The 210,216-nt window shown below is 44.2% G+C and overlaps 4 protein-coding genes and 1 long non-coding RNA gene across 6 annotated transcripts; all 5 read right to left on the bottom strand.

Moving 5' to 3' along the window:
• Window positions 1–49,310: 49,310 nt before the first annotated feature.
• LOC148049821 (homeobox protein goosecoid-like) lies at window positions 49,311–61,085 on the bottom strand. The gene is made up of 4 exons (XM_087704898.1): window positions 61,079–61,085; window positions 59,943–60,119; window positions 57,186–57,361; window positions 49,311–49,733 (listed from the first exon to the last, which is right to left on the bottom strand). Exons 1-4 carry the CDS (start codon window positions 61,083–61,085, stop codon window positions 49,311–49,313), a joined length of 783 nt encoding a protein of 260 aa, XP_087561024.1.
• Window positions 61,086–82,389: 21,304 nt separating this feature from the next.
• On the bottom strand, window positions 82,390–126,794 carry REXO1 (RNA exonuclease 1 homolog). The gene is made up of 16 exons (XM_087702715.1): window positions 126,302–126,794; window positions 114,574–116,318; window positions 109,881–109,985; window positions 106,798–107,047; window positions 104,221–104,378; window positions 102,957–103,094; window positions 101,958–102,081; window positions 101,280–101,393; window positions 99,775–99,912; window positions 95,518–95,631; window positions 93,910–93,983; window positions 90,711–90,821; window positions 89,596–89,711; window positions 87,987–88,125; window positions 87,626–87,746; window positions 82,390–85,456 (listed from the first exon to the last, which is right to left on the bottom strand). Exons 1-16 carry the CDS (start codon window positions 126,477–126,479, stop codon window positions 85,368–85,370), a joined length of 3,714 nt encoding a protein of 1,237 aa, XP_087558841.1. The 5' UTR covers window positions 126,480–126,794; the 3' UTR covers window positions 82,390–85,367.
• A 2,010-nt stretch (window positions 126,795–128,804) lies between these two features.
• Window positions 128,805–152,086, bottom strand: KLF16 (KLF transcription factor 16). Its single transcript, XM_014058217.2, has 2 exons — window positions 151,491–152,086; window positions 128,805–133,543 (listed from the first exon to the last, which is right to left on the bottom strand). Exons 1-2 carry the CDS (start codon window positions 151,870–151,872, stop codon window positions 133,245–133,247), a joined length of 681 nt encoding a protein of 226 aa, XP_013913692.2. The 5' UTR covers window positions 151,873–152,086; the 3' UTR covers window positions 128,805–133,244.
• A 17,006-nt stretch (window positions 152,087–169,092) lies between these two features.
• LOC148049820 (uncharacterized) lies at window positions 169,093–177,898 on the bottom strand. The gene is made up of 3 exons (XR_015695195.1): window positions 177,857–177,898; window positions 172,079–172,302; window positions 169,093–169,628 (listed from the first exon to the last, which is right to left on the bottom strand). It is a non-coding gene; the product is annotated as an uncharacterized LOC148049820 (long non-coding RNA).
• Window positions 177,899–184,640: 6,742 nt separating this feature from the next.
• On the bottom strand, window positions 184,641–209,832 carry ABHD17A (abhydrolase domain containing 17A, depalmitoylase). 2 transcript variants are annotated; one of them, XM_087702699.1, is made up of 5 exons: window positions 209,575–209,832; window positions 201,978–202,534; window positions 191,358–191,552; window positions 189,049–189,228; window positions 184,641–185,820 (listed from the first exon to the last, which is right to left on the bottom strand). In XM_087702699.1, exons 2-5 carry the CDS (start codon window positions 202,289–202,291, stop codon window positions 185,604–185,606), a joined length of 906 nt encoding a protein of 301 aa, XP_087558825.1. In that variant the 5' UTR covers window positions 202,292–202,534; window positions 209,575–209,832; the 3' UTR covers window positions 184,641–185,603. The 2 variants fall into 2 exon arrangements, with proteins under 2 accessions (XP_087558825.1, XP_087558832.1); XM_087702706.1 differs by lacking the exon at window positions 209,575–209,832 and adding an exon at window positions 208,727–208,979.
• Between the last annotated feature and the right edge of the window lie 384 nt (window positions 209,833–210,216).

The following is a 210,216-nucleotide window of genomic DNA, read 5'->3' as shown; positions in this document are numbered from 1 at the left end:
AAAAAAGAGAGAGAGACAAAGATAGAAAGAGAAAGAAAAAGAAAAAAAGAGAAAGAAGGAAAGAGAAAGAAAGGAAGAAAAAGAAAGAAAGAAAAAGAAAGTGGGAGAGAGAGATGAAAGAAAGAAAGAAAGAAAGAAAGAAAGAGGGAAGGAGAGAGAGACAAAGGGAAGGAAGAAAGGAAGGAAGGAAGGAAGGAAAGAAAGAAAGAAAGAAAGAAAGAAAGAAAGAAAGAAAGAAAGAAAGAAAGAAAGAAAGAAAGAGAAAGAAAAATTGAGCCCAACATTTTGGTTGCTAAGCAAGAGCATTGTTAAGTGAGTTTCATCACCTTTTCCAAGTTGGCCACGCCCACCCAGTCACATGACCGCCGAGCTACTCCTACAAAACAGGTCACACCTACAGAATAGATTCGAAAATTTTTTGAAACCCACCACTGGATAGGACACACAAGGAAATTGTCTTCGGTGCATAAGCCCTCAGTGTACATCAGTGGTAGTCAACCTGGTCCCTACCGCCCACTAGTGGGCATTCCAGGCTTCATGGTGGGCAGTAGGGGTTTGCTGTAACTCTGCTTTATAAATTTCATAAAGTAAAGTTACTTCCCTACTTTATAAATCACTATTACTGTGGAACCGGTGGGCGGTTAGAAAATTTTACTACTAACAGAGATACAAAAGTGGGCGGTAGGTATAATAAGGTTGACTACCCCTGGTGTTCATAAAAGACATAAGTGATAAGTCATGATCACAGTCATCATAAATACACTCATCATGAATCATAAGATACAACACTTAGTGATAGTCATTCAATGGGCATCCTTCAGTCTCAAAAGACAATTCGAGAGTGGCAATCCCTTCCACACGGAGGGCAGATACATTCTGTCCCCTGCCCAGCCTCCATATTTCGCTGGTTTTGGGATTGCCTCTTTGCCTCAGCCTGCCGAACAAGTGTCTCTTCAAATTGGAGGGGGCCATGCTGCGTCTTTAGCCTCCAAGCTGAACGATCAGAGGTCAAGTTTTCCCAGCTGTTAATGTCCATTCCCAAGGCCTTTAGATCCCTCTTGCAGACATCCTTATATTGCAGCTGTGGTCTCCCTCTGGGGTGCTTCCCCTGCACTAATTCTCCATACAGGAGATCTTTCAGAATCCAACCATCAGCCATTCTCACGACATGCCCAAACCAGCGTAGACGTCACTGTTTCAATAGTGTATACATGCTAGAAATTCCAGCACATTTCAATACTGCGCTATTTGGAACTTTGTCATGCCAGGTGATGCCAAGGATACGTCGGAGACAGCACATATGAAAGGTGTTCAGCTCTCCATGACTCACTGCAGCACAAGAGTGTGCTCAGGACGCAGGCTCTATAGACCTGGATCTTTGTATGTTCCGTCAGCTTCTTAATAAGCCACACTCCCTTTGTAAGTCTGGAAAATGTGGTGGCCGCTTTACCAATGCGTTTATTCTGCTTAGTATCTGAAGAGAAAGTGTCGGAGATAGTTGAGCCAAGATACACAAAGTCATGGACGACCTCCAGTTCTTGTGCAGAGATTGTAATACAGGGAGGGGAATCCACGTCCTGACCCATGACTTGTGTTTTTTTTTCAGGCTGATTGTTAGCCCAAAGTCTTGGCAGGCCTTGCTAAAACAGTGATAGTCATAGGATGCTTAATAAGCCATCAACATAAATCATACTAGGAAACTAAATAAACAGCATAAATCATAAAGACACAAGCAACACAGCTGTAGTCTTAAGTAGAAAAGGAAATGGGTAATAGGAAAGTTGCAAAGAATAATACTAATACAACCTTAGTAAATATTTGACAGTGTTGTGGGAATTAGTTGTTTAGCAGAGTGATGACATGCGCGGGGGGGGGGAACGACTCCTTGTGTTTAGTTGTTCTGATGTGCAATGCCCTATAACGTCGCTTTGCACTGATTCGGGTAAACCAGAAGTGGTGGTGGTGGTGCAAGGCTCCGCCCACCCACCCAGGCATCATCATGGACCTTCTGCATGCGCGCTCCCACTACCAAACCAGTAGTGAAGATAATAGGATACCATTGCTGGTCTGTAGATATTTTCACAGCCCTCTTTTTTTTAAAAAGTGTTTTTTTTAATTTTTAATTTTCAAAACAAACACAACACATAAAACCTTCCTTCTTTACACACTGTAGAAAGTGTATCAGTTGGTTACAAAAGACTTTCGTGCATCTCTTCCACAGTCATCAAGCATAATTCATATTCGTAATTAAAGTATTTTAACTCAGATATTTATACATGTTACCGTCATCATACCTCCATTTTCATTTGACTATAATTGTTTAAATGTCCTTCATCATAAAATATACCAAGATTTAATACATAACCACATACTGGCATTTCATTTACTATTTCTAAAATCCTCCAATGACACTAAATCCTTATGTCCTATTCTAGCTAATCATCCATAATATTTACTAACAAAGTTTTCTATCCTTCTTTCCAAATCACTGTTTACAATTTGCATCTCATTTCCTTATATTGTACCCATACATATATATACATTATTATCATTATCCCTCCTTTATTTGACTATATCCTGCATCATATCATTTTCCCCCCTAGTAATCAAGACTTAACTGAATCTAACAATTCTTTTTTAAATTATTATTAACCTTTATATATAATCCAAAAGGGTTTCTAATCTTCCTTCCATGGGTACCATTCAATATTCATATCCAGTTATTACTTATCATAACACTACGCATTGTATACATTATTATTATCATTATCAATTATGTATTTAATTATATCTATTATCACTAAATTTCTCTAAGTTTAGCTAGTTTTAAATTATACTTCACAGCCCTCTTTTTGACTTGTGCAGTGTACAGGTCCTCAATGGAAGGCAGGTTGGTAAGAACTGTTTTTTCTGCAGTTCAAATTATCCGCTGAAGTCTGTGTCTGTCTTGTTTGGTTGGGAAGCCAAACCAGACAGTTATAGAGGTGCAGATGACAGACTCAATAATTCCTCTGACGCAGACTCAATCATATAAGTTTAACTCCTTTTAGCCCTGTGGAACTCATTACCACAAGACACAGATATGGCTTCTAACTTAGATGACTTCGTAGAAAGTTAGCACCCACACCTCTCCTAGAAGAATGAAATATTTTGAGAAATATTTAAAAAGGCGGGATAAAATATTTCCCCTAAAAGAGAAATAAAAGTCATCAGGGAGACAGAAACTCAGAGCCTCAGCTCATTGCCCCCAGGCTGATAATATACTGAGTCCAGCTTTTAGAAATGCAAATTTGGTAACCCATTACTCCCTGAAACATGGTCTGAACAAAAATAGGGTTAGCCCTCAGCCACAATAGGAATTGCTCAACAAGCCCCTCATTGCATCAGCCCAAACTTCAACCAAACTTAGCTCAGACAAACTGAGCCAATAGAATACATGTTCTTGCACGGGAACAGGAAGCTCAAGTTCAAAGCCCAAGAGAAGGTATAAAAACCCCTCACTCTCAACTCCATGTGGTCAGCTACCCAGAATCACACATACCTGGTGGTTCTGCTTCATCAATAAATGGACCCTCTTTCCAATCAGCCTCCATCCTCCATTTTGTCTCCAGTGCCTTTCTCCCACTTTGGAACTGAACGAGGTGGATATTTCTTCCAACAGCTTTAAACCAGAGCTACCAATGCATCTTGTGATGATTGTGTCATGGTTCCAAATAGCATCCAAAATTAAATCAGAGTCCAAGGCAATGTATTGCTCAAAGTTCCAATTTATTAAGAGAGCCATGTTGGCACATCTGGGAAAACCCGAATCTGAAAGCTTCCCGGTTTTCCCCACCCAGTTGAAAGTTCAAGATCTTGCCTCCACACCCACAAGTCCATCCCATGGTCCAATTTCCCACTGCCATGCTGGCAGTTCCACCCATCCTGTCAGGTGCAGAGGTGCAAAGAGAAAGGATGACCTTGGCTTTCTAGAAAGAATTTTGTTATGGCTACCTATCATCTAACTCCGTACAATCCCCCTCTCCCATTTTCCCACAATAGATAATGCATAGTAGAATAATAGAAAATGTGTCAGGCCTGAGATCTACAAGAAAATGTGGCTGCAGGCCTGACAGCCAATTTTGCTGATCAGCCAATTTGTTTCAGAGTCTGTTGAGTGGAGAAGTCACCCAGCCTAAGGCAGGACGAAAACCTGGGTCTTCTCATTTCTCTTCCAGGACTTTCACCACCATGGTGGCTTTCTCTGGATGACCACAGTGAGAAATAAAATGCCGGGTTAAGATGAGATCGATAGGGGCATTCTTTGGTTTTCGTGGAGGAAATCTACCCATCTATGCGGCGGCTAGGAGTCAAAAATGACTTGGCACATCTTCATAATTGCCATCATTAGGTTTTCATGGTTAAACCTGATTGCCTGAAAGATTAGCTAACAATGCAGTTCAGAAAAAGAAGGAAGAAAAGAAGACAAGCAAAATAATCCTTTATTTCTTCCACCTGAATTTTCCTGCATAGCTTTCACTCATCAGCCAGTTAATTAAGCCTACAAAAACAGATAGTATTACAAACAAGCTGTTCGCAAAAAAAAAGGGGAGCGGAAACACCATTCAGCTTAGAATTTGCTGTAGACAAGTCCAAGCCGCATAACCAAAGCTGGCCTACCTGCACATGCAGCCCATGAGGGGGATCCTAAATAGTCGATTACAATGAACTTTCCATTTAAAAAATGCTGGTATATTTTGTCCGTCAAACTGAAAGTAGGTAATGAGGCAGAGGTTGATGATGAGGAATTCCGAGAAGCTTGGCAATTAGACAAGTCAGTTATCAATAGATACATAAAGATAAACCACATTTACACACCATTCAAAGCTAAGAAAGAAACAAAAAGACCAGAACACATCTTCTCCAGCAAACAACATCCAGATAAACAGGGATTAACACCAGACAAACAATCAAGCAGAAAACAGTCAAGGAACACCAAGAAAAAAAAACACACACTTGCACCAAGAATGGTACAGCAAGCTACTGTATGTAAACAGTGAAGTTAACCCCACATCCATTGGCACTGAAACATCTGCCAGCAAACAACCAAACTCAGAGAGCATCAAGGACTCCACAGTTCAGCCCTGAGCTACATATATTCTCTTCTATTAAAGGCCAACTTTGGAATTTGACATGTGGTACTCTTGCCCCTTTTAAAAGATGCCACATTGGGGAGAGTTCAGCTGGAGGATCATTCATAGGCACCTTCTTGTGATGTGGATATAACTTTTTAAAAATATACAGATCAATATTATTTTGATTTTAATGTCAGGGATGAGACATTTCCCTTTTTCCTTATATGCTTATGTGCTTCTCTAGTTTCGATAGGATTTGTCTTAATCGTTGGCTGTTATCTTCAGGTTTTCTCCATCTCTGTTCTTGATTCCTAGGTAAAGGTACTGTCAAGTGTGTGCATGTGTGCTAGTTGTTCCCAACTCTAGGGGGTGGTGCTCATCTCCGTTACAAAGCCGAAGAGCCAGCGTTGTCCAAAGACGTGTCCGTGGTCATGTGGCTGGCATGACTAAACGCCGAAGGCGTACGGAGCACTGTTACCTTTCCACCAAAAGTGGTTCCTATTTTTTCTACTTGCATTTTTACGTGCTTTAAAACTGCTAGGTTGGCAGAAGCTGGGACAAGTAACAGGAGCTCACTCCATTACGCGGCCCTAGGGATTCAAACTGCCGACCTTTCTAATCACAAGCTCAGCGTCTTAGCCACTGAGCCACCGCATCTTGATCGCTATTACAGTTTTATTTGTCGTTATCCTTCTTTGCACCAATTTATATGCCACCCTTTTCTCTGAAGCCACTGAACAGGAAATTAAGCCATACAAAAAACAAAACCTCTGTCTGTTAATATCCCCAAATAACACCAACCATCAAAGGCCAGTGGTTCTGAGACGTGGGAGGGAAAAGATCATGTTTTACAAAGGGTTCCATATCCTTAGAGTCCAGCGTATGTATTTTAAGAAAGCAAAGTACAGACACTTCAAAAAACCAGCACCCACCCACGACTTCTATCATGCCAACATGCCTAATGCCATGCCAAGGAAATTGGCGTTTAAAGAATTTGCCTAGGTCAAGCACGGGGTAGATATAAAAAGTACATTATCAGGAAGAAACAGCTTGTAAACTATGTCCGCCTACCAGAATAAACCGAGATCGTTTTGTTGTAGAATCATGAAAGTCACTTTGTACCCCAGCTGTCCCTGGAAAATCCTCAAAGTGATGCTGCTTGTGTAACCCTTGGATGGCCTTGCTCAAAGGATGATCGCTTTCATGCCACTGCATGGAACTGTCCATGCATATGTACAGTCTAAAGAGTGTAAACCCTTTGGGGACACCTGACTGGCCGTCTTGTAAAGGACCATTGCTATGGTGATACTTACACAATAACAATTATTCAATTCATTATGCTGTACTATTGAGATCTAAGCTGTATGTATGTAAATAAGAAACCAAATAAGCACTATAATATCAACAGAAGCAAGAGCAATAAAACAAGGAATAACCTTCCTTCCTTCCTTCCTTCCTTCCTTCCTTCCTTCCTTCCTTCCTTCCTTCCTTCCTTCCTTCTTCCCTTCCCTTTTTTTCAACCCCACAAGTGAGTAGCTTCAAGGTATGTAACTAATACCTTGTATTATAAGATAAAGTTAAAGGTTCCCCTCACACATATGTGCTTGTCGTTCCCAACTCTAGGGGGCAGTGCTCATCTCCGTTTCAAAGCCGAAGAGCCAGTGCTGTCCAAAGACATCTCCGTGGTCATGTGGCCGGCATGACTAAACGCCAAAGGTGCACGGAACATTCTTACCTTCCTATCAAAAGTGGTTCCCATTTTTCTACTTGCATTTTTACATGCTTCCGAACTGCTAAGTTGGCAGAAGCTGAGACAAGTAACGGGAGCTCACTCTGTTACGCAGCACTAGTGATGGGCTGGCCGTTAAAGCAAGGTCATGGCACACACTTGAAAGTAAACCAGGAAGACTGTAATTGGGGTGGGGGGGTGGCACGTCTGGCAAGGAACAGGAAATATCCATGTGTAAAGCTTGTAGGAATTATGGGTAGCTAGAAAGCTGATAAAAGGTAACAAGGATTAGACAATTTGCAGACCTCAGCCAAAAGTTAGCAATGGAGATGGTCTGCGGCAAATGAAATGTCTATTAGATAACTTCTGGAGCATTCATTTGCCAAGGCTTAGGAATGGGACAGCTATAGACCAAGAGAACAAATTGTAGAATTACTGCTAAAATGTTTATTAGATGATATTTCTTATTATTTCACCTTGTCCCGCCTTCTCCTTTAGTGAAAATGTATAAAGCTTTCTTAATCCTTTGTTCTTGGCCTTTTGACCAGGAACCCTTTTCCTTGGAGTACTCCAATAAAAAGCAATCAGAAAACCTGCACCTCCATCATTGGCTTCGGCACCAAGCTCAGACCCAAATTGGGGCCAACACTAGGGAAAGGATGTGATTGGGAAAAAAACTGCCGTCAATCATGACTAACCGCAATAGGGAGGGCCCAAGGGCCGATTTTCGATGCCCCCATAAGTATCCGATTAATGCCGCTTCCGGATGCTCTTCAAGGACAGCCGTCTGTAGAGCACACTACATGGGCCCAAACGTGAGATGACTAAGACGTGAGTAAGAGCAATTATTTCAACAGCTACTGTAATAATTAACCTAATTCTATTGAAAACGAGAGATTGATGCCTGCATTAGTGGGGCTAATTACTATTTGTTTATGTATTTAAAAGATTGGTATGGCTGCTTTTATCTTAAAGCTATAGCTCTGGGTAGCTTACAACAGCAATAAACCCAGAGCTATTAAAAACGGCAAGCCACTGCAACCATGAAAATAAAACAAAATTTGGCACCTCAGTCATCTCCTTGGAATGTGCCATGATTAATGCCAGACAGCCTCACTCTAGCCAGCACCTAGGAAAAAGCCTGGTCTTGGTGTCTATGGAGACTCTCGGTCACCCAGATCAGGGTTGTCCCGAAGGTAACTTTTCAAAAGACAACCAGACTTTTTCCAGGGACCTTGGATGTCTTCTGGTCTAGCCCTCTCCTCAAGCAGGAGATCCTATACCAGCGATGGTGAACCTTTTTTGGCCCGCGTGCCATAAGCGGGGGGAGCGCAGGGGGGTCGTGCGCAGGTGTGCCGCACCCATAATGCAATGCACAACACCCTCCCCAGCGGACATGTGCGCGTGACAGGTGCTCCCCCCCATTTTTGTATGCTTTATTTCGCCCTCTCCAGGCTCCAGAGGTTTTATAGGAGCCTGGGGAGGGTGAAAACAGCCTCCGCTGCCCCTCTGGAGGACAAAAAACGACCCTACAAACAAACCGGAAGTCACTTCTGGTTTGCTTGTAGGGCCGTTTTTAGTTTTAGTTTTTTTTTTTTAGTTTATTTATTTGTATGCCACCCTTTTCCCTGGGGGGACTCAGGGCGGCTCACAATCAAAAGGAAGGGGGGGACAGACTTTTACATATAAGACAGTACATGATTAAAACGCAACATTCATACCATTCGGGCGGGTTACAATCTTTAGCCCCAGGCCTGACGGGATAGCCAGGTTCTAAGGGCTGTGCGGAAGGTCTGGAGGGTGGTGAGGGTACGAAGCTCCACGGGGAGATTGTTCCATTGGGTCGGGGCTACCTCCTCCGCGTGGTGGCCAGTCGGCATTGGCCAGCGGATGGAACTCGGAGGAGGCCTAAACGATGAGATCTAATGGGTCGTGTGGAGGTGATCGGCAGTAGGCGGTCTCTCAAGTACCCAGATCCACTACCATGAAGGGCTTTATAGGTGGCAAGTAGCACCTTGAAGCGTATCCGGAGATCGACAGGTAGCCAGCGCAGCTCGCGGAGGATAGGTGTTACGTGGGTGAAGCGAGGTGCACCCACAATCGCTCGCGCGGCCGCATTCTGGACTAGCTGAAGTCGCCGAATACTCCTCAAGGGCAGCCCCATGTAGAGCACATTGCAGTACTCCAGCCTAGAGGTCACAAGGGCCCGAGTGACTGTTGTGAGAGCCTCCCGGTTCAGGTAGGGGTGCAACTGGTGCACCAGGCGAACCTGGGCAAATGCCCCCCTGTTTTTAGTTCTCCGGAGCCTTCAGGGAAGCCTCTGAAAGGCTCCTGAAGACTCCAGAGGGCTTAAACCGGCCCTACGAGCAAACTCGTAGTTATTTAGTTATTATTTTTAATTATTGGTTTTTTGTAATGTTTTATTAATTTTATTTATTTTTGACACCGTTCGAAGAAGAATTGATGCCTTAGAACTGGTAAATTAAAGAGGTAAATTATTGCAAATACCACAGATGGCCAGTGCAATCGACGGAGAGGTGCTGAATCATATCAAACCAGGAACATCACTGGAAGTCAACATCACAAGACTACGTGGGAGAAGTCTGATGCTAGGAAGGGTTAGTGGAACAAAAAGAAGGGGCAAGCAAAGAACTCGCTGGCTTGATTTCGTCATAACTGAAGAAAAGAGGAACATCTAACAACTGAAAGAAGTTTGATAGGTAGCATGGAGAGCACTTGTCTAGAAAATCACTAAGAGTCGGACATGACTGAACAGTTAAAACTACCACTAATGTTTATTTGTTTATTAACTTTTGTCAGAAGACGGATATGTGTTTATCCAAGCAAGTTTAAACTCCTAGCAGTTCTCGTAACCTGTTAAATATCATAGACATCATAGAATAACAGTTGGACAGGAGCTTGGAGGTCATTTAGTCCAACCCTCTACTCAAGCAGGAGACCTTATAGCCATGATGGTGAACCTATGGCATGAGCCCTTTGTTAGGGTACTTGAGGCAGCTCCAGTGTGCAATGGCCTTCATTTTCTGCCATTTTTCACCCTCCTGAGTCTCCAACTTGCAAACCGGAAGTTTGGGAACCGACTGGAAGTTCAGAAGCCTCCTGAAACCTCTGGAGGGAGAGAAACAGCCCTAAGGGCAATCCGGAAGTTCAGGAACGGACTTCCAGGTTGCCTGTAGAGTCGTTTTTCACCCTCCGGAGGCTTCAGGGAAGCCTCCTGAAACCTCCAGAGGGAGAAAAACAGAAGTCGGTTCCCGAACTTCCGGTTTGCAAGTTGGAGACTCAGGAGGGCGAAAAATGGCAGAAAATGAAGGCTGAAGTTAGCTGGCCAGTGCGCATATGCATGCACTGTAGGGTCCGTAGTGCCATTTTTTAAAAAGAGCCGAGGTGGTGCACTGGTTAAAGTGCAGTACTGCAGGCCACTTCAGCTGACTGCTATCTGCAGTTCAGCGGTTCAAATCTCACCAGCTCAAAGTTGACTCAGCCTTCCATCCTTCCGAGGTGGGTGAAATGAGGACCCAGACTGTGGGGGCAATATGCTGACTCTGTAAACCGCTTAGAGAGGGCTGAAAGCCCTATGAAGCAGTATATAAGTCTAACTGCTATTGCCATTGCTATTTTTTGCCCTCGGGGGGGGGGGGGGGAAACTTTCCTAGAAAGCCTCTGGAGCCTGGGGAGGGGGGGAAAAGGTCCATCCCCCGCAAATGTGTGGGAGATTGCACGAATTCACGGGGGGAGGGGGGGTCGCACGTGCATGCACAGGGGATCATGCACATAGAATTATGAGTGTGGGCATGCCCACACATGACCCTCCCTGTGGTCCCCCCCTCCCCCCGCTTTTGGCACGGGATGGCAAAAAGGTTTGCCCTGCATTTCAGACAAATTGTCCAGTCCCTTCTAGAAAGCCTCCAGTGATGGAGCATCCACAACCTTTGAAGACAAGCCATTCCATTGGTTGTTAGTTCTCACCATTAGGAAATTTCTCCTTAGTTTACAAGTCTTAAAGCTGTCAAGTTTGAACATCCTGGGGTTTTTTTCCTAAAGGGTTAGGGGGTGCAAGGGTGTTGTAACTTGACAGCTTTAAGACTTGTGTGCTTCAAATGCCAGAGTTTCTGAGCCAACATTTTGGTTGCTAAGCAAGAGTGTTGTTAAGTGAGTTTCACCACATTTTACAAATTGGCCATGCCCACCCAGTCACATGACCAGCAAGCCACTCCCACCCAGTCACATGGCCAGCAAGCCACTCCCACCCAGTCACATGGCCAGCAAGCCACTCCCACAAAGCAGGCCACACGTACAGAAGAGGTTCTAAAAACTTTTGAAACCCACCACTGCTCCCAACACAGAATAATTGCCATGGCTCTCATCATGGGGATGCCCATTAGGTGCTACTTCCCCTCTTGATTTTATTTTTACAGCATTTTATTTTTAAAAAGAAAGGAATGAATGAAAGAATCTACCAGAGCAACACATTTATTTCTAAAACATTCCTGGACTAATAAAGGAGAATATTTGGAGCTTAGGGTTGACATGAGAGGCCCTGATTGCTCTCTGAGCATGATCATTTTCTTGCAGATGTTTCATCACCCAACTAGGTAATGACATCCATGCTGGTGAGGAGTGCAGTTTGACACTGCACTCCTTACTAGCACTGATGACGTTACGTAGTATGGATAATGAAATGCCTACCCCCCACTCCCCCAAAAAAGCAACCAAGCTCAGAGAGCACCAAGGACCTCCTTACATTTCTGGGCTTTGCATACAGATAGTCTCCAATTGACCAACAGAATTTACGATCAGGATTTCCGTCGCTAAGTAAGGCGCTTGTTAAATGAGTTGTACCTGATTTTGTGATAATTTTGCCATGGTTGTTAAGTGGAATTTGCAGTTGTTAAGTGAATCGTGTGGTCATTAAACCAATCTGGCTCCCCCCCCCCCATTGAGTTTGCTCGTTGGAAGATGGCTAGGAAGGTCACAAATGGTGATCACATGACCCCGGGATGCTGCAACTGTCATCATTGCATGCCGGTTACCTAGTCCCTGAATTTTGATCATGTGACTGTGTGGAGGAGGCAAGGGTCGTATGTGCGAGGACCAGTTGTAAGTCACTTTTTTCCAACGCCGTTGTCCCTTCAAATTATCGCTGAGCCACTTGTACAAGAGTTCTTAGATATTGGAGACTTTTTTTCAAGTGTAACATGGACACACTTTCAACCCTTTGACGTAGACCAGAGTGGGAAACCAAGGCTACGTTTTTGTTTTATTTATTTTATTCTAGAGCAGTGTTTCTCAACCTTGGCGACTTTAAGTCCTGTGCTGGCTGGGGGATTCTGGGAGTTGAAGTCCACAGGACTTAAAGTCGCCAAGGTTGAGAAACACTGCTCTAGAGTAACAGTAATAGGAACCTTGCAAGTCTGAAACTGCCTCCCTCCTCCCTCCCCTTCTCTTCCTGATAAATAAGGAGGGTCAACTCGGAGTCACTGTCTCACATTGCAATCAATCAAGGTTAGGATTACAATGAAGAAGGGAAAAAGTGCCCCAAACAAGGAACTGCCAAACAAGCTAACAGAACAGCCCAACCATCAAGGCTACTCCCGACCAACACTGACACAACAAGTCACTAATATATAAATAAAACATATGATGATGAACGGTTACAGAAACTAGGCATGGCTAGTCTAATGAAGGGAAGGGCCAGGGAAGAAATGATAACAGTGTTCCAATATTTGAGGGGCTGCCACAGAGAGGAGGGGATCAAGCTATTTTCCAAAACACCTGAAGGTCAGACAAAGGAATAATGGATGGAAACTGACCAAGGGGAGACGCAACCTGGAAATAAGGAGAAATTTTATGACAGTGAGAACGATCAACCAATGGAACAGAAGTTGCCTTTCGAAGTTGTGGGAGCTTCATCACTGGAGACTTTCAAGAAGAGATTGGACAGCCATTTGTCAGGAAAGGTGTAGGATCCCCTGCTTGAGTGGAGACTGCGTGGCACGACATAACCGCGAACGTCAAAAGCGCGCCGACAACACCGCGGCGCTAAAACCGCGATGTCAAAAGCGCGCCGACAACAGCGCGCCGACAACAGCGCGCCGACAGAAGCGCGATTTAACTTAAGGTAAGGTTTAGGGTTAGGTTTAGGGTTAGGTTTAGGGTTAGGTTTAGGGTTAGGTTTAGGGTAGGTTTAGCGTTAGGTTTAGGTTTAGGTTTAGGGTTATTTTTAGGGTTATGTTACAGCGCGCTTCTGTCGGCACGCTGTTGTCGGCGCGCTGTTGTCGCGCGATTTTGACGGTGCGGTTTTGTCACCGCGCTTTAGTCACACGCGCTTTAGTCTACTGCAATTTTGTGGTGGAACCGGAGACTGGACTAGATAACCTACAAGGTCCCTTCCAACTCTGTTAATCTGTTAATTTAAAACATTATATTTCTGCCTTGGACACAGATTCCCTTTTCCTGACCATTCTCTTGATTACACCTCTCCCTCCTGCTCCTTTTAAGATTATTATCACAGCCCATTGCACAGATCGCACCTGGTCTGGGAATGTGACTATCAGATGACATGATGATCCCTTGTCACTCACTACCCAGATTAACAGATTAACACATTTCACCAGAACTGCATGTGTCACTCTCTGTCCCCTCCCCTGAGGTGAGGACTTCTGCATTATGCAATTTTTCTCCAAAGGAGGAAGGGAATGAATTAAAATCCAATAATTAGCTCAATCCATTCTCCTGTTTTTTCCACAATGGGAGGAAAAAGAACTTTTCTGAAAAGCTCATAAGGAATTGAGCCGAGGTGGCGCAGTGGATAAATGCAGCACTGCAGGCTACTTCAGCTGACTCTGTAAACCGCTTAGAGAGGGCTGAAAGCCCTATGAAGCGGTATATAAGTCTAACTGCTATTGCTATTGCTATAATGAAGGAAGCAGCTTCTTTCCTTGCGTCTGCCAAGAACCTCTGATAGATCTTCTCTTCCTCCTCAACATCTTAAGATGTTGAGACTCTGGATAGAGTGCACAAAAGAGCAACAAAGATGATTAGGGGATTGAAGAGCCAAGGTGGCGCAGTGGTTAAATGCAACACTGCAGGCTACTGCTAGATCAGCAGTTCAGCGGTTCAAATCTCACCGGCTCAAAGTTGACTCAGCCTTCCATCCTTCCGAGGTGGGTAAAATGAGGACCCAGATTGTTGGGGGCAATATGCTGACTCTCTGTAAACCGCTTAGAGAGGCCTGAAAGGCCTATGAAGCGGTATATAAGTCTACTGCTATTGCTATATTGCTATTGAAGGCCAAAACATATGAAGAACGGTTGCAGGAACTGGGTATGTCTAGTTTAATGAAAAGAAGGACTAGGGGAGACATGATAGCAGTCTTCCAATATCTCAGGGGCTGCCACAAAGAAGAGAGAGGTCAAGCTATTCTTCAAAGCACCTGAAGGCAGGACAAAAAGCAATGGATAAAAACTAACCAAGGAGAGAAGCAACCTAGATCTAAGCGGAAATTTCCTGAAACTGAAAACAATCAACCTGTGGAACAGGTTGCCTCCAGAAGTTGTGGGTGCTCTATCGATGGAAGTTTTTAAGAAGAGATTGAACAGCCATTTGCCTTGAATGATATAGGGCCGTGATAGTGAAACTATGGAACATGTGCCCAAAGGAGCACATGAAGCCATGTTGCTTGGCACACGCGGCCTTTCCCGTTTGTCTTCTGGGTTTGTGGTGTCCATGTGTGCATGATGATCAGTTGTCTGCGTGCGTGGCCCTGCCAAAAACCAGCGTGCGCATGCATGCTGGCCAGCTGATTGTTGGGTGCGCTTGCGCACCAGAAACAGGAATGTCAGCTTTTCCGGAGTGCGGCCCCAACGAGCAGGTGCACGCGCATGCGGTGTTTCCGCGCAACGTTTTCGGCACTCTGTGCCAAAAAGGTTCTCCATCACTGATACAGGGTCTCCTGCTTGAGCAGGGAATAGAAGGCTCCAAGATCCCTTCCCACTCTGTGATTCTGTTATTTCTCTTTTCAAATGAGGTTAAAAACTGAATGATAGTCCGTTCCCCAGGTCTAGAATGCATTGTGCAATGGATCCCTTTCTCTTGCATGCCATTCCTCTCATCACCTTTAATTATATGCATTTCTTTTCTCTCCCTTTCACCCCAAAGAAAAGCCATCAAGACTGAATCTTATTCTAACTTCACAATCATCCAAATTGACTTCTTCAGCACTTTCTCCCATTCTGCACCAGCTAACAGATTCAATGCAATGCAATGCAATGCAATGCAATGCAATGCAATGCAATGCAATACCACACCACACCACACCACACCACACCACACCACACCACACCACACCACACCACACCATACCATACCATACCATACCATACCATACCATACAATACAATAGCAGAGTTGGAAGGGACCTTGGAGGTCTTCTAGTCCAACCCCCTGCCTAGGAAGGAAACCCTATACCGTTCCAGACAAATGGCTATCCAACATCTTCTTAAAGACTTCCAGTGTTGGGGCATTCACAACTTCTGGAGGCAAGCGGTTCCACTGATTAATTCTTCTAACTGTCAGGAAATTTCTCCTCAGTTCTAAGTTGCTTCTCTCCTTGATTAGTTTCCCCCCTCCCCATTGCTTCTTGTTCTACCCTCAGGTGCCTTTGAGAATAGTTTGACTCCCTCTTCTTTGTGGCAACCCCTGAGATATTGGAACACTGCTATCATGTCTCCCCTAGTCCTTCTTTCTATTAAACTAGACATACCCAGTTCCTGCAACCGTTCTTCATATGTTTTAGTCTCCAGTCCCCTAATCATCTTTGTTGCTCTTCTCTGCACTCTTTCTAGAGTCTCCTCATCTTTTCTACATCGTGGCCACCAAAACTGGATGCAGTATTCCAAGTGTGGCTTTACCAAGGCATTATAAAGGGGTATTAACATTTCAATGATCTTGATTCTATCCCTCTGTTTATGCAGCCTAGAACTGTGTTGGCTTTTTTGGCAGCTGCCTGGCAGTGCCTGCTTAATGATACCTTAACGACATCACCTCTGCGTCTTCCAGTAACACAACATGTTTCCCCTGTTGCACCACTTCCCCCGTTGCACCAGGAGAAGCTTGGAGTCACCCACACTGCTCTTCTCTTCCCCTTGGGGCTCATTAGGGATAACGAGACAAATAGATCCATGCTGTGCATTGCTGGCGAGAAATATCCTCATGGCTTACCTGCCTATATCCTTCCCTTCCTGCCAAAGGGAATGCTGTTGCCCTTCTCCAGATCTGCAGGATGCTTCTGATGACCTCAAATGGCTTCCAAGCTGTGGCACAGAAGACCAACATTGCCAAGGCAAAGAGGCTTTTAAAAAGCAGCACAAAAGGAACAGGAAGTAACTCACTCCACCCAGTCTCCTGTTCTTGCTCTCTCCTTCATCTCTCTCTCTCTCTCTCTCTTTCTCCCTCCCTCCCTCTCTCTTGAAACCTGTCCCATGACAATAACTGCAATCTTGCTCACCTGTACACCTGAGAAGCAAAATCTTTCCAACTCGTGGCAAGCTACACGATAGCCCCTTTCACTTTTTCCACCCTCAACAGGCATTTTGCCAAGAAGAGGCTAAACACATCGCAGTCACCCAACACGTTTTCTTCCCCCCCCCCCCTTTCCAGCATTTTTTTTGGCCCAAACCCAATTTGATCAGTGGGTTGTACCCAAGGCAGAAGAACGGCATCATCTCAGTCATGCTAGACCTACCAAGCTCTTGACCACATTGTTGGCATCTGTCCCAGACCAGTTCTGCTAAGAATGCCTCTTTCCCCTCCTCGGCAGGTAGGTAGACGGACGTCATCTGCTTTTATATCCTAATCTTCAAAGCCTCCCAGGTGGGGCTAAACTTAATATGGACCTGAATGCAAGCCATCTAATTTCACATATCTAAACTAAGGAGAAGTTTCAAGTTGAGGGTGATTCTTTGGAGCAGGGCTGTCAAACTCAAGGTCCAGGGGCTGGAGTCCGCCCGTGGGGTGCTTAGACCTGGCCACTCTGGAAATAGCGAAGGACCGGCTCAGAGTGCCTCTGCCAATGAAAATGACGCTCAGGAGTGCCTCCCATAGCTCTCCCGAGCTCTGTTTTTACTGGCAGAGCGCTTGGGCCACCAGAAGCGCCCCCCCCCCCCGACATGTGCCATCAAGTTGGCAAAAAACGGCCCTGATTTTAGCCCTCTGGAGCCTTCAGGGGCCTTCAGGAGGCTTCCCTGAAGGCTCCGGAGGGCAAAAAACGACCCTATGAGCAAACTGGAAGTCACTTCTGGGTTGCTCGTAGGGCCGTTTTTAGCCCCCCGGAGCCTTCAGGGACCTTCAGTAGAGTCATTTTTTGCCCTCCGGAGCCTTCAGGGAACCCTCTTGAAGATTCCTGAAAGCTCCAGAGGGCTATAGTATGTTCCCGAACTTCCGGTTTGCCTGTAGGGCCGTTTTTTTGCACTCCAGAGGGCGAAAAATGGACTCAAAAGAAGGCCGAAGTCAGCTGGTCAGTGGGCCCATCCGTGCTGGCCAGCTGACAGGGCAACACCTCGCGTGTCCTGACAAATGGCTCCGCGTGCCACCTGTGGCACACGTGCCATAGGTTCACCATCACGGGTATAGAAAATATAACAAAAGGAGATGGTATATATTCAGAAACCAATAGAGATGCAAATGTTGTATATATGTTCTAAAAATAATACTCATGAAATAAGGAGGCACATGTATGAAACAATAGGCCATAGAATGGAAAATTAGAAATTAGAAAAAAGAATGCCGATAGCGGAAAGCTGTAAAAATGTAATTGTGATTGGAATGTTTTGAATTGAATTGATTATAGACCAATAACTTTAACATATGTTGCCCATGAAATGTTTTGAGAGACTGGTGTTGAACTATATTAAGGCTAGCCTTCCATCTACTTTGGACCCATGCCAATTTGCATATAGGAGTAATAGATCAAGTGATGATTCTATGTCTATTGTTGTCCATACTGTATTATATCATTTGGAACAACAGGGAACATATATGTAAGGTTGATATTTGTGGATTATAGCTCTGCCTTTAACACCATTCTACCCAATAGGTTGTTTCTTAAAATGTCCAATTTGGGTATAAATCAGAGGATTTGTTTGTGGATAAAGGATTTTCTGACAGATAGGACACAGTCAGTAAGGATGGGACCTCACCATTCTTCTACCCTGATATTAAGCACAGGAGCCCACCCACCCCCACCCCCAGGGTTGTGTGCTAAGCCCCTTCCTTTATTCTTTGTACATACATGACTGTACCCCATTGTATAAAACCAACACAATTATTAAATTTGCGGATGAGACAACAGTGGTGGGGCTAATTAATAAGAACAATGAGTTGGCTTATAGGAAGGAAGTGCAATGGCTGACATTGTTGTGTAAAGAAAATAATCTTACACTTAACACCAAAAAGACTAAAGAACTTATAATTGACTTCAGGAGGAAGAGAGATGTACATTTACCATTGTACATAAATGGCGAGGAGGTGGAGGGTTGGTAGTTTTAAATTTCTGGGCATTTATATCTCAGAGGACCTCTCATGGACCATGAATGCTTGTGAAGAAGGCACAGAAGAGGCTGAACTTCCTGAGAATGCTAAGGAAGCTAAATCTATCTCAGCATCTACTTCTGTCCTACTATTGCAAGATCACCTTTTGCAACCTGCTGATGAGCAAAGTCAATAGGTGAAGCCAGATTCACTTAACAACCGGGTTACTAATTTATGAACTGCAGTTATTCACTTATCAACTGCAGCAAGAAAGGTTGTAAAATGGGGCAAAACTCACTTAACAAATGTCTCACTTAACAACAGTTAAATTACATTTAAAACAGAAATTTTGGGCTCAGTTGTGGTCATAAGTCGAGGATTATCTATAACTATTTTGACAATGGTTCCAGTGGTGGGATTCAAATAATTTAACAACCGGTTCTCTGCCCTAAGGACCAGTTGGGTAGGCAGGGCTCAGTGGTCATGTGACCGGGTAAGAGAGGCCAACTCAACATCGCTGACGTTGATGGGCGCTTCGCCTTAGCTGTTACAATGTAATCAGGATTAACCAGAGAGGCGGTTTCTGTAAGCAGGGCAATAAAGATTAGGCTAGAAACAGAATGTTTCCTTCCTGCCTTCCTTACAGGATTAGCCCTGTAAAGTGGAGAAAAACCAAAGGAGATTTCTTCCAACAACTGGTTCTCCCAATTGCTTAGAAAGTTAACAACCTGTTCTCCCGAATAGGTGCGAACCGGCTGAATCCCACCACTGGGGTTTTCCATTATCGTATTTTAGAAAGTTGTTTCAACTTCCCAACCTAACCTACAGCTCTAATCTTTTTGTTGGCCTCTGAACAGCTAACCAAGTCCACACAAACTGGATTTTAGGTATCATTCAAAATTCATAGTTTTCCAAAATTCATATTCTATTTTTATCTTTTTTTTTAAAAAAAAGTATATTAGAGAAAAACACCTCAGCAATGCATATATTCAATGAAATACATTAATGAAAAGAATGTGCAAAGGTGGATTATATTAGGGGTCCTGTTTGCAAAATATAATAATATGAAGGATGCGGTGGCTCAGTGGCTAAGACGCTGAGCTTGTAGATCAGAAAGGTCGGCAGTTCGGTGGTTCGAATCCCTAGCACTGTGTAACGGAGTGAGCTCCTATTACTTGTCCCAGCTTCTGCCAACTTAGTAATTCGAAAGCATGTAAAAATGCAAGTAGAAAAATAGGGACCACCTTGGATGGGAAGGTAACGGGGTTCCGTGAGCCTTCGGCATTTAGTCATTCCGGCCATATGACCACGGAGAACACATTTGGACAGCGCTGGCTCTCTGGCTTTGAAACAGAGATGAGCATCGCCCCCTAGAGTCAGGATCAACTACCACATATGTGTGAGGGGAACCTACTACCTTTACCTTTTTTTGCAAAAAAACAAATTTTGCGCATTAGGCAACTTGACACACAAAACTGCATGTACATGAAGAAACATGCACCAAAATACCTATCAGCCTTTGCAAACTCTTGAATGCCTTTTGATCCATTCACAATAGATTAGTTTAGAATTTAATTCTGCCATGCCACTTTTGATCTCTCCATGAAATTGTGGAGGGAAGGAATGCAGCGATTTATAACAGGAAAGTCATAAATACATGGGTGGCATTTCTATTTCATCTTGTTTCTATTCTTTTTTCAGGGTGTGGAGGCGGTGGAAACTTGAAAATCTAGAAGCTGATGTTCAATTCATCCCAGAGAGATTTGCCTTCTGATACAGACTTTTTTTAAAAAAGAATCTGCTCAGTTTATGGATGATTTTAGAATTCATTTTATTTGTGTCTGTGGTTTTATATGCATCCCTCGTGGTTACAGCAGTTTCTCAATCTTGGTAACGTTAAGTTTTCTGGAGGTCCGAATCTTTTGAGCCTCAGGCCTTTCCTGAGAATTGCCAGCCAATTCTTTGGAAGACTTGAAATAATAACAGCAACAACAACATCATAACATTATGTTTCCTCCTCTATTTCTTTATGTGCACAGAGCATGCTTTCTAATTAGGAGGCAACCTAAATCTGGCTTATGTAAGATGTCAATCATTCACTCTAAAAGTAGGTAAACCTGTTAGCAGTTGATTCATCACTTTTGGTGACATGGAAAGGTTACAGATAATTTTCAACTTACGATCAAAATTGGGATCAGAATTTAAATGGCTAAGCAAGGGGATTGATGCAGTTGTGCCCAATTTTACAACCTTTTTTTGCCATGGTTGTTAAGTGCATTTGTGTAGTTATTAAGTGAATCACATGGTCACTTAGTGAATCTGTCTTTTCCCATTGACTTTGCTTGTCAGAAGCTGATTGGGAAGATCACAGATGGTGATAGCAATAGCATTTAGACTTATATACTGCTTTACAGTGCTTTAAAACCACTCTCTAAGTGGTTTACAGAGTCAGCCTATTGTCCCCCAATGATTTTGGGTCCTCATTTTGCCCACCTAGGAAGGATGGAAGGCTGAGTCAACCTTGAGCCTGGTGAGATGTGAACTGGCAAATTGCAGTCAGCCGGCAGTTAGCAGAAGTAGCCTGCAGTACTACACTCTAACCACTGTGAAGCCCTCACATCTTCAACCTTCAACAAGACCGAGTGGCTATTGATGCTCCCTCCCAAAGATGGTCCAGCTATTCCATCTCTCCGCCTGGGGGGTGAAATTATACGCCCCTCAGAGAGGTTTCGCAATTTGGGAGTCCTCCTGGATCCGCAGCTGACTTTAGAACACCATCTGTCAGCTGTGACCAGGGGGACCTTTGCCCAGGTTCGCCTGGTGCACCAATTGCGACCCTATCTGGACCGGGAGGCCCTTCGGATAGTCACTCACGCCCTCGTGACCTCAAGACTGGACTACTGTAACACGCTCTACATGGGGCTGCCCTTGAAGAGTATTTGGAGACTTCAGCTTGTCCAGAATGCAGCCGCGCGAGCGATTGTGGGTGCACCTCGGTACACCCACATTACACCTATCCTCCGCGAACTGCACTGGCTGCCCATTGGTCTCCGGACGCGCTTACTTTTAAAGCCCTACATGGTATCGGACCTGGGTACTTGAGAGACCGCCTCCTGCCAATTACCTCCCATAGACCTATTAGATCCCACAGACTAGGCCTCCTCCGAATCCCATCTGCCGGCCAGTGTCGGCTGGCAACTCCCCGGGGGAGGGCCTTCTCTGTGGCTGCTCCAGCCCTCTGGAATGATCTCCCCATTGAGATCCGGACCCTCACCACTCTTCCGGCTTTCTGCAAAGCAATTAAGACCTGGCTGTTCCGGCAGGCCTGGGGCTGTTGAATCTCTCAGCCCCACTCGAGGATATGACTGTTGTTGTTTTTTAAAATGTGTTTGTCTTTTATTTTTTATTCTGTACCCCCTTCCCTCTTTGATTGCTAGCCGCCCTGAGTCTCTCGGGAATAGGGCGGCGTACAAATTGAATAAATCCAATCCAATCCAACCTGCCAAGGTTGAGAAATGCTGCCCCTGAGTTCTTCCGACAGATAATAAAAAGCAAAACAGCCTTAACTGGGGCCTTAACTTTGATGGCTCTTGAATATTTGTGCCTCTTTCATCCAAATACCAAACTATTTTTTAAAAAATAAGTTACACCTTAATGCTGAAAGACCTGGAGAGTCAACTGACCTTCTTTGCTGTAGTTTTAAGTTTTAAGCTCATGGCCTCTTCAGTTTGGGGAGTCACACCAAATAGAGCTTGACAATCAGCCCAACCTTGCTGGAACTTTAGAAGCCCTTAAAGCAGAGGTGGGTTCCTCCCAGTTTTGCCCAGTTTGGTCGAACCGGTAGACCGAGGCTCTGCCCATCCGCTTGGATGCTTCTGCGCATTCGCGCGAGCATGATTGAACCGGTAGTAAACCAGTTAGCAATGCACCACTGGGATGGGGATGTTAATAGACCTGTCAATGTGACTCATTACGATGACAGTCATATGGATTATACTACTTGTCCTTGGATGCTCCCGTGCTCTTACTGTGTTTTCGTTAGCATTATTTATGCTTTGGTGGAGCTGGATTAATCTTATGTTCACCAGGCATAGTAAAATTGTGAGATGAGCAACTATATAAATCAATATTTGCTGCAGCTGCCAAACACGCTAATTCAATCCTAGGTTGCATAAACAGAGGAATCTAGATCACATGAAGTGTTTATACCACTTTATAATGCCTTGGTAAGGCCACACTTGGAATACGGCATCCAGTTTTGGTTGCTGTGACATAAAAAATTAATATGTTGTGCCTCTAGAAAGAGTACAGAGGAGAGCAACAAAGATGATTAGAAGACTGGAGGCTAAAGCATATGAAGAACGGTTGCTGGAATCATGTATGTCTAATTTAATGAAAAGGACCAGGGTGACATGATAGCAGTGTTCCAAAATCTCGGGGGCTGCCCCAAAGAAGAGAGAGTCAAGCTATTCTCCAAAGCACCTGAGGGCAGAACAAGAAGCAATGGGTGGAAACTAATCAAGGAGAGAAGCAACTTAGAACTAAGGAGAAATTTCCTGACGGTTAGAACAATTAATCAGTGGAACCACTTGCCTCCGGAAGTTGTGAATGCCCCAACACTGGGAGTTTTATAGAAGAGATAGGATAACCATTTGTCTGAAGTGGTGTAGGGTTTCCTGCCTAAGCAGGGGGTTGGACTAGAAGACCTCCGAGGTCCCTTCCAACTCTGTTATTCTAATATCGCAAATAAATAAACTATTCACATGCTCACTTTTATTTTTGGCATTTTCAGTTTCTACAGCCTTGGGCGTTCTAAGCTCTCCTGAGCATGATGCAGTAGCCATGCAGAAGACTACTGTTATTTTGAGAAGTTTAGTATCATATTTTGATTTCTCCATCATATCAAGTCTAGAAGCTCATTCTGAGCTAACCTGCTGGCTTTTAACTGTTGTTTAGTGATTAAGGAGAAGGAGAGGAATCTTCATGTAGCTTCAAAGCTTTTATCAATGTGAAAATTTCAAACTTTTGATTCCCATCCCAAGCTCATGTGCCACTCAGTCTAAGTCAGTTCTGTCGTTTCATGACCACAGGAGGCCTTGAAGTCAAGGTGCCAGGTTTTGATAGAAACCTTGAGGTGGTGGTGGTGGTGGTGGTTTGTTGAGAGCTTCTGCACAGAATGTAGCAACGGCTACTATACAAATGAGGTACTATCATACAGGCTAAATTGTACCATAAATGGTTGAGGGAGTTAGGTAGATCTAGCCCAGGGGTGTCAAACTCAAGGCTCGGAGGCTGGATCTGGCCCATGGGGTCCTTAGATCTGGCCCCTGGGGCCACCCTGAAAACAGTAAAAGACCAGCCCGCATTGCCTCTGCAAGTGAAAACGGAGCTTGGAGGGCTGTGTGTTGCCCCCCCTAAGCTCCATTTTTGCTGGCAGGGGATTGCAGGAGGCTGTCGCAGCCAAAAACGGAGCTCGGGAGCCCGTTTTCACTGGCAGAGTATTTGGGCCTCCACAGGGGTCTGACATGAGTGATGTGAAGCTGGCCACATACCCACTGCCCTCCCCCCACACAGGGGTGGATTTTTAAAAAAATTACTACCAGTTTGGTGGGCGTGGCTAGATGGGAGGGCATGCCAATTACCTCCACTCGACCAATCAGATCCCACAGATTAGGCCTCCTCCGAGTTCCATCAGCCAGTCAATGTCGACTGGCAACCACGCGGAGGAGAGCCTTCTCTGTGGCAGCTCCGACCCTATGGAACGAACTCCCTGTGGAGATTCGTACCCTCACCACCCTCCAGACCTTCCTCATAGCCCTTAAAACCTGGCTGTCCCGACAGGCCTGGGGCTAAAGACCTTAACCCTACCCTAATAGTATGAATGTTGTGCTTTTAACGATGTATTGTCCTATATGTAACGTGGTTTGTCCTCCCCTCCCACTGAACTGTGAGCCGCCCTGAGTCCCCCCAGGGAAAAGGGCAGCATACAAATAAAGTATCTTATCTTATGTGACTGAGTGGGCATGGCCAACTTGACATCACTCATGCACACTCAATCACCTGACACCCCCACCAAGCCACGCCCACTGAAGCGGTGGCAAAACCGGGCGGGGGTCTTCGCTGTCTTTTGGGGGAGGATCCCCAGAGTGCCCTCACAGGGAGCTTCTCTTTCTGGCCCACAAGCAGAGAACAAGGTTGCTACCTGGCCCCCACTTCCCTCAGTCTCTGCATCGCTGCCCACCACCAACTCAACTCCACACAGAATGGACTGTGGAGGGGGCCATAAGCCAGGTTGATCAGCGTGGCGTGCTGCTCCAAGAAGCCGTGTTCGGCTCCCACCTGTGCTTGGCAGCTGAAGCGGTCTGTGTGCAGCGAGCACGGCTAGGAAATGCTGCCGGAGCCACTGGGACAGGTCCAGGGAGAACCCACACGGGTAGCCCAGCACCCCAAAGAGGTCTGTGCAGGGCCCCTCCGCTGAAAAGTGCAAAAGACTCCAGACCCAGTGTACCCCAGTGGACCCCAGACCCAGTGGAACAGCATAGCTCCATCAGCAGCAGTGCCCGGCGGCCTGAGAACGGGGTGGGGATAGGGCAGCCGCCTGCCCAGCTGCTGGAGCAGATGTGGAGGCAGGTGTTGCGCGCAGGACCTCTTCAGGGTGCTGGGTTGCCCATGTGGCTTCTCCCTGGACCGATTCAGGGGCGTGGCCAGCCTGGGTTGCTGCCGGTTCCAGCAACCCAGGCCACCAAGTTACTACCAGTTCGGCTGAACCAGTCCAAACCGGTAGGAACTCACCTCTGCCCCCGCCAAGGTCAGACACAATCCTGATGCGTCCTCAATGAAATTGAGTTTGGCATCCCTGAACTAGCCTATCAAAGAGAAGGATTAGAGCAGTGGTTCCCAAACTTTTTCAGTCCACCGCCCCTCTCATTAGAGTAACATGGTACTTGAGGGACTGTCACAGAGAAGAGGGGATTGACTTATTCCCCAAAGCACCAGAGGGCAGGACCAGAAGTAATGGGTGGAAGGTTGTTAAAGAGAGATCCTATCCAGAAGTAAGGAGAAACTTTCTGATAGTGAGAACAATTAATCAACGGAACAGCTTGCTTCCTGGAGTTGTGGTGCTCCATCACTGGAGGCTTTCAAGACAGATTGGACACCATTGACCTCGATGGTATAAGGTCTCCTGTCTTGAGCAGGAGGTTAGGCAAGAAGACCTCTGAACTCCCTTCCAAATTTAGGATTCTAGAATTATGTTTGGAAGAGTTAGTGGTAAAAGGAAACCGGTATGTCAGATAACATGACGGCTGGGCTCTGTCAAAGTTACACCAGCCAGACCACAAAGAAACTCAAATAAATAGTGCTGGATTGGGAAAAATGGAGAGAGCTGGCCCATTGAATTGCCAAGAGTCGGACTCCGCTGAAGGGATTACATCATCAGCGTGTTCTCTGAAATTGGCCTCTGCTGCTGTTGTTATTAAGGAGCTCCTGGCAGCTTGTAAGAGATTTGGGTATCGTCTTGCTCGGTGCATATGTTTTTTTTAATGTTATGCTTTTAAATCTGTTTGTTGAGCTAATAAAAAAAAAAACTTAAAACCCCTTTATTCAATGGTTTGTTTATTGTCTCTGGACCGAAAAGAACCAATTGCCTGGGCACCTCATTCGTGCCCTGACGTTTCACAAAATTTCACATGGTTGTCCAACTTCTTTCATGGAAGCTTTATCATGCAAGGCATTAGCTCAGTGATGGGAAACCTTTTTTGGCTCGCGTGCCAAATGCGGGGGAGCGCAGGGGGGTTGTGCAGGGGCGTGCCACACCCATAATGCTATGCCCATGACCCCAGCGCACATGCACGCACGACCAGTGCTCCCACCCATGGCATGCTTATTTCACCCTCCCAAAGCTCCAGAGGCTTTATAGGAGCATGGGGAGGGTGAAAACAGCCTTCCCCACCCCTAGAAGCCCACCGGAGGCTTCAGGAGCTTCCCTGAAGCCTTCGGAGCGCGAAAAACTGGCCCTACGGGAAACCAGAGATTTGGGAACTGATTTCCGGTTTCCTTGTAGGGCCGGTTTTAGCCCTCCGGAGCCTTCAGGAGGCTTCCCTGAAGGCTCCGGATGCCAAAAAAAGTCCCTACAAGCAAACCGGAAGTGACTTTCAGTTTGTTCATATAGGGCCATTTTTTGTCCTCCGGAGCCTTCAGGGCCCTTTGGAAGGCTTCTCTGAAGACTCTGGAGGGCTAAAACTGGCCCGATGGACAAACCAGAAGTCACTTTCATTTTCTTTTTTAATAATTTTTTTTTATTACATAGACAACATAATCACATAACAATAGGAAAAAAAACAAAGGGAAAAGGGAAAAAAAGGGGGGGGGAAACCCATCATCCCATACAATATGTCATTTGATCACAGGTGCATCCCTACTATGTTTCCCCCCATACACACATCCCGTATCTCTCTGTTGTATATTTAATAGACACCACAATAACCTAGGGTTTAAAAAAAAAAAAGGGAAAAAAGGGAAAAAAGGAAAAAAAACCATCATCACATGCAGCATGTCGTTTGGTTACAAGGATTTTAACATCTGCATCTTCAAATAATATTTACCGTCTCAAATATTTCATCTAATATAACTAAAGGCCTCATTTTCATTCTACAATATGTATTCAGTTAACATTAGCATCATTTTCCCCCAGAAAGTATACTTCTATTTATTGTTAACCTTGCATTTCACACCTTCAAACAGAGATCTTATTCCTTCATTTTTCAACAAAGCATCGCTGCCTATATATACCAGTTTTCATTCGTTCCCCTATTAGAATTGCTTTATCAGCAGCGAAATATCATTATAATAAGTTCTTAACCTTATACATTATATCCCCAGACCTTATATTAATTCTTCATTGTGTCATTGTTAGATTATTGTCACGTTCATTTTCAAGGAAGCCTCCGGAGGGCGAAAAATGGCCTCAAAAGAAGGCTGAAGTCAGCTGGCCAGCGTGTGAATACATGCTGCCCAGCTGACAGGGCAACCCCTCGCATGCCCTGGCAAATGGCTCCACGGGCCACCTGTAGTTCACCATCACAGCATTAGCTCATTAACAAAAAAATTAGAAAGATGCTACATTCTTCTCTTTTTCTACTCTTGCTAAGCCTATCTGTTCATGGTGGTTGGTAATCCAGTTGCAGAAATAGGTAGAAGTAAAAATGAAATTAATCCCATGATGAAACTGGAATTGTGCCAACGTACTCAGAAGGACGTGTAGGACGTTAGCACCCACCCCTCTCCTAGAAAAATGAAATATTTTAGGAAACATTAAAAGGACGAGAAAGTTGTTAAACCAAACAGCCAGTTGTTAAACGCTTGTAGGAAGTTAGCACCCACGCCTCTACTAGGAAAATGAGCTATTTTAGGAAATATTAAAAGGACAGAATATTTCCCCTAAAAGGGAGGCAGAAACCCACCCACCCCCACCTTTGTCAATGGGCTATTAAGGCCTGAGCCAGTCTATTCTACATAACAAAGATCTACCCCCTTCAGGCAGAGCCATAATAGGAATCCCAAAGCCCTTTCATTACGTCATCACCCAGCAAGGCTCAACCAAGCTTGGGACTCAGGACAGCCTACAGAGTTGTCCCTGCATGGCCCCAAGGGAGTCTGACAACCAATCAGAATACAAGCTCAAATTCAAAAGCCCAGAGAGGGCACAAAACTCAGGCACTCTCAACATCTCCTCCCTTTTTTTTTCTTCACCCAACATCTTCCAGGCATGTGATCTTGTCCACCATTAAAACCATCTTTCCAAGCAGCCGCCATGTTTCCAGTGTCTTTCTCCCCACTTGGAACTGAGCCCAGAAGGACATTTCTTCCGACAGATAATAAACAGCAAAACAGCATTTTCTGGGGCCTTAACTTTGATGGCTCTTGAATATTTGTGCCTCTTTCATCCAAATACCAAACTATTTTTTTAAAATAAGTTACACCTTAATGCTGAAAGACCTGGAGAATCAATTGATCTTCTTTGCTGTAGTTTTAAGTTTTAAGCTCATGGCCTCTTCAGTTTGGGGAGTCACACCAAACAGTGCTTGACAATCCTTATCAAAAATGGATAATTTTCATGGCAAGGGCAGCTAAGGTTAGACCTAATAGATAATATTATTTTCCCAGGTAATAATTACTAGGTGAAAGAAAAACATTTTAAAAAAAACACACCAAAGGTTAGGACACTGGATTAGGAGCAGAATCGGCAATATTGTATTCCTTTCCAGCAAAAATCCTGTTCCATCAAGAGGTTTGTACGATTTTTCTCACTTGTAAATGTAGAAGATGACATTGTAATTTGCTAATGCGCATCTCTGCAACTGTTTCAGTTTTACATTGTTGCGGGGGGGGGGCAAAGATGACCCCTTTATGACTTGTGGACTTCAATTCACAGAATTCCTGAGCCAGCATGGGATAACTCTGGGAGTTAAAATGTTGTTGTTAGTTGCTAAGTCATGTCCGATCCATCGCGACCTCATGGACAACGTTCCCTGCCCTCTACTATCCTCTATAATTCATTTAAGCTCATGCCTACCGTGTTTCCCCGAAAATAAGACAGGGTCTTATTTTCTTTTGAACCCTGAAATAATTCACTTGGCCTTATTTTTGGGGAGGTCTTATTATTTTTGAGGTGCAGGAGGAGTTTAGTGTGGCTACCACATGGCTGCTGCTCTGTTGGAATATTTTTGGGGAGAACTTATTTTCAGGGGATGGCTTATTTTAGTGCATGCACTCAAAAGTCCAATTTGGCTTATTATCCGGGGCGATCTTATTTTCGGGGAAACAGGGTACTGCTTTGGTGACTCCATCCAGCCACCTCATTCTCTGTCATCCCCTTCTTCTTTTGCCCTCAGTCTTTCCCAGCATTAGGCTCCTCTCCAGTCAGTCCTTCCTTCTCATTAGGTGGCCAAAGTATTTGAGTTTCCTCTTCAGGATCTGGCCTTCTAAAGAGCAGTCAGGGTTGATCTCCTCTAGGACTGACCGGTTTGACCACTTTGCAGTCCAAGGGACTTGCAGGAGTCTTCTCCAGCATACACAGGTCATGAAATACACAGGTCATAAAGAGGCCATAGTTGCCCACCCCTGATGTTATGAGTCTAATTCCTATTTGCTCTTCAAAAATGTCTTTGAAAATTTCAGAGTTTGCTGGTTGACTTTTGCAAATTTTTCATACATATTTATTATTCTTTAAGCAGCAAATTGATCTCTCTCTCTCTCTCTCTCTCTCACTCCATTTCTTACCCTGCATATTTATTGGAAAATGTAGAACAGTGTTTCTCAACCTTGGCAGCTTTCAAAAGTGTGGACTCCAACTCCCAGGATTATCCAACCGCCAGGGAATTTCCCCAGACTGGTTGCAGCATTCTGGGAATTGCAATCCGCACCTCTGAAAGCTCCCAAGATTGAGAAACACCGGTGTAGAAGGCCTTGGTGTGTTTATGCAGCATATTTAGCTAATGCTGGCAAAGATGTGTAGAATTTTTCCTTTACATTTTCTCATAAAATCCATGCAAACATATTCAGCTGTGACAAGTGTCATGTGAAGTCTTAATACCACTTTATAGTGGTAAGAGCACACTTGGAATATTTCCTCCAGTTTTAGTCACCATGATAAAAGCAAAGATGTAAAGATTCTAGAAATAGTGCAGAGAAGAGCAATAAAGATGATTAAAGGACTGAAGGCTAAAACATACTGTTGGAATTCATCATGGGAATGTATTTCTATGCAGTAACTACAGTCATATTCAGCCAGTAGATGGCAATGTTTACAAGTGGGTCTATGGTATATACTCTATATGATTTTGTTCTAAGTACAGTTTCCTGTTTCCTGTTACAGTTAAAAGGTTGAACAGTAAAGCACATTGTGACAGTACTCTTTGTACTGGTGCTATATATAAACAGATTTTCTAACACATATGAAGAACAGTTGCAGGAATTGGGTATATCTAGTGTAGTGAAAAGTACTAGGGGTGCCATGTCAGCAGTATTCCAATATCCGAGAGGCTGTCACAAAGAAGAGAGGGTCAATCTATTCTTCAAAGCACCTGCAATAGATGGAAACTAATCAAGGAGAGAAGCAATCTAAAATTAAGGAGAAATTTCCTAACAGTGAGAACAATTAATCAGTGGAATGACTTGCCTCCAGAAGTTGTAGGTGTTCCAACTCTGAAGATATTTAAGAAGAGATTGGACAACCATTTATCTGGTATAGGGCAAGGGGGGCAAATTCAAGGCCCGGGGGCCAGATTTGGCCCACGGAATGCTTAGATCTGGCCCGTGGGGTGGCCTCAGAAACAGCAAGGATAGGCCCCTAGTGCCTCTGCCAGTGAAAATGGAGCTCAGGTGAGCTGCCCTCAGCTCTCCCAAGCTCCATTTTCGCTGGCAGAGAATTGCAGGAGACCATCACAGCTGAAAACAGAGCTTGGTTTTCACTGGCAGACCACTTGGGCCTCCACAGGCACCCCTGACATGAGTGACATATAGCTGGCCATGCCCCACCCCACCCCCCCGAGATCAGACACAAGTCTGATGCAACCCTTAATGAAATCGAGTTTGATACCCCTGGTATAGGGTCTCCTGCTTGAGTTCAACCAGAAGCCCTCCCAACTCTGTTATTCTGGGTAAATATTTTGGCATCCAAGAAAGATCAAATGAATTAGGGAGGCCCAGCAAAGCTTGTGAGAAAGATCCAGGAGTACTAATAAGCCACCAATTTTCTTTAAAAAAAGAAAACCTAACACATTACTTAACAGAAACATCATGTTCGGATCACTAGAGGGAATGGTTTCTTTGTATGCTGTGCTGATTAGAAAAGCCAGTGTTTAGTTCTGTGGGTTCCACTTCAAAAGGACATGGAGCTTTTGGAGCAGATGCCCCCAAGAAGTGTCAAGATGATAAGGGATCATAAAGTCCTCTGAAGACCAGGAGAAGGAACTTGGCTTGCCTATCTTTAAAAAAAGAGAAGGCTACCAGTTCTTACTTCAACAGCTCTTCTCCATCTGTAAGCTAAGCATAGACTGGCATAGATTTGATAGCAGAATAACAGAACTGAAAGTGACCTAGGAGGTCTTCTAATCGGATCCCCTGCTCAAGCAGGAGAGCTTATACCATTTCAGAGAAATGTTGTCTAATCTCTTCTTGAAAATCTCCAGTGGTGGAGCACCCACAATTTCTGGAGGCAAGGCATTCCACGCATTAATTGTTATATCAGGAAATTTCTCCTTAGTTCTAGGTTGGGTCCAATGGTGGGAAAAAATTTTCCACCGGTTCTGTGGGCATGGCAGGGAAAGGATACTGCAAAATCCCCATTCCCTCCCCACCCCACTAACCTGCTTTCCAGCTCCGTTCTCCTGTTCAGAGCAACAAAAGAAGATCAGCTGGGAGGTATCCTATTTGCTAGTTCTCAAAGAACTACTCAAAATTTCCACTACCGGTTCTCCAGAACTGGTCAGAACTGGCTGAATACCACCTCAGGTTGGGTCTCTCCTTGATTAGTTTCCACCCATTGCTTCTTGTTCTGCCCTCAGGTGCCTTGGAGAATAGCTTGACTCCCTCTTCTTTGTGGCAACCCCTGAGATTTTGGAACACTGCTATCATGTCACCCCTAGTCCTTCTTTTCATTAAAGTAGACATACCCAGTTCCTGCAACTGTTCTTCATGTTTTGTCAAGCCAGCAAACCAACATAAATTGGGTCAGTCATGAGACTGACTTGCTTTACAACTGTTACAACATCCGACCATGATAGATAGATTCTTTCTGTTGAGGACTACCTATACAGCATAGCTAGGATTGGGAATGGTTTTGATATATGTCTAGACCAATGAGGTAAACCATTTGTTAAAACCCATCTCCCCTTCACCAGGGTAAAAATGATGGTGGAAATGAGGAGAGGACACTGGAGATGTTGAGACTCTAGAAAAAGTGCAGAGAAGAGCAATCAGGATGTTTTGGGCACTGGAGATTAAAACATATGAAGAACGGTTGCAGGAACTGGGCATGGCTAGTCTAATGAAGAGAAGGACCAGGGGGACACAGGATAACAGTGTTCCAATATTTGAAGGGCTTCCACAGAGGAGAGGGGATCAAGCTATTTTCCAAAGCACCCGAAGGCCGGACAAGGAATAATGGATGGAAACTGTTCAAGGAGAGATTCAACCTAGGAATAAGGAGAATTTTTCTGACAGTGAGAACAATCAACCCATGGAACAGAAGTTGCCTTTGGAAGTTGTGGGAGCTTCGCCACTGGAAGATTTCAAGAAGAGATTGGACTGCCATTTGTCAGAAATGGTTTAGGGTCTCCTGCTTAAACAGGGAGTTGGACTAGATGACCTATAAGGTCCCTTCCAACTCTGTTAATCTGTTAAATTTGCTAGACCTCCCTGCCAATCTTTAACTCATGGACTTGAATCAGCCTCAATAACAGACATCTACTGGAGCAGCTTGCTTTTCTGCTGTGGTCTGATCCAGGTAGTTCTCAACTTATTATCATAATTGGGACCAAAATTTCCATTTCTAAGCAAGGTGGTTAAATGAGTTGCATCCAATTTTATAGCTTTTTTTGGAATGATTGTTAAGCAAATTGCTGCAGTTGTTAAGTGAATCATGCAGTCATTAAGCAAATCCAGCTTCTCCCATTGAATTTTGATCATGTGACCATTGGGCATGCTGCCTACTTGTAAGTGCAAGGACGCATCCCGAGTCACTTTTTCTCAGTGCCATTGTGACTCCAAACCGTCTCTAACTGAATGAAGTCAAGGATTACCTGTATTGTTTTCCAGAAGTGTCTGCAGTGAGGCTTCCAGGGTGGGACCTTGCTGATGGTGGCAGCTTAACGAGCTGCCCCCGGGTTTCTGGTCGCGTTATCTGCCTAAATACCTGGTAGATAAACTCATTCTTCAGGCAAAGAAGAGTGAGAGAGAGAGATCCAGCTGGTAAGAGCTTTTCTTTGAAGTTTGCAGCTTTTTTTTTGCTGCGAATGGAAGGGGGGGGGCAACCAAAGGCTGAATCACATCTTCGTGCCAGAAACCTCTGCTGTATCTATTACGGTGCAAAGTAAGGATCCTCCACTTAGGACAATTTTTGATATATTTATTTGAGATTAATACAAGCAGAGTCCGTACCTGAGACCCTTATCTGCCTTTTTAAAAAAAAAAAATCCTAGCTTCATTTTTACAAGAGCTTCTTTCGTGCACGGGGTTTTTTTTCTTAAAAAATAAGCTCCTAAAATGGCGATTGTGCCACATTCCTAACTATCCGGCAAAGAACAGTGATAAAAAAGATCAAAGGAACAGCCAGCCAGCAGTCTCTTACTAATTAGTTTCACTTCTCTGAAGAGCTTACAAGATTTTTTTCCTATCAACTTTTAAAAGTTTTAAAAGACTCCTTGTTAATATAGAGACATTCCAAACAGAGATGAATATGCTGAACTGTTTTGTTACAATGCTAATCTTTTGAAACCTGCTTTGTTACAATGCCCTTTTCTGAAACCTTTTGAAAAACCTCTAAGAACAAATAAAGGGGGGGACTTAATACTTTCTTTCCTCGTAAGCTACACAGCGGGCCAGTAGAATTTGAATAATTGTTGAATAATTGTTTGAAGAAAAGATATAATGGCATCAAAATTAAATCTGGGGAAACCTCTTATTAGGACTACATCTCACACACTTGGCACAAAGTCGCAGCTTCCACTCTATGCCCCCTACTGGAGATTTGCTAACGAAAGAACTTTTTTTTGAAACTTTCAGAGAATTCAGAGAGGAGATAAAGAAACTTAAAGCAGACTTATATGATAAGCTTGATACTAAAATTGCCAAAACAATAGCAATAGCAATAGCAGTAGACTTATATACCGCTTCATAGGCCTTTCAGGCCTCTCTAAGCGGTTTACAGAGAGTCAGCATATTGCCCCCAACAATCTGGGTCCTCATTTTACCCACCTCGGAAGGATGGAAGGCTGAGTCAACCCTGAGCCGGTGAGATTTGAACCGCTGACCTGCTGATCTAGCAGTAGCCTGCAGTGCTGCTTTTAACCACTGCGCCACCTTGGCTCTTATTGACTCCAACAAATGGTGATATGCTGGGACTTGTAAGTGTATTGACAGAATATGTTTCTGGAATGGAAGATAAGCTAGAGGTTCTTGATGAAGCCAACACTAATTTGACTTCCAAAACTGAAGTGGTGCAACAAAGAGTTGAAAACGCTGAAAAACAAATTGTTATGATACAGTACAGACAGATGGAGCTTGCATTAAGAGTCAGGGGCTGCGCGAAGACAAACAGGAGAACTTGAAGCAGATTTTTTCAGAGGCTTTTAACCGTCTGGTGGAAAGACCGGGGTCCAACTTTGACTGGCAGATTGAAAAAATTTATCGCGCTAACTCTTGGGTGGCAAAACAGAAGCAACTCCCCCGAGATGTAATTATATACTTTGCTACAAGAGAGTTCAGAAACATGATACTACAAGAGTCTTATAATACCAGGCTTCAAATTGGCGGACAGGACTTGATTGTCTTGAAAGAAATACCACCCCAAATGCTAAGAGCCAGGAGAGATTATGCTTTTCTAGTGGAAGAACTCAGAAACCGTCAGATACAGTATAGGTGGGATGTGCCATTTGGTATTATAATTACATTTGATAAGCAAAAATATTGTCTCAACTCTGTATGGGAAGCCCGAGATTTCTATCACAAGATCCTGAAGGTGGGACACCCTGAATCATCTGGATCTGGAGAAAGACCACAAGAAGGACAAGATAAACAGCAAATCACACAACTACCAGACAAAAAGCACCATTTCCTCCTTCCGGAAGGGCAAGGGGTCAGGGAACAAAGATCTAGCCGTATGACTACCAGACGAATGGGAAAACAAGGTACATTGCAACAACCTCAATAATCACCGGCCATTGATCAAGGAGTTGTGGTCTGAACTCTTTACAGAAGAGAAAAAAAATATTTCACTATCTCAAACAGTTCAAGAACGATATAATTTGTCTGCAAGAAATTCATATCAAATCAACTGATCAAAAATATTTGTTCAACCCCGAACTTGGTCAATATTTTGTGACCTCTGCTACGGAAAAGAAAAATGGTATAGTTGTATACTTAACAAAAGACATTAAGGCTGAACTAATTGAAGCAGATCCCTTTGGAAGATATATCGCATTAGACCTAATTCTAGAAGGGAAAAAGACTTGATGGACGACTTCGAATTGAGAAATGTTTGGCGAGAAAGAAACGCAGAGGCATATGACTTCACCCTTTTTTCTGATGGACATCAATCCCTTTCAAGGATTGATTTTATACAAATCACTAATGATTTATTTTCTAGGGTGAAGAAGACAAAGATTGCGGGAGGGTCCTTTTGGATCATAACCCAGTCTGGACGGAATTGGGAAGGGTAGTGCAGGCAAGAAGGTCTTGGAGGTCGAATGAGAGTTTATTTAGATATGAAAAGTATATTAATGATTGTAAAAAATTGCTATCTGAATACTTTGTTCTGAATATGAATAAGGGTACATTCATGGAATTTGTAGGGGATGCAAGTAAAGCGTATATGAGAGGAGTACTGATGAATATAAACAAAATACATAGACATAAACAAAGGCAAAAACGAAAAGAATTGGAAGAGGAAATTAAAAGAAAAATTTGAAATGTATCCAAATTGTGTTATAGAGGGAAGGAGGTGTTTCAACAGGAGGAGATTTAAAAGGCATTCCAGGAATTTTTTTTTACAGAATTGTACAAAGGGGACAAAATTAAGGGTTTAGATATAGACAGATACTTAGATAAAGAGATAATACCCCTAGTTAGAGAAGAGTACAGGCAAAAGTTGAACCAACAAATAACCTCTGGGGAAATCCTGCAGGTAATAAAACAACTAAGATTAGGAATAATGTAAACTGCTTAAAGTTTGTGTAACAGCAAGAAGCTGAGTTCAATGCAGAGATTTTACTGACTTTTTTTTCTTTTTTCTTTTTTTAAAAATTTCCTTGGTTTTAATATATTTTAGACTGTGTTTGATAAAAAGCTATACCGTGTACGGGCTCTGGGAAGTCGGGCGGGGGAAAGGGAGGTGGGGCCCTAGGGGGGACGGGGGAAATATAGTATGTGCTAGATTTTAAAGTAACATGATTGCACTTGTATACTGTTGCTTTTTTAATTCTAGTGTAAAAATAGGAAGCTGAATATATTGATAGATAGTAGAAATACACCGAAGGGAGGAACAGAGGGAAAGAAGAAAGAGGGGTAGAGAGGGTGGGAGAGAGGATCGGAGGGAGGGTGAGATGGAAGGGAGGGAGTGTATTGGGGGAGAGGAGTGATAGAGGGGGAGGGGAAGTAGGGTAGAGGGGAATGTTGGAGGGGAGAAAGGAAAGTTGGAGGGGGGTGAAAGAAAGGGTGTATGAAGGGTTGAAGTGGTATATTGGGTTTGTATTTTGGGGAGTATTGTTGACAAGGATGGCTGTGTTTATTGCTCAATGTTATATGGCCCCGGTTATGCACAGTATATATGTGACTGTATGAAATGAAAATGAAAATAAAACATATTTACCAGAAGTGTCTGCAGTTTATTTTAGAGTTTTAACAGTGGACACAGATTTTTATTTGCCCTGTTATTTTTATTTTGGCTTGTATTTCACTGTTTCGAAACTATTGGCTGTTATCTTTACTTTAAAGCAGGGATGGGGAACTAGGTATGGCCCCCATTATGACCTGTGGACTTCAACTCCCAGAATTCCTGAGCCGGCTAGCTCAGGAATTCTGGGAGTTGAAGTCCACAGATCTTAAAGGGGCCATAACTTCCCATCCCTGCTTTAAAGGTATTGTATCCATCAAAGGTGAAATTCAGAAGGTTCTGACCAGTTCTGGAGAACCAGTAGCGGAAACGGTAAATGCCACCTTTGACTGGCCCCGCCCCGGTCTATTCTCTGCCTCCCGAGTCCCAGCTGATGGGGAGGGAATGGGGATTTTGCAGTATCCTTCCCCTGCCACGCCCACCAAGCTATGCCACACCCACCAAGTCATGCCCACAGAACCGGTAGCAAAAAAAATTGAATCCCACCACTGGTATCCCTGCTTGGAGATTATTCTACAGGAGAGGAAAGGAGGACCAACATGTACCACGCATTAATCTTCCCTTTTCTGACCTCTGCCAAAGCAACCTGCATGGCAAAGTATTCAGGGAAGTGCGCCAGCAGACTGAAGAACTTGCTGTGACGTGTGAGCCAGGCCTCTTCTCCCTGCACCAGTTGTCACTGTGGGAGATCACAACCAATTCCTTGGCTTCAGGAATCCATCTCAGGTGGCTAAGAGAAGCCGAAGGATTGTTATAAAAGCCTCCTTCAAATAGCCAAGAGGTTATTCTGTGAACCGGAAAACGGCAGATTCTGTTCTCCGTCCTTTCAGAGAACATGACATGGAATGAACAGCAGCTAGTCCTTGACTTACAACCATTTGTTTAGTGACCATTTGAAGCTGCAATAGCTCTGCTAAGAGAGGACTTATGACCAGAGGTGGGTTTCACATAGGTTTACCACCAGTTTGTCCCGCACCCGCACATTAGCTTCGTGAGCATGTGCACCTTCCGTGCATGCGCTTTGCTCGTGCACATGCAGCTTGCACGCATGCGTGCGGCTTAGAAAATGTGGCTAAATAGGATGGCATAGAGCTGGGGTGGGTGGGTGGGCACCAAACCGGCAGTAATGCCAGCAGCGACCTAACCCCTGAGTAACACCACCCTTAGAATACTGCATCCAGTTTTGGACAGCACACTATAAAAAATATGAGGAGACTCTGGAAAGAGTGCAGAGAAGAGCAACAAAGATGATTAGGGGACTGGAGGCTGAAACATAGGAAGAACCGTTGCATGAACTGGGTATGTCTACTTTAATGAAAAGAAGGAATAGGGAAGACATGATAGCAGTGATCCAATATCTCAGGGGTTGCCACAAGGAAGTGGGAGTCAAACTATTCTCCAAGGGACCTGAGGGTAGAACAAGAAGCAATGGGTGGAAACTAATCAAGGAGAGAAGCAACTTAGAACTGAGGAGAAATTTCCTGACAGCTAGAACAATTAATCAGTGGAACAGCTTGCCTCCAGAAGTTGTGAATGCCCCAACACTGGAAGTCTTTAAGAAGATGTTGGATAGCCATTTGTCTGAAATGGTATAGGGTTTCATGCCCAGGCAGAGAGTTTGACTAGAAGACCCCCAAGGTCCCTTCCAACTCTGCTATTGTATTATTGTATTACTCTAGAAAGAGTGCAGAGAAGAGGAAATAAAGATGATTAGGGGACAACTGGAGGCTAAAACATATGAAGAACGGTTGCAGGAACTGGGTATGTCTAATTTAAGGAAAAGAAGAACTAGGGGAGACATGATAGCAGTGTTCCAATATCTCAGGGGCTGCCTCAAAGAAGAGGGAGTCAAACTATTTTCCAAGGCACCTGAGGGTAGAACTAATCAAGCCACCTGGGTGGAAACTAATCAAGGAGAGAAGCAACTTAGAACTGAGGAGAAATTTCCTGACAGTTAGAACAATTAATCAGTGGAACAACTTGCTTCCAGAAGTTGTGAATGCCCCAATGCTGGAAGTCTTTAAGAAGATGTTGGATAGTCATTTATCTGAAACGGTATAGGGTTTCCTGCCTAGGCAGGGGGTTGGACTAGAAGACCTCCAAGGTCCCTTCCAACTCTGCTATTGTATTATTGTATTATCCTAGAAAGAGTGCAGAGAAGAGGAAATAAAGATGATTAGGGGACAACTGGAGGCTAAAACATATGAAGAACAGTTGCAGGAACTGGACATGGCTAGTCTAGGGAAGAGAAGGACCAGGGGAGACATGATAGCAGTCTTCTAGTATTTAAGGGGCTGTCCCAGAGAGGAGTAGGGCAAGCTATTCTCCAAAGCACCCGAAGGCCAGACGAGGAATAATGGATGGAAACTGACCAAGGAGAGATTCAACCTAGAAATAAGGAGAAATTTTCTGACAGTGGGAACAATCAACCCATGGAACAGAAGTTGCCTTCAGAAGTTATGGGAGCTTCATCACTGGAAGCTTTCAAGAGGAGACTGGACAGCCATCTGTCAGAAATGGTGTATGATCTGCTGCTTGGAAGGGGGTTGAACTAGATGACCTACATGGTCCCTTCCAACTCTGTTATTCTGTTATTTCTGCCTTCTCATTTCATATACTTTAGTTGCCCTTTGAAGAGATCAGATGACAGAAATGCCAGAAATCAGAACTGAAGAAGCTTCTTAGATGAGAAGCGAAACATCTTCAAGGAAAAAAGTCGAGTTGCCTTTTGAAAAAAAAAACATCTTTGGGACTCTGGAAGATGCTTTATCTGTATCTAGTTCACAGGCCGGAGTGAAATGAAGGTAAAAAGATGGTGATGCGGTAGAAAAAAGTGGTATGCTCAGGCATGTTTGTTCTGTGGTAAAAGTTTAAAGATCCCTTAACCCAAAAGTGATTTTTGTTTTCAGCAGAAAAGATTTAAGAGGTTTTCCAGATCAAGAACCACTTGAGATACCTACCAAGGGCACTTCTACCACCTACAGACATGCATCTTCTGCACAAAATAAAACTACACAACATCACCAAATGCAAAAACCGCTCTGAGGCAATCAATCAATTCTGAAAGATGGGGAATGGGGTTTACCTGGATTAGCCTGTTTCCCATTTTTTAAATCTTCTTCCCGCGGCTTGGAGTCTTTCTGCATCTCACAGCTCTGTACAACAAATCAAGCGGCCTGGGGTTTATTTTCCTTATCCGTTCAAAATAGTTTTCTTTTCCCCCCGCCAATGTGGAGCAAAACGGACGGCTCTTTCTCTGGCACATAAAAACAGTTCTAAGGACGATAGTCGCAGCTCAGGAATATTGCTTCTTCGATAGCATCTCTTGTTAGCTCAGTGCTGAAGGCAAAGCTACCGTGGACAATTATATAGAGACCTGCCCTATGTTTTGGAATCTGGGCTGTAACTGGATAATCAGGATATGTTTCTCCTAGACCTGCTCAGGTTAATTGATCTTTAATAACTCAACCCCCATAAACTCAAAATTTGCATGAGCCATTTGCATCATCCACCCACAGCAGTGTTATCTGAAGGTCTGATGATTCATATCAGAAAATGCTTCCAAGATTCTTTTCTTCTGAATTATTCCCGGCATCTGGCATCTCATTAATTACAGAATGGGATCTGCAATTAATACAGAATGTCCCTTCACGGTGTTTTTTCTTCTTCTTCTCATTAGATTCATTTCTGGACCGTGCGCAGAATTGCAGACCTGGCAATTGGATGAAGCTTCCGATACCATCTTTCCAATATCATCTTTCATATTTAATCCTTGCAAAAATGGGTAATACACTAAAGACCCATCACACTGTAATCACGATATTCTAAACTGGAAAAGGAAGACAGAAATAATCTGGTCCAAACTATTTTAACAATGTAGAAAATCAGCCGCCACAGATGGATGCTGGCATTCACGAAGGATGTTGATTACAAACAGTTATGCTGATTTTTCTTGCATTACAGGCAGTCCCTGACTTATGACCGCAATTGACCCCAAAATTTACGTCGCTATGCAATTGTGAAGTGAGATTTGCTCCATTTTACAAATTTCTTGCCACAATTGTTAAGTGAATCACAGCAGTTAGTAACAAGGTTGTTAAGTGTATTCAGCCGGTTCGGACTGGTTCATCCGAACTGCTAGCAGAAATCGTCTGCCTGCCCCGGCTCTATGCCATCCTATTTAGACACATTGTTTAGGCCTGGCACATGCTCAGTAGATGCACATGCAAACAAAGTGCATGCACAGAAGGCCAGGCGCATGCATGGAAAGTGTTAGTGCATCCGTGAAAGGGGAGTGCACACGTGCGGTGAACCAGAGGTCACAAAATATGAAACCCACCACTGCACATGACCCTGGGATGGTGTTGATGTCATGAACACACTCCACTTGCCAAGCGTCCAAATTTTGATCACGTGACCACGGGGATGCTGCAACGGTCATAAGCGTGAAATATGGTTGTGTCACTTTTTTCAGTGCCACGCTAACTTCGGACGGTCACTAAAAGAATGATTATAAGTAGAAGAAGACTATGTGTATGCTGACGGGAAATGAGGTTTTTTTTAAAAAAAAAATTATTCAGCTCCTGTTAAATACCTATAGTGTAAATAATTTGTTCATTTCCGAGATAGTCTATTCCTCTGAAATAGTTCAATATAAAAATGAAATCCAATGGTGAAAAGAGTAAGGTTCTACATTTAGGCAAGAAAGACGAAATGCACAGGTACAGTATAGGTGGAACCTTGCTCAGTAGTAGTAACTGTGAGAGGGATCTTGGAGTCCTAGTGGACAACCATTTAAATAGGAGCCAGCCGTGTGCAGCATCTCCCAAAAAGCCAACCCAGTTCTAGGCTGCATAAACAGAGGGATAGAATCAAGATCACGTGAAGTGTTAATACCACTTTATAATGCCTTGGTAAGGCCACACTTGGAATACGGCATCCAGTTTTGTTCGCCACAATGTAGAAAAGATGTGGAGACTCTGGAAAGAGTGCAGAGAAGAGCAACAAAGATGATTAGGGGACTGGAGGCTAAATCATATGAAGAAGGGTTGCAGGAACTGGGTATGTCTAATTTAATGAAAAGAAGGACTAGGGGAGACATGATAGCAGTCTTCCAATATCTCAGGGGTTGCCCCAAAGAAGAGGGAGTCCAACTATTCTCCAAGGCACCTGAGGGTAGAACTAATCAAGCCACCTGGGTGGAAACTAATCAAGGAGAGAAGCAACTTAGAACTGGGGGGGAAAAACGGGACATGCAGAGGGTTTGGGAGGCCTGCGAAGTGGTCCTGGGAGCCGGGGAGGGCAAAAACTTTTTTAAAAAATTTACCTCTTCAACATCTTGGTGTGTCTTATATTCCAGTGCTTCTTACAGTCCGGAAAATACGGTAAGTTAATTTTCTCTTCTTCAGACTAATATCCAGCTCCTTAAGTTGTGCCTTATAACACTTAAGAACTTTAGAAAATCTTACCTTTTAAATTATTTTTATTTGAACAACACATCAAGAAATCTTTAAAGACAGAAATTAAATAAGGAATGAAATTTAGGAAGATTTTTTTTTTTGTAAATCAAACCCCATAGATTGGGATTAGGGACAGTGAGGTAGATGTCAAATTAGGCAAGAGGGTGACCATGATTACGACACTGAAGTTTCCCCTCACACACACACACACACACTTTTTAAAATGTCTTTTGCCTGAAAAAAGAAGGTGGGATTTTAATCTGCAACTCTTGTCTTGTTTTGATCCATTTCTTCCACATGTTCACATTGAGAGCAGAGTAAATACACTTGCAATCTTAAAAAGAGATACAACATTTTAGACAGAGTAACCAAATAGCAGAGCTGGAAGGGACCTTGAAGGTCTTCTAGTCCAACCCCCTGTACAAGTAGGAGACCCTTATACCATTTCAGACAAGTGTTTGTCCAGTCTCTTCTTAAAAGCTTCCAGTGAGGGAACAACACCCACAACTTCTTTTTTTTTTAAAGTAATCTTTATTAGTTATACATTTTTTAAGAGTAAAACATACAAATACAAATACAAATACAATTTTAAACATACAACCCTCCCTCCCCTCCCCCTCCCTCCCCCCCCCCCGCAGTGACAGTCATTCACAGCCCAACTTTTTTCTTTCCTTCCTCATTGTTAGGTCTCTAAGCCACATCTTCTCATTACAAAATTCAGGGATCTATTACAATACCCATGTTCACTTTTAACTTTCCCCATTTTAAGTCCCTGCTGTTCTCCTTGTCGCCCACATATACCATAGGTTCCAGCTAAGATAATGTTCCGTTTCTCCTTTGTCCCTCAGCCAACCCGTCATTCTGTCCATTTCTGCACATTCATAGATCTTTTTAATTATAGCATCTTCCGACGGTATGGTAGTGGATTTCCAAAATTGTGCATAAGTTATTCTTGCGGCCACAATTATATGTAGGCTCAAATGCCATATTGAACTGCTCATGTTTTCTGGTTTAATGCTTAGTAGAAGGTTCTCAGGTCTCCGTTCCATGTTTGCCCCGGTAACCTCTTTTAGCCATTTTTTAATCCTTTTCCAGTATTTCGTGGCCTCAGTACAGGACCACCAAATATGGTAGAATGTGCCATCCTTTCTTCCACATTTCCAACACAATGGAGATAACCCAGGGAACATCTTGGCTAACCTCGTTGGGGGGAAGTGCCACCTATAAACCATCTTGTATATGTTTTCTTTGAATGCTGTAGATATTGTAAGTTTAATGGTCTTACTCCATAGATCCCACCATTTGCCCATTTCAATCTCATAGCCAAAGTTTCTCTCCCATGCTATTAGAAGGCTTTTATCCATCTCTTCATTAGCATCTTGGCAGGTCGAAAATTGATAAATCTTCGATAACATTTTCTTGCCTCCGCCAAACAAAATCTTATCTAGCCCCTGAGGGTTTGGGTAGATCCCAAACTGTACCTTATCACTTTTAAACCTGTTTCTAATCTGTAAATATTCCCACCATTCCAGATTCCTGCCCTGCAGCTCTAATTCCATCTTTGTTTTCATGTTGCCATCTTCTGTCATGATGTCTTTATATGTTATGTTTCTTGTCCAATTAAATACACTGGGATGCGTTAAGGCCTCTAATGGTGCCAACCAGCTCGGAACCCTAAGATAGTATTTTTTCCTCATCTTTTCTCAGACCCGTATCAAAATCTTCCGAATATAATGTCCCATGAAGTACCTATGGGGGGTGTCTCTTTCTTGCCAGAGGGAGGCATGCCATCCCTGAGAAAGGTCATGTCCCTCTATAGCCAATAGGCGCCTTCTACTCAACATCACCCAATCCTTCACCCATGTCATAATTGCTGCATTATAATATGCTTCCCAGTTGGGTACTCCGAAGCCTCCCAGTTCTCTACGTTTTTGCAATATTTGGGCTTTAATTCGTGCTTTCTTGCCTTGCCATATAAATCGAGCCGCTATTGTCTCCAAAGATTTTTTAAAAAATTTGTCCAATTTAGTTGGTGCCGTTTGAAACAGAAACAAAAATTTTGGTAATACATATGTCCACAACTTCTGAAGGCAAGTCATTTTACTGATAAATTATTCTGCCAGGAAATTTTGCCTTAGTTCTAGGTTGGTTCTTTCCTTGATTAGTTTCCATCCATGCTTCTTGTTCTGCCTTCAAGTCAGTGGTGGGATTCAAATAATTTACCAAACAGTTCTCTGCCCTAACGACCAGCTGTGTGGACGGGACTCGGTGGTCATGTGATCATGTGGGCGTGGTCAAGTCAATGTCACTCAGGTCGATGGGCACTTTGCCTTAGTTGTTACAATAGTAATAAGGGTTAACCGGAGAGGCAGTTTCTGTAAGCAGGGCAATAAAGATTAGGCTAGAAGCAACACCAGAATGTTTCCTTCCTGCCTTCCTTACAGGATTAGCCCTGTAAAGTGAGAAAAAAATAAAAGATTTCTTCCAACAACCGGTTCTCCGAACTGCTTAGAAAGTTACCAACCGGTTCTCCTGAATAGGTGCGAACTGGCTGAATCCCACCACTGCTTCAAATGCTTTGGAGAATAGCTTGACTCCCTCTTCTTTGTGGCAGCCCCTTAAATATTGGAAAAGTGCTGTCATGTCACCCCTAGTTCTTCTTCTTACTAGACTAGACATACCCAATTCCTGCAACCGTTCTTCATATGTCTTAGCCTCCAGTCCCCTAATCATCTTTGATGTTCACATTCCATATGTCAGAGAAGTCTAGATAGCACCTTGAAGATGGTAAAGGTAAAGATTCCCATCGCACATATGTGCTAGTCGTTCCCGACTCTAGGGGGCAGTGCCAATCTCCATTACAAAGCCAAAGAGCCAGCACTGTCCAAAGACGTCTTCGTGGTCATGTGGCCAGCATGACTAAACGCGAAGGCAATCGGAGCGCTGTTACCTTCTCACCAAAGGTGGTTCCTATTTTTCTACTTGTATTTTTTACGTGCTTTCAAACTGCTAGGTTGGCAGAAGCTGGGACAAGTAACGGGAACTCACTCCATTACATGGTGCTAGGGATTCGAACCGCTGAACTTCCAACCTTTCTGATCGACAAGCTCAGTGTCTTAGCCACTGAGCCATCCAACAAGAAAATGCTATGTAGCAGCTGTTATAAAAACAAAACCATCTTATGATGAAGGAAGAAACTCATCCCATGACCATCTTATGATGAAAGGAGAAGATAAGGAAGAAATTCAATATTCCCCATCTCAACTATCTGGGGTATAAGAGGAAGGAATGAAGGATTTCTGTTATTATACCCTATAACAATAGTGTTACACTAATCCTTATGGCTTCCATTTCCCAACCTTGTCTATCCTGAAGTGTTGACATATTTCTGTATAATATATGTATTGCATAAGCAGGAATCATTCCATTTGGCATTACTTGGTAATATTTGAATATGTGGTCATGTTTATTATTTGATCAATATCCCTTGTTTTGTTTTGCTCATTTTGCTGTCTATTAGATTATTTTAGTCTGGGCTGTCTGCTTGATTTAACATTCTTCATTATTTTTATGCTTTCTCTAATTTTATATACTGCAGTAATTAGAGCCCACTGGAGTTGGTGGCCAATCCATTACATTTAAATAAATAATAATCACAGCCAAGTTAAGCAATTATTTGCTCAAAAAAGTTCTTCAAGACACCGCTGTGCTGAAGGTTTTTTTTCCCAACCAAAAATGTTTTGCACACTTTTAAATAGCATCGATCCAAAGGAAAATATACTTGCATTTTTCATTATTCTCCTACAGTTAATCTGGCAACAAGCTAAACAGTCAAACTAAATTAATTTCTTACACTGCAAAAATCTTCTACTGAACTGGGTTCAGGAAGCCATTCTAGTAAAGGTATATTTGGAGGAGCAAGAATAGAGATCAAGCAGAGATACCACAGAAAAACGCTTTCTATATAATTACTATAGACGGTATTTCAGCATAAAACCACAGTACAAGAATTAAGGGAAGTAGTATAGCAAGCTGCTCATAGGGCTATAATTCTAATTATAGGATGCTATAGACACATTATTTGAAATATGGATTTACAGGCGGCTGTTACGTATAAGTTGGGTTGACAAAATCAGAAATGAGGAGGTGATAAGCCACATGGGAAAGCCAAGGGAAATCATCAAAACCATAAAAAAGCGAAAGTTAGAATATTTTGGACCTGTGATGTGACATTCAGAAAAATACTCCATACTTCACTTAATCCTTCCAAGGAAGGATTGAAGGCAAACGAGGTACAGGCAGAAGAAGAACATCATGGCTTCAAAATCTAAGGGACTGGTTTGGACAAAACTCAACTGCACTTTTTCAGCCGGCTGTTGATAAAAATAGGATTATCAACATAATTGCCAACATCTGGTGACAAATCTGGCAAAACAAGACGTAGAAGATAGATAGATACATTGGCTAATGCAATTGGCGATGTTAATTGAACATTTTGTCTCCTGGCATGCCAGCCAATCTCCCCTGGCTGTTTGTTTTGGAAAATTATTTAAGAGAAAGGTGGGAAATTCCTGATGTTTGGGTGACCCCAATAGTTTTTGTTTCTGACTTTGCTTTACAGAGAAAACATTAAGAGAAAAACTTCACAAAAAAGTATATTCTAATAAAAGGGAGCTTTCTGAAATAAAGGACTGTACTTTATAATAAAGGCACATCGTCCCAAGATCATAACAATAAAAAAAAAAAGTTAACTAGCCACCCATATAATTGATTTAAGATTATATTGCTCCCCAACTTTAAGTATTCTTGTAACGATGCTCAAAAATAGAGTTAGGCAATTACAAAGATATCTCTGAATCAAGGAATCATTAAGATAAAAATAATCCTCCCTCACTTAACCTGAATGTGACTCATGAAATCAAGAAACCAGATGCTTAGATACGCAAGTGTAAATAAATGTAAATAAATGGCTTTATACTGTCATTAGGTTCTTGCCTTAGACCTGTGACTTAAAGTCTTTCAGGGTGTTTGTCTTTCTAGATCTAGAGAAACTACTAGGTTTCTCTCAAAGCAATTTTTTTGCAGGGATCTCCAACCGTGGGAACTTTAAGATCTGTGGATTCAATTCTGCGAAATTGGGAATTTTGGGAGTAGAAGTCCACAGGTCTTAAAGTTGTCAATGTTGGACACCTCTGTTTTATGGGCTGATTCCATTCCATTTACCATTTATTAGACTTGTATGCCGCCCTATTCCCCCGAGGGACTCATGACGAGTTAATTGACTGATCAGAGGGTTAATGGCAAGGGTGAAATCCTCCCGGTTAGGTCCTGTTCGGTAGTTAAAAAAATAAAAAGCTTCTGAGAATCTCTCGGGCTCAGTGGGCGTGGCTTGGTGGGGGGGTGTCATGTGACTGGGTGGGCATGGCCAACTTTTTTTCACTTTCAGCTTTTTTTTAAGCTTTTAAAATATTTTTTCCCCTGCTAGTTCAGGTGAACCAGCAGGGAAAAAATGCTTTAAAAATCTAAAAATATAGCTTCCGATAATCGCGCGGCTCCCAGCTGAGCTGTGCGGAAGGGTTTTTTAAAGCCTTTTAAAGCATTTTTCCTCTGTCGGTTTGCCCCCAAAGGCAGGGAAAATAATGCTTTAAAAAGCTTGTTTTAAAAGCTGAAAGTGAAAAAAAAATGGCCACGCCCACCTAGTCACATGACTCCCCAAACAAGCCACACCCACAGAACCAGGGGTGGGGAGATTAGATTTCACCACTGGTTAATGGACATTATTACCATCAAGAAGAGACCCTCCCAAGTTGGCTGGTGCATATACTTGGGCTTCTGGATCCAGACATAATGGGACAGCAATTCCAACCTATTTTCTGGCCCACACATCTGGATGACTTCAAGTTAGGGAAGACCACTGCTGCTTTTTTTTCTCTTTTTTATTTTTTATTTTCAAAACAAACACAACACATAAAAATCTTCCTTCTTTACATACTGTAGAAAGTGTATCAGTTGGTTACAAAAGGTTTTCGTGCATCTCTTCCACAGTCATCAAACATAATTCATATTAAGAGCCGAGGTGGCGCAGTGGTTAGAGTGCAGCACTGCAGGCTACTTCAGCTGATTGCAGTTCTGCAGTTCAGCTGTTCAAATCTTACCGGCTCAAGGTTGACTCAGCCTTCCATCCTTCCGAGGTGGGTAAAATGAGGACCCGGATTGTTGTTGGGGGCAATATGCTGACTCTGTAAACTGCTTAGAGAGGGCTAAAAGCCCTATGAAGTGGTATATAAATCTAACTGCTATTAACTCAAATATTTTAACTCAAATATTTATACATGTTACCCTTGTACCTCCATTTATATTTGACTATAATTATTTAAACGTCCTTCATCATAAAATATACCGAAATTTAATACATAACCACGTACTGGCATTTCATTTAATATTTCTAAAATCCTCCAATAACACTGAATCCTTATGTTCTGTTCTAGCTAAACATCCATAATATTTAATAACAGACTTTTCTAATCCTCCTTTCCAAATCGCTGTTAGCAATTTTCATCTAATTTCCTTATACATACATACATATATATATATATATATATATATATATATATGTATGTATGTATGTATGTATGTATGTATGTATGTATGTATGCATGCATGCATGCATGCATGCATGCATGCATATAAGTTGTCATCACCACTGTTGCTTTTCCATGCCCAGATGGCCTTTCCAAACTACCCTCTTCAAATCTTTTTAATCTGCCTTTCTCATATTGCTCTGTGGGTGTGATGAGCTTCATCTATTATATAAGAGCTAATCTAAGTGTTGATAGGGAGGGATTAAGGGATTAAGCCACCTCTACAGACATCTTGGAAAAAAGGTGTTGGCTATATGCAGTTAGCCAATAAGCTGGCAAGGAACAGGTGGATCCATAGCACAACCCTAAATCCTGACATTTCTGGAGCTCTTTGTGGAATGACATTGGGTCAAGAAGGGGAGAAGAACTGCCAAGAGATGTTGAACTGTCCCCTGGGAAATTGCATGGAAAGGTAGTCATGCTCTCTTTTGTAATGGACAGCACACACTGTTTTCTTTCCAGCACGCTGGTCACCGAGGCCGGTTGGATCCAAGACATCTTCACACGGCACCATTCTTCTGCATCTTGTCTTCGGCCTCCTCCAGTGGTCTCTAAGAACGCAGTTGACCTTGGTTTCTTTGCCGAGCTAGGTTGGCCCTTGCGGAATTTTGCTCGGCGATTTTTGAACCATACCTGTGATGGAGCCGAGAAGGGTTGAGGGGGGGGGGAAATGATAGTTGGGTTAAGGATTATGGAAATTCTCTATTGTATGAAAAAAGTTCTTTGCAGTTGTGGAAATGTAAAGTCTGAAGGCGGAAAGTGGAATTCAGTCAAAGGAAATTCCTGCCTTGCAAAAACTTAGCAACACAAGGGAAAACATTCTGGAACATTCTGGATATTATTATTATTCAATAATAATATTCAGTATATATAGATAGTCTTCAACATACAACCACACTTGAACCAGAATCTCCATTGCTAAGCAAAGTGGTTAAGTGAGCCTTGCCTGACTCTACAACCTTTTGGCCATAGTTATTAAGTGAATCACTTCAGTTGTTAAGTGAATTATTTGGTCATTAATTAAATTCAGCCTCCCCCATTGATTTTACTTTTTGGAAGCCAACAGGGAAGGTCACAAATGGTGATCCTATAACACCACAACATTGCAACCTTCATAAGTACATGCCAACTGCCAAGAGCTCAATTTCAATCATATAACTATGTGGTGACAGTCATAAGTGTGAGGACTGGTTGCTAGTCATTTTTTCCATGCTGTTCTAACTTCGAATGGTCCCTAAACAAATGGTTGTACATCAGGGACTGCTAGTTTATTGCTGTCATCTATAAGAATTTGTCTTGATGACTGTTCAAAGTACCTCTGTCAGGGTTCCAATTAGCATCCAAAAGTAAATCAGAGTCCAAGGCAAAGTATTGCTCAAAGTTCCAATTTATTAAAAGAGCCATGTTGGCACATCTGGGAAAACCCGAATCTGAAAGCTTCTTGGTTTTCCCCACCTACCGTATTTTTCAGAGTATACGACGCACCAAGGTTTTGAAGAGGTGTTTTTTTTTAAGTAAGACAATACAAAAAATTTTAAAAAACACAACAAGCACAACCAATTCGAGTAGGGATGGAACTCAACAACCCCAGGCCTGCTGGGACAGCCAGGTCTTAACGGCTATATGGAAGGCCTGAAGGGTGGTGAGGGTCCGAATCTCCATGGGGAGATCATTCCAGAGGGCCGGAGCAGCCACAGAGTAGGCCCTCCTCCGGGTGGTCGACAGCCGGCACTGGCCGGTAGATGGAATCTGTGGGATCTAATGGGTCTATGGGAGGTAATTGGCAGAAGGCGGTCTCTCAAGTATGAGAGAGAGAGAGAGAGAGAGAGAGAGAGAGAGAGAGGGAGGGAGGGAGGGAGGGAGGGAGAGAGAGAGAGAGAGAGAGAGAGAGAGAGAGAGAGAGAGAGAGAGAGAGAGAGATAGCCTTGGGGGGGGGGGCTTGCAGAGTGCTCCTGGGGGATCAGGGGGCAAAAACGAGCAAAAAATGCCTGTTATTCGCAAAACGGGCCTGGTTTTTGTCAAAAAAAACCCTGCATGCATAGCCTTATGGAGGCTTATAGAATGCTGCTGGGAGCTTGGGGGGGGGCAAAAATGGCCCATTTTTTAAAAAGGCATGAATAGCCTTGGGGAGGCTTGCAGAGTGCTCCGGGGGGGGGCAAAAACGAGCAAAAAATGGCCCATTATTCGTGAAAACAGTCCCGTTTTTTGTCAAACAAATTGCATGCATAGCCTTATGGAGGCTTATAGAGTGCTGCTGGGGGCTGGGGGAGAAGCGGACCGTTTTTTGCTCATTTCTGCCCTCCCCAGCCCCCAGGAGCTCTCTGAAAGCCTCCATAAGGGTATGCACGGCCATTTTGGTGAAGGGGTGGGGCTTCAGGAGCAAAAAATGCTGTATTCAGTGTATAAGACGCACTCAGATTTTCAGCCTCTTTTTTGAGGAAAAAAGGTGTGTCTTATACTCCGAAAAATACGGTAGTTGAAAGTTGAAGATCTTGCCCCCACACCCACAAGTCCATCACATGGTCCAATCTCCCACTGCCATGCTGGCAGTTCCACCCATCCAGTTCCAATCAGGTGCAGAGGTGCAGAGACAAAGGATGACCTTGGCTTTCTAGAAAGAATTTTGTTATGACTACATCGCATCTCACTCCATACAATTCCCCCTCTCCCATTTTCCCACAATAGAACATGCATAGTAAAATAATAGAAAGCGTGGCAGGCCAAAAATCCAAAAGATAAGATGGCTACAGAGCCTCTTTCTCTTCTCTTTGACTCACATGAGAACACAAGATGCTTGCCCCGCACTACCCACATAATCAAGGGTGTCAAACTCACAGCCTCACATTGCTGTCGCGTCTTGTGTCATTTTTCCCCTTTGCGGAGCTGGGGTGGGCGTGGCCTACACATGATGCATCCGACTCATGGGCGCCATTTTGACACCCCTGCACATCATCAAATAATTAAAACATGCCAGGAAAGCAGAAATAAACCCAGGGACAGATGCAACATGTTTACACACACCTTATGGTGGTAAATGGGTTGGAAGGAATCTACGCTTATGGGTGGTGTAGGACAGTGTTTCCCAACCTCGGCCACTTCCAGATGTGTAAACCTCAAATCCCTGAATTCCACAGCCAGCGTAGCCATTGATGAGAAATCTGGGAGTAGCAGTCCACACATCTTAAATTTGCAAAGGTTAGGAAACGCTAGTGTAGGACTTTGGAAAACAAGGTCTTAATGCAATAGTGTATTTTTCCCCTCTCTTATTAAGAAAGCATGTCTCCAACATGCTCACTGCTTTTAATTACACTTAAAAAAATACGCTTTCTAATGCACAACTCTTTATCAAAGCTACACTTCAAATGCAGTTACCCATAATGGACAGTTGCTAACATTCACTTTTAGCAAATAGTCATGTTTCATCACCTAATATTTCTCAACTTCAGCAACTTTCAGAGGTGTGGACTTCAACTTCCAGAAATCCCCACCCAGAATTCGAGGAACTGAAGTCCACAGCTCTCCAAGTTATTAAGGTTGTGAAACACATTCCTAATTTATACTACAGTACTCACTCTGTATGAAAGTTTGAAGATAGGAAAATAGACATTAAGGGGCGCTGTGCGTTGCAGACTTCTACCTAAAAACATTCAGGGTTTTGATTGTTTTCTTGCAGATGTTGCCTTTTGGGTAATGCAACATCTGCAAGAAAATAATCAAGCTCTAAGAGCCCCCAAGGACCCCCTCATTTCAACACTGAGCTCCAGATATTCTCCTTTATTGGTATCTACAACACTGTCTTGGCAGATGTCATTATGTCATAATTTAAAGAGCATTCGTAGCAGTGGTGGGTTCCGAATCCCGTTCCAACTGGTACGGTTGGAACGGGCTCAGCGTCGCCCACATGGACACAAGCGGCACGCACATGAACCATACCAGCTGCTCGGCAGAGCGTCGCGCAGGAGCTGTACGCACCCATGCCCGTGCGCGGAAAGCGCCAAAGTCTTAAAAGACAGGTAAGGAGTTCGGGCGGGTGGGTGAGCCCTCCGGAGCACCAGAACAGTACCCAGTGCTCCAGACAGGCTCCAGTATACCTGTACTGGGGCGTACCACCTGCAACCCACCACTGATTCATAGGCTTCTTTTCTGAATTCATAATTAAAACGTGACCAAAGGTGGATCACTGTTCTAGTGCACGTGCATGTAAATACATACATGGTTATATGGGACAGTATGTGTCCATTGCTAATCATGCATGCAGAAGAGGAAAGTGCAGCCAAGTGGTTTTGCATTGGCGCTAGAATGCAATCAAATTAATTGAGATTAAACTTTCCTGGGTGTGCAAGGAATATTAACACGCTCGGGAAAGTTGTTAAACCCTCCAGTTGCTAAACTGAACAGCCAGTTGTTAAACGCTTGTAGGAAGTTAGCACCCACCCCTCTGCTAGGAAAATGAGATATTTTAGGAAATATTAAAAGGACAGAATATTACCCCTAAAGGGGAGGAAGAAACTCACCCCCAACCCCAACCTTTGTCAATGGGCTATTAAGGTCTGGGGCAGTCTATTCTACATAACAAAGATCTACCTCCTTCAGGCACAGCCATAGGAGGAATTGCCCAAAGTCCTCTACCCATCTCATCAGATGGCATCTGGGAAGATTACATCATCCAGCAAGGCTCAGCCAAACCTGGGGCCAGTGGTGGGTTTCAAAAATTTTTAGAACCTCTTCTGTAGGTGTCGTCTGCTTTGTGGGAGTGGCTTGCTGGCCATGTGACCGGGTGGGAGTGGCTTACCGGCCATGCGACTGGGTGGGCATGGCCAACTTGTAAAATGTGGTGAAACTCACTTAACAACACTGTTGCTTAGCAACCAAAAGATTAGCTCAGAAACTCTGGCATTTGAAGCATGCAAGTCTTAAAGCTGTCAAGTTACAAGACCCTTGCACCCCTAACCCTTTAGAAAAAAAAACCAGGGGTGTTCAAACTTGACAGCTTTAAGACTTGTGGACTTCAACTCCCAGAATTCCTCCTCTCGCTCTTCATCTTGATGATGTGCAGGCAGGCGGGTGGGTGGGTGGAGGGGAGCTGGAACCGGTTCTAAACGGCACAGTAGATTTGTGGAACCTCTTCTATAGAAGAGGTTAGAACTGGCAGGAACCCACCCCTGCCTGGGACTCAGGATAGCCTACAGAGTTGCCCTGCATAGTCCCATGGGAGTCTGACAACCAATCAGAATACAAGCTCAAATTCAAAAGCCCAGAGAGGGCATAAAACCCAGAGCACTCTCAGCATCTCTTCCCTTTTTTTGCCGAGGACCTCAAACCACGTGTTCCTGCCCACCATTAAACCATCTTTCCAAGCAGTCTCCATGTTTCCAGTGTCTTTCCCCCCTCCCCCACTTGGAACTGAACCCAGATGGACATTTATTCCAACATTCTCTTCCCTAGGTACTAGAAAACGTATTACACCATAAAGAAGAGCAAAATTGCAGGTAGTAAGATAAGGATACATAGAACGCCCATGGAAAGATAAGGGTATTACGAAACATCAAAGAACGGTCTCTGTAATAAATTGTGAAAATTTGGAAAGTATGCCCTGTTCAAAGAGAGCTGTAAAAAGTCAAACCATTAATTAAGCGGTTTCTGCATTTCCATTTATGAGGGTGGGAAAATCCACTCGGTCTCCTGCAAAACTGGTGCCCACGTTGCGACGAAGGTATTTCAAAATAATGGAATGGAATGGATAAGCTCCATTTGAAATCAGGACCATTTCTCATTGGGGGTGCAGGAGGCATTTGACTTAAATTCCCATTCAGCTGCCAAGATTTGAATTCTGTAGTTTTGGGGCAAACAAGGACTGAAACTGAGTTACCTGTTGAAGTTATGTTGTTATACAATTTGTTATACAATCAAAAGGTAACGTGTTCTTGGGAAACTTCTGCCCCCAAAATTAAAGTAAGCCTTCGTCAAAAATTATTATTTAACTCATGGGAAGGGCAAGAGGCAAAACAAGAGTCACACCAGCATGTGTATCACAGTTAGTTTGCTCCTCTTACTAGGCAATCTGCTGTTTTATACAACTTTATAATTATTGGAAATTAAGAATAATGGAGCTAGGAAGACAGAACCTCTGATCTTGGTTACCAACCCAGATTGTATCCTGCAGAATAACAGAGTTGGAAGGCATTTTGGAGGTCTTTTAAATCCAGTGATGGTGAACCTTTTAGACACCGAGTGCCCAAACTGTGTGCTTGTGCATGCACAGACTGGAAGATGTGTGTGTGTGTGCACAAATGTGTACATGTGCAAACATGCACATATGCAGACATGCGTGGACATGCACGCATGTGCAGCAGAGACTCCAACCCCAGCTGGCCGGCGAGAGGTGGAGCATCCCAACAACGGCAGTGCGGCAAGAGGTAAGATCTTTTTCTTCCGTGAACTTCTATTTCGTAGTTTGCAGGGGAAACAGAAGTTCACGAAAGAAATGCCATGGAGATCTGACCTGAGGCGACCTCTGCGTGTCAGCAGAGAGGGCTCTGCGTGCCACCTCTGGCACGCATGCCATAGGTTTGCCATCACGATTCTAATCCAATCCCTTGTTCAGAAAGGAAACCCTATACTAATTCAGACAAATAATTGTGTAATCTCTCCTTAAAAACCTCCAGTGTTGGAGCACCCACAACTTCTGGGGGCAAGTCGTTCCACTGTCCTAATTGTCAGGAAATTCCTCCTTAGTTCCAGGTTAGCTCTCCCCTTGATTAATTTCCATCCATTGCTTATCCTGCCTTCAGCTGCTTTGCAGATTGTGATCCATCTGAGCACAGATTACCAGGAGATCTATGCTTGACAGCAGAATCTTTGCAAGGGAGATTTGACACAGCAATAACACAACGAAACCAAAGAAACCGTTTGCAATACAATCTGTCCAGACATTCCACCTCTTAGCCTGGGGGGTGAAATTATACACCCCTCAGAGAGGGCCCGCAATTTGGGTGTCCTCCTGGATCCACAGCTGACGTTAGAGCATCATCTGTCGGCTGTGACCAGGGGGGCTTTTGCCCAGGTTCGCCTGGTGCACCAGGTGCGGCCCTACCTGGACCGGGAGGCACTTTGAATAGTCACTCATGCCCTTGTCACCTCAAGACTGGATTACTGTAATGCGCTCTACATGGGGCTGCCCCTGAAGAGTGTTCGAAGACTACAGCTGGTCCAGAACGCAGCCGCGCGAGCGATATGGGGTGTATCTAGATACATCCATGTTACACCTATCCTCCACGAGCTGCACTGGCTCCCCATTGGTCTCCAGACGCGCTTCAAGATGCTAGTCGTTACTTTTAAAGCCCTACATGGTTTAGGACCTGGCTACCTGAGAGACTGCCTCCTGCCACTTACCTCCCAACGACCAACAAGATCGTACAGGTTGGGCCTCCTCCGGGTGCCGTCAACCGGACAATGCCGGCTGGCGGCCCCCCGGGAGAGGGCCTTCTCTGTTGCTGCGCCGGCCCTGTGGAACGATCTACCCATAGAGATCCGGACCCTTACCACTCTCCCGGCCTTCCGTAAATCCGTCAAGACCAGGCTGTTCTGGCAGGCCTGGGGCTGTTGATTGATATCCAGCCCCGCTTAGATGGAATGGATGATGTGGAATTTTAATATTGTATTTTCTATTTTTAAATTTTAAATGTTTCGTTTGTCTTGTTGTGAGCCGCCCAGAGTCCCAATGGGAGTGGGCGGCATACAAATTTTATTAAACTCGAAACTTGTTACCTTGAAAAACTTATGGTGACTAGACACAGAGGCTGTATGGTATAGCAGTGTTGCTCAACCATGGCAGTTTGAAGATGGATGGACTTCAACTCCCAGAATTCAAGGCTGTCTGGCTGGGGAATTCTGGGAGTTGAAGTCCACCCAGCTTTGAGCTGCCAAGGTTGAAAATCACTGCTGTAAATGCTGGAGAGAAATCAGAAATGGGAATTTCTGATGTAATTCCAGAAACTAATCACTAGTTTCTCCACTTGTACCTAATGTTGAGAGTTTCTGATGGCAAATCTGCAACATCCATCTGGAAGGATTACGAAGGCTCACCTGAACCCGTGCTTCAGGTAGATTGGCAAACATGGCCAGGCGCTCCCTAGTGTTCACATCTGGGTAATGGGTCTCTTTGAAAGTGTTCTCCAGCGCCTCCAACTGTTCTTTGGTGAAAGCTGTACGGCTCCTCCGCTGTTTCTGAGAGAGTCCATAGGGCAGGTCCAGCAACAGGACTGTGTGTTTGGAGAATGGAGGAAGGGAAGGGTCATCATAGGTGATTTTTGTGCAACAGCTACAGTAATATTCAGTCAGTAGATGGCAGTGTTTCCAAGTTAGGATCTATTATTTCTTTTCTTCTAAGAAGAGTTTCCTATTTCCCATTAATCCAAAAGGTTAAGCAGTAAAGCACATGGTGACTGTACACTTTGTTTGATCCGAGGTGCTAGAAACAGAATTTCTAACACTTTTATCTCCCCAATTCATTCAAGGTCAACCCAAAGCCAAAGTGGAGAACGCTGTCTTCAGATCTGTAAGTATTTTGTCAGTTTTGTTGGCAAAGACCTGTAGCTCTGGTGTAGGATGAGGGTAAAGAGCCGAGGTGGCGCAGTGGTTAAATGCAGCACTGCAGGCTACTTCAGCTGACTGCAGTTCTGCAGTTCGGCTGTTCAAATCTCACCGGCTCAGAGTTGACTCAGCCTTCCATCCTTCCGAGGTGGGTAAAATGAGGACCCGGATTGTTGTTGGGGGCAATATGCTGACTCTGTAAACCGCTTAGAGAGGGCTGAAAGCCCTATGAAGCGGTATATAAGTCTAACTGCTATTGCTATTGCTATTGAAGGTTTGTTCTCTGAGCTTGTCGGTTGGTTTCCGAACATTTCATTACCAGTTGAGGTAACATCTTCAACAGAATTTAGTTTAAACTCCGCTGAAGATATTACCTAGTCTGGTAACAAAATATTCGGAACCCAGCCCACAAGCTCAGAGAACGAACCTTCACCCTTATTCTGTCAGTGCCAAATAAGAGCAAGATAAGATTCGGTGGACAGCCACCCTTTTTCTGCTTATACCCCACCCCACCAAAGAGGCATCTACCAAGGGGTCAAAGACATCAAAATAGCAGATATAACTGAACAAGAAAAGCGCTGCATCTGGATCCACAAATGGCAGAAGACCTTAGATCAGTGTTTCTCAACCTTGGCAACTTGAAGATGTCCGCTGGCTGGGGAATTCTGGGAGTTGAAGTCCGGACATCTTCAAGTTGCCAAGGTTGAGAAACACTGCCTTAGATTGTTTTGCTATTGGAAAGATACAGGTTGATAGATGGAAGAGTATAATTTAAAACGAGCTAAACTTAGTTAAATTTAGTGACAGTAGGTATAGTTAAATAAAAATTGATAATAATAGTAATGTATACAACGTCTAGTGTTATGATAAGTAATAATTGGATATGAATATTGAATGGTACCCGTGAAGGGAAGGCTAGAAATACTTTTGGACTATATATAAAGGTTATTAATAACAATAACAATTAAAAAAAGAACAAAATTAGACACAGCTAAGTTTTAATTATTAAGGGGGGGAATGTTACGATATAGGATATAGTTAAATAAAGAAAGGATAATGATAATAAATTATATACATGCTATGAGGATAATATAAGGGAATTGGATGTAAATGGTAAACAAGGATTTGAAAAGGAGGATTAGTAAATTTTGGTATTAAATATTATGGATGTTTAGCTAGAATAGGATATGAGGATTTAATGTTAATGGAGGATTTTATAAATAAGTAAATGAAATCCCAGTATGTGGTTATGTATTAAATCTTGGTATATAGCAATAGCAATAGCAGTTAGACTTATATACCACTTCATAGGGCTGCAGTCAGCTGAAGTAGCCTGCAGTGCTGCATTTAACCGCTGCGCCACCTCGGCTATATTTTATGATGAAGGACGTTTAAATAATCATAGTCAAATAAAAGTAGAGGTATGATGATGGTAATATAATAAATATCCGAGTTAAGATATTAGCCACTATGAGCCAAGGTGGCGCAGTGGTTAAATGCAGCACTGCAGGCTACTGCTAGATCAGCAGGTCAGCGGTTCAAATCTCACCGGCTCAGGGTTGACTCAGCCTTCCATCCTTCCGAGGTGGGTAAAATGAGGACCCAGATTGTTGGGGGCAATATGCTGACTCTCTGTAAACCGCTTAGAGAGGGCTGAAAGCCCTATGAAGCGGTATATAAGTCTACTGCTATTGCTATTGCTATTGCTATTAGAATTAATATGAATTATATTTGATGATGGTGGAAGAGATGCACAAAAGCCTTTTGTAATCAAATGATGCACTTTCTACAGTATGTAAAGAAGGAGGATTTGTAGGTTTGTTTGGAAAATAAAAATATATATTTTTTTAAAAAGCGCTGCACCTTTTTGATGTCTGTCATGGGCATCACTCAGTAGAGCCGAGGTGGCGCAGTGGTTAGGGTGCAGTACTGCAGGCCACTTCAGCTGACTGTTATCTGCAGTTCAGTGGTTCTAATCTCACCAGCTCAAGGTTGACTCAGCCTTCCATCCTTCCGAGGTGGGTGAAATGAGGACCCAGACTGTGGGGGCGATATGCTGACTCTGTAAACCGCTTAGAGAGGGCTGAAAGCCCTATGAAGCAGTATATAAGTCTAACTGCTATTGCTATTGCTATTGCTAAAAAGAGGTTGGAAATGAAGTTTAAATTATAGATAAGGACAGTGGTGGCAGCAATTTGACAGTGGCCGAGGGACTCTCTCATTGCCAGCCTGACAGACAGAATCTCTCACCTGCCAAATCGTCTGAGGTGAGTATCTGGCGGAACGCAGAGGGCTGAGTCTCAGCTGACCAGGCATAACCCTCTGGTGTTGGCTGAGGGGGCTGCAGGCTGTATCCCAGGGATGGGAAGGCAAGAAGCGGATGAGCAATGGCTCCACGAAAGTAGTATATCATGTCTGCTCTCTTTCCTAGAGGAGATGAAAAGAGAAGAGGAGAAAGAGGTGAAAATATATTGTCCCAAAGCTGCTTTTTTTCAAAAGGCAACTGGACTTCCTTTGTTTTTTCCTTGGAGACGCTTCGCTCCTCATCCAAGAAGCTTCTTCAGTTCTTCAGAATTCCCCAGCACAGCTGGCTGGGGAATTCTGGGAGTTGAAGTCCATAGGACTTAAAGTTGCCAAGGTTGAGAAACACTGCTTTAGATGATATTGGAATCCGGGAAGCAAACATCACTTTTATACTGCTACCACTGAGAGCAAAGTTAAACCTGTCTTACTCAGGCCTAGGGACAAAATGATGGCAGGTTGTTTGATCACAGGTCACGTATCAGCGTTATCAAATCTGAAGCTTCCCTTGCTGTGTTGGAATCAACTCCATAAGTTATTGACTGATTTCCTTTGAACCTTGTCACAATCAATTTGATCTCAGCATTTGCAAAATGGGGGCATTCTTCGTCTTACGACCCCTAACTGACAGAACTCACAACTTATTCTGCCTTCTCATCCTGTAGATGTAATAGGAGGGACCTGGTAGTTCAGTGGCTAAGATGCCGAGCTTGTCGATCAGAAAGATTGGCAGTTCGAATACCTAGCACCGTAATGGAGTGAGCTCCCGTTACTTGTCCCAGCTTATGCCAACCTAGTAGTTCGAAAGCATGTAAAAATGCAAGTAGAAAAATAGGGACCACCTTTGGTGGGAAGGTAATAGCGTTCCGTGTGCCTTCGGCATTTAGTCATGCCGGCCACATGACCATGGAGACATCTTCGGACAGTGCTGGCTTTTCTGCTTTGAAACAGAGATGAGCACCACCCCCTAGTGTCGGGAACAACTAGTACATATGTGCAAGGGGAACCCTTACCTTTACCTTATTAGGGGAGAAGTGGTCCTTCAAATAAACCATATTATGGGTTAATATCATGCCCTAACTCACCCAACATACTAAAACAACAGCTGGCTTCCTACAACGTGATTAACTAAACCAACTCAGCCCACATTAGCTCAGTTGAGCATGTTGTCTGGACATCCCCAGAGACTTCTGGCATTTGACATGACACATTCTCACTAATAATGTACAATAATAATGTACAATAACTAAGTCAGGAATCCTCTAAAGAAACCAGCCCTGATATCTGATATCCAGGAGATCTTCTAGGATACTCAAAATGAGTAGGCAGAAAATGGACAAACCACATTTATTATAGTCAAGGAAATTTTCTTCCAAACTTTGATCTCATCATAATGTACCATAATTTCCATTATTATTAGTTTTACACAATCACAGGCAATAGCAATAGCAATAGCACTTAGACTTATATACCGCTTCCTAGTGCTTTACAGCCCTCTCTGAGCAGTTTACAGAGTCAGCATATTGCCTCCAATAATATGGGTCCTCATTTTACAGACCTTGGAAGGATGGAAGGCTGAGTCAACCTTCAGCCAGTGAGAATCAAACTGCTGGCAGTCAGTAGAATTAACCTGCAATACTGCATTCTAACCAGTGGGGGGATTCAAATAATTTAACCACCGGTTCTCTGCCCTAATGACTATCTGGGTAGGTGGGGCTCGGTGGTCATGTGACTGGGTGGGCATGGCCAACTCAAGGTCACTCAGGTTGATGGGCGCTTCGCCTTAACTGTTACAATGGTAATAAGGGTTAACCGGAGAGGCAGTTTCTGTAAGCAGGTCAATAAAGATTAGGCTAGAAACAACACCAGAATGTTTCCTTCCTGCCTTCCTTACAGGGATTAGCCCTGTAAAGTGGAAAAAAACAAAAAGAGATTTCTTCCAACAATCGGTTCTCTGAACTGCTTAGAAAGTTACCAACCGGTTCTCCCGAATAGGTGCGAACTGGCTGAATCCCACCACTGATTCTAACCACTGCACCAACACATCTCCTAAGCTAGAAGGGTGTGTCTACAATTGGTTACAACATGGAAAAGCAAGAATCAATCTAAGTCATGAGGACAGGGATATTAAGATACAAGCAGAATAAACAGAAAGTGCCACTAAATAAAGTAGGGTAGGACTGAAAAATGGTAAGCAATATAATTAGGTTTGTATAATACAGGTAGTTCTCAATTTACAACCACAATTGAGCCCAAAATTTCTGTTGCTAAGCGAGATAGTTGTTAAGTGAATTTTGCCCCATTTTCTTGCCACTGCTGTTGATGAATCACCACAGTCCTTAAGTTAGTAACACAATTTTTAAGTGAATTTGGCTTCCGCGTTGACTTTGCTTGTCAGAAGGCTGCAAAAGCTGATCCTGGGACACTATGGCTGTCAGAAATTATAAGTCAAGGACTATCTGTACTCTTAACCTGAATTTTGAGCTGGTACAAGGTACTGAATCGCAAACTAAACACTTGCTTAGCTTTACAAAACATCTCAAACCCTAAGTCCTCACCAAGATTAACAGTAGTCAAACACAACATGTATGTGAATGCATCTGCTAGGTTTATATTTAAATGATTCCCTGTGTTGTGTGAATACAACCAGTTCCATCAAGTCTCGGGTGTAGGAGGAAAGGAAGACCATTCCTTACTTCCTTACTCTAAGAAATCTTTGTGCAAATTAGTGCCTCAAGCCCATCTGCAAAAATCTAGAGTCTAAAATCATCAAACCACACCACGACACAAAATCAAATTTCTCTGAATTTGGCACATTGTGCTTATCCCTAATTCAGAGATGTGACCCTTGTCAAACTCATTTGTTGTTAATTGTGAAGTTGTGTCTGACCCATCGCGACCACGGACAACATTCCTCCAGGCCTTCCTATCCTCTACCATCCTCTGGAGTCCATTTAAGCTCACACCTACAACTTCAGTGACTCCATCCAGCCACCTCATTCTCTGACGTCCCCTTCTTCTTTTGCCCTCAATCTTTCCCAGCATTAGGCTCTTCTCCAGTGAGTCCTTCCTTCTCCTTAGGTGGCCAAAGAATTGGAGTTTCCTCTTCAGGATCTGGCCTTCTAAAGAGCAGTCAGGGTTGATCTCCTCTAGGATTGACTGTTTTGATCGCCTTGCAGTCCAAGGGACTTGCAGGAGTCTTCTCCAGCACCAGAGTTCAAAGGTCCCAATTCTTTGGTGCTCAGCCTTTCTTATGGTCCATCTTTCACAGCCATGCATTGCAACTGGGGAAACCACAGCCTTGACTATACACACTTTTGTTGTCAGGGTGATGTCTCTGCTTTTTGGTATGCTGTCTAGATTTGCCATAGCAAAGGAGCAAGCGTCTTTTAATTTCTTGGCTGCAGTCCCCATCTGCGGTGATCTTGGAGCCCAGGAAAATAAAATCTGTCACTACCTCCATTTCTTTTCCATCTATGTGCCAGGAATTGAGAGGGCACTTACCAGCTCCAAAATCTCTTCTTTACTCTTTCGGCTTTGTGGACCTGGTGACCACTCCTCTTCCCTTCTGCTATTTAACCACTTTGGGATGGGGGGAAACAATATATCTCCATCCACTGCCCACCCCCCACCTCTTTCTACAAACTCATTCTCCACCTGCTCAGGCCACATCCAAGAGGGACATAACCAAAGCCGGATTAAAAAGTCTATTTCCCCCCTCTCTGGGAGTGGTGCAGGGGCTGGGGGGATTTGAGGAGGCTTAAGTGGAGGTCAGGGACATGTGTGCATGTGTCCATGGGTCCATTTTGTTCACCATTCAAAATGTGGATTAATTTTCAGGGGGGTAAAAGAATGTCAGGAGTTGAAAGGCTGAGGCTTTCTTTGACCCTCCAAATGGGCCTCGGCTTCTGGGTTTTTTTTAACTAAGCGGTCATTAATTTCCAAACAGAATTGAATGGAAAAACCAAGGCGCCGTTCAATTACATGCAAAAAAGATTCCTCAAGGGCCTCTATGTATCTGAATCTACAACCTAAATGCTGGAGATGTAATTGTGCTGATGCTACTTACTTTCATATATAGTGGACTTATAAAAAAGTTAAAGCATTTTGGATAAAAAATTGGTGGTTTATGCAAAATGTTCTTTAAAAAGGATAAAGTTTACCCCTCAGTTATTTTTGTTAGGTATAATTACTAATTGTACAGTTGTAGAGATTAACCTGATTTTGCATTTAATAACCGCAGCTAGACTGTTGGTGGCGCAATACTGGAAGAAGGAAGATTTGCCTACTATTCAAGAATGGACACTGAAACAAACCTAGCTGAGATGGCTAAAATATCTGCATATCTCAAGGACCATTCAAACGAGAGATATAAACTGGAATGGAGAAGATGGATTGAATAAATCCATCAGAATAAATATGGGACTAAGAAATTTCAGATAGCTTATGACTAAAGAAATTAGGAATGAAATAAGTTGTTTAGAGCAAGCCTAGCAAGGAGGAGTTAAAGCTCAAATGAAAGATGATATTAACTTTTTTTAAAGTTTATTTTAGAATGTTTTTGTTAAAGATTTATACCCTGTATTGGTTCTGGGAAGTCGGGGGGGGGGGAGGTTGGGGGGGTTGGGGGAGGAGGGTGGGGGGAGTGAAGTAAATATTTGTAAAAGGTTTTTTTTTTCAAAATTTCAATTAAAAAAAAAAGATTCCTCAAGGTTGAAACTTTAATTTGCCTAACCCAGTAACTTTTAACCTTTTGAAGACAAAGCTGGAAAAACGTTTAAAGAATGGTAGCCAACCAATTAAGAGAGCCAGAGGTTGGAGTACTGAAATGACCAAGGAGGCCCTCTCTTAAGTGGAATGAGACAATGCACAGCCAGGGCCGTCATAACAGGATTTTGGGCCCCGGACCAAGCAGTGTACTGGGACCCTTACGACAACTACTCACAGGAATAAAAATCTGAATGGTCAATAAAATTAAACATATATTTATTTTATTGGCACTTCCAATAAAATCGGTGTTGAAAAACACAATACTCAGTAGGCCATACCGTTGCTGTATTTATATGATACAAGGTGCACTAAAGGGTTAACATACACAGATTAGTATGGGGCCCCTATGCTTGTGGGGCCCACAGGTAAGACAGCCCTGCGCAGGGGTGGGCTCCGGCTTCTGTTACTGCTGGTTTGCTCAGGAATGTGCTTCGGTGCATGTGCGCACATGCACAGTAGTAAAAAAATTGCTTCTGTGCATGCGCAGAAGCAAAAAAAAAATAGAACCAGTTCAGGGGCGTGGCCAGCCAAGTTAATACCTACTCGGCCAAACCGGTCTGAACCGGAAGGAGCCCACCTCTGGCCCTGCATCATGGCAACCAACTCTCCACAGCCAATTCACCTTTCTTAAGAACCTACGAGTTGTGAGTCACTCCAAGTGACTGCACAGAAAAATGATCTTCTTTCCTTCCTTCCTCATTCATTCGTTCCTTCATTCATCCAGTTTTAGTTGCCACGATATAAAAAAAGATGTTGAGACTCTGGAAAAGAGTGCAGAGAAGAGCAACAAAGATGCCTCAAAGAGCTGCCACAAAGAAGAGGGAGTCAATGCAGCTGCGCGAGCGATACTGGGTGTACCGAGGTACACCCACGTGACACCTATCCTCCGCGAGCTGCACTGGCTCCTTATTGGTCTCCGAACGTGCTTCAAGATGCTGGTTATCACCTTTAAAGCCCTACATGGCCTAGGACCTGGATATCTCCGTGACCGCCTCCTGCCACATACCTCCCAGCATCCGATAAGATCTCACAGGGTGGGCCTTCTCAGGGTGCCGTCGACTACACAATGTCGACTGGCGGCCCCTTGGGGGAGAGCCTTCTCTGTAGCTGCCCCGGCCCTATAGAACGATCTACCTCCTGAGATCCGGACCCTCCCCACGCTCTTGGCCTTCCGAAAGTCTACTAAGACCTGGCTGTTCCGGCAGGCCTGGGGCTGTTGATCCTTGATTGAGTTCCAGCCCCACTAAGAACTGAGTGCATGTTGTGTTCTTTTAACTGCTTTGTTTTTGTATTTTAAATTTTCTAGTACTTTTAAATTGTTTTTATGTGAGCCGCCCAGAGTCCTTCGAGATTGGGCGGCATACAAATCCATTAAAATTCAAATTCAAGCTATTCTCCAAAGCATCTGAGGGCAGGACGAGAAGCAATGGGTGGAAACTAATCAAGTAGAGGCCCAACCTAGAACTAAGGAGAAATTTTCTTACAGTTAGAACAATTAATCAGTAGAACCGCTTGCCTCCAGAAGTTGTGGGTGCTCCAACTTTGGAGGATTTTAAGAAGATATTGAACAACCATTTGTCTGAAATAGTATAAGATCTGCTGCTTAAACAGGGGGCTGGACTAGAAGACCTCCAAGGTCCCTTCCAACTCTATTATCCGGTTAATTTTCAGGTCAGCCATTCATCAATCAAGCAACAACGCTATTTCCTCCACCGCCATTCAATTAACCAGTTTATGATCATCCTTATCTCTGGCGGTCTTGTTCTACTTCCCTAAGCCTTGCCATTACAATGACATTTACTCACAACAAATGGCACCACTCTGTGAGTTTTTGCTTGCTGATCATCGCTTTGAGGGATTGGTCAATTTTTATTTGGTTCAGGGCTGACTGATTGATTCTGCAGTCCATGGAATTCTTAGTAACCACCTCCAAATCCATAATCGGAAGGGGTTTATCTTCCTTCTCTTGCTGTTTTTCAATGACCAATTTTCACAGCCAGGAGTTACTATCGGAAAGGCCATTGCTTTAACTCTGCGTTGTTATTGCCTTCCTCAATAGCGCTAATCTCCTATTTATTTCTCCAGGACACCATCCGTCTTCATTCTTCAGCACAAGAAAATTAAACTACAGGTAGTCCTCAACTTACAACCACAGCTGGGTCCAGAATTTCTGTTGCTAAGCAAGACAGTTGTTAAGAGAGTTTTGCCCCATTTTATGACCTTTCTTGCCACAGTTGTTAAGCGAATCACTGCAATGGTTAAGTTAGCAATATGGTTGTTAATTGAATCTGGCTTCCTCATTGACTTTGCTTGTCGGAAGGTTGCAAAAAGTGATCGTATGACCCCGGGACACTGCAACCTTCATAAATATACGTAAGTTGGTTCCCAAGCATCTGAATTTTGATCACATGACCAGGGGGATGCTGCAAGGGACGTAAGTGTGAAAAATGGTCATAAGTCACTCTCTTCAGTGCCACTGTAACTTTGAACAGTCACTAATAGAATGGTTTGTAAGTCAAGGACTACCGGTATGTGCCATTGTCCCAAAGTGGCTTCTGATGTTCCCTCCCAAAGATTGTCCAACTATTCCATCTCTCAGGCTGGGGGGTGAAATTATACGCCCCTCAGAGAGGTTTCGCAATTTGGGAGTCCTCCTGGATCCCCAGCTGACTTTAGAACACCACCTGTCAGCTGTGACCAGGGGGACCTTTGCCCAGGTTTACCTTGTGCACCAATTGCGACCCTACCTGGATCGGGAGGCCCTTCAGACAGTCACTCACGCCCTTGTGACCTCAAGACTGGACTACTGTAACACGCTCTACATGGGGCTGCCCTTGAAGAGTGTTCGAAGACTTCAGTTAGTCCAGAATGCAGCCGCGCGAGCGATTGTGGGTGCACCTAGGTACACCCAGTCACACCTATCCTCCGCGAGCTGCACTGGCTACCCATTAGTCTCCGAATCCGCTTCAAGGTGCTGGTCGTTACCTATAAAGCCCTATATGGCATCGGACCTGGGTACCTGAGAGACCGCCTCCTGCCGATTACCTCCTTCAGACCGCTAAGATCTCACAGGTTACGTCTCCTCCGGATTCCATCTGCCAGCCAATGTCGGCTGGCGACTCCCCAGGGGAGAGCCTTCTCTGTTGCAGCTCCGGCCCTCTGGAACGAGCTCCCTGTCGAGATCCGGACCCTTACGACCCTCCTGGCCTTCCGCAAAGCCACCAAGTCCTGGCTGCTCCAGCAGGCCGGGGGGCTTGTGAAACATCCAGCCCCACAGAAATTGTGAATGTTGCGTCTTTTTTTTAAATGTTGTCTTGTCTATTTATCCCCTTTCCCTTGTCTGTTGTGAGCCGCCCAGAGTCCTCCGGGAGTGGGCGGCATACAAGACAAATAAAATGAAATGAAAATGAAATGAAAGATGCTTTTTCAAGAAGTCACTGGACTTTCAGTTTTTTCTTTGAAGACGTTTTGCTTCTCATCCAAGAAGCTTCTTCAGCTCTGGTTTCAGCTCTTCAAGCTGAAGAAGCTTCTTGAATAAGAAGGGAAAGGTCTTCAAAGAAAAACAAGGAAAGTCCAGTTGTCTCTTGAAAAAAGCACCTTTGGTGCAACCATGACCTGGATGATGGAGAATCTCCATAGACATGTATCTGTCGTTGTAAAGATAGTTCTCAACTTACCACAGTTTGTTTCGATAAAGGTAAAGGTTCTCCTTGCACATAAGTGCTAGTCTTTCCCAACTCCAGGGGGCGATGCTCATCTCCATTTCAAAGCCGAAGAGCCAGCGCTGTCCGAAGTCGTCTCCGTGGTCATGTGGCCAGCATGACTAAACTCCAAAGGCGCACGGAACACTGTTATCTTCCCACCAAAGGTGGTTCCTATTTTTTTACTTGCATTTTTTACGTGCTTTAGAACTGCTAGGTTGGCAGAAGCTGGGACAAGTAACGGGAGCTCACTCTGTTACATGACACTGGGGATTCGAACCACCGAACTGCCGACCTTTCTGATCGACAAGCTCAGCACCTTAGCCACTGAACCACCATGTCCATTAAAAGTTACAACAGCAGTGAAAAAGAACCTTAGAACCAGTCCTCACACGTATGACCATTGCAGCATCCCCTTTAGTTACATGATCAGAATTTGGGTGCTTGGCAACTGGCATGTATTTATGACAGTGGCAGCATAATGGGTCATGTGATTACCAATTGGTACCTTCTCAGTTTCTGAAAAGCAAAGTCTGTGTGGGAAGCCAGATTTAGTTAATGGTCAAATGTTTCACTTAACAGCAGTTATTTGCTTGGTAACCATGGCAAAAATGATTGTAAAATTCGGCAGACTCATTTCACGACTGCCTTGCTTAGCAATGGAAATTCTGGTCCCAAATGTGGCTACTGTCAGGCCTGCAGTTATATCCCTTTTAGGATCTTTGGCCTGCCACACTCTCTCTTATTTCATTATGCTGTTTCATTAGTGTAGTAGTTGGGAGGGGGGAATAGAAAGGAGTAGAATTGTGGAATGTGTTGTTGTCATTCTTTTCTAGAAGCCCGTCTTTTGCCTCCGCACTTCTGCACCTGACCGGAACCAGCTGGGTGGAGATGCCAGCGTGGAAGAAGAAGATTGGACCATGTGATGGATTTGTGGGTGTGGGGACAAGATCATGAACTTTCAACTGGGTGGGAATCCTAGGTAACTTCCAGAATTGGGATTCCACAGATGTGCTAAGATGTCTGATTTATTAAATTGGAATTTTAAGGATCGTTTTGCCTTTGACTCTGATTTAATTCTACATAATACTTGGAATGCTGAGAGCTACATGTTGGGAATGCTGTAAACATTTTTACTCTTTGTTAACTGTGGATTATGTTACCTTTGTAATGGTTAACATAAACCCAAATGTTTCACTTTTCATCTTTACTTCCAAATAAGTTCTTCTAGGTCTTTCACTTTATCTAGCACAATCTAACATCTAGTCTAATGAAGAGAAGGACCAAGGAAGACGTGATAGCAGTCTTCCAATATTTGAGAGGCTGTCATAGAGAGGAAGGTATTTTCCAAAGCACCTGAAGGCCAGACAAAGAATAATGGATGGAAACTGTTCAAGGAGAGATCCAACCTAGAAATAAGGAGAATTTTTCTGACAGTGAGAACAATCAACCAATGGAACAGAAGTTGCCTTCAGAAGTTTCAGAAGAAGTGGGAGTTTCATCATTGAAGGCCTTCAAGAAGAGATTGTCTGCCATTTGTCAGAAATGTTGTAGGGTCTCTTGCTTGGATGGGGGGGGGTTCAATTAGATGACCTCCAAGGTCCTCTCTAACTCTTGTTAATCTGTCAAAACATCTCTTTATCTCAAACTGACAATGTTAGGACCTCATGGGTTTTTTTCTAGCTATCATGAGAGCCGAGGTGGCGCATTGGTTAAAGGCAGCACTGCAGGCTACTTCAGCTGACTGCAGTTCTGCAGTTCGGCTGTTCAAATCTCACCGGCTCAGGGTTGACTCAGCCTTCCATCCTTTCGAGGTGGGTAAAATGAGGACCTGGATTGTTGTTGGGGGCAATATGCTGACTCTAAACCACTTAGAGAGGGCTGAAAGCCCTATGAAGCGGTATATAAGTCTAACTGCTATTGCTATTGCTATCATTTCTTCACACTCTGTTATTCTGATAATGTATTCATGGTATTAAACACTAATGGTCTAGTTGGTAGGGCACCAGGTTAGAAACCAGGAAATTGTGAATTCTAGTTCCGCCTTGGACATGACTGAGATCCTCCATAGACAGGAGATTGTGAGTTCTAATCCTCTCTTCAAGCAAAAGTTGGCTTGAAACTCAACATTAAGAGAAGGAAGATCATGGCCTCTGACCCTCTCAATTCCTAGCAAAAGGATGGGGAAGAAATGGAGATAATGACATTTTATTTTCCTGGGCTCCAAGATCACTGCAGATGGGGACTGCAGCCAAAAAATTAAAAGATGCTTGCTTTTGGAGATGAAAGCTATCTAGACAGCATACAAAAAAGCAGAGACATCACCCTGACAACAAAATATGTATAGTTGCAATAGTTTCCCAGTTGCAATTTATGACTGTGAAAGTTGGACCATAAGAAAGGCTGAGTGCCAAAGAACTGAGGCCTTTGAACTCTGGTGCTGGAGAAGACTCCTGCGAGTCCCTTGGACTGCAAGGGATTCAAACTGGTCAGTCCTAGAGGAGATCAACCCTGATTGCTCTTTAGAAGGCCAGATCCTGAAGAGGAAACTCAAATACTTTGGCCACCTAATGAGAAGGAAGGACTCACTGGAGAAGAGCCTGATGCTGGGAAAGATGGAGGGCAAAAGAAGAAGGGGACGACAGAGAATGAGATGGCTGGATGGAGTCATTGAAACAGTAGGCGTGAGCTTAAATTGACTCCAGAGGATGGTAGAGGAAAGGAAGGCCTGGAGGAACGTTGTCCATGGGGTCACGATGGATCGGACATGACTTCGCAACTAACAATAACATCAATCTTCGGAAATGAAAACTGGCTGGGTGATTTTCAGCCACTCAACCCATCTATATGGGGAAATACCAAATCCAATACTCCTTAAAAGTTGAAAAGTTGAATGAATAATGTCCAAATATTTGATACCTGAATTTATAACCCAACAATATCCAGTTTTTCCCAAGTTAGAAGCAATTTTTTTTTCTACTCATTCCCTCAGGTCCTTAATCTTCCTTACTCCATTGGCCATGGAATATTGCATTTCAAAGGGAGTGGTTACGGGAGGGAAAAAATGAGTTGTTTGCTGTGTTAAGAGGATGCGACAAGCAGACAAAGGGTTTAAGGAGAAGACTTGAGCTGAGCTGGAATGACCCAACTGCAAACCTTTTTGGGGGGAGAGTTCCCGCCCACTCCCCCTCTCCACACCAGATGACACACACAGCTGTGAAGTCCCATCTGAGATCTGGAGACCGAAAACTATTAATTATCTAAAGCCTTTACAAGCAGATGCCCTCTGTGTGTATAGCTGGGATGATGGAAATGATAGTTCCAATTGATCTGGAAGCCGTTCGCTTAGGAAAGGATGAGTGAGTGGAACGGAAGTCTCCTTGTTTTCAAGACAAAATAGCTGCAAGATTGAAGAATGCTTCAATCGGAGGCTTTACATAAGGGCATCCATGTAAATCCACTCCCAGGGTGTAAAAGAGTCAAGAAAAACTCAATTTCAAGTTTGTAACCCACAAGTTAATAGAAGCTTGCGGGCTTGGGATATATGTAGTGTGCAGGTAGTTCTCGATTTACAACCCCTTCTCCTCCTCGCTTTTCTTCTCCTTCCCGCTCTCCACTGTGTCCTACTACCATTTGCTTTTGTATTTTTGTATTTTATTTTATAATCTAATGAAATATTATCATATTTTTCAGAGTATAAGACGCACCAAGATTTTAAAGAGGCAAATTAAAAAAAAAGTTTTTGCACTCTGCAGACCTCCCAAAAACGGCCCGTTTTTCGTGAAAATGGCCACGCATAGCCTTTAGGAGGCTTGTAGAGGGTTCCAGGGAGCTGGGGGGCAAAAAACAGCCCGTTTTTCACTCATTTTTGCCATCCGCAGCCCCCAGGAGCGCTCTGGGAGCCTCCTAAAGGCTATGCACGGCCATTTTTGCAAAGGAGGCAAATTTACTAATTACTAATTTAACAACCGCCATGATTCACTTAACAAACGTAGCAAGAAAAGTTGTAAAATGGGGCAAAACAGATATCTCACTTAGCAACATAAATTTTGGGCTCGATTCAGAGGTGAAATCCAGCAGGTTCTGACGCGTTCTGCAGAACCGGTAGTGGGAGTTTTGAGTAGTTCAGAGAACCGGCAAATACCACCTCTGGCTGGCCCCAGAGTGGGGAGGGAATGGGGATTTTGCGATATCCTTCTCCTGCCACGCCCACCAAGCCACGTCTACAGAACCGGTAGTAAAAAAAATTCACCACTGGCTCAATTGTGGTCAGAAGTTGAGGACTACCTGTAATGTTCATTTCCATCTTTGGAGGGTATCAAAACTGACCTCCTGCCTGCCACATTTTACCAAGTCAACATCTTCCTTGATTCCCCTCTCATTTGATCCATGACTGGGAGACGCTGTTACATGAGAAGCATCATCCAGGGCTCATCAGCTCTGGCCTTGCTCCCCAGCCTCCTCCTCCTCCTGTCCAGGAGACTCACCCCAGTGTGGGGCTGAAGGGCCCCTGCCGAGCAGCATTCATGGGACGTCTGTGCGGTTTACTGCTCTCCCAAGAGCTCTAGACCCTCGGGGGTCAGAGGTGACGGGAGATGATCGATGCAGCCTTTTGAAAGGTCACTTCAACTCCATTGAGTCCCAACCTTTTGACAGCCGCAGCAAACGAGAGGAGGGGATAATGGACAGTCAAAGGAATGGGGGGCTTTGTGGCCCAAATATTGATCAGGAATTGGGAAGCTGCTGGACAGGCAAAGCTAAGCAGACTCCGGTGATGGAGCAGCATTCTTTGCCTTTGTACACAATATCGGGGGTGGGCGTTGGGGGTTGGGGAGATGTCACCCAAATCTTTTTACCCCTCCATTCTTACTTGATCCCCACTCTCAGGGAAAAAAAGATTAAGTCAACAAAACGCCTCTTCGTTGGAAGAACAAAGTCAAAGTCGGTGACGTGTTACCAAATATCTTTATTGGACACAAAGCAAGGACCAACTGAATTAGGAGATCAGATTAGTGACGGGGAAAAGCCATGGCTTGCTTAATCCGAGGTTATTGAGCCAGCCACAATGGCCTCAGTGCTCCCAGTTCACAAATCTTAATGGCCAGCTTCACACATCAGATCCAGACGATCGAGCCAAACTACCTGACAAGTTAGCATTTGTTAAACCAACCTGTACGTTGTTTCATCCGCATTGCTGATAAGGATAGTTAATCAGGTACAGGTATTCCTCATTTTATGACCACAACGCGCTCTACATGGGGCTGCTCTTGAAAAGTATTCAGAGACTACAATTGGTCCAGAATGCAGCCGCGCGAGCGATACTGGGTGTACCTAGATACACCCACGTTACACCTATCCTCCGTGAGCTGCACTGGCTCCCTATTGGTCTCCGAACACGCTTCAAGGTGCTGGTTAGTACCTTTAAAGCCCTACATGGCCTAGGACCTGGATATCTCCATGACCGCCTCCTGCAACATACCTCCCAGCGCCCAATAAGATCGCACAGGTTGGGCCTTCTCCGGGTGCCGTCGGCTATACAATGTCGTCTGGCGGCTCCTCGGGGGAGAGCCTTCTCTGTAGCTGCCCCGGCCCTATGGAATTATCTACCCCCTGAGATCCGGATCCTCCCCACTCTCTCGGCCTTCCGAAAGTCTGTTAAGACCTGGCTGTTCCGGCAGGCCTGGGGCTGCTGATCTCTGATTGAAGTTCAGCCCCATTAAGATCTAGTGCATGGTGTGTCTTTTTTAATCCGCTTTGTTTTGTATTTTTAAAATTCGTTTAATATTTTTTAACTGTTTTTATGTAAGCCTCCCGGAGTCCTTCGGGATTGGGCGGCATACAAATCCATTAAAGTTGAAAATTGAAATGGAATTAAACCCACAATTTTGGTCATAGGATATAGCAGTCATGAAGCTTATCCCCACGTGAACACTGTTTTTGCAGCAGTTATTAAACAAATGCAGTGGCCGTAAAGCAAATACATTGTTTGCTATGGGGCAATTCTTGCGGGAAAAATAAATCGGCATCATGTGACCATGGGGCACTGCTTATAACCATAAATTTGGGTCAATTGCCAAGCACCCAAAATATATAGTCATGAAGGTGGGGTCTGTAAAAGGATTGTAAGTCCCTTTTTCGGGGTCCATCATAAATTCAACCAGTCACAAGTCAAGGACTCTTTGTATACTTCTGGCTATCTGGAGTCAGCTCGAATTCAACCAACCTTATCCAATGTTTGTGGGCTACTCAACATCAAAATAAAGGAAGTTGTTCTCCAATATGAATAGTGCAGGGATGCGATTTACCTCAGCAAAACGGATGAGTGTCAGCCCTGCCTCAGCTGGAGCCTTTAAGTAAGAAAGATCCTTGACTCCATTTAGTGAGAAAAGTATAGTTTACTAAAGATCAAGCAAAATGCAATAAAGCAAAGCCAGATCTGAAGTTCGCGCGCCAAAATGTCTAAGTTTAACTTTTCCCCCTAAGTCATTTCCCACTGCTGGTCTCCCTTTGTCCAATCATATTCAGATGAAAGGTTTTGGGAATGGTCTCTTCAACCATGGACTGGCCGGTATGCAGCTGCCTGCCATTCCCAGCTATCTAACTTTTACGTTGTATCTCCAGGAGGTATGGGGTGTAGTGAACTTTCCCCCTCCCATCCAGCTCCTTCTCCCCAAAGTTCCTGGCAGATTGGCATCAAGCAAAGCGCAGACGTGAAGTGGCAGTTCAGATAACTGAGTGCAAAGCAGGAACTCATCCAGAGGCCTAATATTATGGGCGGCCTCTCTCAGCAGAGACCTATTGATTGAAACTGATAATCCGAGAGGTTTGACTATAATGGCCATACAGAAGTATGTAGCTTTGAATGATTTTCCTCAATAAATAAACAAGTACCGTATTTTCACGACCAAAAGCCGCACCGGATTATAAGCCGCAGTATCAATTAACGTTAATTTTTCAAACTTTGTCCACATATAAAGCGCACCAGGTTATAAGCCGCACGTTTCCCGACGCTTCTGGACATCTGTTGCAGTCGCGAGGAGCGGCACGAAGGTTCTTGGCGCTCCAGGAAGCCCCAAAAGCAGCTGGGAGAGGCGCACGGCTTGGTTTCTCCTCCCTGGACGTCGCAGCAGCAGCCCCAAGCGCACCGATCTCTGTGTTTTTCGCATCGGGGCATGCTCTTGCAGCACACCCCGATGCGAAAAACACTGAGATCGGTGAGTTTGGGGCTGCTACTGCGACATCCAGGGAGGAGAAACCAAACCGTGCGCCTCTCCCAACTGCTTTCGGGGCTTCCTGGAGCGCCAAGAAACTTCGTGCCGCTCCTCGCGACTGCAACAGATGTCCAGAAGCGGCTTTTGGGGCTAATGGGGATTGGATTTCCAGCTCGATAGCCCCTGTCGCTTCTGGACGTCTATTGCAGTTGTGAGGAGCCGAGGAGAGTGTGGAGAAGAGCGCGCGGCGGTTCTTGGCGCTCCGGGAAGCGGGAGAGGCGCGCGGTTTGGTTTCTCCTCCCTGGACGTCGCAGCAGCAGCCCCAAGCGCACCGATCCCTGTGTTTTTCGCATCGGGGTGTGCTGCTGCGACGTCCAGGGAGGAGAAACCAAACCGCGCGCCTCTCCTGCTTCCCGGAGCGCCAAGAACCGCCGCGCGCTCTTCTCCACACTCTCCTCGGCTCCTCACAACTGCAATAGACGTCCAGAAGCGACAGGGGCTATCGAGCTGGAAATCCAATCCCCATTAGCCCCAAAAGCCGCTTCTGGACATCTATTGCAGTCGCGAGGAGCAAAGCAGCTGGGAGATCTTTTTCCACATATAAAGCGCACCGGGTTATAAGCCGCACTGCCGATTTTGGATCAAATTTTAGGATTTTCAGTGCGGCTTATAGTCGTGAAAATACGGTATAACCCCTGGGACTCATTTAATTGGGGTTTCATCTAGTTTTAGGACTTGTGTGGAGAAAACATCACATGTTAGATCTGTCAGAGTGCCAATTAGCATCTAAAATTAAATCAGAGTCCGAGGCAAAGGATTCCACAAAGTTCCAATTTATTAAGAGAGCCATGTTGGCACAGTTGGGAAAACCCAAATCTGAAAGCTTCCCCACCTAGCTGAAAGTTCAAGATCTTGCCCCCACACCCACAAGTCCATCGCATGGTCCAATCTTCCACTGCCATGCTGGCAGCTTCCACCCATCCAGTTCTGGCCAGGTGCAGAGACAAAGGATGACCTTGGCTTATCTAGAAAGAATTTTGTTATGGCTACATACCATCCAATTCCGTAATATCCTCCCTCCCATTTTCCCACAATAGAAAATGCATAGTAGAATAATAGAAAGTGTGGCAGGCCGGAGGTCCAAAAGAAAAAGGACTGCAGGCCTGACAAGATCATATTTATGCAGAAATATTGACAATTTAAAAGGGTTCACAAACTGTAGGTTCCACCACAAAACCGCAGTAGACTAAAGCGCATACCTGACGTCATCACAGCGCGACAAAAACATCACGCTGTGAGCGGTAAAGTTAAAATTAACGCGAAAACCTTACCCTAACCCCCCCAAACCTAACCCTAAACCTAACCCTAAACCTAACCCTTAACCTAACCCTAAACCTAACCCTAAACCTAACCCTTAACCTAACGCTAAACCTAACGCTAACCCTTAACCTAACCCTAAACCTAACCCTAACGCTTAACGTAACCCTAAACCTAAACCTAACCCTTAACCTAACCCTAACCCTAAACCTAAACCTAACCCTTACCTTTACATGAATCGGCTTGCTTTAAAAGCGCTTTTTAAAGCGCCCTTTTTTCTCTGCAGTCGTATTTGTCGCGCTGCTGATGACGTCAGGTATGCGCTTTAATCGGGCGCGCTTTAGTGGACTGCGGTTTTGTCGTGTCACGCAAACTGTAATTGAGTTTGCCAATCAAAAGTGTCAGGACTATCTTGCTCTCACACCCTCCATTTTTCGGCTGTATAACCAGAACAGGAAGCCTTTCACAACACAAGTCCGAGATTTCAATTTTGCCTGATGAGAGTGACTGAAACCAAACTTTAATGCAGTTATAAAGACCAGGAAAAAATGGGACTCGTTGTCCTTTCTTGGTAATCCCATGACAAGCCCTTGCAACTTCATGGAGGCAAGGTGGAACAATATACTCTACGGATAAAATAAGCACCTTCTGTCTATTGAGTAGTTAAGCTTTTCACTCTGGGACAAGGCCTAGCAACATCACGGACATCACAAAGTACAAATTGCTTTTGACACATCTGTCAATAGCTCAGCAGGACATCCAACAGTCGTGCATCCTTCACCCTTCTCAAATTTGTCCCGAATGAAGCTCAGCACCTTGATCAATAACTGAGACAATAAGAGTAGGGGTCAGGAGGGGCAATCAGGCCATGACCCCTGCAGTGAACTGAGAAGGCACTTGGACCAAACCCCCCACCACCACCCCCCTGCTTTAAAGCAAGTTAAAGCAACAGCTTCTTCGTTGTGGGGATCAAGCAGTGTTGCCTCACCTCTGACCTTCCCCCACGAAGTCAGTGCAGACAACAACTGTCACCCAAGTAGCACACCAGCCTTGAATGTTAGCTTCGTGGCAATTAAGGGAAGCAGGATGGAGACCATGGACAGGGTGAATAATGGCAATCCCCCCCCCACACACAGCACACACATCAGAACCCAGGACTGTTCACTAATTTAGTTCGCGTAACGGTTAAGGTATGGGCCCAGAAACCAGGATATGGTGAGTTCTAGTGTTCTGATCTAGGCTTCAAGGTCATGAAGCAGACTCCTCGTTCCGAAAAAACCTCTTTCATTTAGGTTGGGATGACTGGGTATCTCTCTCCAGCTTTCAAACTGCGTCTTTGATTCTTATTTTATCCTGCACTTTGTTTAAATTCAATTTTTCATTCTGTCTTTTTTGTATGGTTTTATAGTTTGTTATCTGTAAATGGCCCACTTGGACAGCGTGTAAACATAAATTAGGTAAACATAAATGAAAAACACTGATCAGCTAATCAGAGTTTAGCTCATTCTATAAAGACTACCATTGTCAATGCTTCTGAATTCACAGCTACCAAATATGGCAATATCCACCAATTTATTTTGAAATCAGGTAAAGGTTCCCCTCACACATATGTGCTAGTCATTCCCAACTCTAAAGGGCGATGCTCATCTCCGTTTCAAAGCCGAAGAGCCAGCGCTGTCCGAAGACATCTCCATGGTCATGTGGCCGGCATGACTAAACGTGTATGGAATGCTGTTACCTTTCCACCAAAGATGGTCCCTATTTTTCTACTTGCATTTTTTTTAATGTTTTCGAACTGCTGGGTTGGCAGAAGTCGGGACAAGTAAAGGGAGCTGATTCAGTTATGCGGCGCTGGGATTCGAACCAGTTCGAAGTGTCAAACTTTCTGATTGACAAGCTCACCGTCTTAGCCACTGAGCCAACTTGTAAAATGTGGTGAAACTCACTTAACAACGCTCTTACTTAGCAACCAAAATGTTGGCTCAGAAACTCTGGCATTTGAAGGACGCAAGTCTTAAAGCTGTCAAGTTACAAGACCCTTGCACCCCTAACCCTTTAGAAAAAAAAAACCCAGGGGTGTTCAAACTTGACAGCTTTAAAACTTCAAGGTGGCGCAGTGGTTAAATGCAGCACTGCAGGCTACTGCTAGATCAGCAGTTCAGCGGTTCAAATCTCACCGGCTCAGGGTTGACTCAGCCTTCCATCCTTCCGAGGTGGGTAAAATGAGGACCCAGATTGTTGGGGGCAATATGCTGACTCTCTGTAAACCGCTTAGAGAGGCCTGAAAGGCCTATGAAGCGGTATATAAGTCTACTGCTATTGCTATTGCTATTGCTATTCAATGTTTCCATCACATCCAAATACCACTTCACACACTGCCATTTGTTCACTAAACATCTCGTCTTGGCAGAAGACGGAGGAAGTTGTGGTTGAAGGGACTTAATCAAAAAAATGTTATCATCCAATCCATCCGATCACAACTTCCTCCATCTTGCCATACTTCTTTCCTGTTGGAATTCATTCCGGGTGTTTGTGTGCAGGGCAGTTTCTGCTGTCTGAAACACACATGCACAGGGATGCAAAAACATCGCACCAGAAACATCTTAATGGTCATAACTCACTATGCAGCCTCATGTAACAAGAACTATGTGAGCCAGCTACTCCCACACATGCCCTTTCTCCCCCCTATGCTGTGCTGTAACTTTCTATTCCCTCTCTCCCCCTCCCAATGCCATGCAGCTTGTAATCTTCTGTTCCCCCTTTGCCCACCCTTTGCCATGATGTGATTTTCTATTGGTTTATTTGTAGAATGCTGTGAACTTTTCATTAGTTTTCTTGTACCATGTGTGATTATATATGCCTTTTGATACGCTCCTTTTTGATGACGCTGTAACTAACTTTTTCTAATAAAAGAGCCCTTCGATGATCATTCGAAGCTTTTGCTCATCCCGAGGAATTTTGTCTGGTGTTTTCCTTTTGATTAGGCAAGGACACATGAGCAGCCCACCAGTGTGGCGACAACGCCGCACTTTACCCATTCACCCTTTCTTCACACTTGGGTTTTGAGAGTTAAAATTTCATTCATTCTCTCAATAAGATCAAAGAACCTCAAGGTGTCTCTTTCATGCTGGGCACTTGCTTTTCTATTCAATGCACAAACATTCAGCTCCCTCTTCATGTTTGATCCTCCCTCTTCTTGTTTTATCCACTCTTCAATGCATTCGACTTTTCTGTTTCTCTGATGTTCCCAAATTTCATTTTCATGTAGCCAGGTGCACAGAAACTTATGCATGCACACAGCCAGTTTTGCTTCTTTCAACATTCATTTGCAACAGGACAAACATTGCCTGCTACTTTATATCTATATTAGGCATTGCCCGGGTTATTTATTTATGGGGGGGCAGGGGTGGGTTTCAACCGGTTCGCGGCGGTCCCCGCGATTCGGTTGGTCGCCGAACCCGGAAGTAAATAACTTTCGGGAACGGTGAAGGGGCCCCCCCGCGCCCGCCCGCGCCTTACCTGGTTTTGCCGAATTCTGCGCTTCCACGCATCGCACAGATGCTAGTACGCATGCACGCAGTGCGCATGTGCACGCGCACACCGCACGCATGCACGAGGACACCGCTGGCCTCGTTCCAACCGAACCGGTTGAAAGAGAAACCCACCCCTGGGGGGGGAATGACCAGACCAAATGTAATTTCTAATGTTGGATTTTCCCCCTTACCAGAGAACCCCCTTGTGGAGTACTGTGAAGCTGTTACCATGGCAACTTCACTGCGCTGTACAGTAGAAGCCATTTTGCAGCAGTACAATAGAAGCCATTTTAAGGCACAACAGACTGTATCTTAACAGAACACGCACACTGAGGGGTGTTAGGGATGTCTTACCCCCACAATATTTTTTTCCAGAAAGCAAGTCATCTGTGTACCAAGTTTGGTTGAAATTGCTAGAGGCATTCCAGAGTTATGCTGGAACACACACACACACACACACACTTTATATAGTTTTGCACAAAATCTATTTTCTTTTAACATTCTCCCAAGATACACAAATCTAGCAGTTTGCTAGATTTTTTATCTATATACAGGCAGTCCTCGACTTACAACTACAAATGAGGTCGTTTCTCAAAATTTCTGTTGTTAAGGGAGCTGGTTGCTAAGAGAGCCGTGCCCCATTTTACGACCTTCCTTGCCACCATTATAAAGTGAACCACTGCAGTTGATAAGTTAGTAACACGGCTGTTGAGTGAATCTGGCTCCCACCATTGACTTTGCTTGTCAGGTTGCAAAAGATGATCAAGTGACCTTGGGATGCAGCAACGGTCATAGGTATGAACCATTTGCTTCTGAATTTTGCTCACATAATCATGGGGATGCTTCAAAGTTCGTAAGTGTGAAAAATAGTTGTAAGTCCATTTTTTTCAGTGCTGTTGTAACTTTAAAAGGTCACTAAATGAACTGTTGTAAGTCAAGGACTACCGATAGATAGATGGATGGATGGATGGATGGATGGATGGATGGGAGGGATGGGTGGGATGGATGGATGGATAGATAAAGATAGATAGATAGATGATAGATAGACAGAGAGAGAGAGGTAGACAGAGATATAGATATAGAGATAAATAGATATAGACAGACAGAGATAGAGATAGATAGATAGATAGATAGATAGATAGATAGATAGATAGATAGATAGATAGATAGATAGATAGATAGATAGATAGATAGATCGATCGATCGATGGATGGATGGATGGATGGATGGATGGATGGATGGAAGGGAGGGATGGGTGGGATGGGTGGGATGGATGGATGGATAGAGATAGATAGATAGATAGATAGATAGATAGATAGATAGATAGATAGATAGATAGATAGATAGATAGATAGATAGATAATAGATAGACAGAGAGAGATAGACAGAGATAGATAGATATAGAGATAGATATAGAGATAAACAGATAGATATAGATAGAGAGAGAGAGAGAGAGAGAGAGAGAGAGAGAGAGAGAGAGAGAGAGAGAGAGAGAGAGAGAGAGAGAGAGAGAGAGAGAGAGAGAGAGAGAGAGAGAGAGAGAGAGAGAGAGAGAGAGAGAGATAGATAGATAGATAGATGGATGCAAATTGCCCTTGTCCACTCTGTTTCCCCATCAAACAAAACCACATTAAATTTCAAATCATACTTGGAGCTGCTTTGCCCAACCATAATTCACTGTGACTTAACACTCAACGGGGAGAAGCAGCTTCAGTAGATGAACAAGTCCCAAACGTTCAGTGAAAATACTGAAACTAATTGGGTTTGGAGCACAAGCTTCTTCTTAACGATAATTTTAAAAGTTACCCTTTTGAAACAGTCCACCCAAATCCTAGCCCTGCACCCTTACAATCACACTATGTAGGGATGTCGTATTTTGCTTTATTTAAAAAAAAAATACAAAACATTATTAACAGGTATACAGTTGTACGTATATAAAGTCTAGAGTTTTATTACTGTACAGTGTTACAATCAGAGAAGAGTGTCAGCCCCGGATTGGCATTGGGGTGGAGGGTGGGGGGTCCTGTTTTTCTTAAGTCTAAACTACATTTCAAACCTTGCCTGCGAAGGAAGAGCAAAGGGCAGGCTCTGGTTGATGAGCAGCAAACATCAAAATGATAGCAGAAAGGGGGGGGGGGTGGGAGAGAAGGAGATTAACCATCATGTTAGTGTCAAGGGAACTTCCATACTTGGAGTTTAGGGAGCTTCTGAGCTCTCTAATAATGATGGATGAATCGGTATTAATCCTGGTACAAGCTTGTAGTGCAAAGACGTTCCTTTGGTTAAATAGATCATCCACTCACCCCCAGGGTCTCCCTTTCCTTAAACCATTACTTTTAACTCTTATGCCAAGTAAACACATGCATATCTGAGGCAAAGAAGACGTGGATTCAACCACCATCTTTTAAAGTACCAAAGCAAGGATTGTTAGCTGTTCTGCTTTTCCCATACATTTTGTCAGATTTATGGATCTGTCACATCTATAAAACAGGTTCGCTGAAAACCAGACAGCTGTGCAGCTTCTCTGTGTGTTTACGGGAACTCTGGCAGTGTTTATCCAGATCCCAAGGCAGGATTCACAGCCTGGACCAAGGGTTGTCCAACCTTGGTTACTTTTAAGACTTGTGGACTTCAACTTGTGGCAACTGGGGAATTCTGGGAGTTGAAGTCCACAAGTCTTAAAGCCGTCAAGGTTGGAAAAACACTGGCCGGGCTCTAATGGGAACATGAATTCCCTGGCATTTTAAAAATGCTCCCGCTGGGCTTCAGAGTGAGATATACTCTGCGGGGAAAACCTTGCCTACTTTTTCCCCAGGAAATGTTCTGACAGGTTTGTACACCTCTCGCTTTCCAAAACTGCCTGGGGCTTAAAATGCATCAGTGCCGTCAAAAGAGAAATGTGTAGTTTCCTGCCTTCCATCAAGGCAGGATCCATACGCCACCAATCAACGGGTTGCGTCCTGCTGCTGTGAGGCACCTCATTTTCACTGACTGTTCGCGTCAGAAAAGATTAGACTGAGGTAAAAATTGACAGCTGAGGCCCAACGGAGCCTTTGCGCAGACGTGCCTGAAACCCACAGCCCTTCTAGAGGCCAGTAGATAGGTCACTGTTGAGAATTGGCTACTCACACAGCACCCAGTAGCCCTAACTAGGCCACCAACACAGGTACACAGTACAATACAGAGGAATGAGCCAAATCCCTCCCAAGGGATGTTTTTCACAACCTCCATCAATAGGCTTTGGACTCTTGGGAAAAGGTTAGTAAAGAGGGCTTCTTAGGTGCCCACTGGATGGAAAGAGAAGGCCTTTGACAAAACAAAGGAACCATGTTACTAGCCGTTGTTTAATGGAACTGTCCATTGCTGGCACTCTTCCTTCACAACCAGTTGCCTAATGCCCGCCTGTGGAAAAAGCTGTTTACAAAGCTGAACAGCAATCCCAGCAAATGACCGTTATCTATTTTTTTTTGGGGGGGGGAGGACAACTGGTGGGAGGGGGGCTGCTTCCAATGCTGAGAGGCACAGAAAAGCCTGCCCTGTATTAGCAGGGTCCTCTCACATCCCCGTTGCTTGTGAGAAAACAGGCGAGGCAGGTGAGAGAGCTCTCCGCAGGACAACAGAATTTATTCCACATATTTATATTTTAACAACTCGGTGGCCAGAGCGAGAAACTTTGTACACAATTGCTCAACTGGCCATTACAAAAAGCCATTGAGATGGAGAGAGAGAGAGAGAGAGAGAGAGAAAGCCCCTGGAAGGTCCTACTACAAAATATTCAAGTTTAACCAGTGGGAGAAAGTTATGAATTTTTTTCCCCCGTCACCTCTCCCTCATAATTTGAGTAACAGCCCTTTGAAAACGGGATACAATGCCAAACATGATTCTGCCTCTTTCTCCTCGTTTGCAGAAAACAGAACCGAACAGCTTTCAAGCCAGAAAGGCTAAAATCCTACCCCAGGCCAAAGGCAGAAGCAGCTAGTTTGAATAACTCCTGAGCAGGGAAGGATAGAGGGTCAGAGGGGAGCTTTGGCCCCCTCAGTAGTATAAATGAAATGCCACCAGCGGCCCAGACCAAGCCATCTAGACCGTCTCCTGCAGTTGGGTAGCAGCTTTTCACTTGGGAGAGTCTGGTCGCTTACAGTCGAGACCTGAGCAGGAAAAGGCTGCTGGAGCCAGGGCCGAAATCCCTAACTTCCTATATAGCTTTATTTCTCTGCCAATGATCTCCTCCGCAATGCAGATCTCTCCCTTTTCCTGTGTTTCAGTACACCATCTCTGAGCCAGGTTCCTTCCACCTGGCCAACTCTGCTCCTAGCTTCCCTCCCTCGACTGAAGCCAGCATGGTGTCATCATCTCTTCGCCTTCCTCTCTTGACAGACCAGGGTCCGTGACCGTCTTCTCTGTCATTCCTATATAGCCCAAGACCAATCGCCAGACCCCAAAATTAAATTAAAAAAACGTAAATTAAAGCTAGCTTTTTAAAAGTCCATAAATAGGAAGAGGGAATAGTGGAACTCAGTGCCTCTTGAAATCACTCCCATCTTCTTCTACGATGAGACGATTTCCAAATCTTTCCCCACCATGGGGATGGCTGACCTTCCTTTGGGCCACAATGCGTTTTGCCTCAACTACAACGCCCGGCATGCAGACACGGCCCGTCCTTTTGCCAGCAGAAGGAGCTACTTGCTCCCAGTTCCTCGGGACACCTGTGGGCCGAGAGGGGGAAAAGTCTGGGAAGGGTCTGCTGTTGGCTACAGGTGTGTCTCTGCAGGCTTCATTATTGCCCTGTGACAAAAATGCAAAGGAGAACAGCAGCAGCAGCAGCAGCAGTGTGCAGGCGGATCATCGCTTCACTTTAGCATCTTCTTTGATCTTCCAGATCATCAGCTCCATGCAGGCTCGGGCATCCTCACTGGAGTCATGACCTTCCACTGTGAGCAACCAGAAAAATAAGAAGCCATTCATTTACTTGTTTCGTGGGTTTATAGGTCCACCTAACTTGAATGGTGGCACTCCGGGTAGGGTACAGCAGAAAACAAGCAAAACCCCAAAATAAACATATAACATTAAAAAGCATGCCTGATATAGAAAATGGCACCAAACACAATAGTAAAAGGAGAAAAGGGGAACTCTATTCAACCAGACTCAAATACCTGGGACGAGGGGGGGACATATTTTAACAGCTTTTCTGAAAGGGCGAGGTCTTTGAGTCTCTGCCATATGGGAGGGAGGGGGAATTAGCTATTACACTGGGGTGCCCAACTGGCTCCCAAGTTAAGAAGACTAACATATTAGGTAGACTTTAAAAATCTATTAATTGTTTTCCAAAATGCAGCAAATTGCGGCAATGGTTAAGTGAATCACTGACCTTGTTAACTGAACAACACAGTAGGTAAGAGAACACAGAGATTGTTAAGCGAATCAGTTGTCCACAATGGGCATTTTTTGCTAGAAACTGGAAACAAACCCTGGTTTTCAGCAAAAAATACTGTAAGTTGCACTCAGGTGATCGCAGGACACTGCATCAATGGCAATAGCACACAGACTTATATACCACAGTGCTGTCAACCCTGGAGTTGGCCTGATTGAGGCCATTTTGAGGCTTCAGTGTGGCCACACTGGAGCTGAGGAATAGAGAGGGGGGAATAGAGACAACTGGGGTTTTGTAGCCAAAACAAAATACTTTCTCCTGGGAACCAAGGACATTCCCACAGGTACAGGAAAGAGGAGGAATGAAGTTACCAGGCAACCGGACTGCAACGATGGACCATGTGATTGATTGTTTGGGGATGGGAGAAAACATTTACTTTTAATTAGGTGAAAACCACGAGAACATTCACTCTCGGTTTTCACTAGCCTGTGCCAATATGATATATCCAATAAATGTATTCTTTGAGGAATTAGCCTGCCTCGGAGTTTTGTTTGCTATGGGAATATTACATTGCAATGGCAAACCTTTTTGTTGTTGGGTGCCAAAAATGTGAGGGCATGCACCCATAATGCAAAGCACACCCCCACATGCGCATGCATGCACAACACCACCCCTCACGATCCCCCCCCCATGTGCACTGCACTGCTCGCCTCCAATCTGAGCTTGCTATTGCCTTCGGGGGGGGGGGCTGGGGAACGCCATTTTCACACTCCCCAGGCTCCAGGAAAGCCCTCTGTCTGGCACACGTATGTGTGTTGGAATTGACAGCTGACAGCTTGCATGCTGGCAGATATGGCTCCATAGGTTTGCCATCACAGGTATATTACTTGGAACCCTGACAAGTGCTTCATAACCCTTTCTATGCTGAAAAAGTTGTTCTCAAGGTATTGTGATAAATTCAATAAAAAGAAAGGAATTCTTGATGAACTTAAGAAGAAATGAGGGTATTGGATAGTAAATGGACAAATAAAATTACCAATCAAAGAGAATATTTGCACCTCAGGGTTGAAATGAGATGTTCTCTCTTACTCTTTCCTCTTCCTCTCTTCTCTCTCTGTCTCTCTCATCCTCTTTCTCTTTGTCTCTCTTCTTTCTCCTGCTTTTCCATTCTTCTGTCTCTTTCTCTCTCCTCCCTTCTCTCTCCTCTTTGTCTCTTTCTGTCTCTCTCATCCTCTTACTCTTTACTCTCTCTTTCTCTCTCCTTCTTTCCCACTTTTCTGTCATTTTCTCTCTCCTTCTCTGTCTCTTTCTGTCTCTCTTCCCTCTTTTTTCTTCCTCTCTTCCTCTCTCCCACTCTTTTATCACTTTCTCTCTATCGCCCAACCTGTCCCCATACTTATCTTCGACTGATCATGTTTGCAATAATTTACCTTCTTTTCTAAATAGGCGCAGTTCCCTTACCGAATCCCTCGCTCACTCAAACACACACACACACGCACACACTCACGCACGCACAAAACCATTTCTCTCCATTCCAATTCGGATCCTATAAATCAATTGCTCTGTGAAACATCTGTGAAAAAAATTCTGGTGCTCAGGCATGAAATTGTGTCGCTCAAACACTATACTTTTCCGCACACATGAAAAAAAATTAGAGGGAGCATTGGAATCACCATACAGCAGCCAACAATCTGGGTCAAAATCCCTCCCCCCCCAAAAAAAATCTTACCACTATCCTGGATGATGCGCTTGAGGTAATCCGCCATCAAAGTACGCAGTGCCCGCTTGTAAGGCAAACCAAGGCGGTGAGGGAAGACGACAGCTGTGTCCACCACCATAGAGTGGATAAGCTAGGAAGGGAAGGAAGAAGATGATCTATGGGATTCGTCTTTACATTCTTTCTTTCCTTTTGGACTTTTGATTAAGACTGCTTAAGTACAATGATATACATTTTAAAGAAAGGCATCTTAAAACATTGGCCAGAGAAGGCAATGGGTTTGAAGGGGGATTTGCCCATAAACTAGCCATGGCCATCATTTCAGGGGAAGGGTGTAACGTAAAACATGCGTGTGTTTCCGTGCAACATTTACCTTTAGTGCAAACAAGTCACTTTCTAAACTGTGGCCTATCAGGATAGTGTCTGTGCTGAACATACTCAAGAGAACTGCCTGGACATCCCGAAGAGTTATTGATGCGTTTTCCAGATCTGCCTCCGTCACACCCGAAAATCTGCCAAGGAAAGGTTGGTATCAAAAGGTGGATTTGTTTTTTTAAAAATAATTCTGCAGCTTTTCAGACATATAGTTACCACCCCTCACAGGTGCAACTGTAGCCTAACTCCTGCTCAGAGAACCTCCTCCCTTCTCTTTCACAAAATCTCTTGAGGGAAATGGATCCTGGTTTCTTTTTGACAGCACTCTGGGGATGATGGCTGAAAGCAAAAGCCATGCTTCCCCACCATTTTGTTCTGGGAAATAGATAAAAACTGTAACACGGGCAGGAATGTAGAAACAACACAAGTTCAACTTCCCCGTGAAATCCAGCACTACACGACCCGCATGTGCCACAGGGCCCTCTGGCATCTCCTCAATGTGGTACATTTACAAATATCGCCATACAAAGTGTTGCCTTATTGGAAAAGAACAAAGTTCAGAGCGGTAAATCGGAAAGAATCACGAAAAGCAGGTTCCTCCATAGGAAAAACACTCGGCTCGCATTTCTTGGGGCAATGTGATTTAGACAGATCAGCGATTTGTCTGGGAGTGCGAATCTTCTGAATTTATTCTTTCCCTGATTCACAAAGCAGGACAAGTAGAGAACAAGGCAGTGAATCTGAAACTCAAAAATAAAGGTCACCTGCTAAAACTCTGAAAAGAAAGCCACATGGAGGAGGTTAAGAAGTTAGCCGAGATGGGTGGGAGGGACTGGCACCTGCTGTGGGCCTAACTTCCTCCAGAGTTTCGGAGTTTCAGCATGCAAGCTCCCGTTGGCAGAAAAATGCAGTGGCCCACATGGTTTCGTGCAGACCTCGGGGTACACATGTTATCTCCTCTCCTGCAGGAGTTGCATTGATTGCCAATTTGCTTCTGGGTGCAATTCAAGGTGCTGGTTGTCATCTTTAAAGTACTTTATGACTTGGGAGCAGATTATCTGAGGAACCATCTCTTGTGGTATATCTACCCAATCCACCAGAGGCAAGGAAAGTTGCAGGTCGCATCCCCTAAGGAGATACACCTGGTGAGACCCAGAAGGACTTTCTCTGTGGTGGGCTCCTCTCTCCGGAATATCATTCCCCCAGAGATTAGAATGGCCCCTTCTATAATACTCTTCCGGAAGGCGCTGAAGACCCGGTTCTGCCAGCGGGCCTGGGGAACCCAGAGCGGGATGGAGCCCATTAAACGGCTTGTGTGATGTGGTGTCACTGGGGTGGCGGGTTATTATATTATTTTATGATGTGTTATTCTCTTCTATTAGTTTTATTGTTTTACATTTGAGCTTTTTATATTCCTGTAAGCCGCCTTGAGTCACTATGTACAAATAAGCAGCACTATAAATTTCCTAAAATAAATAAATAACATAAATAAAATAAACTCTAAAGACGCAGATGCTTAGCTGGTACTCTGGCTTCTCAACTGCTGTCACCAAACACAGCCTTTTCTTTATGATACTCATTCTCTTTCACACTTTGTGGGCCCTCACCGAGTGTTGTAATCCACAACTTTGGAGTCTGGTTTGACAAAGGTATCGTAGACCACTCTCAGGTCTGAGTTGATCACAGTGATGCGCGTCAGCTCTAAACCTTGCTTAGTGTAACACTGCAGAAGATGAGATACGAGAGACACAAAAGAAAGCAGGTTTTAGGAAGGGTTCCCACCAGCTGTTGGACAATAGCAGCCATTCGCTCATCAGACGCTGGCGAATTTTGCAATCAAATAGAAAGGTGTGGAAAAAAATCAGGGGGAAAAAAGGATTCAGAAATGTTTCTAGTCATTTAGGAATGCCTTGTTTTAACCACATTTCTATTCTGCCTTCTTTCTGAGGAGTTCAGAAATTGTAATTGGTACCTTCCAACTCTATATTTTACCTCTACAGTAACTTTGTGAGCTAGGGTTAAGTCTATTATCAATGATCCCTCTGCTCTGATAGCCCCCCACCACCACCTGTTCTCCGGACACATGGATTCTGCAACTCCCAAAATTCCAACCAGCAGAGCTAGATTGGTGGGAATATTAAGGGATATAGCGTCAACAAACCTAAAGGGCACCAGCTTGGGGAAGGGACGTAACAGGTACATCTGTGCCTTAGCCCTTTCTCAATGATGCTCAAACTAGAATTTTTAAAAAGTTCAATTCTGCAAACACACACATTATGGAAAATGTGATGAAATTTTGGTTCAGGCTTCTAAATTCCTCCCTCTTCCAGAACACGTCCCCGGAAACCTTTCCATGAACCCGAGGCAGGCAATATTTTGTGGACTCTGAATCAGTTTTCCTAACTGTATTCTTCTGGGATTGCCTTCTCATCATTTTTTCAGGTGTGTGTGTGTGTTTCTACTTCTACAATGCAAACCATCCTGGCTTCTTTAACCATATCCTGGTTTATGTCCTTGCTGATTGCCTCCTCTTGAATCTCAACAGCTTTGTTTTACTTAGAAAACCCATTCCACATTACCCAAGCTCTTCATTAAGTGTGCATAACGGTATCAAAGTTGTTTCCATACAAATATACTGGATTGTTGGGGTACAACATTTAAACACACACTCCTGATGAAAGATGGAATCCTTAACATTATTCTATATGCACAGCCAACCTACCATTTCACAATCCAAGGCGTAGATGCCAGGATGCCCATCTGCCCTTGTCAACTTTTCAAACGTCTTCACGAAACCTTCCAGGCTTTCCTTCCGGCCATCATGGACATGTTGCTTAAGGTAAGAGTGGGGGAGAATTAAAGAGGTGTTACCAAAAAAACTATCCCTGGACGAATTTGATCAGGAGGTCTCCAATCTTGCCCACTTTTAGTTAGAAGGCTGTTGCTCTTGCAAAATGCCAACCTGAGTAGACACAATATTGGAAGTAAAGGTCCCTTTTTTATGGGGGCTGGAGAGAAGACTGAAAACTGACTTGCTCCATAACACAGAATCAAAAGATCAATAACAATTGCAAGAGTGAAAGAGAACACCCTCACATTATTACAGATTTTTTTTAAAAAAAAACTGACAAGTTCTCAAGAACATCCAAGGGAACAACACAGAGAATAACAAAATGTATCTGGACAGTAATCTTTTCAAACAGCAAAACTGCGATGTATCAGGGGAGAATAGGAAGTCTTCTACAATTTAAGGCATGTCAAATTTTTCAACTTTCAATTTCCAAACATTAGGGCTACTCAAAAGTTGTGACAAACCTTGGGGATTGTAAATATATTTTGGTTACTTTAATATAATTTAGATGTGCTTGATAAGTAACTACATAAATATCATAACCTTTTAACATTTTGTTAGTTTCATTTGTATACTGGAGAAAAGGAACCTTGATGGCAGGCCTAATATTCCATCATCTTTACAGTGGAAAAGGCTATCTTGAAAATGGAGATGTATCAGAACAGCTCCCAGGAACATCAGTTTTGAGAACAAAAACATTTGTACACATTCCTAGAGAGGTGTGGACTAAAATCTCTGGAGGGGAAAATGATCTGATCCCCTTTAGTTTTCCTCAGAGCTCAATTTCTATATCCCTCTAAAGGCACTGAGCCACAGTCTTTCTCACAGATGGTGGAAAAGCCCATATCCTCAGGGAATGCAGCAGCCTTGGGCCTGAACGGAATTACTTCCCTCTCCCACCACCAGTTTCCCTTACTTCTCTGTCGATGTTATCATACTGTGACCAGGGTTACTATGTAATTACAATATACTCTGAATTATAGCTTTGGGATGGGGGTGGAAGAACATCTGCTACAGCATGACCCAGCTGGAAAAAAAATATACATGGTCCTAGGCTGCATGAACCAAAGCCTGGTATTCAGATCAAGATAAGTCTCTGTTTAGATCACACTTAAAGCACCAGCGTCAGGGTCCCACATAACATCCCTGTCAGGCCTGGAAGCTATCTTTTACATGGGGCCTTCAGATCTACCACATTCAATGCTGTGGGAAAATGGGAGGGGAAAATATGGAGTATGGGAGATATATAGTCAAAATAACTTTCCTTTCTCAGTGAGTCCAGGACATCATGCCCTGCGCCTAGAGGAGTGTGACTGGGAGGAATCTCCACTTGGGACGGTGCTTGATTGGACCATACAATAGTACAACAGCAGAGTTGTAAGGGACCTTGGAGGTCTTCTAGTCCAACCCCCTGCCTAGGCAGGAAACCCTGTACTGTTTCAGACAAATGGCTATCCAATATCTTCTTAAAGACTTCCGGTGTTGGGGCATTCACAACTTCTGGAGGCAAGCTGTTCCACTGATTAATTGTTGTAACTGTCAGGAAATTTCTCCTCAGTTCTAAGTTGCTTCTCTGTCATGTGATGGAAATGTGGGTGCTGGGCAGGGACTTGAACTTTCGTTTGAGTGGGGAAAACCTGGAAACTTTCAGATTCCGGTTTTCCCAGATGTGCCAATATGACATCTCTAATAAAATGGGACTTTGAGGAACCTCAAATCGAACCTCAAATATGTTCAGCGGAGAGGAAATGAGATGATAGCAGCCCTGGAAGAAAAAAAACTTGTGAGGAGGTGGTATTGGGTATGCCTTATCTATATTAGGAAAAAAACTAGGCCCAGATTGATAGCTGCCTTCAAAAATCTCAAGGGCTGTTGTATATAAGATAGGATAAAACTGAGCCAAGCGGGGTGGGGGGAAACACAAGAAAGAATGGATTTAAAATAATTGGAAAGTTGATTTGGGCAGCTTTCACTGGAGGTGTCTGAACAGAGGCCATCTGTTGGAGATACTATAATAGTAGACTCTTGCACTGAGCCCATGGTTGGATTAGATGACCACCAAGATTCCTCCCAGATCTTACATTCTGTGATTCTTTGATCTCTCCCCTTCTACTTGGAGAAAGTGTTAACGTGATGGAGACTGCAGCATTGTCCTCAATAGCCAGGGCCCACTTCTGAGCTTCCATCTCAAGCTTTTATAGAAAATTCATGGGTGATCAGTCTGCTGAAGAGTAACAAGTCGCAATGACTAGTTGGATGAAATTAATACTAAGAAGTATTAATTAGAAGTAGAACAGGAAGTATTTTTGATATAATGGGCCATGTGCTTCATGGCATAGAGCCTCGTTTTCTGATGGACTGCATATCTCCAACTGTTTCTGACAACCCAACCCAGCATGTTTGAACAGCTCCTCTCTATTAAATGCTGCCATCTTGTGGGTCTGAGGAAGTGTGCCTTCTCTGTCTCTGCCTATGGAACAGCATTCCCTGAGAGATACAGATGGCACCCCCTTCTCCTGGAGTTCTGGAAAGCCCTTAAAACCTGCATTTGTTCATGGACCTAGATTTAACGTGTGTATTGATGTATTTGTGGGATCCCATTGTAGCTGTTGACATTCTGATAGTTTTAGTTCGGGCCATTTACTTGGGGGGGGGGGGTTGTTACTCTTTGCTGGATTTTGCAAGCCATTCAAAATCTAATGCAGGGGTATCCAACCTTGACAAGTTTAAAGACTTGTAGACTTTAAACTCCCCTGCTGGCTGAGGAATTCTGCAAGAGTGAATCCACAAGTCTTCAAAATTGCCAAAGTTGAACATCCCTGGTCTAACGGATTCAACCACTATCACAAATTTAATAATAAACGTAATATTTTTGTCCTATTACTACAGAGAATGGCTAATAGAATGGACCATAGGGGGTTTTTTTCCAAGCCAAAGTAAGATTGAAAAGCATTTCCAAAGCATCTTCCATGAACCAGAGATCAAAGTGGCAAAGCTGTGACTATACTCAGACAGAAGGTGGGCCACTTCACCTTGTACTTCAATGGTTTGACCTAACATGGGTACCTACTTTGGCAACTTGGCATCCGAGTGAACCTACAGCTCCCGAACAACAGCTATAATGTGTTTCCCAGCCACCTGGCACTGCAAAAAAGAATAGAAAAGAGAGAGAACTGCTAAATGGGAAATCCTCACTGCGCACATAACCACCAATCAATGATTAAGCAAAAACTAGTCTGATTGACATAACCTTGCTTTTAATACTAACACAATTCCTTTCTATCAAACTACTTGGGGAGGGTTATGTTTAAAATCATTACTTATAATGAAGATGCAGGCTAGGAAAATGATGCTAAGGGAAAAAGAAAGCAAACAGCAGTATGAACAACTACACAATGAACACAGAAAGCTAAAGTAGACTTACGTCTGAAATATCATTTAAATATGTCTCTAAAGGATTACAGACTAGTTCTTGGAGGAGTGGGGTTTGATGACAATTGGTCACAGCTAGGGTCATAGCTAAGTTAAGGGACGCAGTGGCTCAGTGGCTAAGAAACTGAGTTTGTTGATCAGAAAGGTCGGCAGTTCGAATCCCTAGCACCGTGTAACCAAGTGAGCTCCCATTACTAGTCTCAGCTTCTGCCAACCTAGCAGTTTGAGAGCATGTAAAAATGTAAGTAAAAAAATAGGGACCACCTTTGGTGGGAAGGTAACAGCGTTCTGCGTGCCTTCGGTGTTTAGTAATGCCGGCCACATGACCACAGAGACATCTTCGAACAGCGCTGGCTCTTTGGCTTTGAAATAGAGATGAGCACCAACCCCTAGAGTCGAGAACGACTAGCACACCTTTACCTTTAAGGTGATTCTGATGAAATGGATCCCATTTTGCCTCCATCACAAACATAATTGGGTTTATTGTCTTTCAATTGTGTCCCCTTGCTTGTTACTTAAGACAATAATAACCTTGCATGTTAAGTTTATAGTTTATAGTTTATTATGATTTATAGGCCGCCCTTTTCCCTGAGGGGGAAAAAAAGTGCTCTGAATGAATATTTACTTGTTTATGATTTTTTCCCTAAATGTTTGCAACTCTGCTATTGCATGTTATTTGAGCTTCAGGGAAGCCCTCTTGATATATAAACAGAGTCTGAGGGAACAAATCCTGCCAAAATGTGATGTCTGTGGAGATTCACATCATCCAGGTCATAGTTGTTTCAAAGGTGCTTTTTCAAAAAGTAACTGGACTATTCTGAGAGGAAGAAGAAGAAGCCCTTTTACTTCTGATCCAAGAAACTTGATCAGTTGTGACTGGACTGTGAGTGGATCCTAACCTTCCATCTCCCCCACCATCCAGTCACAATGGATGAAGCTCCTTGGATGAGAAGCGAAATGTCATCTTCTTTCTCAAAAAACAGTCCAGCTGCCTTTTGAAAAAAAACTCCTCTGAGCCAAAATGTGATGCTTCTCTCATTTTTTTTCATTGGCCTTCAATATCCAACATGCAACCTGACTATGATGGCCATGAGCAGAGATCTAAAACCTAGTTGTCTGGGCTCTCAAAGCAGCTTGCAAAATGCCACCTGTGCATCGCCTCAACAGGTTTCTTGTGAGAATAAAATCAATGTGGTGCACTTTGAATTCCATTGGAGAAAGAATATACTTTTAAAAAAACTATTACCTCTTTGCTTGCGTAATCTCCCCCAGTGATGGATGCATTCTTCTTTACGAACACAATTTCCAGAAGGTGATACCATGTATTCTGTGCCACAACGACAACAAATCCTGCAAGAACCTTACAGAAGAAAAAGGGGTGTGTTAAAAATATAAATTTTTGCAAAAATTCTATCTCAATTTCACTATCCTAAGTTATATCCTTATTTAAGTTATAATAACATGTTATTATATAGTAACATCATTTGTGTTTTGTCTTTTAAATATTGGAAAATTCAATAAATACGATTTTAAAATAAATATATAGAGAAAGATTTTTGGCTCTCAGTCCTTTCTCATATATCAGCCTAAAGCACTATTTTTTTTTTAAAAAAAATCTTCTATTTTCTCCCAATGAGATAAACGGATCGTACAATTTGGGAGTTCATCAGAACAGGAGCCCTTACAATACAATAGTAGAGTTGGAAGGGACCTTGGAGGTCTTCTAGTCCAACCCCCTGCCTAGGCAGGAAACCTTATATCATTTCAGACAAATGGCTATCCAACATCTTAAAGACTTGCAGTGTTGGGGCATTCACAACCTCTGGAGGCAAGTTGTTCCACTGATTAATTGTTCTAACTGTCAGGAAATTTCTCCTCAGTTCAAAGTTGCTTCTCTCCTTGATTAGTTTCCACCCATTGCTTCTTGTTCTACCCTCGGGGGCTTTGGAGAATAGTTTGACTCCCTCTTCTTTGTGGCAACCCCTGAGATATTGGAACACAGCTATCATGTCTCCCCTAGTCCTTCTTTTCATTAGACATACCCGGTTCCTGCAACCATTCCTCATATGTTTTAGCATCCAGTCCCCTAATCATCTTTGTTGCTCTTCTCTGCACTCTTTCTAGAGTCTCTGCATCTTTTTTACATCGTGGCGACCAAAATTGAACGCAGTATTCCTTGAACCTATCTGCAAGGATGACTGTACTTGATTATATGAAGTGACATCTGAAGGGCCAATGGCCATTTTTTTGTCATCTATGAACTGTTTCTAACCAATATTCAAACATTGCATTGGTTGTTATTTTTCCCAACCCAACGAAAAACGCAAGACTCCCATTAGACATGCTGTTAAAGAGATTCAGCCGCTCGCCACCTTGTGGTATGAGGAACAAATTGTGTCAAGGACTGAGAAATAAAGAAAGACATCAAGTACAGGTAGACCTTGATTTGCAACTACAATTGGGACTGAATTTCCACTGCTGAGCAAATCATTTGTTAAGTGAACTGCATATATAGCAATTATATTTTTAAACACTCCCCCCAAACCTATTTTTGGTCGGAATGTGGACCTGGTTACAATTCCCAGTTATTCTCATCATAATATTATGTAATTATACATCATTACATGCCCAAAATTTTTAGTTCTGTCTTTGTAATCTCAAAAATTTTCCATTATAAGTATGTTTCATGTTCCCCTTCCATTTTTCCACATCTTGACTTAGCTTACCTTTAATTGTCTTTAAATCCTTGCTGTTCAATGTTCATTACAATTCCCTGAATCTACTATGTTGAATAACAAGCAGTACACACCTCACTTTGTTCCTCTTCTTAAAAATTTTATATGCATCCATATTACGTATATTTTAACCTATACTTAGTTGTCTTTCCATTGTCATATTCAATCAATTAGCAACTTAGTTTAATTATCATGTATCAGAGTGAATCACATACTACTGGACTTTGAGGTAGCATTTATTATTGTTAAACAGACAGAAAGACACACCACTACCTCGGACAAAGGGCACCATAGATCACCCATCTCTTCTTCACTACAGGCACCTATGGCTTAACAATTGCTCAAAGTTACAACGGACTCCCCCAAAGCTATTTATGACCAGTAGAGCAGCTGTACCCATCCCTACGTTCACATGACTGCATTTTGGGTGCTCCCCTATATGACTATTTACAGCAACTGTGATTTGTGATATTTTTGTTGGTTTCTGGGGGGAAAACACTCATTGGGGGAAATCGATTTGACTGTAGCATTCACTTAATGACCATAGCATTCATTTAATGGCCACAGCAGAAACTATACACATAGGTCTCGACTTACAACCATTCATTTAGTGATCATTCAAAGTTACCGGACTTTTTGGAGTATAAGACACACCTTTTTCCCCCTTAAAAGAGCGCAGAAATGTTGGTGAGTCTTATACACTGAATACAGCCATTTTTGGCCTCCCGAAACCCCGGCATCCCATTTTTGTGAAAAATGGGTGAAAAATGGGTCAGTTTTCACAAAAACGGGAGCCTTTTTGCCTTCCCCCAGCCCTGCTGAAGCCTGCAGAGTGCTCCTGGGAGCCAGGGAGGACAAAAACTTTTAAAAATTACTGATGCATCTTATAGTTCGAAAAATACGGTACTATGGCACTGGAAAAAGTGACTTGTGACCAGTTTTCACACTTGTGACTGTTGCAGCATCCCCACGGTCATGTGATCAAAATCCGACCACTTGACAACTAGCATGTACTTCTGATGGTTGCAGTGTCCCAGAGTTACACGATCCAGAGCCAAGGTGGCGCAGTGGTTAAATGCAGCACTGCAGGCTACTGCTAGATCAGCAGGTCAGCGGTTCAAATCTCACCGGCTCAGGGTTGACTCAGCCTTCCATCCTTCCGAGGTGGGTAAAATGAGGACCCAGATTGTTGGGGGCAATATGCTGACTCTCTGTAAACCGCTTAGAGAGGCCTGAAAGGCCTATGAAGCGGTATATAAGTCTACTGCTATTGCTATTGCTATTGCTATCTTTTGAGATCTTCTGATAAATAAAGTCAATGGGGAAGCCAGATTCCCTTAACAACCATGTTATTAACTTAACAACTGCAGTGATTCACTTAACAACTGTAACAAGAAAGGTTATAAAATGGGGCAAAATGCAGTTAACAAATGTCTTGCTTAGCAACAGAAATTTTGGGTTCAATTATGTTCATAAGCCAAGGACTACCTGTACAAAAATATTGAATCCAGTGGTCACACAATAATTTTGACTTTTGACTACAACAACTTACAACCGTAATTCTAGGCTCAGTTGTAAGTTGAGGACTTCTTGTCGTTCCTTTGACTGCACCTCTGGAGTTGCTTAGCAATTTAAGAGAAGAATTGCATGACTAGTCTGAACACCTTGAAGCCTAGCCAGGGAAGCAAACTTACAAATGGGAAGGCCTTCTGTAATCTCCTCCTGCCTTTTCCCTCCTATGTATTCCAACCACCATACTCCTCATTAAGTCCAGGGCAGAGGTCAGCAACCCATGGCTCTGGAGCTGCATGTGGCTCTTTCATCCCTCTCCTGCGGCTCCCTGTCACCAGTTGGCTCCATAATTGATAGGGTTAGGGCTTTTGGTTAGGACAAGTAAAGGAAAAAGGACGCCGTGGGGCGTATGGTGGGGGAACTAGACTTCCGGTCGGCAGAGGAAAAAGGACGACGTGCTAGGAAGAGACTCTATGGTGGGGGAACTGGACTTCCGGTTGGCTCCAGAATTGAACAGGTGGTGGTGGTGGTGGTGTTCAATTAGGACCTTTGTGAGTTTTTTGAGTGTTTAAGATTGCTGATCCCTGGTCCAGGGATTTGCCTGTACACACAACACTCGAGACAAGGATCCAGGGGATCACAATGGACACCACAACATGTTCCTCAGTGGCATTGCTCTGCATTTTTCAATCAAAATTGGTGCAAAGGGGAACACACTGCTCATCCCAGACAGCAGGTACAGAGGTCTGCATGAACCTATTTATACATGACCTGCCTGCTGTTATACAAGTCACAAATGACAAAGGATTAAAATATACCCAGGGTTAGCCCAGGAAGAGAGGCCTACATGCAAATAATAACAACAATAATATCATCTACAATGGGTAGCTTCAAAATATGTGTCAACTGATTTGCTTGGGTTCATTAGTCCAGGGTCTCCAACCTTGGCAACTTAAGCCTGGCAGACTTCAATTCCCAGAAGCAAAGCTGGCTAGGGAATTCTGGGAGTTGAAGTCCGCCAAGGCTTAAAGTTGCCACGGTTGGAGACCCCTGCATTAGTCAGAAACTTCACAATACGTTTAAAAGTTCACTAAAGAATCCCCATCCACAAGCAGTCAGGGTAGATGTCTGTCTTGAAGGGAATAAACTAGCTGAGGGGGTTCCTTTCCTGGCCTCCCCCCCTTCCCCCACCCCATTAAACAGAACATCTGAATGGTTCTCAAGAGTCAGAAATTATCCAGTCCAGCGGAACTCACCATCAGCCAATTTCTTCTCTTCGGCAGCAAAGACAACAGCCCGTCCAGGTCTCTCGGGACAAGGTAATGGGTAGCCATGCTCCTTCAAGTCATCCTCTGTCAGCACATACTCTTTGAGCCTTCGGTACAAGGTAGCCCCTGAATGACAAAGGTTAAGAAATGTTTATATAGCCATTTTTTTTCTAGCTATTCTCAGACCAATAACACACACACACACACACACAAATATTCAGGACAGCTTACGCAGCAACAAAATGGTGATTGCAGTTGAAGCAGCATAAAACCAAAGCAAAGGCAGATCTAAGCACTGGGGGGTGGGGGGAGAGGGAGAAGTAGGGGGGAAATGCTGAGAAGAAACTGCAGGCTGTTCTTTCTACAGAGACCATTATAAGAGCAATCCAGTTGGACTAGGCCAGGAGTCGGCAACCTTAAACCCTCAAAGACCCACAAAGGTCCTAACCGGAAGCCCCCCGTTCAGTTCTGGAGCCGACCAGAAGTCCGGTTTCCCCACCATAGTGTCTCCTCCTAGCATGGCGTCTTTTTTCCTCTATCTGTCCTAACCGAAAGCCCTATCAGTTGTGTAACTGACTGGAAAACCTGCCCCTTGCCATTGAGTCTCCTCCTGACATCTCCAGTTGGGACAGTACTTGATTGGGCCATATGATGGACATGTGGGTGCTGGCCAGGGTCTTGGACTTTCACTTGGGTGGGGAAAACTTGGAAGTTTTCAGATTCAGGTTCTCCCAGATGTATCAATATGACATCTCTAATAAAATGGAACTTTGAGGAAACCTAAGCCTCGGAGTCTCCTTTCATTGAGGTGTTACTTGGAACCCTGAAACTCCTCCTCTCTCTCAACGGGACAAAATGCATTTGCAAAGTTCACAACTTAGGACCATGCAACTTGAAGGATTATCCTCCCCCCCCCCCCCCACACACACACAGAGACGGACCTGGAATATCTATCAACCGTTTATGTAATTGATAAAAAAGCAACTTGTTTTGCTTCAAAGCTAATGCTTTATCCACATGCAAAACTGACACAGGTTAGATCATTTGCAATTTCTGCAATGGATTGTGGAAGTTGTTAACTGGGTAACAGACTTACTTCAGGCTAATTGCACTTTTATCATGAAATGCCCTGCCTTACAGGGTAAAATGTGGGTCAAACTGAAGGGGGACGTTTAGCAGAATTCGCATGCACTATGCATCAACGAGCCTCTAAAAAAGTGACCTCAGCCCATTCTCCTCCACAGCTTTTCTGTGCTCTTTATCATTTTAAATAGCTCTGAATTGGCTTTCAACACTGATCCTATCAGTTCTCTGATGCTGAAAAACAGTCAGGCTACTTCTAAAATCAATCTGAAGGTCTTTAAAACAGACAGAAAGGAATAGAATTACACACACACACACACACACACCACACACACACACACACACACACACACACACACACACACACACCACGGTCACTGTGTACCATGACAAAAAAGGGAGAAACCTACCTGTTAGATCTTCTAGCCGTAAGCTTGTAGAACGATTAAGTGTATAACTGGTCCTGGCTGCCAGTTTCCCTCCTAGCATAGCTTCGTGAGAAACCACTTTCCTATTGCTGAACTCTGGAAGAAAAAGACAGATGTCAAACGAGAACGTCAGCAAACATCCTGGGTCAACCACAAACAAAATTTCTGAGTCAATGAAAGTGCCACACAGGTCTCCACTCGCTGACTGCTTTAAAAGTCAAGGCCCGCATGCTACCAATTAAGCTCAGGGAGAAGTGATATAATAGGTACCATAATTATTTCAGGGGTAACGTCATATATCCCCCGCTTCGCCAATATGCTAAATATCCTTTGTAATAGCAGCAGTTGGTGGGCAGGGACTGGGACCGAGGTATGGCATAATACTACAGTGCAACCAGCTAACTGTCTCTATTGGTACAGATGTTAAGGGGCTGGCCAAGAGATGTATTATGAAAGTTTTGCCCACAGAATAATGCCCTGTTGGATTGGTAGGCAGTCTTTTTACCCGGTCTATTGTGCAAACCTGAAGTGGGTTTTGTTAAGAAGCTCCAAGTGTCTAGAAATGGGAGGTTTGAGAGTATAAGGAAAGAATAAAACGAAAGTAGTAAAGTAGCAGGGAAGCTTCAGTCTGTAAGTAAGAAGTAAAGTCTAAGTACATACTCTGAACTTCCTGAGAAGGGCTGGGCAACAGAGTCCTCAGCTTCTTCAAAGTGTTCACTGCCACATTCAGGTAGATGTTGCGGCTGGTGCTGCGCTCATACACCACCTTCTCCTCAGCAAGAGCCTGTGAACAGCATTCCCACCATCAGCATTTTTGAGTTTTTAAAATACAAAATGAAGTTGCTAAGGCAGGAAGGAGCAGTTCCCAGGCTAGGGAGAACTATTATGTATATATTATATATATTATGTATATATATATATGTAAGGTGGCTTCCAATGCCACCAGGAGAATGGTCAAATATTCATATACAAGGATAAGCAGGAAGAAAAGGGGCAGTGTTTCTACAAGTAGTCCTCGACTTACATCCATTCGTTTAGCAACCGTTCAAAGTTACCATGGCACTGAAGACAGTGGCTTATGACCATTCTTCACACTTAAGATCATTACACCATGGCCATGGTCAGGTGGTCCAAATTCAGCCACTTGGCAATTGACTCATATTTATGACGGTTGCAGCGTCCCGGGGTTATGTGATCACCTTTTGTGACCTTCTGACAAAATCAACGGGGAAGCCAGATTCACTTAACAACTGTGTTATTAACTTAACAACGGCAGCGATTCACTGAACAACTGGGCAAGAAATTTCATACAATGGGGCAAAACTCACTTAACTATCTTGCTTAGCGATGGAGGTTTTGGGTTCGCTTGCAGTCGTAACTTGAGGACTACTTGCATTCATAACACAGGGAACAGTACTTCTAAAAATAAGGCAAGAAATGTAGACCTGTGATCCTCTTACTATTCAAATAGGAAGCTCAACATTGGGTTGGCTGTCCTAACTTTGAACTTGCAAATATGTTTGATCAATGAATTTCCAAATTTTTTAAGTGATTCAATCCCTCTCTCATTTGGGCCTACCGTTAAAGAAGGGCAAACCGTAGGAATTGAAAGATGCTCAAGCATCCCTCTTATAGTTACCGTTACAAAAACACACAAACCTTGTCAAATGCTGCCTGCTGCGAGGGGCAGACCTTCGAGCATTCATCGATGAAGAGGTTGAGGTACCTCTGACGGATGTTGGTGGGAACTTTGGCACCGTATTCTGTGGGAATAACTGGCCTTTTCAAGGTGGTGCTCTAGAGAATAGGGAAAAGGGGGGTGGAGGAAATAAGCTATTTTGATAGCACAGGTCACTACAATACCTTCCCTGCCTCTGACTGGTTCTTCTACTAAGCTATATATGAGCTAAGCACATGTGGTCTAATGGTCAACTTTCTGCGGTATCCAACATCCCACAAGATCATCGTTGACTGACTCTTTCATCGGTGAGTCAATCAAATTTGTTTGATGTGATCGGAATAAAACTTCTCCTTTTGTGCTCTCTGAGCTTAGTTGTTTTCTTACAGATGCTTTATTACATCTGCCAGCACTGCCGATGTTACCTAGTTTGGGTAATGAAACTTCTGCGAGAAAACAACCAAACTCAGAGCGCACCAAGGACCCTCTCATTTCAACCCTGAGCTATAAATGTTCTCTCCTTCATTGGGATTTTCCAAATAACGTATTTTTTGGAGCATAAGACACAAAAGAGGCTGAAAATCTGGGTGCGCCTTATACACTGAATACAGCATTTTTTGCCTCCTGAAACCCTGCCCCCTTCACCAAAATGGCCATGCATAGCTTGTAGGAGGCTTTCAGTGAGGTCCTGATGGCAGAAATGAGCAAAAAATGGCCCATTTTTGCTCAATTTTGTTTCCCCCCCCCCGAGCACTCTATAAGCTTCCTAATGCCCTTTTTAAACAAAAAATGGGGCCATTTTTGCAAAAAAAAATGGGCCATTTTTTGCACACACACCCCGGAACACTCTATAAGCCTCTTAAGGGCTATTCATGCCCTTTTTTGAAAAAAAACAGGGCCGTTTTAGCAAAAAACAGGTCATTTTTGGGAGGTTTGCAGAGAGCAAAAACATTTTTTTTTAATTGCCTCTTCAAAACCTTGGTGCATCTTATACTCTGGTGCGTCTTATACTCTGAAAAATACAGTAATCCAAAATTCTTCCTAAGACTGACTCAAATATTTTTTATATGCAAAGCTGGATGATAAATCCTAGAAGAAAACAAAAGGAAGCACAATCTTCCTCAAGCATTTATCTTCAACAGTCTTCCAAACGTTAAAATTAAAGGCTACAATAGTTAAAGGCTAAAATGTTTCATGTGTTCAATTTTAAAAAAAAACTATGAAGCTATTCTGGCAATTTATCACCTGCAGAGTGGGAGTGTGTGCTATCCTTTTTGGGAGTCCTGTGGTAGTTGTTTTAGATGCCATCCCCATCAGCGTTCGAGGTTTCAATGCTGAAGCATCAACACCATTGGAAGATGCCACACGTGCAGGTGGAATGGTCTTCTTAAGATTTCCAGGAGCTGAAAGGGTGTGGGCAAAAAAAGGACAATATTCAGAAGCAGGGCGGAACTCTGAAATGCGGTACAAAATCTTAGAATTATGTAAGTCATGGAAGTGATGACTGACCTGCCCACATCTGGTAGACCATTTAGGGCGGAGGTGTCCAACCTTGGTGATTTTTAAGGCTTGCAGCCTTCAACTCCCAGAATTCCCCAGCCAGTTATGATGTCTGGAGAATTCTGGGAGTTGCAGTCTACAAGTGTTAGAGTTGCCAAGGTTGGGTACGCCTGATTTAGGGAGAGTTGAGAAGAAGAGTGGAACAAATGCCCCAAACCCTCTGTCAGCCCTGGAGTCTTTTTCCCCCTTGGCATTTGAGGGTTGCCACAGCGAAGAAAGTCACGCTGTGGGAACGGGAGGGGGGAGGAAGAGATAACTGGGGGATAAAATTCTTTCTCTTCAGAACCAAGAGTTTTCCCACTAGGTGCAAGGAGGTAGGGTCTGAGACTGAGTGACCATGGACTGTGACCTGACTAGACCATGTGTTGAGCTGCCTGGGCGGGGGAGGGAAAACGTTACTTTTAATTAAGGGGAAACCCAAGGGGGGCTCAGAGTCGGGTTTCCCCAAATGTGCCAATATGACGTGCCTAATAAATCTATTCTTTGAGGAACTTGCCTGCCTTGGAGTTTTGATGCTGTTGGGCCTATTACTTAGAACCAGTGGTGGGTTGCAGGCGGTACGCCCCAGTATGGGTGTACCGGAGCCTGCCCGGAGCACCGGATACCGTTCCAGTACGGTGCTCCGGAGGGCCCACCTGGCTGCCCGAGCTCCAAGTCTTCAGCTCTTCCACGCGCAGCGCGTACAGCACCTGCACGACGCTCCGCTGAGCAGCTGGAGCGTCACGGAGGCTCAGGGACATGCTAAGACGTGTGTGCATGCTGTGCACATCCATGTGGACACCGCCGGCCTATTCCAATTCTACCAGTTGGAATGGGATCCAGAACCCACCACTGCTTAGAACCCTCACACCATCTCCTGAATCTCCCAGAATTTTCTCTCAGCCTTTGCTCATCTTTGCTACTAAATCTGTGAATGAAGTTCTAAGTCATCTGGAAGGGGCAATGTTAATGTCGGTTGAACTGGTCACGCCTTATTCAGATACAGCTGCCACTCAATCAAGGGTACAATAATCATCACCATTTAGTGCAGATTTGTTCTGCTCTAGCTCTTCAGGTATCCCAGGTTGGCTATTACTTCACTTCCTGTTTTACATGTTCTTGTTATCATTTCACTCTGTTTAGTGAAATGTATGAAGTCCAAAAAAGGTCTCGGTGTTGATAAGGTGTGAGCAGGTAAAGACGTAAATAAATAAAAAGTTCCTAGCTTGCACATTTGCTACTTATTGCTGGATTACAGAGAGTGGGGGGGAAGAGAGACAAAACAAAAAAGCATACTCCAGACTAAAGGCACGAATGGAATGATAAAAGGCGTAATTATCTAGCCATGGGTTAAAGGAGCCGAGATGGCGCAGTGGTTAAATGCAGCACTGCAGGCTACTTCAGCTGACTGCAGTTCTACAGTTCAGCTGTTCAAATCTCACCGGCTCAGGGTTGACTCAGCCTTCCATCCTTCCGAGGTGGGTAAAATGAGGACCCGGATTGTTGTTGGGGGCAATATGCTGACTCTGTAAACCGCTTAGAAAGGGCTGAAAGCCCTATGAAGCGGTATATAAGTCTAACTGCTATTGCTATTGCTATAATATTCTTGCCCAACTGATACTAAGAACCTGGTTTCCCTGCAAGGGTCTTGCTACCTGGGGAACCTATGACTACAGACTGCACTCAAAACAGAATTAAAATATACAAATAGACAGAGACATCCACGGACAGCACAGGAGTAGGTTGGCTTCGTTCCTTTTTCACGACTGAGCTGCAAAACTCTGATTATGTGAGCAACATGTCTTTGGGGAGTCTTTATGGAGAAGGGTGTGGCCATCTGCATGGCCTTCCTCCCAGTGGTGGGATTCAACCAGTGTAACCACCGGTTTACTGAGCGTGCGCACGCCAAACAAGCACTCTGCACACGCGCAGTGCGTTTGAAAACAGCTCTAAAACGTACCTTCTACGGCAGGCCTGGTGGGTAAAACAGCTGAGGCGCAGCAATCCACTCTGCTGCGCCTATCAGCTGGGCTTCAAACAAAGGAAATATAAGACAGACTAGCGCAGGGGTGGGTGGGCGGGGCCAACTGATCGCCAGAACTACCGGTTCGCCCGAACCGACTGAATCCCCATCCCTGCTTCTTCCTCTTTCCCCTCAAACTGCTCAGTTGGCTCAAGATCCCCTTCAGCGGGTCAGAAGATGAGGATACTCTGGTTTGCTTCTCCTCAAAGAATGAAGAATTCTTCCGCAAGGAAAATAAAAACCTGGAAACATTCACTTGCCCAACTTGGAGACTGCCGAAAGAGCCGCGTTGGGCACATGAGCAACTCGCTTCCTTTCTCCTTTGTGCATAACAATGGAGGTTCTTTGGAGTGCCACAGGAATCTTTACGGGCGGCGGCAGGGGCTGCTTTGGCCGCTGCTGGGCCAGCTGCGCCGCCTGCTGCTGCGCTAGCTGAATCCTCTGGTAACAGACCTCTTGGGCAGTTGGGGGTCGGTAAGGCCGGACCACTGGCTTGCTTGGGACTTCAACCTGAAAAGGAAATGTAGGGACATTGGTTTGTGTGATAAAGAAGAAGCTTGCCACGTATGGAATCTGAATCCGCGTATTTTGACTTGGATGAGAAGGATTGTGTCAACTCTGATGTGTTGGCTGGGGCCATTTTGGAGGTTACAGGGTTGCCACAGTGTGAAGAAGGGATAGGGAGGGGGAACATAGTAAGATGGGAGCTTGTAGTCAAAACAAAACAGTTTCTTGTGGGAACCAAGGACATTCCAACAGGTGGCTGGAGAAAGGAGGAGCATAGTATCCAGGCAACCATCATCATCATTATCATTATCATCATCATCTATTGGGTTTGTATGCCGCCCACCCTCAAGAGACTCAGGGCGGCTTACAGATAAAAAGGGAAAAGGGGATACAAAAATTAAAGACAACATTAAAATACCACAACATTCATAACTTAGGATGGGGCTGGATAAGTCAACAGCTCCAGGCCTGCCGGAACAGCCAGGTCTTGGTCGCTTTGCAGAAGGCCAGAAGGGTAGTAAGGGTCCAGATCTTGACGGGGAGATCGTTCCATAGGGCCGGAGCAGCTACAGAGAAGGCCCTCTCCCGGGGAGTTGCCAGCCGACATTGACCGGCAGATGGAATCCGGAGGAGGCCTAGTCTGTGAGATCTTATGGGTCTCTGGGAGGTAAATGGCAGGAGGCGGTCTCTCAGGTAGCCAGGTCCTGTACCATGTAGGGCTTTAAAAGTAACGACTAGCACCTTGAAGCGTGTCCAGAGACCAGCCAGCACCTCGAATGGACAATGTGACTGATGGTTTGAGGAAAAGGGAAACTTTCACTTTTTAATTAGGTGAAAACCACGGAAACTTTCAGAGTTGGTTTTCACCAGTTCGTGCCAACATGATATCTCCTATAAAACTGTTGTTTGAGGAACTTGTATGCTTCGGAGTTCTGCTTTCCATGGAGTTATTACTTGGAACCCTGACAGATTGGCCTTACCAATCATGAGTATATGATTCACCCATATGAGACAGAACAGAAACAAGGAGGATTTGAAGAGAGTGCAAACAATGTTCCATCTACACATTTCGGGACATATTTGTCCACCCATGATGTTTTCATACTGAAGACAGGTGCTGAACCTCATACACCTTTGCAAAAGGGTTTGGGAACAGCAGATGTGCTAAGAACTTGCAAATATTTGAGTTTCAGAATTTCCAATCCATTTCACAAGAGTCCTTTTTTCCCCTCTTGCTCTGCAACAGTGCTTAATGGACAAATGGAAGGAACATGTACAATCGGCCGGAATGTTGTGTGTGGCGACAAAAAGCCTGATTTGTGAAAACAAAGAGCCCATTGATGTTCCAGAAGAGAGACTAATCAAGGTCTGCATGCACACACACACACAAAAATCCCTAAAGATCCAGCAGCTAGAATCTCCTTAATTCACTTTTTTTTAAAGATTTGTTTTCAACCCGCAAACCGAAAAATATAAAGAACACATTTTCAAGGGGAAGGAAGCTAGAAATAATTTCTGCAAAGAAAAAAATAGTTTAAGTACTTACAGCAAATGGAACATCTACAGGTCACATTAACAATCTCAGAAATGAGGTAAATACTCTGAAAAATACTGGTGGTTGCCTAAACTACTGTTCTTTGCTATTATTTCATCCCAACAGAAGAAAACAAATGACTGATTTGTTCTGAATTCACTTAATTGAAAAGGGGTGCTTTTTTTGTTTTAGAACACATCTAAATCCTTCAATTTTACAAGGTAATTGAATTCAGCCAATAGAGTGCCAAATCAGAGAAAATGTGCTTCAAATAAACAAACAGGGAAAATTAAAATCTGTCTCATACAATACAAATAACTCAAATAGACAAACAGCCACAGTCAAAATGTTAACTGGGTAACAGCATAACAACATTTTTTCTTAAAAAGCAGCTGCCTTTTAAAAAAAAACAAAGCCTAGGGAAAGATCTGTTGTTTTATACGTGGCTTTATTGCCTTTCTTAATTGTTACCTGCCACAGTAAAGAAGGCCCTGCTTCCTATTGCACTTTCTCCTAAACAGCTGATGGTAGAGAAACATACAGCAAGGCCTCCAAAGCAGGAGTGGGTTGCTGCTGGCATTACTGCTGGTTCGATGCGTGTACGCTTTGTGCTCTGCGCACGTGCATAGTTGCCTGTAAATAGGTCTGCACACGTGCAGAACATTCAAAAATACCAAAAAAATCATGCCCTGGCGACTGGGGAATCGGTTTGGAGGTGTGGCCAGCCTGGGTCGCTGCAGGTTCTGCAACCCAGGCCAACATTCCACTACCGGTTCACCCCAACCAATGCAAACTGGTAGCAGCCCACCTCTGCTCCAAAGTTGAACTGCATGGGTGAAGCAGTTATTAAGGAGGAAGGGAATTCCCCGCTCCTAGATTAGCTGGATCCTCAATATTTATATATATATATGCAAATGTTACATACAAAACCTTAGATTCTCTTTAATGTTCTTCATATCTTACAGCAACAGGAATACAAAGAAAATGAAAGGCTACGTGTTTAAGATCATCCTGAAAATTGCAAAGCTATATCTAGAATCTTACATACTAGACACAGTGTATGTTAGACAGCTCAAAATGTCATGAGTGCTATTGTACCACGGATCTAAAAACCACAAACGCAGAAGTGTACATTTTCAAGGCCTCTGGGAATCCACAGGTGTTAGGTTTCAGCACTACACTCACAACCTCACATTACTCGGCTGGACATGGGAATATGCCCCCAAAAGTCATCAACAAGAATAGAGATTGGCAAGACAGCATCAGAGACAAGCTTCAGATGCCATTTCAAGATCTACTTACATGCCCTTGCTTTGTTACGTGAGAAATCCTCTTTTTTTGTCCAGGAAAGAGTGTGGTTAAACTATCTTCTGTCAACTTTTCTTCACTCCCTTCCTCTTTTGACACCTAAAGAGAAGGAGTGAGAGAGAGAAAAGTAAATTTCCAAAGTAGTAATAGATTTGATATTTGTGCATCTTTCAAAATAACAAAATCACAAAGCTCGTTTTGAAAAGCAGAATAGGGTCAGCGCAGCCTGTAACAGCTTAGTTCTGGGAAGGGGGGCGGGGAGATATCCTCATACTCACAGGGCAAAGAAGAGGAAACAATCTCTTACATTCTTTGATAACCACTTTCCAGATATATTGAGATTGAAACTGGAAGGGACTTTTGCAGCTGCTGTGAACACATCTGCATGACTGAGAAAAATTTATTGCTGAATTTGCTACAGTAATTTTGCAGAATAGCAAATAACTTTATTTGGTCTTGCCTTGCACCTTATGGACCTGTAACCTCTAAAACCAAGAAACTGCACATTTTTTAAAAGAATTGCTACTGTAAGATAGCAATTTTTTAAAGGAGGATACTTTTTAAAAACAATTCATGTTTGGCCCACTGTACTTGAATATGTACTGTACGTAATTGATACATCCATAATTTCACCAATACAGGTTCCGTGTTTCTCTGAAAATAAGACAGGGTCTTATTTTCTTTTGACACCCCCCACCAAAATAAGCGCTTGGCCTTATTTTCGGAGAGGTCTTAGTATTTTTGAGGTGCAGGAGGCGGTGACGTGGTCACCTCATGGCTGCTGCTATGCTGCAATATTTTTGGGAAGGGCTTATTTTAGCGCCTGCGCTCAAAAGCCCAATTGGGCTTATTGTCCGGGGAGGTCTCATTTTCAGGGAAACAGGGTACTTCTCAACTAACGACCATAATTGAGCCCAAAATTTCCATTGTTAAGTGAGACATTTGTTATGTTTTGCCCCCATTTAACAACCGATCTTGCCACAGTTGTTAAGTGAATCACTGCAGTTGTTAACAGCTGCAGTTGTAAAGTGAATCTGGATCGGGACCACTGACTTCACAAAAAGGTGATCCCATGATTCTGGGAGACTGCAGCTATCATAAATATGCCAAGTGCCTGAATTCTGATCACGTCAACATGGGGAAGCTGCAAAATGGTCATGTCACTTTTTTCAGTACCATTGTTAAGTTCAAGCATTCGCTAAACGAATGGTTGTAAATTGAGGATTACCTGTATCACACAATGGAAGAGATTACAGAAGCCACATGAACTCAGGAAATGACTTCCCTGGGTGATTCAACAGTCTGGCCCCGTTTTTATTCTCACTGGCAGTGATTTCCCAGAACCTCCAGCAGAGAAAGGTCCTACTCCAACAACTGCTAATTAGACCTTTTTAAACATGTTGTGATCTGAATCTAAGTCCTTCCACAAGGAACATGAAGTTCTCTACCGTCTGAGCTACAGGCTTTTCCAGGAAAGAAAATAGTGAAGACGCTCTATTGCTTGAGGCAACAAGCTTCCCTCACTCAATGTCTTTCTTTAGAATTATGCAGTGAAACAGGGGAGGGTTCCTGCCAGTTCTAACCTCTTCTATAGAAGAGGTTCCACAAATCTACAGTGCTGTTTAGAACCGGTTCCAGCTCCCTCCCCCGTCCGTCCGAACATCATCAAGATGAAGAGCAAGAGGAGGAATTCTGGGAGTTGAAGTCTTAAAGCTGTCAAGTTTGAACACCCCTGGGGTTTTTTTTTTCTTCTGAAGAGTTAGGGGTGCGAGGATCTTGTAACTTGACAGCTTTAAGACTTGCGTGCTTCAAATGCCAGCGTTTCTGAGCCAACATTTTGGTTGCTAAGCAAGAGTGTTGTTAAGTGAGTTTCGCCACATTTTACAAGTTGGCCACGCCCACCCAGTCACATGTCAGGCAAGCCACTCCCACAGGGTCACATGGCTGGCAAGCCACTCCCAGTCACATGGCCGGCAAGCCACTCCCACAAAGCAGGCCACATCTACAGAAGAGGTTCTAAAAAATGTTGAAACCCACCACTGCAGTGAAAATATAAGTCCTAAAGCATGAGGTCTACTAGGGCATCAGGCAACAAAACTGCTCCAAATCACTAAGCAATTCCAAGGCTCTTTGAAAATGTATCTTTAATTCAGTCAATATCCTGCTTACTGCAAATGACTTTGCAAGCCAAGGGACAACCATCCTTCAAATACAAAGGTGCTTTATGACCCAATTTCTACTGTTTTTGTTGTAGAGGTTATACAAAGGTTATGTACAACATGCGCAGCAAACTCCCATATCTTAGTAACCGATTATCTCAACTGTTTATGAGCTCACCTAATTAGCAGAACCAGGCAGTACCATGGAGTTATGTGAAATTCAACCCTGGCTGGGATGGTCTTAGAGATTGACAAGGAGAATGTACCAATAAGATGCTGTTGCTACCTATGCTCTTGCTTTGCTTGTTGAAACTGTATAAAAGCCAAATAAACTCTGCGTAAGGCAGACAGACATTTTGGACACCTGCTGTGTTGGATTTCTGAGATCAACATTTTGTATATTAAATATATATTTCTGTATATTACGATTCCTTTAATGACAGCTTTGGCTACCTTTTTTCCCCCTCTGGTAACCTATAACACATTACTGCCGGAAAAATGCAAACTCACAGAATGGATGGAATGGAAAAGGTCGTGATCATCACCTAGTCTAAAGAAACTACCATCCCTGATAGTGTTCTATAGTTAGTCCTCGACCTACGAGCACAATTGAGCCCAAAATTTCTACTGTTCAGTGAGACATTTGTTAAGTGAGTTTTGCCTCATTTTACAACCTTTCTTGCCACAATTGTTAATTGAATCAATGCACCTGTTAAGTTAGTAAAACGGTTATTAAACAAATCTGGCTTCCCCATTGACTTTGCTTGTCTGAAGGTTTCAAAAGGGGATCACGTGACCCCAGGACACTGCAACCGTCATGAGAGTCAGTTGCCAAGTTATGAATTTTGATCGCGTGACCATGGGAATGCTGCAATGGCCATCAGTGTGAAAAATGGTCATAAGCCACATTTCTCAGTGCCCTTGTAACTTCGAAAGATCACTAAGTGAATTGATGTAAGTTGAGGACTATAAATAGAATAGAATAATAGAGTTGGAAGGGACCTTGGAGGTCTTCTAGTACAACCCCCTGCCTAGGCAGGAAAACCCTACACCACTTCAGACAAATGGTTATCCAACATCATCTTAAAAACTTCCAGTGTTGGAGTATTCACAACTTCTGGAGGCAAGTTGTCCACTGATTGCCATATTTTTCAGAGTATAAGACGCACTAAGGTTTTGAAGAGACAATTTTTTTAAAAAAAGTAGGTGGGTAGATAGAGGCATAGAGAGGGAGAGAAAGAGAGAGAAATACAGTAGGTAGGTAGGGAGAGAGTGAGAACAGTTAAGTAGGTAGGTAAGTAGGTAGGTAGGTAGATAAAAGGATAGAAATAGAGAAAAAAACAGTAGGTAGGTAGGAAGCGAAAGTGTAAGTAGGTAGAGGGATAGAGAGAAATACAATAGATAGGGGGAGAGAGAGAGAGAGAGAGAGAGAGAGAGAGAGAATTGGTAGATAGGTAGATAGAGGGACAGAGAGTGCGTAGGTAGGTAGGTAAGTAGAGGGAGAGAGAGATGGAGATTTGCACTCTGCAAATCTCCCAAAAACGGCCCATTTTTCACAAAAACGGGCCCGTTTTTGTTTTGTTTTTAAAAAAAGGCATAAATAGCCTTGGGAGCCTTGCAGAGTGGTCCTGGGGGGGGGGCGTAAAAAGCGAGCAAAAAATGGCCCATTTTTTGCAAAAATGGCCCTGTTTTTGGTAAAAATTGCATGCATAGCCTTATGGAGGCTTATAGAGTGCTGCCGGGGGCTGGGGAGCAAAAAACGGGCTGTTTTTTGCTCATTTCTGCCCTCCCCAGCCCCCAGCAGCTCTCTGAAAGCCTCCTTAAGGATATGCACGACCATTTTGGTGAAGGGACGGGGCTTCTGGAGGCGAAAAATGCTGTATTCAGTGTATGCACCCAGATTTCCAGCCTCTTTTTTGAGGAAAAAAAGTGTGTCTTATATTCCGAAAAATATGGTAATTGCTCTAACTGTCAGGAAATTTCTCCATAGTTCTAGGTTGCTTCTCTCCTTGATCAGTTTCCACCCATTGCTTCTTGTCCTGCTCTCAGGTGCCTTGGAGAAATAGTTTGACTCCCTCTTCTTTGTGGCAACCCCTGAGATATCGGAACTCTGCTATCATGTCTCCCCTAGTCCTTCTTTTCATTAAACTAGACAAACCCAGTTTCTGCAACCGTTCTTCATATGTTTTAGCCTCCAGTCTCCTAATCATCTTTGTTGCTCTTCTCTGCAAACTTCCTTAGAGTCTCCACATATTTTTTACATCGTGGTGACCAAAACTGAATGCAGTATTCCAAGTGTGGCCTTACCAAGGCATTATAAAGTGATATTAACACTTCGCGTGATCTTGATTCGACCTTTAGTTGTTCTTTTCATAACACACTCAATATGTCAGATCTCCTTAAACTCAAGGGTAGGCACAGGGACATCCCGTTCAGAAATTATTCAATCAAGAGAGGTATGTTTTTAATTGAACAGGTTGCGGAGCCTGTTAACTCATCAGCCCATCCCGGCATTCTTAGCATTTTACCTGTTTTCCCATTCTGCCTTTGTCTTCTGTTTTGACATCAGTGGATTCATTAAAAATCCGAAGGCACTCTTCCATTGGGTCAGACTCAAAGTCCAAATCGTTCGTTAGGTGAGAATAATCAACCTCATCATCAGAGGAGGAGGAGGAGGAGGAGGAGGAGGAGGAAGCAGGAGGAGCCTGGGCTAACTTACGTTTCTTAACATTTGCCCTCCCATTGTCGTAGGGCAAAGAGAAGCCAGCATCCCCTCTGACTGAGTCCGAACTCACATCAGGGAACCGAAGAAGAGGCTGGCCCACCAGCTCCTCCTCTCCACTCTCATCCCCAAAGAGATCAACGTGGCTCAGGGACCGCTGTTTAATCTTGCGTTTGGCCTCCGAATTCTCCTTGGCCTGGGAGTTGGTCAAGGTTTCCTTGGACCTTTTCAAGGCTGGTTGCTTGTCTTTTCTCTTATTCTGTTCAGTTCCACTAGGGATTTGGGGCTTCCTTTTCAACTCTACAGGCTGGAACTTGCTCTCTTTCCTACTAGTCCCTGATTTTTCAGTAGCAGCAGCTTTGCCAACATCTTTGTTCTTGCCAGAGTTCTCTTCCTTAATTCCAGGTGTGATCCCAGATTTGGGCTTATGGAGCTTCAGTGCCTGCCTATCAACGTGGGACTTGCTTGGTTTCTCCTTACTCCTTTCCCCGTTTTTGTGCTGTGCCTTCACACCCGTCTTCTCCTTGTCTCCTATTTTAACTTGATTTTTCTTCGCCTGCTTACCCTTGTGGTCATCCTCCTTTTTCTTTTTCAACTTATCCTTTGAGGCCACTTTGTTCTTTTCCTTGACTTTCGCATCTCGGTTAGAAGGCACTTTGACCAACTTGGCATTTTTCTCCACTAAATCCTTGACAGCGTTTCCCTGCGGGCTCTCGATGTCCCCCATGTCATACTGCACGGCAGTCTCTTTCATTTGCCGGGAACTGGTATCTATTGGTGGGGCTGCCTTTTCTTTGGCTGTGCCCAATTTGCTTTCGGAGCCTCCTTTAGATTTAAGGGGGATGGCAGAAGCTTCACGGCATTCATCCTCCGAGTCAGAGAACCGGGCAATGGGCTCATCATTGCTCGTTTCGTCACAATATTTCTTGAATGAAGGAGAATAGGCGTCCTCACAATCAACTTCCCTCTTCCGCTTGGTCCCCTTCTGTTCTTTAGCTTTGCTCATCAGCCTGGCAGAATAATTTGAAAGAGGATCATATTCTAAATCTGTTGAAGGCTTGGAGTTGTCGATTATGTATTTGCTGTTGACAGCAGAGCTGCTGTACTTCTTCGGCTGAGTGACCACAGTGGGAACGTATTCCAGTGAGCTGCCTTTGCATTTCGTGTTGTTGAAGGAGTCCAAAGTATATTTGCTGGACTGACTAGAAGCAACCACTGCAAGAGGAGTAGGGTTGTAGTCATTACCACTGTTTGCATTGTAACCACCTGGGTTATACTCCAGAGAACTGAACGGGTTGGATGTTGTTAATCCAGCAGCCTTAGAAGCAAGTAAAGGGGGTTCAGAGGAGCCGTACTCTTTAGTTGTCTCCAGCAGCTCTTCGTACTTCTTTTGCTCACGTTCAACTTCATTCTTGGCGGCTTCGATTGCCTTGTCAAACAGCTCAAGCTCCAGAATCCCAGAAGCTGATGAGACGATATTTTCCAAAGTGCCATTGCTGTCTTGTGCCACAGGTTTGGGAAGTTCTGGGTTGTAGGGGTCATAACCACACCCTGGAAAAGGAAGGAAAACGAGAATATGACTATCAACCATTCTCAGAACACCCATCAAATCCCAATTATAAAAATTCATTCGATTATAAAAGATGAGAAGGCAAGGAACCAACTCCCACATGGCCCTCAGAACAGTCTGCATCAGCAATCGTTCCTGTTATGTCATCCAACCTCCCTGCATAAAAGTATGGCCAAAGAAACGTTTGTGTTTTCTCCCTCTTTTCTTTAGACTTGGGACATAAATCCCTGCTGTAACATGAATATGCTGGAATTTCTTATCTAAATTTGAAATCGCTTCAACAGTGAGGTGAGTGGCACATAAATTTTATAAATAAACAACTTCCCAGATCTTTCCTCCTATCTAGAATTGATAACGTGCACATTCAACACCCCACATATAGGAGACCTATCCATGACAAAGTAATACTTTTCTGGTCTCAAGCAAAGAACTTCAGATAGGTTAGCACTGCCTAGTATTTCACATTGGCTTGTAAAAATAATGGAGATTTTTCAATTGCTTGGTCCTGAAGAAAGTGAGGAATTTTAACTAGGTATACCTTGTTTCTGACTGGATAGGGAGTAAATCTCAGCTAATTGGATTATCATGTTCCTATGGGAGTTATCCTAATACTAACATACCGTATTTTTCGGAGTATAAGACTCACCTTTTTCCCCCCAAAATAGGATGAAAATCTGGGTGCGTCTTATACACTGAATACAGCATTTTTGGCCTCCCGAAACCCTGCCACCTTCGCAAAAATGGACGTGCAGAGGTGTTGGGAGGCCTGCAAAGTGCTCCTGGGGGCTGGGGAGGGCAAAAATGGGCAAAAAACTGGCTGTTTTTGCTCATTTCCCCCCCCCAGCCCCCAGGAGCACTCTACAAGGCTCCTCTACAAAGCCCACCAGGAGCATTTTGCATGCCCTCTCTGCATGCCCTGTTTTCCACAAAAAATGAGTCATATAGAGGGTTTGGGAGGTCTACAGAATGCAAAGACTTTTTTAATTTACCTCTTTAAAATCTTGGTCCGTCTTATACTGCAAAGCATACAGTAACTAACAGTGATAGAAGATAAATCTATTATGGAGAAACTAGTCCTCCAAATATTAACAGGAGAACTGCACTCAAAAGCAACACATGAATTAGCACACACCATGTGCAATGAGATTGTGGTCCAAAATGAGAGAGAAAACCACAGGACTGTTGCAAGAAAGGTGAAGGAACCTTAGCCAACAAAAAACAGTCAGCAAATAAGAACTACAGGGGCATATTTCATTTGGAGCACAAACGAAAAGGAGACACACACACAAGCCATTTTCACTTCCAGTTCATGGTGAAGGAGTGTCATTAACTTTTTTTTTAAGGAGAAATGTGCTTTTAATTTCTAACTGAGTAGCCGATGTGGGAGAAATATAGGAGAGTTCCTATATTCTCTTTCACACCATATTTCTACCTGATAATCCCAACATTTTATCGTAGAAAGAAAAATGAAGATTCACACAGTGCAGATGAGTTCTGAACTGAATTAGGGAGGCTGCTTTAAAATAATAACAATATCCTTTATTGTCATTGTACATATATATACAATGAAATTGGTTTAGCCTATACTGGTGTAATCCATATCAAAAATACAAGACAACATGAATAATATAGAAAAGGGTCCTTATACAAGTAATTAGGGAGAAAACAGTCATATGTTTCCATGTATGCATGGAGTGGTTGTAGTTGCATTTGGGAGTGACAGCCCATGTGTCAGGCTTCCAAGTAACACAGAAGACTCCGAGGTTTGGGTTTCCACAAAGTTCCATTTTATTAGAGATGTCATATTGGCACATCTGGGAAAACCCAAATCTGAAAGCTTCCAGGTTTTCCCCCCTCAAAGGAAAGTCCAAGCCCCTGCCGAGAACCTACATGTCCATCACATGGTCCAATCAGCCACCGTACCAACTGGAGATTCCTCCCAGTCACACCACTCCAGGTGCAGGGCAAGGCGTCCTTGACTCTCTGAGAAAGGAATGTTATTTTGACTATATCTACCCCACTCCATATAATCCCCCTCCCAATTTCCCACAGCATTAAATGTGGCAGGCCTGAAGGCCCAATGCAAAAGATGCTTTTAAATCTGTTTGTTTGGCTGGCTCTATTTATGGGTCTCCTTCCCGATGGTAAAAGTGAGAAGAGACACTGATCAGGATGTGAATCATCCCTATCTTCCTTACTCTGCTGAAACAACGAGACCTGGAGATGTCATTCAGTGGTGTTAAGGTTCAACCAATGGTTTCTTGTGCCGAATTAATCACTCTCTGTAGGGCCTTCCTGTCCGCAGCTGTTGAACCAGCGTAACATACTGTTATGCAGGAGTTAAAAGGGGTTTCATAAACATTCATGGAGAAAGTTCACCTAACAGCCATTAGCCATGATAGTTTGGAAGCCTCACTATCATCTCAGACCCTCCTCCTTAGCCACTTATGCAAAGAGAAAAGATAAGACTTGGAAGAAAGTTGCACAACGCCTACTGATACATGCTACCACTATATGAGCACTGTTGCTACAGTCGTTTAAAAACGTTCAGAACTCCAGGAGACAGGAACAAATCGACCTCACGTTGTGAGAAAGGAATAGCTTAGCAATTGGAATTGAGCCCCCACCTCATCTAACAAATGTCTTTGGAGATAGCAGCAAAGACTCCTCAGAACAAGCTGAAATAGGACACCTATTACAAGAAAAAAATTAGGGAAAAAACTATTGCTTAAAAAAAGCCATCTCCAACTCCTTTTTTTAAAAAAAAATCAGCTTCTTGTTTGTCACTTTTTCTTCCCCTCTTGAAAACTAAAGATAAGACACTGTAGACCAGTGTTTTTCAACCACTGTGCCGCGGCACACTAGTGTGCCGTGACATAGTGTAAGGTGTGCCATGGGAGAATTATTTTATATATAGTCAATATAGGCACAGAGTTAAAATTTTTTAACATTTTCTAATGGTGGTGTGCCTCGTGATTTTTTTCATGAAAAAAGTGTGCCTTTGCACAAAAAAGGTTGAAAAACACTGCTGTAGACAAAGGAGTGGAGTTTATCCAAACCACCCCATGTGGAAATGTACCTCCACACCCAAAAGTACAATCTTCTTCTACTTTTCACTCCATACCACATTTATGAATAAATCTACAAGTGTAAGCTATCCAAACTTCAAAACTTAAATATGCCTGAAATGTTCTTTTGAGCAGGTCTACAAAGCATTTGTGAGAGACAGTTTAAATGGTTAAGGTACCAGGTTAGAAGCCAGGAGACTGTGAGTTCTAGTCCTGTTTTAGGCATGAAGCCAGCCGGGTGACCCTGTGCCGATCACTATCTCTCAGCCCTGGGAAGAAGACAATGGCAAACACCTGTCCCAGGAAAACAGCACGGCCTTTTTCAGGCAGTTGGCAGGAGTCAAAAACAGACTGAAACGCACACAGAAATACATTTATTGCTGTCTAGTGCTCTGTAGCACCTCAGGAAGATTTTACCGAAACTACAACTCAAAAATTATTTTAGAAACCCTTGCAAGTTTCATTCCTCCAAAAATCTGCATTTAAACGCAGGGCAAGGGTTTGAATCTTTCTTGAACATCTGCAGTTCAAAAATCAACATGTCTATAATTAGTAAGGAAAGACTTTTATAGCAGAGTACTTGAATGTTGGTCAAATCAGCTCCCAAACCCCACAAAGGGGTTATTTTAGTAGCCTTTAAAAATAATCATCATCATCATTTCTTAAGCAGTTAAATGTTTCAGATTAACAAGTATTGTAAAAGTCAGTTTTCTGTCTGAATTTCTGAAAAACTGCCATCACTGACAGTAGATCAAATCTATAAGAATAAGTCAGACTTCGTATAAGGAAGCTTTCCATGTTCCTAAAGTTAGTCACTGTCATCGGGAAAAGTTCAGGAAAATAATACTATCTGTACAAATGTCACTTTAAATTCTGGATACATTCATTGAATAAATACCTACCAAGGATTTTAAGCTTATGAGGAAGTGTACAAGACCCCAAATGCATAAGCATTTCATAACTCAGATCCTTTCCTTCCATACCATATTCTTGTTCATGCAACATTTTAACCACAATCTTAATGTAATTTCAATTGCTCAGACAATAAACACTGTTCTGCTATTAAAAGCTGAAAGGGGAAGACATAAAAATGTAAGTAATATTTTATCTTCTACCTAGCACTGCATACAACTACCCTGTTTCCCTGAAAATAAGACCTCCCTGGATAATAAGCCCAATCAGGCTTTTGAGCGCATGCGCTAAAATAATTCCTCCCCTGAAAATAAGCCCTCCCTGAAAATATTGCAACACACAAGCAGCCATGAGGTGGCCACACTCGCCACCTCCTGCACCTCAAAAATAAGACCTCTCCGAAAATAAAGCCAAGCACTTATTTTTTTGGGGGGGGGGGTCAAAAGAAAATAAGATCCTCTCTTATTTTCAGGGAAACTCAGTAGATGATGCTATTTAATTGATTTCTAAACTTTTTCTAGTCTATGTTTTAATATATAAATCGAGAATGACTTAAAAGAAAATTCATTAACCAACGTTTTGGACACAGGTGGCAAAGAAGAGCTAAATACCCCACTAATGTATAACACTAAACAGCTCTTTGGTAAGTTTCAATGGTACCACCAGTATGTAAAAAGACTGCCACAATGTTATTTCTTGCTGACATAACAGAGGCAAAATAATCACTGGACAAAAGTTTTCTTTTCTCTTTTTACCTGGGCTCTCGTGCACAGACAGACAATGGAGGTACTTGTTCATACTTTCATCCAAAGGTCCCTTTGCCTTTTAAATGTCTTCTTTGCACTCTACAGCCACCCTGACACACCAAGCTATCAAAACACGTCCTACTGTACAACTGCCAACTCATGGACAGCAAAGATTGTTCAAGGCTGCAGGATAGCAGACAGGAAACTTGTTAGTCCCACCTTCACATACACTGCTCTTAAAGAGGTACTTCCCTCTTAAACGGCTCCAGTGGTTTTTTTTAAATAGCTCACATTCAGAACAAGCATCACACATACATCAAATCTCCAAACGTACGGTAGATAAATTTCCACATTATAAACTATATAGTTTAAACTACTTGGACGTTGCATCTGATTCATAACGCAGCAACCATATGTTTCCTAGTACCTGCTATCAGAAGCACATCACACCTTTATGAAAGGTCCTACATTAGATCCTTATAGGCTTATAGAAACAATTTAAAGTGTTGGGTGATTTTAAAAGACCTGTGTGGCATTGCACCTAGATATCTCCAGAACTGCATACTCCAACATTGCTCCCAGCCAATGCTGCCCTTTCAGGACAAACAAATAGCCCCAATTTCCCAGGAAGGGAGTTGGCTGAAGATAGAAAGTGCTATTTCTCGATGACATCATCCATTCTTTGAAATACCACCCTCCTTGTTTTCACTTAGGAAAATGCTGAAAACTGAATTCTTTTTAAGTGTGTTTGTGCTTTAAGATGGCATCATGTGCGTTAAATGCATTGAGCTGATTCGTTGGGGATAATTAACTGAAGGCATTTATATGCTGTTGCTGGCTTATCTGCATTGTTTTAATTGAGTTTACCATGGTCATTTTATATAATTTACCATGGGTATTTCTTTTTTAACCACTGAGAGTTATATTTGAATTGCAGCGGCATATAAATGGAATAGCAAGATTCACCGAGTGTATCGGTGTTAGCATGTATGGTATTTATGAATTACCCAACTACAAGATGGTGACCACTGTACACATCCTTGGAAAGGGGAAAGCACCAGACATCAGCAGTCAGTCTGATACTGATACCCAGGGCAACTGAAGAATAGATCATAAAGTGTGATCAGTTGGAAATAGAAACCACTCAAATAGCTTCACAAAATGGCTACCAGCTAGATGAAAGCTGAGGAGAAGCAAAAGAGCTGGCCTTTCAAACAACACCAGCTCAACCCCTGAGATCTGCATCAGTTGAGGCTTTGCTTACTCTGCTGCAGAGGCAAAAGGTCCAAAGGATTGTCCCCTAGTAAGGGCTGTCACTGGCTTTGGAAATACAATGATAACAATTTCCACTTCTTTTCCTCAATTCTTACAGCATAATGGAAAACTAGTGGAAAAATCGGTATACCCAATTTACAATCTAGCCCCAAATTATATACATACATTCGTACATTCTCTCTCTCTCTCTCTCTCTCTCTCTCTCTCTCTCTCTCTCTCTCTCTCTCTCTCTCTCTCTCTCTCTCTCTCTCTCTCTCACACACACACACACACACACACACACACACACACACACATATATATATATATATATATATATATATATATATATATATACACACACACACATACATATGTACATACATACATACATACACACACACACATACATACATACAGGTAACATTTGGTGTATATACATACACACACACATACATATACATACATACATACATACATACATACATACATACATACACACACACAAACACATACAGGTAACATTTGGTATATACACACATACACACACATGCACCAAAGCAGTTTTTGACTAGACTTTCTGCTATGGCAGCCAAGAAGAAACAGTTTTTAAGAATTATTGATATTGATTCAGAAGTGGCCTCTGATTGCATTATGCCGATGTGCAAACACATTGTTTTATGATAAAATACTTTTGTGTATGGTATTATATAAGGCATGAGAGACTTCTAATCTGTATATAAACCTTAAGTTTGGATCAAACTTTAACAAGTCCCTTTTTAAGTTCAACAGAGGGGAGTCATCTAGGCTACTTTTTTGGTTTGTTATTTGTATATCCCTTTTAAGGCATCAGCCATTTTCACTGGTAGATTCAATGTAACATTTTTTTATATCATTCTTGGAGTCTGTCATTTTTAAATACTCTTTCAGCTTAGTCTCAGTCTTGTCCCGTAAAGCTTCCTCCTCTTCTCTAACATTTTTTAAATAAATCTTTGAGGATATAAAGTACTTAATGGGAACATACAATATCACCAAATATGTTATTTGTTTAGTTATTCAAATTTACAATGTCACTCAAAAAAGTGGTTTATGACCATTTTCACACTTACAAGTGGTGCAACATCCCCATGGTCACATGACCAAAATCCAGACACTTGGCAACTGGTACCATATGTATTTATGTTGTCCTAAAGTCATATGATCACAATTTGTAACCTTCCCAGCTGGTTTTCAACAAGCAAAGTCAATAAGGGAATCCAGATTTAGCTTATACTTATATACCGCTTCACAGTGCTTTACAGCTCTGTGGTTTAAAGAGTCAGTATATTGCTCCTCAACAAATCTAGGTTCTCATTTTACCGATCTTGGAATGATGGAAGTCTGAGTCAACCTTGAGCCACTCAGAATCAAACTCCTGGAGTGAGCAGCGAGTTAGCCTGCAGTACTGCATTCCAACCACTGCGCCACTACAGCTCTTCATTTACTTAACCACAGGATTCACTTAACAACTGAAGTAATTTGCTTACCTACTGTGCCAAAAAATGTTGTAAAATTGAGTGTGACTCACTTAACTATCTTGCTTAGCAGCGGAGAGTTTGGGCTCAATTGTGGTCATAATTCGAGGATTTCCTGTACAATCTTGCAGGAAGAATCTTATAGCCAGATTACATCTGTATAGTTTGGAGGAACAAATATGATATACACTCTACACCAGTGTTTTTCAACCTTTTTGTGCAAAGGCACACTTTTTTCATGAAAAAAAATCACGAGGCACACCACCATTAGAAAATGTTAAAAAAATTTAACTCTGTGCCTATATTGACTATATATAAAGTGTTTTTCCCACGGCACACCTTACACTATGTCACGGCACACTAGTGTGCCGCGGCACAGTGGTTGAAAAACTCTGCTCTACACTGCCCATACGTATTACCTCCCAGGTTCTCCTCCCCCCAATTTAATTTTAAAAACTGTTTAAACTAAAACCAAAGGTGCGGGAATATCTTATCAATTTACCTTCTTGGAAACCGATTTTTGATAACTGGCCACGCATAGCCCAGCAGTGACTTCATGGAAAAAACAAGCCTCTGTGACAGCTATCCAGTAAACAAGCTGGCAACTTGTTTTAGAATAGAGCTGGAAGGGACCTTGGAGGTCTTCTAGTCCAGCCCCCTGCTCAAGCAGAACCTATACCACTTCAGATAAGTGGCTGTCTAGTCCAGTGATGGTGAACCTTTTCAGCACCAAGTGCCCAAACTGGAATATGCATGTGCGTACACCAGAGCCCCAGAAACATGAAGACCAGCTGGTCTTTGGGTTTCCAGCCCGTGCATATGCACCAGCCAGCTGGTCTTCACTTGCGCCAGAGCCCCAGAAACCCAAAGAACAGCTGGACGGTGCACATATCCGCCCTGGTCAACCTGGTCTTCGGGTTTCCAGCACTCCAGCACGCACGAAGATGCATGTGCATCTTTCTGTGAAACCAAAGAGCAGCTGGCAACAACATGCGTGCCCACAGAGGGCTCTGTGTGCCGCCGCTGGCATACATGCCATAGATTCGCCATCACTGATCTAGTCTCTTCTTAAAAATCTCCAGGGATGGAGCGCCCAAACTTTCTGAAGGCAAGCTGACTTCACTATTTTCCTCACTATTAGGAAGTTTCTCCTTAATTCCAGGTTGCTTCTCTCTTTGATTAGTTTCCATCCATTGTTTCTTGTCTTGTTTTCTGGTGCACTGGAGAATAATTTTACTCCCTTCTTTGTGGCAGCCCCTCAAATACTGGAAGACTGCTACCACATTGCCCCTAATTCTTCTTTTCTCTAGACTAGTCAAATTTTCAAAAGCCACCACTGGCTTAAACTGAAGCAGGCCAGGGAAGGAGAGTGGCCTTTTTTTTTTTTTTTAACTTTTGCCCATCTGCATCACCAACGCACACAGCCAGGGCTGAACCTTTCCCAGAAATGCAGAGGATTTTAAATTTAACTCAAATTTACATGTGTGACCGTTTTTCACATTTAACAACGGGTGCAACATCCCGCATGTTGCACCCTTTGTAAATTTGTAAAATCCACATGACCAAAATCCAGGCACTTTTGAGATTTTAACTGTACACAAATGACCACACCCACCCACTTGGCTACACCGATTCCCACAAATGAAGGCCTTGCCAGGAAACAGCCTGGTATAACAAAAGCAATCGTGGATCCAGAAGGCACTTGCCATAGCCGGCAAGTCTACACACACACACAGAACAACACACACACATACACACACTCCAGGACAAGTTTTTTAAAAAGAAAATCTCTTGAATTGGTTACAATAACTTACGAACGTACACATTGTTTTTTTTCCTTCTTCCTCCCGCAGATGCGATATGGGAGTCAGGGAAGAGGAGGAGAGAAGGAGGAGGAGGAGGCGTAATTCTCTTGGGAGAGGCTTAGTTCTGCCCACCTCCCTTCAGGAGAGTTGTTTCACGCCTCATTAACAGAGTTGGAAGGGACCTTATAGGTCATCTAGTCCAACCCCCCCTCAAGCAAGAGACCTCCCGACCACCCCCTACCCCCTTTAATGAGGTATGAGCGACTCTGCTGCGGGGGAAGGCTCTCCGTTGCTTTCCTCCCATCCCAAACCCCCTCGGGAAATCCCCTCTCACCCTTAAACAAGGTTTCTTCTCCTTCTCCAGATCAGGGATACCCACCCCACGACCGCACCTCGTCCCACGAGACAGGGTGGGTTAATAAAACCGGCGGGGAGGGGTGGGGGGGAAGCAGGATGGGAGTATTAGAGAGAACAGGGGATTTTTTTTTAATGTACAAAAAAAAAAGCCAGTCACGTCCACGCTTTTACACGCCGCCTTTATCCCACGCAAGACAGGGGCGCCGGTGCTTTTCGTCCCCGCGTTCAAACAGCGCCACGGAGCACGGATAGTGGGGCCTTTCCCTCCAGGGCGCGGTTAGAGGAGGTCACCCTGCCGTCCGATTTACCTCCGACTGTGGCGGGGCGTCTGCTGGGACCAGACAGGGCCAAAAGGCGTCGAGGCGGTATAGGGCCATCGGTGGTGTGTTGGGCCCCGGGCGGGTGCCTGAAGTGGCAGTAGGGCCTCCCGCAGGCCTGCCCGTAGGGGCATTCGATGCCGCGGAAGAAGCCGCTCGAGCAGAGCATCCCGGTGTCGCATGAGGAGAAGAAAAGCAGGTCGCGGAATACCCCCAACCGTCGCTTCCCCTCAGCTGATTTTTCGCAGCTTCAGGCTGCGGCCATCTTCCTTTCGGGCAAGAGAGTATCAGTCCATAGTTATGGGCGCATGCGCAGAGTCAGAGCGACGAAAGAAGCCGGCATTGCCGCCGCCACTGAGGGCAAGGCGTAGGAAGAAAGGAAACAAGGTAGCCATCTTACTTAAAGGAAAAGAAGCCGAGTCCCAAGGACGCATGCTCCGCGAAGACGTCGGCGGTGACTTTAAGGCAAGAGGTCAAAGGGTGTGCGCCACGGGATTGACGCTGAAAGATTCGCCGCCATCTTAGTTGAGGACAACAGAAGGAATGCGCGTTCGCCATTGGATTAAAAAAGGGCAGGTCTTTTCCGGGTTTCGCATGGCAACACAGCTGGCTTGCTTTAAGGTGGCTACGATGGTGCCTGCTCAAAAATGACTTGTGTAGAGTGACCAGAGGTCTCCAACCTTGGCAACTTTAAGACTTGTGGACTTCAACTCCCAGAATTCCTCAGCCAGGAATTCTGGGCGTTGAAGTCCACATGTCTTAAAGTTGGCAAGGTTGGAGACCCCTGGCTGTAGACTACGAAAAGAAATGCATCAATACAGATTTTAGAATAAAGCAAATCAAAAGTTAGCACTTTCCCCTACATTCAAGACAAAAGGCTCAAATAATAAAGTTGCCAAAGCTGAATTTGCATCCTTAGAGCAGTTAAGCACCGATGCTGGCTGGGGAATCCTGAGAGTTCACCTGTTTTAAAACTGCCATGGTTGTGCATTGTTAAATGGGCTTTTTTTCCCCCCCAGGAGAAAGTCAGCCCAGGAGACAGGCCAACCCACAAGCAATTATGAAAAGTAGACAGATGCTGCTAAGCATGTGAGGAAGACATGGAAATTGGATACCAGCCTTTCATTTGGTCCTCAGAACTGGCAGCAAAAGCTAAAAGCCCCTTGAGAATTATCAAGACTGGTTCTCCTGCTTTTATTATTGCAAAAGGAACATCTTGGAGTATTACATGTACACAGTCCCCTGAAATTGGATGGGCAGTAAATTTAAATAAAATGGATTTAAATACACATTTTCATGCAATATGCTGAGCTGTGATGTTGTTTGCTTTCTATAGTGTATAGTGTGTTCTGCGAAGCCTAAATTAACATTTAGCTGCAAGTTGTGTAAAGCCATCAATCCTAGGAGTCATTAAAAAAATAATTGTAAAAAAAGAACTCTTGTATTTTGTGTAAGATTCTCCAGTGAGCTAAAGGTGACAAACACTTGATTTGTCTTCTTTAACTCACTGGATAATCTTTTAAAATGTAACTTGTATATAGGATATGTTCAAAAAAGTCAAGATATGCAGTAATATATGATGCATACTATATTAAGACAAAACTTTGACCACATAGTTGTGGATGCCATCTTAACTTTTCTGACCCCTTCAGACATCCTTATTTGCATGAGAATCCCCCCCCCCCCAAACAGGAATTTTGCCCAGTGGAATCTGTGCCCAGGATAACAATATTTTAAAAATACTGCAGATAACCACAGAGGCTGAAGGCTGTGATTTGTCCAGCCTTTTCTAGATCTGGCATCTTCCAGATTGTTCAGATACAGCTTCTAGGATTGCTCAACATGGAAATTCCAACAGGATTGTTACTTTTGAATTCTAGGATATGATCCCAAAGTATTTGGAAGACATCAGATTAGAGAAGGTTGAGACATGCCAATTCTGATGGATAAGCAGGGCTCTTTAAAATGATGCTCATTGGCCCATTTTAGTAAATAATAAAAAAAATAACAATTAGAAGTGAATTTTTGGTAAAGTGCCCCTTGTCTTATAAGCAAAAACTCCCCTACAAATACCTCTATAATTTGAAAATGTCCATTGTAATGTTTTGATGTAATGTATTTATTATTTTATTAGCAATCCCCTAGGATTGAGGCAGTGACTGGATTCACATATAAAACTCCCTTTTTTTACAAACTTCTACCCTTAATTCAGGTCAGAGTTGGTGGTGACTGGATGGAGCTGAGCATTTACTGGCCGGATGCCCTTCCTGATGTCTACATGGAGTTCACTGCAGCAATTTTCTCTCTCTATCCTGAGAGAGAAACATTTGCCACTACCTGGGATTGAACTCTCAGCTTCCAAGTGGGAGGACAGCATCTTCACCAATTAGGCCACCACGCCACTCAGCAAATAAGTCACCTCTATAAAGATTAAATTTCTTCAAACACACAAACATGTTAAATCTCTTCACACACACAGGTTAAAGAGTGGAGCCTGTTTTTGTTCGTTTTATTTAAAAATAGAACAGAGAAAATACACGCAAAACTGGTGCACCAAATTTCAGTGCATATTATTAAAAATACAGATTTGGAGAAAATGAAAATAACTCCTTCTCAACTCAAACACAGCACACAACAGCATGCAACAGATACACTGATCAAAATACAGAGATGGGTTTTAAAGCAGAGGGGCCACTAGAGCATAAACATATGTACATAATCATGTAAAATAAATGCATCTGAAAAACCGTTTTCATCACTTTTCCATTAGCAATCGCCATAAGAGGTTCTGGGATTATAAACCTTTAAAAATCATGGCATTCTGGCAGAGGTGGGGGTCCTGGGTAAGAATTTTATTTCCTGCATATATTATTTTTCCTTCTTCCTGTAGCCAGTAGCTCAGCAGAGGAGTCTAATCAATTGTAAATGCTTGGGGAAAGGATAAAGAGGGGTGTCTTTTGTTCTAATAAAAAAATACTGTAGCATCTCCACCAAAATCAGAATTCTCCTCGAAAACTTTGGAAGTGCAACATGACTTGATTTCTTCCTACAAAAATACCCATGTTCCAGCAGTAAGCGCAAGCTTTCATTATTATTTCAAAAGAAAGAAAATATACTGTACTTTCCTTTAATAAAATACCAGTTTGATTATATATTGTAAAACAGGAAGGTTGGATCCTTTTTAAATATATCCATTTCTCTATCTATAAAAAAAAAAATCAATTGTCTAGTGACATGTATGGGATAAGGTATTTACTCCACTTCACTCCTAGAGCACATCAGAAATCTATATAGGCACCCAAAACTTCTACAGAAGAAGTTATTCAAGCAAAAGAAGACATCTAACCTCGTTTCCATTTTCCTACGGTACCAGGACACAAAACAATGTGTTGTTATGCAAAAGCATATACTTCTTCAATAATAAGAAAGCCTTCTGTATATCAAGAGCAATCTGGGGCCAATGATCAAACACATTGGTGAACTCTATACTGGATATCCAGATTGCTTTCATTTGGTTTCTTGCAATGGACAGTTGGATTAACTCATTGGCTACCTCTTTCCAATACTATAAATTCTGCCATTGCTTTTGACCACTGGAAATCTATAAGGCCTAGGATCAGTGGGGTCCTGAGTTCAAATAAATAAGGACGGGGGGCAGTGCATCCTGGAATCAGTCCTCGCGGCTGCATTTGAAGACACAAGATTTAATGCTCCTCCAGGTGGATTCCTATTACAAGTTAAACCAGTTGGATGTTATTTCCTAGATTACTTTGTGTACATTCTTCCTTCCCCAGTTACCATTCCACTTAACTCAGTTGCTTTGTTACCCGGATCGGTCCCAATCCAACAATTCTCAACCACTCCCTCCACTCCTAGACTGGGAAGTTTAGAAGCTGGAGTCCAAGCCAAGTAAAAGATTGCTGTCACAAGTAGCCTAAGTCAGGGCTCTCCAACCTTGGCAAGTTTTAAGACTTGTGGACTTCAACTCCCAGAATTCCTCAGCCAACTGAGGAATTCTGGGTGTTGAAGTCCGCCAGTCTTAAAGTTGCCAAGGTTGGAGAGCCCTGGCCTAAGTTACAAGTAGTCCTCAATTTACAACCACTTCTCTGGCAACTGTTTTAAGTTTACAAAAATGGCTTATGATGGGTCCTCACAGTTACAGCCACTGCCGCATTCCAGGCGGTCACATAATCGCAATCTGGGTGCCTGGCAACTGGTTTGCATTTATGCGCATTGCCACATGCCTTTGTCACCTTCCTAGCTGGCTTCTGATGAGCAAAGTCAATGGCGAAGCCAGTGGGCATGTTTACAAGCAGTCATGTGATGTCTCGCTGAACAGCCACAATGATTCACTTAATAACCATGGCAAGAAGGGTGGTAAAAAAAATGGCCTATTTAAAGGATGCCTCACTTAAAATGACCACACTGGTAAACGAAGGATTTTCCAGTTCCAATTGTGGCTATAAGTTGAGGCCTACCTATACAGTACAATCCTTGACAATTCAGCCCAAAATTTATGTTGCTAAATGAGACGGTTATTAAGCAAATTTTGGTCCATTTTACAACCTTTCTTCTTGCAGTTGTTAAGTGAATCACTGCAGTTGTTAGTCACACGACTGGTAATTGAATCTGGGTAACCCATTGATTTTACTTATCATAGGTTCGCCAAAGGTGATCACATGATCCTGGGACTGTGCAACCATCACATATATGAACCAGTTGCCAAGCGCCTGAATTTTGATCACGTGGAGCCATGGGGATGCTGCCACAGTTGTAAGTGTGAAAAGCGGTCATAAGTCACTTCTTTCAGGGCCGTTTTAACTTTGAACAGTCACTAAACGAACTATTGTAAGTTGAGAACTAATATAGCAACATCTTGTGTTCCCAGTTCCTTCTATCGCTATCCCTTGAAACATCTAAGCATGGCTGGCTGGGGAATTCTGGGAGTTGAAGTCCACAAGTCTTAAAAGTTCCCAAGCTTGGACGCCCCCGATCTAAATGGTACCTCTCCCTAGATCTCATTATTCTACTGCGCCTTATTTGCAAGGCAGAGAATGGTGACAGCATGGCTCGTTCTCAAAATGCAAGTGTAAAGACAGCCATTTCTACATAAATGGATTTACATTTTCAGAAGCAGAGCACCGAAGGAAATCAAAGATGCTTTTAATGTATATGAGAGCCAATTCTCACCCAGTCAAAAGCAAACAGCCTGATACAGCAGCTTCACACCAGCCACGCCTTATGGGCACCAGAAGCCACCAGAAAATAAAACCCTGATTTCACAATACAGGTGCTTTGCATTGAATACAGAGCAATCACTGAAATTCTTTCATAATGGCTGCATTCCTTTTTCCCCCACCATAAATCTGGAGCTTTGCGTCCTCGAATGCCTGCTGGGGCCTGCTTCCTGTCTAGCATTGCTGAGAGACACCTGACAGCTTGGAAAGAACCATCATCATCACCAAAAGCATCAAAGCATCCATTTTTTAAACAAGGAACACGCGCGCACACACACACTCTCTCTCTTGCCTGGTGTGCAACTGGGCAGAGCAGCCGCCACAGCCCCATAAAAGTGAGAAAAAGTGCTTTTAGGTGTCCTGAGTCGTACTAAAAATCCCATTCCTTTTTCAGCTTTAGTTCATCCATGTGCCAACCAGTCAGACAATAAAACTTTACCACTGGTCTCCTACATTCTTAAAAGGAATAAATACATATTTTTATTTTTATTTAAAAAAAAAACCATAAACACGCACGCACGCACGCTCACACACCCTGAAACAGATACACCCGTAGAAACAGGTCCTCGTCTTTTTTTTTTTTTTTAACCTTAAGTAAAGTTGACCTGGGGAGAGGGATATATATTTACATACAGTATCAGGTCAAAAAGTTAGTTACCAACATCCAATTTCCCTGTGGGGGGGAGGGAAAACCATCTCCCACTGTTGCTGCGATTCTAGTGTCAAAGGGCCTATGCCAACTTGAACATTTCCCCTCCCCAAAAAATAGTTTGCAAACAATCAATTTAGGATGGGGAGGCAAGATGGAAAGCCATGATTTCGTATGTCTTGTTGTTAGCCTTGGTAGCTAAAGAGGGGTCCTCCTTATTCAGAGGCACGTTAATTCTGATTATCAAATGCAAGGAGGCCAAACGCATAGAGAGCAGTTTCCGCCATCTACTCTCTTTCTAAATGCAAAGAGTCGATAGGTTCTCCTTTATCAATCGGTTGGCCAGAAAGAGAGACTTAAAGCTAAGTGAAACTTGAACAAAGTACTTTCTTTTCCTGAGGGCTACAATGAAGGTGAAGATCAGCCAGGATAGGGAAGAGCTGGGCTGAACACTTCCAACAATATCAAACACAGACCTTGGAATAAAACAGAGGTGTCCAATCAGGGCAATTTTAAGACCTGCGGACTTCAACGCCCAGATTTCCCCAGGCTGGGGAAACTGACACACAGGTTTTTAAAGTTGCCAAAGTTTGCACACCCCTGGAATAAAGTCTCTTTGCAGCTGGGAAACTGAGGCAAAATGATGGTTGGACTATCTCTTTGACCAAGGGCTAGGAAATCATCTCTTACTGCCTTGTGACTGGGGGCCACAAGGGAGCCTTTTTTCCAAAGGAACATCAACAAAGTGTAATCAAGTTTGCTGGATTGGTTTCCACAAATCCTGCCACCCTCAGCCTGGGTGGGATGGGAATGTGCATAGAGGCTACAGCTTGGAAGCAAGCAGGGAGAGGGATCGGTACAGTAATCAAAATGCCCACCAAGCACAAGAAGAAGCTTTTTTTTTTCTGAAATAAGGCATATTAAATCATAACCGGAAGTGACAGGGAAACCAAGTTTCTGAATAAAAAAAAATGCCTCTAAAATAGGACCTGGCCTCACCCTAGAGGCCAGGTCTGGGAAGGGCAAAAAACATGGTGGCATGCCCACTTTAAGGGGCGGGGCTATCAGAGGCAGGGCTGCCAGGGGAGGGGCTTCCAGCCAAGCTGCTGCCAGCTGAGTCAGTAGGGGAGGCTATGTAGCAGTCAGATCGTCGGACCATGCCAGGCTGGAAAGCTGGGTGGCGGCGGGCATGCTTGGTCAGGTGGTCGCTCCGCATGAACCGCTTCTCGCAGAGTGGGCAGGCAAAGCGCTTCTCGCCGGTGTGGGTGCGGAAGTGGCGGGCTAACTCATCGGAGCGTGCAAACCTCTTCTGGCAGCCGGGCCAATTGCACGGGAATGGACGCTCGCCTGCAAGGAGAAAAGAAGGCAGGGAGGGAGGTAGAGAGAGAGAGAGAGAGATGGTTATTTTGGTCACTCTCAAGAGCAGGTATTAATAGAGCCTCCATGTGCAGAAGCAATCTATCAGATTATAAATAGGCAATAGTCCCCGATGCCTCTGGCTAGCTGCAGCTGGAAACAAGACACTAGAAGAAATCCCCTAAGGCAGTGATGGCTAACCTTTTTGCCGCTTGCATTGCCGAAAGCGAATTTCCCAAATTTTGATCCTGTTCTATGAGGATGCTGCAATGGTCATAAATACGAGGATTAGCTGTAACTTCTTCCAGTGCTGTTGTAAAAACTTTGAACGGTCCCTAAATGAACAGTTGTAACTCGAGAACTTGTTGTAATGGGGAGACACGGATTTATTTAAATGCATAGATCTCTTTCCAGCGTCCGTGCGCTGATCTTTCATTACTATCAGTGGCGCATCACTGTTCCAATAATAACCTGCAAATCAGCATTAACTTATCTAAGTCTCTGTTTGCCCTCCTTCAGATCTCTGGAGGATCCGGGATAAAAAAGAAACGAGTCCAATTATCCATGGCACAAACAGCTTTGTTACTCTTCCTGTTACGGCATTAACATGCTTAAAAGAGATGCTGGCAGTAATTCTGCACAACCTTCCATTGCCTCCCCCTAATCTTAGCCCTTTAAAAGAAGATGTTCCTTGAGCACTTCAGCGGAGCTTATTCCTATATATTATAAGCTTTGTATCACACCTTTATTTGTACAATTCAAGGTGTTGTACCTAAATAGTGTCATCTTCCATTTCTCTAAACAGTCTTTTTCAATTTTGGCAATTTAAGACGTATGGACTTCAATTCCCAGAATTCCCCAACTGGCTAGGGAAATTCTGGGAGTTGAAGCCCAGTTGTCTTAAGATTGCTGAAGTTGAGAAATACGGCTCTATAAAACAACAGCCCTATGAATTGGGCTGAGCCAAGAGAGAGAAGGACCGACCCAAAGGCATTCAGCTGGTTTCCTTGTCTAAGGCAGGACTAGAGTTCACAGTCGCCTGGTTTCTAGCCCCAGGAGTTTAGCTACTACATCAAAAACCGGCTCTTTGCAAGCCTCTCTCCATTTTTTTTGCCACATTTTCATCAGCTTCTGTTGTGGTAGATTGCACCGATGTAGATAATCGATTCTTCCACAGCCCTGTGTTGTACACCCAACGGCCACAATGGGGTTTACACGGGCTTATCTCATCCCAAGTGGTTCCATCATGAGTCATCCACCGGGCTCAAGCTGTTTCCAGGGGGGAAATAAAGCAAATTCCATGAGCTTAAAAGGGTCCGTGTGTGTTTTGAAAAATGGAGAACAGATCATCCTTTCAAATCTGCCCCCCAGTGTTAGCTTTACAACACTATCATGTCTTAATAATGTACTAACAACATCTAAATAAGTATTTTTCAGATAAGTACTGCCGAGTATGAATGCTAAAAAGTTTGCATTTCTCCTTAAAATCTTTCTTATGAATTAAAAAGCAATAAAAATATATTTTTTAAAAAAAATATGTTTGTGTATGTGTAGGTGTGAAAAAGATACTTTTATATACTGATTAAGGCACTGACCTAGAACACGAGACTGTGTGTTCTAATCCTGCTTGAAAGCCAGCTGGGTGATTTTTGGCAAATCACCAGGTGATGGTGAGTTCTAGTCCCACTATAGGTATGAAAGCCAGCTGAATGACTTTGGGCCAATTACTGGGAGACTGAATTCTAGTTCCATGTTAGGCATGAAAGCCAGCTGGGTGACGTTTGGCAGCCATTCTCTCTCAGCCCAACCAACCTCACAAGGTTGTTGTACAGAAAATAGGCTGAATAAGGAATATTAAGTAAGTTCGCCGCCTCGAGTTACTTAAAAAGTAATAAATATGGGATAAAAATCTAGTAAACAAACAAGCAAATACAAGCGTTATCCCTTTAGTTATGTTTGGTTTTGCAGAAAGGTCCCCAGAAAGACCTGGTGGATCTTTTATCAGGACCATTTTTTTTGAGGAATTTTTTAATTGTTTTAATTAAACAAAAACACACAAAAAAAGAATCATCTTTTGTTACATCTTGTAGAAAGCGAATTGATTGGTTACAAATATATTCCGTGCGTTTCTTCCATGATCCTTACTTATACTTCATTCAAATCGAGTTGTACATTTTAAGTAAAGAAAGAAAAATTATGTATTTTACTATCCCTGTACCACAATTCTTATTTAATTACCATTATTTGAACATGTTTTTATCTAGAATCATTTATATTTAAAGACACAACCACCTACTGGCATTCATTTGCAGTTTCAATAGATCTCCAATAACATTACACCTTTATGACATATTCTAAAACAAATTCAGTTAAGTAAAATATCTAAGCATTCCCCCCCCCCATAACACACCTGTATGTATCATTAAATATTATCCATTAACATTTTTTGTTACAATTGTAGTTGACTAATAATTATTTTCTGTTTATTTCACCTCTCCTCTCCACAGGCCCACACAATATTATACCTTTATAGCCATCTTTAAGGAATGATTTATTAATAAGATTTATAGGTCTTTTCCCTCGATCCCAAATTAATTAATTCCGTGATAAGAAAATAAACATTAAACATCTAAGACAATCTAAGAGATGTTAACATTTTTACTTAACAATCACCAAAAGTATACATTAGCCTTTCTATGGCCCGGTTATTTATCCTAACTAAGGTTATCATTTCACTATTGGTGTCATAGTAAATTATATGTTAACAAATAAACATTCAATGGTAGTCTAGAACAGTCTATAAAGTACTAAAATCTCTACCATTTTGTTACTGGAAAGGCACTGGTTAATAATGCTAGTTGATGAAAAAAAAAGCTAGTTAATTATTGATGATTAATATCAGGACCATTTTTTGAGCACTAAACATTAAACAGCACTGAAGCAAAGGCTACATGTGGGAATTATTTCATTTCTCAATCCCCAAAATCTGGCTCTTAAGGAAAGAGATTGCTGGATTTCTTTATAAGTGCTCACAACCAGGATACAATGGATGAATTGCAAAAGGAACTTGAGATGCTTAGAAGAAAATTGCTAAAAAGTGGTATCAAAAATTGAGAGCCTAGTGCTGCTCTCACAAGAAGGAGAAATGTACAGGATGGGTCCCTAATCCCTGAGCTGCGGCCCACTGCCAGGCCATGGCCTGTTTGGAAGTAGGCCGCGCAGGCGGCAGGTGAGCGTTTGCGTGCGAAGCTCCCCTCGTGCGAGTGGCAGCTGCTTGCACTCATGCGTGAAACTCCCCTCGTGCGAGCAGCTGCCATTTTGTGCTTCCCTCACACAAATGGAGCTGCATGAACTTGCATGGGCCTGCCTACCACTCTCAACTTGATAATAATAATTGATAATAGTAAGAAAGACCTGGAGAAGATAATAAAATACAAGGATCTGCAAATAGAAGTAGAAAGACAGTGGCAAAAGAAAGCAAAGGTGGTACCAACAGTCACAGGGGCCTTGGGTGCAATCCCAAAACAACTGGAGCACTACTTGAAGACCATCGGTATTGACAAAATTGCCATCAATTGCAATTGGCAGCTTTACTCGAATAGGCTCGCATTCTGCCACAATATCTTTCAACTTTCACATCCACACCTGCCTATCTATGGATGGGTTGCTGCCGGCATGACTGCTGGTTCGGTGCACGTAAAAATTTGGGTACCCAAGGAAGGGACCGATCTAACACAAATCAAGAATTATAGACCAATCTCCTTATTAAATTCAGACTACAAGCTATTTGCATCTATACTAGCTGAGAGACTTAAAAAATATTTAAATGGCTTCATCCACTCAGATCAAAATGGCTTCTTACCTAAAAGACAAATTAAAGACAATATGAGAATGATTTTGAATACTTTGAGGCCCATCCTGAAAAGCAAATGGCACTGATGTTCCTCGATGCGCAGAAAGCCTTTGACAATGTGAATTGGCAATTTATGTTTTTGCAACTGGAGCAAATGAATTTTGGCAAAAATTTGGGTGGCCTAGCAGGCCTGGGTCACTACCGGTTCCAGTGACCCAGGCTGCCAAGTTACTACCTATTTGGCCGAACCGGTCCAAACCGATAGGAACCCATCTCTGTGCCTATCCCACGTCCTTGGGAAAGGCCTTGTTAGGTGGACAAAAATGCCAAATCCAGTTTGAACATCTGGTTAGCTGGGCGACGAGCCACAATAAATATTTTTAAAGCTGTAAGCAAAACTTGACACAGAGCCATGGATTCCTTAACTTCATATATACATAATTTTGTCATTTTAGGCATTTAATAAAATCTCCAGGGGGGACTGGGGGGTTGAACTTTATAGATAAATGGAATCTGATTGCATCTGGCTTGTCTAGTGAAATGTTCTTTCAGAATGTCCACAACAGTGTCTTGCTTGAGGCCATCTAGTCTTCCACTTCTGGTTCCGATCTTTAATGAGATACCCAAAATATTTCTACAGGTTTCCTTCTACCGTATATGGTTGGTTCAGTTTGGAAGACATTGATTGCAGCTTTGCTAGATCCACAGCCTTTGGCAGCCACCTGTTTGAAATGATATAGGGCAGTGATGGCGAACCTTTTTTGGCTCCCGTGTCAAAAACGGGGGGAGCACAGGGGGGGATCGTGCGCCAGTGTGCCACACCCATGCTATGTGTGCGACACACACATACCCTGCTTTTGCCACAGTTTTTCGCCTTTCCCAGGCTCCAGAGGCTTTCTGGGAGCCTGAGGAGGGTGAAAACAGGGTGCCCTCTGGAGGCCTTAGGAGCCTTCCCTGAAGCATCCAGAGGGCAAAAAACGGACCTACGGAGAACCCGGAAGTTCAGGAATGGTGACTTCTGGTTTGTCCATAGGGCCAATTTTTGACCTCTGGAGCCTTCAGGAGGCTTCCCTGAATGCTCCGGAGGGCAAAAAACGGTCCTATGAGCAAACCAGAAGTCCATTCCTGAACTTCTGGTTTGCCAGTAGGGCTGGTTTTTCACGCTCCAGAGGCTTCAGGGAAGCCTCCGGAGGGTGAAAAACAGCCTCAAAAGAAGGCTGAAGTCAGCTGGCCAGCATGCACATGTGCGCTGGCCAGCTAATAGGGCAACACCTTGCATGCTCTGATAAATGGCTCCACGTGCCACCTGTGGCACGCATGCCACAGGTTTGCCATCAGAGATATAGGCTGGACCAGATGACCTCCAACATCCCTTCCAACTCTGATATTCTACGTTCAATGTTCATAGAGTGAAATTCACCATGGATTTTCAATGGATTTGAAATCTCTATTTATAAGGATCCATACTGGTAGAGAGAAGTTTGCACAAAAATTCATGGGCCACAGCCCCAAAGGCAAACAGATACCTGGAATACTGGATATGATTTTGATGGTAGCGATGCTAAATTTTCTTCTTCCTCTAAACCAGGGGTGGGACTCTATGGCCCCTTTATGACCTGGTTCAGGAATTCTGGGAGTTGAAGTCCACAGGTCATAAGGGGGCCATAGTTCTCCACTCCTGCTCTAAATCAATTTTAGGCTCCATGGATGAGACACAAGATGCATACTTATAGGGAGTTTCCTTCCTGAGATAAATATTTCTTTTTGTTGCCATTGGATGCAAGGGAGAGGGACCAAAGAGGAAAATAATTTCTGATGCTAATCAACAGACTCAGAATGATTATTTATAATCAAAGGCCCAAGAAACTAAAGTGCTCCCAAATCCATCAAATCAAGCTACAATTTCCATTAAGATGCTCTTCCATGTCATCAGGCTGATAATGACCCCCTTATTCATATATTATCATAAGAATTCAGTAGCATATACATACAGACATCATTATTCCCAGTATTATTACACATACCAAAGACAAGAAAGCAATCACAATATGGTTAAGAATGTAGATCACGCATGCAATGAATTAACAATGCCAGGATCACTGGAAACTGCGCTGAACTAAATGAGAATGATTTCTATTATAATGGCAGAGATCTGAACTTTGAAAGAAGAAAACAGCTTTGAGTGGTGTTTTTTTTAAACGGACTGCTAAAATAAAAGTAAATGTAGGTTTGAATAATTATTATCTATTATTAAAAATATGGAGCAAGTACAGGGGCCCCTCAAATTATGACTGCAATTGAGCCAAAATGTACCTTATTTTTTGTAGTGTAAGACGCACCTTATTTTGGGGGGAGGAAAATAGGAAAAAAAAAACTTTTTGCCTACCAGGTACTCATCTTGCTAGCGTCCTTAGTCTGGTCAACTTCATCAGCACATAATTTTGCTGGTTTTGAGCACAAGCGTGCATGCTTTTTATTCCCTGCTTGGGGATAAAAAACAGCTTCTAAAGCAAATAGCTTAACTCATTATTAGCACCTTATTAGGGCTGAAAAAAAGCTTCGAAAAAGCTACATTCAGAGTATAAGACGCACTCCAATTTTCAGCCTCGTTTAGGGGTGTGGGGGAAGTGCGTCTTATACTCCGAAAAACATGGTATGTTGTTATGCGAGAAAGTGGTTGAGTAAGTTTTGCCCCATTTTAGGACTTTAACACATTTGTTAAGTGAATCACTGCAGTTATTAAATTAGTAATACAGTTGTAAAGTGAATCTGGCTTCCCCATTGAATTTGCTTGTCAGAAGGTCGGAAAAAGAGGATCACATGATCCAGGGACACTGCAACCGTCATAAATGTGAGTCAGTAGCCAAGCATCTGAATTTTGATCACGTGTCCAAGGGGATGCTGGAACGGCCCTTAAGTGTAAAAAAATGGTCATAAGTCACTTTTTTCATTGTCACTTTGAACGGTCACTAAAACGAACTGCTGTAAGTCGAGGACTACCTGTATAAGCTAGACTTTGTCCAGAGATATCATTGCTGACATCCAAGAAGCTCTCCACAGAAGAGAAACAGCAGATGAAGAACTATGGCTAACATATGGGGATTTATTAATACAAGATAAGGAAGAAATTAAGATAAAAACAAGGGAACTGTTAGCAACAGATGGACACTCTTCAATGGTTTTCTTATAATCAGATGTAATAGTATGTGGCAGATTCTGGGAGGCAGGAACAGAAGCTGCTTAGAGAATAGTGAGATAAGAGATGGAATAGCCCACAGCCTCATCATGGGTGGAAAAAGAACTAAGAAGAATCCCGCCCTAGTTTCTCAGGCTGTAAAGAAGATGGGAAAGGTATGTACCTTCAGATGTAAAAGATTCCATTAATATAGCCTTACAATAAAGTAGAATTACCCTGTTTCCCCGAAAATAATCCCTCCCCGGATAATAAACCCAATCGGGCTTTTGAACGCATGCGCTAAAATAATCCCTCCCCTGAAAATAATCCCTCCCCGAAAATATTGCAACACAGCAGCAGCCAAGAGCTGACCACACTCGCCTCCTCCTGCTCCTCAAAAATAATAAGACCTCCCCGAAAATAAGGCCAAACACTTATTTCGGGGGTCGAAAGAAAATAAGACCCTGTCTTATTTTCGGGGGAACATGGTAACTTATATGGTCATCAGTGGTGATATTCAAAAAAAATTACTACCAGTTCTGTGGGCGTGGCTTGGTGGGCGTGGCAGGGGAAGGTTACTGCAAAATCTCCATTCCCTCCCAATCAGCTGGGACTTGGGAGGCAGAGACTAGATGGGGGCGAGGCCAGCCAGAGGTGGTATTTACCGGTTCTCTGAACAACTCAAAATTTCTGCTACCGGTTCTCCAGAACTGGTCAGAACCTGTTGAATACCACCTCTGCTAGTCAAGCTGGTAAAGCTGACATCAAATGAAGCTATCTTATGGTAGGATGGACAGCAAACAAGTTTAATAAAATAAATAAATATAAACAACCCTTAAACTGAAGACGTTAGCCTGCCTGGTAATGAAACATTCGGAAACCAACCCACAAGCTCGGGGAACAAACCTTTGCCCTCATCCTACACCCGAGCAACAGATATTCACCACTGTTGAAAAAATGAATATTATGGATAAAGGAAAAATCAGACTTGAGAAGAACTGTATCTGAAATAGAGCTTATGTACGAACGATGATTATATAATGGCCAGTGTACAAACTGTCAACAACAGATGAACATATGAAATGCTGTATGATGAAATGGGCTGCAAATTTTGGTTCAATATAAATATGGATCTGTGGCAAAAAAAAAATGTGGGGAACTGGGATTAAATTTATGTTGCGCTACAATTTAAAAGAAAACTTTTATGAAATGATGTACCAATGCTATGTAATACAGTGGCCCCCCAACCTTTTGGGCACCAAGGAAAGGTTTTTCCATGGACTGGAGGGGGCATGGTTTCGAGTGCTGCCTGCATCCTGCTGATGGGGCTTCGCTTGTTTCTGTGGGCCGGTTGCTGGCATGCTGGGAACTGGTGATAGTCCACAGACCGGGGATTGGGGACCCCTGATGGTAATACTTGGAGATTTGGGGAGTTGAAGCAGAGGTGGATTCCTACCGGTTCAGACGAATAGGTAATAACTCAGCCTGCCACGCCCTCAAGCCATTTCTATCGGCGCGGTGCCATCTTCACTTTCAGTTCTGCGCATGCACAAAAAAAGTGTTTTGCTTTGTCTATCGTTGTGCGCATGCACACAATTTTTTTTTGCGTGCCAAACCGGCAGTAACTCAGGGGTAGCAACCCACCCCTGAGTTGAAGTCCATACCTGTTCTGACCCCCCTCGTCCCACACCAACACACACTCCGAGCCAAAGATAAGTTACGGCATTTAATTAACGGACAGACAGGTCCTTGACAGCAAACCAGCACAGACAAGCTTGGGCAACAATCCAGCACAGATAAGGCTTGGCAGCAATCCAGCCTGCCAAGCTCACAAAAATGTTCTCCAACATTCATTCCTGTGTTGACTTCTGCAAGAGGGACGTGTGCACAAGCAGTCTTTTTATAGTCTGGAGAGGAGCCTAATGACCACCAGTTGAGTGCAATTACCTCCTATAACTGCGCAACTGTTCCTTACGCCTATTAGCTCTTTGGTGCCGGGCATCCAGGAACAACTCACTGCTGGCGTCCGGCTCACTCTCCCTTGTCTCCTCCCCACTGGTCCAAGGCTCAGGGGCCTTCTGGTGGCCAACCAGCCTCTCTGCGCCCTGCTCGGAGTCGGAATCCTGTCCAGGGTCTTCCACATCCTCCAGAGCTGACTCATAGGGCCCCTCGCTGTCGGAGTCTGGTGGCAGTTCCAACAGCTCCTGCTGGGCCACAACGACTATCTCTTAAAGTTACCAAGGTTGAGAAAGACTCTGTAAACCAGAGGTGGTATTCAGCAGGTTCTGACCAGTTCTGGAGAACTGGTGGGGGAAATTTTGAGTAGTTCGAAGAACTAGTAAATATCACCTTTGGCTGGCCCTGCCCCCATCTATTCTCTGCCTCCCGAGTCCCAGATGATCGAGAGGGAAATGGGGATTTTGCAGTAACCTTTCCCTGGAGTGGGGGGGGGATGGGGATTTTGCAGTAACCTTCTCCTGCCACACCCACCAAGCCACGCCCACCAAACCACGCCCACCAAACCGGTAGTAAAAAAAAATTGAATCTCACCACTGCTGTAAACCACTGAAAAATGGAGACTCCTGACTTCAAGATATCCAAGGAGAAGCCAGGGAGCCCTCCCTAGAAGATTTAGCGGATTGAGTAACTGGTTATTATTCCTTTTAGATTTGTTAAGTAGTGGTAGTCAATAGTCAAACCTAAGAAAAATAGGGGGTAGCTTGAAACACTGTGCTTGTTAAAGGCTTAATGCTAGCTTTTAATGAAAGATTTGATGGGCACCAAAAGCAGGGACATAAAGAGAACATAAAGAGACACAGTTCCCTTTAATTATGCTTGTGGGAGTTTTTGCAGGGGGTCCCTATGGGAGAAGGCTGGCCTCAGGCAGCAGATGGTGGATCTTATGTGACTAGACAGGACTTTTTTTTTTTTAATCTGAGCATCAAAAAAGAAAAAGAATAACAGAGGGAGGAGGAGGACCAGGATAAGAGGAAAAAGAACCGTGCGCTTAAAACGAAGTCTGCTAATGTAGAACTGCAATGTTAAGTAAAATTTTCACAGGGAAAAAAAGGGTTCTTAAACAAGGAGATTCCACCGTAGTAACAGTAACAGGGTTCGAAGGGGCCTTGGAGGTCATCTAGTCCTGCCCCCTGCTCACGCAGGAGACCTGCACTAGGGATTAGAATTCCTTTGATTACATGCCTTAGTTTCATTTTCAAAAAGCAGTTCCTGGCTTCCATTTCCATATTTGTTTATTTTTATTTATTTATTAAATGTATATGCCACCCATCCATCAAAATGACTCTTCCTAGCTTTGGGGTTTTTTCCCCTCAAACTTTTAACAATTTAATAGTTGTTCGTGTTCGATGGTCCTTGTGCTTCAAGGAAAAAAAATGGAAAGAAAGTGGAAGTTCTTTGGCCTATCATTTATCTATTTTAGATTTTTTTTTATACAGCCTGTATTATTTTTATAAATACCTCGGCAGCAGACATAACACTCCTTCCTTGTCCTATTTTCTTCATAACAGTTCTGTTGAGGCGATATGGGCCAAGAAAATGATTGTCCTAAAGTCACCAGCTGGCTTTCATGCCTAAGGCAGGACTAGAACTCACAGTCTCCTGGTGTTTGGTCCAAAGTCACCCAACTGGCTTTTATGTCTAAGAAACTAAAACTTGCTATCTTCTGTCTGTAGAGATTTTCAGTCATCCAGATCATGGTTGTCCCAAAGGTGCTTTTTTCAGGCCGCAACTGGATTTTCTTATTTTTTTTTTCTTTTGAAGACGTTTCACTTCTCATCCAAGAACTGAAGAAGCTTCTTGGATGAGAAGTGAAAAGTCTTCAAAAGAAAAAAAACAAGAATGTCCAGTTGCCTCCTGGAAAAAGCACCTTTGGAATTGCTATCTTTTGGTTTCCATCTTGGTGCCTTAGCCATTACACCAAACTGGCTTTATACCAATGGTTTCTCCTGGCTTATCATACCTTCTGAACGTTGCTGCAACACCAGAAGTTGCCTACAATACAATTCTAGTTGAGTTTGACTTGCCAAAGGGTATAGATATTCAACATCAGTTGGCACCATTAATCTAGTCAACCAGTTTGCCTTGCCTAGATATTAATAAGTGGCAATTGGAGAAAGCATGCACTACATAAAATTACAAGCTCTCAGATATAGAGAGGGTTTATTGACCCGTCCAGTAAACACCTGACACTTTTTAGGCATAGCAGGTAATCCCTCAATTTACAACCATTTGAAATTACAATATAACAGAATAACAGAAGGGACCTTGGAGGTCTTCTAGTCCAACCCCCTGCCTAGGCAGGAAACCCTACACCCCTTCAGACAAATGGTTATCCAATCTCTTCTTCAAGACTTCCAGTGCTGGAGCAGTCACAACTTCTGGAGCCAAGTTGTTCCACTGATTAATTGTTCTAACTGTCAGGAAATTTCTCCTCAGTTCTAACTTGCTTCTCTCCTTGATTAGTTTCCACCCATTGCTTCTTGTTCTACCCTCAGGTGCCTTGGAGAATAGTTTGACTCCCTCTTCTTTGTGGCAACCCCTGAGATATTGGAAGACTGCTATCATGTCTCCCCTGGTCCTTCTTTTCATTAAATTAGACATACCCAGTTCCTGCAACTGTTCTTCATATGTTTTAGTCTCCAGTCTCCTAATCATCTTTGTTGCTCTTCTCTGCACTCTCCACAATGGACTATGGCACTGCACAACGGCATTGAAAAAAGTGATTTGTCCTCACATTTATAACCTTTGCAGCATCCCCATGATCATTTGATCAAAATTCAGGTGCTTGGTAACCAGCACATATTCACAATGGTTGCAGATTCCCAGTGTCAAGTTATCATTATTTGCAACCATCCCCAGCCGGCTTCAGACAAATTCAATGGCTGAAACTGGATTTGCTTAACAATTACATGATTCACTTAACAATTGAAGTGATTCACTTAACAACTGTGGCAAATAAGATCATAAAATAGGTGTTACTCACTTAACAACCACCTTGCTTAGCAATAGAAGTTCTGGTCCCAATTGTGGTCATAAGTTAAGGAGTATCCATCTCTAACTAGATTTATGAAGAAATCTTTAAAGATTAAAGATGTTAGAATGATGTTGAAGGGTATAACAAAACTCTGGAGTTCAACTGTGAGAAATCAAGGTTTACCACACAGCATGGAGGCTAAAATAATAATATTAAGAAGTTGGGAAAATTCCAATATTATTCCAGATGTTAAAAGACTGGCTTTTGGAAATACGTAATTTATCCATTCTGGAGAAGGCAGCATTTGCCACTAATCAAAAGGTTAAGCAAATTATTCTGTGGTACAGATTTTGGGATGATTTTAAAGTAATATTTTGTATCTGAGTACTATAATATTTTGTGGTACTTTAGTAAACCAGTAACTGTAAGCTTAATATATAAGACATACCTTTTTTGTTTCTTTCTCTCTCCCTTTTCTTTTTCTGGTTTTTTTATTTGTAAAGAATTGTTTAATGAAACTTTGTTATTCTGGTGTATAATGAAAATAATGAATTTAAAAAATGAGGGGACCTCCCAGATTATCATCAATCAGATAGAAATTTCCTGGCACAAGGAAGTAAGTTGGGAAAACAAAAACATGTTTCATAACGTAACACAACGTGGAAAAAGTTGAGAAGTAGGATTGCAAGTCGTTTTTAGGACGATTAAGAAAAAGGCCAGCACCATGAAGAAAAGTTAACCTTCATTTATTGTACAACCCACCGAAAGAAAATTGCTTTTTGAAGTTTTCTTTTGAAGGAGAAGAGGATTTTGGCGGGTAGAGCATGAAAATTCTGCTTTTTAACTTTACAGATGCAAACAAACGCTGTGGAAATCAGTAGCAGAGGATGAAGGAGGAAGCCCACATTTGGCCCCAATAGTTTTTTTATTATTGTTTGTTTGTTTCTATCCCACCCTTATTGTTTTGTACAAACAACTCAAAGCCCTGAACATATCTAACACATCTTCCTCATGCTATTTTCCCCACAACAACAATCCCTATGAGGTGGGTTGGGCTGAAAGAGAGAGAGTGTGACAGTGACTGGCTCAAAGTCACCCAGCCAGCTTTAATGGCTAAGGCAGGACTTGAACTCAGAGTCTCCTGTTTTCCAGACTGGTTCCTTAATCACTAGACGAAACTGGCATTCTTTCAGTCCTGGAACTAAACTTCCATTTCTTATGCACACGAATCCACTTTCCCACCAAACTTTCTGCAACTCATCAGTTTTAACATAAGAAAGTTCTTTGCCTGTTCCTGATTGCTGTTATTAAATCACAGGGAGTACATTTTGTTCCTGCTCCTTTGCCTTCTGCCCAAATTACATCTGCAAAGAACCTCGTTTCGATCTCCAACTGAGGACAATTTCACTAGGGGACAAGATCAGTTTTAAATGTGAAGAACAGGATATAGTTACAAAGACCAAAGCACCGAATGACTTCACAGCCTTCAATTATGTCACATGAGAAACCAGCTGGATGTAAGGATTGAGAGTTCTAGTCCTGTTTTAGCCATGAAAGACAGACGGCTGGGTGACTTTAGGCCCAGTAGGCTGTGATTTGATTTGATTATTTTTTATTTGTATCCTACCTTTATTATTTTTTTACAAGCAACTGAAGGCAGCAAGCATGTCCCACACATCTTCCTCCTCCTATTTTTCCCACAATGACAACCCTGTGAGAGAGAATGACAGGCCGAAAGTCACGCAGCTGGCTTTTATGCCTAAGATGACTCTCAGTGTCTCACTTTCTAGCATGGTGCCTTAACCATTATACCAATCAATCGATCAATCAGAATAGAGCTGGAAGGGACCTTGGAGGTCTTCTAGTCCAGCCCCCTGCTCAAGCAGGAAAACCTATACTATTTCAGACATAGCTTTTCATTTTCTTCTTGAAAATCTGCAGTGATGAGGCACCCACAACTTCTGGTGGCAAGCTGTTCCACTGGTAAATGGTCATCACTGTTAGGATGTTTCTCCTTCATTTCAGGTTGTTTCTCTCCTTGATTAGTTTCCATCTGTTGTTTCTTGTTTTGCCTTCAGGTGCTTTGGGGAATAAGTTGCCCCCCTCTTCTTCATGGCAGCCCCTCAAATACCGGAAAACTGCTATCATGTCCCCCCAAATTGGCTCTCTAGTTCTAGGCTCACCTTAGCCCACAAAAGCTGGCTGGGTGACTTTGGAACAATCACCCAGGAGTCTGTGAGTTCTAGTCCTGCCTTAGGCATGGACATCTGGATGGGTACTTTGGGTCAGACAATCTCTCTCAGTTCAATCCATTTCACAGGCTTGTTGAAGGGAAAATAAGAAGAGGAAGGAGTATTAGGTATGTTTGCTGCCTTGAGTTACTTCTGAGGTAATAAAGGCGGGATAATAATCAAATTAATGTAGGCGTGACAGGTGCACTGATGGATGGATGGATGGATGGATGGATGGATGGATGGAGATAGATAGATAGATAGATAGATAGATAGATAGATAGATAGATAGATAGATAGATAGATAGATAGATAGATAGATGATAGATAGATATAGATAGATGATAGATAGATGATAGATAGAGATAGATAGATAGATAGATAGATAGATAGATAGATAGATATAGATGATAGATAGATGATAGATAGATAGATAGATAGATAGATAGATAGATAGATAGATAGATAGATAGATAGATAGATAGAGATATATATGTGCACACAGTATGGTTCTACTGCATGCCTGCAACCTTGAAATAACTGGAATAATACATTTTTTTTCTGGATTTACTGCCCACTGCAATCCTCAGAGCATTTGACTTTGCCCACTTATCATTTATAATATATCCAGTATCCCACTGCCCAGGGTCTTCATGTCCCTGCAATATTGTCCTTTGGCTTTCTTCTAAAAGCTAGGGGGGAAAAATTCGTGTCCAAATCTTTGTATGCGAAACAGGTTTGCACAAGTGGCAGGCTCCTGCAAGACCCTATGGGCTTAACAGCTTGTAAATGCATTCATGTGCCAGCTTCAGCAAGTTCAGAGAAACCACCAACTTTTAAAAACACGATAGCATCTGGGCAAAGAAAGCCTCTCCCACACTGGGGTTTTTTTTTTTTAAATCAAGCTTTTATGCCTACACAAACCTGCCAGCTGCTTAACCCAGCTATCCGCCCACCAGAGGATTAAGGGCACCAAACATAGCTGACACAAAACAAGCAGCGTAGATTTCTCCCTGGCACACGCAAAGGATCCCTGCTATCAAAATTCATCCTCTCCCCCACCCCAGCCCAATCTCCTTTTACATACACAGATGGATGGATAAACACTGCCCGCATTAGAAATAGAGGAAGATCGCAGTGAGGCATCTTGGGAGTTGTAGTTGCAGGGTGGCAAACAAGGCCAGGTTGGGAAGAATTGCCCTAGAGCAGGGGTCTCCAAACTTGGCAACTTTAAGACTTGTGGACTTCAACTCCCAGAATTCTCCAGCCAGCTTTAAGACCTATGGACTTCAACTCCCAGAATTCTTCAGTCAGCTTTAAGACTTATGGACTTCAACTCCCAGAATTCTTCAGTCAGCTTTAAGACTTATGGACTTCAACTCCCAGAATTCTTCAGCCAGCTTTAAGACTTATGGACTTCAACTCCCAGAATTCTCCAGCCAGCTTTAAGACCTATGGACTTCAACTCCCAGAATTCTTCAGTCAGCTTTAAGACTTATGGACTTCAACTCCCAGAATTCTCCAGCCAGCTTTAAGACCTATGGACTTCAACTCCCAGAATTCTTCAGTCAGCTTTAAGACTTATGGACTTCAACTCCCAGAATTCTTCAGCCAGCTTTAAGACTTATGGACTTCAACTCCCAGAATTCTGGAGTATTCTGAGAGTTGAAGTCCATAAGTCTTAAAGCTGGCTGGAGAATTCTGGGAGTTGAAGTCCATAAGTCTTAAAGCTGGCTGGAGAATTCTGGGAGTTAAAGTCCACAAGTCTTAAAGTTGCCAAGTTTGTAGACCTATGCCAAACCCAGGAGTGTGGGTGTGGAGAAAAACAAAGCAGCAAGTAAATAGCCTCTCATGAACTCACCCAAGCCACACTACCTTTAACGCTTCTGCACTGACTCAGTACCCAGTTTTGGAAGGTGTGGTCCCCGAGAAGCCATCCCCACCGAGTTAGCATCCTCCACAAGATGGCAATCATTCATTGGCTGGCCCTCCCACTGCTCCCCCCCCCTGCAAAAGTAAGGCAACTTTGAGCAAGGACTTCTGAAGGTCATCGGTGGATTTCCACCTTGAGGGGTAATTTGAACCCACTTCTTCCTCTTCCCAGTCCCAAATCCACACTTCAGATTAGAAATGGTCCTTTTTTTCCAAGGAATCTTATTCAAGGCCGGGGCTAGCCCAGATGAATATTTTTCTTGGGAGTGGAGTTGCCAAGAAGAGGCGGCTCCATGTAATAATCTAGCTGATTAGACCCCTGGCTCTTCTTGGTACAATTCAGCTCTTTTTTTGCGTGTGCTTTTTTAAAAATCTGCTATCTGCTTTGCGTCCCTGTTGGCAAGGGGGAGAGGGGGATCCTTTTGCAGACACACCCACGCGGCTTCTGTGCCCATGCCTTGCTCCACCCACGCACCCACACACCCACACACCCACAGGGTGCAGCGACAATTGTTTTATTTATTTATTTATTTTAGGGTGCCACTCATGGATGAAATAACAGGAATAAGAATAAAACATGAATAAGTACACAGGAAATGGGCACAAATAAATGGGGACATTAGGCACGCTGGTGCACTTATGCACGCCCCTCTTTTTTATTGTTTTTTTTTTTTAATTGTGCCACCCTTTGTGTCCCGTCCTGTCCCCCGGCTTAAATTGGGAGGTGGGGGGGGGAGCCGTGCACGGAGAAGAGGCTCTGGATCCATGGGGAACAATCCAGGGCTAGATCTCTCCCTCCCCGCCCTGGGATTAAGTTCCAACGGGGAGGCCCCCACATCCCATCAGGCCACCCCGGATGGCCACACCTCTCTCCCCGACCGTCCGGCGTAGGCAGCAGAGACCAGGCTCTGCCAACAAGAGTGGGCGAGATTTGAAACGCGCAGCCATCTCCAAGGGAACCTTTCGGAAGGGGCGGGGGGGGCCTCTAAGCGAGGCAGAAAGACCTCCCCCCCTTTTTTTCTTATGGGGAGGGGGACGAGACCCCGCGCGCCAGAAAGGCAGAGTCTGCAATTGGAAGCGCTCTATTGAGCGGCAACACACACGCACACGCACACCCCCCTGGCTCGCCTGTAAGTTCCTTCTACGGTAGCCTGCTTTTGGAAAGCAGAGGCTCTCCTGCGCCATGGGCAGAGCCGTCTCATTTGCGAGTACCACCCTAAAGGCTAAAGACCCGCACCGATTAGGAGGGATCGCCAAAGTCTTCCCTCTCCCCCCCCCCCGCGCCTCCCTCCTCCAATCCACTTTCGCTTTCGAGCTGCCCGGCCAAGCACGTGGGGCCAGGAGGATCCCATGGGGCGGGGAGAGGCATCTTTCTTTCCTTAGGGATGGGGGTGGAGGGGATCAAGAGAGGGTGGGAGGAGATTAAGCCTTTCAGGTCGTCCCCCCCCCCTGAAACACACAGACACACACACACACACCCTCCCGAGCCTGAGAAACAAGGGTGGGTAGGAAAGAGACCAGCCCTCCGAAACGCCTCCCTCCCTGACCGAGAGGAAATCCGTGCGCCAAAGCGGAGAGAGAGGCGCGGTCTCCACGTGGGTGGAGACCGAAGTGGGGGAGGAAGCGGGGGCCGAAGGATGCGGAGGGAGGGGGGTGGAGTAGGTCCCGCAGGGCTTCAGGGCACCCTTGTTGGGGGTCTCAGCCGGGAGCAACAGGGGAGGGTCGCGGGCTTTGGCTTGGCCAGGGGCTCTTACCGGTGTGCGTCCTGAGATGCGCCTTCAGATGCGAGGATTTGCCGTAGACCTTAACGCAGCCTTGGAAAGGGCACGGATGCCTTTTGGCCGGGGAGATGGCGGAGAGGCTGGCGGGGCTGTCAGCGCCGGCTCTTCGGGGCAGCTCCCCCGCCTGCGGCAGGACCGGGACGCTGCTTCTCAGCTCGCTCTCTCCACCGGGCGAAGAGGAGCAGCTCCCGCTGCAGTCCGAAAGGGTAGAGCCGGGGCGCCGGGCGCCGGGGAGGGAAGGGGGACGCCCGCCTCGGTCCTCTTTGGCGCTGATGAGGCTGGAGGCCGGGTGGATCAAGGCCCCGCTGGAGATGGACATCAGGCACTCGGCGGCCAGATAATCCAAGCCTGACATGACGCCTCTCTCCAGAGAGCCGGGAGCCGTCGTCTGTCGGAGGCGCCTGCTTGGCAAAAACGGCTCGCCCGGCTTCCCTAAGCCAAGATCGGACGCCCGGCCTCCCGATACCGCGGCTGGCTACACGGACGCGACTGCCTCGCCCTGGCGCAACGTGGAGACGGAAGGAAGGGTGGGGGGAAGAGACGCCTGCCTGGTCTCCGCCCAGCCAGGGAGCGTCAGGTTGGAGGGCAGCCGAGGCTGTGACCCTCCTCCCCGCCCAGTCTCCACCTTCCCAGGCGGGGGGGAAAGAGCAGGGCGGGTGGCTTCGGGGGAGGAGAACGCCGGTTTAGAGCTGCCCAGCTTGAACTGCAAAAAAAATAAATCCGGACGAGCGCAGGAGGGCGGTGCTGGGGATGCGCCCGGGTTGCTTGGCGGATGCGAAAGTCCCCCATCGGAGTCAAGGCTGTTCTATTTAACCAATTAGCTAAAATAATTCCTCTTTAAAGCTGCAGGTGGTTTTCAAAATGCGACTGGTGGCGGCGTTACGAAACATATTAAGGGCTCCAGCCAGCCTGAGATTAGAATAGAATACTGCAGAGCCGCCCAGAAGGGACCTTGGAGCAGTGGGGAAATTGAATTTTTTACTACCGGTTCTGTGAGCGTGGCTTGGGAGGGGAAGGATACTGAAAAATCCCCATTCCCTCCCCACTCCAGGGAAAGGATACTGCAAAATTCCCATTCCCTCCCCACTCCAGGGGAAGGATACTGCAAAATCTCCATTCCCTCCCCACTCCAGGGAAAGGATACTGCAAAATTCCCATTCCCTCCCCACTCCAGGGGAAGCATACTGCAAAATCCCCATTCCCTCCCCACTCCAGGGAAAGGATACTGCAAAATCCCCACTCCCTCCCCACTCCAGGGAAAGGATACTGCAAAATCCCCACTCCCTCCCCACTCCAGGGGAAGGATACTGCAAAATCCCCATTCCCTCCCCACTCCAGGGGAAGGATACTGCAAAAACCCCATTCCCTCCCCACACCAGGGGAAGGATAATGCAAAATCTCCATTCCCTCCCCACTCCAGGGGAAGGATACTGCAAAAACCCCATTCCCTCCCCACTCCAGGGGAAGGGTACTGCAAAACCCACATTCCCTCCACATTCCAGGGAAAGGATACTGCAAAATCTCCATTCCCTCCCCACTCCAGGGAAAGGATACTGCAAAATTCCCATTCCCTCCCCACTCCAGGTAAAGGATACTGCAAAATCTCCATTCCCTCCCCACTCCAGGGGAAGGATACTGCAAAATCCCCATTCCCTCCCGACTCCAGGGGAAGGATACTGCAAAATCCCCATTCCCTCCCCACTCCAGGGGAAGGATACTGCAAAATCTCCATTCCCTCCCCACTCCAGGGGAAGGATACTGCAAAATCCCTATTCCCTCCCCACTCCAGGGGAAGGATACTGCAAAATCTCCATTCCCTCCCCACTCCAGGGGAAGGATACTGCAAAATCCCCATTCCGTCCCCACTCCAGGGGAAGGATACTGCAAAATCTCCATTCCCTCCCCACTCCAGGGGAAGGATACTGCAAAATCTCCATTCCCTCCTTACTCCAGGGGAAGGTTACTGCAAAATCTCCATTCCCTCCCCACTCCAGGGGAAGGATACTGCAAAATCCCCATTCCCTCCCCACTCCAGGGAAAGGATACTGCAAAATCTCCATTCCCTCCTTACTCCAGGGGAAGGTTACTGCAAAATCTCCATTCCCTCCCCGCTCCAGGGGAAGGATACTGCAAAATCCCCATTTCCTCCCAATCAGCTGGGACTCGGGAGGCAGAGAATAGATGGGGGCAGGACCAGGAAGAGGTGGTATTTACTGGTTCTCCCAACTACTCAAAATTTCTGCTACCGGTTCTCCAGAACCTGTCAGAACCTGCTGAATACCACCTCTGGGTGAATGTCATAGAATGCATTTATTAAATTTGTTTGCTGCCTATCTCGGTGTGGGGTTATCAAAAAGTGAGTTGGGAGGTACTTCGGAGATCACCTGAGAGAGAGAAATTAATTAGAAATGAACTACAGTACAAGTGTATTTGTTCACCTTGACAACTTTCAGATGGGTGGATTTTAAACTCCCAGAATTCTCCAGCCAGCATGCTTGGCCGGGAATTTTGGGAGTTGAAGGTCACCCATCTTAAAAGTTGCCAGGTTTGAAAAATATTGCATGACCTAGAGCAGTGTTTCTCAACCTTGGCAACTTGAAGATGTCCGGACTTCAACTCCCAGAATTCCCCCGCTGGCTGGGGAATTCTGGGAGTTGAAGTCCAGACATCTTCAAGTTGCCAAGGTTGAGAAACACTGACCTAGAGGATTATCTCTTATTTGATAGAACCTAGCAATATTAGTTGCAATTCTAAACATGCTGTTGCAGTTGGGTGTTCAACTTAGCTGTTTGTTTTGAAGTAAGGTGCTTACAGAAGATGGAAAGGTTGAATTCCTTTCTGAGAAAACAAGGTGTGTACTGTAAGTAATGAAACAAGAGCACAATATTTCTGAGTTCTAGAGAACTTAGTAACACCCATTCATTTGTAGATTCTGAGAATCCTCCCCAATGATTTCTCTGGGTTATTTATTTACTTAAAGTATGTATAGGTGAAGGTAAAGGTTCCCCTAGCTAGCATGTATGATCCACTTCCACAAAATGCATTAAAAGGGAGCCTGGGTGAAGAAAGGGTTGTGAATCATTGTAAAGGTTCCCTTCGCACATATGTGCTAGTCGTTCCCGACTCTAGGGGGCGATGCTCATCTCCATTTCAAAGCCAAAGAGCCAGCACTGTCCAGAGATGTACCCATGGTCATGTAGCCAGCAGGACTAAACCCCGAAGGCTCATGGAACGCTGTTATCTTTGCACCAAAGGTGGTTCCTATTTTTTTCTATTTGCATTTTTACAAGCTTCCGAACTGCTAGGTTGGCAGAAGCTGGGGCAAGTAACAGGAGCTCACTCCATTACACGGTGCTAGGGATTCGAACCGCCAAACTGCTGACCTTTCTGATTGACAAGCTCAGTGTCTTAACCACTGAGCCATGGCGTCCCTTAAAATATGTACATGGCCACCCAACTCAAACCAGCTTACAAGACATATTTTTTTAAAAGCTAAGGAAGAGAATTGATTTGATTTGAGCAGCTTACAAGATACATTCAACAAAAGCTAAGGAGGGGAATATAAAACCACAATAAAAAAAACCTCCAAACAATAGTGCAAGAATCGAAACTTAAGTGGCTGTTGTGCAGAAAATAGAGGGAAGAAGTACAGTTACAACCGCAATGAGCCCGAGATTTCTGTTGAAGACCATTTTTCAGTGAATTTTGTCCCATCATTTTTGCCAGTGTTAAGTTAAATCACTGCAACTGTTGTTAGTAACTTGGTTGTTAGTTGACTTTGCTTTTCAGAAGATCTTTTAAAAAATTGTCCCTGGGATACTGCAACTTTCATAAATACATGCCAATTGCCAAGCGTCCAAATTTTGGTCACATGATCATAGGGACAGTCGTAAGTGTGGGAAATAGTCATGTCACTTTTTTCAGTGCTGTAGTAACTTTGACGAGTCACTAAAGGAATAGCTGCAAGTTGAGGACTACCTATATTAGGTATGTTTGCCACCTTGTTATTTGTATAAAAAAAATAAAGGCTGGATAAAAATTAAATGAATAAATAACAACATAATCCAATCGAGGTGTGAACTTTTCACCAAAGGCCTGAAAAAAGAGCCAGATCTTGACTGACTTTCTAAAGACTAGCAAGGCCAAGGTCAGCCAAGGTCATTCTGTATAATAGGGGCCACCACCAAAAAGACAGGGCTCCTGGGTCCTACAAAATGCCATTGTTTTCACTGAAGGGACCCAGAGGACTCTTTCCCTCTCAGAATATGTGGAGCAGGCAACATCCTGCATTCTCCCCCCCCCCCTCCTTCTATGCCCTTGTTGGAAGAAATATCCATCTGGTTCAGTTCCAAGTGCGGGGAAAGACACTGGAAACATGGAGGCTGATTGGAAAAATGGTTTAATGGTGAAGCAGAACCACCAAGCACGTGTGATTCTGGGTAGCTGGCCACATGGAGTGGAGACTAAGGGTTATTTATACCCTCTCTTGGGTCTTGCCCTTGAGCTTCCTGTTCCTTTGCAAGAAATGTGTTTTTTTGGTTGTTGTAAGGATCACTGCTAACTTTGTAGTCTGTCTGAGTCTCAGGCTTGGTTGAAGCTTGAGCTGATGCAGTGTAGAGGATTTGTTGTGCAGTTTCTATTGTGGCTAAATGGCTTTGTCCTGAAGGATAATCCCATCATCCTAGAGCTGAAGGTCTTTCGTTTTGTATGTTTTTTTCCCTCTTTTTTTAATACAATTTTCTTCTTTTTACATCACAGTTCTAGTTTTGCAACAACTCTATACCGGTTTATATCCACAGTTTTTTTTTACATTTATATATACTATTCTGTATACATTATATAGTTATCATTTTAAATATTTATATTTTACATTTTTCTAACATCTTATCATTATATACTATTATATATAATAATTCTTTGTCTTTCATTATATTTACACTTATTTATAATTTATAATGCATTAATCATCTTTCATTATTAGTTTTCTAATCTTTGCATCTACTATCAATCCAATTATACCATATATCCCAAATTAAGTAGCATTGTGTCTCTCCTTTGTCTTTGATTTCCATTGTCAACCTATCCATCGCAGCACAGTCTAATATTTTCTTTATTACCATTTCCTCAGAGGGGATATTTCCATTTTTCCCATTTTGGTTGTATTCTATTCTAGCCGCCATTATTACATGTAGCATTAAGTATTGGGGTTTTTTTTTTGTTATATTTCCCTGTTAATATGGCTAGTAGAAATAGCTCCAGTTTTAACTCTATTTGCTGTTTTATCATTTCTTCTAATCATTTTCTGTCCTTATCCAATATATTTTTGCCAAAGGACAGGTCCACTACATGTGATAGTATGTTCCCTGTGTCTGTTTGCATTTCCAGCATTCTGGTGATCTGTTTGGAAACATTTTTGCTAATCTAGCTGGTGGTAGATGCCATCTTTAGAACTTTTATTTTGTAGATAGGCTGGCCCAGTCCTTCTCAATGGGCACCAAATACCTGTTGGGGGCAGGGAGCTGAAGCTCTGAGTTTCTATCTTTGGAAACATGTTTCTCCTTTAGGAAAAATATAATATTCTGCCTTTTTAATATTTCCTAAAATATTTCATTCTCTTAAGAGGGACGTGTGCTAGCTTTCTATAAAGGTGATAATCTTAAATTGCACTTGGAGGCTAAAACTGGGAGCCGATGAAGCTCACAAATGTGTGGTGTCACATTGCATATGAAGAAATGCCCTTCATTATCCAGGTCTCTGCATTTGGGTTCAATTGTGGCTACATGGTAGTCCTCAAGGATAGCCTCATGTAGAGCATATTGCAGTAGTCTGATTGGGAAGCGACTACGGTGATGTGGTGGAATGTAGTCTGGATTCCCAGAGGGGAGGGGCTACTTTTCAGAGCAAAGAGGTAGTGGAGCTTGGAAAGTTTGATTGGCAGAAAGAGAGTTAAACAGCTCCTCCCTAGTTTTTCCCAGAGTAGAACACAGAATAATAGAGTTGGAAGGGACCTTGGAGGTCTTCTAGTCCAACCCCCTGCTCGAGCAGGAGACCCTATACCATTTCAGACAAATAGTTATCCAGTCTCTTCTTAAAAGCTTCCAGTGATGGAGCACCCGCGACGTCTAAAGGCAAACTATTCCATTGGTTGATTGCTGTCACCGTTAGAACATTTCTCCTTAGTTCTAGATTGGTTCTCTCCTTGATTAATTTCCAACCACTGTTTCTTGTCTTGCCTTCTGGTTCTTTGGAAAGTAATTTGAGTACAGCTGTAGTTATGCAAATGTTTGCTTTAGTCTGTCAAGATTCTGTCTGTAGACGAAGAACAATAAAGGAAACTTCTCTTAAGTAGAATCTGTATGTTGATTCTTGGGATTTGGCAGATGGTGGGTGGACTTTTTTCCTGTTGCTGCAGGTCCCAAGCATCCCATTGGCCTCCCATCAGCTGTTGACCCTAAGGGAACCCTGTTCATCTGGTCTGCAGGTAAGAGAAAGATCAGTACATCCCCATTGCTCCCTGATTGGTGAGTGGAATATTTTAAAGTCTTTAGGTGCTCACCTTCTCTGATTTGGGTTTCTTGACAGGAAAAAAAAATCTGTGCCCTCCAAGTATGGGGAGTGGGGTTTGAAACCTTGTACCTAGAGGCTCATGTGCCTCTTCAGAAAGACCGTCTTATTGAGGAGACTATACATAATCCCTGTTGTTGTCAATTTTAAATATGCTAGGCTTCAAAAAAAGGAATGCAGTGGCTCAGTGGCTAAGACGCTGAGCTTGTTGATCACAAAGGTTGGCAGTTCGGCGGTTCGAATCCCTAGCGCGGCATAACAGAGTGAGCTCCCATTACTTGTCCCAGCTTCTGCCAACCTAGCAATTCGAAAGCATGTAAAAATGCAAGTAGAAAAATAGGGACCACCTTTGGTGGGAAGGAAACAGCGTTCCGTGCGCCTTCGGCAGTTAGTCATGCCGGCCACATGACCACAGAGACATTTGTGACACAGCGCTAGCTCTTCGGCTTTTAAACGGAGATGAGCACCGCCTCCTAGAGTCGGGAACGACTAGCATATATGTGCGAGGGGAACCTTTATCTAGTCTTCAAAATCATATTTGCAAATAGGATAAAAGGACGTGGAGTCATACATGGGGTCTAGCTCTATTGATTTCCTTGCTGCTTGTGCTGTTGGAGCTGACAGTGGGCTGTGATCCTATCAGAGATGAAGAACCTTGCACAAGATCCACCTAAATTCATGGATGCTTTACCATAGGGGTGTCCAACCTTGGCAACATTAAGACCTATGGACTTCAACTCCCAGGATTCCTCAGCCAGTCACCCTTGCTGGAGAATTCTAGGAGTTGAAGTCCACAAGTCTTAAAGTTGGACAAGGTTGGACATCCCTGCTTTACCATAAGCCCGTTGTCAGCACCTCTTCATTGAGTAATTAGGAAAGAAGACCACGAGACTCCATAGGTAGAAATCAAGTGTACTTTTACTAATTATAAATGATTAGAAGCGTAGCAAAGCGAAGACTGATTATTTAGGCGCGAAAGCGATTGATATATAAAATAACCCATTCCCCACCCCTTGGCATCCCAGTTGCAGTCCAATCATAATTCTCCTAAGTGTCAGGTGTGAGATAACTTCTAAAGGCATCACCAAGATGGAATGTCGGTGCTGTTAGCCTTGGCGGGAACCTCCTCCGCATGCGTAGTCCGACAGGCAGCAGAACTCCAGAATCTTCCTCCAGCACAATTAGTAACCCCTCCCAAATACCATGCCCTCCCTCCCCGTTTCAATGGCAACCGAAGCAGCAGCAAAGCAGAGGCTGACACCCGTTCTGTCCTGTTCTGGTCTATGAAAAGCAGAGGAATCTATACTATAGGCCCGTGATGGTGAACTTATGGCACGTGTGCCAGAGGTGGCACGCAGAGCCCTCTCTGCTGGCACATGTGCCGTCGCCACAGGTCAGATCTCCACGGTGTTTCTTTTGTGAGCTTCTGTTTCCCTACAAATGACGAAACAGACGCTCACAAAAGAAAGCCAGGCTGCCGGTATTGGGACCCACCCACCTCCCTTCAGCCAGCTGGTCTTCGGATCTCTGCTGTGCATGCGCACATGTCTGTGCATCAGTGGTGGGTTTCAAAAAATTTTGGAACCTCTTCTGTAAGTGTGGCCTGCTTTCCGGGTCCACTGGTAGAACCTCTTCTAACCGGTTCGGTAGATTTGACGAACCGCTTCTATCGAATAGGTGTGAACTGGTAGGAACCCACCTCTGCTGTGCATGCACATATTCACTCATGTCCATGCATGCGCGTGTTCATGCACACACACACGGCTTTCAGTTTGGGCCTATGCATGCACAGTTTGGGTACTCGGTGTCTAAAAGGTTCACCATCACTTCTATAGGCCATTAAATCAGTTGACAAAACCGGATTCCTGGAAAAATCTAAATAATCCAAGCAGAAAACTGCAAACAAATAAACAAAAAAACCCTCACGCAAATTGACATGTTAGTTATTCCTTGCTAGCAAAACCCAGGCAGAAGACAGCTGGTTGCATTGCTTTCTTAGTTGGAAATTGCTGATTGCCAGCAGAAAACAAGCTGGCCTGGTTTTTGCCAGCAGGCAAGAAAACAAAGATGCTTTCACAGTGACCGAGAATGTTCAGTGATGTCACTGTGCTCACCCCACCTGCAGTGGCTTCATAAGGTTGGCAAACAAGGGAGGGGCTTGCAAAGCGATATCAGTTGTGGGACAGGAGGACTTGCTGCATCCTGCCCACTTTGTCAAAACCACTCCCAGTGGTAAGAGTGGGTTTGCACCGCCTGCTTGTAGCTATAAAAGTGAGTTAACTATTTCCATGTACACATACTGTCTTTCCCCGAAAACAAGACAGGGTCTTATTTTCTTTTGATACCCCCTGTCAGCTTCTGCTTTGCTGTCGCTTCAGCTGCCATGAAACGGGGAGGGAGGGCATGGTATTTGGGAGGGGTTACTCATTCTGCTGGAGGAAAGTTCTGGAGTTCACCGACTGTTCGGACTGCGCATGCGTGGGTGTTTCCCGCCTGGACTAACGGCACCGACATTCCATCTTCGTGATGCCTTTTGAAGTTATCTCACACCTGACACTTGAAAGACTTATGATTGGGTTGGGACTGTGATGCCAAGGGGTGGGGAATGGGCTATTCTATATATTAACTGCTTTCGCGCCTAATTAACCAGACTTCGCTATGCATTGACTTTAACCATTTTTAATTAGTAAAAGTACATTTGATTTCTACGAATGGAGTCTCATGGTCTTTCTTTCCTAATTAATAAATGGAGAGGATCTGACACCCCCCCCCCCAAATAAGCACTCGGCCTTATTTGCAGGGGGGTCTTATTATTTTTGAGGTGCAGGAGGCGGCGAGTGTGGTCACCTCATGGCTGCTGCTGTGTTGCAATATTTTCAGAGGAGGGTTTATTTTAGCGAATGCACTCAAAATCCCGATTGGGCTTATTATCCAGGGAGGTCTTATTTTCAGGAGAAACAGGGCAGTGTGTGTTAAAACCCCACTGGATGTTGGTCTGTGTCGCACAACATACTGAGATAACAGTTGGGCTTATGTGGGGGTCTTTGGTGCTCTTTGGGTTTGGTTGTTTTCTTGCAGGCATTGTATTACTCAACTACCGTGGGTCTCCAAAAATAAGTCCCTGTCTTATATATATTTTTGCCACCAAGAAAGGCACCAAGTCTTATTTGGGGGGGAGGGGGGAGGGATGTCACTCACTGACTCACCTCACTTGTGTGTGTCATCCCTGGCCTCCTTTTCGCTGTCAGAGGCCTTCATAAACTTCTTCTGCAGCCGGAAAGGATTTCCTGATAGATCCAGAGCTCTGTTATCGGCTGCAGAGACCTTTTAAAAACCCTTGCCAGCAGTGGTGAAATGCAATTTTTTTTACTACTGGTTCTGTGGGCGTGGCTTGGTAGGCGTGGTACGGCTTGGTGGGCGTGGCTTGGTGAGCATGGCAGGGGAAGGGTACTGCAAAATCTCCATTCCCACCCCACTCTGGGGCCAGCCAGAGGTGGTATTTGCCAGTTCTTCGAACTACTCAAATTTTATAGCAATAGCAATAGCAGTTAGACTTATATACTGCTTTATAGGGCTTTCAGCCCTCTCTGAGCGGTTTACAGAGTCAGCATATTGCCCCCAACAACAATCCGGGTCCTCATTTCACCCACCTCGGAAGGATGGAAGGCTGAGTCAACCCTGAGCCGGTGAGATTTGAACAGCCGAACTGCAGAACTGCAGTCAGCTGAAGTAGCCTGCAGTGCTGCACTCTAACCACTGCGCCACCTCGGCTTACAAATTTTCTGCTACCGGTTCTCCAGAACCTGTCAGAACCTGCTTGTCGGCCTTGCTGGCTGCAAAATAAATGGGCCGGCAAGGCAGGTGCCTGGATGTACGAGGCTTGACTGCAACTGCCGGAAAGTAAGTATTAGGGCAGCTCGGCCATCCTACCCCCACCCTATCTTAATTTTTACCCATACACCCTGGAGTAGGTGGGAGTCTTAATTAGGGCTTATTTTGGGGTAGGGTGTCAGGCCTGCAGTTATATCCCTTTTAGGATCTTCGGCCTGCCACACTCTCTCTTATTTCATTATTAGTGTAGTACTTGGGAGGGGGAATACAAAGGAGTAGAATTGTGGAATGTGTTGTTGTCATTCTTTTCTAGAAGCCCAAGGTCATCTTTTGCCTCCGCACCTCTGCACCTGACCAGAACCAGCTGGGTGGAGATGCCAGCATGGAATAAGAAGATTGGACCATGTGATGGATTTGTGGGTGTGGGGACAAGATCATGAACTTTCAACTGGGTGGGAATCCTAGGTAACTTCCAGAATTGGGATTCCACAGATGTGCTAAGATGTCTGACTTATTAAATTGGAACTTTAAGGATCGTTTTGCCTTGGACTCTGATTTAATTCTGCATGATACTTGGAACGCTGACATAGGGCTTACATTGGGTGCACATATGAAAATCAAGCTAGGACTTACTTTCGGGGTAGGTCGTATTTTCAGGGAAACAGGGTAGGTAACATCGTCAATGCTAGAAGGAAGTGGGGTTTGCTCTAACCCTACTCCTCCTAGCATTGATGATGTTACCTAGTTGGGTTAATGAAATGTCGGCAAAACCCCCAAATAACCCAGCTCAGAGAGCACCAAGGACCCCATACTTCAACCCTGAGCTACAAATATTCTCTTCTATTAATTGTAACTTCTATGAATTGTAACTTAACTATTATAGGTGAATCTACCATACTGAGTGAATCAGACTAATTGGTAGTTTGGCTGTCGGACTGAGAAAGAAAACATGAAATGGAGTTGGGAAGATATTCGTTATTGTAAGCTGTGAAAGCTTCGGGTATAGCCACAAAATACTTCCAAAGTCCTTACCAAGTTTTCATTTTTAATGTGATAGAAGAAAATACACGGTAAAGAAGCCTATTACTTGTAGCTGTTTTGATTTTAATTAAATAAAATGAAATAAAACTGAATTTAGTTTTTGTCTTAGAATTGTCTACTACTTCTGGAGTGTAATCTCTATCATGGCATTCAATGACTAAACATGATTTCCAGCCTAGGAAAAGTAGATATAAGTAGTCCTTGAATTACAGTCACCATCAGAATTTCTAGTGCTAAGCATAGCAATTGTTAAGTGAGTCAGGCTCAATTTTGTGGCCTTTTTTGGTCACTGTTAAGTAAACCACTGCCGTTGTTAAGTAAACCACAAAGTCATTAAGTGAATCTGACTTTGCTTTGTCTTTGCTTGTTCGAAACTGGCTAAGAAGATCACAAATGGCTATTACATCATCATCCAGGATGTTGCAGCCATCATAAAGGCCTGCTGGTTGTAACCATGGGGATGCTGCAATGGTTGTAAGTGCGAGAACCAGTCATAAGTCACTTTTTCCCGTGCTGTTTCACTGAATGATTACTTATGGTTGTAAGTAGGGGTGGGATCGAAAAACTTTTAGCAACCGGCTCTCTGCTCGGTTGCTGGGTGGGCGTGGCCATGGGGAGGGGGCTACTCTGCCTCCTGCACCATGGAGGGGGGGTGTTTTCGACCTCTCCAGGCTCTAAAGGCTTTCCTGGAGCCTCTGGGAGTGCAAAAACAGCCTCCCCAAGGCTCCGGAGCCCCTCCGGAGGCCAGAAACAAGCCTAACCCTAACCGGCTGAATCCCACCTGATTTTAAGTCAAGGACTATCTGTACTTCTGCTTTAAGAAGAAATGGCTGGTTTCTCCTTCACTAACCAAATTGTGTTTAATATTGTTTTTAACTATGTCCCCTGTATGAGCTTTCTTTGTAAACCATCCAGAGTCACTTCAGGGGAGAGACGGTGTAAAAATTTGATAAATATGTCTGGAATATAAATGGCTAAAGAGGCAGAATCTCACTGATGTCTGAACCTGATAAATAAAATAACGGGTGGCCCAAACTTCTCGTTCCCCTGCTGTTTGTCCTCGCTAGTATGAAACGTGTGTGTGTGTTTGTGTGTTTGTGTGTGTGTGTGTGTGTGTAGACAGACAGGAAATTGCTCCACGCTTCTTTAAAACCGAAGAGCTGAACAGTTTTTCCACTAGGTGGTGGTGGAAACCTTATGCAAGCCAAACAAATGACTCCCCAGCTTTGCTCATCTCTTGTGAAAAGAAAAGCTGGAACTCTCCTGTATAAACCAATGAAATAGTTTCCCACCGTTTTAGGCAACATAAAATGCCCCGCCCTCAAGTGGAGAAGGGGACCCTGGCTGGAGAAGAAGGAAATACACTTTTGCCTGTAGGAAGTTACCACCCACCCCTCTCCTAGAAGAAATGAAATATTCTAGGAAATATTAGAAATGCAGAACATTATATTTCCCTGAATGAGAAATGGAGAAATGTGTTTTTTTCAGGCAGGAAGCAGACTTACTCTTAATGGCCTCCACCCCACTCAATAACCCACAGCAGTTATCAGCACTTAAGAGATAAAGAGGTAGCTAGGTCTATTCATAAGCAAATGCCCTCACCCAAGTTCCAACAAAGGTAGGATTAGCCCTCTGCCCATCTAGCAACAGAACTCACCGTATGGCACCTGGGAAGATTGTATCACCCAGCAAGATTTAACCAAGCTTGGGACTCAAGACACTATAAAGTTTCCCCTGCATGGCCCCATGGGAGTCTGACAACCAATCAGAATACATTTCTTACACAGGAACAGGAAGCTCCATGGCGGAGCCCAAGAAAGGTGTCTGTCTGTCTGTCTGTCTGTCTGTCTGTCTGTCTGTGTGTGTGTGTGTGTGTGTGTGACAGAGGTGGGTTCCTACCAGTTCGCACCTATTCGGTAGAACCGGTTCGTCAAATCTACCGAACCGGTGAGAAGAGGTTCCACCAGTGGGCCCGGAAAGCAGGCCACACCTACAGAAGAGGTTCCAAAGTTTTTTGAAACCCACCACTGGTCCTTGGATATGGTTATTCTACACTATCATGCTCATATTTATAAAACTCAGTGCCTCTGTGAAAGGTAAGGGTGACTACTGCGTTTGTGGTGCAATCAGAACATTGCGAGTGTTGAAGTTGTTTTAACGCAAACCAAAGATGCCTTTTAAAAAGCAAGTTTACATCCTATTCTTATGCATGCCAGTGCTGTGTGAGAGGTAATTTAAAGTGGTTCTGACAAGTGTCGTCGGCATCTTCATATCCGGTCACATGGGCAGCAAGCCACTCCCATCCGGTCACATGGGCAGCAAGCCACTCCCACAAAGGAGGCCACACCCACAGAGTAGGTTCGAACAATTTTTGAAACCCACCACTGGTGTGTGATCACCCAAAGATATCACCTATGTGCTTTTATTTTTGCCCAGGACCTCAAACCATGTGATCCTGTCCACCATTAAACCATCTTTCCAAACAGCCACCATGTTTCCAGTGTCTTTCTCCCCACTTGGAGATGGACGTTTCTTCCAATACACCAAAGATTAACAGGCCTAGGAAGACATAAAAAATGACCCCATGAAAGGATGAACTACCGGCTTCGAACTACCACACTGGCAATGGTGAATCCTGAATAGGATTTACACGTCAGCCCAGCATCTGCCAGGACTCCATGTAGAAATGGGGGATTGTATCCTTTCCTCAGTGTGATTGTGGAGTCCCACATCAAATTGTCAATCGCATCGTGACCAGCTGTAAGTTGAGGGCACATACTACTCCAGTATCTGATTCCCACCCACAATTATAAACACTGCTGCGCTTCAATGGTTCAATGACCTAGTCCCGTGACTTTGAACCTATGGCACGGATGCCCAAAGTGGCACACAGAGCCAAGTCGCCTGGCACGTGGGGCGTCTCTCGTTCCTCTCCCGGGTTTCTGTCGCGCATGTGCATGCGACAATCAGCCAGCCTTTGTGCATGCGGCAGTGCCGGAAACCGGAAGAGCTGATCTTGTGAGCATGCATGCTGGCCAGCTGATTGGTGCCTGCCCTTGCACGGAAATAACCGGAAGGCTTGCATGTGCCATGGGCAGCTCCTCTTCCTGGTGCGAAGTGCTATCTTTTGACGAAATGTTCCCTTTTCAACACTTGATGCCGAAAAGGTTCGCCAGCACTGGCCTAGTCATTGGTATCCAAATGCGGAGGTAGTCCTTGACCTACAACAGTTCATTTAATGAAGGTTCAAAATTATAGCGGCACCGAAAAAGTGACTTATGGCCATTTTATAACTTTTGCAGCCCCCCCTCCCCCCCGATCATCTGATCAAAATTCAGACCCTTGGGAACTGGCTCGTATTTATGACGGTTGCAGTGTCCAGGGGGTTCCACCACAAAACCGCGGTAGACTAAAGCGCGCTCGACAAAACCGCGTATGTGACGTCATCACAGCGCGACGAAAACATCACGCTGTGAGCGGGAAACTTAAAATTAACCCGTAAATCTAAACCTAACCCCCCCCAAACCTAACCCTTAACCTAACCCTAAACCTAACCCTTAACCTAATGCTAAATCTAACCCTAACGCTTAACGTAACCCTAAACCTAACCCTAACCCTAACCCTAAACCTAACCCTTATCTTTATGTGAATCGGCTTGCTTTAAAAGCGCTTTTTAAAGCGCCCTTTTTTCTCCGCGGTCGTATTTGTCGCACTGCTGATGACGTCACGTACGCGCTTTAATCGGGCGCGCTTTAGTGGACCGCGGTTTTGACGGGTCACGGTCCAAGGTTCATGGGACCATTTTTTCAGACCTTCTGACAAGCAAAGTCAATGGAGAAGCCAGATTTACTTAACAAGCGTGTTACTAACTTAAACAACTGCAGGGATTCACTTAACCACTGTGGCAAGAAAGGTTGTACAATGGGGCAAAACTCAATAGATGTCTCACTTAACATCAGAAATTTGGATTTCAATTATTTCCCAGCCTTGGCAACTTTAAGAACCGTGGACTTCAATACCCAGAATCCCTCCGCTGGCTGAAGAATTCTGGGAGTTGAAGTCAGAAGTCGGTTCCTACTGGTTTGGTCCAGTTTGGCCGAGTAGGTAGTAATTTGGGCGGACACGCTCCCGAACCGGTTCTATCGCCGTCATCTTGCAATTTTTTTACTACTGTGCATGCGCGCAAATTGCGCCCCTGAGCAAACCGGCAGTAACAGAAGCCAGAACCCATCCCTGGTTGAAGTCCACAAGTCTTAAAGTTGCCAAGGTTGGAGACCCCTGACAGCAATCTTTCACTTGGCTTAGACTCCAGCTTCTAAACTTTCCAGTCTAGGAGTGGAGGGAGTGGTTTGTTACCAATTGGGGTAACAAAGAAATTGAGTTAAGTGGAATGGTAACTGGGGAGGGAAGAACGTACACTAAGTAGTCTAGGAAATAACATCCAACTGGTGTAACTTGTAATAGGAATCCACCTGGAGGTGCATTAAATCGTTTGTCTTCAACCAGTATGGGGAGTTGAAGTCCACATGTCTTAAAGTTGTCAAGGTTGAGAAAGCGAAGTTGCAATGGCCCTTTAAAAAAATGACTTATGTGACTTATCTAACTTCGGTCTTTAAACAAGTGGTTGTAAGTCGAGGACTGCATGTAAAACATGGAAATAATTATAATGCAGATCAGAGGTAGGTTCCTATCGGTTTGGACCAGTTTGGCCAAGTAGGTAGTAACTCGGCTGATCATGCCCCCCCCTCCAACCAGTTCTATCAGCGGCGTCATCTTGTTTTTTGCTTATGCATAGAAGCATTTTTTACCTAGTGTACATGTGCGCATAGCGCAGTGTGTCCCTGAGTGAAACAGCAGTAGAAGAATCTGGAACCCACCCCTGATGCAGATAATATAGAGTCTCAAAAACAAACAAACAAAAAGAGCAAGAAGATGTAGCCATTTTGAGAACATAAAACGTGGAGGGTATCTATATCCAGTGCTTGCCAATCTTTTACTGTGCATTTTTGTGATTAGCCACACTTCACAGGACAACTGTTTTTTGAGAATGTCAACAATACGTATTCAGAATTCCAATATGTCCAGTAACCCAGAGGATTGGAGAAGTATGTTGGCTGGCTTCACACTATTTATTAAATTTACATGCTGTCCATTTTACTGTCCAAAGGAACTCTGATGGGCTAAGTCGTAGTATAATTAAACAGGCTTTATTTAATAAACCACAATTGGAAAGTTTAAACAAGAGAAGTTTAAACCAGAAAGCATGGTTTACAAACCATAATGGCAAATTCACACAACACACTAAACCATTGGTTCTCAACCTGTGGTCCACGAATCCCTGTCACCCCGGCTCAAAGAAATGTTATTAAATCTTGAATTAAGTCTTGGGTGTCCATGGCCATGATCCATGGCCACAAAATGCATTAAAAAGGGAGCCTGTATGAAGAAAGGGTTGCGAACCATTGTAAAGGTTCCCTTCACACATATGTGCTAGTCATTCCTGACTCTAGGGGGCGGTGCTCATTTCCATTTCAAAGCTGAAGAGCCAGCACTGTCCGAAGACGTCTCTGTGGTCATGTGGCTGGCACGACTAAACGCCAAAGATGCACGGAACGCTGTTTCCTTCCCACCAAAGGTGGTCCCTATTTTTCTACTTGCATGTTTACATGCTTTCGAACTGCTAGGTTGGCAGAAGTTGGGACAAGTAACAGGAGCTCACTCCGTTACGTGGCGCTAGGGATTTGAGCCGTCGAACCGCCAACCTTTCTGATTGACAATCTCAGCATCTTAGTCACTGAGCCGCCGCGTAGTAAACCATAAGTAAGGAAACTTCATTATGGCCTAGAAGTTGTACAAACTCAATCACAGACATGGCCTTTCCACATTATCTGCATCTCTCCGAGGTGATTGTAAATGTTCACAATCACTGTCATGTTTATCAGTTTAATTTTGTCTTTTTCTCAGCTCTAGTGGGACTGGCTTATATTTGCTTGTTTGTTTGTTTATCTAGCCTTCTTATGACTCACCCCAATCCAAGGAGGAACTGGAACATATACAAATTCAATAAAAAAATCAAAATAGAAAGTGAATCAGATGAATATCAAACACACACATACACTTATATACCCAGTGTCCCAGTCACATTAAGTAGTATGATGAAGTACGATGAAGTACTGGTTACTGGCTGCTGAAGGCTCAGGTGTTAATTGGTATGGCATTGATAATATGTGTAACTTTTTACAAGTAGCAATAGCATTAGACCTATGCTTTTACAGCCCTCTCTAAGCGGTTTACAAAGTCAGCCTATTGCCCCCAACAATCTGGGTTCTCATTTTACCCACTTCAGAAGGATGGAAGGCTGAGTCAACCCTGTCAGTAAGTAAGTAAGAAGCTAGTGCAAACTGAGAAAGTTCGATTGTTTGTGCATGCCCCCAACACTGTGCAAGACAAGATGGTGGCTTTTCATAGCACGGCGTGTCGATCAGATGCAGGGCGGGCTCCGCCATTGTGCTCCTCCAGCTGGAACTATAGCGCTGTGGGCTTCCCTTCACCGTCCCAGCCTCCCTGAATTTCCCAGGCATAGGATGACAAAGGGAAAGCTACAGAGCCAAGCAGGGTAGTGGGTGGGCGTCCTTCAGGGACATAATTCACAGGAACCGGATCTCCCTGGAAGATCTGTGTCGAGAAGAGAAGAGAAACGGGGAATGACTGCTCACCGAAAAGAGAGTGGGAAAAGCAGTGGGGTAATTATGGACGCAGTGGCTAAGATGCTGAGCTTGTTGATCAGAAAGGTTGGCAGCTTGGCGGTTTGAATCCCGTGTAATGGAGTGAGCTCCCGTTACTTGTCCCAACTTCTGCCAACCTAGAAGTTTGAAAGCATGCAAAAATGCAAGCAGAAAAATATGGACCACCTTTGGTGGGAAGGGGTTCCTTGTGCCTTTGGCATTTAGTCATGCCAGCTACATGATCACAGAGACGTCTTCGGACAGCGCTGGCTCTTCGGCTTTGAAACAGAGGTGAGCACCGCCACCTGCAGTCGGGAACGACTAGCACATATGTGCAAAGTGAAACTTTGCCTTTAATGAAGGACGTAGAAGATAAGGAAAGAGAGTTTTCAGGATCCCATGTATTTGGGGGGGGGGGAGAAAAGGGGAAAAATCAGAACATTTAATCCATACAATTACAGGTAGTCCTCGACTTATGACCACAATTGAGCCCAAAATTTCTGTTGCTGAGCAAGACGTTTATTAAGTGAGTTTTGCCCCATTTTACAACCTTTTTTTCCCCACAGCCGCTAAGCGAATCACTGCAATTGATAAGTTAGTAACACGGTTGTGAGGTGAATCTGGCTACCCCATTGACTTTGTCCGAAGGTCAAAAAAGGTGATCACATGACCCAGGGACAATGCAACCGTCATAAATGTGAACCAATTACCAAGCATCTCAATATTGATCATGATCATGGGGATGTGGCCACGGTCATAAGTGTGAAAAATGGTCGCAGGTTGCTTTTTTTAAAGTACCATTGTAACTTTGAACAGTCCCCAAGTGAATTGTTGTAAGGCCAGGAGTACTCATATAACACCCTAACGTAACACCTGCAGTGATTCACTTAACAACTATGCCAATAAAGGTCATAAAATGGGCCAAAGCTCACTTAACAACCGTCCCGCTTAGCGACAGAAATTTTGGATTCAATTGTAGTTGTAAGTCAAGGACTGCCTGTATGTCTGTTTTGTGAGTTAGTTCTATGATGCCTTGCTCTTACTTTCCATTGGTTCCCCCCCCCCCAATGTTTGGTTATGATAGCTGTTTTTGTATTGGTTTTCTTGCAGTTAGCTAGCCAGTATTATGTATTTAAGATGGGCAGCAACTTTTCTAAATAAACAAGAGATGCAGAGAAGAACTTGGCATGGCTGAGCAAAGTCTGCAGGGTTTGACATCCTGCATTCGACAGTGGTGTAGGGTTTCCTGCTTAAGCAAGGGGTTGGGCTAGAAGACCTCCAAGATCCCTTCCAACTCTGTTATTCTATTCTATTCTATTCTATTCTAACACCTGTCTGATCTTGATGAATATAAATCTTCATTTTGTTGAAAGTGGCCAAGGACACTTATAGTGTAACACTGTGACTTTTTCAAACAAGGTTTGCTAAACAAACTCTAATTGTAGGAACTTTGATGCATTGCAAATGGTACCTTTCTCCTGTGTAAGAGCATTAGAATAGATCTGGGCCAGAGAAAATCAAATATCTTCTTATAGGTAATCCTTGATTTACGACCACAATTGGGACCCGAACCTCCATCCCTGAGTTGTGTCCAACTTTATGACCTTAATCTTACATGATTTTATGACCTTGATCTTAGCTTACATTCATGACCTTTACACACGATTATGATCTGAGACATTCTGACTTCCAAAAAGCAAAGTCAATTGGGGAAGCCAGATTCATTTAATGGCCATAGGATTCATTTAACAAATGCTGTAATTTGCTTAAGGAAGATAATAAAAAGTGGTAAATAAACTCTAATTCCAGCCATAGGGTGACTTGTTTATCAAACACACCATTTAGCAACGGAAATTCCGGTACCAATTGTGGTCGTAAGTCGAGTATGAGCAATATTAGTCTCACTGACAAATATATTACAGTACTGTTAGATTGATTTCTTAAATTTCATAACTAATTTATGCCCTTTCTAAGAATTCCCCGAGTGGAATTGGCCTTTTTCACAACTGCTACAGGCTGAAATTACTTTTTCATGTAATTATTCTCCACTTTCACTCGATCTCTTCCCCAGTTACATCCACTTATGTCCAGGATGGGAAAAAAATAGCTCAGAATGGAAAGTCTCAAATCTCTCTTCCTCCACTAAGCGCCTCCAATGATTTTGGATCAATTACTATCCATCAACCCAACTTAATTCATTGGCTTATTACAGGGATAGTAATGCAATCTCAGCCTCCCAGATAAGGCTGCCCAGAGTCAGCATACAGAGGCCGTATAAATTTGTTTCATAAAATAAATAATAAATAAAACAATTAGTAAAGCATAGCAACGGATTTTCGGCCCCCAGCTGTAGCAGCTTACTCCGTTTGCATTTTGTTCCACAGACTGAACTACATTTACCTCAGGAATGTTCGTCGCAGGCCTTCCAGACCCATTTTATAAAAAAAGAGTCTTTTAAATTTTTGCGGTGCCCCCTTTAATCTCCCCAAGCGCTTTGTGGCATCTCTTTCTTCTTCTTCTTCTGCGGATCAAAGGTCCTTCTGTGGCTTCTTTCTCCCAGGAGCTGCCCCCCTCGTGCTCGGCTTTCATCCTGAGCTACGATAATGTCGGTGAGAATTCGGTGCCTTGCAAAGGAAAGGAAAGATAAAGGGATTTCAGCCAGTGGTAGGTGATGCTAATACTGTTTTACAAACATGTGACCTGAGAGAGCCGGAGATCCTAGAGCTTTCCTTTTTATTCCCCTGTTCATTAAGCTGCTAGTCCACATTTGGCTGAAAGCATTTGCTTCAAGGTGACCAACGGTGCCTGAAGTCTTTAAAGCAGTGTTTTTCAACCACTGTGCCGCGGCACACTAGTGTGCCGTGACATAGTGTAAGGTGTGCCATGGGAAAAACACTTTATATATAGTCAATATAGGCACAGAGTTAAAATTTTTTAACATTTTCTAATGGTGGTGTGCCTCGTGATTTTTTTCATGAAAAAAGTGTGCCTTTGCACAAAAAAGGTTGAAAAACACTGCTTTAAAGCAGGGGTCACCAACCTTTTGGACCCCAGGGACCACTAAATTCATAATTTTAAATCCCCTGGACCCAGGGGTGAAATCCAGCAGGTTCTGACAGGTTCTGGAGAACCGGTAGCAGAAATTTTGAGTGGTTCGGAGAACCGGCAAATACCACCTCTGGCTGGCCCCAGAGTGGGGTGGGAATGGAGATTTTGCAGTATCCTTCCCCTGGAGTGGAGTGGAAATGGAGACTTTGCAGTATCCTTCCCCTGCCACGCTCACCAAACCACGCGCACCAAGCCACACCATGCCTATACCAAGCCACGCTCACAGAACCAGTAGTAAAAAAAAATGAATTTCACCACTGTCTAGACCAGGGGTAGTCAACCTTTTTATGCGTACTGCCCACTTTGGTATCTCTGTTAGTAGTAAGATTTTTTTTTTAATAATTTTTTCCCTACAGTTGACAATATACTTGAAAATTGCTTTCTTACCATCCCATAGATCCATCTTATCTTACAACGGTCCTACTTCTTCTTCCCTCCCTCCCTCTTTCCTTCCCTCGTTTCTTTTCTCCTACTCTCCTTCCTTCCTTCCCTCCTTCCTTCCCTCCCTCCTTCCCCCTTCCCTCCCTCCTTTCTTCTCTCCTTCCCTCCTTCCTTCCCTCCTTCCTTCTTTCCCTCCTTTCTTCTCTCCTTCTCTCCTTCCTTTCCTCCTTCCTTCCCCCCTTCCTTCTCTCCTACATTCCCTCCTTCCTTCCCTCCTTTCTTCTCTCCTTCTCTCCTTCCTTCCCTCCTTTCTTTTCTCCTTCTCTCCTTCCTTTCCTCCTTGTAGTAAGATTTTCTAACCACCCACCAGTTCCACAGTAATGGTGATTTTATGAAAACCTAATGAAAATGTTTTTAAATAATGCTATGAAGTTTTTTTTTTTAAGTCAATTAATTTTTTTTAAAAAGGAAAGTGCCCCTACCACCTACCATGAAAGCTGGAACACCAACTAGTGGGCGGTAGGGACCAGGTTGACTATCACTGGCCTAGACCACTAATATGAATTAGTAAGGAGATGGGATCAGTAATGGTTTCCTTTTACCACTGCTACCGGTTCAGAATTGGGAGCGCACGCAGGGCGCTTCTGCACATGCGCAGAACCTTCTACGCATGCACAGAGCGTCCGTGATGATGTCTGGGTGAACCTCCCGCCGCTGCTGTACCAGTTCGCCCGAACTGGGGTGAACCGGCAAAATACCACCTCTGGATGGGGTCCTTCAGGCACTTAGCTTGGCTGTCTGTTGGCGGAGAGAAGCCCCCAGGGTCAACCCTAGCTTTGCTGTCCATCGCAGCTAGGAATCTCAAATACAGCCAAGAATTAATGTTTGTCTTGTAGCCAGCCCGGGTGCTAGATTGGCCCCCTGCAAACTCTGTCTTTCAAGGAGCCCGGCCCAAGTTTCCCACGCCGCTCACTGAAGCGGCTGGACTCCCAGGGAGGGGGGGAGGGTCTGGAGCTACTAAACAGGCAGCCAAGCTAAGCGCCTAAAGGACCCCCATCCCATCAGCGAGCGGGATTAATTGCTTCGTCGGGCTTAGTGGCTGTAGTTTGAAGATCCTTGATTTAGTGCAATATAAAAAATTCAAAGATTTTTCTGCAGACCACCAAAATTTTCTCATAGACCACCAGTGGTCCACGGACCACCAATTGGTGACCACTCCTTTAAAGCCCAAAGGGCCATCGGAATAAAATGTGAGTGAGTTCCATATCCGTGGTTTCATATCTTTTGCGCCTGCCAAACGTAGAAAAAGATGTTAAATATATTCATAGATTGTTGCAGAATACATTAGTGCTGCCATTTCAATCCACTACAGAATTTTTGATAAGGAACCACAAGTAGTCCTCAACTTACAACAGTTCATTTAGTGACCGTTCAAAATTACAACGGCACTGGGGAAAGTGACTTACGACCAATTTTCACATTGCACCATCCCCGTAGTCATGTGGTTTACATTCAGATGGTTGGCAACTGACTCACATTTGTGACGGTTGCAGCGTCCCAGGGTCACATGATTCTCTTTTGCAACCTTCTGACGAGCAAAGTCAATGGGGAAATCAGATTCTCGTAACAACCATGTTACTAATTTAAGAACTGCAGTGACCCACTTAACAAACGCGGTGAGAAATGTCGTAAAATGGGGCAAAACCCGCTTAACACATTTCTCATTTAGCAACATACATTTTGGGCTCAATTGTGGTTGTAAGTTGAGGACCAGCTGCAGATTGTCTGGGTGCTCAGAACTTTAATTTTTCTAGCATGTAGAATTTTAGCCTCTTTTCCCCAGCCCCTTTTTAATTAAAGCAATATCTTGTGTTTGTAGATGTTCTGTGGATATATTTTCCTAACATGCCTCCCTGTGAATTGTTTAACCATGATTGATGAAACTAACCCACTTTTCTGGATTTACGTAACACATTAACTGATCATAAGATTTGCACTTGGTTAATTGGTGGCTCAGTTTGTAGGGAGACCATAAACAGTGTTTATCTATGAAAGAGCCTCTCTCTTTCTCTATCTAGTCCGCCCGAGATGTTAATAGACAATATGATGTAAAAAAACATGTGGAGACTCTAGATAAAGAATGCAGAGAAGAGCAACAAAGACGATTAGGGGACTGGAGACTAAAACATATGAAGAACGGTTGCAAGAACTGGGTATGTCTAGTTTGATGCAAAGAAGGACCAGGGAAGACATGATAGCAGTCTTCCAATATCTCAAGGGGTGCCCCAAAGAAGAGGGAGTCAAGCTATTCTCCAAAGAACCTGAAGGCAAAACAAGAAGCAATGGGTGGAAACTAATCAAGCAGAGAAGCAGCTTAGAACTAAGGAGAAATTCCCTGACAGTTAGAACAATTATTCAGTGGAACAACTTACCTCCAGAAGTTGTGAATGCTCCAACACTGGAGGTTTTTAAGATGTTGGATAACCATTTGTCTGAAATAGTACAGGGTTTCCTGCCTAGGCAGGGGGTTGGATTAGAAGACCTCCAAGGTCCCTTCCAACTCTGTTATCCTATTCTTCTAATATAATTAATATAATTGAGACTGGACATAAACAGAAAAGAGGGCTGGAAAAATGCAGCCAGATACAGATTGATTTCAAGAGATGGAAGGAATGCTGCTCGATAGGTCCTAAGAAGAGATTGGACAACCATTTGTCTGAAACGGTATAGGGTTTCCTGCCTGAGCAGGGGGTTGGATTAGAAGACTTCTAAGGTCCCTTCCAACTCTGTTATTCGGAATAGTCTCCCCATTCTAGATCTTTTGTTTCCTGCCTCCTCTTTGCCATTCTAAAAGTGGAAGGAAACTTTGGGATTGGATTAGAATCATGCAAATGTCTCTCTACCTCTCACAGCACTTGCCCTGATTTTCAGGAAGACGGAAAGTAAAAAAGGTGCGTGAACATGTGACTAGAGGGAACTTTGCAATTCAAAGGTCTTCTCTAGTGTCTTAATCATCACAGAGGGTGGCAGCATTTCGCCAACGGGGACTACCTTGAAAAAGATAAACAGGGTTGGACATAAAACCTGGATGCTAGATTTCAGGATTGTATTAAGGAAATGCCAGGAACTAAACTGGATTGGGAAATCAAAAGAACATTTTGGGAACAGTGTCAGCCCCATTAGGTAGACCAGACCAGGAAATCAACACCACAAGAAGGCTACCATTACTTTGATTGCGATTGGCTCTAAGAAACCGAATCTTGCAAGTCTGATTGTACTATATTTTCTCTTCCTTGTTAGAGTGAATTGGAGAGGTATTTGACTAGAGAGCTGCTTCTGAATGTTACCTGGCTGTTAGGGACATGTTTTGCCTTCTCTTGCTTTGGCAATGGAGCTTGCATAGTTCCATCCATTTTGTCTTCCTTATTCTCTCCAAAAAGACAATGGCAGTCAAGGAAAACAAGATGGATGTGTCCATTTAGTAAGGAGGCAAAGCAAGTGTGCTGAGCTGATTAATGTCCAGCAGTCGGGAGACCCAAGTGAATCCCTCCTCAATCGTGACCCAGCAAATGCGCGCCCGACAACAGCGTGCCAACAAAACCGCGGCGATAAAACCGCAATGTCGACAGCGCGCCCGCAAAGGCGTGCCAACAAAAGAGCGCCGACAGAAGCGCGATTAGGGTTAAGGTAAGGGTTAGGGTTAGGGTTAGGGTTAGGGTTAGGTTCAGGGTTAGGTTCAGGGTTAGGTTTAGAGCGCGCTTTTGTCGGCGCGCTGTTGTCGGCGCGCTTCTGCTCTCATTCGTCGGCGCGATTTCAAACTCGTGGTTTTCTCACCGCGGTTTTGTTGACGCGCTTTTGTCGAGTGTGCATTTGTCGGTGAACCCTCCTCAATTACTGACGTTCCCTGGAGGACTTGGGTCAGCCCCTCTCTCTCAGCCCAAGAGCCAGGGTGGCGAAGGATCAGGTCTAAGAATAAGAAAGATCCTTGCCCTTCAACCCTGGGAGACTTTGGGCCTGCTATTCACAGTTTAGCCTACCTAGCAATTTAGCCTACTTAAGGCTTTCTAGTCTGATGAAAAGAAAGACCAGGGGAGACATGATATCACGGTTTCAATATTTGAGGGGCTCCTACAAAGACCGGGGGGGGGAGGTGTCAAACTATTTTTCAAAGCACCAAAAGGCAAAACGAGAAACAATGGTTGGAAACTAATCGAGGAGAGAAGCAAGCTAGAACTAAGGAGAAATTTCCTAACCGTGAGAGCAATTAACCGATGGAACAGCTTGCCTTCAGAAGCTGTGGGTGCTCCATCACTGAAGCAAAAAGAGACTGGACCACCGTTTATCTGAAATGGTATTATAGGGTCTCCTGCTCAAGCAAGGGTTGGACTAGAAGACCTCCGAGGTCCCTTCCAACTATTATTCTATGTTCTAGCTGGGTTAGAGAGATAAAAGATAGAAGATAATTTCCATGTAAGCTGAACACTGGAGGAAAGGCAGGCTGTTAATCTAGCAGATAAATTAATAAGTAATCCACCCAGGAGCACAAATAAAGAAGGCGCTACAATTTCTTGTTTACACACCACAGAAAATGTTGGGCTTTTCAGTGAGTGGCTCCATTCATTCTGCTTCCTCATTCTAAAACTAAGGGGTGGGGGGTGGGGGAAGGGTCTCTGATCAGGAACAGCTTACCACTTTTACCAAGCCTCTGAATTCAAGGAAAGATCCTCCTGGGCACTTCTTGTCCGCCTTGGATGCTTGGAGCCCCCTTCCCCTCTTCCTCTCTGCTCTTCTCCCTTCGGGGACAGTGGAAGACGGATTCGTGCGTGATCCTTTTATACCATTGCCCTTCATATGATGAGCACGTGAAAATCCCAAGTGATGGAAGGAGTAGCAGTTGGGGAGAAGTTTTTTTTTTTTTAATTCCACTTAAGAGGATTTAATTCATGGTGGGTTTGGTGCTGAGGTTTTTTTTTTGTTTTTTTACAGATCCCATGATCAGCCTACAAGGGGGTCCCATGACTCAAGTATGCAGCTGTAATGCTCAAAGACTCTTTTCTTTGTGGCAGAGCGCTCCCCTCTCTCTACTTATCCTTCCCACAGGAGCCCTGCCCTCCCTCCAATTAATTAAATAATAAAAATAGAACTCCCTAGCTTCATATCCTGTCCAGAAACAAAAGAAAGAATAATCACCATCAGAATAATAATTCTTCATATGGGTTAGAACCAGTGGTGGGTTTCACTTATCTTGACCACCGGTTCGCCCCCGCGTGCAGACGCTGGCTTTGCGTGCATGCGCAGCTTCCGCGCATGCACCCGGCCTTCCGCGCATGTGATTTGCTCTCGTGTGTGCGCCTCCTGTGCATGCGCCTGGCCTCAAAAACGTGGCTAAATAGAACAGCATAGTGCCTGGGCGGGCCCATCTGGGATTTCCGCTACTGGTTCACCCGAACCGGTACGAACCGGCTGAATATCACCTCTGGTTAGAACTATGGCCTATAGAACTAGCGTGACCAATCTGAGTTTGTGATCCAGCAGATTTGGAGTAACAAGTAATCCACAACTTATAACCCCTTGTTTAATGACCATTTGAAATTGCTACAAAAATAATGCATGACGAAGCCTGACCCTTGTGACTGCTTTCTGGGCCATGTAATTGTCCTTTCTTCTCAGCTTGCAACATGCAAAGTCAATGGAGGAAGTCTAGTTTACTTAATATGTGATCCATTTAATAACTGCAGTGGTTCTCACTCAATGGGGGCCAATGAGTTCGTTCAATTGGGTGTGACTCAGCGAGTTCCTTGCTGGGCAACAAAAATTCTGCTCCCGATTGTGGTTGTAAGTCGAGGACTACCTGCATTAGAGGAAGAGGATATCGCTTGGCAACTGGATGGGTATTATGGGTTAATTGCATGGGGGTAGAGGTTGGTCTACCTAAGGCATGCCCCTTCCCCAGCCATACAGGACAAGGAGGGTGGGACCTGTTGTTCCACACGTCTAAGGAACGTCAGTCACGAAATTGTGCCTTATCGCATCCATTTGTCAGTGTGAACATGTTGTGGTTGCTCCAACACTGGAAGTTTTTAAGAAGAGAATTAAATCAGAGGCCTCCAACCTTGGCAACTTTAAGACTTGTGGACTTCAACTTCCAGAGTTCCTCAGCCAGCTTTGGAATTCTGGGAGTTGAAGTCCAGAAGTCTTAAATTTGCCAAAGTTGGAGGCCCCTGGATTAGACAACTGTTTGTCTGAACTAGTTTCCTGCCTGAACAGGGGGTTGGACTAGAAGACTTCGAAGGTCCCTTCCAATTCTGTCATTCTGTTCTGTTGTGAATGCTTGTAAAATCTCCCAAAGCCGTTCAGGGGTGGGTTGCATTTCTAGTGTCCTTTTGAAAACAAGGACATTATTGTCCCCGCAGCCCAGTTTCCTGTGGCCAGCAAACTCACGCCAGCCGTTCTCCCTTCCTCTTGCAACAGGAAGCTGGGTTCTCTTTGAGAAGGATAAAAATACATGTGTCTTTGGCACAACGCTTGTTTTCTCTCACGGGATTAAGTTGCTCCAGGCTGTTCCATCAGCTTTGCGAATCAAGAGGCTCTCGGGGACAAGTGGGAAGCTTATCCAAGGAAGAGCAAAAGGGAGGGAAACATTCTTTTCATCCTCATTCATTCCCAAAGGAAAAGCAGGATCGAAAGTGGCTGGTAAAAAAAGGGGGGGAAGAAACATGTCTGCCTTTCTTTTTCTGTGCTCTTCATGCTTCCTTCAAAAAGGTTCTGACCAGAAAGTTTGATTGGTGTAAGAAAACTTGTGTTAGAACCGTGGTGGCGAACCTGTGGCGTGCGTGGCACAGATGGCATGCAGAGCCCTCTCTGCGGGCATGCCAGTTGTCACCCCAGCCCAGGTCTACAACGCATGCGTGCGTGCCTCCCGCAGGCCAGCTGGTCTTCAGGTCTCCGCCATGCATGCACGGAGGGCAGGGTGCATGTGGGGGGCACGTGCATGCATGTGGGGGAGGGACACACGCACTGGGGGTGCTCCAGGGGTGGAGCCAGTTCTAAGCTCTTCTATTGAAGAGGTTCCACAAATCTACAGTGCCGTTTAGAACCGGTTCCAGCTCCCTCCCCCCGCCCATCCACACATCATCAAGATGAAGAGTGAGAGGAGGAATTCTGGGAGTTGAAGTCCACAAGTCTTAAAGCTGTCAAGTTTGAACACCCCTGGGGTTTTTTTTCCTAAAGGGTTAGGGGCGCAAGGGTCTTGTAACTTGACAGCTTTAAGACTTGTGTGCTTCAAATGCCAGAGTTTCTGAGCCAACATTTTGGTTGCTAAGCAAGAGTGTTGTTAAGTGAGTTTCACCACATTTTACAAGTTGGCCACGCCCACCCAGTCACATGGCTGGCAAGCCACTCCCACCCAGTCACATGGCCGGCAAGCCACTCCCACAAAACAGGACACACCTACAGAAGAGGTTCTAAAAAAATTTGAAACCCACCACTGGGGTGCTCACATTGCATTTGGGGTGGTGGTGGTTATGCAGCGCCCCATGCCCTGTTTTGTCTTCCAGGTTAGTGCAGGAGGGCTTCCAGGCTGAAAACGGGGCACGGGGGGATGTGTAAAGCTGCCCCGTGTCCTGTTTTGGGCCCGGAAAGCCTCCTGCGCTAACCTGGAAGACAAAAATGGGTGAGGGGGGGGGACACACGTGTGGGGTGTTGTGTGTACATGTGTGGGACGCAGGGTGGGTCACACACGCATTGCATTATGGGTGCAGACACGCACACATGAAGAAGCATGGCCCTGCCAGGGTAATCAGCTGGGTGTCACTCAGTGATTTTCCCAGATCAAACCGAGTAGGGAACTTGCTGTAGCTACAAACTAGATTTGCAAGACACACAAAACTTTCTTTTGTTTTGTGATGGTTTACTGACCAAACTACAGGAGACTGGTTTATGCAACAGGCTTAGCTATACATTTTCTGACAGGGAGAACAATTAACCAGTGGAAAAACCTGCCTCCAGAAGTTGTGGGCACTCCAATACTGGAAGTTTCAAAGAAAAGATAGGATCACAATTTGCCTGAAATGATATAGGGCAGTGATGGCTAACCTTTGGTGCCGAAAGCGTGCGCATACCCATAACGCAGCGCCCCTGCGCCCCCCACCTGTGCATGCACACACAACCCCCCGTGCATACATGTGAAACCCCCCGTGTGCACATGCCCGCCCCCACGAGCCCCATCCCCTGTGGATGCACATGTGTCTCATGCATGCCCCTTGCCCTTCGTGCATGCATGGCAGAGACCCCCAAATCAGCTGGCTAATGGGAGGCGCGTGTGCATGCACGGCAGAACTGAGCTGGGGTGACGGCACGCGTGCCATAGATTCACCCCCACTGGGATAAGGTTTCTTGCCTGAGCAAGGAGTTGGACTAGAAGACCTCAAAGACTCCTTCCAACTCTGTAACAGTTATTCTGTTGTTATAAATAATGGTTTATGAATCACAAAAGTTGAAATGGCGCACCATGCCAAACCAAATAAACCACTTTAGACTATAGTGTGATAACTAAACCCATGGAGCCGAGGTGGCGCAGTGGTTAAATGCAGCACTGCAGGCTACTTCAGCTGACTGCAGTTCAGCAGTTCGGCTGATCAAATCTCACCGGCTCAGGGTTGACTCAGCCTTCCATCCTTTCGAGGTGGGTAAAATGAGGACCCGGATTGTTGGGGGCAATATGCTGACTCTGTAAACCGCTTAGAGAGGGCTGAAAGCCCTATGAAGCGGTATATAAGTCTAACTGCTATTGCTATAGTCTTCTTATGTTTGATCCAACCAGTGGTGGGTTGCAGGTGGTACGCCCCGGTATGGGTACTGTTCTGGTACGGTGCTCCGGAGGGCCCACCCGTCCGAGCTCTTTACCTGTCCTTTAAGCCTTTGGCGCTTCCGTGCACACGCATGGCGCGTACAGCCCCTCCGCGATGCTCCGCCGAGCACCTGGAGCATCGCAGAGGCTTGCAGAGGCATCGCAGGCAGGTATGACACATGGACGCGCCACGGACGTCTATGTGGGCAACGCTAGGCCCATTCCAACCGTACCAGTTAGAACAGTATCCAGAACCCACCACTGGATCCAACTAACATTCTGCACATAAGCTCTTGATGTTTCTTGTGTCAACCCTGTCAAAGTGAGCCTGGCTGAGGGCATCGTGGAAGCTTCAGGGCTGCCACAAGGAAGAAGAAGGGACAAGGAAGGGGAAATAGCTGAGGTTTTGTAGTAAAAACAAAATGTTTTTCTGTGGGAACCAAGGCCGTTCCAACAGGTGGCTGGGGAGAGGAGGAGTGGAGTAACCAAGCAACCGGCCAGCACCTCGATTGGACAATGTGACTGATGACTTGGGGTAAGGGGAAAATTTTACTTTTTAATGAGGTGAAAACCAGGGAAACCTTCAGAGTCAGTTTTCACCAGTTGTGCCAATATGAAGTATCCAATAAATCGTTCCTTGAGGAATCTACTTCTGCCTCCGAGTTCTGTCTTTTTTGGGGTGCATTATTTGGAACGCTGACATCTTGTTAGTTCTGGTGAACAGCATCCATACAGCAGTTTTTTGTTTTTTTAAAAAAGTAGATGGTGGCTGTGCCCCACCCTTTTACATTCACCCTTTTTTTAAATATCCCATGAATGTCCCTGCTTTGTGGATACTACAAACACATTTCCACTCCCACCTGAAGCACATATCCACTTTGTTCTCAAAGCATTAAAATTCCCATACACCATTTGGGGGGAGTTGCTCCAAGTTGAGCATACTTTCCTCTTGGATTTAATGCATCCCAACTGATATTTGTGGTACATATTGTTTTATTGTGTTATGTTTTCTGCCTTAAAAAAGAAGTATTATTCTTTGTTCAGTAATTGAACCTCTTTTGGCACAATATAATTTACTTGAACTGTGAAGTTACTGAAAACATCTGTATTTTATTAAAGCTCTCGTTCTGTTTTGTCTGTTTGTATCCTCAAGTTAGCTCAAATGGATGAACAATTTTTGAATCAAGGTACTTAAAATCTGTGAACTGAAAGAACAAGTAAAAAATCCGGGAGCCATGATTCCTGTGGAGTTGAAGCTTCCGTGATATTCAGATCAGTTTTATTTACAACGTTGTGGCTGTTGGAGAGTCTCTACTGTCAATTGATCGTGTTATCCAATGTTCCCTGCCCTCTTCCCACAAGCAAAGTCAATGGGGAAGCCAGCAGGAAATCAGAAGTCGCTCCCTGCTCCCATTGATTTTTTTTTTTTTTTTGTTCAGCCTTTTTCATTCTGTTTCTTTGGTTAGGTAAGTAAATATTGACTTATGGTTATTTGCCAATATAATTATGTCCTGTTTATGGTAGATATCTACTGTTCTTAGATGATCACCAGCATAGTGGTACAAAAAAATAATAATTGGGCAGCCGAAAATTTAGTGTTCATTTTGATCATATCAGACCACACTTTTTTTCAAAAGGGTGACCCAATCGGTCACAAGTTTGTCTAGAAATCTTTAAACACACACACACCCTGCACACACAAATAAGTCCAATAAGCCAGGGGTTCCCAACCCCCGGTCTGTGGACCAGCACTGGGCCGTGGCATGCTAGAAAACCAGGCCACGCAAACAAGCAAAGCCCCATCCATGGGATGCAGGCAGCATGCAAAACCACGGCCTTTCTGGTCCACAGAAAAAACTCTCTCCCTGGAACCGGTCCCTGGTGCCCAAAAGGTTGGGGGCCATTGCATTAAGCTGTTAAAGGACTTTCTATTTGAAATTAGGCTATAGATCAGGGGTGTCAAACTCAAGGCCGGGGGCCGTATCTGGCTCACAGGGTACTTAGATCAAGTCCGCTTGTCCAGCCTGGAAACAGCAAAGGACCAGCCCACGACGCCTCTGCCAGCAAAAATGGGTTCCTGAGCTCCATTTTCAGCTGCCATAGCCTCCTGCAGCCCTCTGCCAGTGAAAATGGAGCAAGTAGCCCTCCTGAGCTCTGTTTTCACTGGCAGAGGGTTGCAGGAGGCCGTGGCAGCTGAAAACGGAGCTAAGGAACCTGTTTTTGCTGGCAGAGCTCTCGGGCCACCACAGGCACCCCCAACAGGAGTGACGTTGAGGTGGCCAGGCCATCCGCTCCCCCCCCCCCGGAGGTCAAACACAACCCTGATGTGGCCCTCAATGAAATTGAGTTTGACATTTCTGCTATAAATGGAGGAGGTAAAGAAATGGAGGAAAGGATTTAAGCTTGTACAGAGTTAGTAATTTACACTTGTGCTAAGACTGACCCAAAATAAGGACAGCATGACTGGCTGGGGAATTCTGGGAATTGAAGTCCACACATCTTAAAAGTCACCAAAGTTGAGAAACATTGTCCTAAAAAAAAATTAAGTACCATTACAGGAATTCTTGGACTATCTATTTCCTGACCTACACGCTTCCACAAACTCCCAACTCATTCATCCTATCCAATTCTCCAGAAACATTTAATGGGAAACGCATGTGGATCTTTCATTTTTTTTTTGTTTATTCCTCTTTTCAAAATGAATGGATGGAGAATTTTTCCCGTACTTCCCACCCCGACTTCTCCCCATTGCCTGAATACTCAGAATTAAGTAAAGTGTAATTCATTCCCTGGGGACATCTGGAAGGGACAGGATACGGAATATTAAAACAATAGTATCTAGGAGTTGTGATGAAGCTGGCAAATGAATCCTCCTCCCACTCAATAAATTCCAAGACACGTAGAACAGCCTTGCTGCGTTCCACAAATAGTTCTTTTTGCAGGCTTCCGGGTGAAAAAAAACCCAGGTGAGCTGTTTTCCATCCCCACCCCTGAGGAAATTTGAATGAAATTCAATTGTCCTTCAAGGGCTGCAGTAGGTTGGACAGTCAAACTGAAGCAAGCCATTTTTTGGCCAGCATGCAAGGTGCTTTTGCCTCCCGCCCCACCCTGCCTATGGCTTATTGCTATCAATGGGTCACCACGCGGAGCGTTAGGGAAACGGGATCTGAAACAGGAAGTGGAGAAGATGGACGGAGGCCACAAGAGGAAGGCCCTGATGGAGATGCGTTCATGGTTTTAGAACAGTCTGCAACGCTCGAGTCCTTCGGAGTCCCACGAGGAGGTGCAATTGGAGACTCCATCTCAGGCCCCTCTTCAGCCATGACAGCAGCTGGAAATGAGAACAGCTGGAAAGGGCCCCTCGGCGATGGGGAAGAACCACCGGGAGAGACTCAAGACCCCTGCGCAGACTAAGCCTGCAATAGAGGGAGGATGAATAGAACTACTCCCATTTTGCAGATGGGAACATAGAGCTTGTAGCATCAGTGGCCTTCTCCTTCAAAAGCCACCAATGCTTCCTCTGCTTCCCCAGGCCCAGTCAAGAAGGTGGGCGGTCCTTGCCAGAAGGGTCAGGCAGGTGGAGTGGCATTAACCAGAAAGATCTTGTGAGATGAACTTGCGTAAGCGCTCCAGGTACTGGCTGTAGAGTTCAATGTCGTTGTGGCCGGCTCCTTCCACCCAGAGGGGCTCCACTGCCTTCGGGCAGCGCTCGTAAAGGGCCAAGCCGTGAGAGAAGTCGATCACCTCGTCTTCGGTGCCATGAATGAACAGCACGGGGGAAGTGATGCGCGACACCTTGTCTATACTGTGGAAGAGAAAAGGAAGGTAGATTATTACAGTGTTTCTCAAGTATGGGCTGGGGAATTCTGGGAGTTGAAGTACACACGTCTCAAAGTGGCCACGGTCGAGGAACACTCAAATAGAGCCTGGAGACTGGACTGCCATCTGTCAGAAATGGTGTAGGGTCTCCCACTTGGGCAGGAGTTGGACTAGATTAGAGGTGTCAAACTCAAGACCTGAGGGCCAGAGCCGGCCCGCAGGGTGCTTAGATCTGGCCTGTGGGGCTGTCCTAGTAACAGCAATGGCCTGGCCCCCGGTGCCTCTGCCAGAGAAAACAGAGCTCCATTTTCACTGGCAGAGGGTTGCAGGAGGCCTTCACGGCTGAAAACGGAGCTCGCAAGGGCCATGGGCAGCCCTCCCAATCTCCGTTTTCTCTGGCAGAGGGTTGCAGGAAGCCGAAAACAGAGCTAGGGAGCCCATTTTTGTTTGTTTGTTTATACAAACATAACATCTTTGCAACACATTATACTTCTTTTACATATCTATTGTGTTTTCTTTATCTGTACATATAAATTTTATATCACTATAACTATAACTAAACTATAACAACTATAACTAAAATTAAACTATAACAACTATAACTATAACTAAAACTATAACTAAACTATAACAACTATAACTAAACTATAACTATAACTATAATTAAACTATAATAACTATAATAGCAATAGCAATAGCAGTAGACTTATATACCGCTTCATAGGCCTTTCAGGCCTCTCTAAGCGGTTTACAGAGAGTCAGCATATTGCCCCCAACAATCTGGGTCCTCATTTTACCCACCTCGGAAGGATGGAAGGCTGAGTCAACCCTGAGCCGGTGAGATTTGAACCGCTGACCTGCTGATCTAGCAGTAGCCTGCAGTGCTGCATTTAACCACTGCGCCACCTTGGCTCTTATAACTATAACTATAGTTATAACTAACTATAGTTCCTACTATTTTTGTCTACAGTCTATTTTATATTTCTACCTTTTATTCATTTCCTGGTTTTATATTTGTTTTTTAATGTCTTGATCTTTCTTCTTTTCTTTTTTGCTTTCCTACTTTTTCCCCCTTTCCTCCAGCCAATTATACCATAAGTCCCATTCTGACTATTATTCAAAGCCCGTTTTTGCTGGCAGAGTCCTCAGGCCACCACAGCCCCACCCGACACGAGTGATGTCATCAACCTGGCCACACCCAAGCAGGCCCCCGAGGTCAAACACAACCCTGATGTGACCCTCGATGAAATTGAGTTTGACACCCCTGGACTAGATGACCTACAAGTCCCTTCCAACTGTGTTAATCTGTTCTGTTAAGAGCCCCTCTTCTCCAGGGGGGAAGGGGTCTGCCTTGCAGCATTACCCTGAAAGAGAAGCTGGATAGTTCTGCATTCTTTACTCACTGAGCAACAGGTAGATCGGCAGCTTAAATTCTGTAAATTCCAACAGCCCCAAGGCCCACCAACCTTCATTAGAATTTATAGACAACCCATACAAAAATATCGAAACCAAAATTAAATGGCTGAAATCAGAGATTGCTAATGTCATGGACCTGCAATTGTTTTACGCAGGATCAGAGTGTATTTCAACTAGAAAGACGCACAACGTTAGCCCTTTTAAATTAAAACGAACTTATTTAGGGTTGATTTAAGGTCTGGGGGATTTTCCGAGGCAAAATGAGCAGCTTATGTCTTGCCAAAGCTCAAAGCTTCTATTTCTCTGTTGTTGTTTTTTAATTAAACAAAGCAAATTCCAAAATGATGCAGCCCCACATTACGACACACAAAGTCTGCTGTGACACTCAGAAGGGGCTAACTCGTGTGATTACAACTTAAGACCTAAGAGGCTTTTGTACTGAAAAATGTGCAAATGGGGTGTCCTTTTGAAACAGAATCGGCGCTCCGTCGGTGAGTTACAGCCTCTTGCTTAAACACGAAATAGGCCTCTTTTTGTCAGGAGGAAAATCAGGTTACATAATATTCCTGATCGCCGGGGAAGAGATTATCTGGGCAAATGACCACATCCCTCTAATATAAGTCCCTCTTTCTGAATTACAGTGAGCAATGTGCTTTGAAAGTGAACGTATTCTAGAGCAGGGGTCTCCAACCTTGGCAACTTTAAGACCTGGAGGACTTCCAATCCCAGAATTTCCCAGCCAGCTTTGCTGAATTCTGGGCGTTGAAGTCCACCAGGCTTAAAGTTGCCAAGGTTGGAGACCCCTGTTCTAAATGGACTATAGGTAGTCCTCAACTTATAATCATTCATTTAGTGACTATTCAAAGCTACAACAGCACTGAAAAAAGTGACTTATGCCCGGTCTTCTGCCGATGCCCATTGCAGCAGCCCCAAAGTCACATGATCAAAATTCAGGCGCTTGGCAACTGGCGTGTATTTAGATGGTTGCAATATCCCGGGATCATGAGATCTGGGATTTTGTGAACTTCCCAGATGGGTTCTGACATGCAAAGTCAATGGGGAAAGTTAAATTTGCTTAATGACTTTAAGCAACCGCAGTAATTTGCTTAACAACAATGGCAAAAAAGGTCATAAAACGGGGCATGGCTCACTTAACAACCATCTTGCCAACTTAACAACAGAAAGTCTGGTTCCAGTTGTGATTGTAAGTTGAGGATTACTTGCACTGCATAGTAAATCAAATTGGAAATAACCAAGCAAATACTGAGCTACTACTTCTATTTGTAACTGAATGGAAGATGTCCAAGATCTAAAGTTGCCAAACTTGGCAACTTTATGACTTGTGGATTTCAACTCCCAGGATGCCATGCTGGCTGAGGAATTCTGGGGGTTAAAGTCTACAAGTCTTAAAAGTTGCCAATTTTGGAGACTCCTGGTATATACGTAGGAAGCTCACACTGAAAAGCTTTTTGGAGTTGCACTGAGTAATTATCTGCTGTGAACTCTGCATTGGTGACAAGAAGGGCATCCGGCCAGCAAACACTCAGCTCCATTCAGTTGCCCCGACTCCACCCCAATGTAAGGAATTACAATGTCATTTTAAAAAAAGACCAATTTTTTTTTTCATAGGATAGACTTTTCAATAACCATGTTTCCGAAAAACAAAATTAAAAGATTTGGAAGGAAGGCGGACAGCAAAACCTAAATCCAGCAGACCGCAATAGTAAATTTTAATTGTATATCTGCCCCTCCCTGGCTGACCTCCACTCCCACGTCCCCCGCTTTCTCAAGGACTTACTTTGGGAAAGCATCAAAGCAGTAGGTCTTTTTGGTTTCTGGGAAGGCAACGCGCATGCCCGAAGTTAAAGGTGAATGTAAGACCACAGCTGCGCACTCATAGCGGGAGGCCAGGTCCACTGTGGGCACCGTCCCAATGCTTTGCCCATAGAGGATGATGTTCTCGGGGCTGATCCCATATCTGTACAGAGGGAGGAAAAGAAATCACAGAGGTGCCATCGCAAGGCAAATGACATCTTTTATGCTCCTCAGGTGCTGCTTGAAGAAATACAGTTTGTACAAGGGATGGAATTTGCTCTCTACAGGTGTACGAACTTGGTCTCCAAATGAAACCTGACAGGCTGATGCTAGTTGGGGCTACTTATCATGACCAGTGGTGGAATTCAATTTTTTTTAAACTACTAGTTCTGTGGGCGTGGCTTGGTGGGCATGGCAGGGGAAGGATACTGCAAAATCCCCATTTCCCTCCCAATCAGCTGGGACTCGGGAGGCAGAGAATAGATGGGGGCGAGGCCAGCCAGAGGCGGTATTTACCGGTTCTCTGAACTAATCAAAATTTCCGCTACCGGTTCTCCAGAACTGGTCAGAACCTGCTGAATACCACCTCTGGTTATGACTAAGGGAAGGAACATCCTCACATGAAGGCTATCCAGCCCCAAATAGACGCTGGAACAAACAGGGCACCCCAACTTGTCTGTGTCTCGTACTGATGAACTGCCAGAAGGCATCTAGCATCTTACTCAATCCTAAAGTAATGAAAGGAAAGGCAGGCTGAACCATGTGAAACATTTATTTTCCTCTTCCACACCACTCCTGTACCACCTCTCTCTCCCTGGCGCCCCCAAAAAACATTTTGCTTTCTCCTGCTTCACTCTGTCCTTCTCTGGGTAGATGGGCATATTTTCAAACTTAGCATGAGGCAGCAGCTGCCAATTATTTTGTAAGAAAACGCCTTGGTGCTCTCTGAAGTTGTTTGTTTTCCTGCAGACCTTTCATTACCAAACCAGGTACATCATCATGGCTAATAGAGCTAGTAGCTACTAGCACTGATGATGTTACCTACTTTGGTAATGAAACATCTGCAAAGAAAACAACCAAGCTCAGAGAGCATGAAGGGTCCCATCATGGAATTGTCAGCCTTACCAGGTAGATCAGGCAGGAAACGCAGCCAGAGGAACTAATTCTACTTTATTGTAAAGGTTGAATAGCAGACCCTTGCAGGTGTAAAAATACAATTCCCCCACCATCTCCTTCACACCCCGAGAGTCCCTTCTCAGTCTCTTATCTAGCCCTCTATCCAGCTGCAGGCTAAGCTATCTCTTATCTCCATGAGATGGCAGGTGGCATGCGGAGCCCTCTCTGTGGGCATGTGAGCCATCGCCCAGCTCAACTCCACCGTACATGCGCACATACTTCCCACCAGCCAGCTTATTTTCAGATCTCTGCCACGCATGCAGGAGAAACATGCGCATGCGTGGGGGTCGCGCATGCATGCAGGGCGGGTGAGCGCAGGGGTGTGTGGTGCTCCTCCGATGCCCCATGGGAGGCTTCAGGGAGGTCTGCTAGGCCCATAATGGGGCACCCCCCACCGTGGGCTGTTTTTGGTCCCGGGAGGCTTCAGGGAGGCCTGCTAGGCCCAAAAACGAGGTACAGGGGAGTTGGGCGCATGGGTGGGGGAGTCATGCACGCGGGAGCTGGATGCATTGCATTGTGGGTGTGGGCACCCGCAAGCACATGATTTCAGCACACAAGGACCAAAAGGTTACCCATCACTGTCTTACCTGATTATTCCCTAGGCAGCATCTCTAAACCCAGTCTCTCAAGCTCATTCCCACATACCACTACATGATTCTGAAGATATTTCAGGGCTCTAAGAAGCCAGTATAGTATCAGAGGCTGCTGCTTGCTTAGCAGCACTGTTAATTTCTCACTTTTGCTTTTTTTTTTTTAAAGTAAAATAAAATCCAGATGAGACAGAAAACCTGATAGGAACCCAAACATCACATTCGCAGCTCCAGGCACTATTTTGGGCGCTGAGATAGGCAATAAACAAGTACAGCTTTTCTTTCATTTGTCTATTTATGGCTTAATGGACAACACATCTATCCATCTTTCTTGGCCTCAAAAACGAAGAATGGAGACTCTCTTTAGGAAATATCCAATTTCTGAGAAAGCATTAAGGAAGAGGCCCCTGAATGCCCTTGCTGGAAGCTGATGGATTGATCAATCCGGACACGGTTATGAAAACTCCTGGAGCTTTTGAAACAACAACACAACGAAGGCTGGTATTGCTTTTTCCTGGAGACTCACCGGGTGCGTAAGGCCTGCCAGGCTGCGTCGACATCAGCATAGAGGTTCTTCTCTGAAGGTTTCCCAGTGCTGGCACCGTAGCCCGAATAGTCGTAAGAAAAGATGTTGCAGCTAATCCGGGTGCCCAGGCTGATGTAGAAGCTACACATCTGGCCCAGATCCACAGCGTTGCCATGTGAGAAGAGAACGGTGAATCTGAGGAGAAGGAAGTTGTCAGGGTACCAAACAGCATCCTCAATCCAATAAGAATCTGAGGCTAGAGATTCCTCAAAATTCAAATTTGTGAAAGAAGCCTTGTTGGCACATCTGGGAAAACCCGAAACTGAAAGCTTCCAGGTTTTCCCCACCCAGTTGAAAGTTCCAGACCCTGCCCCAGCAGCCACATGTCCATCACACGGCCCAACCAGCCACTGTCATGAAGGAAGATTCCTCCCATTCACGTCAGTCCAGGTGCAGGGAAAATGGACTCTCTGAGAAGGGATGTTATTTTGATTGCATATCCGCCATGCTCCATACAAACCCCCTTCCCAGTTTCCCACAATAAAATATGTTTGACTATGTGGCAGGCTTGAGGCCCAATACAAAGTTTATAGTTTATAGTTTAGTTTTATTGATTTATATGCCGCCCACTCCCGAAGGACTCCGGATGCCTTCCAAGCATGACAGAAGGGTTCAGAAAAAAGCAGTGGGGATCACACCTGATCCTCAGGTGCACCAAAACTGGGTGGCAAAAGCCTATTTGTTTTACAGGACAGAGTAGAATAGAATAGAAACAGTCCTTGACTTGCAATAGTTCATTAAGTGACCATTCACAGTTACAAAGGCACTGAAAAAAGCGATGTACGACCATTTTTCACAGTTACAACCTTTGTAGCATCCCCATGGTCACATAACCAAAATCAAGATGCTTGGCAGCTGGTTCATATTTATGACGGTTGATGTGTCCCAAAGTCACGTGATCCCCTTTTGCGACCTCCTGACAAGCCGAGTCAATGGGGAAACCAGATTCACTTAACAACCAGGTTACTAACTTATCAACAACCAATGATTCACTCAACAACTGTGGCAAGAAAGATCGTAAAGTCGTTGCAAACCCCGTTTAACAAATGTCTCACTGAATAACAGAACATTTGGGCTCAATTGGTAGTCGTAAATTGAAGACTACCTGTACAAATATTTAGGGTATGTCTATGTTCTAATTTCAGTCTGTAGTAAAAATCTCATCCCTCCCTGCAAATAGAAAGTTGCCCAATTGTGTGGGGTTGGGTGGGAGGTAGAAGAGGAGGTTGTTAAAGAATCCTTCTCCTCATTAAATAAAAGCTGGAAACTCTTATTTAATGCCATGTTTTGTTTTTTAACATGAGAATACCATTTTAAACTGCTCCGGTATTTTCATAAGTAGTTCAGCTACTTAAGTCCCTACCATTTCATTTTGCCCTGGATCAAGATCATTTCATAAGGCCTCTTCCATACAAAAGTTTAGGCCCGTGATGGCGAACCTATGGCACGCGTGCTGGAAATGGCACGAAGAGCCCGTGACCCGACAATTGCGCGATAGACATATGCGCGCTGACAAAATAGCACCGATTAAAACGTGATGTCAAAATTGCGCCAACAAATTCGCGACAATAAAATCGTGACAAAAGCGCGATGACAAGCACAATAAAATCGAAAAAATTACTGTTAGGATTATAGTTTGTCTATAGTTTGTTGATGATGCAATTTTGTCGCCGCGCATTTGTCTTCGCACTATTGTCGAAAATCAATTAGCGATTTGGATGGTGGCGCACATATGCCTATTGCGCATTTGTCGGTGAACCCGCAGAGCCGTCTCTCTGGGCACACCAGCTATTGCCCATTGCTCTTCCATGTTCCGGCGTGCACATGCACACCAGCCAGCTTGTCTTTGCACACACGGGAGTGCTGGAAACGAAGAGCAGTTCCCTGGTGCACATGCCGGGAAGCTGAGCTTCCGGTTTACCGTGCGTGCATGGGTGCTGGCCATCTGGTCTTCGCCTGCGCATGCGTGCCAGAAACGGAAGAACAGGTGTCGGGGAACTGCTCTTTCAGTTTCCTGCACTCCTGCACATGCGTGCTGGGGAGCTGTTCTTCCGGTTTCTGGTGCCACCCCCCCCCCCGCACACGCGTGCATGCGCTCCCGTTTCAGCACTTGGTGCCAAAAAGGTTTGCCAACGCTGGTTTAGGTTGTGTGTGAAATATGCTTAGATATGACTGTATCTGGGTTCCAAGTAACACCCCCAATGAAAGAAGACTCAAGGCTTAAAAGTTCCTCAAAGTTCTATTTTATTAGAGATACTGGCACATCTGGGAAAACCCGAATCTGAAAGCTTCCAGGTTTTGCCCACCCAAAAGAAAGTCCAAGACCCTGCCCAGCACCCACATGTCTGTCACATGGCCCAATCAGGCACCGTCCCAACTGGAGATGCCTCTCAGTCACACCACTCCAGGTGCAGGGCAAGATGTCCTTGACTCTCTGAGAAAGGAATGTTATTATGACTATATATCTCCCATACTCCACATAATCCTCCCTCCCATTTTCCCACAGCATTGAATGTGGCAGGCCTGAATGTCCAATGCAAAAGATGGCTTCCAGGCCTGAGACTGTCTATGCTTGGGGGAAAAAAGGTGTAAACCTCATAACATGATGAAGTGGCAACTTCAGAGACTGGTGATTTTGAATCACACAGAGGAAGAATGGATTATGCAGTGTCGCATTTTCCCCCCCTATAGCCCACCTCCGTACAAATACTGCACACAGGTAGTCCTTGACTTACAACTATTCATTTAGTAGCCATTTGAACCATTTATAATAGCACTGAAAAAAGTGGTCCTTGCACTTATGGCTGTTGCAGAATCTCCAGCCATGTGATCAAAAGCTGATCACTTGGAAACTGGCATGGTTTTAGACGCTTACAGCATGTTGGGATCATGTGATCGCCATTTTTACCCTTCCCAGCCGGCTTTCGACAAGCAAAGTCCATCGCGGAAACTGGATTTGTTTAAGGACCACACGATTCCTATAAAAACTGCTGTGCTTTGCGTAACAACCATGGCAAGAAAAGATAATGAAAATGAGTGCAACTCAATTAATAACCCCCTTGCTTAGCAATGGAAATTCTGATGGGATGTTTATTTTTGTAATTGGAAAAATTAGACCATTCTTTTTTTTTTTTTAAAGGAAATTCTGATCCCAATTGTGGTCGTAAGCCGAGGACGATCTGTATTGGAATCAGATGAGACAACAGCATAGTTTGTGTCAACTTTAGGAGCTTAGAGATGCTATTTTCAAACACTTACCCAGGATTTAAAACACAGGCACAATTTTCCCTTTCTGCAAATAAATCTAAAGAATCACAGAGAAGTTTAGCACCACTAATTTATTACAAACAGATGGCCGAAGTCTTAAGTATGACACTTTCACCTTCAATGGCAGTTTTACATAAATAAGTTATTGGAGATTTATTGCCGTTTCTACTCCTTACATAAAAGATGGAGTAACAGAATTTCTACAGATCCTACCAATACCCTTTCCCCACACTTTCTGCTACAGGAAGAACCGAGAAATTTCTTCTCTCAAATTTACAATCACTACAGTGATCATTCACCCTTTACTATAAAGAACAGTTGTTTTTATTTCGGAAAGGTGACTTTTGGATGTATTTCTTTTTCAAGCACCCACTTTTGTCCTTTATTTGGGTCCTTTAACATTTACCATACAAATGGGTCCATTCAAGGCAGTCTCTCTCAGTCATGTGAAAAGTATGGGAATCGAATGGTCCTTTTGATATCAATTTGCATATACTGATTTTGGATCATTTGATTAGAATGTAAGTTTTGTAAAGTTTTTCTCGGTTTTGCTCTTGAATTTTCCGTGGTAAAGCAAAGTTATAAACAAAAACATGTTTATGGATATTATTGTGTGAATTTCCCCCCCAGATTTGCACTCTTTTCAAGTTTATCTTTCATTTCCCCCAGGAAAATAGGGTCACCCTAACCCAATTCTATATAACGGGGAGGAACGGACAAAATTAAACAAGGCCATCTAAAATAGAAAAACATTCCTCTCTGCATTTGTATGATCATTTGGCACACAATGTGAGATTTGATCTTATACAGGGGAATTATTTCAATCTGCAAAATCCCAAAGATACCCAAATCTGCCCTATTCCTAGGAATAGTAGGGCAAAATGGTTTTAAAAAAGAGAGACAGTCAGCTGTTTTGGACATGAAAAGTATTTTTTTCCCCATTGTTGAGAATTTACGGGCTTGACTCCAGTCCTGCATCAACAATGGAGAAGAGAGACAGATTCCCATACAAAGAAGACCGGAAACTATGACCAGGGAACGCCCTTATTTACAACCACCAGCCATCTGTCAAACTAAGGAAAGAGGCTGCTCCCACCCCATGTCTAGGCCTCAACCAAGTTCTCCAGCCTAACCAGCAGGCCTTAGTGGCTGAAGAGCTGCCTTGATTTTCTGGCAAATGATCTTTAAACGGTTGTTCGACAATTGTGTCCTAAGGCTCAAGGCATCAGCCCTTAAAGGGTTTCTCTTGAACACCTTTCAAGGGTTAGGTTTATCAAATTTTATCAAATGTGTGGACTTCAAGTCCCAGAATTCCCCAGCCAGCATGGCTGGCTGGGGAATTCTGGGAGTTGAAGTCCACATATCTTAAAACGTGCCAAATTTGAAAAACACGGGAAAGGAAAGGCCCGCCAAGGACAGAACTTCCTACATTTATTAAATCTCATTTCAGCTTAACCACATGCAGACAACTTCAACATAAATATCCTATTTGGAAAGAGAAACTGCTGCTTTTGAGGATATTTTCCGTTTACTCTGATTTTAAATTACAGTTGCTTTAAAAAAAAAAAACTCTCAATTTTGACTTCTGGGATACCTGGTTCAAGGCCGGGCTACTCTTTTCATTTCTAAATTCATTTGCAGTGCTTTTAGAAACTTTACAGGTTTAGGTGTTCGATTTATGGTGGGGTTTTTTTTTTCAACCTCACAATATATTTATTATTATGGTTTCTCTCGCAGTTAGCCAGAATGGATTTGGCATTTTTATCTACCTGTCAAGTCCTTCCCAAGTCCTTCCCCGGAATCATTATTTATTAGTCTCATAATCCTTGCTAATGCTGCTGCTGATTTTTCTTGGTTTTATTGTCCCGTGCCTCGTTTTTTCACGTTTCATAGTGCCCAGAGAAGAGCAAATACATGGGAAGTAAACAATCATAAATTTAAACTTTTTAAATACATTGATCTTCCAATTACTGTGGCCAAGTTATTCAGACTCTCTTTCCCAGCCCAGTTCTGTTTTTGCTTACATGGAAATGCCTTCCCCTCAAGTCAATAAAATTTATTTCTAGGTAAATCTGTAAAGGAGCCTGGCACAGCTATGATCACAATTGAGGCCAACATTTCTGGGGCTAAGCAAGACAGTTATTAAGTGAGCCACGCCTCATTTTATAACCTTTTGCCACAGCTGTTAAATGAAGCACTGTAGTTATTAAGTGAATCATGTGGTTGCCAAGCAAATCTGGTTTCCCTCATTGATTTTCTTTTTCAGAAGAGGTCCCAAAGATGCTTTCTTTCAAAAAGCCACTGGACTTGTTTTTTTCTTTGAAAGACGTTTCGTTTCTCATCCAAGAAGCTTCTTCAGCTCTGACTGGATGGTGGGGAATGGAAGGATTTATATTCCTTAAGGACAGCTGGTCATTTGCATCCTTTTAGAGTGGTTGAGACCATTTGGAGATTTACCTGTGTCCTCAGAGTCACCTGAGTAGTGCAAATGGGGTTGGAGATTCCTTGGAACTGCTGAGACAATTGTGTTGTAGACTGGAGATAGATGATAGATGAGATAGAGGACTACTGCCTTGAAAGGGGGGTTAAAGAGGCCATCTATGTCAAAATTACTGCCTTCTCTCAACAGAGGGGGAGGGATACAACATCCTCTATCTCCAGTGTACAAGAAGTCCTTTCAACAGTTCCAAGAAGGCTCCACACCCATTTGCACTACCCTGAGGACACAGATAAACCTCCAGGTGGCCTCAACAACTCTCTAAAAGGATGCAAATGACCAGCTGCCTGCAAAATCCCCACTATTCAGTCAGAACTGAAGAAGCTTCTTGGATGAGAAACGAAACGTCTTCAGAGAAAGAACAAGAAAGTCCAGTTGCCTCTTGGGGAAAAAACACCTTTTGGGACAACCATGATCTGGATGACTGAGAATCTCCATAGACCTTTTCAGAAGCTGGCACCGTAAATGGTCATAATTGATCATAAATCACTTTTTCAGTGCCATCGCACCTTTGAACTGGCAATATAAATGGGAGGAAAAGCACAGTTGCAAAAGTTTGAGGCAGAAGGTAAAACTTTCCACTTGCAGCTCACATGTTCCAAATACATCATCATAAAAATGGCCATGCACAGCCTGTAGAAGGCTTCCAGAGAGCTCCTGAGGGCTGGGGGGGGGGGGCAGAAACGAGTGAAAAATGGCCATTTTTTGCTCATTTTGGTCCCCCCCCAGCCCCCAGGAGTACTCTATAAGCCTCCTAAAGGCTATTCACGCCCTTTTTTTGAAAGAAAAAAAAACCAGGTCCGTTTTGGCAAAAAATGGGCTGGTTTTGGGAGCTCTGCAGAGTGCAATAACTTTTATTTGCCTCTTCAAAACCTTGGTGACTACCTTTTGGGACAACCATGATCTGGATGACTGAGACTCTCCATAGACCTTTTCAGAAGCTGGCACCATAAATGATGATCACATGACCCTGGGATGCTGCAACGATTATGTGAAAATTGGGTCATAAATCACTTTTTCAGTGCCATCGCACCTTTGAACTGGCAATATAAATGGGAGGAAAAGCACAGTTGCAAAAGTTTGAGGCAGAAGGTAAAACTTCCCACTTGCAGCTCACATGTTCCAAGTACGTCACCCCGTGCTCGATTCCCTTGAGAACTGGGCCCTGGTGACCCCCACCAGCCAGGCCCCAATCTGATTTAATTAAACTTTGATAATTTTCACCGCACGGAATAAACCCTGAGATTCTTTTGGCAAAATTAAGCCTGACATGTTAAGCTCTCAAGGGGCTTAATTCCTGCACCTATGAAGTTGTTTTTCTTTATATTGTCATGGAAACAGACTACAAAGGTTGGGGCCCAATCCCCTTGAGCTTTCCAGTTGTCTGAGCAACCCCTATTTTTTTTTTAAAAAAAATGAGGTGGGGGTGGGGGGGGAGAGGTCACAAGCTCTTTTCATTTCCAGGCTTATGATTATCCGGAGGCACCTGCAACTTAGCAAGAATTTATACACCCAATGACAGCCCCAGATTAACTCAATTAAGCAGCTTTGAGCAAGGCTGATGTTCTTAACTTTGTTGTTTAACTGTGCTTAGTCGATACAGTCTCCCCCCCCCCCCCCCCGGTCTCCCCCAAGTGTCACCAAGAATGATCACTGGCTCAAATGGTCATCTTAAGAGGTCTTGCCAGCCTGTTTCTTCAATAGCAGAAGGTCTGCTTGCCCTCAGCCAAGGAAAAGAATGCTGGGCCTCCTACAATTCTGTGCGAACGGCTTCGGAAACTGAGATGGAATCCCTGAAAATTCACATTTACCATCATGACATGGGCATGGCTAGTCTAGTGAAGAGAAGGACCAGGGGAGACATGATAGCAGTTGAGGATATCTTGGGGACTACCTGTACACCAATCAATTATTTTTAAAAAGAGTGGGGCTGCCACAGAAAGGAGCGGGGGGGGTGGGGGTGTCAAGCTATTTTCCAAAGTACCCGAAGGCCAGACAAGGAATAATGGATGGAAACTGATCAAAGAGATTCAACCTAGAAATAAGGAGAAACTTTTGGATAGTGAGAACAATCAACCAATGGAACAGCTCACCTTCGGAAGTTGTGGGAGCTTCATCACTTGAGACTTTCAAGAAGAGATTGGACTGCCATTTGTCAGAAATGTTGTAGCGTTTTCTACTTGGGCAGGGGTTTGGACCAGATGACCTACAAGGTCCCTTCCAACTCTGTATGTATATATATACATACATACCAGTGGTGGGTTCCGGATCTCATTGCAACCGGTACGCTGCAACGGGGCCGGGCGTCTAGCACGTGAATGCGCATAGCGCGTGCCTGTGTAACCACCGCCCGGGACACTCCAGCTGCTTGGCGGAGCATCGCACAGGTGCTGTATGTTCCGTGCGCGTGCCCAAATGGCCCAGTTGGGTCAAATACAGGTAAGGAGAGCGGACGGGTGGGTGGGCCCTCCGGAGCACCGTACCAGAACGGTACCTGGTGCTCCCAGCAGGCACTGGTACACCCACACTGGGGTGTACCAGTTGTAACCCGCCATTGATACAAACATACATACATACATACATACATACATACATACATACATACATACATACATACATACATACACTTGATGAGACTCTAGAAAGAGCACAGAGAAGAACAACAAAGATGATTAGGGGTTTGGAGGCTAAAACATATTCAGAACGGTTGCAGGAATTGGCTTTAATGAAAAGAAAGACTAGGTGTTCCAATATTTGAGGGGCTGCCACAAAGAACAGGGGTGTCAACCTATTCTCCAAAGCACCTGAGGGTAGAACAAGAAGCAATGGATGGAAACTAATCAAGGAGAGATGCAACCTAGAACTAAGGAGAAATTTCCTGACAGAACAATTATCATATTTTTCGGAGTATAACACGCACCTTTTTCCTTCAAAAAAGAGGCTGAAAATCTAGGTACGTCTTATTTGTATTTGTATTTGCCTTTATTTGTATGCCGCCCTTTTCCCTGAAGGGACTCAGGGCGGCTCACAATTCAAAAGGGAGGGGGAAAACGACAAACAGTAAACAATACAACATATTAAAAGAGAAAAAACGCAACAATCACACCATTCGAGTGGGGCTATAATCTTAGCCCCAGGCCAGCCGGGACAGCCAGATCTTTACAGCAGCGCGGAAGGATTGGAGGGTGGTGAGGGTCCGAATCTCCACGGGGAGTTCGTTCCAAAGGGACGGAGCAGCCACCGAGAAGGCCCTCCTCCGGGTAGTTGCCAGTTTGCACTGGCTGGAAGATGGAATTCGGAGGAGGCCTAATCGATGCGATCGAATCGGTCTGGTGGAGGTGATTGGCAGTAGGCGGTCTCTCTTATACACTGAACACAGCATTTTTTGCCTCCTGAAACCCCACCTCCTTCACCAAAATGGCCATGCAGAGCCTATAGAAGGTTTCCAAAGAGCTCCTGGGGGCTGGGGAGGGCAGAAATGAGTGAAAAAATTGCCATTTTTTGCTTGTTTTGGTCCCCCCCACCCCCAAGGAGTAGTCTATAAGCCTCCTAAAGGCTATTCATGCCCTTTTTTGGGGGGGAAAAACCCGGCCCCGTTTTGGTGAAAAATGGGCTGTTTTTGGGAGGTCTGCAGAGTGCCATAACATTTTTTTATTTGCCTCTTCAAAACCTTGGTGCGTCTTATACTCTGAAAAATACGGTAATCAATGGAACAACTTGCCTCCAGAAATTGTAACTGCTCAAACATTGGAAGTATTTAAGGAGACCCTGGACAATCATTTTTCTGAAATGGTATAGGGTTTCCTGCTTGAGCAGGGGTTTGGACTAAAACAGTGGTGGGTTCCTACTGGTTCGGACCGCTTTGGCTGAACCAGAAGTGGTTTGGCCGCCTGGGTCACTGGAACCGCAGCAATCCAGGCCTGCTACGCCCCTGAACCAATTCTCCCAGCGGTGCTATAGGCAACGCCATCTTGTTTTTAAGTTCTGCGCATGGGCAGAACAATTTTAATCGCACTGTGCGTGCACGCGGCATGCACACGAGCCAACCAGCAGTAATGCCTGGTGGAACCCACCCTTAGACTAGAAGACCTCCAAGGTCCCTTCGAACTTGTTATTCTGACTTGCACAGTTATACAGGTGGTCCTCGGCTTACAACCACAATTGAGCCCTAAATTTACTAAGCAAGAGAGTTGTGAAATGAGTTTTGCCACATTGTACAACCTTTCTTGTCACCGTTGTTAAGTGAATCACTGCTGTTTTTAAAATAGTAACAATAATAAGCGAATCTGACTTCCCCATTGACTTTGTCGGAAGGTGGCAAAAAATGATCACATGACCCCAGGGGACACTGCAACGTCATAAATACATGCCAGTTGCCAAGTGTGGCATTTTGATCTTGTGACCACAGGAATGCTGCAACAGTTGGAAACTAGGTCATAAGCCACCTTTTAAAGTGCCTTTGTTGAATTCTACTGAACTGAATTCTCCTGAATTGAATTCTATTGTATAGTGCAATATTAATGCAATATCAGGGGTTTCAATTAAATTGTATACAATGTGAAGGATGTGTGTTTTTGTTTTACGTTTATTTTTACAGTTTTCCTATGTATAATGTACACTGAAAATGTCATTTAATTTAGTTGTACGAGGTGCAATGACAGGACAGGAAAGGAAAGGAAAGGAAAAGAAAGTTCCAATCATCACTAAAGAAATGGTTTTAAATCATAGGCTATCTGTAAACCCAACATCCCTGACAATGCACTGCTACTGCCATTCATCTTTTCAAATGTGCTCACCTGGCGCCAGGTACGCAGCGGACGTACATGCAACTCACTCGGTTCCCTCGGCTGCTTTTGGTAAGGAACACCTCAACGGTGTCCAGTTCACGTTGGGTGTACTGGAAGTCAGCCCGGTCCGTCAAATGAAGCTTCCAGCGAGCCATGGGGACACTCCGGGAGGCGCCGTTGCTGGTGGTGCCCGCAGGGTCTGGTTCTGGGACGATTGTATAGGTGGGGTCTGGAGGTAGGAAGGCCAGCTTGGCAGCGATTCGACTAGGGCACGGTGGGCAGCAGAAGAGACAGCAGAGTTCACTAACCGTCAGCCCATTCATGGCCGCGGGTGGAATCAAGGGGAGGGACTATGGGGTACAGGGTAATATTCGGGGAAGGCGGGGAAAAGCAGGAATCCCACAAGCAGGCAATCCAACCCGTTAAGGAAATATTTCAGCCTCCAGTGAAATACAGCAAGTCTTTAGCACATGTCCGCTCAAAATAGCCATAACGGAGGGGTTCTGCATTCCAGCATAGAGAACCTCGAAGTCGCTCTCTGCACATGAGTTTCGCTGCACAGGATCCTAAAAACAGAACAAGAGAGGAAATTATATTTCACCCCATCAAGGTGATCAAATAAAGAGAATGGGAAGGGTCGTCTTTTATTGATTTCAATGGATCTTCTTACTGGATATGCCACTTACTTCATCTGGAGGGGATTCCAGGCTGCTTACATAGTTAAATCTAATCCAATACAGGTAGGACTCATCTTATAACCAACTGTTTACTGACCGTTCGGAATTACAACTTCTTGTGGTCATGTGATCAAATTTGGACACTTGGCAACTGGCATGTATTTATGACGGTTGCAGTGTCCCCTGGGGTCATGTGATCACTTTTTGTGACCTTCTGACAAACAAAGTCAAAGAGGAAGCCCGATTCACGTAACATCTTGTGTTACTAACTTAACAACTGCATTGAGTCACTTAACAACCGTGGTAGGAAAGGTTGTAAAATGAGGCAAAACTCACTGTCTTGCGTAACAACGGACATTTTGGGGCTCAATTGTAGTCATAAGTTGAGGACCAGCTCTATTTCCCAACCTTAGCCATTTTTAAGAGGTGTGGCTGGCTGAGGTATTCTGAGAATTGAAGTCCACACATCTTAAAATGCGTAAAGTTTGGAAACAGTGATCTAATCTAGTGTCATCAAATACTCTGTGGAAGCCCAGCTAGTTGTTACAAAATCACCAGCAAAATTCAGGTGCAAAATGCCATGTTTCAATGATATGATTTGGGAATTTTGGAGTCTTTATGAAAGGTATGACAGCTATCTTTTTTCTCTCCGGAGTATAAGACGCACCAAGATTTTGAACAGGCAAATTAAAAAAAAAGTTTTTGCTCTCTGCAGACCTCCCAAAAACGGGCCTATTTTTGCCAAAAAAGGGCATGCATAGCATTTAGGAGGTTTGTAGAATGTGCTTGGGGGGGGTGCACCCCTCAAAATGAGCAAAAATGGCCCATTTTTTACAAAAACGGGCTTGCTTTCCCCCTGAAAAACAGCATGCATAGTCTTTAGGAGGCTTATAGAGTGCTCCTAGGGTCTGGGGGTCAAAAACGAGCAAAAAAAAAAAAGCCTGTTTTTCACTCATTTTTGCCCTCCCCAGCCCCCAGGAGTACTCTGGAAGCCTCGTAAAGGTTATGCATGGCCATTTTGGTGAAGGGTTTCGGGAGGCCAAAAATGCTGTATTCAGTGTATAAGACGCACCCAGATTTTCACCCTTTTTTGAGGGAAAAATACGGTATTTGCTTTCTACTTCCATTCCAAGTTTTACTTATCCTCCCTCACCCCCCCCCCCCAAAAAAAGCAACCCAATAAAATTTTCTAAAGGAAACCAACCCTGACTGTTCTTTGGAAGGTGAGATACTGAAGCTGAAACCCAAATACTCCAACTACCAAACAAGAAGAGGGGATTCATGGGCAAGCACACTGATGTTGAGAAAGACTGAAGGTAAAAGGAGGAGGAGATGGCAGAGGATGAGATGGTTACACAGTGTCATCAACGCAATGAACATGAATTTGGGCAAACTCTGGGAGACAGTGGAAGGCAAGGGAGCCTAGCATGCTGTGGTCCATGGTGTTGCAAGAGTTAGATATAACTTAGTGACTGAACAACAACAACAAAAATTTCAACCATACTCCATCTATTGATATCACCTGTGGCCTCCTAATTCTTTCCAAGTCAAGTTCAGAGGTGTTCTGTATCAGTGGTCCCCAATCTTTCTGGCTTGGTGGATGGGCGCGGGGGGGGGGGGAGAGGGGATGGTTCTGTGTGAGCAGCAGGCACGTCCATGAGCGCATGCACCTCCATTTGCACATGAGTGTGAGCACCCACCGCTCACATAAGTGGAGCTTTGTGACTGGTAGTGGGCCGTGGGTTGAGACCAGGGGTGAAATTCAGCAGGTTCTGGAGAACCGGCAACGGAAATTTTGAGTAGTTTGGAGAACCGCCAAATACCACCTCTAGCTGGCCCCCGAATGGGGAGGGAATGTGGATTTTGCAGAATCCTTCCTCCTGGAGTGGGGAGAGAATGGGAATTTTGCAGTATCCTTCCCCTGCCATCCCACCAAGCCACGCCCACAGAACCGGTAGTAAAAAAAATTGAATTTCACCACTGGTTGAGACCCCTGTACTATAAGATCTTGAGATTCCTTCTTATTCAGTGATAAGAAAGCAGCTTAAAAGCAATAGGACTAGCATAGGACCCGCAATGCTAGACTGTTCACTGGCCCTTTAAAACATTCCTACCCAGAAGCTTTCACCCAGAAACCAGCCTCATTAATAAATAAATTTGTTCATCCTACACAACAAGAGAGCGAGGAGGGGGTTAACATGTACAAGCGTCATCACTCATTCCTGATTTGCAGCCAATAATTTATCCCACACATATGAATGATTAACCAAAACAATGATAAAAACATATCCATACCATTTCCGCTAATAGAAATATCATAAAGGAAAAGGGACTTTTTCTACAAAAGCTGAACACAATGTAAGGTGGAAGATTGGATCACAACATTGAACTGAACTTGCAGAAATGGCAAAGTTGATTAGTTTGGTCAGGGGGGAAATAATAAAATACTTTTAAAAAAAAAAATAAACTGGAAGCCTTGTATGGAGTTTTTGCCGAAAGAAGAAAAAAAATGAATGGATGATTATGGGATTTGAGAATTAAAATGAGAGGAAGAAGTCAGGGAAACGTTTAACACGACAATGGCTGGGTAGAAGGGCAGAAGGCATTATTGTATGTTCTTCTCTTTTTTCCTTTTCAATTTGCTTTTCTATTATTTTCTATCTTTGTTCTTGTTTGTGCTGTATGCTTTTCAGGATCACATTGAAAATGTATGTGTGTGTGTGTGTGTGTGTATACAAAGCTGAACAGAGCAAAATTGGACATACTGTATTTTAATCTTAGGGTTAAATTTGAAGGAATTTATGGGGTGTGGAATCCCCAATCTAGATTAAATCTTGGTTAAACTAGATTTAACAGACCTACAAATAACCTTTGTTCTGGCAGCATTCACACCAGGCATGAAATCCTCTCACCTTCGTCACCGGTTCGTAACAGGGGGCATGCGCGCATGCACAGTGTCTGTGAAGATGTCTGGGCAGGTGGGCGGAGCCTATTGCCACCGCCACTGCCACTACCGGTTCACCCAAACCAGTGCGAACCAGTAGAATACCACTTCTGATTCACACCTCATGTAAAGAGACCCTATGCCTTGTTTACTTTTCGTGTCATGCCTTAAGTTTAAAGCTTGTATGATCCCAGCCAACTGTGGTTTTAAATTTATCTACAGTATATCCCACCTTTATTATTTTAATGAATAACTCAAGGCAGGAAACATATCCAACACAACTTCCTCCTTCTATTTTCCCCGCAACAACAACCCATGAAGTGGGATTGGGCTAAGAGAGAGTGACTGGTTCAAAGTTACCTAGCTGGCTTTTATGAAGTAAAACAAGTTTCATGGAAAATGTGAACCCAACCAGCCAGAGGCCAAGAATGGAGGCCTTTGAACTATGGTGCTGGAGAAGACTCCTCCGAGTCCCTTGGACTGCAAGGCGATCAAACCAGTCAGTCCTGGAGGAAATCAACCCTGACTGCTCTTTAGAAGGCCAGATCCTGAAGAGGAAACTCAAATACTTTGGCCACCTAATGAGAAGGAAGGACTCACTGGAGAAGAGCCTGATGCTGGGAAAGATTGAGGGCAAAAGAAGAAAGGGACGACAGAGAATGAGGTGGCTGGATGGAGTCCCCGAAGCAATCAGCGTGAGCTTAAATGGACTCCAGAGGATGGACAGGAAGGCCTGGAAGAATATTGTCCATGGGGTGGCGATGGGTTGGACGTAACTTCGCAACTAACAACAACAAAATGTTACTGTTACTTGCTTTGAATTAGCAAGGGGCTATCCAAGCCATCCAGCTGTCCCAAAGATGCTTCTTCTAACTGAAGAAAGCTTCTTGGAAAAGAAGAGAAATGTTTTCAAAGGAAAAAAAAAACCAAGAAAGTTCAGTTGCCTTTTGGGAGAACCATGGCCCGGATGATTATAAATCTCCATAGACATCAAGGCATCCAGCTGAATTTCCTGCTCAAGGCCAGACTGATAATAAATCCGAATAATTAACATTTGTTTTCACCCCATTCAATACAGAGAAGTTTTCCACCCCTCTAATTCTATACTTCCTACCACAAGAAATTTTTCTGAGATCTTACTGGGCCGAAAAGTAAGATATAAATGTAGACTCATCACAACAACGCATCAATGTCCATTACAAACAATGATATCAAAATCGTGACTCAGGGATCATATCAGAACTCTCTAATCAGGACTGGAAATAAATATTTCAAGGAAAAGGCCCTTACGAGTTTGGATTAATGAGATCTATTCAGAAAAAAAAAAAGGTTGATAGCAGAAGAATTGCAACAAGTACTTTGGCCTTCCAAACTGAATTTTCCAACCCTATGGAACGATCTCCCCGTGGAGATTCGTACCCTCACCACCCTCCAGACCTTCCGCACAGCCCTTAAAACCTGGCTGTCCCAACAGGCCTGGGGTTAAAGATATTGACCCCACCCGAATTGTATGAATGTTGTGCTTTTAACGATGTATTGTTTTATGTGTTTAACATGGTTTGTCCTCCCTCCCCCTGAACTGTGAGCCGCCCTGAGTCCCCCCAGGGAAAAGGGCGGCATACAAATAAAATATCTATCTATCTATCTATCTATCTATCTATCTATCTATCTATCTATCTATCTATCTATCTATTTTATATTCAAGTATGAAAACCGCTAGTGTTTTGCTTGGCTTCCTTGATTTTTTGGTAAAGAGAAGAGAACATTTGTCTGACGCTACAGCTACTAGGTAAAACACCTTGCAAATGAAGAGATTATGTAATTTACATCATATTTCTGATAAGCACGTAATCATTTGCATGATAACATCTTGTGACAGAACATTAAAGATGAAGCTTCCCCTCACACATATGTACTAGATGTTCCTGACTCTAGGGGGCGGTGCCCATCTCTATTTCAAAGCCAAAGAGCCAGCGCTGTCTGAAGATGTCTCCATGGTCATGTAGCCGGCACGACTAAACGCCGAAGGCACACGGAACGCTGTTACCTTCCCACCAAGGTGGTTTCTATTTTTCTACTTGCATTTTTAACATGCTTTCAATCTGCTAGGTTGGCAGAAGCTGGGACAAGTAACGAACAGGAGCTCACTCCATTATGTGGCGCTAGGGATTCGAATCGACCTTTCTGATCGACAAGCTCAGCGTCTTAGCCATTGAGCCACCACAGATCATTAATTCTCTCTATGCAGCCTTGATGATGGTACCACCAACTCACAGAATATCCCTCCCAAAACTCCTACGAACAATGCAACTACACCTGTTCTTGAACCAGGCAGTCTTCCAGGGTCCAATGCATCCCTTCCAGATCACCTTGGTAACATTAATACTGGTAACATTCTCAATCTTGGTAACGTTAAGATGGGTGGACTTCAACTCCCAGAATTCCCCAGCCAGCATGGCTGGCTAGGGAATTCTGGGAGTTGAGGTCCACCTAATCTTAACCTAGACAAGACTGAGAAATACTAACCTGGCTAAAACTCTACACAAGACCATCTTCTTCTTTCAAAAATAAGGAGTAGGAGTAGGACACTACCAATCTGCTTTCTTTGGAAAAAATATAAAATAAAAATAGCAACAGCAGCAGCAACTGTATTTGTGCATGGGTTTGCACCCGTGAAGCATCTACCTACAACTATAGTGGCTTAAAATAAGGCTGCACTCACCCATATCTTCAGAGCATCAGCTTCAGAGCCTCCAAAGCCAATCCAAACCCCACATTGCTTGTGCCACACTTATACTCAGCAGCCACACCAATAACATTAGCAGAATACTACAGCTCCCCCTCAGCACTCCATGAGTCATCGGAAAGCAAAATGGATCCACAAAACATTTGAACCAATGATCTTCCCCCTGTACACATACTGCATTATCCTACCCATTATCCCCAGCCAGCAAGACTTCTACCTATAAGAACCACCACCACCAGGCCTCCGCCTTTGGGCACTTTCCAAGCATGTCTAACTTTATCCGACTATCCCAAACTCTTCTGGCTGGGGATCATAGGCACTGTAGTTGAGATGCGTTGAAAGGGATCAACGCAGAAACCGTAAAGTCCACCCCGTTAGTCAGAGACCCTACCTTTAACAGCGATCAAGAGAGATTTTCTCCCGAGTAAGCACACCTGGAGTAAACCCCGCGCGTTCCCACGGTTGGCATGGCCAAGCACGGACGCTCGAGAAAGTGTTCGCGGGTGGAAACGGAGCCCAGTCCACGAAGGGTGGGGATGGCTATGCCAGGCAGGCAGGAATCGTGGAAAGCCGAGCGAAATTCTCTCCAACGGTCCCGATGAACAGCGAGGGATTCTTTACGGAACGGACAAAACGAACGCGGCGGAGAAGGGAGGTCGTAGCTGCATCTGACATGACATCATCGGAGCTGTCACTACACACACACACACACACACACAAACATCTATACATACGCGAGATAGCTGGGGCACTTTGGGGAGCCGGGAACCCCCAGATCCCCTCCCGAGCAGCCTTGCAAGCGCGCTCCCCAGCCAGCCACGGCAAGACTCTCCTCCCAGCCTTTGGCGTAAATAAAGGCAAGAGGTCGGTCGCCAGCCCGGGAGAACCGAGTAACGCACCTCCCCTTGCAAAAAGAGGAGAGACTCAAAACACACACGCGAGCCCCAGGCGTCAGATACCACCTCACCGCTCCGGAATACAGGAGAAATCCACCCGCCGAACCGCCCCGGGCTCGATCCTCTCCAGGGATGGAGAAGCGGCGCGCATCGCGCCCGAACGCCCCAAACTCTCCCTTTTGCCAGCGTGGAAGGCAGTCAGCCAGCAAGGCAGTCAGACCCCGCGAGGCTCCCAAGCCTGCCTCCCCGTTCGTCCATCCGATCCCCACCCGCCGTAATCACCCGCGGCTGCCCCCCTGCTCTGCGTTGCCAGCGGGATTCCCCAGTCGCCTTGGTCGCGCACCGGCTCCGCGAAGGGCAGCTGGCGAGTGTCTCTCTCCCTTCGGGCGGCAGGTGGGCTGTCCTCTGTCCCCCTCTGCTGTGGCCGCCCCCGCTCAGCTGCCAAGCCCTCGTCCGGCCCGGATCTGTTGTTTCCCGGCTCCCGCTTGGGAGCTCCAACCGGGCGCCCCTGCGCTCCGCATTACGCGTCGGGCCTGCAAGTTGGAACGGAGCGGCCGCTGCTGCGCCGGGCCTCCCACCCTCTGGCGTCTCCTCCTCCTCCTCCTCCTGGGGAGGCGGATGTGACAGCACGACGCCAGCGCTGGAAATGACGACACCCGGCCCGGGTGGGGCTTTAAGGAGGCAGGAATGGTGGGGAGGGTCTCCAGGGGAAACAAGGGGAGCTCCCCTAAGCCAGCCGCCCTGGGCATGGGCGCCAGTGGGACGTTTCCGAGCAGGAAAAGACGTCGGAGACTCTCTGTTCGTGTGGCTTGAAAAGCCGTGGCTTAGATGAATGTTTCTCAAAATGGGGTCGTCCCCCACAGCAACGGTCTTCAACCTTGGCAACTTTAAGACCTGTGGACTTCAACTCCCAGAGTTCCTCAGCCAGCTTTGGAATTCTGGGAGTTGAAGTCCAGAAGTCTTAAATTTGCCAAGGTTGGAGGCC

This window comes from Thamnophis sirtalis, unplaced genomic scaffold (assembly GCF_051295495.1).
Source record: "Thamnophis sirtalis isolate CommonGarterSnake01/CBP01778 unplaced genomic scaffold, rThaSir2_p1.2 scaffold_1, whole genome shotgun sequence".
NCBI lineage: Eukaryota > Metazoa > Chordata > Lepidosauria > Squamata > Natricidae > Thamnophis > Thamnophis sirtalis.
The sequence above is the reverse complement of the archived record's forward strand: the minus strand, read 5'-3'. Positions and strand labels throughout refer to the sequence as shown.

Excerpts from the sequence above, each read along its gene's own strand:
- LOC148049821 (XM_087704898.1), bottom strand. Across the intron at positions 57,362-59,942 it reads CACCTCAGACGATTTGGCAG|TCCTGTTGCTGGACCTGCCC; the intron begins GTGAGAGATTCT and ends CCAAACACACAG. Across the intron at positions 49,734-57,185 it reads TACCTGAAGCACGGGTTCAG|GTATGGTTCAAAAATCGCCG; the intron begins GTGAGCCTTCGT and ends GCTCCATCACAG.
- REXO1 (XM_087702715.1), bottom strand. The coding sequence starts at position 126,479 with ATGCTCTGCTCGAGCGGCTTCTTCCGCGGCATCGAATGCCCCTACGGG. Across the intron at positions 89,712-90,710 it reads ACGCCTTGGATTGTGAAATG|TGTTACACTAAGCAAGGTTT; the intron begins GTAGGTTGGCTG and ends CATCTTCTGCAG. Across the intron at positions 87,747-87,986 it reads GTGACTTGTTTGCACTAAAG|CTTATCCACTCTATGGTGGT; the intron begins GTAAATGTTGCA and ends TTCCCTTCCTAG.
- KLF16 (XM_014058217.2), bottom strand. The coding sequence starts at position 151,872 with ATGTCAGGCTTGGATTATCTGGCCGCCGAGTGCCTGATGTCCATCTCC. Across the intron at positions 133,544-151,490 it reads GCATCTCAGGACGCACACCG|GCGAGCGTCCATTCCCGTGC; the intron begins GTAAGAGCCCCT and ends TTCTCCTTGCAG.
- ABHD17A (XM_087702699.1), bottom strand. The coding sequence starts at position 202,291 with ATGAATGGGCTGACGGTTAGTGAACTCTGCTGTCTCTTCTGCTGCCCA. Across the intron at positions 189,229-191,357 it reads TGGCAGGCCTTACGCACCCG|ATATGGGATCAGCCCCGAGA; the intron begins GTGAGTCTCCAG and ends CCCTCTGTACAG. Across the intron at positions 185,821-189,048 it reads TGCTTTGATGCTTTCCCAAA|TATAGACAAGGTGTCGCGCA; the intron begins GTAAGTCCTTGA and ends TCTCTTCCACAG.